The sequence below is a fragment of the Myotis daubentonii genome, chromosome 1 (assembly GCF_963259705.1).
Source record: "Myotis daubentonii chromosome 1, mMyoDau2.1, whole genome shotgun sequence".
Classification (NCBI taxonomy): Eukaryota; Metazoa; Chordata; class Mammalia; order Chiroptera; family Vespertilionidae; genus Myotis; species Myotis daubentonii.
The window spans coordinates 34,752,319-34,992,254 of record NC_081840.1 but is presented as its reverse complement, the minus strand read 5'-3'; the positions used below and the strand labels follow the sequence as shown (position 1 = coordinate 34,992,254).

At 39.0% G+C, this 239,936-nt stretch overlaps 5 protein-coding genes, 1 long non-coding RNA gene, 1 other non-coding gene and 3 pseudogenes across 35 annotated transcripts; 8 read left to right on the top strand and 2 right to left on the bottom strand.

Moving 5' to 3' along the window:
- Window positions 1-13,360: 13,360 nt before the first annotated feature.
- On the top strand, window positions 13,361-81,604 carry ARID4A (AT-rich interaction domain 4A). Of its 4 annotated transcripts, none has more exons than XM_059694962.1 (24): window positions 13,361-13,495; window positions 14,558-14,614; window positions 16,632-16,742; window positions 17,592-17,657; window positions 18,646-18,736; window positions 29,596-29,675; window positions 29,760-29,854; window positions 31,257-31,389; window positions 37,377-37,456; window positions 38,341-38,417; window positions 39,027-39,193; window positions 52,038-52,110; window positions 53,044-53,138; window positions 53,257-53,354; window positions 53,883-54,114; window positions 56,808-57,058; window positions 59,913-60,110; window positions 63,280-63,364; window positions 64,432-64,573; window positions 66,574-67,710; window positions 68,029-68,133; window positions 71,991-72,197; window positions 73,154-73,300; window positions 79,760-81,604. In XM_059694962.1, the coding sequence occupies exons 2-24, from the start codon at window positions 14,603-14,605 to the stop codon at window positions 79,861-79,863; spliced, it is 3,786 nt and encodes a 1,261-aa protein (XP_059550945.1). In that variant the 5' UTR covers window positions 13,361-13,495; window positions 14,558-14,602; the 3' UTR covers window positions 79,864-81,604. The 4 variants fall into 4 exon arrangements, with proteins under 4 accessions (XP_059550945.1, XP_059550968.1, XP_059550961.1 ...); XM_059694978.1 differs by lacking the exon at window positions 13,361-13,495 and adding an exon at window positions 13,973-14,067; XM_059694971.1 differs by lacking the exon at window positions 13,361-13,495 and adding an exon at window positions 14,326-14,450.
- Window positions 19,164-19,266, top strand: LOC132223975 (U6 spliceosomal RNA). Its single transcript, XR_009450570.1, has one exon. It is a non-coding gene; the product is annotated as a U6 spliceosomal RNA (small nuclear RNA).
- LOC132227726 (keratin, type II cytoskeletal 8-like) lies at window positions 26,386-29,589 on the top strand (annotated as a pseudogene).
- Window positions 36,617-36,721, top strand: LOC132223070 (U2 spliceosomal RNA; annotated as a pseudogene).
- LOC132233785 (trafficking protein particle complex subunit 4-like) lies at window positions 77,337-79,752 on the top strand (annotated as a pseudogene).
- Window positions 81,605-88,458: 6,854 nt separating the features above from the next.
- Window positions 88,459-98,655, top strand: TOMM20L (translocase of outer mitochondrial membrane 20 like). Of its 4 annotated transcripts, none has more exons than XM_059694871.1 (5): window positions 88,459-89,940; window positions 90,094-90,137; window positions 91,175-91,256; window positions 96,980-97,122; window positions 98,482-98,655. In XM_059694871.1, the coding sequence occupies exons 1-5, from the start codon at window positions 89,805-89,807 to the stop codon at window positions 98,533-98,535; spliced, it is 459 nt and encodes a 152-aa protein (XP_059550854.1). In that variant the 5' UTR covers window positions 88,459-89,804; the 3' UTR covers window positions 98,536-98,655. The 4 variants fall into 4 exon arrangements, with proteins under 4 accessions (XP_059550854.1, XP_059550863.1, XP_059550846.1 ...); XM_059694880.1 differs by adding an exon at window positions 91,437-91,519 and having other exon boundaries at window positions 96,980-98,655; XM_059694863.1 differs by lacking the exons at window positions 91,175-91,256; window positions 96,980-97,122; window positions 98,482-98,655 and adding an exon at window positions 90,537-90,945 and having other exon boundaries at window positions 88,459-88,942; window positions 89,411-89,940.
- Window positions 98,591-108,162, bottom strand: TIMM9 (translocase of inner mitochondrial membrane 9). 6 transcript variants are annotated; one of them, XM_059694892.1, is made up of 6 exons: window positions 108,034-108,140; window positions 106,731-106,760; window positions 104,970-105,058; window positions 100,749-100,813; window positions 100,119-100,214; window positions 98,591-99,105 (listed from the first exon to the last, which is right to left on the bottom strand). In XM_059694892.1, the coding sequence occupies exons 4-6, from the start codon at window positions 100,785-100,787 to the stop codon at window positions 98,971-98,973; spliced, it is 270 nt and encodes an 89-aa protein (XP_059550875.1). In that variant the 5' UTR covers window positions 100,788-100,813; window positions 104,970-105,058; window positions 106,731-106,760; window positions 108,034-108,140; the 3' UTR covers window positions 98,591-98,970. The 6 variants fall into 6 exon arrangements, with proteins under 6 accessions (XP_059550875.1, XP_059550885.1, XP_059550894.1 ...); XM_059694902.1 differs by lacking the exon at window positions 106,731-106,760 and having other exon boundaries at window positions 108,034-108,162; XM_059694911.1 differs by lacking the exon at window positions 108,034-108,140 and having other exon boundaries at window positions 106,629-106,760.
- Window positions 100,208-108,589, top strand: LOC132233760 (uncharacterized). Its single transcript, XR_009452714.1, has 3 exons — window positions 100,208-100,808; window positions 108,027-108,214; window positions 108,443-108,589. It is a non-coding gene; the product is annotated as an uncharacterized LOC132233760 (long non-coding RNA).
- Window positions 108,590-108,678: 89 nt separating this feature from the next.
- KIAA0586 (KIAA0586 ortholog) lies at window positions 108,679-213,314 on the top strand. 18 transcript variants are annotated; one of them, XM_059694611.1, is made up of 31 exons: window positions 108,679-108,779; window positions 109,293-109,553; window positions 110,491-110,561; window positions 113,343-113,412; window positions 114,633-114,702; window positions 116,468-116,642; window positions 117,405-117,626; window positions 120,577-120,727; window positions 122,561-122,728; window positions 124,573-124,696; window positions 126,585-126,717; window positions 127,329-127,546; window positions 127,964-128,036; window positions 129,484-129,708; window positions 131,295-131,469; window positions 138,437-138,631; window positions 141,745-141,932; window positions 144,232-144,342; window positions 146,202-146,279; window positions 146,495-146,688; window positions 148,459-148,577; window positions 153,099-153,298; window positions 156,243-156,399; window positions 156,779-156,998; window positions 157,658-157,893; window positions 163,113-163,180; window positions 165,266-165,400; window positions 169,582-169,747; window positions 180,407-180,561; window positions 185,514-185,622; window positions 212,985-213,314. In XM_059694611.1, exons 2-31 carry the CDS (start codon window positions 109,355-109,357, stop codon window positions 213,125-213,127), a joined length of 4,548 nt encoding a protein of 1,515 aa, XP_059550594.1. In that variant the 5' UTR covers window positions 108,679-108,779; window positions 109,293-109,354; the 3' UTR covers window positions 213,128-213,314. The 18 variants fall into 18 exon arrangements, with proteins under 18 accessions (XP_059550594.1, XP_059550588.1, XP_059550622.1 ...); XM_059694605.1 differs by having other exon boundaries at window positions 108,679-108,789; XM_059694639.1 differs by having other exon boundaries at window positions 108,689-108,779; window positions 109,262-109,553; window positions 126,609-126,717.
- Window positions 161,072-161,319, bottom strand: LOC132217077 (small ribosomal subunit protein uS14-like). The gene has a single exon (XM_059667104.1). The coding sequence runs from the start codon at window positions 161,290-161,292 to the stop codon at window positions 161,122-161,124; it is 171 nt and encodes a 56-aa protein (XP_059523087.1). The 5' UTR covers window positions 161,293-161,319; the 3' UTR covers window positions 161,072-161,121.
- Window positions 213,315-239,936: the final 26,622 nt, after the last annotated feature.

The window sequence follows — 239,936 nt, the reverse complement described above, 5'->3', positions numbered from 1 at the left end:
GTGAGAGAAAATGAACTGATCAGAAACTGATCAGAAGATTCAGTATTGTCAAGTCTTCCTAAACTGATTTATGGATTCAATGTAAACCCAATCAAATTCATAATGGGCTCTTTTTGGGGGGTGGGGTTGGGGAGTGGTAAGAAATCATCAAGCTATTACTAAAATTTATATGGGAAAAAGAATTAGAACAGCCAGAATACTTTTCAAAAAATAAAAAGACTGCCACCTGATTATATAGTTAATGGAACAGAATGGAGTCTTGAAATAGACTTACAAATATGGTCAATTGTTTGACAATGGTGGAAAAAAGGCAAATCAATGTAAGATTAGTGCTTTTTCACAGATGACACTGGAACAGTTGGATAGACATTCATAATGCAAAAACAAAAACCGACACCAAAAGCCAAAGTATACTTTGGTACTATATACAGAAATGAATTCAAAGGATAAGCCAAAATGTACCCCAAACTCTAAAGCTTCTAGAAGAAAACAGATTTGGTTTAAAAAAAAGTTCTCTATCAAAACTAAAAAACTGGATTTCACCCAAATTAAAAGCTTCTACTCTCCTAAAAACACTGAAAATGAAAAGACAAAATTCTAGGGAAAAACATCTGCAAATCGCTCAACTTTACAAAGGACACGTGTTTAAGATGTACAAAGAATTCTCAAAATTCAACAATAACCTGATTTTTAAATGGGTAAAAGATTCAGACAATTCACATTACAAATAAAACTGGTGTTCCTTCTTTGACCATCCAAACGTGCATCCTTCCAGTCCATAAATAACAGTTCTTTAAAAAAGTAAAAACACTGGTGTAATGTGGTTAATATATAAACATTGAAGAGTAAGGGTCCTTACACATCTTGAGTTTGTGTTTGAAGTGTATGATTTGGACTTTTATATGTGGAACCATAATGTGGAACTTAAGGAAAATTCATTTAAAAAGCTGAACTGTACAGTCCATATGAGAAGGAATAATTTTAAAAGTTCCAGGAAAAGTCAATGTCAAGACCAGTGTGCAGTATGGGAAAATTATTCTTAAGATAGTACCAAGGAAATACTGATAATTTAAAGAAAGGGAAATGGTATATGAGAATTATAGAGGTATACTACTAAAGACAATAATCTGCTATCTTCAGGAGACTGACTGGTTTGAAGGTAAGCAGGAACCAAGTGATAGCAGAAAAGAATCAAAGCAAACATTTGGATGCCTACAATGTATCACATTGCCAGAAAATATTTTAAAAGGTAAATAAATTACTTCCCCAGTGGGATAAACAGGCACATTTAAAAATCACTAGGCAAGGTGCAATAGAAATATGTATATGTGTTATTATATATACATATATTGTATATACATACTCAACTACAAATGTGTGCTTTGGGGAGGGGGGGGGGGGAGATAAATTGACAAGAAAAGGAATTTGGACAGTTCCCTGAAGATCTGGTAGGATGAGCTCTCCAATCAGGACATTCAGAAAAATGAAGGATGTCCATGATTAGTAGGAAAAAAGTTCTGAGATAGCAATGATTAAAACCAAGTAAAAAGACTAAATCTTTATAAACAGAATTTAGATGACAGTGGGACTATATCCATTTGGTTCAAAGACCACCTGTGAAAGAATCCTCCATAGACTGAATTCACTAGGTCTGAAGTGAATATGTATTTTGAACAAGTAGCCCAAGGTAATGCTTATGAATACACTAAAATTGGAGATTCACTGATTTGGACCCAGGTTAATAAAAGGAGAACATGGCAACAGAAACAATTATTTAAAGGGTTTCAACAGATGAACTTTCTGTTATAAATCAAAATGGAGGATGAAACTGTAGGTCATGATGAGTATTTAGGAAATCTGAATTTTCAAAGAAAGACATGTCTCAGAAATGGGAGCACATTCTGAGATGATGAAAGGGGAAAGTATCTGTTACAAACTTTATAGTAGGTGGTTTCAAATATCTTATAAACCAGCATCAGTTCTCTGAAAATTTCCAAAATGCCAGCAAGCCAATAAGGAAGAAATTATGTAAGTCAGGGATTAAAAAGCTCCTTATTTTAGTGACAGGTCAAAAAAGAAAAATAGCTGACTTAAGGCTGGCTATGCTAATTTGGTTAAAGAAAATTTTATAGAAATGCTTGGTTCTATGACTGCAAAATAACCTCAACACAAGATTCCCTTAGTAGCAATAAGAGGGGATTAAAGTTTACATTGAAAGTTATGTTCTACTGACACATTCTCTTACCTAATTAGAAGTTGAGTTCATATAACAAAAACATGACAAAGAATTCATCATTTATGCCTAAATGTTCTGTTTAATCGCTATTTTAATGGCAAAAGAGTCTTTAAATCATTTACTGCAACCTTTCCCCAAAAGACATTCTATATTTACAATGTAGTCCATTTCTAATCACCACTTGACCTTTCATCTGTCCCTACTGAACACAGAGTAAATGTGGCCGAATGCAGTTTTACATATTTGTGGAGAAAAGTCTACTAGAAATGAACATGTTCTTCCTTCACAGGCTGTGTAGTGACTCATTCACAAACTGAAACACATTTGACATGGAAAGCCTAAAGGAAAGCTATAGCATAGGCAAGTCACACGCTAATTATTTCTAATGAGTCTCTCTTCCTGGCGGCCCTCTTCATAAAGCAAAGCCAATGAAGCTTTCTGACAAATGTCCTCAAGTGTAGACAGGATGTGCCATTCCCACCCCCAATCTCGATATATGGACAGCTTCCAAACTGAATTTCAGGAGAGATGCTTTAAACATGAAACTCAGGCTCATCCGTTCTTTCCCCTAAATGGAAATCTCTGACAAAACAGGAAGTACTTGGCAGCACGGAGAAGCAAGTTTTGTGGCTTACATATTTACTGGTAGCAGACTAATTCTTCGTGACAGTGTAATAAAATGCAGAACTTCACATTTGAAAGGAAAACAGCAAAAATTTGCTTTGGTTACCAAGGTTTCCTTACATTTTAAAGGCCTTAAAGACATTATCACATGATATATAGAGGAATAAGAAACAGGAAGATGGCTTTTCTTTTTGTTCCATTCCTTCATATAAAACCCCCCTTCCCTGTCCTAAGCCATCAAAATTATACAAACACTGGAAGCAGTTTTATGACTACATATATAGAGATTAAGAAATAGAAAGATTAAAAAAAAGACTTCTGGTTTGGTTTGAGGGAACCTACTTAGGGAAAATTTTTTTGTTTGTGCTTGCCATAGGATTTGAGGTAAACCTAACTAAAAAATAAATATGAATATAAATTCCTAAGTGGTACATTAGGATTAGCAGATTCAATAACACACTACCAAACATACCGTAAGCCAACCAAAGGAAAAAAAAATGAAAATGAATTCTTCCCCTATGACAGTGATGGCGAACCTATGACACACGTGTCAGAGGTGACACGCGAACTCATTTTTTTGGTTGATTTTTCTTTGTTAAATGGCATTTAAATATATAAAATAAATATCAAAAATATAAATCTTTGTTTTACTATGGTTGCAAATATCAAAGAATTTCTATATGTGACACGGCACCAGAGTTAAGTTAGGGTTTTTCAAAATGCTGACACGCCGAGCTCAAAAGGTTCACCATCACTGCCCTATGACATCCTCCAGCTGCCCTCCTCCACTTAAAGAAACTTCACTACAGTGAAATTAATCAGTGAACCTGCTATTACTTCAAATATGTTTTACTAGCCAATGAAAGCATTTACAACACTTGTTAAATAAAACAGTGAAGTAGATAGGCAGAGTAATGTATCCCAGGTCACAGCCAATGAAAGCAGGCTTATAATCAAAGCACAGAATATCTGTTTTCAAATAGTCTTTTCTTTATTAAGATATTATGCAACCCAACATCCCACTGAACTACTGTAAAAGTTCTGAGAATTTTTAAGCTGAGCACATAATTACTACATTAGCTCTATGCATGCCTACTATGAGCCAGGTATTTTAACTTATCTCCCTATTTCCCACCATTCCTATTTCTTTTAGAGGCCAAGACCCTATCAATAGTATAGTAACCAAGGGTAAATAAATGTTTTCAGAACATCTCTCACCCAGATCTTATTCTCAGAGTATCCTTACGTTCCTGCCTAGAGGCATTATGGCACAATGATAAGACAATGTACTTGTAGACTGAGAGTATGAGTTCAAAAACTAATTGAGCCAGTTATTGGCAGCAAATGTAGTTCTAGCCAAACTTCACAAATCTAAACCACTGGTGATAACTAAGATTAGTGGGTGGGCAGATCTATGAAAAATCAGTTACTATAAAAAAAAATGCCTTTGGTAGTTAGACATATTATTTTTTTAAAAAAAGGGGGGGGGGCACACACAAACTAATGAAAATTCTTGACCTGTGGATAGTAGACATTATGCTCTACTCCTTACATATTCTTGAATCTGACCCAATTCCTAAAGCCTCAAACGATCCCATTTTTAGTAACTGACCAGGCAAGATGTTCCTGGTGTACAAACACCGACAAAGCACATATTCACTTGCACACATTTGTCTATTAAACATCACCTTTTATAAACTTTCACTCCACATATACAGTGCCTACTAAGTGCCAAGGCCTGTGATAGGTTTTAACGCTACAAAGATAAATACGGTATAGTTCTCCACTTGTAAGAATGTCATCACTTAGTGAAGAACATGTAAGTGGATAAAAAAAAAGAAAACTGAAATGCAACATAGAAAGTGGCAGGAATCTTCTAAGAGGAAATATAAAATTCATACGGACAAATTACCACAGTTGCAAAGGTATCATGGAAAGCTTCACTTAAAAAGTAGCTTTTGACCAGGTGTTAATAGGGCAACATTCCAGATAGTGGGAAAAGTATGAATAAAAACAGAGCTGGACCCATCCAGATTGGCTCAATTGGTTGAGGGTAGCCCTGTGCACCTAAAGGTTGAGGTTTGATTTCCTGTCAGGGCAAATACTTGGGTTGTGGGTTCGATCCTGGTTGGGGCATGTATGGAGAGCAACCATTCAATGTTTTTCTCTCCTCTTTTTCCTCTAAGCATGTCCTTGGGTGAGGATTAAAAAAAAAAAAAAAGAGCTGGGAAAACACAGAGCTTGTGGAGGGTAGACATGATAGCTTTCATGCGACAAGAGCAAATAATAACTAAAAAGAAGTAAAAGTATGAAGAGAGGTTGTGATGACTTTTGGGAAGGTATTGAATGGGAGGCAGAGTCTAGATGATTTTTGCATCTATCTTCTATAACAATAAAAGGGTAATATGCTAATTAGACCGGGCATCCTTCTGCACGAAGCCAGGGCCAGAGGGAAGCTCAGGTCCTGGGTGCCTGTGGGCAGCTGGAGGGAAGCCAGCCTGGGTCCCAGGTGCCTGCCAGCAGCCAGAGGGAAGCAAGCCCGGGTGCAAGAGGGTAGCCGGTGCCGGCAGGAGGAGGAAGGAAGGCCTACTCTTGGAGGAATTTCGTGCACCAGGCCTCTAGTATAAATATAACAAAGTATTCTTTTTTAAAAAATATATTTTATTGATTTTGTTACAGAGAGGAAGGGAGAGGGATAGAGTTAGAAACATGATGAGAAACATCCATCAGCTGCCTCCTGCACATCTCCCACTGGGGATGTGCCCGCAACCAAGGTACATGCCCTTGACCAGAATCGAACCTGGGACCCGTGAGTCCACAGGCTGATGCTCTATCCACTGAGCCAAACCGGTTAGGACTAAAGTATTCTTTTGAAACATTCTTTGAACGACAGACACTATTTAACATCTTTATACACACTAAACACAACACTTAATATCTGAGTGCTCCCTAAATACTTGGCCTCATTCTAAACACTTTACATGTCTTAATTCATTTAATGCTAATCCTAACCCTATCAGGTCAGTTGGGAAAGAGAAGCTAAGAAATCTGCTCTAAACTACCCCTCCCATTAAAAGCCTGATCACACCTACACATTCTAAAGCTGGAAGTATCTTCTTTGCTATCCCTGAATGATTTTTAAAGCTATCATTCTAATGGAGATTTATATCCTGTAAGTAAATCAAATGTTGTAACCTTTGAAAAATAAGAGGTACCAGAGAAAAGGGGTTAATGTAAGAGAAGCAATGAAAACATACACATACCAGTCATTAAAAACTAATGCTGAAAGTAATGCACAAATGTTGTATGTTTCTGAATGTATTACTTTTTCCTCAACTTATAAACAGGTTATATCTTTGTAACTCAAAGCTAGCGCTATGATGGGGAAACTTTTGTATACCTAATTATTTAAATGAAGTAAGAGTCTTGAAATATTTGACAAAGTAGCCCAAAGTTCATAAGGCCATATACTAACCCCCAAAACTTAGGTTTTATAAAAACAGATTAAAAAGCCAAATCAAAAAGAAAAAAAAGGGGGGGGGGGAATTTTTTTCCTAAAACAAAATTGTAATCTTTTCCTTGCTAAATAGCAGAAAACATTTTTGAAAGCCCTAGGAAAAAAGGGGGAAAAGATTCACGAGAGATTTACTGGTTAAATTAGGCTCTTTTTTTAAAACAAAACAAAACAGGTTTTATTGATTTCAGAGAGGAAGGGATATGGAGAGAAACACCAACGATGAGAATCATTGATTAGCTGCCTACTGCATGCCACACACTTGGGATTGAGCCTACAATGTGGCCTGACCAGGAATCGAACTGTGACCTCCTGGTTCATAGGTCGACACTCAACCACTCAGGCCACGCCAGCTGCACTAGGCTCTTCCTTTTGAAGAACACTCAAAGTTAGTCTACTCCATATTTTCATGTCTAATTGCCAAAGTCCTTCCTTAAATTGAACACTTAAATTTCATCTGTTAAAAGTGCTTCCCCAAAAATAAGACAACTGTCATCTTTACTTACATATATATTCAAAGAATATTGGCTAAACATTCATGTTTCACAGAATTACATGTTTCTATATTTTAAGATCAAAATAAAACACACTAAACTTAGTCCACAGAGGAAGAGGAAAGACACTTCAACCCACATATCAGAACAGCTTTCTAAAAAAGCATCCACATATTTTACAAGATGCTCATTTAACACTATTATTTTTTTCAATCATGAGAAAATAACCTCTTAATTTACTTGGAGAATCACCTGGTTTCCTTGAACTTATTTTACTATTAATATACTTTAACTTATCAAGTTGTACTTTCACACTCAGAAATGAGAAAGCTCTGATAAAAGAACCAAAGTCTAAAGACTAAAATTGAAAGTCAAAATACAGAAAGCAATATCAAGGTCTATCATATGCCTTGACCCAATTAGGGACCTCATAGGCACTTTGAGAAAAGAAATAGATGCTTACTGAATAATCCAAGCTCTCACTTGCATGTTTAAAAATAATTTCATCTTTCTTACCAACCAGTGGTCTCTCCTGACTTTCCAAATTAGTTAATGGTACCATCTACTCCCTGCTCTTAAAAATCTTGAGTGTTTTTTCTTCCTTCTTACTTTCATAATCAATTAGGGATCAAATGCTGTCAACTCTTTTTCCCGCTCACCTGTTCCTTCCTATGTCTCCAGGTCCTAGTTTAGTTTCATTTTTAGGCGGACACAACGGCAACATTATCTTGTCTCCCTTCCTCCAATTCTTGTGTCATTTCTTTAGTTACATTGGACACTGTATCCAAATAATTTTCCAATAATACATTTTGTGTAATCAGACCCCTCTGTGTCTGTTAAAAAACCTTCCAAAAAAAAACAACTAAAATTAAAAGGGAAGTCTACATGGAAACATATCTGCAGCAAATTACTACTAAGTAGTATTTAATATACTCAAAAAATATAGTAAAAAATATCAAGGCTCTACTACATAAATGGACAGAAGTCTTGAATAGACTAATAATCAGTAAGTAAAAATCTAACCTCACTAGTTAACAAAAACATTACAAAGAAAAAGAGAGTTTAACAGATTTTTCACCTATTAAATTAGCAAAAATGATTATAATTACAGACTACCCAAAGCTGACAATTAAACTCACAAGGATGGTGACAGTATAAATTATAACTCTTTTGGAAAACAACATGGCAATGTTTTAAGAGTCATAAAAATATTCATACAATGACCTTTTAAATCAACCCTCAAAGTCCAAAAGACAGAAAATATTGTATGCACATAGATGATGATTGTAGCACAATCTTGAAGGACTAGAAACCTAATTATAGCCAGGCAACAGAAAAATGAAGTTAAAAGCAAAATAATTTGATGGAATATTTTCAGATATTAAAATTATTACAGAGACTGCATAGTCATATTGAATGTTAAAGAAAAACTAAAATAAAAATAATATTCTAAGACTAAAGAAAGAATATGTATACAGACCAGGAAGAAAACACTTTTAAAATTTAATGTTGGGGTAGGATTAAATATGATTCCGTTGTTTAGTTCCATTTTGATTTGTAAAATTTGAAAATAAAACAACAATTAATCATCATTTCCTGCTCACACCCAGCTTTCAATGCTCTCTACAGGTTCCAAAACCTGCAGAGAGGACAAGAACCTGATATAATTCTGATGGCCTCAAACGATTTTCCCAATGTAATCTTTAGCCAGTTATCTTCTCCAAAGTGGTTTACTCACTGTCCCAAATATAGCTTCCCAGAGATAATTGTATTCTCGGTCACAACCTTCCATCCACTTAGAATGTCTTCTTCCTTTCTTCGACTTTAACATATTAAATCACACTAACTTTGAGAAGTCTTCAACGATGACTAAGTGAATTTCTTTCTGTTCAGTATTATCAATTTGTCCTCTTATAAGCAATTAGATGGACTGAACTGCCATGTTTTAAATCTTTAAGAAGCTAATCTAAATTGATTGCATCTTTTGAAATAACTACTTTTTACTTAGCTTCCACATGTTTAATTTTCTTTCTTTTACTGACAGTAAGCTCCTCACCAGGTAGAAATGCCACTAGGTAACCTAGATCAGCTTGAATCCAATCCTAAAACATGCTGTCATTCTAGCTTGAATTATAAATGAAAGAAAACCAGTATCAATAACTCCAAGTGTCTATAAAATTACCAGTGACATCTAAGAGGGCAAAAGATCAGACAGAGATTGCAAAAACTTTGGTTACAAATAAGCAAATTTTGTAACTTAAAAAACAACACCCCACACTCATTAGGAATCATCAAGGAGATACATTCAACACAGTAATGTTCTACTTCTCCAGACAGACATTTACAGAAACAACTGGACAGCGGAACAAATCCTATCACTTTTCAAACGAGATATATGTAATAGTAACATGACTAATCTTGATTATTAAAGAATAGTTAAGTGAAATTGCTTACCAGAAACGTAATTTTCAACAGGTAACGAATCTTAGGTATTTAAAAACTGGAATACCTCCTTCATTTTTCCACGAAATGAAGCTCACTAGAAGACAAAGCCCACATACTCAGAATACAGAATGTTTTAAAATTTCCATTAAAAACACACACACAAAATTTCTTCACTTCTAAACATTTTTAAGGATGAGATCTCAAGTACTTTACCACTGTTAAAAAAAATAATCATGAAAATATTTAGTATTCTGTGATTAAGAATCCAGAAATGAAATCTATGTGAATGGGTAAACAAATCCATATGGATGTTCTAAATTTGTGATTTCAGTCTAAAATACATTGGGAAGCTAATTATATAGCCTCACTGAAACCCCTGACCAAAAAATGTAACATTTTGCTTTCACAAAAGCTTTTCATCAATAGAAGCATTATTAAAAATTTGACAACTTTGACTTTGTAGAAAACATTATTCTATTAATTGGGGCCTGTTGAAATAGGTTACAAAAAACAATTGTTACAATTTTCTTTCATTCATACCCTAAGAGATAGTCTAAGTGGCTATTTAGTTACAGTTGCCTTCCATTAAGAGGTCATAAAATCCTTTAAAAAAAACAACTGAGAAAACAAAATCCTGAATAACTGGTCTGAGTTCTCTAAATCCACATTATATTAGCAATTACAAATAAATTCAGTATCAAATAAAAAATTTGGAACATCAAAAATTTTCGAAGGTAAGACAGCATCGGTGGAACATCATGAAAGAAAGAAAACCTAAATTAGCTTATTTTACATATTTTGTATATAAACATACAGACACAAGAAATAATGACAGAGCATCTATCATGTTTCTGACAGGCAAACACAAGAGTGATTAAAACCTCTGCTGCTTCCCTCTGGAAGTAGCGTCTCAAACCCAGAAGAGCCAAACAACTCTGCTAAGTAAATGTTATGAGAGGCATGTAAAGGGTCCTTGTGAGGGTACAAAATCACCCAGAGCACAGCATGCACATAAGGATGGAACGCTTCAGGAAATATAACATTCTGCTTTCACAATAGGAAAGGTTACAGGAAACACTAAAATAGTTCAACTCAACTAACTATACCATAAAAATAACTTGTTAAACTCAACTAAATATACCAAAAAAACAACTTGTTTTTAGTAACCTCTAAATGTCACTTCTGTGTAGCAAAATGTTTCACTGCACATTTATTTTTTACAGTAAAAAATAAATTAGCTTTAAGAAATTATTCCTAAGGTCCAACAAAAACTCTCAATTTTACTACATATGTGACTTAAGACTGTAATAATTCTATTTGAATAAACAGAGACTCAGGAGAGAAAATTTAAAAAAAATAAAACTAAAGAAAAAAACACAATGTAATAAAAAGCAAAAGGACGACAAAAAAATGTAAAAGTACAGTAAGAGCAAATGCTTTTTGATGGACAGCTGTTCAAGGATTAAGTGCATTAAATGTACAATTCCTTTGGTCTTATATTTCCACTTCCGGGAATTTATTCTAAAGAAATAATCAGCGATGTGAGGGAAAATCTTGGTGCCTAGAAATTTTAGTCACAGATGTCAGTTCTTAGGCAAAAATCTTGTAAAATATATGCAAGGCTATTCAGCCATATTGCTGAAATAGGAAACTTAAGAGATCAGGTTATATGAATTATTGTGCACCTACCTTGTAGAACACTATGCGGCCAAAAAAATGCTTTAAGAACAAAATATTTTCTGTTTCCAGTGTTTTCTATAAAGTAAAAAATATGGGTGACAAAATGAGTACGACTGAAATGATTTTTATTTGTTGAAACAAAACCAATGAAAAAGTGAAATTCCTTTCAATAGTATAAACTGTACCTTTTGGTGGAGGGAATACAAAGACTGTGGTGTTCTTTTGGCTTTTTAGTAATTTCCAAATGCCCACTGATGTGGTATTTGGAGAGTAACAGCTGGAAGTTGTGTAGCGAAATTAGCGGCCATTACCCCCTGCAAAGTTCAGCAGCATAGAGTAGCCTGAGGAAGAAAGAAAATCCCTTCACTTGTAAACTCTTATTGCAGTATCTTTTTTATATGTCATATTTTTAAATTGGGAGCAAAACATCATGAAATAGCTCATATTAGTCCATTATAAAAACATTAAGTACTTAAAAATCCGGAAATGAGAACCACCTGAATGGGTAGACAAATTCATAAGTATGTCCTAACTTTGAGGTTTCATTCTAAAATACACCCGAAAAAAATAAAAACATCACACCTGATAGCTAACTGTACAGACTCACTTGAACCCTTGACCGAACAAAACAGCCTTCAACTACCATTCTTCCATTTTGCTATTTAATGGCTCTCCTTTTTTGGTCCATAGAAAATTTTTCCAGGCAGCCTCCCCAATTTTAATATTTTTACAGACATGAGAACTCCCCTCAGTAACATTTCACGATATTTGTCACGGAGAGGTCCTGTTCCCTTCAGGCCGACAATACCCAATAGGTTACTAAAACTTATCCATAGTATTCAAAACAGGTGCAGTATTATAATTTAAGAAGCTATCCAGATCAGTGCCACTGGGTCACTCAATAGAAACACCAACATGTATTTCACTTTCTCAATAAGTAATTTTGAGGAAAACCACTGTTCTGGATGAAAAATTGTTCCGGCTTTCCTTAAACTGTTCTCAGAGTCAATTTAGTCAACGTGGGTTATCGACGGTGTTTTCCATTTCCCTGATTATTTCATTCCTTATGACAGCTTGCCATCGACACGCCACCATTTCACATGTGCTTTTGCTTCACTCAACACAGCACAAGGTTTTGCTAAGCGACCAGGCCCAGTGGCTGCCCGGGACAAGGTCCTCCGCGGAGGTCCTTTAAGGTGTCTCTGGGCCTGCAAAGCCGCCGCTGCTGCTGCTTCCTTTCAAAGCGCAGCCTGCGCCTCGTGCAACGCGGACAGCTGCCTAAGGTCGGGGCGAGCACGTGCATTCTCCGCATTCCGACCCGAGCGCTTCGCCGCGTGACGAGCACGCGGAAACACCTGTCCCCACGCACCCAGCGGTGCCCACGGACCTCCCCTTCCCCGTCCTAATGAGGGAGGCGCCGAGGGCCAGCAGCACTCGGCGGAGAAAATGACACCCCCCCCCCCCCCAACACACTTCCAACGGGAGGAGGAGCGGTTCGGAGAGCAGGACCCCGAAAACCCATCCAGCCCTCCAGAGGAGTCCAAGGACCAGCCCAGAGAAAGACTTCCCCTCCTCCGCCCCCCTCTCGTGCGGCGGGAGAGGAAGCCTCGCCCCCTTTCATCCCGCCTTCTACTTCCCACTCCGCGGCGGGGAGCACTTGGCCATGGCTGCCCTGGCCCCCTCACTTCCGGTGCCGGCGCCGCTAGAGCTGCGCCATCCCCCAGTCCATCGGACAACCACAGCTTCCAACTGACCTTTTAAACAGACTCGCGACTCCTCCGACCTTCACTAGGTGCTGCCCTGGAGAGAACAGCGGATGGGTACCGCGCCGAAAAGAATCTACGGTAGAAAGACTTCGCTGTCCTCTCGCCAGAAACATGAAATGCGATAGACCTGCGGCCACCGCTGCCCAGACAAAATGGCGCCGAGAAGTCGGTTTCGCGCATGCGCCTTGGACAGGCCCTGCCCCGCCCCCGTGCCAGTCCTGGCCGCAGCTCCGGGCTCGGTTTCCATGGGACACTCCGCTGCCAATCCTCGTGCGGAACTGCTCTTCCTGACCCCCTCCGTTTACCAATCAGTGTTCAGTCAAGCACATCCGGAGTCTTTTCAACCAATCGTTTGGCAGGCCTGGCTTACTCAATACCTGGTTCTCCAGTAACGTTGGACCTCGGAGCCAGCCAATCACAAGTGGCAGATGTCCTACCTGCTGTTTTTTGGACCAATCCGTGAAGTTTCAGAGCTACATCCAATGAGGACGGCAAGGAGGGAGTGCCAATCCGAAGCTCTTCGGCGTCATGAGCAGCCAATAAGAGTTCGTGTAGAAGCGAGTCTGCTCAACAGCTTGTTATTTGGTGGATTGTGGCAGTAAATCGGGAGAGTGGGGACCCGGGCACAGGAACTGCCGCCGCCGCCGCCGAGAGTGGCGCTGCCCAGCCGGGGGCCCACGGCGGTCAGCGGGGCGGAGGACGCGGGCACTGACAGCGCGCACTTCCCCCGCAGTTGGTAGGTGGGGAGGAGGGAAGTGGGGGAGACCCAGCAGCACAGCAGCTGCTGCTGCCGCCCGGGGTCCCGGCGCAGTTAGAAGCTTTGGAGGTGGGGGACGGGGTGCGAGGCAAGCGGTGCGGCCGGCGCGGGGGGAAGGGGCGCGTCGCGGAGCAGCGACAGCAAGTGCGGGAAGCGCCGCCGCCTCGGCCGCTTCCCCGGGAAAATGGCTGTGGGGCTGGCCGCGCCGCTAAGTTTGCTTCGGCGCCGTGAAGAGCGGGCTGCTCCAGGAAGCCGGCCCCCAACTCCGCGGCGCGTCCCTTCCCCGCAGAGTCCGTGGCCGGACCCGAGGGGCTGGGGGCAGGTACCGCTCTGGGCGGTACAAAAAGTTGAGGCGGGCGCCGGGAGGAGGCGGCGGCTGCCGCGGTGCGGCTCCCCTCCCCGCCCCTCCCCTCCCACACACGGTCCGGGCCACCTCCCTCCTCCTCTCCGCCCCCTCCTCCTCCGCGGTTGTCCCCGCACCCTCGCGCCTCCCGCTGAAGGCCTCGGCTCCGGCCCCTTCGGGTGAAGAAGCGCTTCTTCTTGCTGACACGGTGCGGAGCGGAGGAGGGAGAGCAATGGCGCCGTGACACTCCACTGCCGCCACCGCGGGCCCGGGGCGGGCCGAGGGGGCCGAGCGGCGGAGGCGGGGCGCGGGCCGAAGTCGGGTATCCGGCGGGCGGCCGAGCGCAGGCTGGGCGGCCGCGCCTGTCGGGGACTCGGGTTCAGCCCCCACGGCGCCCCGTCCTTTTCCTGGGCGATCGGTCCTGGGGATCCGACCGGAGCTTGTCGGGTCCAAGTAGCGAGCGAGGCGGGGGCGCGGTGGGCCGCTGGCGAAGTCCGGGGCGGAACGGACGGGCGCCCGTGGGGTGCTCGCTGCCCCCTCGGCTCCCGCGTCCCGGGTGCCCTCCGAGGGGATCTTCTCCTCCCGCGGCCGGTGAGGTTTCTGCCCCTCCCCGCCCGCGTTTGTTTACTTTCTTTTCCTGGGTCGGTCCCCCGCGGAGACTGATCTCTGGCTTGTCTTTCTCCTCCCCGTGGTTCTAGCGGAGGAGGACGGCGCTGGTGGAGCTGGAACCCCATAGGTCACCGATGAAAATGAAGGTAAGTGGAGTCAGCGCTGCTCCGAACCTCGTGCCCAGGACACTTGGCTGCCGTGAGGCTAGTGCTGTGGAATGTCATTATTTTTTCCCTTTGGCTGCTCAGGATGGGTTTCTCGGCCAGGCAGCGCTTTCTCAAAAGCAGGACGTGTTGAATGGGCGAGAAGTGATCATTGTGTCCAGAGGCAGGCAGCTCGGCCCATCTCGGAAGCAGCACTTTGGAAAGGCTGCTGCAGCCTTTCCATTGTTGTCCATTGGGCTAGTATTTTTAAACACTTCCTGTGTTGGCAGCAATCTTTGCAGAAGTAAAAGCTTTTGTCCTGCTTTGGTTCTTTGGGGGATTTTGGGGTGATATTTTTATTCTTCCTCAGTGCCAGTGTGATTTTTTTTCGAAGGAAAAAAAAAATAGGTGGATTGTGTAAGGGAGGTATCGTTTTAGTTGGAGGTAAAGTGAAATTCTGTGATTAAAATACTTCAAGTGGAACAAAACTAACAGTTTTAGTTCAGTCGTTATAGTAAATAATTTTAAGCCCGTAGCTGACCAAAAAATATGTGTATCTTCTTCTGAAGACAACTAATATTGCAAACATCATATGTGATGTTTAAGGGAGAAGAAGGGGATAGCAGTCTAGTGCTGTAGGATTGAATGTTTTAGGTCAGCTATTTACTTGCTAAAAGTATTCCTTTTCAGTTTGCATTATTTGAAAATACACTAACTTTACGAGGTTCTTGATTTCTTAGTCATTTACTATTTCAGTATATTAAGCCCTGAAATACAGCGTTTTCCCAAATTTTCTCTTGCCTTCTTAAAGTGACCTTTAATGTTACTTATCTTTTTTAAGGTTACATGTAACTTTTAATATTACTTGGGAAAACTTACTGGAAAAGTACTATCATTTCGTACTTAAAAATGTGTCTCTTAAGTGTGTACACTGTAACTTTTGCTCTTGGCAATGTTGAATCAAACTTGTATGGTACCTTACCTTTTGAAAAAAATAGGTAAAATGATAGATTGAAGTAGCAGTCACTGTTATTGTCAACATTAAAATGAATCGTAGAATGAAATTTCTCACATCTTTCAATGTGTCTTATGGCCATTGGCTAAAAGTAGGTATTTCTTAGTAAAGCTTTTTATATGTATATACCCAAAAGACTACTGTGATAAACTGATATGGCTACAAGTCTTGTGCCATCAGTTCATATCTCTGCATTCATCAGACTTAAACCTTTAAAATGCAGCTTTTAGCCAATGATTTTTTTCAAATAATGCTCTCCTTATCGAAAGGATTGGCATCATTTCTTATCTGTACAATTATACAGTACCTGAAAAGATGTTGCCTTTATGCAGCTATATTAATAAGCATATAATTACGTATTGTTGGTATTAATTTTAATAGCATTATCTTTTTATTTGAAACCAAAATTTTCCCCAGACCATAATTGAGTAATTTAAAGTATTATGAGACACTTAATGTGCATATATTTTTTGTTTTTTTCTTATTTTTAATTTTTAAATAAATTTTAGAATTGTTGAAACATTTTGTATCTGGAGAAAAAATTGTATATCCCTACTGATACTTCCCAGGTTTTTTTTTTGTTTGTTTTTTAATATATTTTATTGATTTTTTACAGAGAGGAAGGGAGAGGGATAGAGAGTTAGAAACATCGATCAGCTGCCTCCTACACACCTCCTACTGGGGATGTGCCCACAACCAAGGTACATGCCCTTGACCGGAATCGAACCTGGGACCTTTCAGTCCGCAGGCCGACGCACTATCCACTGAGCCAAACCGGTTACGGCCCAGTTTTAATTTAAATGTTTTATGTTATCAGGATATAGTTTATAAAATAAAAGATTGTTAATAAAGTGTTTGCTTTGGGGTATTTTTGAATTATCACTGATACTAATAAACAAATAGTGTTACTGTTTTTATTACTTTAAACACAACCTTTTAATGAGACTTGAGTTTGGAGTAGGGGAAAATAGTAGTGAAATTCACATTTTATGTTCTTTCCATCAGGCGGCTGATGAGCCTGCCTATCTGACAGTGGGAACTGATGTAAGTGCCAAGTACCGAGGTGCCTTCTGTGAGGCAAAAATTAAGACTGTGAAAAGACTGGTAAAAGTTAAGGTAATTTTTTTTTTCTTTTTATGTAACAACATTACTAACTCTAGATTGAAAAGTGTTGGGGAGGAGAGGCATACTTCAAATCAACATTTCTTTATTGGATCATTATTTTGTGCAAGCACTGTTATACATAAAACTATAGGAAAAGCACATTAAGGTTTGAGAAATAACTCAAAATGAGAAATTATTTCAAAGTGCTTCCATGAAAATACCATGTTCATGATACTTCTTATCATTTGGATCTTTCCTGTTTGTGGCATCATGCTTACTTAGGCTGTAATTTCTTTTTGCATGATGTTCACATTGAGACGGTTTCAAGTGAATAGGAATAATAATACAGTGGGAATTGTGTTTTCAAGATAGCATTAAAAATGATTTAGGAAATTTATTTTTAAGATGCTTTTATGACCAGAAAAAAACTTAACACATTATTCGTGTACAATATTTGGAAATATAGAATGTACCAAAGGATTAATGCCCATAGCTTACCTCTTAGAAATACTAATATTAACATTTTTTGTGTTTCCTTATAGTAATTGTCCTATATAAATGTTTTTAATAATCTTAGTTATAGTTCATTAATTCAGCAAACATTTATTAAGTGCCTATAAAATGCATTGACATTTGCTAACTGCTGGGCCTATAGTGATGATGGAGGACTAGAGCCTTCAAGGAGCTCACAGTTAATGAGAGAGACAATAAACATAAATACAAGGCAATGTAATAAGTATTATAACAGAAGTAACCACAGGATGCTAAGAAAGCATAGATTAAAGACATTGTTGTTAGAGTATTACCATAAATGTATTGTTTTAAAACTAACATGAATTATTGTGCAAAAATATTTTTCAGGTACTTCTGAAACAGGACAATACTACACAATTGGTGCAAGATGACCAAGTAAAAGGTCCTTTAAGAGTACGTATGTTCTACAGTTTAAAATCTGAAATGATGAATAATTCATACAATAACTTACTGAGTTTTACATTTGTAGATACAATTTTAAAATTTTAGAATGTTAGAGAACAAAAATACAAATGTGATGTTATATAGTTAGTATAAATTATGATAATACAATGGCTATTTCCTTAACTTAAGAATGTTAAACATCTTATGGGAGCGTAACTTTTAACGTATATAAACATGAGTTTTCAGCGCCTCTTACTTTTGAATTCTTTGATTTAATGCTTCATTTTGTTTTTTAGGTTGTTATATATATTTAGCTTGCTAAATAATATACTAATATAAATCTGAATCTTGTTATTCTTTCTAACATACCAAGTAAACTGTTGACTTTATAATTGAATTTAACGAAATTTAAGTTAATTTAACTTAATACCTATATTACGTTTTTCATTCATTTCTGGCCATTTGTTTGTATAATCTTTGTTCTGTCAGAATACTATTTTAGTTAATATCTGATATACAAAGGCCTGGAAGCTGAAAGAAGGTCAACTGGTCCATCTCTTTCTCTCTTTAGGTGAAATTTTTATCTAAAAGGTCTCTTAAGTACAAATACTGAATCCAATATTTCTATGAAAGAAATTAAAGCTATTTTTGCTGTGTTGTATGGTTTTTCGGTTCTTACATTCCACAGTTTTCTTGAAGACAGTGTGTTATAGTAAAAAGGCTCTGAAGTAAAACTGAAGGGACTGGGTTCTCACTGTATCCTGCAGGTTATTTTCTCTTTCTGAGCCACAATTCTCAATGTGTAAGATAGGGGTAGTAATAGCTTCCCTATGCCAAAAGGGGGCTCAAACGGCATGATAAATGTATGAGCACTATTAATGATAAAGATCTATTCAATATAAGGTAGAATTATTCTGAGTATTATTATTTTTTCACCCAGGTGGTAGTGATTCGGTTTGTTTACATTTGGAAATGAATTTTTCATTTTGTGTTTTAGGTTGGAGCTATTGTTGAAACAAGGACATCCGATGGATCCTTTCAGGAAGCTATTATCAGCAAGTTGACAGATGCTAGTTGGTATACTGTGGGTAAGTAGTTAAGTAGTAATTTAATCCATAGGATTGGATTTGTAGGTTGCATATACCTCTGTTTTGTAAAGACGCTGAATCATTATGTTTGCAGAGCAATATGTGTTCTTTCCTGTCACTTATCTCTTATAGTAACTTGGCTTTTGTGGCTATTTCATCCAAGATTATATGGTAATTTTTTTCCACAAGAAAAGTCAGTACAACTTAGTGTTGTAAATAATCAGACTTTTTAACTTTCTGTAATTACAATTAGGATTGCATAGTTGCAATCTTTTAGTGTTGCTGTCTGTTTTATATAAGGGTAGTGTAGATGTTACCATGGGATTCACTGAGTACAAAATTCTGACCAGAGTAGATTCAAGCCTAGGTAATCATAGTTTAATTTTTAAAATATGACACAGTGAGGGTAAGGAAGATAAATGTCCGATAGCTTTGGCAGCACATATACTAAAATTGGAACGATACAGAGAAGATTAGCATGGCCCCTGTGCAAGGATGACACCCAATAAAAAGGAAGGAAGGAAAAAAGGATAGAAGGAAAGATAGATATGTGCTACTAATATGAATTCACTCTTAACATTCCATGCATAACCTTATAGTGGCTTAAAAAAACTTTACTGTAGTGAATAGCAAGTGTCATGATACAAATAAATTAAAACCTAAATGTAGTGCTTATATAATTGCTGTCATTATGTTGATGAGAATATCAGTAATTAACGTTCCTAAATTTTCTCTCAGTACTTCCAAACTATACAGTCATGTGAATAATATCCAGTCCTTGGTTTTACACTGAACATCTATCTCATTGTTTGTTTTTATGTTATATCTTGGTACAAATAGTATGACAGTGATGCGGTATCCTTGTAGGAAGTAAGAAAAATGGCTCTTATATTTACTTGATTTGTTGCTTCGAGTAAAAAATATTTATCTGCAGTTGTTCAAAGCTGTGAAGAACATGCTTTGGTTAACAATTGTACTTCCTGTCCCTCCTTCTGCCCCCTTGGCTTCTATTAGTACTAGTAGCAATTTACTGAACATGACTACTACACTACTATTTTCTAACTATTTTTATTCTAACTATTTTTATCCAGCCATCGCTGGGTTTCCTAGAAGTTGGTATTGGTTCACAGTGGTCTATTATTCTGAACAACATATTTTTAGGAAGCTTAGTTGTGGCTATTGGTAGATGTTAGAAGTTTAAAAACTAAGCTAATGTTTACTCTTAGAGAGTAAGTAAATACAGTTTTGCTATATTAAATAAGGCAGTGACAAAAATTTCAAGAGTTGACGTGTGCAGAATCATGTTATATGATGCATGTTCAAATACTAATACCTCATTCTATTTGGTGTCCAATATCAAGCTTGTATTCATAATACTTGTATAGTTTTATTGATATAATCCTCACGCCTCTGCAGAAGCAATACTTTTCAGGTTTTCACATTCTTGATTTCTAGAACCTAGAATAATCCTTCAATTGTGAATAGCAACCTCTATCCTTTACATGAAAGGCATTTTCGCATTTCTAAAAACTAGTTGCTACTGAGCATTCTCTATGGTGATTTTCCCATCGGTAATTACAGAATTACAGAATTCTTGTTCTCAAAGAATTTAGAATTATAATTACACATAATTCATGTATCGCAGTCACTAGTGTACATAAGAATCACTTGGTGCTTGTTTAAAAATTGAGATTTGAGGACCCCAAGTCTCTCTAATTTAGTAGATCGGGAGGTGGCAACCCAAGAATCTTTCTTTTTATGTGCACAAAGGCTGAATCTAATGTAGCTAGTACACACTTAGGAAAACAAACTACACTTGGAGAGACAGAGACTTATCCAGGAGAAAAATTAAAATTTTTTAAGACCTTTGCATCTGTGTAATGAGAGAATTATCTAAAATATTTAAGGCATGAAGAGGCACTATTCACTTAATTGTACTCAATATAGCACTCTACTATAAAGAATGTTTAGGTATTGAAGGATGTAGACTACATAAAGGATGATTTGAATATAATGAGCTTAACCCATTGTACGCCATTAAGCATCTGTAGACACAAGCGGCGGACCTTCTCCACATGCCGCACATCTATTAAAAAAAAAAAAAAATGTTTTCCCTATGTGGCAGCCCTGACCAACTTTAAAATCATTTTTCGTGAGAATTTTCAGCTGAAAATATTCAAGAACCCCCGAATTGTGAGTAACATTTATTTTTATAATATTCATTGCAAATTGATTTTTTAAATTAAATTCAAAATGTGGCGTGTGGGGATGGTTTCGTTTTGGACGTGTGGTAGTTAACTGGTTAAGAGAGGCAAAATAAAATGATGTCTTTCAGGTCATGAACTTTCTATATTTTTCTTTAAGTGTCTACTACCTATTTAATTGCTCTTTTCTGAAAATTTACTTGATTTCTAGTTCATAGGGAAGTGCTGTATAGGTAGAAACAGAAAGTTATACAAAGCATGAATGTTTTTTATGACTTTTGAAGAGGTCTTGAAATTATGTCAGAGTATTAAAAACGAAACAAAGGAGGATACCCTACTGCTGGTTTGGATCAACAGGAACAATGAGTCAGTGATAGTAACATGGATATTAATTTTTCCTATTATAGCTTAATAACCAATTTTGAAAGAGGTTATAGATCTACTACAACACAATTTTTCAAAATCTAATAGTACTTTGCCTTCTAATGGTGAACAATAAATAGCTCCAGCTCATGGATTTTTTTTGTTTGTTTTTTGAACCTTGGGAATATTTCCTATCATAAAACAGTGCTTCCTAGCATAGTTTATTCATTTGGCAGTTCTGTTCCTTGCATTAAAGATAAGGAATCTGTAATGTGTGGAATTGTGTTGTTAAATGTCCAGTCATTTTAAGAGTATCATAATTTGGAATAGAATTCATATCTACATTTTTCAATATTGCCATTAACTCCTGGTAAATACAACTCTCAATAAGACATTCTAAAGCTACTCCTCTTTTGCCTTTTTGGGGTATGAAAATAACTCATTGATTTGAAAAATAAGGGGGAAAAATGGCTGTTAAATTTAGTAACTTGTATATAAAATGTACATATACATTACATATCAGATTTAACACTAAAATCTATTTGACCATTTATGTGTTTTTGTGACATTATTTTTTTACATTCTTAATTTTTTTTATGCCTTATATTTATTGTTCTGCACATGCATCATATCAGATCTCATGGAATTTCTAGTTTAGATTAAACTGGTGGATGGACTGACATTTCTTTTGTTTTGTTTTTTTTTTTTTTTTTTTTTAAATATATTTTTATTGATTTCAGAGAGGAAGGGAGAGGGAGAGAGAGATAGAAACACCAATGATGAGAGAAAATCATTGATTGGCTGCCTCCTGTATGCCCCCTGCTGGGGATCAAGCCCGCAACCTGAGCATGTGTTCTTTTTTTTTTTTTTTAAATCTTTATTGTTCAGATTATTACATTTGTTCCTCTTTTTTTTTCCCCCCCCATAACTCCCCTCCTCCCAGTTCCCGCCCCACCCTCCGCCCTCACTCCCCACCCACTGTCCTCATCCATAGGTGCACGATTTTTGTCCAGTCTCTTCCCACATCTCCCACACCCCTTTCCCCCCCAAGAATAGTCAGTCCATTCCCTTTCTATGTCCCTGATTCTATTATAATCAACAGTTCATTCTGTTCATCAGATTATTAATTCACTTGATTCTTAGATTCACTTGTTGATAGATGCATATTTGTTGTTCATAATGTGTATCTTTACCTTTTTCTTCCTCTTCCTCTTCTTAAAGGATACCTTTCAGCATTTCATATAATCCTGGTTTGGTGGTGATGAACTCCTTTAGCTTTTCCTTATCTGTGAAGCTCTTTATCTGACCTTCAATTCTGAATGATAGCTTTGCTGGATAAAGTAATCTTGGTTGTAGGTTCTTGGTATTCATCACTTTGAATATTTCTTGCCACTCCCTTCTGGCCTGCAAAGTTTCTGTTGAGAAATCAGCTGACAGTCGTATGGGTATTCCCTTGTAGGTAACTGAGTTTCTTTCTCTTGCTGTTTTTAAGATTCTCTCTTTATCTTTTGCTCTTGGCATTTTAATTATGATGTGTCTTGGTGTGGTCCTCTTTGGATTCCTTTTGTTTGGGGTTCTCCGCGCTTCTTGGACCTGTAAGTCCATTTCTTTCACCAGGTGGGGGAAGTTTTCTGTCATTATTTCTTCAAATAGGTTTTCAATATCTTGCTCTCTCTCATCTTCTGGCACCCCTATAATTCTGATGTTGGTACGCTTGAAGCTGTCCCAGAGGCTCCTTACACTATCCTCACATTTTTGGATTCTTTTTTCATTTTGCTTTTCCGGTTGGATGTTTTTTGCTTCCTCGCATTTCAAATCATTGACTTGATTCTTGCGCTCCTCTGGTCTGCTGTCGGGCGTCTGTATAATATTCGTTATTTCAGTCTGTGTATGCTTAATTTCTAGTTGGTTCCCCAATATAAGATCGAGGGTCTTATTAGTTTTCGTGTAGATCTCATTAAGTTTATCGGCAGCTTCTAAACAGTTCTTGAGAGACCTTAAAAGTGTGGTTCTGAACTCTATATCTTCCATTGACAATTTTGTCCTGTTTCTTTGTCTCCGCATTTTGTTATGCTTCCTTGGTGTACCCCCTAGTGGTCTTTGTTCGAAGTCTTATAGTTAAATCTTGATTGTTGTAGCTAATTCCAGGGAGGGTTTGACCTCCAGGCCAAGTGGCTATGAGAATCAGCTGTGTCAGCAGTGAGAGAACTTCTGTCCTCTAGGGAGGTGCTAATCTAGCCTTTGCCTGAGGCTATCCGGCAAATGCCTCGGTGCAGGGCTTGGGCGGGGCGGGTCGCACAGGATCAACAGGGTGGGCCGGAGAGAGCAGTTATGGCGGCTCTCAGTCCTGTCCCCAGGGGCTCTGCCTCTCTGAGTCCCAGCACCCGCTGCAAAGCTCGGAGAGAAAGGTGCACTCGCTCTGACCGAAGCCAGACAGTCCCGCTTCTCCCGTTTGAGTCTGGGTCCCTAAAGACTCGCCCGGATCTGGTGCTCAGAGTCTGCGACTCCCTCCCGATTGAAAACAACAACCGCGCCCTCAGCCGCCAGCCGGGTCCACGCACTCCGCACCTCAGAATTTGACTTCAGCACTGCGCCTCCTCTGAGTGTCCGTATGCGTTTCTCTTTCCTCCTAGTTGTAGGACTTCCACTCAGCCAGCGTTCCTGTGGTTCTGGGTGATGTCCGTTCCGTGTTTTAGTTTCACTTTTGAAGTAGTTGTTCAAAGCAGCAAACTCCGGCGTTAACCTATGCCGCCATCTTGGTTCCTGACATTTCTTTTGGAATGCGCAATAGGCTTTATAAGATTTTTAATTTAGTTAGAGCCTCTTCTGACAAGTTGTTATAACCAAAATCAACTACAGTATGTTTTCAAAACTAGGTGGTTATTCCATTGACTAGAAAATTGTTAAGAAAAAATGTACTAAACAACAAGAAATCTATTCATTCCTGTGATAGGCTTTAACCCCGTGTTTAAATGGCCTTTCATGAGACTTAGAATTCCCATATTTTAATCTAATTAGACATTTGAATGTTAATTTCTCAAGTTTCCAGATTCCTGAAGTTTTTGATCTTAGCTGTTGAAGGACTCAACAGGTGATTTTATGAGTAACAGAACTATTGATTTTTCCTAGGGAATGCATCTATTTTTAACTTTAAAGTTTTTACTCCATTATGTGAAATATTTCGTTTATCATAACTGCAATACACAGACATAATAATACTTATTTTTCCAAAGTCAGAATTCGTTCATTTTATACCTCTGCTTCATACCTATTTATTATACATTTTGATTCCTCTTGACTAAATTGTAGCTCATTGATTAACTTTCTGATTCTCAATTTCTTTATCTATAAAAGGAAGGTAGTAATTTCTGTCTGGTAGAGACTGCTGTGAAACTTAAGTGATAGCCAATTATATAGTGGGTAAATAAAGTTAATTTACTATTATTATCTTACTATCCTCCAGCATCTAACAGTGTTATGATAGACTACTATGTATTTAGTAGTTAGATTAGATCCTTGTTGGCTTTTGTTTCTTTGAATTCTAACAGTTTAGGATTAGGCTTTGTATATTATATTGTTTGCATTGGTATTATTTTGCCTAGAATGAGTAAAGTTAATTGAGAGAGTCTCAGCTTTATCATTTTTCTCAAATTAGGTTTTAGTATTTATATATAATATACTAACAGAGATACTACTTTTGTTATATCCTATTGCACTCAATGAATAATCTATTTAAATGCAAGTATAAAAAATTTCATAGAATTACTAAATCCTAATAGCCTTACGTTTTTGTTTTTTTCCTCTTGGCATGCTGTAGTATACATCTTAAACTGAAAGAAGCTAAGTTTACTAAGTACACCAGTTACTTATTTCACTTATCAAAATGCCAAAGTCACTTTTCACTGCCTACAAATTTTGTGTTCTTTTAAATGATTCTTAGAAGCTATAGAGAAAACTTCTTATAGAAAATCTTGAGAAATCACATGGCTTAACAGACTTGTTAAAGAACTCAAATACAGTTTCCCAAGTTTTGTGAATTTTAAAAAAAGTCTTAACACTGTTTCTCTTCTTTCACTTGAAGAGGGAAGGGTTCCTATGTAAAGCTGTGAAATTGTTTGCTCCACAATCTGCTGTTGAGAAGTTTCTTTGGTTCTTACATTATTTCTACTGGTGGTAAATAAAATGTGATGAGTGAAATTAATCTTTTCTTACAAAAATCTGATTTATTTCAAAATGGTTATTTTGAAAAACAAGAATTAATTATGATAAACTTGAAATTTCTCATAAAAACATTTTGACTTGGGCCGCCATTGATTTTAATGATAAAAAACTGGGTAAAAGATTTTGTGACCTAAATTTAATATTAATTGATCTTACAGTCTCATTTTCCTTCCTCATACTTCCACTTAAGTGTGTATGTATATAAGTATGTATGTGTGTGTTCAGTGTTACCATCTTTGTAATGCAGGCATCAAGGAAAATTGGAACTTTGAAGATTTTATTCTTTAGTATCTTAAGGACTTTTATTATTAATGTGAAGCATTATTTTAAATTTGGTATGATAATTTTATGATTTTAAATTTTATAAATAACAGTGGTTTATTATTAGCCTTGACCCCATATGAATCATAATTTTGATACAAATGTTTGTTTAGAGCACTGTTAGTCAAGAATAGATTAATGATGTAATTGTTGAAAGGTGCTGTTTTATCCTGTCATTGTGTCTGTCTGCAAGTGGTCATTAATTTCTGCATCATTGACAGTGTATAAAACAGCTGCTTTGTGGGATCATTAAGGTTCTTTGAATATGTGCTTCAGGATCTGTTAATTGCCTCTGCATTGTCTCCTGCATGTAAGAGAATCTAAGCTAGTCTTTAGTCTAATAAAAAGAACTGACTGTGGTAGATAAATATTGAAGAAGTAGAGTGCTCTTACATAATTGAATTTCTGGCATGAAAAATTAAGTTTATGATTTGAAGGCAAAGTAATAATAAAACAACTCTTAAAAAAAAATAAAAAATAAAATAAAAAGGCAGGGATGGCCTGGCCAGGTAGCTTACTTGGATAGAGCATTATCCTAATATGCCAAAGTTGCGGATTCCATCCGAGGTCAGGATACATATTAGAATCAACAAATGAAATCTTAAATAAGTGGAACAACAAATCAATGTTTCTCTCTCTCCCTCTCCTCCTTCCTCTATCTCTAAAATCAATTTAAAAATTTTAAGTGCAGGATTTGAATTATATAGATAGCAAAGTAAAATATCTAAGATATTACTAAATTCAGGTAATGCAAATTTTTCTTTTATTAATACTAACCTATTTTGTTAGAATGGAAAAACATCAAGCAGCTTTTTGGCTCCTTCTTGAATCTGTCTGGTTCAGCCTCCTTGCCTCTACTCCAGTCTTCGCCATGTCCACAAGAAGACCTACATGGTGTCCACCTCTGGCTCCAGGGTCTTTGGCAGCCGCTCATAACTCCAGTGGGCCTGGCACCCAAATCCTCTCCAATGGTCTGGGCTTCCAGGCCATCTTGGGCTCTGGTGGCCTTTTCCTGGGTGGGCAGCAGCTACTGGGGTGGCCTGGGGTTATGACGGGGCTGGGAGTATGAGTAGCATCACAGTTGTCTAAGTGAACCAGAGCCTGCTGAGTACCCTGAAGCTGGAGGTAGACTCTAACATCTAGGCTGTGTGCAACCAGGAGATGGAACAGATCAAGACCATCAACAAATTAGCTTCCTTCATCAATAAGGTGCGGAGCCTGGAGCAGTAGAGTAAGATTCTGGAGATCAAATGGAACCTCATGCAGCAGCAGTATACAACTCACAGTCACATGGGCAGTGTTTTGGAGAGCTACATCAATAACCTTCGGCAGCAGCTGGTTGAGGAGGCAGAGTTTGGCAACATGCAGGGACTGGTGGAGGACTTGAAGAATAAGTATGAGGATGAGATCAACAAGCGCACAGAGATGGAGAATGAATTTTTCCTTTATAAGAAGATAAGCTTACATGGATGAAGCTTACATGAACAAGGTAGAGCTGGAGTCACACATGGATGGGCTGACCCTGACCGATGAGATCAACAAGCAACTGTATGAAGAGGAGATTCATGAACTGCAAAGATCTCTGACACATCTGTGGTGCTGTCTATGGACAACAATTGCTCTCTGGACCTCAGTGGAATCATTGAGGTCAATGCCCAGAATGTGGACATCGCCAACCAAACCTGGGCTGAGGCTGAGTTTCTGTACCATCAAGTATGAGGAACTGCAGATGTTGGCTGGGAATCATGGGGGTGACCTTTGCTGCACGAAGACCTAGATTTCTGTGCTGAACCAGAACATCAGCGGACTCCAGGCTGAGATTGAGGGCCTCAGAGGCCAGAGTGCTTCCTTGGACGCCGCCATCGGTGATGCCGAGCAGCGTGGGGAGCTGGCCATCAAGGATGCTCAATCCAAGGTGATTGGGCTGGAGGCTGCTCTTGAGAAACACCAAGCAGGTCGTGGCCTGGAAGCTGCACAAGTACCAGGAGCTCATGAATGTCAAGCCGTCCCTGAATGTGGAGATCGCCACCTACCACAAGTAGCTGGAGGGCGAGGAGAACCAGCTGGAATCTGGGATGCAGAACATGAGCACCCACACCAAGACCACCAGTAGCTACTCAGGTGGGTTGATGAACCCATCTTACGGGAACCTCAACTGTCGTCTGGGCTTCCAGGCCAACTTGAGCTCTGGTGGGAGCTCTGCCTTCTTCAGCCGCACCAGCTCCTTCAAGACGATGGTAGTGAAGAAGATTGAGACCCCAAGATGGGAAGCTGATGTCTGAATCATCTGATGTCCTCCCCAAGTGAATGACTACTGGGGTCCCTCCTGTCCTAGCTTTGGGAAAGGAGCTGTGCCGGGGAGCAGCAGGCACAGGAAGCCCTGTCTGAGGCTCAGCCCCAGACCTAGCTCACCCTTGGGGTGGGGAGTTACTGCCTGGGGGACCACCTCTTTCCCATGCTCCCAACTAAAAGTCAAGTGGTTTTTCCCCCCAAAATAAAGCCCTAGCTGGTTCTGCAAACCCTAAAAAACCACACATACAATGGAAAACCATCTAAAATTATGAAAAGCAGGATTAAATCTTAAAGTAACAATTTTTGTATATATATGTTTCCCTGTTCATGTTATTTTCATACATGTACAAACATTTGTTGATATGTCTATACGTTTTAAGTATCTGAAGTAAAGACTCCATTTAATTTATTTCTTCATAATGCTGGACAATCGGGTGTCTTCTGAGAACATTTTCTTTTTTGTAAGCTTTGTAAGTTCTAGATGTTAAAATCAGTACATTTCTGCAAAATTAAACCTATAAAATTATCAAGATAATATAGCTACTTATATGGTAAACATTAGTTGTTAATTGTTAAATTCTTTGCCCCCATTTCCTTAAAGTATTTTCAAGTTGTTTTGAAGAAGTGTGATTTTTAAAAATTATAGAAGTAAAAACTTTTAAGAAAAGTTCCATGTAATTTTGACTAATTTTTCAGAATTTTAAAAAAATTTTCAGCTTTTTGATGTTTTCCTCGTTTTAACCGTTATGTCTAAACTTCTTACATCCTCTTCTACCAAAAGAGAAAAGTTGAATCTTCTGACTTTAGACCAGCGGTTCTCAACCTGTGGGTTGCGACCCCTTTGGCAGTCGAACGACCCTTCACAGGGATCGCCTAAGACCATCCTGCATATCAGATATTTACATTACGATTCATAGCAGTAGCAACATTACAGTTATGAAGTAGCAACGAAAATAATTTTATGGTTGGGTCACAACATGAGGAACTGTATTTAAAGGGCCAGAAGGTTGAGAACCACTGCTTTAGAAGCTACTATGGTAGGTTATCATACAAATAACTAGAAGAAGTAAATAATCCAACATCATTATCAGAAGTCAGTTTCTTGAAGTTAGAGGTACTCCATTGATAACCTGAAAAAAAACACGCCCATAACACTTCATTTTTATAAACCAGGTTTTTGCTTATTCTTCTAGGAGTAAAAGTAATTTAATATTTGTGTTTTGACTATGCTGCTAATGGTTTAAGAAGGTGACTGGAGACAAGCAGTTGGGGGCAGCCATTTAACTTGTTTGGTACCTATAAAATGAAAAATGTGCTATGTACATTTTAAAAGGTTTTGAAAAATAACCAGTTATGGTTTTTGCAAATATTAAGCCCTAGATAAATAGCAATGACAGCATTCAGTGCAGTTATGTTTTTATTTGTGGACATAAATTTTCCCTTTTCCGCTTATTACAGTTTTTGATGATGGTGATGAGAGGACATTGAGACGCACCTCACTTTGCTTAAAAGGAGAGAGACATTTTGCTGAGAGTGAGGTAAGGTGACATGGACTTTTGGAGTTAAACAAAGGATACTCATGTAGAGAAAAATGTGATTTAATTTGTTTGTTTCTTATCCAGACACTTGATCAGCTTCCATTAACAAATCCAGAGCATTTTGGAACTCCAGTAATTGCAAAGAAGACGAACAGAGGAAGGAGGTCCTCTCTTCCTATGTGAGTGTTAACATATACAGTAACACTATAGTAATTATTATAAATTAAACAAATGACTTTTCTAGGATGGCTAAATTTGGGTAACTTTTTCATCGCATCTTGTATTCTTCTGTTAGATATTTTACCCTTCGCCAACCTTGTTCTTAATTTTTCCCATTACTTTGTCAGTAATTATCACACTCCTTTTCCAGAAAGGTTATTTTTGTTTTGAATTAATTACATTGCCAAATTCCATAATTGATACAATTTTCTTGTTTTTAGTGAGTATATATAATTTTTTAACCTTTTTATTTCAAAAACATTTCAAACTTAAAATTTTTAATTTATTTTTATTTTTGAAAGTATTACAGACGTCCTTTTTTCCTTCCTGCTCCCCCCCAGTCATATCGCACTATTGTCTGTGTCCATGGGCTATACCTATATGTATATAAACTCTTTGGTTAATCTCTTCCAGCCTCCCCCACCCCTCTCAAACTTAAAATTTTAAAGAATATTACAATAAACTTAAATATATTCATCTAGTTTTGCTAATTGTTAACATTTTTGGCACATCTGCATTGTCATTTTCTCTTTTTATAGGTACACATTACAATGTTTTAAATAATAACTTTAATTGGCTGAACTATTTAAGAGGAAGTTGCAAGTGTCGTGACCTTTTACCTCTTAAATACTTTACCTAGGACACAACAAGGACATTTTCTTACGTAACCAAAGTATGATTATCAGAATCAGAAATTTAACAGTATAGAATGCTATCTTTGCCAGTTGCCCAAAATAGCCTTTATAGCATTCCCTGATTCTAGGATGCAATCTAAGATCATGCATTGCATTTAGCTTATATGGTTCTCAAGTCTCTTTTAATCTGGAAAAGTTCCTCAGTCCTTTTTGTGTGTGTGTGTGTGTGTGTGTCTTTTCACGACATTGACATTTTTGAAAAGTACAGGCTAGTCTAAATTGTTCTTTGGTATGGGTTTGTTTTATTGTTTAGTTATCTAGGTAGGTCATCTAAATAACCCCTCAGATGTGTTTTCATAATCTGTCAGAAAATTAGAGTTCTATCATATGGCATACATAAAAAATAGAAGGGAATCTTTTCTAAAAATGTGTTTGGCACAGTAAGTTCTTCATGGTGACATAATTTGGCTTTTCTGTCCCAGTGGGTGGTTGGCAGGAGACCTTAAGTTCATGTCCTCATTGATCTGGTGAAGTGGACTCAGAGTTACCATGGGCGTCTCAGGACTACTTCTGTGGGGCTAGGAAGTGTCTAGCTCTTCAATTCAAATAAGAATAAAAAGGGGTAATACAGATTAGAAATTGAGTTGTATGTATTAAATTCACACCACTCTGACTATATTCAAAGTGGTTTATCTTAAGATTATGATAAAATTATTTTGGCTTTTAGTAATGAAGATGAAAAGGAAGAAGAAACTAGTGAAGATGAAGATGAAGATAAGCGACGTCTCAATGATGAATTATTAGGAAAAGTTGTAAGTGTGATATCTACTTCTGAGAAGACCGAATGGTATCCTGCATTGGTGAGTAAGGTTTCTTTCCAAAGTTAATCAACCATTTAACATACTTATTTCACGTGGATTTTAAAAAAGCATTTACAATATTTTTAAAGTGTTAAACAAATTTAATTTGGACTTCATTGAAAAATAGAGCAATCATGCTCAGGTCACTGTCTCTTTTTGTTATTTCCTTTCTTTAATTTTCATTCTCTGTAACCGATCATTTATTGCAGGGGCGGGGAACCTTTTTTCTGCCAAGGGCCATTTGGATATTTATAAAATCATTTGCGGGCCATACAAAATTATCAACTTAAAAATTAGCTGGCTATGTTTGGTCAAATATGTAATTAACTCACCCCTAGTGCCTTGGCAGGGCCAAACCAAATGATTTCAAGGGCCTTTTGTGGGCTGAACATTCCCCACCTGGAATCTTTCAATTCTTCCTTTAAAACATGTTAGCGGTGTTTCCTTTTACCCTGTTCCCATTACCACTTTATACCTGATCTACAGTAAGCTACCTCCCAAGTTCCCTTAACTTGATTATTGAAATTTTTAAATTAATTTTCTAGAAGTAACTTTTTTAGAGATTTAATTATGATAGTCTCATTCTTTAAAAAAAACACAAAACTTTCTTTTTTAATATATTTTTATTGATTTCAGAGAGGAAGGGAGAAGGCGAGAGAGGGAGAAACATCAATGATGAGAGAGAATCATTGATTGGTTGCCTCCTGCATGCCCCCCACCAGTGATCGAGCCCGAAACCCGGGCATGTGCCCTTGACTGGAATCAAACCTGGGACCCTTCAGTACACAGGCCAAGGCTCTATCTATCCACTGAGCCAAACCAGCTAGGGAAAAACACACAAAACTTTTACTGACTGCCTGATGGGTCAATTCTTCTTTCTCAAATAAATATTTAAGGCCATCCCTACCTCTTGATTTGTTCCCATTCCCAGTGTAAGCTCTCTGCTTTACTCAGGTTCTTTCTTAATTTCTCCTTCCATAAATCACTTCAATCCTCCAAGCCTGCTTAAATCGTTAATATTTACTGAGGATCTGCAGTGAGTTCAGGTTTGTTCTAAGTTCCTTAGAAGAGAGAGAAGTATGAGATTTGCAACACATTGCCTTCAAGCAGCTTACTAAACACATAGTAATGAAAAATTACATAGTAATTTTAAAAACTTTTGGGGCAGACGCAGGATAGGGAGTTACTGGAGAAAGGAAAGGTACACTTAGACTTTGGAAATGCAAGTCTTAGTAGATAGGTTAGTAGAGAAAAGTAATCTTTGCTTATTCAGGGAAGGAATGAAAAGAATGGATGGGCAGGAGATTTATTTCATGAGAGGAATCAATAATAGTTGGTAATACCTGTCTCCTCTTTCTCCTCTTCCTATTTCTCTCTTCTTAAATAAGTCTTAAGGTCCAACTCAAGTCCTACCTTTTCTGTAATCTCCCTAAACACTAACATAAATATGCCCTTCTTCCCTGAGTTTTGATACCACTTGTATCTCTCATAATTTTGGCACAAAAATGTGTCCCAAATTAAATTAGAATCCTTTGAAGAACTGAGGCCATTTTTTTAGGGTTATTTGTGCATATAAATGCATTACTCAATCCCGTATAATGGATTTACCTTATAGAAGAAAAGTCTGAAAATCCTTTGAATAATTCATTGTACAGGCAAATAAATAGGGTTAGATTCAGAATATTCAGGTCATAATTTGCCAAGAGACTTTAAAAAAAATAACTATTCAACAGATTTATCCTTTTTCTGGTGATGTACAAAATAAAAGATGAGGAAGACACCAATCTACATTTGGTGATTTTATAGTCTAATGCAGAAAATGATTTTAGTAATATGAAATAGTATATGTTTAATATTATGACTTCTTTGTCTTGAGAGGTTATATTTATTTAAAGGAAATCCAGAAAGCCATCATAAAGCAGGTACTTTTGAGCTGAGCCTTGAAGGACTTAGAGTTAGTAAGCAGAGCTTCGTTAGAGGACTTACTTAGAGGATATAAGATAAGTAAAAGCAGAAAAGCAAGAGGTTTGTCCATGGAACTGTTTGATCTGGGAATCCATTTTGGCTAAATATTAGATGTGAGTAGGGGAATAATAGGAAATAAGTTTGAGAACATAGCCCTGGCTGGGTAGCTCAGTTTGCTGAAGTGTCATCCTGTACACCAAAAGGTTGTATGTTCAATTCCCAGTCAGGGCACATACCTAGGTTTTGGGTTTGATCCCTGATCAAGGCATGTATGGGAGGCATCCCATCAATGTTCCTCCCCCTCTCTCCCCCTTCTTCCTCTAAAAATCAATGAAAGCATATTCTTGGGTGAGAATTAAATTAAAATTAGAAAGATTGGGAAGGTAATTTGGATATAGAGCAGAAGAGCCTTTAAAAATTCATCTAAGGAATTTGGACATAGTTCTGCATAGTATTTTGCAAAAGAGTGACAGTATTTGAGCTGTGTTTGTAGGAATATTAATGAGGCCGTGGTATGTTGGGTGGATTATTATTAGAAAGACTGGAGGTGGCAGGAACCAATTTGGAGGCCATTAGAGTGGTTCACAAATGAGGTAATTAAGCTTTGGGCTGTGCCTACTCATCCTTGAAGACTTACTTGAATCCTTTGCTGCTACACCTTTTCCTTCTCCAGGTTGGGTTGAATCTTCTTCCTAGATGCTTTCGTGTTACCCTGAGCCTAGTGGTATCACTGTACTTATCCTCCATTGTGTTCTTTTGTGTATCTTGACCCTTCATTACACAGTTAGCTCCTTGAAGGTAGACACAAATATATTATTACTATTTTTAAATATTCACCTCTCCTATCTTATTTAAAAAAATGTTTTTATTGATCTTTTTACAAAGAGAGGAAGAGGGAGAGAGAAACAGAGAAACACCAATTGGTTTTCTCCCATAGTGGGGATTAAACCGACAACTTTTTGGTGCATGGGATGCTGCTCAACCAACTGAACCACACAGGCCAGGGCACAAATATATTATTAATATAACAATTACCAGCACCTAACAAACATTTACTTTCATCTGATATTAAGACAGCTTGTATGACTGCCAAGAATTTTTAATTATCTGGATATATGCTGTTTAATATAATAGCCATGTGGCTATTTAAATGTAACAATTAAAATTAAATAGAACTAAAAATTCAATCTCTAAGTTGCACTAGTCACATTTCAAGTGCTCAGCCCCGTGTGGTTCATCGCTACTCTATTGGTCAGATATAGATTTTTTAAAAATTTATTTTCTTTCTTTATTGATTAAAGTATTACATATGTGTCCTTATTCCCCCCATTGCCCCCCCAACCCCCCTCGCAGATGTAGATTTTCATCATTGAACAAAGTTTTGTGGATAGTGCTAGATTGTAGGAGAGGGGCTAGTTAGGGATAATAATGAGCAGGTACATGTCAGTAATTTATTGGTAGAGTTTACTATTTAAAAAAAATATTAAATTCTATAAAGTATACAGAGACTAGTTATTTACATTTGTTATTTTTTAAGAAATTAAAAAGTTCTTTACTCAGATTTTCTCAGATTTGAGTTAATTACTAAAAGCTGTACATGCCCTGGTAAGAAAGGGAATTTAGATAGGTGTTTATTTCAAAATAGATCCTGATTCAAGTATGTTTTTAAAAATTATAATATGCCAAATGTTCATCATATATCATACATAATTTATTAATTCAATAACTGAGTTATTATTTAGCTTAGAGTAACTCCTAATATTTTTAAATATTTTGGTCACATTGTAATTTATATTTCATTAATTATGATTTTATAATCTAACTAGAGGCCTGGTTACATTGAAAGTAAATTAATTAGAAGGTGGCTGGCAGGGGCAGGACTGGGGGAGCCAACCTCCTGCACTCCCTCCCTGGCCAATAGCATCTGGGGCGGTGCTGGGGCTTGAAGGGCATCTGTGGAGTCCCTCTAGCAGGTGGGGTCCCTTTGCCTAGCCTGCAGGGATCGGGCCAAAACTGGCAGTCCGACATCCCTCGAAGGGTCCCAGAATGTGAGAGGGCACTCTGCAAAGTTGCTGTTGCTTGGCAGCTCCTGTGTTGAGCATCTGCCCCCTGGTGGTCAGTGTGCATCATAGCTACCAGTTGGCCGCTTAGTCTTTTATATATATAGACTAGAGGCCCGGTGCACAAAAATTTGTGCACTCGGGGTGAGGAGAGGAGGTCCCTCAGCCCGGCCTGTGCCCTCTCGCAGTCTGGGACCCATTGGGAGATAACGACCTGCTGGCTTAGGCCTGCTCCCGGGTGGCAGGGGGCAGGCCCAATCACTAGGTGCAGCCCCTGGTCGGGCTCAGAGCAGGGCCGATTGGGGAGTTGGGGCGCCGTCCCCTGTCATGCACAGAGCAGGGCGGATCGGGAGGTTGCAATGCCACCCTCAGTCACGCTCAGGGTAGGGCCGATTGGGGGGTTGGGGCACCGCCCCCTGTCACACTCAAGGCAGGGTCGATGGGGAGGTTGCGGCGTCACCCCCTGTCACGCACAAAGCAGGGCCCATCAAGGGGTTGGGGAGCTCTCCCCTGTCACACACAGAGCAGGGCCGATCAGAGGGCCGATCAGAGGGTTGGGGCTCCAGACCCTGTCACACCCAGAGCCCCAGGGCGATCAGGGGTTTGGTCGCTGCCCCCTGTCACATTGATCCCGGTGCTGGGAGGCCTCACTGCTCCGCTGATCCCGGGGCCAGGACGCCTCTCAGCTCCGCTGATCCGGGGGTCCTGAGGCCTTGAGGCTCCGCTGATCCCAGCTGGGAGGCCTCTCGGCTCCGCTGATCCCAGGGCTGGGTCGCCTCTCGGCTCCATTGATCTGTGGGCCGGGAGGCATCGCAGCTCCGCTGATCCTAGGCCGGGAGGCCTGTCGGCTCCGCTGATCCCCTGGCCCTGAGGCCTCTCTGCCCTGCCACTTCAGGGCTGTTTGGCTTTGCTCTGCTTGGAGCCTGAGTATGCAAATTAACCGCCATCTTTTAGCTTCTATAATTGAAACATTGTATCTTTTGGAGTTGTTGCTTCAGGAGCTCAGAGCCCCGCAGCTGCAGACAGGGAACCTTGGCTTCCTCCATCGCTGGGGCAGCCAAGCCTCTGTTCTCAGCTGCCTGGCTGCCGGCCACCATCTTGGCTGTCAGTTAATTTGCATATCTCACTGATTAGCCAATGGGAAGGGTAGCAGTCGTACGCCAATTAACATGTTTCTCTTTTATTAGTGTAGATGACTAGATATCGCTTCTCGGCCTTTTGGCTAAGATCAAGTGTAGTATCTGTTATCAGTTTAACACATTGTATGCGGGAAACGTGTTTACACGTTTTACATATTTATACATTCTACCAGTGTAGTAGAGCGCGGGACACATATTAATACGTTTTTTATAGACTAACGATAGAATGCGGGTAACGTATAAATACATAAACTAAAGTTATCGTAATTTTACTGAACATTGACATTTGCGCAAAAAATTAGCAAACATGGCCCGCGCCACCTGTTAGAGCGCGATAAAAACTACCCACAAACAATGTGTTAATATAGATGACTAGATAAATAAAATACCTAGAAAACTAATATGCTAAAGAAAAATTATAAGGTTATCTTCTTGTATAAGTAATTAATAATGGAAGGTATTGATAATGAAGCTCTTTCTTATAAAATACTAGAAGCCCAATGCACAAAATCCGTGCAAGAGTAGGCCTTCCTTCCCCTGGCTGCCAGCATCAGCTTCCCTCTAGCACCCGGGACCCAGGCTTCCCTCTGGCTGCTGGCAGGCACCCGGGACCCGAGCTTCCCTCCGGCCACTGGCAGGCACCCGGGACCTGGGTTTCCCTCACAGCCCCAGCTTCGTCTGGAAGGTCGTCTGGAAGGCTGTCCGGAAGGACGTCCAGTCTAATTAGCATATTATGCTTTTATTGTTACAGATAATCCACTTAAGAATATATTCTGTTTTTGAGCAAGGATAATAGGAATCAATGTATTATTTTTTATTTTAGGTAATATCTCCCAGTTGTAATGATGACATCACAGTGAGAAAAGACCAGTGTTTAGTTCGATCATTTATCGATTCTAAATTGTGAGTAATGAATCACTTAATAGTGTTACATTGGGAGGAAAAAAAATAAAATCACAGTGATAGAAAAGTTTTTTTAAAAAGTTTAATCACTTCATGAACTGAATTTTTACTTACGTTTTGACTTCATAATGTAGGTTATTTTTTTTCTTAAAAACTATAAAACCTGAACAACAATATGAGAATAATAGTAAATAGTTTTTTTAAATACAGCATGATATTGATTTTCTCTTTAATTGTAAAAATTCTGTAATTTCTATGTACTATTACATGTTACGAACTATGAAATATTCTTTAAATAAAATTTATATTACCAGAATATTATCTTGACTTTTTTTCTGATTAAAAGTCAGATTTTTAGAAACTTTTCTTAACTTCAGCTTTGCTTTGTTTCCATAAAAAGATGTAAAATTAAGAAAAATATGTTATAATCCTCTGAAAAATTTAGTGCCATAAAGATCTTACAATGATAAACATATTTTAATACTACCTTCTATTATATTTCTTTTTACTAAACCAAACAGTAAGTTTAAGAAACAATGAAGATCAACGTAGATATTTTTGTCTTCCATAAGAAAAACATCATGCTGATATAAAGTACCCCATGCTGTGTGTAGGAGAGTTGCATAGATTGAAATATTACAAATGTGAGGCTCTCATTAATATACTTTGAGTATGTGATTCATCAGAATTAAGACACCAGCTTTGCATATATTACCTCTTAATCTTTATTAAGGATTAGGATATATACGATCTTTTAAAAACATTCTATGTGCAAAATACTTATGATTTTAAGGTTTATATTTTTCTATGGATTAACAAGGACTATTTAAATGATGATTTTTATTTAATAATGGTTCTCTCCCTTTTCTTCTTTTTATAATTAGTTATTCTATAGCAAGAAAGGATATCAAGGAAGTGGACATTCTCAATCTGCCTGAATCTGAGCTCTCTGCTAAACCAGGTAAGATAAGGATGAATTAATGCATTATTTCATGATGTGGCTGTAAATGGCAAATACTGACTAAAGCAAGACAGACTATTCTCTGGTGCCATTTTAACTGTTTAGAGTTTATATCCACCCTTATTTGATGTCTATTTTTAAATGTCTAGAAAGAACATTTGATTTATAATTTTTTTAGATGAGGGTTACTTTTCATATTTTATCATTAAGATTTCTAACAGTATTTTCTAGAGTAATAAACATTAATATGACATTGTAACTTACAAAAGGTGTTCGAATGTATTATTTTGTGTGTGTGTGTGTTTATTGATTTCAGAGAGGGAGAGAGAAAGAAACATCAATGATGAGAGAGAATCATTGATCAGCTGCACACCCCCTATTGGGGATGGAGCCCGCAGCCCAGGCATGTGCCCTTGACTGGAATCAAACCCGGGACTCTTCAGTCTGCAGGCCGATTCTCTATCCCTGAGCCAAACCGGCTAGGGCTGTATTGTGTTGTTTTATAAGTGACAGTTGAATTTGAACCCAGATCTTTTGACTGAATGTTAGGCCTTTCAGTCATGTTATGCTGATTCCATAACAACTGCTGAAGTTTGTTTTAAATCTTAGGGCTACAGAAAGCAAGCATCTTCTTAAAAACTAGAATTGTTCCTGATAATTGGAAAATGGATATAAGTGAAATCCTTGAGTCATCTAGCAGTGATGATGAAGATGGCCCCCCTGAAGAAAATGAGGAAGAGAAGGAAAAGGAGGCCAAAAAGGAAGAAGAAGAGGTGGTAGGTGAAATTTTATATTTGTAACATATAAAAACATTTTACTATAGAGGCCTGGTACATGAGATTGGTTCACTGATGGGGGGAGGGTTCCTCAGCCCGGCCTGTACCCTCTCACAGTCTGGGACCCCTTGGGGGATGTCCACCTGCCAACCTGCCAGTTTAGGCCCGATCCCCATAGGGCTGGCAGTCAGACATCCCTCTCACAGCCTGGGGTTCTCACAGTCCAGGACCCTTTGCTCCTTACCACCCGCCTGCAGCAGAGGCAGAGAGGCTCCTGCCACCACCGCTGTGCTCGCCAACCATGAGCCGGGCTTCTGGCTGAGCGGCACTCCCCCTGTGGGAGCGCACTGACCACCTGCATTGAGAGTCTGCCCCCTGGTGGTCAGTGCATATTGATTTGCATATTAGGCTTTTATTATGTAGGATACTCATGTAAAAGTTATACTTTTGTAGAGCAGGGTTGGGGAACCTTTTTTCTGCCAAGGGCCATTTGGGTAGTTATGATATCATTTGCAGGCCATACAGAATTATCAGCTTAAAAATTAGCCTGCTATATTTGGTCAGACATTTAATTAACTCACCCCAAATGCCTTGGCAGGGCCAGACCAAGTGATTTCAACGGCCTTATACAGCCTGTAGGCCCGACATTCACCACCCCGGTTTAGAGTATCTCTTACTTGTTTCTGTCTTTCTCTGGTTCAACTTGATTTGGGAGAGAGGATTTGTTTGTTTTTTGGCTTCTAGCTTAGTGGGCAAATCAGGACTAATTTTTACACAGTAAGAGGTTACAAAGAAGAACTCTTCAGGTAAATCAAGGGCAAACTTTTTTATTTTATTTTACTACCTTTCCCAAACAACCAAGGAGTAAAGAAATGTGTGTAGGAGTTACATGTGTTAACTCATTTAAATGTTTGCTATGTGGAGTAACTGGTGTTATCCTACTTTAAAGGTGAGAAAAGTGAGGATCATAAAGTTAAATAACTTTTCAAGGTGACCCAGGTTAAATGTGGAGAACAAGGATTTGAACCTAGGTCTGGTCTGTCTTAACTTCGAAAACATGACCTCTTCCAGACATTTAACAATATCTCAGGGATAATGGGCACAAAAAAATTCTATCCAAACTGAAAGAAAATTTCATTTGGCAGTTTGTTCAGTCATAGAAAAGATTTAGATTATATTTTTGAGGTGCTGATGGCTTTCTTTGTACTATTAATATGTCATTTAGGAGTATATAATTGTAGGAAGTCATTCATGGAATTCCACATAATTATTTACATGAATATTGTTGTCTGTTTATTCAGCAGTGTTTTGTCAAACAGGATAAATTGTCCAGTGTATTTTTGGTTGTTATGAGGTAAAGGAGTTTTGGGATAGACAAAGAGAATGAGTTTACTGAAAAGGAAGACCTTCCTCTTTGAGCATGAAAAATATTTGTTTGAAAAATGTGGAGTGCTTATTTCTGTTTTACATTTACAAATATGAATTTATGAAATAAAATTAGTATATTTGTATGTGATGAAGGGCAAACAGCATTTCTCTCCTTTTACTTCCCCTGCAGTATTTGGTGTTTTGCACTCTGAAATCAGAATGGCGGTTCATACTTAGAGGCTGCCTACAGAGTTGCCATAGTAACATGCTGTTGGTTTTAAGTGAGCATGCTCGGAAAGACAGGAAGGTTTAGCAGAGGCTTGGCAGGTTGCCAATGGAGGTTTGCCAGATGCTTTGAAATGGGCTGTCTTTCTTTTCCTTTCATGTAATGTCTGATTTTATGTGGAAGAGAATGTAAGTAGTGCTGTATAACCCTGCGGATGCTATGCCCTAAGAGGGAAAGCAAATATTTGCAAGTCAGACTGAAAAATGTTCAGACACTGTACTGATTAAGTAGAAGGGGAATCTAACCATATTGCATTTGAAAGAAAATGCAGCATATAGGTAAGATTTTTTTTTTATATTTAGTTACCATTTTTATTGCCAAAAATGAGGTTAAATAGGAATTTTAGCTATTGGTGATGTGGCCGATATGGTAGGACCGTAACCGAGCATAATTGTTTTTTGTAAAAGAGACAGTAGGAGTCTATTTTTAGAACATCAGAGGACGAAGGCTATTTTTCTGAAACAAAATAGATTTTGAAATGAAAATGAAGAGACAGTTTGGCAGAATTCAGAATTTAAAGTCTAAATATTAAATGTGATTTTGTATTTTATCTGTATTTATAGATTATATGTTTTCAGGATAAATAGGCCACATTTTCAGGGTGTGAACTGTTGCAGTCTGGTTTTGATATTTTTTCTAAATTATAACATTAGGTTAGCATCTTGTATTGCCAATTATTGAAAAAAGATAAGTCTATTTTTGCTAGTACTTTTAATTGGTGTTCTTTTCAGAGTGCATTTTCCCTATCCCCCCCCCCCCCAAAAAAATACCCTGAAATTTTAAACAAAGGGGGGGAAAAAGAGCTCTGTAGTAAGATTGGAGAGGATAGCTTTAAAATAGTAAATAGTGCTCTTATTACAGCTATTAATTTCATAAAAACCATAATGTTTTATTTAAGCCATGAGTAAATATTAGTGAAAAAGAATGACGAGCAGAGGCAAGCTCTGTTACCTATTGTTTGCAGATAATAAGAAATTAAAAAGGTAAGGACTTTTGTAAGGCTAGCATCTTCTTATAATGTATTATTTAAATTATGAACCTGCTAAAATTAAGTGAACCAAGATGCTTTTCATGTACTAAAAAAATGAAAGCAAAATCACAAAATGTAGGCACTGATTCTTATGATTATCATTTTAAATTATTTTTCAAATGGTCATTTTCATAACATACTTTATTGAATTCATTGATAGAAACTAATTCCTCTTTTTCTCTGGCTATACAGGCAGATTTTCTTGAGTGAGATTTTGATTGCTTTAGAAAAAAATCAGCTGCATTTTTGCTCTTGGATTTAAGATTTAGTTGCTGAATCATTCTAACTTGTCTAGAACAGTAATTTTAAAAAATTAGTATATTGATAAACTGAAAAGCAGGTGAATCTATATATAGCAAAGGGGGAAAAATGGGTATGCTGTAAAATGAATTAAAATCTGATAAGCCAGGGCCTACCTGGCTTAGTCATTACAGGCCTTTACTACATAAGTGAGGCTAAGCTGTTGTATTACATTACAGATCATATTTTTCCCGAAATGTAATTATGCTATGCTTTGTATGAAGATTTAATGTTGCTTTCCAGTGATCAAAAAGATCTTTTATGACATTCTGTAAACCATTTGGTGTTTGTAAATTTTATGCAGTAGAATCATACAAGTGTTAGATACTTCTGCAGTGTTCATGGGCAGTGGGCATTGATTTTATATTTCATGCTTCGAGTGTCCTAATATAGCCTTGATAAGGAGATTTGAGATTCCATGGCTTTACCATGGAGAAGCATCTTTTTACTTAAAATTATTTGAATTCCTAAGCATTGGTAGTTTAGGATTCCAGTACGAGAAATATATTTTATACTATTACTGGGTGGAAAAAGACTTGATAGTTTGACAGGAAGTATATGATATATATCTTGCTGGCTTTAAATTTTAACTCACTGGTAAATGGAGAATATGTTTGAGGGTATTACTTAAATGTCTTTTGTTAAGAAAGTTTTATATTAAAAATATATTACTGAATTTCCTTTTGAGCTTTGAAATTGCTTGAAAGTCCATGTAAACTTAAAGTAATGATGTCAATTATTCATTTTCTCCTGACTTATATTCACTTTGGATGAATATAGGAGAGTTTTCTAAGGATAAAGTAAATAGGTGATTGTTTAGAAGAAATTAGAATTTAGTGAATCTTTATAAGAAATGTTCATTTTTGTTTAGAAGTATCGATATCCATTTCTCTGATCTTTGCATTATCTAGGGATCACTGTTACATTTAATGCCTAGAATTATATTCCGCTATTATAAAATCGTAAGTGCTGGAATTTTTTATTCATGGAAATCTGAAAGTACTTTACTGTTCTCAGTTTATTCTTGGAGACTTAGTGATTTTTAAAGTAAGATTGTTTACTCCTCACAACAGGATTTTTTTATGACTGAGTAAACTTAGATGACAGACGTTTTCACAGAGTTTTAAGAATATTTTCTCTCTTCCTCTAGAGATTTAAGGTCTGTGAAAGCAGTGGTTGTTAAGGTTTTGTTTTGTTCTCTTTTCCCACCAATATAAACATCCACCATCTAGCAACACAGAGCTTGGCACAGAGTAAACCTTCATTTAATAGCTTGTGAATAAATGAATGAATGTGGACTACGCAATTATCCTAACATATTTCTATTTGAAACAAAGTGTTGTAAGGTTCTAGAAAGTTCACTTGGAAGGAAACATGGGATAGGTAGCTCATAAGAGATTTCCTTTTGTTTTTTATCCTCACCTGAGATTATGTTTATTGATTTTTAAAGAGGGGGGAGGGGGGAGAAAAGAGAAAAACAAACATCGATGTGAGAGAAAAACATCCATCAGCTTCCTTCCATACACGCCCCCACTGGGGATTGAACCTCCAACCTTTTGGTGTATAGGATGATGCTCCAACCAACTGAGCCACCTGGCTAGGGCCATAATTGATTTCCTTTATCAGACAGTGCACTCTGTAAGCAATCTCATTTCCTTATCTAATGTGAGTTTATAAATTCTTTTTGCTTTAAGCTAGTTTGGGATAGTTTTCTATCACTTGCAATGAGTTCTTGACTAATGCTCCTCTTTTGTATCTTGCTCTCACTTATTTCAGTATCTTTTGACTAGTCCTTTCCTATATCTCTTCAACTACAATCCATTATCCATAGACCTATTCCTAAAACATAAATGTTTCATGCTGGGAACCCTTTAATGGCTTTCAGCAGCTAAAGGATGAAATTTAGGTCTTTTACCTTAACCTTTTATAAGTCTGGCCCTTCATGCATGCCCACCTTTTTATTCTCTCCACCATTCTCCAGCAATATGGAACTCCTTATAGCATCCCCTCACTACCTCTTACTAGTATGTGTTGCTCAGAAGCTGCTTGTTGTCACGTGTATTACATTGAGTATCACCTTTGTACTTCCTGTTTGCTTTATTCATATTTAATAGGAAAGTAAAATGAAAGTTTTAAAAACTCAGAAAACAATAAACTATAGATATGATTTAAAGGATCCAATGGAACAAAGAGAGCTCTGGCTAAAGTACAGTGGTTGAGTATGACTTATAAATATTATGTGCATTAACCTTAGTAAGTTGTTGTGGTATTTATTTCAGTTTTTTAAAAAAATCAGTGAGGTTATTTCGTGTTTCAAATTTAAAATGTATTCAAAAAGCAAGCAGCTGCTGGTATTACCGTTGCTTTTATGTTACTCTTCCAGCCCTCAGGTGTCCTCAGAGCTGTACTTCTTGCAGTGCTTAGCTCCCCAGAGTGGAGCTTTTAGTGTGTTGTCTTAATATCTTCATTTCCCTAATAGAGGGATTTGCCCACTTTAGAGGAGTCCAAGCTCAGCCTCTTTTTTGTTTTTTTTAAGTTGTGGGGCATGACAGAGAGATTAAGGGGTTATAAGAACTGAGAAGTTGAGAGAATGTGTGATGGAGTTCCAGGGGTGGGGTGAGAAGGGGAGCTAATAGAGAGGAGCAGAAGAGGTGCTGTAGACAGCAGCATGAAGGGTAAACAAAGCTACTGTTGTCCAAAATAACGTTAATTCACAGAAACAGTATTTTGGTATTGAGAAATAAGCATAGTGTACTAGAATACAAAAACAAAAAAGGAGGAGGGTGTTGTATAATCATTTAATAACTTATTAAGGATAGCTGTAGGGGTTCATGAGAGGTGAGATAGCCATCAACAAAAGATGTGTACTTCACATACAATATACAGCACAGGGAAACTACGAAGATCAAGTTCAACTATATCCTTTCCTAATCGGTTATGTGCTAAGAAACTACCCTGACCCACTCAGCAGAACTGTGTATAAGTTATATCGGTCTGAGGGGCTTTGTGTAAAGTGTATCATCTTTTACTAAAGTATTTGGACAATTTGGACACTTTCTGTTCACCTTCCTAATTTGGTTCTGAAGAGTAGAGTTGCTAGCTAAGTAAGTTAATAGCTCAGCAAAAACAAGGTATTATTAAAAAATAAATAACAAAATGTGTTCATCTCCCATTCCAAGGAAATGCTGAGAGTTCATCCTTCGCTAGAATTTGTGCCTTTTGTGAGTGAATAATCATTCATTATTGTTATTAATGTATTTGGCAAAAGAATGAAGTAAATGCTAGCAAGTGATTTATGCCACAACCACCTGTGACTTAACATCCTCAGCTATTCTTGTTTTTCTCTCTATTCTCTGACTCCTGTTACATTTATATTATCATTAATGTTAGCCCTGAAACTCAGTGAATGTGGAACAATTGAAGAAAATCTCCTCCTCAGTTCATTTTCACAGATGTCATTTTCATTCATATAACAATAAAGTATCTAACCTAAATGTCAGTCACTGGTGATAAATTGTGGGTAAAATAGGCATGTTTGTAGCATCATACAACTTACTGATCATTTCCAATGTGTTGAAACTTTGAGGACTACAACTATGAGTAACTTAACTTAGACTTAAACTAAAAAAAATACCAGTATTAATTCCTCTCTCTTCCTTCAGGGGAGGGGTCACCTTTCTATCATCAGGTGGCAAGACTAATTCAGCATTGATCCTCCTCGTGGACTGCTGTATTAGCTTGCCTTTCCCTTCCAGTCATCAAACTCATTCTTGGCAAAGAGCTTTTAAAAACACAAATGTGACCTAATTCCTGTCTAGCTCTCTCAGACCTCACAGCTACCCAGAGTATGCAGCTCTGATTCTCTAGCATATATCATCACAAAGTCTTTTCCTAATCACAGTCTGCCTTTGCCAGCCTCGGGTTTATGCTGTTTGCCTCTAGCTCCTGGGCTGTCTGCTCTTCGCATTTGGAGGCTTTTCCTAAAGTTACCACCATCAGTCCATCCCCAGCAGAATCCTTCATCCCCTCAAGGAATCTTTATATATTTTACAGCATCTATCACATTGTATTGAATTGATTTTTTTTTACATTTTGACACTCCTTGCCAGACTCAAGGGCAAAGTAGAAGGTAGCCTGTTTTCTCATCTAGTCACAGCACTTTTGCGTATTCCCTGACTCATGGCAACCATCAATAGATGTTTGAACTGAATTTGAAGATACAGAAAATCTTCATAATCTAGAAAATTCATAATCTAGTATTGTAGATAAATAGATAACACAACTATCTGTAATATTCAGTAGTATATACTGATGCCAACTGAAATTGTAAATTTCTTGAAGTGATGATCATGGCCATGTCTCTTCTATATCCTTAACCCCCTTTCCTGCCATTTTACTGGGAGCATAATTACTCTTCACATGTTTGACTGAATGAAGAGAAGAGGGCTCATCAGTAGTCTGGCGGACTCTGTGCTTCCCATCATTATAACCCTCTCCCACTCTAAAACCCCTACCAAGGAGAAGAGAGATGCTATAGCAAATATGAGCCCCCAAGCAAAAGCCATGAAGGCAGATTCTTCTAGTTCGAGATGCTTCCTAGCATATGTAGTCTACTTCAAGGTGACTAACAACACAGCTAAATTCCAAAAACAGATTGGGGCAAATTGCTTATTGTAAGAGAATAAGCAATTTTAATTTTTGCAAAGACAGGTAACTTTAAAACTTTGTTTATAGCTTCATCTTCTTTGTGTGTGTGGAAAGTAAATTTCATTTCAAGCAGGCATTTGTAAGTAAAATTATTAATTTACATCTTGTTTTTACACCTGGTAATTGTACCTAAACTTAAAAGTTTATGGCCATGGTTTCTTATGGAACTTAATACACTTTTGGATGTTGACATCCACTGACTTTTAAATCATATGTATTTAGTTCACTAATTTTTACCTATAAAACTATGTTATTGCCCAGCTGGTGTGGCTCAGTGGTTGAGTGTCGACTTATGCACTAGGAAGTCACTGTTCAATTCCAGATCAGGGCACATGCTTGGATTGCAGGCGCCATCCCAAGCAGGGGGCATGCAGGAGGCAGCAGATCAATGTTGATTTTTCTCTCTCATCAGTGTTTCTCTCTTCCTCTCCCCTTCTCTCTCTCTCAAATCAATAAAAACATACCTTCTATATATCTATATAATAAAAGCCTAAGCGACCTTTATGGCGGAACGACCAGAATGACCAGACGCTATGATGCACACTGACCACCAGACACAACACAGGAGCTGCCCCTTGGTGGTCAGTGTGCTCCCACAGGGGGAGTGCTACTCAGCCAGAAGCCGGGCTCACAGCTGGCGAGTGCAGCTGTGGCGGTGGGAGCCTCTCCCACCTCTGTGGTAGTGCTAAGGAGCAGCAAGCTGAGCAGTAAGGAGCAGTGAGCAGGTGGGCAGTAAGGAGCAAGGGTCCTGGACTGTGAGAGGGATGTCCCGAACTGCTAAAGGGCACAGGCTGGACTGAGGAACCTCCCCCACCCACCCAGTGTATGAATTTTGTGCACTGAGCCTCTAGTGTGTGTGCATGCGCGCCTAAGCGACCGTTACAACCAAATGACCGGCACGACCAGTTGGTATGACATGCACTGACCATCAGGGGGCAGATGCTCAACGCAGGAGTTGCCCCTTGGTGGTCAGTGCACTCCCACAGGGGGAGTGCTACTCAGCCAGAAGCCAGGCTCACAGCTGGCGAGTGCAGCTGCGGCGGTGGGAGCCTCTCCCAACTCCACAGCAGCGCTATTGAGCAGCAGCGGCAGCAAGTGCAGCGGGCCGGGATGAGCGCGAGTGACATGGCACCCGCCCCTGCTCGGGCTCCTCCCTAGCCATCTGGCACTTGGCACACTGCTACATCCCTCGGGGGATGTCCGACTGCTGGTTCAGGCCCAATCCCCACAGGCCAGGCAGGCAGGCAGAGTGGTTAGGGCCTAAACCAGCAGTCAGACATCCCTCGAGGGGTCCCGGATTGCAAGAGGCCGCAGGCCAGGCTGAGGAAACCCCGCACTCCTGTGCACAAATCCGTGCACTGGGCCTATAGTTTTAAAATACAAATATTCTTATTTTTGTTTTATCAGTCCTCACCCAAGGATATTTTTCCATTGAGAGTGGATGGGAGTGGGAGAGACAGAGAGAGAGAAACATCGATGTGAGAGAGACACAGCGATTGTCTCCTGCTTGCACCCTGATCAGGGCCAGGGATCAAGCCTGCAGTTGAGGTACATGCCCTTGTTCGGATTGACCCTGAAACCCTTCAGTCCATAGGCCAATGCTCTATCCACTGAGCCAAACCGGCTAGGGCTAAAAAAATTTCTATCTATAATAATAAAAGCATAATGTGCTAATTAGACTGGACAGCTGAAGCTGCGGCAGCAGGGCCAAGGCAAAGGTGGTTAGGGGCAATCAGGCAGGCATGCAAGCGGTTAGGGGCGATCAGGCAGGCAGGCAGAGTGGTTAGGAGTGATCAGGCAGGCAGGTGAGCAGTTAGGGGCGATCAGGCAGGCCAAGTGGTTAGTGGTGATCAGGCAGGCAGGTAGAGTGGTTAGGGGTGAGTCGGGCAGGCGAGTGGTTAGGAGCCAGCAGTCCCAGATTGCAAGAGGGATATCCGACTGCCGGTTTCAGCCTGATCTCGTGGGCCTAAACCGGCAGTTGGACATCCCCCTAGGGGTCCCGGATTGCAAGAGCGTGCAGGCTGGGCTGAAGGGCCCCCGCTCCCATGCATGAATTTCATGCACCAGTTCTCGGGTATTCTCAATAACTAAGAATTTATGAAATGGTTGATACAACCTTAATAAATACCTAATCTGCAATTGATGGCTTTGTTTTATTTACTTGTTTTGTAAGAAACATTGATTTCAAATTAGTGCCTTTTTAAAAAATTGCTTTTATATATGCTGCACTAGGGGCCCACTGCATGAATTTGTGCACCTTTAAAGAAACTGTGGGTTGCAAGGCTGCAGTGGGCACAGGGGCAGGTCTCGGCCCATCCTCCATGTCCCCGCCCAGCCCCTCCTGCCATGGCCCCTGGTTCCCTGTCTGCTGGCAGCCCTGCTCCTGCTGCCTCCGCTCCCACATGCTGACGGTGCCAGCCCCGCTTGTACCCGCTGATGGCACAGTGATTGGGACCTGTGCCAGCAGCAGGTGCAAGTGGTGGCTGCTGCCCTGATCACCCCTCAGGAGCAGGGGGAGGTGGAGAAGCCCTGAGGGGCGATCAGGACCGGCAGCCAAGCAATCAGAGCTGGCACTGGGTGCTTGCAGCGGGTGCAAGCGGCAGCTCCAGCGCCACCCGTGGGTATGAGCATCAGGTGAGACCATGGTGCACGGGAGCAAAGAATTTTCAGTAACCTCCAGAGGCTTGCCCTGATGACAGCAACTGGCGCGCCACCTTGGTCTGGCTCACCTGGCTCCACCATCCCGCCACAGCCGACACCCACCTTGTTTCACCCTCTGCCGATGCCCGCCATGTTCCATGCATGACTCCTGGTGATCAGCTTATGTCATAGCGACCGGTTGTTCGGTTAATCCGCCGTTTGGTCTATTTGCATATTAGGGTTTTATATATATCAATAAGATGGTCTTATTTAAATTCTATATGATCCTAAATACTGGAAATGAGTTGTTAGCCTGAGGAGATTACAAGGCCCAAGCAAAGCATAGAGCCAGTATGGCGTAAAGTATTTTTGTTTTTCCCCCCATACTGCAAGTCCTTAAAATTAACATATGAAATAATTCTTGAGCTACCGGATTCCTTTTTTTCCTTGAGTTAACTCACTGGAAGGTTTTTTCTCCCCATTACAGTTAGTATTCAGTATTATTTTGTATTAGTTTCAGGTGTATAGTACAGTGTTAGACAAAGTGTTCTCCCTGATAGGCAGTTGTATTAATTACCTTGCAAAAGCAAAATGTTTTAATTCACATGGGGGGAAAAAACACTTTTTTTTGTATATATATTTCTTTTGTAAAATTTACTTTTCTCCCTGACTGGTTTGGCTCAGAGGATAGAGCATCAGCCTGCGGACTCAAGGGTCCCACGTTCGATTCCGGTCAAGGGCATGTACCTTGGTTACGGGCACATCCCCAGTAGGGAGTGTGCAGGAGGCAGCTCATCGATGTTTCTCTCTCATTGATATTTCTAACTCTCTATCCCTCTCCCTTCCTCTCTGTAAAAGATCAATAAAATATGTTTAAAAAAAAATTTTTACTTTTCACCCTGGCCGGTGTTGCTCAATGGATAGAGTGTCAGCCCAAGTACCAAAGGGTTGCGTTGCAGTTTCACTTCCTGGTCAAGGGCATGTACCTGGGTTGCAAGTTTCGATTCCTGGTCCCATCTGGGCATGTGTGGGAGGCAACCAATCAATGTGTCTCTCTCTCATCAATGTTTCTCTCTTCCCCTCCCTCCCACTCTCTCTAAAAAAAAAATAAATGGAAAAAATATCCTCAGGTGAGGATTAACAAAACAAAACAAAAATGTATCTTTCAATGACAGTTGACATACAATATTATATTAAGAACTGCCATTGTTGATTTGAGCATTTGGTAATGACTCCTATTAATTTTATAAATTGCTAAGTTTTGAGGCTTAGTAGAATTTTGACTAAAGTTTCTTTATATTTGATAAAACTGAAAGTACCCAATTTATAAAACATTATGAATGAATTTTAAATAAGAATGTTCCCAAATATTAGTTTACAAGTAGCCTATCTGAAAAGGGAATATTTTATTGAAACCCATAACCAGTTGTTTTACTAGAGCCAAAAACCTAGGCTGCATAGGATAACATCATTAATTTATAGAATTAGTAAAAAGTCACACTTAAATAGGTATTTGTAGAAATAGTTGCTTTTACATGAATGTTTCCATTCGTTCCTCTACCCCACCTCCCAATAAATGAGCAATTATTTATCTAGTTTTCTTTCATAAGAAAATTTTTATTGTCTTATTTTCAGGGTTGCAAAGTCAATACAGATGCCAGGCAAATGAGAAAAGCAGGCTAGTGTGATAAAAGGGGATGGTAGAGTCTGGGGCAAACGGAATTTATATGACTCATTTAAAGGCTTAAAATTATTTTTTTTATCAACCAAGGGTATGTTTTTATTGATTTGAGAGAGAGAGAGAAAGAGAGAGAGAGAAACATGGATATGAAAGAGAAACATCACTCTGTTGCCTTCTGTAAGCGTCCCGACGGATGATGGAACCGAGACCTTTTGTTGCATAGGACGATGCTCCAATCAACTGAGCCACCTACCAGGGCAAGGCATTTAAAGTTCTTTCAAATATGATGCTTCCAAACAAAAAAATTTTGCCATGTGACTTTGCAACCTTTGGGTTATATTCATTCAACAATAACAAAATTTCAATTTTTGTGTGTGGGTTGTTTTTATAATAAATACATTCGTAATTAGTGTGCTCATCTACAATATATTTGTACAGGCCACATGGTATTTTAATGGATTTAAAAAAACACAAACAAGTGAGATGAAAACACTCTCAGCCCATTTCATTCTTGAGCCTTTTTCTCCTGACTAATCTTAGTCCTTATGGTGATACTCAAGGATAGGGTTTGAGTGATAAGGGTAGAGATTAATATTTTTTAAATTAATTCTTTTACTTTTGGGGGTAGATAATGATATTTTGACAGTTGCATCAAATCAGCTCTATCAAAATATGACTTAAAATCTGGCATTGTAGGATTTTGAGGAAATTCGTATTTCCAGCTTCATTAAAATTTTATCCCCTTACATTGAGTTCACAAAACAACAAGAAAAGAAGTAATGTATCTCATCCTACTCATTGTTCTACATATTTGTATATTTTACCTTTACAGCCTGAGGAAGAACTTGATCCTGAAGAGAGGGACAACTTCCTCCAACAGCTTTATAAGTTTATGGAAGACAGAGGTACTTTCATGCTCATTCATTGAAAGTAGTCATTTCTTTTACACTTTTAGATTCTAGGTTTATGCATTGTTTTTGTTAGAATCATGGATATATGGATTTGGATTTAAAGTAATACCTGACAGCAATTAAGTACTATGAATAAAAATAATGTTCATATCTATTTTGACCAGAAATATATAGAAAAATAGTTTTGGTACAATTAAATTTAGTTTCCTTGGGACTTGTAAAACCAAAACATATAATATTTCAGTAATAGAAAGTGAACAGTTATAATGTTAATCTACATACCATTAATTAACTAATACTGTCTTTGTGGCAAGTAAACTATAGCCTATTCCTTGGTCTAAACAAATTAAACATAATAGGAGAACAGTTCCTATCTAATAGAATAGGATTTCTATTTAGAAGTTAGAAAAAATGAAAGCTTTAGGGTTAGAAGAAATAGACCCTCAGAAATATCATACTTCTTGACATTACATTAGTTCTGAGAAACCCTTAGATAAATTGTCCTGCATACCCCCTGTGGCCTTCAGAAATCATCCTTGAGATTACTGCTAACAGTCTTAACATTTGTGTTAAAATAGAGAAAATGAACCATGGCCTAAAATGTACCCTTTGCATTGTGTGTATTCTTGCCCAGGCTTTTTGAACCAACAACACTATTGGCTACACCTTGTAGTCCTAAGGTTAATTTAGTTTTACCCAATTCAGTGGTAGTTAGAGAGGTGATTTTATTATTTGTGGAAGTAAATCTAAGGACTACCACAAGAATATACTGAATATTTTGTGTTTTCTTATATAACTTAAAAAATTAAGGTTTTTAAATATATCCACTGATTAATGAAATTTGAGAAATTAGAAATTGATAGCTTTTTTTAGCTTAGTTTTTTTCCATTTGATTAAACATTATTTCTACCCTCTATAAAAAAATAGGTACTCCAATCAACAAACCACCTGTTTTGGGCTATAAAGATCTCAATCTCTTCAAACTCTTTAGACTGGTTTATCATCAGGGTGGATGTGACAATGTAAGTAAGGAAGTGATGAAAAGTTAAATTATCTAATGTTTCACTGTTATATGTACTTTAGGTAAGTAAAGATGATCTCCCTTTGCAAACGTTAACAAATAAAAACTTACTTTTCCAGATTGATAGTGGTGCTGTATGGAAGCAAATTTATATGGACCTTGGCATTCCTATTTTGAATTCAGCTGCTTCCTACAATGTAAAAACTGCATATCGAAAGTAAGTAGTATCGTTTATTCATCAAAGAATACATAGTTACAGGGAATATTTTCCATTTATTTGGTTAACAATTAAATAAGAATATTAAAGTTGGAGAAAGTGTATGAAAAGGTTTAGGTTAATAGATACTTGTGATTGAAAGTTATTTCAGTGCACCAAGTCCGCTGTGCTCCATTTTTTTGTGTTGTCCTAATTTCCTTTCCAAAATCAGGGATGCAGGCAGCATTTATCATCTAAAATGATGGTGCATGTTATGGAGCTCAATCTTTTGTGTGAATAACTTTCAGATCAAAACTACAATGGCTATGTTCAGTTATCACAAGCTTATATTTTTTAGGAATTTTATTTTATGATCAATGTTTCTGTTTATAATTCTTCTTAAAACACCAATAATTTAGTAACATAGAAAAAGTACTTTAAAAAGAGAAAGGCTTGAGTGTTACTTTTTAAAAATGTGTGTTTAATGATATAGTATTCAAGTTAAATGTAAAGACTAAGATTTATCAAAGGGAAATACTGTTTGTTTAGGTATCTTTATGGTTTTGAAGAGTACTGCCGTTCTGCAAATATCCAGTTCAGAACTATTCACCACCATGAACCAAAAGTAAAAGAGGAAAAAAAAGATTTAGACGAATCAATGGAAGAGGCTCTAAAACTAGACCAAGAAATGCCTTTAGTAGAAGTAAAGAGTGAACCTGAGGAAAATATTGATTCAAACAGTGAAAGTGAAAGAGAAGAAATAGAATTAAAATCTCCACGGGTAAGTACTTAAACTATCTGGTTTATTTTAAAAATTACTTAACATTTTTTATTATGGACATTTTCAGATACATACAAAAATATTTTAATGAACCTAATTTATTTTCCAGTATTTAGTTATGTTTTAGCCAGGCTAATCTAGCTACCTTTCTCTAAATATATCACATATTATCTCTTCTACCTGAGAAATTATTTCTCCTGTTGTTTTTTAAAATATATTATTGATTTTTTTATAGAGAGGAGGGGAGAGGGATAGAGAGTTAGAAACATCGATGAGAGAGAAACATCGATCAGCTGCCTCCTGCACACCTCCCACTGGGGATGTGCCCGCAACCAAGGTACATGCCCTTGACTGGAATCGAACTTGGGACCTTTCAGTCCGCAGGCTCTATCCACTGAGCCAAACCGGTTAGGGATCTTCTATTGTTTTCTGTTTTTGTTTGTTCAAGTCATTCTCATTTAAGGTCAATTCCAAATATTCATTGCACATTCCCTCTAATGTTGCTCTTTTTATATGTAACATTTATTCTGTTAAGTATATCTTTTTTTTTTTAAATATATTTTATTGATTTTTTACAAAGAGGAAGGGAGAGAGATAGAGAGTTAGAAACATCAATCAGCTGCCTCCTGCACATCTCCTACTGGGGATGTGCCCGCAACCCAGGTACATGCCCTTGACCGGAATCGAACCCAGGACCTTTCAGTCCGTAGGCCGACGCTCTATCCACTGAGCCAAACCGGTTTCGGCTGTTAAGTATATCTTGTTTCTTTTACCCTCTCTGCACTAGAATCACACTTCAGGAGGGCAGGGACTAGTGTCTACTGTATTCATTGACAGTTCCCAGACATCTAGAATAGTGCCTGACACATAGTGAGGACTTATTTAATAGTTGTTGCGTGAATGAATCTCCTCTTTATAACACCTGTGCTCCCAACCAGGTGGGATCTTTTCTCTGTGTTACTCCATAGTACACTGTACAGTGCTTGTGGCCATTTTTTCATGTTCTGCCTGTTTTCTAGTCATGTGCACACTGGTTGTATCTTCTAACTCTACTCTTCCTCTCCATAACTATGTAAGTCCTTTGTAAGAATTGTCACCCACTGTTTTGGTCATTGGTGAATGATGTCTACATAATAGCATTTATTAAAATTGAGGAGAGAGAAAATTTATCACACTATCAAAGTTCAGTTACTGTACTGTAATATATCTTATTTTTCAGTGAAATCATATTCGATGAAAGAGGAGGTTGAAGTCACCTTCTCTTTTATCTAACCAGAAACCATTTTCTAAAACTGTCTATTCCAACTGTCATCTAGTAAATGGAATTTTCTAGTGAATTTTAGGAAACATACAAATTGGTTTGTCTCTTTTCATCTTTTTAATTTTTTAAAATTGTGGCAAAAATGTGTTTTAAAAAATTGTAAGTACTCATAACAAAATTTATCATAACCAATATTAAGTGTATAGATCAGTGGCATTAACTACATTCACATTGTTGTACAACCATCACCTTCATATTATGTAAAACATCTGTATTGTATTGTATTGTATGAGTCCTGTATTGTAGATGTACCATAAATATTCCTTCCTCGAGATTTTTCTCCAATTTTTTACTATTATAAGAAGAGCTGCAATAAATGTGCTTGTAAAAATATCCTCCTAATGTAGCTGAATATAGAGAGCAGATTTGTAAAACTGGGATTTCAGGGACAAATGTAAATAGACAAAAATTTTAGTAGATAACAACTTTCATTCATACATATAAATATTTAAAGGGCACCTGCTATGTGCCAGGCACTGTCTAGTTCTGAGAATATGAAAGTGAGCATGACAAAATGCCTGCCCTCATGGAATGTAAATTTTAGTTCTTTGTGACAAGAAAAATAAATTTCTTTCTACCTTTGAAGTTTAATACGTAGTCAGGAACTAGGGAAAATATTTGTTATGCTGAGATATTAATTGTAAAGTATTTCAGTGGTCCCTAAATTATTGGTGCCTTTTTATCCTCACTTTATTCCAAGTAGAGGGGAATCGTGCCAGTGTGTGGAGGTTGACTTGAAGAAGAATTTAGGAAATAAATATCTCACCAGTTTCATGTTCAGTTGAGTATGCAACAAGAGGCTGAGTAAAAGCTGCTGGGGGCATAACAATACAATGTAGGCCCAGTGAGCTCTTCAGATACTCACTCAAAGAAATCAGCTCACTTCTGGCCATTGATGCAATTCAGCCCTTTTAAAACGTAGCCATACATAACTATAGTGATAATATAAATTTCATTTTAAAAAACAGTAGAATTAGAGACCACAGAACTTTTTAAAAGTTCATACATAAGTTAGGGGTTGGTTTATTATTACTATCATTATTATTAACTTATTGACATTTAGATACTGCTTTAAAAACTTTTATTGTAGTCAAGAAATACTAAAAGAGATAATGTAGTGAACAAAGAACATTTTTCTTTTTTAAGTAATCTGTAGCTTAGGATCATAGTAGTCCTGGACATAAGTAATTTACATGAGGTATTATTTTCAAGAGGAAGAGAAGTACATAGGTGTTACGTCATTTCTCAAGCTAGAGAGAGGACTAGTCATTGCCATGAACGTTTAAAAACAAACCAACACATTTTTCTGTTGTCCAGCCCTTGCCCCCCTTGTAGTGATAGCTATTTTAAAGCTTCCGTACGCTCTATTTAGGGACGAAGGAGAATTGCTCGAGATGCAAATTCTATTAAAAAGGAAATTGAAGAGGAGAAAACAGAAGACAAATTAAAAGATAATGATACAGAAAGTAAGGATGTGAATGATGACTATGAAACTGCAGAGAAAAAAGAAAATGAGCTACTACTGGGGAGAAAAAATACACCAAAGCAAAAGGAGAAGAAAATTAAAAAGCAGGAGGATTCTGACAGAGACTCAGATGAAGAGGAAGAGAAAAACCAAGAGAGGTACAATATCTTAAATTTGTTCTCCAGAAGCACCTGTCTGGGGCACAGCAGTGCTCTGTTCCTGCTTAGATATTCAGGTTTGAGGGAATGTTTTCTTATTGGGACTTCCATTCCTCTTGTCTAATGAAGGTGAAACACATTGTGAAGATGATGTGTATCGCCTTTCGGAATTGGAGAATATACTGGTCGCACCATTTTAATAGCACTTGTGCCCTAAACAGTGGCCTCAAAGAAGGCTGCGCCACCCAGTCAAAAGAAAGGTCCTGCAGTTGACAGCAGGGAAGGGAGCTGGAGAAAAATGGAGGAAGTGGACAAGAGGAAACAGCGACAGCAAAAATTCCATTTTAAAAAAGGTACAACGTGGGAAAGCTAACAAACACATGGGTGCACAATACTAGCAGATGTTTCTGTGTGTTAGCTTTATCTAAGACATTTTTCTTTTTCAAGTTATTGTATTAGATTAAGTGGCATGCACCCCTTATTCTTGTTTGGAAAATACATTCTTGCCCCACATCACACCAATAAATTTCAGCTTTTTAATGTCCATCCTGTTTGCTGTTGAGTGAAAACTGTATTTTTCCCCCCATATATTATATACATGTATGGACTGAATTGACTTAAAAATAACCAATTAGGCAGTTCAGCTAGATCAAAGTAATATCCGACGGTGTTTAGTTGGCCATTTCTGTGTTGTCAAATAGATTTACTAATTTTTATATACTACTAAAAATGAATTTTAATTCAGCAACAATATCATAACACACTTGTAATATAAGCTCACCTCCATAGTTATTTTTCATTTATTACATTATATTTTGCTAAGTTTTCTAGAAATTTGAATTGTTGAGCAAAATTTGGGAAAAGTAGCCTGCTATGTTCAACTAGTGGCTGACATCCATCTGAAAGTTAACTGTGGACAAAATATTTAGAAAAATAGGAATGACTGCTGAGCAAAGAGATAATTTTATGATTCAGTACAAATAAGTAAGGCGCTATCACAATTGTGAGTGAATTAGATTAGTGAATAAGGAAAGTTTTGCTAGTAGTGAAATATAATTAGGATTAGGAAAAGTGGAAGGAAGTAATTGGAGTTGAGTACAATTGCGTATAATGGTATTTCAAATATTTGGACAATAAATTTAAGCAAAGGTGAACCACTTAAAAAGTAGGATTTAATTATAGTTTGAAGTTTTGTTAATAAGCTATATAATTAATAATATATAATACAATATAATATAATATGATATAATATAATTAATATAATAGCTATATATATGAAAGCCTAAGTGACCGGCTGGTAGCTTTGACGCTTAATGACCACCAGGGACAGATGCTCAATACGGAGCTGCCAAGTGACAGCAACTTTGCAGAGTGTCCTCTCGCACTCCAGAACCCCTCGGGGGATGTCAGACTGCCAGTTTTGGTCCGATCCCCACAGGCCAGGCTGAGGGACCCCACCTCCCAGAGGGATACCACTCACTCTGCAGACACCCTTCGAGCCCCAGTGCTGCCCCAGGTGCGGCCGACCAGGGAGGGACCATGGAAAGTTGGCTCCAGGGTGTGTCCAGCTACCCAGTCCTACCCTGCCCAGTCCTGCCCTGCTGGCCACCTTCTAATTAATTTCCTTTCAATGTGCACGAATCTGTGTACCTGGCCTCTAGTATAATACATAAAACACACAATACATATATAAAATATAAATGGGACGAATATTTTAGAGAAAATTTCAGACATATATGAAGAACAGTATTCCTTTTCATAAAATAAAAATTGAATATGCAAATAAACAATCTATTCTCATTCTGTAGCAGGAATCATGGAAATGGGAAACATTCATATCTATAGAAATTTGTTTTAAGTAGTTTCTCTCATAGTGTTTGAAATTACCCTTTCAGGTTGTAATTGGAAGGTGCCCTTGGAGAAAAACATTCCCAAGGCAAATGGGTTGTCAAAGCTATTTCATGTTGACTGCCTAGTGGTCCTCCAAATAATGCTCTGTTTATTATAGAGCACAATGCCTTCTCTTAAGCATTTAATAATACTCTTGTGACACTAGACTGGCCTTTGATGCAGAGCTCTTCTGAATCCTTGCAATATTAACACAGGATGTTTGTAAAACTACTATTGGACCTCCCAATGTGTGAATCTCCTTTTACCTGATGATCAAAACAAAGAAAAGCTAATGGGAGATGAATAAAAACAAATAGAGAATATACTGGTTGCACCATTTTAATAGCACTTGTGCCCTAAACACAAAGATGCACAAAGCTTTGTTCTCCTGGTGCTATCCCACAGTTTCAACTAGTGACCTGTTGAAATATAAACTAATTTAAAAGATATGGTTACTAAGGTAGATAGCTCTTTTTCATTATTTTACCCATCAAAAATTAGTCTTGCTAAGAACAATTTTAAATCGAGTAGAAAGCAATAGTAATGTAGATTTAAAACAATGTAGTTGCAGGAAGTTACAAATTACTTTTAGATAATTTTTGCATACAAAGTGACACTTGCGTGTGAATTCCAAAGGCTTTCAGAGCATATTATTCTTACTTTGTTTTAACAAAAGTGATTTATTTGACTCCACATCATCATTTAATTACATTATTGATTGGCCTTTAAGAAGTCTGGATTTACTTTTGGTACAGTGCACCTTTACATAATAAATAAATTCCTTAGTAAGTAGTCCATTAAAAATCTTCTCCTTCTCCTCCTTCTTCTCCTCCTCCACTGACATGCTATTAAGGTAATACTTAGGTTGTGACTATTGTATATGTTGGATTTTTTTTTTTAGCATATATTAGTTTGTTCTCCTTTAAGCTATTAGTAGCATTATCAATGTTATAACTTACTGCAGGGAAGAAACTGAAAGCAAATGTGACTCTGAAGGAGAGGAAGATGAGGAAGATACAGAACCCTGCCTAACAGGAACCAAAGTAAAAGTAAAGTACGGACGGGGAAAAACACAGAAAATCTATGAAGCCAGTATTAAAAGCACTGAAATTGATGATGGAGAAGTTTTATATTTGGTACATTACTATGGTTGGAATGTGAGGTAAGCAAGAAATGTATTTTCTTATTATTGAAATTTCTTTTCAGTGATTCAAAAAGTTCAAATTAATGTTGTGAAGAGCCAATGCAAATGGTATGTGTATTTACAAAGCACACCTTGTACCCTAATTTTCCAAGATTTCCAACATTCCCACTGTTTACTAGCTGTGCCAATACTCCCAGCCAAAGGTTGCCTAGATCATACCTATAGTTGAACAAGTTGGATGTATTAATCATTTGCAGTGAGGAAGAACGTACAGCATGGAGAACTGTGAGGTGATTCAGTAAGAGGGTATTGGGTGAAAGCCCAGAGTACCACCTTTGGGGGCAGCCGTAGCTCAGGATTCTCTGAGAACATCCTGCAGCACATGGGTGAAGAACCAGGCCCACAGCTCCCAACAGTGCAAATGGGTTTGTTGGTTTATTACATTTATCGGAAATCAGAACTATATCAGGCATTGCAGTAATTCTAAATTGATTACTTTAGAAAAGTGTTAGGAAGGACTTAAGATTTGAACTCCTATTAGGTGATTTGGGGGAGGGTTTAAGGAAATGGGGCTTTCCTCCAGATTGGAAGCTATTAAGACATAGGGTTAATCTGTGATTGGTCATCTTAATAAATGTTATCCAGAAGAAGGGAAGACTAAACCAATGTTAATGCTGTAGATTGGTAAAGAGGCTGCAGTCAGGAAAAGAGGATGTTTGGACATTTTTGTGGCTTGGACAATGTTCCTGTTTTTCTGTGTTTATACACCCTTAGGGGGTGGTCTTGTTTTTGTCTTGATTCATCATAGTCATGTTGTAAGACTTGTCTGATGTTGATGTTCTGTGAAATTGTTCATGTTCAACAGGAGAACAATACAACCTAGCTGTGATGCCAGATCACCTCTGTAGCAACACCAAGGCCCACCTGATAGTACCAGGCTAGTTTTCTTTCTCCTTTAGAAAGGCTTGTATGTTTAATACCTCTGCTTGGTCTGTATTTGTTTGGAACCAGAGTACTCCAAGGTTTCCCTGAATATTCACAGTGTACTCTGTTATACCTCAATTCCCTCATCTCTGAATTGGGGAAGATAAAATACCTACTTTGTAGAGATGTGAGAAATCTTGGTAATACCTGTATTAAAATACAAAATGCTTACAACAATGCTTGGCACTTAGCAATTGCACAAGTAAATGTTAACATTTTCTTTTTCTTTTTAGTGAGTTAGGTTTCTTTCATCTCACATCATTTTAAAGTTGGGTTTATCACATATAAAATATTTTTAAAGCTATGGGTTTATTGCATATAAACCTCTAATTTTTTTTTCTTTTTTCTCAAACCAGCTTGTGCCTTTCACATTTCTGCTAACATTAGAACAAACCTAGTCTGCCTCACTGTTGTGTTGTATGTACTTGTTGTTGAGTTCAGGAGGAAAACCTATATTTACCAACTTTGAGTCACTATCTTTGCAGTTGTGGCATATTAAAGTCTTCTTTTATCCTCAGATTCTAATCAGTTCATTCATCCACTCTTATTTATCGTCTTTGTGGGTCTGTTCTTCTGTTCTGCTTTCTAGAATTTTCCCTTGCTATCATGTTTCTCTAAATTGTTTAATGTTTTACTGTATGACCATTCTCACAGACATTTTATTATATGTTGGCATTCTTCCAAATTAGTTAAATCCCTAAATACTTAACTGGTTACTGACAAGGTTCATGGTTTTTCACTGTCCCTCCATACTCCTAAATGCTGGTATAATTCTGGTGTGCTCATTGACATAGAGCTACTATAATTCCTAGAGAATCTGGTTGGATTTCTAAAATAGGGTGGCATGTGAAACTATGAGGGAAGTACTAGTCTTAGTTGAGAAAGTCTCGGACCACCTTTGGTTGGCAATATTAACGCTGGAAGTACCTACGTGGCATACGGTGGTGACCAGGACCTGCTGTCTTCCAGGTCAGGCCTGTGCTTGCTGGTTATCTCATATGTCCTTTGGAATTTTAGAGTTGGGCAGAGTTACTCACTATTTCTTTGTTAGCCCATAACCAGACACATAACCCTCTTACTGTATTTGCCAGACTATACTTGGTTTTAATATTTACCTGTCTTTCAAACCAGACTGCAAGTTGCATGAGAACAAGGGCCTTCCTATTTTTCTCTATTATTCTTTACATACTTACTCATACATACTACCTGGCATGCAAAGTAGGCCCTCAGTAAATGTCCAAATGAATGAATACTTCTAAGTAAGGTCATAATGGACTGGTAAAATGAAGATATTGGGTTGATTCAGGAGAGATCATTTTCAAACCATAATATAGGTAATCATGATACCATATCAACCAGAACTTGTGGATATTGGAACCATGTCCTTGCTTTGTATAGTAACTAGGTTACAAAATGAGGGTATGGTTTCCATTAACATGATGCAGTTCAAAGCAAGGACTGCCTGTAGTTTTTTGCTTCAGTGTTCAGATTTTGGATTGTGATAGAGTTCTATAAATACCTATATATTTACATAATGTAAGAACTGTTATTTAATTCTAGAAAGTTTAATTTTTTTATTTGCCCCTGATTAGTAACATGGGCTGACTATATTGAAATGAAAAAGTGTTGCCAATATTTTGGAAAAGGTACAGGAGAAATGAGGAGTTTTCAACTTGAGCTAAACAGAATAAACGTATATAAAGGAAATTATCTCTAAAAAATTTCAGTCTTAGAGGTGACATATTTTAGAATAAAATTTTATTAGAAGTACTAGACGCTGGAGAGAGTTCTGTGAGGAAAAGAGAGTTGAAAAGGACTTCATAAATAAATCTGGAACTGATCATATTACAAGTTTGAATTTACCTGACTTATCTTTAAATTATTTGGTCAATAAAATGAATCCCAGTGCAGAATCTGTTTATTTCATTAAGTTCAGGTCTGTGGGAGCTGTGGAAAACAAAGCAACCCAAACAATCTTGAATCTGTTTAGAGTTTGCTTACCTAGCTCTCTTGTCCTGCCCTATTAGTGGCAGGTATACAAAGCACTTTGTACTGTAGCTGGCAAACCCGCCCCTATGCCCTTCACATTTCTGCCAGCACTAGAAACAAACTCTTTAGTTTATCCCACTGTTGCTTTTATTTGATGAATATATTTCAAATAAGTTGTTATTGTGAATTTTTAAAATATATTCTTTATTTTAAGGTATGATGAATGGGTGAAGGCTGACAGGATAATCTGGCCTTTGGACAAAGGTGGACCAAAGAAAAAACAGAAGAAAAAAGCTAAAGTAAGTTCATAGTTCATATCCTTTATGATAGGTACAGTAATTATTCATATTGTGTGTTTATAAATTTGTTTCCTCACTGTAATAATCATAGTGATTCTTTTAAGGCAATTGTGATTTTCTCTCTTATAACCCAGAAGCTAAAAATGTAAACACATTAACACATTGTTTCAGGAAAGGAGAAAAACCAGAGACTCCTAGGACATGGGCATTAAACTCAAATGCCTATATCTGCTGTCTTGAAAAGGGACTGATAGTGACCAATAGAAGGACATGTTCCTCTCCTAGACAGGGTGGAACTACCCCTTTGCAGTGGGATCCAGTCAGGGTTGCCAGAGTTTAGGATTTCCAAAAACAATACTTTTTAAAATGTAAAATCTGATTTTTTTTAAAAAAAAATCTTTACTCCAGGATATATTTTATTGATTTTTTTTTAGAGAGAGAGAGGAAGAGGGAAAAAGAAACATTGATGTGAGAGAGAAACATTGATTAGTTGCCTCCTGAACATACCCTGACTGGGGATCGAACCCACAGCCTAGGTATGTACCCTGACCAGGAATCGAACCTACAACATTTTTGGTATACAGGACAACACTCGAACCAACTGAGCCACCCCGCCCAGGCTGAAATCAATTTTTAAATGTTGGAAGCTAATACTAAGTTTTAAAACATTTACTTGTTGGTCAGCTGTATCCTCATCCACACCCTGAATTTTCAACCTTTGCTGTAGAGATTCACCTAGTGTTTGCCTGTTTTATGGTAGATTTCTTTCTTTTTCTCAGGGAATAGCAAGAAAGAAGGAAGGGAGGTTGCTGAGCAGTTGTATAGCTTTCTAATGCACCAACTCTGGCCTTCACAATATAATTGCAGTGTTAGATATTGTTGACCATCATACTCATATAATTATAAAATAAGTTAGAGAACAATTTGTTCTTAATTATTCGATAAGCACAGATTAGGAAATTGGCATATAAAACACCTAAACTTTTTGAGTTTTTCCTTGCAGAAGTAGAATGTTCATTTTTCATAAGGAATGGGCTCTTCTCATACTTTTTGTTGTTGTTATCCAGAATAAAGAAGACAGTGAAAAAGATGAAAAGAGGGATGAGGAAAGGCACAAGTCAAAACGGGGACGACCTCCTTTAAAATCTACCCTTTCGTCAAACATGCCATATGGTTTGTCTAAGACTCCAAACAGTGAAGGAAAATCAGGTACAAGAATTGCTCGCAGCAATAATGCACACAGCTCACCTTTGTCAAATGGAATGGAAGGTGCTCAATTTTGAGGAGCACTGATTTTTAAGAAAACAATATAAATTAAAAAATGTCGGTTGTGTGAGAGTCATAGAAGGTCATCTAAGTTTCTAATCTCATGCAATTTAAAATTTGATTTGAATAAAATATTTATTTTAGTATATCATGGTTACTTAAAACCTAGTGATAGTTTAATTTAGGCGTACCTTTTCTTGTCAATATCTTAGAAATACTCTTTTAATAGAGGATAGGTTGACAAGAAGTGCATCCTACTGTGTGCTGCACTGTCCTTCAAAGCTTGCACCATGTTTCCTATAATTCAGTGCTGTCCCCTAGGATCTTTCAGCAAAGCTGAGACTATGTTGTTCAAAGAGCATACACTAAGGTGGTATAGACATGTTTTTGTGATGAGTGTAAGTGAACATATTTTATTCTGCTTTTACCTTTTTCCCCACTTTTCTACCTTTATGTTTTTCATATAACTTAAGCAACATTAAATAGTTGCCTTATATATAAAAATGTCCCTGCCTTCAAGGAAAAAGCTATTCTGAACCTACAGTTTTGTTATTAGCCTGTAGGATGCTTGTGTGCCAATTAGGAAAGGGCATTCTTCCTCCTCTGTCCTGCCATCTGCTGGACAGTTGCCATATTACACAAATGCAACATGTCCACAGAGTGAAAGATCTCAGGTGGCATGCCTAGTGCAGTGTGCAACCTATAAAACTATATATAGTAGTCTTGCTAAACTACTTATAAAAGGGGTTATTTTTTTTAAGTCAATCCTTACCCAGGTTATTTTCTCTGTTGGTTTTAGAGAGTGGAAAGGAGGGAGGGATATATATATATAGAGAGAGAAACATCAATGTGAGAGACCCATCAATTGGTTGCCTCCTTCACGTGCCACTGACTGGGGTTGGGGATTGAACCTGCAACCCAGGTACATGCCCATGACTGGGAATCCAACCTGCAACGCTTCATAACGTGGCCAACGCTCTAACCACGAAGCCACACCATGAGTCTATAATGTATAATATATTTTAACATGAGAACAAATGAATTCTAAATTCTGAATATGGTAAAACCACAAAATAAAACTAGGTACCTTTTTATTTACAAAATACATTTAAATTTGCCTTCTTGAACTTCTTTACAATATAAGCACCATGTGGACAGAATTTTTATATTTTATAACTCCTATACAGTCTTAAAACTCTATTTTAAAAATTATCTGACTTTGCCGAAACTGGTTTGGCTCAGTGGATAGAGCGTCGGCCTGCGGACTGAAAGGTCCCGGGTTCGATTCTGGTCAAGGGCATGTACCTGGGTTGCGGGCACATCCCCAGTAGGAGATGTGCAGGAGGCGGCTGATCGATGTTTTTCTCTCATCGATGTTTCTGACTCTCTATCTCTCTCCCTTTCTCTCTTTAAAAAATCAATAAAATATATTTAAAAAAAATTATCTGACTTTAATCAAAATAGTATTTAAGTTTTGAGAATTTAACTTGCTCATTTTGTACATCTTTCTTTCCAGAATTATTTTTAGTAGAATGTCAGATTCCTAAGGACATAAAATGGCCATCACATTTATGAATCACTACCTACTCTAGATCTCAGATCAAACCACTTTATCACTTCATATCTAGTTCTTTGAATTTTCCAAGGATTATCTTAGCCTAAGCATGATACTAGTGCAAATTGCAAAATAGCTCTTTTACAAAATTAAGATAGTAAAATTTTCTATGTAATGTATTTTCACATGGAGTTTAACTTGAAACCCTCCTCCACACACATTTTTTGCACAAGTGTATGATTTATTTTATATCAGAAATTTCTGTAGGAAGGTATTCAGAGGTACATGATTAAGGTTTTTTGGGGTTTTTTTTGTCTTTGGCAGAAATTTTATTACAAAATTACATTGGTAATTGAAATAGAAACTTTTCTAATATTTCCTCTTGCAGACTCTTGTTCATCTGATAGTGAAACAGAAGACCTTTTAGAAAAGAATTTGATGAATGAAGAACTTTCTCCTGATATTAAAGAAGAACTAGAAAAAAACGAAAATTTAAATGATGATAAACTAGATGAAGAAAATCCAAAGATTGCTGCACATGTATTAAAGGAAAATGATAGGACTCAAATGCAGCCTTTTGAGACTTTGAAATTAGATGTTGGAGAGAATGAACAAATAGTACAGATTTTTGGAAATAAAGTGGAACAAACAGAAGAAGTTAAGAAAGAGGCAGAAAAGTCCCCTAAAGGAAAAGGAAGACGAAGCAAGACAAAAGATCTTTCTTTAGAAATTATAAAGATTTCATCATTTAGTCAAGATGAAGCAGGAAATGAACCTCATATAGAAACTCATAGTCTAGAATTTCCTTCATTAGACAGTAAAACCTTTTCTTCTGCTACTGAAGATGAAATTGACCAATGTGCAAAAGAAAAAAAGTTGAAACGGAAAATACTGGGACATTCATCACCAGAGAAAAAAACAAGAATTGAGAACGGAATGGAAATGACAAATAGCATATCTCAAGAAAGGACCAGTGATTGTGTTGCATCTGAGGGAATGAAAAACTTAAATTTTGAACAACACTTTGAAATAGAAAATGAAGGAATGCCGTCATTGATAGCAGAGTCAAACCAAGGCATTCAAGAATTGACTAGTGAGAAATTGGATAGTCCAGCTCAAGAAACTGTAAATACTCCACTGAAAGAAGAAGAGGATACAATGCCTCTGATTGGGCCTGAAACCTTGGTTTGCCATGAAGTCGATTTGGATGATCTGGATGAAAAGGACAAGACCAGTATTGAGGATGTAGTAGTTGAAAGCTCTGAGTCTAACTCTCTTGTTTCTATTCCATCTGCTCTACCTCCTGTTGTACAACATAACTTTTCAGTAGCTTCACCACTTACTCTCAGTCAAGATGAGTCTCGAAGTATAAAAAGTGAGAGTGACATAACCATTGAAGTGGATAGTATCGCTGAAGAATCCCAAGAAGGCCTCTGTGAGAGGGAATCGGCAAATGGATTTGAAGACAGCATCGCCTCTGGTACCTGTAGTATAATTGTTCAAGAAAGAGAGAGCAGAGAGAAGGGTAAGAACTTTACAGGGAGAAAATTAGCCTTTATATTAAAACCAAGTATTAGTAAATTAAGAGTTTAGGAACTCTTGATCTGTAAAATACTTTCCGTTCCTCCCTCCCTCCCTTCCCTTTTTTCTGTCCTTCCTTACTCTCTCCATTCCCTTTCCCCCCACCCTTTTTATAAATGTATGCAATTTATATACATATTGTTTTATATGTGTGTGTGTGTGTATATGTGTGTGTGTGTATATATATATATATAATTCATTTGTACAAGTGAATAAATATACTTGCTGTTGACTTTTCAAGATCTCTTTTCCTTTTCTTCAGGTCAGAAAAGACCAAGTGAGGGAAATAGCGGATTATTGGCAAAAAAGCAAAAGCGTACCCCAAAGCGAACAAATACTGTAGCCAAAAATGAAAAGAATGGAACAGGTTGGTGCTTTTCAATGCTGGCTTATACAGTGTTAATATTTTCAGCAGTTTGTTGGCTTGATCTTTTGTGTCAATTTAAAAATAAATTTGGTTTATTGTATTCTAAGATAGCAATTTTATCATTAATTTTTAATCTGAGGTGCTTGTCAATTTTATTTAGAACTGGAATAGCTGTGATTATTTGTTAAGCCTACTTCTTGTATTTTTTATGTAAAGCAGTTTAATATTAGAGGAATATATTTGGGAAACTTGAATAAAAGAGAAACATTTGCTGTAGTGGTACAAGCAGATTAAGTTTACATTTCTGAATGGGTTGTTTTTCTTATATTTAGAAAAGCCAATTGCTAAATGGCTTGGTAATTTTAAAACATGGGGAAATAAAAACAAGAAAATTAGTAAGTTAATATGAATAGATAACATGAAAAACAGACTTCTGTACAATAAGGAATAAAATTAAGTCATAGAATATAGTAGAAATAAACACGGTGGATTTTGACAAATTAAAGTTTTTCTTCAAAACCTGCCTTCATACAAGTCTGAAAGGGACACTCTAGGTTACACTAGATACATGTACACCTTAGTCAGATGATTAAAGTAAGCACCACCAATAATGGGACAAATTGAACCCATGTACCACCTGACACAATGCAGTAAGAAGAACATAGCAGCACATCTGTGATTTCCTCTCAAAGATGCATAACCTGAATGTAATCATGAGAAACCATCAACAAATTCAAACTGAAGGATATTCTATAAAATAACTTTTAAAATTGTCATGGTCATGAAAATCAAAGAAAGAAGAATTGTTGCAGATTGAAGGAGACTTATAAGATGTGACAACTAAATGCAATATGTGATTCTCACCTGGACCCTATTGCCATAAAAGGACATGACCGGTCAAGTAGAGAAACTTGTATGAGACCTGAGGATTAGACAATAACAGTATATTTGTGTTAATTTCCTGATTTTGATGGTTGTATTATGGTTCTTTGGAGTGTGGTGGTTTTCAAAACATATCCACAAATTTGTTGATACTCTTCTTTTCAAGAGACAAAGCCTAATTCTCTCCTCGATTGTGGGCTGAATTTAGTGACTCACTTCTAACAAAGTGGAAGTGATAGACTACGACTCTGGAGAATAAGTCATAAAAGGCACCACAAATTCCTCCTTGCTCTCCCTTGGATCACCTGCTCTGGGAGAGGTTAGCTGTCACACTGTGAGGACACTCAAACAGTCTATGAAGAGGCCCAGGTTGTGAGGAACTGAACATATCCTGCCAACAGCAAGCAAGAAACAGGCCTCCTGGCAACAGCCACGACATGAGTCACCTGGAAAGCATATCCTCGAGTTCCAGTCAAGTCTCCGGGCACCACAGCCTCAGCTAAAAGCTTGACTGCGGCCTTATCAGATCTCCCGATCCACACCACACAGCCAAGCTGCTCCCAGAGTCTGACACTCAGATACCTCATGAGATATTAAACATTTGTTTAAGATTTGGTGTAATTTGTCCATAACTAACCCAGGAAAATGTTCTTGATTTTAAAGAAATAAGCACTAAAGTACTCAAGTATGGTAGGGCAATTTATTTTCAAATGGGTCAGAAAAACATTTTTTTGGCAGCTGTTCTTATAACTTTTTGTAAGGTTGAAAATGGTCTCAAAATAAAAAGTTAAAAAGATTGAAAAGGAAGAAAGGAGATGGACCAGTTTTACTTTTTGAAAATAATCTTTGGCTTAACTAAGGCAGTGAAGGAAGGAAAAAAAAATCACTAGAACTCAGTTATTATTCGTTATGAGGAATTAACTGACATTGAACACAGGAATATCAGCAGGTTATTGGAAGAGTAATTTAGGGATTGTTGAGTTAGAGGTACCCAGTATTAGGAAAATTGGGGCCTCGAGCTTAGAAGAAAGTCTGTTTTCAGAAGATAGTTGTCGAAGGAGTGCAAGACAATGAGATTGCTATAGGAGAATAAAATGAGAAAAAGTAAAGTACAGCATAGGAAATGTAGTCATCAATATTGTAGTAACTGTGTGGTGCCAGGTGGGTACTGGAAATATCAGGGGGAACACTTTGTTATGTATATGATTGTCTAACCACTATGCCGTACACTTGAAACTAATACAAAGTAATATTGAATGTAAACTGATTGAAAAAAAGAAAAAGGACCAAAAGTATAATTATGTAGGATATCTCTTTATATGGGACAGCCAGGAAGAGTAGAGTAGAAACTGATCGAAGATAAATGAAAATCAGTAAACTAATGGGTTTGAATAAGAAAGGAGTTCCAAATGCTATAGAATATTCAATAAAATTAAAATATATAGTCATTGAATTTGTCAATCATAAGAGTTTGGGACTCTAACAGTAGCACAGTGATGTGATCAGAAGGTGTGGAAATCAAGGTAACAGAGAATTTCTTTGAAGAAATTTGATCCTAAAGCCGTGGTCTGCAAACTGCAGCTCGCAAGCCATATGCGACTCTTTAGCCCCTTGAGTGTGGCTCTTCCTAAACTTTAGGAGTACCCTAATTAAGTTAGTAACAATGTACCTACCTATATAGTTTAAGTTTAAAAAATTTGGCTCTCAAAAGAAATTTCAATTGTCGTACTGTTGATATTTGGCTCTGTTAACTAATGAGTTTGCCGACCACTGCCCTAAAGAGAAGGAAAGAAATGCTGACTAAAGGGAAAGGTTTTCCTCTCCTTCCCTCCCTCTCTAAGGGTAGGAAACATCTAAGCATGTTGGTAGACTGAGAAGAGTTGAAGTTAAATGAAGATGGTGAATTGACATTGGGAATTTCAGAGGAGCTGGAAGTAGATGGTTTTAAGAGTATAGCTAAAGAGATTAGTTTGCCCAAAAATAGTTTCCTTGTTTTGAGGCCAACAAAGGGGTAGCAAGGACAGATACAGGTAGGGGAGGGGCTGGGAAATTGCCTTTTCAGTTGAAAGCAAGGTTTGCTTTTGAGAGAGAATAGGGTGGAAGTAGGGTATGGAGCTTCAGAAACGTAAAATTGAGAGGCAGTTCTAATTTGTTACTAAGTGAAAACCAAAAGCATCTCTAATACAGATTTGGTGAGGAGGGATGTAGAGTTTTAAACAAATGTCTGCTCACATTTTATTATACATGTGTTAAAGACTGTGTGTACATTAAGATCTTTCTTGCCCTACAGGTTTGGCTCAGTGGATAGAGCATCAGCCTGTGGACCGAAGGGCCCCAGGTCCTATTCCAGTCAAGGGCACATGCCTGGGTTGCGGGCTCAATCCCCAGTAGGGGCGTGCAAGGAGGCAGCTGATCAATGATTCTCTCTCATCATTGATGTTTCTATCTCTCTCCCTCTCCCTTCTTCTCTAAAATCAATTAAAAAATATATTTTTTTTAAAAAAAGATCTTTTTTTGTGCTTTTTCATATATATAGTTTTGGTAGGTCCTCTTTATTGATTTTAGAGAGGGAGAGAGAGAAACATCAATGATGAGAGAGAATCATCGATTGGCTGCCTCCTGCACACCCCCTATTTGGGGGTTGAGCCTGCAATCCAAGCATGTGCCCTTGACTAGAATTAAACCTGGGACCCTTCAATCTGCAGGCCAATGCTCTAGCCACTGAGCCAAATTAGATCTCTAGTTCATTCTTTCTCAACAACTTTAGCAAAGTATTCAATAGTATATCATTTTTAACTGTTTCCCTATAGGTAGGCATTAAGATTTTCTTGCTTTTTTTTTTTCTGTTAAAAACTTTGCACATTGTGCACTTATTTCTGTAGGATACCAAAAAGTGTAATTGCTGGTTCTGTTGCATACTGATATTTGAGAGTTATATATTTTCTAATCTGAGTCAATTTTTGTTGTTGTTATAGGACAAAGCAGTGATAGTGAAGATCTTCCTGTCCTAGACAATTCAAGTAAATGTACTCCAGTAAAGCATCTTAGTGTATCTAAGCCACAGAAGCTTGCACGATCTCCTGCAAGAATATCCCCTCACATCAAAGATGGAGAAAAAGATAAACACAGAGAAAAACATCTGAATTCATCCCCTAGGACATATAAGTGGAGCTTTCAACTCAGTAAGAAGCTTATAGAAAACTTGAATGTATATTGTAAAGTGGTATATTCCTTGAAATGTCAAAATGAGGGATAAATGATTAGTAAATTCATTTATTTCAGTTTCCAAATACTATCTTACCAGTAATCATCATTTGTTATCTTAACACATTTCGTACCGCTCAGGAGTTTTCTCGTGTTTCGCATGCCATCTGTTAAGGACCGCTCATGAGTGTTCTCGTTTTTCACGCCCATGGAAAGAGGAGCGAATCTAGATACTTATGTAAATTTTGTTTGGTCCCTCTTCGTAGAGGGAAATGTTTTACGCAGTACCGTATGTTAAAAAGTACTAGGAACTTTAATTGTTTAATTGTTTTTGTAAATAAAAATGTTATAATTATTGAAAAACAACACCTAAAGTGCATTATGATGATTTAAATAACGTAAAGTTTGCCCAAAAACGTGCGGTCCCTGGCATATGTCTTAGAGATTTCTATGCGGTACGCAATGTGTTAAAGACAAATCCATGTCATTTCATAATACTGATTTGTAAAATCTTCACTGGAAGAAAATCTCCAGTTAGGAAATAAGACATGTATGAATTATATGAATCAATGAAACGAACACCCTTTCTAGTATGGAAATAACTAGTAAATGATAAAGCCATCAACATAAAGAAGCTATTTGGATAAATAAAATTATAGATCAGCATTGCTGTGTGTTGATGTTTTCTTACATTTTTTTATTATTTAAAATATCAAATAATGATATTTTAAATGTTTAGTATAGAAATATTGGGAAAGAAATCTTATTCCTGAAATTAATGACATCCCTGTTTATAGAAGCTTATTAGCTTAATATGATAGGTTTTAATAAACTAAAGCTTTTGATGATTTATAAGTTAGACTTCTGATAGAATTGCCATATTTTTCCTGAGAGAATTATTTTTAAATTCTAATTAACTTTTCCCCCCTCTTAGATGAATTAGATAATATGAACAGTACAGAGAGAATCTCTTTTCTCCAAGAAAAACTACAGGAAATCAGAAAATATTATATGTCTTTAAAGTCTGAAGTTGCAACCATCGACAGGAGAAGAAAAAGATTAAAAAAGAAAGACAGAGAAGGTAATTTGATTATAATTTTTCTTTCCTCTATTTTCTAATATATACCCCATCATCTTAAAAGATGTAGGTTTGTCACTCCTTGAATATGGTATACATTTATTAATTGTTGTTTTTAGATTCTTGGTATTTTCTTCTTTGCTGCTGTTAAAGTGAGTCAACAACTGAATCAGAATGAGACTCTTGAAAGAGATCATGAACTGTTTTACAAAATGTGTGATTTTCACTAAATGTGGTGGGTTCTCAAGAGTTTACTTGCTTGGAATTCACTCTTTGCTCAACATTTTACTGGCCGCCTATTAATAGTTACTGTATTATTATGAGGTTCACCAGATTGTTGGGATCATATGTCATTTCCTAAGCAACTACCATATAAGATAATTCAGGTGAACAACATTAATGCATACATACCATGTGCCAGACGCTCTTCTAGGAAGTAGAAGTACAGAGAAGAATGAGATCCAGACTTTGATCTCAAAGATATTAATGTCTAGTGGGACAATGTATGATGAGGGACCCAAGAGTGATAACAAGTATAGGAGTTGGGAGGAGAAATTACTTTGGAGTAGTCATGGGGAGAGAATAGTGTCTGACCTAGACCTTAAAAATGTGTACGATTGCCTCGGCCCGGTGGCTCAGTTGGTCGTCCCATACACCAGAAAGGTTGAAGGGCACATACCTAGGTTGCCAGTTTGGTCTGGGTTGGGATGCATACACTGGAGGCAACTGATCAATCTTCCTTCCTTCCTTCCTTCCTTCCTTCCTTCCTTCCTTCCTTCCTTCCTTCCTTCCTTCCTTCCTTCCTTCCTTCCTTCCTACCTTCCTTCCTTCCTTCCTTCCTTCCTTCCTTCCTTCCTTCCTTCCTTCCTTCCTTCCTTCCTTCCTTCCTTCCCTCCCTCTCTCCTTCCCTTTTCCTCTTCCTATTCCTCTCTTTCTCCCTTTCTCCCTTTCTGAAATTAATTTTTTAAAAGCCAACAAAACATATCCTCATGTGAGTATTGCCCTAGCCCAGTGGTCGGCAAACTGCGCATGGGCCACAAAGTTTCAATCGCACTGTACGTGTGCGCCCGCATGTGGTGTTTTGTGGAAGAACCACACTGAAGTGGCCAAAGAGCCGCGCGTGGCTCACGAGCCGCGGTTTGCCGACCACAGCCCTAGCCGGTTTGGCTCAGTGGATAGAGCGTCGGCCTGTGGACTGAAAGGTTCCAGGTTCAATTCCAGTCAAGGGCACACCCGGGTTGTGGGCTTGATCCCCAGTTGGGGATGTGCAGGAGGCAGCTGATCAGTGATTCTCTCTCATCATTGATGTTTCTATCTCTCTGTTCCTCTCCCTTCCTCTCTAAAATCAATAAAGAAATATATTTTTAAAAATTTATTAATAAATAAAAAGTATAGGATTAATTCCTAGTTAAATATTGACATGTTCATATCTACTCTATCCAAATCCCAACTAAAATAACAGTAAAGAAAATCGAAAGCCTTATACTCACAAGGACAAGAGAATGGCACAGCAGAGTGTGACCGATAAGAAATGTCAACAGCCTATCTTTTGGAAGCTGAGGAGCAGATAAACTACTGTAACTGTCCGAGCAGATAAGGGAATGCTAAAACCTAAGCTTGTTTATTCTTGCAGTAGGACAAAACAAGCCAGTTCATACCACAGCACCCCAGAAAACTATAAAGGCAGGGATATGGGGTGAGCCTGAAAAATGGAGTTTGTTTGAAAATGGAAGGAAAAATTAGATTCTTTTGTCTGACCCTGTGCAGCAAACTACCTTTTCCCACAGCACTGTCAGAGAATAAGGTGGATGATGGGGCTCAATAAGCTTGTATATTCAGGGATATCAGTCACAGGTGAAGGTGAGAGCTAAATGCTAAACCAAAAATACAGTCATGAGTAGAAGTTTGCAGAACTGAATGGTGAGACTCCTATCCTCTTTCCAACCGAGATCTTAGCCTGTTGGTTCCCCGAGAGCCATCAATCAAGTGCATGCTCATTCCTGGGACAAGATGGAAGGAAACCTCTGGAGGAACTGGACACCTAAGAGAAATGGTCTAACATAGATACCAACATTTGGAGGTTCCTGAATCAAAAAGCAAGATCCTTGCCAATAATTACACATGCAGTGCCCACCACTGAAAAACCCTACCTACTATGCATGCACAGCTTCTGGTTAGCTTTTTAATGTCCCTCTCTTAAATATGGAAGCCATAATACCAGATAGGAAAGCCTCTACATATATGAAGACAGAAGCCAAAGTAGAAAAGGAAGAAAAAAAGGAACTTGGAAAAAAATAGACGTACCACATAAAGACACCAAACTATAAATAATATCCAGAGATATAGGAAAGAGATGGCAGTCTCAAAACAAGAATATAATAATAAAATTCAGAGAACAAGACAAATCTGTTAAAATATAAGAGCAGAGCCCAGCTAGCATGGACCAGTGGTTGAGTGTCAACCTATGAACCTGGAGGTCACGGTTTGATTCCTGGTTAGGGCACATGCCCAGGTTGCAGGCTTAATCCCCAGTGTGGGGTGTGCAGGAGGCAGCCAATCAATGATTCTCTCTCATCATCAATGTTTCTATCTATCTCTCCTTCTCCTTTCCTCTCTGAAATCAATAAAAATATTTTAAAAAATATGATAGCAGGAATTTATAAAAAATGTAATAGAATGGATAGATAGCAAAGCTAAAGAAATCCCAATAGAAGGTCAAAAAGACAATAGGAGAGAAGAATGAGAAATATTCTGAATCGTAGGATTTCTAGAAGTACTGAATAAACATAGGAAGTTGTCATCAAAAACAGTATTAAAGATTTCCAGAACTGAAAGATATGAGATAGACAGTTGAAAGGACTCACTGTGACCTCTATGAAGAATAGGAGAGAAAAATTACACCAAAGCACATTATGAAATTTCAGAACCCTATGGATAAAGAGAAGATTCCAAAAGTTTACCATATAAAGGTACATATAAAGAAAAATGGGTCTCAGAATGGCATGAGGTTTCTCATGTCACATTTCATGATGGTAGCATTGTAAACTAGAAGCCAAGCTAAGAAGACAACGTGAGATCCAGCAAACAAGGAATTCCACATAGAGAAACAGTAAGGAAAATCTCAGGATGCTGAAGGAAATTACTAGGCTGACCATTGCACAGCAGTCCTAGAAAGCAACTACTCCAGGAGCAGGATGGGTCAGGAGAGGTGGGTTCTGGGAGGGCTGTTTCTTTAAAAAATAAATAAAAGGTAAATTACCTGCACTGGGAATTTTGTCGCCTATGGCAGAGAGTTAAAGGATGAATTACTGACAGAATGACTTGTGTCATATGTGGTCTTGAATCGTTCTATTCCCAGTGCAACTACAACAGTTTTTAAATATGGAGCAAATGGAAAGGGATATGGTTGAGATAAAAGGGATATGATTTCCATGTTTGTCTTTTCTTTAAATACTTCAAATAGCAAAAAGTCTTTACAAAATTTTTAAACACAAAAAGAAAAAAAGGGCAAGTTAAATTGAAATTTCTTCAGAGAACCCTCAACACTTTTGAGTTTCCTAAAGGTGATATAAGTTTCAGACAATTGAAAAGATTCTCCTTCCCTCTTCTGTTCTTTTAGTTTTTTGTAGTTGAAGTGAGACTTCTATCATACATGTCAAAATTTGCAGTAATGAATTAATGTTATATTGGTAGTACACACACTCTGAGAGAGATACTTAAACAACAATTGAAACTAATTGAAAAATGTTCAATAAAGTAGGAACAATTGACTCAACTGGTATGGCTCAGTGGTTGAGCATGAACCTATGAACCAGGAGGTTTACGATAGATTCTGGGTCGGTGCACATGCCCAAGTTTCAGGTTCGATCCTTAGTAGAGGGCATACAGGATGCAGCTGATCAGTGATTCTCTCTGATCATTGATGTTTCTCTCTCTCTCTCTCCCCCTCTCCCTTCCTCTCTGAAATCAAAAATATTAAAAAAAAAAGGAACAGCCCTCACTGGTTCGGCTCAGTGGATAGAGTGTCGGCCTGCGGACTGAAGGGTCCCAGGTTCGATTTCGGTGAAGGGCATGTACCTTGGTTGCGGGTGCATTCCGGGTGGGGAGTGTGCGGGAGGCAGCTGATGTTTCTCTCTCATCGATGTTTCTAACTCTCTCTCCCTCTCCCTTCCTCTCTGTAAAAAAATCAGTGAAATGTATTTTTTTAAAAAAAGGAACAATTGGGCAAAGATTAGCAGAAAACAGGTGAGTTTTGCAAAGAAAGAGAAGATAAAGACAGGAACTAAAAAATGGCAAAACAGAAGTGCGCAAGCGCCGCCAGCGGCGGGCGGGGAAGTGAGGGCAGGCGGGTCCAGTGACTGCGTTCCCTCCAGGCCACCCATTGCCGGGCTCCCCGCCAGCGGCGCAGCGATGGCCATTTTCAGTGTGTGCGTGGTGAACAAAGCCGGCAGCCCGATTTACTATCTGGACAGCTACGCGCCACGATCCGAGGCAACGTTCAGTTACCCGCTTGATCTGCTGCTCAAGCTACGCGACAAGCGAGTGCTAGTTGCCTTCGGCCAGCGCGACGGCATCCAGGTGGGCCACGCAGTGCTGGCCATCAATGGCAAGGACGTGAACGGCAAGTACACGGCCGATGGCAAAGAGGTGCTGGAGTATCGGCAACCCTGCCAACTACCCCGTGTCCGTATGATTCAGCCGGCCCCGCCTCACCCCCAATGAGAAGCTCATGTTGGCCTCCATGTTCCATTCGCTGTTCGCAATCCACTCCCCGCTGTCTCCTGAACGGGGCAGCTCAGGCATTGAGATGCTGGAGACAGACACATTCAAGCTGCACTGCTTCCAGACCCTGACAAGAATCAAGTTTGTGGTGCTGGCAGACCCTAGGCAAGCTGGAATAGACTCTCTACTCCAAAAGATTAATGAGATTTACTCAGACTTTGCCCTCAAGAATCCATTCTACTCCCTGGATATGCCCATCAGGTGTGAGCTGTTTGAACAGAACCTGAAGTTAGCCCTGGAATTGGAAGAGAAGGCTGGAACTTTTGGACCTGGGTCATAGGCTGAACCTGCAACAATCCCCCACCCCTCCTAAATTCTGAGATCCTGTAGCAGGGGTCTTACTGCGTCCTCTCCAGTGGAAGTCCCAGGCACCTTGTTAGTACACCTGAAAGGGATGGGGGAGGGGGGCTGAGTTTGACGAGGGTACTAATCCCTGAGCCTTCCTACTATTCTCTTTCCCGTATCTGTCATGGTCCTACTTTCCGACTACAGATTTTATTTATGGAGGAGGTAGGCCCATAAGTGCTGTAATAAACATCCCTTTGATCTCAAAAAAGTAAGTAAATAAATAAATAATGGCAAAGCACCTCATGCTTAGAGTAGCAATCCTTCATCTGTGTATGTCCTCCGGGAGAATTATGTTAATGTCACCTGAGGACTTTCTTCTCAGCACCCACAAACACTTCCATCCTTATCCTCTTGGTTCTATCAGATCTGGAAAGCTCCTGTTGCTTATAAGAATGTTGTGTCCATCAGGTGTATTGGGACAGAATAAAGATGGGAGGCCAATGGTTAGCTGCTTAGAGGCAATTCTCTGAGATAAGTGAATTCTCTCGGGTCCTATAGCCCAGAGATAAAACAGGAATCTGATGTAGTGAGAATTGATCTCTGGTTGGTGTTTGTGATATGGGGCAAGGTGAATTCCTCCTAGGGACCTTTAAGTAGGGGTTTAAGAGTCCCAGGCCCTCGCTGGGCAGCTCAGTTGGTTAGCCGTGGTTGGCAAACGGTGGCTCGAAAGCTACATGCGGCTCTTTGGCCCCTTGACTCTGTCTCTTCCACAAAATACCACGTGCGGGCGCGCATGTACAGTGCAATTGAAACTTCGTGGTCCATGCGCAGAAGTCGGTATTTTGTGGAAGAGCTGGTATTTTGTGGAAGAGCCACACTCAAGGGGCCAAAGAGCTGCATGTGGCTCGCAAGCCGTGGTTTGCCGAGCTGCAGTTTGCCGACCACTGGGTTAGAGCATCATCCAGATTCACCAAGGTTTGGGGTTCAATTTCAGGTCGACACATACAAGAAGCAACTAATGAGTGCATAAATAAGTGGAACAACAAATCAATGTTTCTTTCTCTCTCCCCCCTTCTCTCTCTCTAAAAATCAATAAATAATAAAAACAAGGGTCCAGGAGTCTAGGGATTTAAAATAAAAAAGAGTTTATGTCTTTTTAATATTTAAATTTTATATTGCTTTTTTTTTTTTTAATCTGAGTTACTTTACTGACCAGAGACTGATTCTACTCATTTGAGCCAAAGTTTTTTGCTGATAGTTTGTTATTCCTACATGCAGCATCTAAGAAGACTACAACTGAAGTGAATAATGTTAAGAATTCCTATCTTGCCAGTGACTGGGCATCTTTGCATAACAGTTTTTGAGTCTAACGTAGTTGTTTTGATTCCACAGTGTCTCACGCAGGAGCCTCCATGTCATCTGCTTCGTCAGACACTGGAATGAGTCCCTCATCATCATCTCCCCCACAGAATGTACTTGCTGTAGAATGCAGGTGATACTCGTTTCTCTGCCTTCCCAGCAGTTTGCTGCCATGGACATAAATCCCAAACTCTGAAATACAACCACAGGAAGCACTCAACTGGCTTGACATTGCTAAGTATATCCTGTCGGCCCTTCCAGGCTGGATGGTATCTATTCCCTTCTTTTCTTTTTTCTGTTGCAAAAAGTAAGCTGATTAATAATTGAAATGTAGGCAGCCTGATGTATTTGTCATAATTTTTCCTCCATTTCTTTTCATTTTTTGTGAAGATAGAAAAAGGGCACTTAGAAAATATGAATTTGTATAATAAAGCTTTCAGGTGTTATAGAAATCATAGACAGGCAAGTGCACATGATAAACATCAAAACATTATCCAGCTGAATAGTTACTGCTGCACTTTCACTAAGGTGGACTGAACACTTGGTGAGTAGGGGGTTTATGTTGTGTGTTTTTGTTTTTTATTATTGTCGTTGTTCTTTTTTATTTTTGTGGAAGCACTTGCTATGTAGAACTGCCAAAGTATATGTTCAGCAGTGTGCCCAGGTTTAAAGGTGTAAATGGGACAAAATAAATTGTGAAAGGAAGTGTAGTTGACTGAAAACTACAGTTGTAATAAGTCTTCCACTTTTTATAGTATTTTTGAGCACACAATTATGCAAATATTTTAATGTTTATTAATGTTTACAGTGGAATTGTGAATAAGTTTTCAGTGGACTATCTTATCCCTTGACAAAAATATTTTGTCTTTTTTCTATGTAATTTCAGAGTTTTTATTTTGTTACAAAAAGACAAAAATGAAATATATAACAACAATGAAGTTATTTAACAAGATTTCTAAAGCTGAAATTTTTGTGTAAAATAAGGTATTATCTTGCAACTTGTTAAATATATTTATTCAGACATTGGATGTTGTATTTTTATGTATTTTTTAAAATATTAATAAAATTGAAAAAAAGAAAATTCTAGGTTAATTCACTCTTTGGATGACAATAGCTCTCAGCTGTCCCTCTTACAGGAGGCTGCACCAGCAGCTCTGCCTGTACTGAAGGGAGTCTGTCTCAGTCCTTCAAGCAGAATGATCTATGAATGGGCATCTGGATCATTAAAGTACATCCTCTTTTAGACACTTTGGCAGTCCTAGTATTTAAACTGTTTTGAGGATCAAATTTTTGGTTGCCCTTAAGATACTGTGTCACAGTTTTTATGTTTGCTATACTGCCGAATGAATTTATATCTCCCAAAGTTGAGATGCAACCAAGTAAAGCAATTATGTATGCTATGTCTGTGAATTGTTCCACAGACTGATACATTTTGTAAATAATTCTTCCAAAATCGTGTATTTAAAGCAGTTTTGCCATATACATTATGTAAAAACGTGATTTTTTAAAATCAGTTTTTAAATTCATGTTTGTACATTGAAAGGGTTTTTTTTTTAACTTCCTTATCTGTGTTTAATATGCTGTAGAGTAATAACCTAGATGCTCTAGACTGTATATCAGGATCTGATTTACAACAACCAAGTCAGAGCCAAACACTAGTGATGGCATAGCATTACTAAAATAATTGTTTCTTAATTTCATTTTACCACATTGTGAACTTGTGATTCAGATTCCTTCCATTTTCACAGAAAATTAAAAACAAAAAAGTACTCTTGTAAAATGCACTTCTCTGTCTTTTCTTTGCAAAGCAGAAGTATTTCAATGTAAAATAAAAATGGAGCTCAGTGGGCAGTATTAATAAAGGCCATGTTTTAAACATAGGCTTTATATATTTAATTTTCATTGAAGTGATTGTTGTTTTCCTAAGTGCCAGTAATTTATAGTTGGAAAATCAGACTTCAGAAAACAAAGCATATTCAATATATTCTTCAGTTTTCACAATAAAATTTTTCTAAAACTTAATTATAAAATTGAGAGAAGTGTGTCATTCAAATCCAGTTGGAAGAAGGAGGCAACCTTAGATTCAGACATTAGATATTTTCCTTAGATTAGACATTAGATATTAGATTCAGACATTAGATAAATCAATTAACGATTTCCTTGAGTAACAATTCATTAAATCTGAGAAAACTAGTTATCAGCTTGGATATTGTCCCTTCTAATTGATATAAATCTAGTAATGAAGTATTGGGACTTTGTTACAGAGAGCAAAATTATATATTCATTGGGTATATGGACACTTAAAATTCTTTTATTTGGGCCTAGAAAGTCTTATGAAAGTAAGTGAATATTGACTAGGTATTAAAATTGAAGAGAAGATAGTAAGTGAATATTGATTAGGTATTAAATTCAAATATTGGGCATATTTTGAGTTTAGCTTAAACTTTGAGTAAACAATCTTGCACGTGACTAAAAAAGTAAAAGTATAGGTACTCGCAGGAGCATGCCCACATCATTCCCTGTCCCTGTCCCTGTCCCTTCCCCTGTCCCATCCCCCTTCCCCGCCAGGGCACTTTACCATCACCTTCCTCATGCCCAAGCTCCTAGGGCCCTTCCTTTGCCTCTATAACTTGTTCCTAAGCTCATTTCTTATACAAATTGCTGCTTCTTCCTCTGTGATTTTTATAAATAAATGTTCTCTTATTTAAAAGTAAAAGTATAAAGACACTCTAATATCTAAAGTGGAAGGTGCACCCGGCTGGTGTGGCTCAGTGGTTGAGCATCGACCCATGAACCAAGAGGTCAATTCCTGGTCAGGGCACATGCCCAAGTTGCAGGCTTAATCTCTAGTAGGGGCTGTGCAGGAGGTAGCCAATTGATGTTTCTCTCTCATCGATATTTCTATCTCTCTCTAAAAATTAATAAAAACATTTTAAAATATAAATAAATAAAATGGAAGGTGCTATTAAAATCAAGGACTTTGAAGATAATGGAGATTTCTATTTTAGCATTCCTTTGTGTACTTTTATGGTTGGTTGTTTTGTATAATTTGTACTTTTTCAATCCTTCACTAAGGAAGATGTTTGTACTTATGTTGGCATATACATACTGTGTCTTCTATGAAATTTCTTTAAATTATTGAAATCTATATGGATTAAGCTATTAATTTGCCTGACAAGACAGAAAAAAGTCCCTGTATTTTCATGGAATGTATAATCCAGTGAAGTAGATGTTAAACCCTTAATCTGTGTAATTCTTAACTGCAGGTGTGATAAACATGAAGTTTCAGCATGCCATGAGATAGTGATACAGAGCCCAAGTTTGAAGGCAAAGATGGTCTGGGAAGACTTTACATAGAAAGCAAAAGCCCAGTCACAATTATGAATTGGCCAGGCAAATGGGAGGAGAGAGACGATAAGAGAGTAAAGTGCTCCAAGCACAAGGAGGAGGAGAAATTGGTAAAATAAGTCAGGACAAGAATAGATCTGAGGCCAGGAGCCAGAATTATACAGGCATTGCCCAAACCTGCCCCTACCCACCTCTGTGTTTTACTCCTTCTGTTCCCCCAATAATTCTGATCCTTATTTGTCCAGAGCTATCTCAGCAGCTACTTTTCCATGAAGTTTTGCTGACTTCTCATTATCACCAGAATATCTCCTGTTGGGCTCTGATAGCATTTTCAATCTGTATTATTTTCCTTGACAATTTACCTTGTATTATGCTACTTATGCATGTGTCTTATTATCCTACTAGAGGCCCAGTGCACGAAATTTGGGTATGGGTGGGGGGTCTCAGCCCGGCCTGCACCCTCTCGTAATCTGGGACCGCTGGCTCCTAACCACTCGCCTGCCTGCCTCATTGCCCCTAACTGCCTCTGCCTGCCTGCCTGATCATCCCTAACCATTCTGCCTGCCTGCTTGATGCCCCTAACTGCTCGCCTGCCTGCCTGCCTGATTGCCCCTAACTACTCTGCCTGCCTGCCTGATCACCTCTAACTTGTCTGCCTGCCTGATTGCCCCTAACCACTCTGCCTGCCTGCCTCATCACCCCTGACTACTCGCCTGCCTGCCTCATCACCCCTAACCACTCACTTACCTGCCTGCCTCATCACCCCTAACTGCTCGCCTGCCTGCCTGATCACTCCTAACCCCTTCTGCCTTGGCCCCCGCCACCACTGCTTCGTCTGGAAGGTCATTTGGCTGTCCAGTCTAATTAGCGTATTATACTTTTATTATTATAGACTAGATGTTTAGTTTCTTATGTCCTCCTTAGTCACAGTTGTATCCCACAAAGTGTCTGGTCCAGCATCTAACACATAGTAAAAATGTCAAAAACTTGTTTACCACCCTAGCCAGTTTTGCTAAGTGGTTAGAGTGTCAGCCTGAGCACTGAAGAACTTGGTTTAGAATCTGGTTAAGGGCACATACCTCAGTTGCAGGCTTGATCCCTGGCCCCCTGGCCCATATAGGAGGCAATCAATTGATGTGTCCCCCCCTTCACACTCTCTCTAAAAATCAATGGGGAAAAAAAATATCCTCTAGTGAGGATTAAAAAATACATACACACCAAAAACAACAACTGTTTACTTATGGTGAGAAAAATTACTTTTGAATTGTTGGTTTGTTTATTTATTTACTAATGATCCTTATTTAATAGTTCTTTTTACCAAGATTTGAATATACACTTCACCAAAGAAGACAATGATGGCAAATAAGCACTTACAGTGTTCATCAAGAGAATGAGAAGACAAGCCATAAACAAGAAAAAATATAAAAAATCTGATTATTTTTTAGTCTCTTTGGGCTGCTCTAACAAAAATACCATAAACTAGGGGGCTTATAAAAAATATTTTTCATAGTTCTGCGGGGTGGGAAGGTCAGATCAAGGTGCCGACATGGTCAGGTCAGGGCCTTCTGAGGGAGAAGGAGCTAGGGCCATGGTTGGCAAACTGCGGCTCGCAAGCCACATGCGGCTCTTTGACCCCTTGAGTGTGGCTCTTCCTAAGCTTTAGGAGTACCCTAATTAAGTTAATAACAAGGTACCTACCTATATAGTTTAAGTTTAAAAAATTTGGCTCTCAAAAGAAATTTCAATCGTTGTACTGTTAATATTTGGCTCTGTTGACTAATGAGTTTGCCGACCACGGGGCCAGGGAGCTCTGCAGGGCTCTTTTCAAAGGGCACTAATCTCAATCATGAGGGCTCCACCCTCATGATGTAATCATCTCTAAAAAGCTCCCCCTCCTAATACCATCATGGAAATTGGGGGTGGGGGGAGACAAACATTCAGACCATAGCATGCTATTATCCAAAATATACAAAAAAAATAAATTCTAAATGCAACAATAAGAAATAATACAATTTAAAAATGGGCCAAAGACAGACACTTCACCAACAAGATAGACAGATGGCAAGTAAGTATGTGAAAAGATGGTCTATATCATATGTCATCAGGGAATTGCAGATTAAAACATACCACTACATGCCTATTAGAATGCAAAAATTCAAAAACACTGGTAATACCAAGTCCTGGTGAGAATGTGGAAGAACAACTCTTACTGCTAGTGGAATGCAAAAAGCACATCAATTTGAAAGGCAGTTTGGCTATATTTTTTTACAAAACTAAACATACTCTTAGAATATGATCCAGCAATCATGATCCTTAGTATATATATATTGAAATGAGTTGAAAACGTGTGTCTACACAAAAACCTACACACAGATGTTTACAGCAGCTTTATTCATAGTTACCAAAACTTGGAAGCAACCAAGATGTCCCTTCAGTAAGTGAATGAAAAAACTGGTACATCTAGACAACAGGATATTACCACTAAGAGAAATAAACTATCAAGTCAAGAGAAGACATGGAGGGACTTAAACACATATTACTAAGTGAAAGACGCCAATCTGAAAAGACTCCATACAACATTCTGGAAAAGGCAAAGTTATGGTTACAGTATAAAGGTCAGGGGTTGGGAGGGGGAGAGATTGGATAGATGTAGCAGAGTAAAACTTATGCATAATGTTATTCTGATGGGTATATGTAATTATACATTGGTCAAAATCTATCTACACTAATAAAAGAGAAAAATGGTAATTGGTGTACGACGATACCCTTTTCATTGGCTAATCAGGGCTATATGCAAATTAACTGCCAACTAAGATTGGCAGTTAACTGCCAACAAGATGGCGGTTAATTTGCATACGTAGGCACAATGCAGGGAGGCGAAAGGGAAAGCAGGAAGAAGCCCCCTGCCACTGAGTGATCGGAAATCCAGGGGGGAGCTAAGAGCTGGGGGGCAGGGCAAAGGCGGCCCTGGGGCCGCCTTTGCCCTGCCCCCCAGCCATGATCGGAGAATCAGGTGCCTTTGCCGCCCTGGCCAGTGATAGCAGGAAGTAGGGGTGGAGCCAGCGATGGGAGCTGGACACGGTCGAAGCTGGCAGTCCCAGGAGCTAGGGGCCCCTTGCCTGGGCCTAAAGCGAAGTCCACGATCGCGGGGCCACTGCAGCTGTGGGTCCCCGCTGCCCGGGCCGGACGCCTCAGCCAGAGGCATCCTGCAGGGGCAGGGGCGGAGCCCGCGTGATCATGGCGCCCCCACGCTGCCACTGCAGGTCCCCGCTGCCCGGGCCGGATGCCTAGGCCAGAGGCGTCAGGCCTGGGCAAGGGGCCGATCCTGCGATTGGAGGCTGATGGGGGTCAATGCCTGAGGGCTCCCAGTATGTGAGAGGGGGCAGGCTGGGCTGAAGGACACTCCCCCCCGCCCCACACCCAGTGCACGAATTTCATGCACCGGGCCCCTAGTATATATATAAAAGGCTAATATGCAAAGTGTCTCCTCAGGAGTTTGACCCGGAGTTTGATCACTCGCTATGATGTGCACTGACCATCAGGGGGCAGTGCAGAATGAAGAAAGGCCCTGGCCGGGGAAGGAAAGTCCCAGCCAGCAGCTGGAAGGCATAGGCTGGCAGCCGGAAGGTCCCGATTGGCCCTGATCGCTGGCCAGGCCTAGGGACCCTAGCTGTGCACGAATTTCGTGCACCAGGTCTCTAGTCATATATTTGCATAACATCGAGTGAACCCTAATGGCCCTAGCCAGTTTGGCTCAGTGGATAGAGTGTCGACCAAAGGGTCCCAGGTTCAATTCTGGTCAAGGGCATGTATCTTGGTTTCAGGCTCCTCCTGACTTGGGCCCTGGTCCTGGCCGGGGCTCCTGTAGGAGGCAACCAATTGTGGTTCTCTCATATTGATGTTTCTCTCTGTCTCCCTCTCTTCTACTCTCCCTAAAAATCAATGGAAAAATATCCTTGTGTGAAGATTTTTTTAAAAAAATGTGAACCCTAATGTAAATTATAGACTTTGGGTGATAATGATGTGTCAGTGCAGGTTCATTGATTGCAAGAAATGTGCCACTCTGTGATGTTGGTAGTAGGGGAGGGTGTGTGTGTGGGATCGGTATATGGGGACCCTCCATACTTTCTACTGCACCTAAAACTTCTCTAAAAGAATAAAGACTTTTAAAAAGGTGTTCACTATTAGCCTTTAGGAAAATACAAGATAAAACCACAGTGAGAATCCTCTGTATGCCTACTGAAATGCTAAAATTGAGAAGGTTGACCATACCAAATGTTGGCAACAATATGGAGGAACTGGAACTCTCATATAATGTTGGTAGTAATGCAAAATGGTTTAATCATTTTGGAAAGATGTTTGACAATTTCTTTAAAAACTAAATACTCCTACCATATGATGCAGCCATTTCACCTTTAGGAGTTGAGAATGGAAAATATTTTATCCTTATAAGGACTTGTATTCAAATAGTTATAACAGCTTTATTTGTAATAGCAAAACATGAAACAATGTCCCTCAACAGATGAATGGTTAAATACATTGTAGTATGTCCATAAAATGAAATGCTACTTACCAATAAAAATGTACTACTGATAAAACAATATTGATGGCTCTCAAAATGATTATGCTGAATGAAAGAAGCCAGACAAAAGAGTACATATTGTGTGGTTCCATTTATACAATCTAGGAAGTACAAACTAATCTAGATTGACAGAAAGCAGGGGATGGTGGAGGAGGTGAGGAAGAGTGGAAGAAGGGACTAAAAAGGGGCCTAAACAATTCTGGGGGTGATGGATATGAATACTATCTTAATTGTGGGAATGGTTTTAGGGATGTATACATATGTCAAAATGTATCAAATTGTACACTTTAAAAATGTACAATTTATTGTATATTAGTTATATTCCAATAAAGCTGTTTAAAAGAAAGGGCTATTATCCAGCTTAGAACTATGCTTTGGAGACAATTATTAATGCTTTCTCAATTTGAAAAATGACCAAAGCTTTTTAGAAATTCTGATCACCAAATTAGCAAGAGTGGTGTCTATGTTTGAGAAGAAAAATACACACCATAGAAACTTGCCTTAAAATTTTTCAGTTACTTTCCCACATGGTCTCTGTGGCAATTTCAGTTTGAGTAATCTGTTTATTTTATTTTATTTTTTTAAAATATATTTTATTGATTTTTTACAGAGAGGAAGGGAGAGAGATAGAGAGTTAGAAACATCGATGAGAGAGAAACATCGATCAGCCGCCTCCTGCACATCTCCTACTGGGGATGTGCCCGCAACCCAGGTACATGCCCATGGCCGGAATCGAACCTGGGACCTTTCAGTCCGCAGGCCGACGCTCTATCCACTGAGCCAAACGGGTTTCGGCTATTTTTAATCGCTGTAATAATTCCCTGAACACCCACCTTGCTTCAGTTTCCCTGGCCCCATCCCTCTCCATGTACCATAGAGATTAACTATGAGTTCGTTGGAAATAATGGATGGGAAAGGGCAAAAAGGCAATAGAGTGGTTTTATTAGAAGATAAGACCAGTCAGCCTAGAAAAATATCCTTTGGAACCAGGCTAAATCCATCACTAAGATTCTGAACCCAAAACTCCAAGATCACCAGTAACACTGGATTCCAATGCTGTCCTCTATTTTTGTGTTTACAATCAGGTTTTGACAATAGCTCGAGTTCCCAACTATAAGACCGAGTCATCGTAGGAAGAAAAAACATACAGCAGTCAAGAAAACAATTATATGCAACTCACATCTGCTAACTCAAACTGTGAGGGCCTGGGCTGCTTCTCAGCCCCAACTGTAGTCACGGCAGTGATGAGCACCTTGCGATGCACACTCGAGCAATATCATTAAGCCGTAAGGAGCAGCTGAATAACCTAACAAAAGAGATAAGCTATTTCATTTTTTAGGTCCTTACATAGTTTATGCCTTTCCCTTTGGCTTAGTTTAAATTAAAAACTCTGATATTTGGGGCAACGTCTTACCTTCTTTCTGCTGTGTCTGCTGAATAAGGCAAATATTAGGAAGAAAAGCATAGCAAGGATGATGGTTCTCTGAGTTGGGTTTGCTATAGGAGCTTTAGCTGTCAGGGTCAGTCAGCTCAGCAAATTAACGGGTTTTTTTGTTTTGTTTTTCTAGGCTAAATGTTTTTGCTTCAAAATTCCTTTCTTCCAGTTCTTGAGCTAAGGTGGCTGGGTACTTTGGGCTGCTGGGTCCTTTCAGGTGACAAGGGAGCTGAGGTTGGGGAGTACGGCTAGTGCTCAGGAGCTCCCTGAGCAGTTCTGGAGATGACGACCAAAGTTTTGCATCAACTTAAATTTGCAGGTGAGGAAACACAATCCTAAAGTGGATCCAGTTCCCCAGCTAACCAGATTGCTGACATAATGTGATTTGCCTGATTGGGTATCATCGTAGGCACAGGGGCGGGGGGGGGGGGGTGTTGGGTAAATGGGGTTCAGAATTTGGTGCAACAGACCTAGGTTTGAACAGAGCTCTGTTGCTGGGTGGCGGTGAGATCTCTCACCCAGGTCCTCTGGAACCCTTGGCCGCCTCCTCTGTCCGCCAGCAGAGGTGGTGCGAGGCTTCCACCTGTGGCCCTGCGCCCTGGAAGCCCGGAGGCCGGTATGGGCGCCGCGCCGACGCCCCCTGCCGGCCGGCCGGGCTCCCCGCGCTCGCTGGCCCGCGCCCAACGCTCCGCTCGTGGGACGCCCGCGGCCGGATGCCCTGCATCCGCACCCTCCTTGGCCTCTTGGCGGCCCTGGCGTCCTGTGGCGCCGTCGCCTTCCTGGGCTACTGCGTTTACTTCGACTGGAAGCGGCGTGGCGACCCCGCCTTCAAGCGCCGCCTGCGGGACAGTGAGTGCGAAGGCCGCGGGGGCGTGGCCCGGGCGGCGGGGCGGGCCCGCGGGGGCGAGGGGGGGTCGGGGTGCCGGCGCTATGGAGGGGCCCGCGCGGCGCACACCGGCGTCGGGGTGACTCCATTCAGCACGTGCCACGTTGTCTTTGCAGAAAGAAGAGCCCAGCCTCCAAAGGCTGATGGACCCGGCGCCCAGGTGAAGAGCTTTGGCGACGCCCAGGTGGCGTTGTAGTGAGTAACCTCCCCGCAGTGCAGGGCCCGGCTCTGATCGGGGTCTCGACTGGTTCCTGAGCTGGCACTTCCGAGCCCACGTGGAGTTCAGGCTTAGTGTTTATTGTCGCTTACAAAAGAAAAAGAAGGAAGAACTATTTGGGGTTATGAAAAGGCAGTTATACAATAAACGTTGTAGGAACAATTGCTTCAAACAATTTCTTTTAAGTATGTTTTTATTTCAGAGAGGGAGAGAGGACTAGAAACATCAGTGATGAGAGAATCATTGATCAGCTGCTTCCTGCACGCCCCCTACTGGGGATGGAGCCCACAACCCAGGCATGTGCCCTTGACTGGAATCAAACCGTGACCTCCTGGTTCATAGGTGGATGCTCAACCTCTGAGCCAGGCCAGCCTGGTGCTCACTTTACCTTTAAAGACCAGCCCTGGGCATGGTTCCAATGATGTGGCATCCTGTGACCCTGGTCACCTTCATACACCAGGCTGCAGCAAACCACAGCAACCTTCCAACACCAGGCACTGCCAACTCCCCACCAGGCTGTTTCCCAATCAACAAGCAATGTTAATACCGAGGCAAGGGAATAGTTTTGCAACATACAAAGTAATCTTTGTTATAGTTAATTATAGTAAGATGTCTGATATGTGTACTTAGTAAGCCAAGTAAAATATGGATGAGTTAGTACAAGCATCTCAGCCTAATTTGGATATGCCATGTATTTTTTCCCTTTTTTTAAAATTTTATTTTATTGCTGACAGTATTACAGATGTCTCCCCTTTACCCCCCACCACCCAGCCCCTCGTGTATTTTTTTTTATGGCCTGAAATAGTAATTCCATTTTAAGAAATTGGTTTAAATAGTGTAAAGAATAACTGCATTTGTCATACTTTGGATTTAGAAACTAGGTTTAAGAAGTGCATTTTAAAATAAAAACTAAATAATTTTGATTAGTAAGCACATCCCTCAGATTCATTACTCATTGTTAAATATTTTGTGAATCGTAGCAGTGGGATCCAGCAAGGAATGAAAAGTTGCAAGAACTTTTTCTGCACCAAGTACAAATGGGAGAGCTTTGGCTATCTAGAGGTAAGAGCATAAACATTCTTTTGTAAGCAGTTCTTTATGATAATTTGTTCATTCATTGATCAGTATATGTATGTTAAGTAACTTAACTAGCTAGCTGTGTTAGTCAATGTGCTTCAGTTTAAAGAGAAACTGTCCCAGCATTGTCACTCCATCCCACTTGCCAGCTCCAATGTGTTATAGTTAGTGTTCCAGGCTACGTTGCAGTCTTGGAAGTGCCAATGGAGAAGCAAAGCCAAATGCTAGAACACCTCATCTATCGTCAGGTAAAAATTTAAGTAAATGAATTTTCCAAATGGTTACTTGTGTGAACCAAAACTTAAAAAAGTTTTTAACTGCTTTATAAACATTTTCCTGCCTTCTTATAAAATACTTATTTTTTTTGGGTAAAGTCATTATGATTATCCATTCTTGTCCTGTCTAATGTGGTGATGCCTGTATGGAATACTTTGCTTTTAATATCCATGACCTATCTTTTGAAATATAATTTATCCCCACCCAATTCCAGATTTGAGAGAAAACACAATATTGTCAGGTAAAATGATGGTAGATAGTATCAGTATCGTATAAAATATCTATATATATAAAAGCCTAAGCAACCAAATGACCTCACAGTTGACTGGTTGCTATGACAAGCACTGACCACCAGGAGGCAGGTGCTCAATGCAGGAGCTGCCCCCTGGTGGTCAGTGCACTCTCACAGTGAGGGAGTGCCGCTCAGCTGACCAATGGGCGCCAGATGGAGGGCTCATGGACTGACTAGGCATGAGCCTGCAGCAGGCGCATCAGGGCTAGGATGAGCAGGGGCGGCAGGCAGGAGCAGCAGGCAGTCCAACATCCCCGAGGGGTCCCAGATTGCAAGAGGGCTCAGGTCAGGCTGAGGCACCCCACTGGTGCACCGGGCCTCTAGTTGTATATATAATGATCATGTTTTTACTCTGGTGTTGAACCCTGGAAAGAAAACTATTTTTTTGAGCCTTATCTAAGGGAAAAATGATGATGCTCAATAAACAAGCATTACACCCACTTATATGTCATTTTTTTCAAGTGTTAGCAATTCCCCTCCATATCACAGTACCTGTACCTGTTTTTGCTTCTTTCGTCTTTTTTGAAAAGATTTTGTTTTTCAACGTGTATTTATGAGGATAGCATCCTCTAGGATTTATAAAGAGAAAGAGGAAGTCAAGACCCTGGACAATTCAGAGCAATACTAAAGATTTTAACTCTAATCGGTGGCTTAAGAACATGGTAAAGGTTTTGAGAAATTAAAAAAATATTGCGGCCACTTAAAATCATTGCACATTAATCATAGTTTAAAATTTCAGTATTTTATTCAGTACTAATTTTTAGATAGGTTTATAAATGAACTAAAAATATCTGTTAAATATGAATGACAAAATGAATAATTAGAACTGACAATGGTAGAAGGAGGAGTGATTTTATACAAAGTAATGAAGTGTAAGTTTTAAGGACCTTCATTTGCATGGGCCTCTTTGAAGGTCCTGGGAAGGGTCCTACCAATTTTGTATTCAAAATTTTATATTTTCTTTTTTAATCCTCACTCGAGGATATTTTTCCATTGATTTTTAGAGAGAGTGGAAGAGGGAAAAACAGAGAAACATTGATGTGAGAGAAACACATTAATTTGTTGCCTCCTGCACATGCTCTGACCAGGGCCCCGGCTGGGGAGGAGTCTGCAACCTGGAATCAAACCCAGGACCCTTTGGTCTGCTGATGCTCTTACCCACTGAGGCAAACTGGCCAGGGCAAATTTTTTTTATTTTCTTAAACAGGGTCCCCCAAATTATATAAACTAGGGGCTTCATAAAATCTGGATTAATCCCTAGATATGGATACTCCCTCAATAAAGGGGCAATTAAAATAGAGCTTTTCAGCTTTAATATTTTTCAATTGGGATAATATAAAATAAATATGGAGAGGAAAATTCTGAATATTAAGCCAAAAGAAAAAAATAACAATTATTTTTTACATTTTATTTTTATTCACTGTTTAAGAGCTATCATGTATTAATTTAGACTGAGATGTTAGATATTAAATTGATTAAAACAATAATTGCAAATTTGTGTATTTAAATTTTTCCCTCTCAAAGGTAATAGCATTAATTCTGTGAACCCCTAATTTGGTTAATTAGCTCTTTAAGGGTTACGTACTTTTACTGTATTTTACTTTTAAAGCAGTTCTCAAACTTGATTGCTTATTCTTTAAATCCATCAAACCCCAAGCCAATTAAATCAGAATCTCTGGGGGTGGTACCCAAGCATCAGTATTTGATAAACCTCCTGGTTATTATTTTTTTAAAATATATTTTACTGATTTTTTACAGAGAGAAATAGAGAGTTAGAAACATCGATCAGCTGCCTCCTGCACACCTCCTACTGGGGATGTGCCCGCAACCAAGGTACATGCCCTTGACTGGAATCGAACCTGGGCCCTTTCAGTCTGCAGGCCAACGCTCTATCCACTGAGCCAAACCAGTTAGGGCAAACCTCTTGGTTATTACAATATAAATCCAACACTGAGAACTAGTTTGTAATGTGATAACCTTTCACCCAGTTTTCTGTAATCTTTTTCAATTATTTCCACTCCCCTCTGTACCAACCCCAATTTTCATGACTTTGTTGTCAGGTAGTCTAGTTCTATAGCCATCTCAATTGTGGTTATGTCTGTTTGGGACCATAGAACCAATGATTTGATTGAATTTAGTGGTTGACTTAACTAATCATATTGTTTTTGTGTCACATTAGCTCCATCAACTTAAGATCAGGCACTATTATATCTTTTTTTTAAAAAAAGCTCAATACATTAAAAACATTTAGACTTAAAGTATTTTCATAAAGCTGTAATTGTATTAATTTAAAATAAACCGTACAGCAAAGTACTTCATTTAAGAAATAGCTTCTTTTGATTTTAGAGAAAAAAACACATTAATTTTTTGTTCCATTTATTTATGTATTCATTGGTTGATTCTTGTATGTACCCTGACCCGGGATTGAACCCACAACCTTGGTATATTGGGACAATGCTCTGGCCAACTGAGCTACCCAGCCAGGAACAAGAAATAGCTTCTTCAAATGCCTAAGAGAAGTTACAAAAAACCCAGCAATGAGGATTTCTTAAGTTGAAAATGTAAAATTAGGTGTCTATAGACACAAAATCTTAAATCCTAAAATCTACATATCGATAAGGCTTACTTTGTCTATGTCATAACTTTCTCATATATATATATATGTATTTTTTGGTGTGTATGTGTGCCTAAAAATATTTCTATTGACTTTTTAGAGAGGGAGAAACACTGATGTAAGAGCAGATCATCGATTGGCTGCCTTCTGCATGCCCCCTTCCAGGGATTGAGCCTGCAACCTGGGCAAGTGCCCTGACTGGGAATCAAACCAGCAACCTTTCCCATACACAGGATGATGCCCAACTGAGCCCCACCAGCCAGGGCATATTTTAAACTTAATATACATCTTTGGGGAGCATTTTTTTCCTGTCCATTATGCACTTTTCATACAACCATGTAGTTCAACCAAGAAATGGAAAATTCATTTCCATTAATAAGAATCTAATATATTTAACTACAGACTATATTTTATTTCCTAACTAGTTATATATTAAATGTCAAAATTTCAACTTGTACCCTATATAATAAAAGCTAATATGCAAATTGACTTAACTGTGGAATGACCAGTCGCTATGATGCCCACTGATCACCAGGGGGCAGACGCTCAATGCAGGAGCTGCCCCCTGGTGGTCAGTGCGCTCCCACAGGGGGAGCTCTGCTCAGTCACAAGCCAGGCAGTGCAGCGGTGGTGGCAGGAGCCTCTCCTGTCTCCAAGGCAGTGCTAAGGATGTCTGACTGCTGAGGAATGGGCCTAAGCCATCAGTCAGAAATCCCCTGAGGGCTCCCAGACTGCGGGAGGGTGCAGGCCGGGCTGAGGGAGACCCCCCACCACCCCCTTGCGGAGTGCACCGGGCCTCTAGTTATTACATAACACCAGAAGAGAGGCAGCATACTGTAGTCTCAAGGTTCGGAAAAAGGTTCTGTTACTAATTCTGGCATTAATTAGCTTTGAAACCTTAAATCATTTCACTGATCTTTGCCTCAGTTCCCCAAAACGAGTGAGTGAGACTGCGTCCATGTTCTAACTTAAAGTCTGATTTCTACTCTTCACAAATTTTCATTCTTGATATTATTTCTTCGAATAGGTTTTCTAATCCTTGTTCCTCTTTCTGTTGTTCTGGCACCCCTATTATTTGTATGTTGTTTCATTTCATGTTGTCCCAAAGCTCCCTTAGGCTCTCCTCCTATTTTTTAATTTTTTTCTCCAAGTGCAGTACAGTTTGGGTGTGTTTTGCTTCCTTGTCTTCTAATTCACTAATTCAGTCCTCCGCTTCTCCTAGTCTGTTGATACTTTCAATGGTGTTTTTTATTGCAGCTATATCACTCTTCATTTCTTCTTGGGTCTTACTTAAGTTGATTTTTTCATGTTTCTTCTTGCTTCTTGCATAAGTAGTTGATTTTTTCATCTGTTTCTTCTTGCTTCTTGGATAAGTAGTTGATTTTTTCATCTGTTTCTTCTTGCTTCTTGTATATGTTGATTTTTTTCCTCCATCCGGTTTATGCACTCTAGGACCCTTATTCTGAATTCTTTTTTCTGTCATGCTGCATGCCTCGGTTTCACTTAGCTGCTTTTCTGGCGAGTCCTCCTTTTCTTTCCTTTGGGGGTTTCTGTGTCTACCCATGTTTGATCTCTGACATATCTAGATGTTGGGTCGTTCAGTGGCTGCTCCCTGGGTGGCAGTGGCTCCTTGGGCTGTGGTTGCTCCTCGGGCGGTTGCGGTAGCAGCTGCTCCTCAGTTGGCAGCAGCACCTCTGGTGGGTGCTGTTCACAGCTTTGGTGGCTCTTCTGGCTGGTGGGGGGAGGCTTCACGTACAGCTGCTGATCCTCAGAGGGTGTGGTGATCAGGAAGCTGCTGTTGCTTGGATCTGCTGCGTTGATTTAAGGGCACATAATACAACACAAGGCACAACGTACCAGGCACTCTTTCATTCTTACTTTATAGCCAATCATCCTAAACTCAATTTAAAACTTTACTTAGAGATGAAAGTTCTTAAATCTAATTTCTTCCCCTGAATATGTTATTCATTACACTAAATCTTGTTTTTAAAATGCTCCCCAAAGATTTTTTTAAATTATCATTTAGCCAGAAAAACATGTTTTATCTATAATTTCATCAGCCACACATGTAAAGATAACAGAACACAACCTTAAAAAAAACCTCAATACCTACCTCTTACAGGTATTCATATTTCAGCTTGACTTCAGGGAATCTGGCAGGTCAACATTTCCTCTCACATTTATATCCTTTATAGGCTTGTTTGCATAGCCTTTATCTTTTTAAAAATGTTTTTATTGATTTTAGAAAGGGAGAGAAACATCGATGCAAAACATTGATTGGCTGTCTCCAGCACACCCCCTACTGGGGATTGAGCTAACAACCTGGGCATGTGCCCTAACTGGGAATCAACTTTCGACCTTGTGGTGCATGGGATGACACACAAGCAACTGAGCCACACTGACCAGGACAGCCTTCATCTTGATATGCTTTTAAAGTTTTAATAGTTGGTGCTTTCTTGGTAATTTGTATAATGTATACTTTGAAGAACATTAAAATTTTGCTCTGAATTTATCAATTTGTTTCAGGAGAGCACAGAATGGGGGTTGAACATCTCAGCAATGCCCTTTCAATGTGTGGGCAACCACGGGAACTTCTGAAGGTTTTTAAACACACACTCCCTCCCAAGGTATTTGAGATGCTGTTACATAAAATTCCCCTGATTTGCCAGGTGAGCACTTATTTATCTTTGTGAAATGGGCAGAATAAACAAATTGGGCTTGGATACATAGAAATAGCAAAGTAGATGTGTGACTGGCCCAAAGTTTTAAATGAGTAAAATCTGAATTTTTTATTGCCTTTCTTGCCTTAAGGTGAAACAAGCCAATTCTTTCATGTTCCTTTGACTATAATGTATTGTATATTTTGTTGAGAATTGTTTCAGCATTTCAGTTTTAAAGATAGCATTGTTAACATTTTGTCGTTGTACTGTCAAAGATACCACAATTATTGACCTACTGTACTGTCCATGGAGGCCTTTAAGTTAAATGGTAATTGTTATTTAAATGTCCTAGTGCAGTGGTTCTCAACCTTGGCTGCACATTAGAATCACCTGGGAATCTTTTTAAAATCCTGATTTCTGGGCCTCATCCTCCAGAAATTCTGTTTCTTTGTTATGGGGTGGGGCCACAACATTAGTAACAAAGAAACAGAATTTCCAGAGGATGAGGCCCAGAAACCAGGATTTTAAAAAGATTCCCAGGTGATTCAATGTGCAGCAAAGGTTGAGAACCACTGTCCTAGTGGCTTAAAAATTAGATGTAACATAGAAAACAGTAAATTATCAAAGCAGAACACTTCTACTTTCCATTAGTATGACAAAACATAGATATCACGTTGGTAAGTTTAAACATATAGGCTAATCAGTGTTTTCTAAAGTATACCTTGATAATATCAAATGAAATCCTTTCAAAAGCTAATTATTAATAGATATTAGTCCACTTACATTTACCAAACTGCTTGATATGCTTATGGATCAACTAGAATTTCCTAAAAATGCTTGAATTTTAGGACTCATTTAGCCATAAGACACTACTTTTAACTTTGGTTCACTTTTTATTACACTGATCACATGGCTGAGAATACACTATGCATTGTTGGTCTGACTCAGAATCATTCGCATTAGACTCAGCTTCTGAACAAAACACATTCCACTAGACTCGAAGTGGTTCTCAATCTTCCTAATGCCGCGACCCTTTAACACAGTTCCTCATGTTGTGGTGACCCCCAACCATAAAATTATTTTCGTTGCTACTTCATAACTGTAATTTTGCTACTGTTACAAATCGTAATGTAAATATCTGATATGCAGGATGTATTTTCAGGGGTCGTGACCCACAGGTTGAGAACCGCTGCTAGAGCCTAACAGTCAACTCAAATATTCCCAAGCTAGTCTCAGATGGGTTGTTTCCTGAAAATATATGGAAATGTAGCTAGAATAAGAATGTGTAATGCCCTCCCTGACACAGAAGAGAGGCAAGAAAAGGATTGTGCATTGAAATGATTAGTAACTATTTTATGTATTTACCAGCAATTTGAGGCAGACATGAATGAACAGGAATACTTGGAAGATGATCCTGATTGAAAAAACACTTCAACGTATCCACAGTCCATTCAGAATACTATATTATGATATAGCATAAACAACTGCGCAGTGATATTTCCATTTATTTAACTTTTAGAAATAAAAATTTTTTCTATCTCATTCATGATTTTGTTTTAAAATTAATAGTCACTATTGAAGAAATAATGGTTTATTTTTCTAATCAAGTGACTAAGCTCCTGAATCATAAGGCCTCAACAAATGTTGCATCTTACATTTTGATTGGACAATAAGACCTTCTATTTTGATTATCCCTGGTAAATAGCAATTTTGTTTCTCCAGTGGTTTCCATTTGCCAGTCATGACAGCTGGTTAACATGGTGGCCACTGCTTTCAGGGGATTCTATCAGATGAATCCTCACTTCCAGTGCAAAGCTATTGGCAGCCTTTCAGGGAAAGTCCACCTGCAGGACGTCTCTATCGTGGCTGGCCAAGGAGTCCTGCTTTGGCTGCCAGGGCTTCATTCTGCTGAATATGATATTCCTGAAATCTCATCGATATTCTTTGCGTCATTTTTAAATATTTCTGTAAGCAATGCTCTGAACAGGTGGTCTAGAAATAAAATAAAGAGAGAAGATGGAAGAGGCAATACAGAAATACTAATTTGAAAAAAAAAAAAAAAAAAAGCATGTATTCTAAAAGACCAACCAGTAGGTACTTTTCTTTGAATATACCTGAGAATTAAATGGTATTACTAAGTAGCAGGTGACCATGGCTTTCAACTGTTAATACAAGAGGTATTACATTTTGATACCTACAGGTCTGTAGGCACTAAAAACAATGGTAAGTCCCTGCTATCTGGACTAGATTTTCTGCAGGTGTGTTTTAGTATTAACTGAAAGCCTACATTCCCATTCCCTTATTCTGATTATTAAAATGTAGGCCCAGTACAACTTTTTTCCTTTTTAATGAGAAATTCCATTCTTAATATTAAGTTAATTCTCAACCTTTTACTTTTTTCCAGTAAAAATATTACACTTAGCATCTATTAAACATTGTCATTTATTTAACAAGTACTTATTCATTGCTGGTTAAAAGTTAAGATCTTGGCATGAATGTTTTCAGTATTCTTCCACTGGAAGAAGTTATGTCACTTTAAGCCAATACATAAATGTTTTGATGAGCAGATTAACAGTTATAACTTCTAATAGGATTGGGTTTTGAGAGTCTGTCTATGCAATATGAGCGACCAAATTCGAGCTCTAGTTTTTCCAAAGTTACCCTGAATTCTCTGGGTCAGATAGAAAAGCCATGTCAAGTTTCTCTAGCTAGGTCATCTTAATTGAAAGTTAATTACTAAGACTTTGCAATGGAAGAATAATTCAGCAAGCCCCAGGCATCTTCTCTAAAAAGTCTGCCTTGATTCAATGTGATCATCATATTAAATTTGTCATCACTAAACTCAATGTTATGGGTCCTTGGCTGCTTTAGTTCCTCCAAGCAACGGAGCATAAAAGGCAGGCAAAATTCCTGTAATAACTAGGAACAAGCAAAATGCTTCGGGGATTGCATTTAAGTTGCTGATCACAAGTTTAGAGAATGTTCAGTGGGTGCACTTTTCATACCTCTTCAGGTTTTACTTCTCTTGTTGTGAAGTCTTTAACACAGTCCAAAAAGCAGGTTTCTGTAAGTTTATTGTAGGTCCCAAGAAATTCTTTAAACTATAAACAAATAAGGTGTTTTTAAAAAACATAAATAAGGTGTTAATATTTGGTGTTTTAGAAAAATTTGCTTATTGTTGCAAGTATTACAGAAGTCCCTTCCCCCACAACAACGACCCTCTCTCCACCTTGCTCCGGCCCCCTCCCCAGGTCTTCCCCACATTACTGTCTGTCCGAGGGGTATGCCTATAGGTATATAAGTTCACTGGTTAATATTTGGCTTTTAAAACAAAAATATTCTGAAACTTAACTGAAGTTTGTATTTTAGGTGAAATGTCCTGTAATATTTGAAATCAAACTTTTGCTAACTTAAATGGGTATAATATGATCTATGTAATATGAGCTACAACATATAGTCAGATTTTCTCATTGAATATTCTTTCCTGGATTACCTGAAAATTAATATTCTTCATTTAATATCCAATTTTGGAAATTAAATATAAACCATTATTTTGTGAGATCACTGACATGGTTGCATTCAACAGTGCCTTAAATTGTTTGCCAAAGGCCTTTTTCTTAATTATGATACCTTACCTGTTTTATCTGATCAGATTCTGGAAGTTGTGCAGCCATATTCTTTCAGTACCTTTATTAGTCACCTGATTTAAAAATAAAAAACGTTTGTCAACCTATAAACAAATATTTTATTTAAAAAATGTTTTTTTATTGATTTTAAAGAGAGAGGAAGGGAGAGGGAGAAAGAAACATTGGTGTGAGAAACATCGCTTGATCATTTGCTTCCTGTATACTCCCTACTGGGGACCGAGCCCAAAACCTGGGCATAAGCCCTGTTTGGGAATCGAACCAGTGAATTTTTGGTACATGGGACAATGCTCAACCAACTGAGCCACTTGAAGAGTTAGGTAATCAAAACAAGAATAGTTTATGAAATAGAACTGAAACAAGTCTACCTGAAATACCACATTATTCACATTTTATCAATTTCTAACCATGTATGTAATTATACACCACTCCCCCAATTTCCCACATCATTAATGACAACAGAACCATAAAGTTTAGAATTAGATTTTTTAATGCTATTACCTGTGGGACCCAAAGACCCTGTCTATCTAAATCTTTAGTGGGTTACTTTTTTTTTTTTTGGTTAATACTCGCCTGAGGATATTTTTTTCATTGATTTTAAGAGAGAGTAGAAGGGAAGGGGGGTAGAGAAAAAAGAGAGAGAGAAAGATGAATGTGAGAGAGAAACACATTGATTGGTCTCCTCCCACACAGGCTGGGGATAGAAATCTGCAACCCAGGTATATGCCCTTGAGTGGGAATCGAACCTGAGACCCTTCTGTCCAAGGGCCTACACTCTAACCACTGAGTGGCTAAATCTCCAGTTTTAAGATGAATTGCCCTGCTACTGTGCAGAAAAGCTACTTTATTAAAGTTCCATTCCTAGTAGGATTTTTTTTAAAGGAATCTGAAAATTATTTTTTATTTTTTAGTTAATCCTCACCTGAGGATATTTTTCCGTTGACTTTTAGGGAGAGTGGAAGAGAGAGGGAAAGACAGAGAGAAACATCGATGTGAGAGAAACAGAAAAACATTGATTGGCTGCTTCCTGGACCAGCCCTGACCAGAGCTCAGGCTGGGGAGGAGCCTGCAACCAAGGCACGTGCCCTTGACTGGAATCGAACCCGAAATCCTTTGGTCCGAAGGCCGACACTCTATCCACTGAGCCAAACCAGCTAGGGCCTTAGTAGGATTCTAAGGGAAACCAAGAGATCTCTGTTGTCTTCTATAAGTACGTAAGTTAACTATTCCATTGGTTGCTAATGTAACTTTGACCTGTGCTACTAATGATCCTTTTACCTTCTCTATGCAAATGCAGAGTACTATTAATTGTTAACAAACACCATCCTAACTTATAAATCAATAACCCAAATGAGTTCTAATATACTTTAAAAGGAAGTTATAGGAGTTGTGAAGTCTGAAATGCAAAAAGGGCAATAACTGTAACAGAAACTTCTAAACATATGACACTTATGATCTAACTTGGGGGCAACAGAGAAGTGAAGATAAGGAAGTCAAAAGCCTTTCTGAATTCCCGGGATTTCCACATATCCTAAATGGAGGGCTCAGGCTTAGTTAATCCAGGTATAAGAATGTATCACATTATTTATTCTATCTGGCTAGTTCTAAAATGGAAGAACATCTCACATAAAGATTTGTATAAAATATGATTGTTTAAAATAGAAATTAAACAGCATGTAAAGAAAGAAGCAAATACAATCTTGTACACTGTAGACTAAATGAATTTTTATGCATTATATTTAGCTTGAATTTCCTAATAACCAATGCAATAAAGATAAACTGGATGTGTAAGTCATTCTTATTGATTCATTATTATTTGAAGTGGCTCTGTAAAGCATGACTTTTCATGAAACTAGGAAACTCAAAGTGCTATTATCATGGAAAAAAAATATCATTCTCATTTGATTAACGAATATAATTGATGGTAATTCCGTTCTAGTATTTCCAACCATGTATACATCTTCCAGTCTTTTGCATTTATTCTTTTCTCCTTTTTTTTTTTTTTAATATCCTATAAGTTAGTGAGGATACAATCCATACTTATAGAACATTTCACCCAATACCACAGAAGGCACATTTTTATCAAGTGCCCACTGAACCAATATCCTGGGTCATAAAACTAGCCTCAACAAATTTAAAATAATTTAAATCATTCTAAGTGTGTTCTCTGACCACAGATGCATCAAGCTAGAAATAATTAACAGAAAGAGAACAGGCAAATTTCCAAACATCTGGAAAATAAACAATAAATTTCTAAATAATTCATGGGTCAAAGAGGAAGTCTCAAGGGGGGGAAAAATCAGTGAACTGAATGAACTGAAAATACAACATATCAAAATTTGTGTTAACAGAGCTATATCAGTGCCAAGAGAACAATTTATAGCATTAAATTCATACATTAGAAAAGAAGAAACCTCTCAAAATCAAAGATCAAAACTCCTACCTAAAGCACCTAGAAAAGGAGCAAAATAAATCCAAAGCATGTAGACAGAAATAATAGAACAGAAATAATAAAAATGAAAACATAGGCCCTGGCTAATGTGGCTCAGTTGGTTGAGTATCGTTCCATGCACTGAGAGGTTGCCTGTTCGATACCCAGTCAGGGCATATGCCCAGTTGTGAGCTCGATGCACAGTAGAGGGCGTGCAGGAGGCAGCTGATCCATGGTTCTAGCTCATCAATCTCTCTCTCTCTCTCTCTCTCAAAATCAATAAAAACATACTTTAAACAAAATAAAAACATAAAAGCAAAAAACAATAATCAATAAAACAGAGTTGGTTCTTTAAAAAGACTATCATTATCAGAAATGAAACTGTGTGTCACCGTAGACCCTGCAGACGTCTAAAGTGTAACGAATTTACTATTATCCTGATATCAAAACCAGACAAAGGCAGTACATAAAACTAGAGAAGTATCCCTCATAAAATAGACCTATATGTCCTTAACAAAATAATAGCAGATTGGTATTACTCTGCTGACTATCCTCTACTTGCCCCTTAGTATCCCTAACAACTCATGGTGACGAAAGATGGTTATTTGTTAAGACATAGATATGGAATGCCTCAATGGTGTTGGTATGAATCTTCTTTATTTATAATTATTTCCTTGGCATTATATTTTTTTAAAAAAATATATATTTTTATTGATTTCAGAGAGGAAGGGAGAGAGAGAGATAGAAACATCAATGATGAAAGAGAATCAGTGACTGGCTGCCTACTGGGTTTGAGCCTGCAACCCAGGCATGTGCCCTTGATTGGAATCAAACCTGGGACCCTTCAGTCCACAGGCTGACACTCTATCCACTGAGCCAAACCAGCTAGGGCTTCTTGGCATTATCTTTTAATGTAAAGTTTTTAATAGTATATATATCTCCTTAAAATGAAATAAAGTTTTATCATATTATAAGTAATGTAATATATTTCTTGAGAATTTGGAAAATAAAAGAGAAATACTTTACTCAAAAACCACTAAATTAACATTGTGGTTTCCTTTTCTCTAGAATCATTCAATTATAAACTTTTCAAATATTGTCCCAGACCTACAATTGAACTCGAGCTAACAGTCAGCAATTTTCTTATGTCTGCCTAAATCTCTAAAGCTCTTCTCTGTAGTCATATATAAAGACATACTTTTTATTGTGCTTTGCTTTATTGAATTTTTTTTACAAATTGAAGGCAAGACCCTCCACCAGCAAAAGATTACGACTCCCTTATTGCAGTGGTTTGGAACTGAACCTGCAATCTCTGAAGTATATCTGTATCAAGGTTATGGTATACATAACTGTAGGCAACTGTTCCTAGGAAATACTGAAGGTGATTGATTTGCAAATTTACTTGCTATCTGGTGTCTTCTAAAGTCAGCCTTCTCTTTTGCAGTTAATCATAAATTATGCTGATTGACAAACTCCAACAAGCCAAGCAAATGACTGAGAGTGAAAACAGCAGCAGCGATGTGGCTGCCCTTTTATTTGGTCCTAGTTTCCAGATATTACAGCAAATGTTTATTATTATAGAGGCAAACATCTGCTGAGGAAATTACCTTTCAATTATACTCCTGAGACCTGGAGATGGAGGGAAGGGATAAGAGTTCCAGAATCTCTGGCTTAGGTTTTAGGAATGATACAGCAATGTTATTTTTTGCCAAACACAAATATGTCATAAAACCAGGTAACTTAAAAGTAAAGGGAGATATTATCAGTCATCAAGCTCAAACCTTTTCTGATGCATGAGTTTCCTTTCTGTTCTGGAAAAGTAGTTGTCCAACTTTTGCTTGAATATCTCCAGTGAGGCCTTATTTCTTATCTGAAAAAATGATGGGATTACAATGACTGGGGAGACCTCCTCAAGCTCTAATAGTTGAGAAATCTAAACTTCTGCTGGCTAAGTCATTTTTTAAAAAGCCTCTTCCTTAGGTTTATTGTGATCATTTTGCAATATATACAGATATGGAATCATTATATTGTACATCTGAAACTAACAATGTTACATAGAAAGAAAAAAGCCTCTTCCTTTTCAATATGTGAAATTTAGTTTCCTCATTCTGAGGTTACAAGTCTTTAGCATATGTTACTATATATATTTACAAAATACATCATAGTCTGCCCTGGCCAGGTGGCTCAGTTGGTTGGAGAATGGTCCTGTACACCACAAGGTTACAAGTTCGATCTATGGTTGGGGTGTGTACAGGAGGGGATGGGGCAATTCATCCCTGTTTCTTTCTCCCCCACCCTTCCTCTCTCTTTCTAAAATAAATAAAAACATATCGCTGGGTAAGGATTAATAAACAAATATAATATTCTTATCTTTCCAGGTAGTAAGTATGTCCAGGTGAATATCAAAGAACAAGCAATTCCCAGAAATTTCTGAATATTAAAAAGAAATTAACAGACTAACCAGGATATGATGGAGGAGAAGTCCACCATTTCTTTTTTAGAATCATATGCAGATTTGTATCAGGCCTGAAGCCAAATTTCTAATTCTGTGAAAAGTTACAGCAAATGATTCCTCTGATGTCTCTGGCCTCTATCACTGACGTGGCACTTACATGACTGGACTGGCCATTGGTGCTCTTGTGATTCAGGCAAGGATTACAAATTGATCATAAAACCACTAGGTGATAGGTTCCAGGGAAACATCTCCACAGGTTACCAAAGGAAAACTGTCCTCCTACATTGTAATGATCTGGCAGTCACCACCTTAATCAAGTGATTATACCTAGCATCACCTCTGTGGTATTCTCCCCAAAAATGGATGATCTGACTCTGATCATGAGGGAATAATGAGGAAAAGCCACCATAAGGGACAATTTGTAAGACCAGAGGTCTTAAAAAAAAAAGTCATGCCCGTCTTGTGTGGCTCAATGTTTTCAGCATTGAATCAGGTAACAATTCCTGGTCATGGCACATGCCTGGGTTGTGGGCTTGATCCCCAGTAGGGGGCGTGCAGGAGGCAGTTGATCAATGATTCTCATAATTGATGATTCTCTCTCTCTGAAATCAATCAATAAAAAAGGTCATAAAGAAAAGGGGTACAGGGCTGTTCTAGATTAGGACACTAACGGGTCATGATGTGTGGACTTTGGATCCTGAATTAAAAGGAAACATTTTTGAGTTAAAAAAGACATTCTGGCCGAAACCGGTTTGGCTCAGTGGATGGAGCGTCAGCCTGCGGACTGAAAGGTCCCAGGTTCGATTCCGGTCAAGGGCATGTGCCTGGGTTGCAGGCACATCCCCAGTGGGAGATGTGCAGGAGGCAGCTGATCGGTGTTTCTCTCTCATCAATGTTTCTAGCTCTCTATCTCTCTCCTTTCCTCTCTGTAAAAAATCAATAAAATATATTAAAAAAAAAAAAAGACATTCTGGGGCTATGTTACCATTTTAGGTGTGATAACCTTATCCTGGCTATGTACAGATTGTTCTTAAGGTGATTCATGCTGAAGAAATTAGAGTTAAAGGTCATGATGTGTGCAACTTACTTGCAATGGTTCAGCAAAAGAGTACTGTATCTATGTATATAGAGAGAGTGCAAAAGAGATAGCAAATAAGTAAAAATATTAATAATATTATAACAATAAAAAACCCCCACAATCTTGTGAACCATATTTTTTGTCCCAGGGCTATCCGTGTCTTTTATTTGATAGGTCAGATGTTTAAATTGATCTGAACTAACTTGTTCGGTTGATAGGCTTTAACGGGACTCTACCACATCTCCCTTTCCTTTAGATTATCTGCAGCAGGTTTAGGAAGTTACTGTCTGATTAAATGGCAACTTATTAATCAGAGCAGAAAATTCTTGCTATATGCCACACCACTCCCACAAAAACTCTTCTGAAAGATTACGTCTATTGCTTTCGGGTTTAAAGGTTGGCCTCAAGACTTAAAGTATAATCCTCTGAGCACTGGACTAGATGGGGGGAGGGGGGCGAAGACTTCTTGGGTTTCAACCCAATTCAACTTGTAATGACTGCTTATGGTCACACTTTAGAGACTAAAGGGGAAAGGTTATTTTCACATCTAAGTTACATTTAGAAAATAAGGGAATTAAATCATCTCCAAAGCTCTGACACTGTCGCTTTATCTTTTAATTTTCCCTAAAACAAATCGTGAACAAGCAAGTACTACCCGTGAGCCCAGTAATGAAGAGGGAAATGTAACTGGAATAAGACATAATATTTTGCAAAGAATAATTAAAAGGTTCTTCAAAGCCAAGACCCTAAGGCCCAATTTAATTCTAGGATTTCTTCTTTGAAAGCTGAACTGTAAAAAAAAATTTTTTTTAAATGTGTTATTTAGCTTTTACATCAGATTACATTGTTTGGCTTTGATTCATCTTTTTCTAAAGCCTCTAGTAATGCGTAAAGGGGAACGTCCAAATAGTGCGTCCTTGAAAACGAGCAGATCAGATAAAGGTGCTGGGCCTGTTTTGTGTCCAGGGAGGACGGTTCAGTTAAAGGGGGGTCTCCTGCCTGTTAGCTCAAGGTCAAGGCGAGGGTGCCTTCCAGCCTGACTCGCACTGTCTCAGACCAAGACCCCGACTGCTGCAGCCCAGTCTGATGTGCCTCGGAGCCTCCAATTACGGCCCTCACCCCAGTGACACGGACGTCAGGCAGGTCTCAAACCCGCTCGGGGACAGCAGGACCCGCTGCCCGGCTCCGCAGCCCCCCCGCAGCCCACCAGGATGCGGCGGCCTCGTTCAGAGACCCACCGCCTTTCCGGAGCGTAGCCTGCCGCCCCCCGCCCGGGAACCCGGGATTCCGAGGGCAGAGAAAGAGGTCATACTTAAGCACAGGCTCGCTTCCGACAACAGTACGAGGCTGGGGGGACTGCGCTGCCAGTCGAGTCCGGGGGCGGAGGGTCGGGGTCACGGCGGGTGCCGCCGCCGCTGGATGCAGAACACGTGGGAGAGGTGATGTCAAATAGCCCTTAGATCCTCGGACGCCGATTCGTATAACGAGGGGAAGTTGAGAGGAAAAAAAAAAATCCGATATGACCCTATAACTCCGAAATCCTCTGAGAATTAATTTTTGTGATTGTCTCCTTAGACAATGCTCCCTGCTCCTGATTTCCTTGCCATTAACTAACCCGAATCTGCCGAAACTGTTTGAAAGACTAATTTGCTTTGCGTCCCTAACGGTCTCCAGCAGCTACTCTGTAAACATTCCCTAATGCGTGCGAGTGGTATTACCAGTTAGTTCGGGAGCGCTTCAGGTCTTCAACGAGTCTCTTGGGTTTTATCCAATATTTAAATCCTTTGGGGCAATGTACTGCCTTAAAACGATCCACACCTGTCTTAAGCCTTTTACGTTGGGCGTTTGTTTCCACCCGGAAAGGGATGAAGGAGCACCCGGGAGCATTGAGCCTTTTGGTTGGCTGTTTCGGACAATGTTCTAGGCGCGCATGCGTGTTGTGTCTCGGGGGGGGGGGGGGCTTACAAGGAAGTGGGTGTTTACCCGCGGGCAACTGAAGGTGTTGTCCGATGAGACCTGTGCCTGTGAGGCTGCCCGGCGTTCCGGAGACTCGGAGGCGTGAGTTTAGGTGTCCGGTGTTTGCAACTGGAGGGATGTGTAAGACTCATTGACTGAATAATGCTATTAAGCTTCTTACGTGGGGAATTTAAAAAAATAGCACTTGGGTTTTACCAGCTTGACTCCCTCCTCCCAGCAAATCTTAACTCCGCCTCTACATCTGTTTGATTTTGTCTTGCCAACTGGGACTGGAGAAAGCACTGTTACTGTGGTGGTGGTTATGCTCATGCAGCCATTATCTTGTCATCTCCAGTGTTTAAGATTCATGGCATGGTGCATTTGTAGACTGAGTGGGATTAATGGGTAAAAAGGTTCTAGCTTTATGCTGCATTAAGTACCAAAATTTCTAGCTTTGTGACAAGTCTGTTTAGACATTGTTTAATTTAAAAGTTGGTGACTGCATATTTCAGAATCACTTAAAATTCACGTTTTCTTTATCATCCCCGCCCCCCGCGCGCTTCTTAACCCCCCCTCCTCCCCAGTCTTCAAAGCGGTGAAAATTTTGTTCTGCAGTTTTATGGACCCAGAAGAAAGTTCTGCTATAGAATTTCGAGACTAGTTTTGTTGCCAGTAATATGAAAGGCTCCGAGTATAGCCCGGAAAAGAAAAGAAGGGTTAAAATACCAGCGAAGAGGCTTCGGGAGGTAGCTTCTCCAAACCAGGGAGAGAATTTGGCTTTGCTGAAAGACGAGCTGTCCTGTGTTGCTCCGGCGTTGTCTGCAAACAAACACCTTCCTTTTAGAACGGGGACTAGCGTGAATGGAACGTTACGTGGTATGTGATTCCACATAGTTTTTCAACTTTTCACTTTTGTAAATTTTCAGTCTTTTAAATATTGCTTTTTTTTGCGTGTGTGTTTCAAAATGTAGAGGATTCTTAATGTTTAAATCCACAAATGTGAGATGTTTAGTTTGTACAGGTGTCAAAAACTGACTATGTTCCCTGGGAAAATGGCCAGGTATACCCTGCATCCAATAGTACTGAATGGATAGAATGAATGAAACTTGAACATTTCCTATTGTGTGTTTTCTTTGTGTGGCTTTTGTATACTCTTACAGTTCCATCTCTGATGGACATACTTAATTTGTATGCTGAGCTTATTTTTCACTGCTGGGGCTTTTTACCAAATACTCTACCTGATGTTTGGATTATGGTAGTCAGTTTGGCGTAGTAGAAAAACACGACTCATGCCATTTGATGGCTTTCACATTTCAATTCACTTAACCTCAGTGAAAGTGAAGATGACATATGCTTTATCCAATTCATGGACAATTGTAAGGACTAAGTTAATGGATATATGTGCAAAAACAACAAAAAAATGCTTTTATAATGTTGCTTTTTGGTTGGTACAGCATATCATATGCCTGCTGTTAAATCAGGCTTTTATATCATATACATATTTTATTCATGGCAAGTGATTCTGCCCTAGTTTGTCCAAATCTAACAGAGTAATGATACACTTTAAACCATTTTATACTTATCTCACTTGCTTGTCAATATTGACCCATATTTTCCAAGATATGAGTTGTAAAATCTCATTTTTCCTGTTTTTTTTTTTTTTTTTTTTTGCATGAAATGTGGCTTCCAATTTCGGTCTTGCATTCATATGGAGTTTATATATACTAGTAGCTCTTGAGTCATGCCTGTACAGTTTCTACATGTAATGTTCTGATTTGAAAAATCACTAAAATTGATTTCTTTGTTTTGGTAGGTTCATCAGACTTAGCTTCTGCTAGAAATGATTACCAGCCTCCATTAGCAAACCCCCCTGTGTCAGAAAGTGTAAGCAAAAGGATTCTTAATTGTGCTGATGTTGAAATTTTCAGTATTGTCAAATAATGTATTCTTAAATTATGTTTAATTAGCAGCATGCCTTGTTTTTAAATTTCACTTACCAAGAGAAATGTTTGACATACAACAATTGTGATTTAAATAGTGTTTGAGACATTAGTGAAAAAGCCTTCCATAGAATCAAACATATCCATTAGTAAGACCTTGGAAAGAAATAGTGTGATTGAAAAAAACATCTCTGCTATTATCTAAGGAAAAGGTATTCTAAACAAGAAACATTATGTAAATGTAAGGAAAATAACATAATAAAAAATGTGAATGTGATTATACATCAGACAAACTATTATGAGGTCTTTTGTGGGTATTTTCTTGAGGGGTCTTTAAGAAACAAAAACATGAAATTTTCATGTTACCCTTTTTATAATGCTAAAAATATTTGATGATAAATATAATGTTTTGGTGATGCAGTCCAATTAGACTTTGATCAGTAATCATAATGTTGACCTATGTATTGTCAATTTAACAAGTCTATAAAGGAGAATTTCACAATATTTTGGGATTTTCCCCCCCTTTTTATTGAATTTATTGGGGTGACACATGTTAGCAAAACTATACAGGTTTCAGGTGCACAATTCTACAACACGTCATCTGTACACTGTATTGTGTACTTACCACCCCAAGTCAAAGTCTCAGTCCATCACCATTTATCCCCCGTATACCTTCCTCCACCTCCACCCCTCCCACAATCACCACATTGTTGTTTGTGTCCTTGAGTTTTTTCACAATATTTTGAAAATTGAGGCTGGTAAACTAAGAATTTGAAGCTATTGTCCATTTTTTCAAAAACTCACAGTAAAAATGTATCATTACGCACCATACTTGACCCCTGAGCAAATGCCTAGCCTTTGGGTTGGTGTTTTCTGTTTCTTTTTTGAGCAGGCCTTATTTAATGATTAATGTTATTTGAATTTCATTATCTAAATAATTTCCTGAATGTATGCGAAACTATTTATGTATGTTTGAGGATAAATGGGTAACATTTGTCATGAAGATGATCAGGCAGGATTCCATTACATTTAATATGGGCTCACAGCTTGTGATTTGTCTAATGCAAAATATTTGCAAAACAAACCTAGTTGATTATCATGAACACAAAGTGCTATCTCTTTGTATCATGTTTTTGTTTCATAAATGAGTACTAAGATTATAGTGTGGATTGACTTGGCCATGCTATTTTATAGAAAACTGAAGGAGTTTGTACCCGATGTGCTCACCTTTATAAATGCTCCTATTCATATCTATTTCTCCCTACTACCAGAAGATTAGATGTTCCTTTTCCTGTTTGGGGCTAATCCTTACATATATAGAGAAAGAAAATAAAAACTTAAAAAAAATCCATTGTAGAAAATACAAAAAGAAAAAAGAACTTCCGTGACTTAAAATCAATAACTATTAACATATTGAGAGTTTTTTCCCCCTATGTGTGGGTATATATTATGAAATGGGACCATACTATTTTATAACTAAATAGCATTAAGGGTATTTTTTCTAAGTAGTATTAAGAATATTTTTCTGTCATTTTTTCTAGAAACTTTTAATGGGTTTATAGAATTTAATTGTATGTATGTACCATTGTTTATTTGTTCATATTCCTATCATTTGACATTAAATTTTTATAATGTAAACAACCATGTGATGAACATTCTGGTGTATATCATGGGTCATATCCTTAAGATTAATTTCTAGATGTAAAATTATTAGATCAACGGACATGCACACTTCTGAAACATTTCTAAATTGCCTCCAGAAAGACTTTATTAATATATATTCTCTCCAGCAAGGCCATTACTGGAATAATCTCCCCATTCATTAATACAGAGCATTAAAATTAAACAAAAAGTCTTTGCCATTTTACGTGTAAAAGGCATCTCATGTTTTATTTTCTATTTCTTTTATTATTAATGAAGTAGAAAAATTTTTTAGTGTATGTGGCCATCTATATTTATTCTTTTGTGAATTACATATTGATGTGCTGTGCTTTTTCTTACCAATTTGTAGGAGTTGTTTATAATAATTTCCCAGATGCCGTCTATTATTAGTTTCACTGACTTCTTTGGGGGGAAGTTAACACTTGTTATCAGTCAATAGCCTGGATCAGTTTTCTTTTATGATTTCCTCTTTTCCGATGTAGCAGAAAAAAAGAAAAGGTGTGTCTAAGGCAATTGAATAGAACATTGAATGAATCTAGTACTTTAAATCATTGTGTCTTACCCCTGAATATAATCTACAAATGAACAGAAAGCTATTTGTCAGTAGGTATGTCTTATATAGAGAAGCCTTCTGATATGACATTATGAGTTCAGTGACAAAGACTGTTTTGGTAAATTTGTGATTTTGTACCATGCACTGGCCATCCTTATGTTCTCCATCAGACTCACAGTGAATCAGGTTTTCATATTTAACTGTAGCAACTGAGATGTTATACAACGCCCTCTGCTAGAAGTGGCAAATTGGGATATGAGTGTGAATTTCAGGGCCATAGTTGCTTGCTTGTTAACTTACTCATTGTCTGACAGCTTACTACTCATTCAACAAATCCTTGAGTAGCTTCAAGGTACCTAAGCATTCTGGTGGTGATGGGAATTAAGTATATAAAGCATACAGTCCTGCAGTCCCAAAATATAGCAGTCACATGGCTAGTAAATAGTACTTGATAAGTAATAAATCATAACGTTTATTTAGCCTTTTATTTCTTCCTTTCATATCCCAAAGGGTTTTTCTAAAGATGTTGCAGTGAAAGGGTTGCCTTTGGATAAAATAGAAGAGAACAATAGACAGAAAGGTAAAAGGATACATTTGATTTTTTAAAATTGTAGTTGAATATACATATCATAAAATTTACCATTTTTAAGCAAACGGTTCTGTGGCATTAAGTACATTCACATTGTTGTGCACCTGTCACCATCATCCATCTCCAGAACTTTTTCATCTTCCTCAGCTGAACCTGTGTATTACCCACTAACCCAGCTCTCCATTCCCCCTTCTCTCTAGCCCCTGGCAGCTGCCATTCTACTTGCCGTCTCTGTGAATTGCACTAGACCTCAGATAAACGGAATCATACTTGACCTTTTGTGATTGATTTTTTTCAGTTAGCATGTCTTCATGGTTCATCCATGTTGGAACATGTGTCAGAATTTCCTTTTCAGCATACAATTTTATATTCTTTATATATTCATTGACTTTTAGACATTCATTAAAAAACCTAATAGTTTTTTCTTATTATAATTAAAATTTTTTCCTTCTAAATTAAGCTATATAGCCAAAACCGGTTTGGCTCAGTGGATAGAGCATTGGCCTGCGGACTGAGAGGTCCCAGGTTCGATTCCGGTCAAGGGCATGTGCCTGGGTTGCGGGCACATCCCCAGTAGGAGATGTGCAGGAGGCAACTGATCGATGTTTCTCTCTCATCGATGTTTCTGACTCTCTATCTCTCTCCCTTCCTCTCTGTAAAAAATCAATAAAAAATATATATATATAAAAAAAATAATAAAAAAAAAATAAATTAAGCTATTAATTGAGTCTCAAAAATTCCAGAAAAGGGTTTGCAATGGTAAAGTTAATTTTATTACTACCAACCTATTGTATAGGTTTGGTACTAGAAACCTGTTTATAAATTCTGAATTCAAATTTTGGATAGTCTTTGATAAGATAGTAAATTAAAGTGGTGCTTTGAAAAATTTATGTAGTGATGCTTTTTTTAAGAAGTTGACTTTACTTTATTCTAAACAGTTTTCTCTTTAGAGTTTGAGCAAATATTCCCAATTTGGCCCCAGGTGATTTTTTTTGTTTGTTTTGGTAACATATTTTCCTAGGGCCTCAGGTTCTGACTATTGATGTTTCGTCATTTGTGTCTTGCCTTTTTAAAATTGTGAAATCCCGTTGCTGAACTCTTAAATATTCTTTAAATATTCTTTCAGTTTAAAAAGGTGGTTTATTTAGTAGTTTATTAAAATTTAACAAATTTTCAGGAATCTGAAGTGTATTTTTGTTTTTATTTTGCAGCAAATGACATCTTTATTTCCCAGTACACCATGGGACAGAAAGATGCGCTCAGAGCAATTTTAAAACAAAAGTAAGTTGCACTTACAGAAAATAGGTGGGCCACCTCTTGTGTTTATGTGGTTCTCTAAAATCAGTTGCACTTTATACTTTGGATATAGGAAAAACATTTTCAATGTGTGAAATATGTATTGTATGTCAGTATGTATAAAGCATTGTTCATGGTACTTGGCACATATATTCAATAGCTGTTAACAGTCATTATAGAAGAGGTACTGTTCAAAGTACTTTATGTGAATTAACTCATTTTTTTACTCACAAAATCCAATGAAATACATTCTATTACTATCCCAATTTTACAGAATTCCGATTTTATAGATGAGGAAACTGAGGCACAGAGAGAGCGATTTTTCCCTACGTCACTTAGCAAGTAGACACTAGGCTGGGATTCAAACACAGGGAGTTGGGCTTTAGAGCCTGTGTCCTAATCACTTGGCTGTACCACTTACAGCAGAGGCCAAGTAGTTCCAAAACGTAATGGTTGTTATTTACCATCAGAGGATATTTAGACTCATCCCAGGTTGCTTAGAACTTAGTTGGGGAGAGAACATACACATATATGGAGGAATGAGTGATTAGAGCTCATAGGAAACAACATTGCATTCACTATATTATTAATCTGTCCTGTATAGACATTTAAATGATAGCATGGCTGTCAAGTCTCAATTGTGTGATATAGGCAGTAAATGCAAAAGGAGTTAATGAAAGGAGAGATCGAGAAGAAGTATTATAAGGACAAGCTTATTTTAAAAAGTAAGACTGATGTTGGGTCTTACAGAAGGAGAAGGTTATAATAAGTGGGTAGAAACCAGTTGAGAGAACAGAGCGAGAGAGCGTGGGAGTGGTGTGGTACAGTGAGTGAGGAGCGGACTCCGGAGAGTTGTTTTGTGAAGTGATAGGAGTGTATAGAGGAAGCTAGGGCAGGGCCAGAGCGTGGAGTATGTGGAAGAGCAGCCAGAAGAAATCAGCCTATTTAGTTGCTATAAGGAATAATTTTAGATTTTTTAATGGTGGAGAAATATGTGTGGGAAGTTTTTAAGCAAGTCAAAACTGGAAGAATGAAAATAGTTGGCAAGAGGTGATGAAATGTTTTACTGGAGAGGGAGAAGTAGTCAGGGAGAAGTGTTGTTCTGGGAGAGAAGGCTTGTGTCCTGGGAAGATCTCTGGGAATCAGATCCTAACGGCTGCTTACTAGTTATGTGACTTGGATAAACTAAGTTCCTCTGTGGACCTCAGTTTCTCCATCGGTAACATTAGGAAATTAGAGTAGATGGCCTATTGGGTTCTCCCACCTTTTGTGATTCTATGACCCTATTCCTGCAATTGTGATGAAATAATTGACACAACTTGATGACTCATGTGGGTATGAGAAGGTTAAGTGGAGGATGGAGAAGTCAAGATATTCTCAAAATTTTGAGACAGGGGAAAATGATGCTCTTAGTAGAAATGAGGAAATACCAAAGAGGAGTAAGTTGGAGAGCTGCCCTATACCTTCTTTAAAAATCAAGGCGGGAAATCCAGCAGCTGGGGATGGAGCTCATTCCTGCCAATTTTACTTGTGTGTGTGTGTGTGTTTTGTTTTTTTTGTTTTTACTAGGGAGTCTTTGGTTTTATCCGTGGTTTATGTCATTGTTATCTTTAGGCCAAATATAGAGTGTAATACATTTATTTTTTTTTAAACCAGGAAAAACCACTTTCAGCAGATTACCACTTAGGCATTTCTTGAAATGGTTCAAGGTAGCTTACTGAATATATTTTTATTCCTTTTTTATTTACAGGGCTCAGAGCATGCCTGTTTTTAAGGAAGTAAAGGTACAGCTTTTGGAGGATACAGGTACAGAAAAGGACACTGTTGCTCAGGAGCCTAGAACGTCACCCCGTGGCACTGACTCAGCTACAACTGTGGCTGCAGCAACTGCTGCCGCCATTGCAACAGCAGCTCCACTGATAAAAGTATATTTTTCTCCCCAGATATTCATTCATTCATAACTACTTTGTAAAATGGGAAAATATTTATTAGAAACGGATTCTGTAAATGGTTGTGTTCAACTGTAGGTTAGGGACATTCTAGTTGCTCTCCATTTGAAAGCATTTTCTTGTTCGTGGTGATGTATTACCTCCCAGGAGTTGTGAGACCCCCTTCATTACTGTGAAAATGCTAGAGAACCCGGGCCTGTCCCAGTTTTAGCACTAAAGATATTTCATCTTGGGAGCCCCTCAGTCCTGGGCAACCTGGGACACTCGGCCATCCTTATTTTAGAGCTGGAAGGGACTTTAGAAATCATCTCTGCCACAGCTCGTAAATGAGAAAACTGAGAAACAGGTCAGAGTAGCACAAGGTCCCAGAGCTGATAGGTGGCAGAGCTGAGACTAGAACTCCAGGCTGCTGACCTCACTCAGCCTGAGGTGAAGGAAGTATCAATAGCTATTCTGTTTTGATATTTCCTTCCTTTTAATTTCCAATTAAGTATTTTATTCCTGGCATTATAAGAATTGTGTGGCAGATTTGGTATTTTTTTATGAAGAGAAAAGATCTACTTAAAGATAATATTTGTGCCTTTTGTTTCTGTGATTATAAAAATAAAGGCATCAAATCACCAAGATTTCAAGGGCAAAAATCCGGTTTGATCATTTCTCAATACCAGTTGCTTTAAATAACATTTTCAGTAATGGAGCATATTATTTTAATATCTTTTGATATTTTTATTGCCATAGGTGCAGAGTGATTTGGAAGCAAAGGTCAATTCTGTTACAGAATTACTCAATAAGTTACAGGAGACTGATAAACAGTTACAACGTGTTACAGAGCAGCAAGCAAGCATTCAGAATAAACACGAGAAACTACATTGTCATGATCATGAAAAGCAAATGAATGTGTTTATGGAGCAGCACATTCGGCATCTTGAGAAACTACAACAACAACAAATAGATATTCAGGTATCTGTCACAGAGCCAGCACCCATCCCATGGTCCTTTATCCCTTGGATTTCTAGGCTAATGTTCATTGATTATTGCAATAGCTCATTAGATTGTAAAAGTTTTAGTTCTTTTTTTTTTTTTTAATATATTTTATTGATTTTTTACAGAGAGGAAGGGAGAGAGATAGAGAGTTAGAAACATCGATGAGAGAGAAACATCGATCAGCTGCCTCCTGCACATCTTCCACTGGGGATGTGCCCGCAACCCAGGTACATGCCCTTGACCGGAATCGAACCCGGGACCTTTCAGTCCGCAGGCCGACGCTCTATCCACTGAGCCAAACCGGTTTGGCTAAAAGTTTTAGTTCTTTAATAATGATTGCTTGTTTATCATTCTTCCCTTCTATGTGGAGAACTCTGCACGTTCTAGTTCAAATGTCACTAGTTTTGTAAGACCTCCTTATAGTTGGCTTCTCCTTGTGTGGTATTTCTGTTCATGCCATTTTTAAAATGCTTATATCGCAGTGCAATTATTTCTTACATCAGTGTCTGTGCGCCTGGGAATGTGCATCAGAATCACTTGGAGAGCTTTATAAAAATAGACATGCTCTACCTCCCAAGATTCTGGGACAGCAAGTATGAGAAATCAAAAGCTCTCTAATCTGATGCACACACTTGGATGAGAACCATCCAGAATACATACTGCTTCTGCAATTAATTAAAGGTTTGAACATTGTTCAGTGTCTTGATTCAAAAGACACTAAATGATTCTCTCTCTCTCTCTCTCTCTCTCTCTGAAATCAATAAAATATTTCTTAAAAAGTAAAATAAAAATAAAAAGTTAAAAAGTTATCCTCACAAGAAGCTGATAGTGTAGTTTCTAATTTATTGTGGAATTTCCAGGTCTTGGGATAATATCCAGCATTCAGATACACAACATCCTTTTTTTTTTTAAATGAGTAAGTGACCAGCATTATAAATGCATTGATTTTATTTTACTTTTTCTCTAATTAAAGTGCAGCTTTAAAACTTAAAAAATTAAATTAAAATACAACATTCAGAAGACTATACAAAAATAAGTTTATTATAGCTATCACGAAGTGAACACTAATAAATTGTAATTCTTAAGACTTATTTTTTATATATAAAGTATTATCTTTTATTAAAAAAAATTTTTTATTGCCCTAAGCAGTTTGGCTCAGTGGATAGAGCATCGGCCTGCAGACTCAAGGGTCCCAGGTTCGATTCCGGTCAAGGGCATGTACCTTGGTTGCGGGCACATCCCCAGTAGGAGGTGTGCAGGAGGCAGCTGCTGATGGGTGTTTCTCTCTCATTGATGTTTCTAACTCTCTATCCCTCTCCCTTCCTCTCTGTAAAAAATCAATAAAATATACTTAAAAAATATTTTTATTGATTTTAGAGAGGGAGAGAGAGATAGAAACATCAATGATGAGAGAGAATCATTGATGGCTGACTCCTGCACACACCCCACTGGGGATCGAGCCTGCAACCCGGGCATGTGCCCTTGACCGGAATTGAACCCGGGACCCTTCATTGTGTAGGCCGATGCTCTAGCCACTGAGCCAAACCAGCTAAGCTTAAGACTTCTTAATAGAATTTGTCTTGAGCTCTCATGTGGTTGATGATAGTATTTTTATTGGAATGATGATGGGCATACAAGGTAAAGTTTTAGTAAGTACTCCATGCATAACTAAACCTGAGTCTGCCACATGTTGTCTAGTGAGAGGCTGGGAGTGGGTCTGTGAGAGTTCTCTTCTTAGTCTACAAATAACTGCACTATGAGCCTTGATTTCTTTACCTTGAAAATGTATATTTTTGTTCAGGAAAAAATGAGATGACACAATTGAAAAGCACAGATTTCTTAAAGAGAGGGTCCTTCTTGTCCTGTTTGTCTGCCATTCATCCATCCTTTCATTCATAAACATGTAATTTATTGATTTTCTGGTTTTGGAAGAATGGAATTTTTGCTCATTCAGTTTTATTCATAAAGCGTACAATTACAGAGAAAGTTGAGGTTTCAGTGACATACTCGGTATATTAGTAGTTCCGTAAATGCTTAATGAAATGAAATTTATTGAGTCTCTCCCATGTAGGGAGATCTCTACACATTGATAAGAATTCTGTAAACCTATGAATAATTTTAGGTTTTTCTTTACTTGGCATAAAACCTCTTTTGAAGTCAGTTTTATTCGGTAAGATATTTATACATTTTAGATATTTTAATAAATAATGCTGAAAAAAGTTACTACTATACTTTCCACTTATATATAAGTACATATATTATTGCTGCTACTAAATATGGCTACCGTTTAAATGCTTACTAGTAATGTTCTTAATCCTTTACCTCAAACAAAATTATCCAAAATACAAAAGATGAGATGTTTTGCTTTTAAATTACTTGTTTGAAGTAGAGGTCCCCTTTCTTCTGGTCATCTCCTAGCCCAATGGTTCTCAACCTTCTGGCCCTTTAAATACAGTTCCTCATGTTGTGACCCAACCATAAAATTATTTTCGTTGCTACTTCATAACTGTAATGTTGCTACTGTTATGAATCATAACATAACAGTTATGCAGGATGGTCTTAGGCGACCCCTGTGAAAGGGTTGTTCGACTGCCAAAGGGGTCGCGACCCACAGGTTGAGAACCGCTATGACCTAGCCTATTTCAGTGTCCCTGAGCCATCTCTAAATTAAAGGGAAGAAAATGAGGTTTAGCAGAGTTAAATGAAGATTTCCAGGTCACACTGCAGAGCCAGGCTGAATCCAGCCTTTGTGATACTATATTCTTCCAGTGGTAGCATTGCTGCAGTGGATCCTTTATGTAAGGTATTTATTTTCTTTGTTATTAAGCCTGATGAATGGTTTTAAGTCCTCTAATAAATTTGAATGCATTTCGTCACCTAACTCTTTCAAATGATATTTGAAATCAATAACATATTTTTCTTCTAGACTCATTTCATTAGTGCTGCGCTCAAGACTAATAGCATTCAGCCTGTCACTGTGCCTCCTAGAGCTGTGGAACACTGTTCTGTAAAACTAGACCATTCTAATCCTGGTAGCAGTGACCTAGCTTCACATAACACGTTTGGTTGCAAACAAGGTAAAACAAATGTAATTCTCTATGAATTAATAATGTCAGCTCTAAATCTTCTTTGTGGTATATTATTGGGGTGTAGAAGATTAAGCCTTTATTTTATAAAATTACTAGTAGTTTTTTTTGTAGGTCATGTAATTTTTAGGTCATTTGGAAACTTGATCATGTCCTACTTTTTTGTTTTAATTAATAACCTCAATAAATTGTCAGAAGCACTTATAAATGTAGAAAAATTTTACTTATTTAGTATCAAACATGCTTATAATCAATTCTCTAGGTCTCTAACAAACTGAGCATTTACTCTTTTTTTTTTTTTATTCTGTTGGGAGAAACCACCTGAGTAAAATTATAAACTATTTCTAAGTATTTTCAAAGAGTTAGTAATGCAAGTCTGTCTATCTTAATAGGACTTTAAAAATCTCTGTTTATAATAATAGAGAAATATATAGCTTATTGGTATTACACCTTTGGAATTTAAAATAAATGAATAACTGTGTTCCAAATTATTGATATTTGAATAATGAATTAATGAAAAATAAGGACTGTTCCTTTAATGATATACAGACACTTGTAGTACACTATCCCCGATATTTGATTTGTTAGAACATTGTTGTATTACATACATATTAACCAGTTAACTGCCATGATATTTTGAATTTAACTGAAAAAGGCCCGCCACTTGCGTCTATAAACGCTATTGCATACAAATGATTAAAGATTCCTTATAGTTGTTAGTGCTTTACGTTTTACAACAAATGAATGGTCCTTAAACTATTGTGAAGTGAGATGAGTTCATTTTTAAGTTGTGAAGGGAGGAAGAGGAAGCACAGAAAGGTTATGACTTGCTTGGTCAAGGTCATCTGGCTTGAGAGCTACTGCCAGAACTCAGGTTTCAGTATGACCCACCCATGTGCTTTCTTTTTCTTTTTTCTTTTTTAAAAATACATTTTTATTGATTTTAGAGAGGAAGGGAGAGGGAGAGAGAGATAGAAACATCAGTGATGAGAGATAATAATTGATGGGCTGCCTTCTGCACACCCCACCTGGGATTGAGCCCGCAACCCAGGCATATACCCTGACCGGGAATGGAACCAAGACTTCCTGGTTCGTAGGTCAATATTCAGTCACTGAGCCACACCATTTGGGCCCATGTGTTTTTCTATAGAAGTAGACATTTGTTTCATCCTCAATTCTGGAAAATTAGTTGCTCATAATTTTGGTTTTTTTTCAGACTTGAGTTTTAAAGGAAGATGATGTTTGTTTTTATTGATTGTGTACCGAATTGGGTTTTTTGTGTACTTTAGTGACAGTAAAAAATTTTTTAAAAAATGAGTAAATTAAAAATTTAAATTAAACTACATTTTTCTATGTTTTTTCTTGGGCATATATCATTTTTATGTCCTTGTAGTTGTAGCAAAAAATAATTTTATACTATTACTTTACTAGCATACCAAAAGTATTTCCTATGTTTACATAATTATTTTCATAATACAAATTTTTAATGATTGAAGGATAGTCTGTTGGGTGTTTAGTACTTCCTATACTTAATACCAGATGGTCTTACCAGTTTTTATTGCCATGAGCAGTGTCTGGCTATGCCATTTTCACCACAGCACTGAATATTATATTGATTTTTTTCTTATTTATTAGCTGTGTGTATAAAATATTTATAGTCTGTTGATTTCTTTTGATTTCTAGTGAGGCTGAAGTTATTTCTGTATAGTTGTTAATAATTAGTATATCCTTTATAATTTTGGGTTTATTTTTAAAATATGGGGAAGAGTAACACGCTACAATGTAAAGTTTTAAAAAAATAAGTTAAATTTATTTTCTTTTAAGCACCTTCAAGAGAGGTTGTAGATATGGGTTTTGATAAACAGAAATCTCCTTTGGAGACACCAGCACCTCGAAAGTTTGCTCCTATACCTGTTTCAAAAGATGATAAAATATCAAAGAGGGAAAATCCTGCAGAAGAAAAAGAAAACATGGAGATATCAGGCCATGCAGGTAATAAAGCAATTATTAGCACCCACTCCCTCTGTTACACTGATGTCATATTAGGAACAGATTCCATGCAATACTTATAGTTTTCTAATGAGCTAAAGTAACTAAAGTGAGTTGTCTATTTTTAATATTTTTCTTTAAATGATAAAGGCCAAATCAAGTTACTTTAGATTCTTCGTAGAAGGAGTTGGAGATATACACTTATGATTATATTTTGATTGTCTTCTATAGGTTATTTAATCTTTCATGAACAAATTTTGCTTTTAATAAATAAAAAATAATGTTCTGATCATTTTAGAGCATGTTTTCTTATATTATTTTTAGGTGTGAGTTTTAATAATAAAACTCAGAGAAATTTAACATTTGTTACTGTGTTCAGTTGAAAAAAGTGTTCGTGTATTAACTTTTATAAATGACCTGAAATAATTTAGACCCTTAAATATAGTAGTATTCCTTTAGGAAAAGTAAATGAACATGTTAAGTATAAACTTTTATTCTTTTCTTTTTTAATATATTTTATTGATTTTTTATAGAGAGGAAGGGAGAGGGATAGAGAGTTAGAAACATCGATGAGAGAGAAACATCTATCAGCTGCCTCCTGCATGCCCCCCACTGGGGATGTGCCCGCAACCCAGGTACATGCCCTTGACCGGAATCGAACCTGGGACCCTTCAGTCCGCAGGCCGACACTCTATCCACTGAGCCAAACCGGTTAGGGCTAAACTTTTATTCTTAAATGTATTTAAGTCCTTTCTTGAACACATTTAAGGAGTTTTAAGGAATTTTAAAAAATAATCTTTAAAAAACCAACTTCACCAAGATGAGGTTGTTATGTAGTCTCATTAAAGATGAAGCTAAAGACGCCGAAACCGGTTTGGCTCAGTGGATAGAGCGTCGGCCTGCGGACTGAAAGGTCCCAGGTTCGATTCCGGTCAAGGGCATGTACCTGGGTTGCGGGCACATCCCCAGTAGGAGATGTGCAAGAGGCAGCTGATCGATGTTTCTCTCTCATCGATGTTTCTAACTCTCTATCTCTCTCCCTTCTTCTCTGTAAAAAATCAATAAAATATATATTTTAAAAAAATAAATAGATGAAGCTAAAGAGAAGATTCAAGTAATAGTTGGTTTGAAGAAAAACTTCTCTTTCACATTCCTTTTTTCTGTAATGGAAATAAAGTTGGGCCTGAACTTTCACCTGTATTGTTTTAAAATTTAGTTTTATTTGATGAGTGTATTTATAGCCTACATTATAGAGTGAATTGAGTTGATCACCATCATAAGAAGCTAATTTAGTATAAATATATGTGAAATCCTATATGCTAAAGAGCTAATATGCAAATGGTCATCATGCCCTCACACCGTCATGCCATAACGGCTCAGACACTCAACACTGGGGAAAAGGAGTGGGGCCAGCCAGGCACAGATGAGCTCGTGCAAGAGGTGAAGCCAGCCTGGGTCCTGGGTGCCTGCGGTTGGCCAGAGGGAGGGAAGCCTGGGTCCCGGGTACCTGCGACCGGCCAGAGGAGGGAACTCTGGGTCCTGGGTGCAGGGTGAGGCAGAGGCGGGTAGGGGTGATCAGGCCAGGAGGGGAGCAGTTAGGGGTGATCAGGCAGGGAGGCAGAGGTGGTTAGGGGTGATCAGGCAGGCAGGTGAGCAGTTAGAAGTCAGGGTCCCGGATTGCGAGAGGCAGTCGGACATCCCCCGAGGGGTCCTGGATTGAAGAGGTTGCAGGCCAGGCTGAGGGACCCCCTCCCCATGCATGAATTTTGTGTACCAGGCCTCTAGTATTATATAAAAGAGGAATGAAGTAGTACTTGAAAAATGATACTGTATTTCTCTTATTGTAGAAACTGTAAGACTATTGGAACAAATTTTGAATAATCAAGATTCTTTGACAAGAATAAATGAATCTTCAGACAAAACCTCACTAACTGGGACAAAAATAGGATGGAATCCTGAAAGGAAAGACAGGTAAAAGCTAGATTGAAAAGAGCATTAACATTTCTAAAGTTTCTTAACTAATTTTAATAAATATTTTATATTGCTTTCAAAAATTATCTTAGACTTACTTGCTATTTTCTGCTGCTAATGTATATTCCTCCTTTTCTGTAATATAGTTTGAAATGAGTATATTTAATTTCTTAAAAATGCAGGTTATTAATTTCTAATGAATGCATATTATTCAATTCTGATGAAATGCTATCTGAGAATAGCCTCAAAAATAATCTAATGCAGGATAGAGGAAGCTGGGTGGTTCTTGATGCTCTTTCCTAGACTGTAAAGTCTCTATTCTTTGTCGTATGCAGCAAATCTCTATTTTGTTAGCTAAAGTCTGCTAATGATTGGAAAGAGATTTCCTTAACTACTTTGAATGATTAAATCTCCCTCTGTTTGCCGAGTGGTGTGTGTGTGTGTGTGTGTGTGTGTGTGTGTTGGGGCACGCCTTCGGTACTCTGGCAGTTTGTTAGTCTTGGTTAGCCTTAACTTCCTGCCTGCACAGAGCCGCAGTTCAGCCAGATTGAGAGATTAGTCCCTTCTCAGGTCTGTCTTGGGCATACGCACATAGCCCTGTACATGCAGATGACCTTCTGGATCCCCAGTAATGTGTTGGAACTTTTCAAAACTACATAATGGACATCTCATTCCTCAGATTTTTAGTTTATTGGCAACCCTCTTGTTCACCCCAACTGATATGGCCATCTCAGGCAGCTAAGATATTAGACAGTTGCCACTACTTTTGAAGAATGACCTGGGGGTAGGGTTTCTTACTGAACTGGCTCTGAGGCAAATCTAATAAAGAGAAACCCTGTGAATGGGACCTGTTCCTACCTCTTTAGTGGTTGTGATGCTATTGGTTTTCAGGGCTACCACAGAGTTGGGGAAAGAGCTTGAGGGAATGGGGCATGTTAAAAATGCCACAAAAATGCCTTTAGCAGGTTTGGTTCAGTGATTAGAGCAGTGATGGCGCACCTATGACACGCGTGTCAGAGGTGACACGCGAACTCATTTTTTTGGTTGATTTTTCTTTGTTAAATGGCATTTAAATATATAAAATAAATATCAAAAATATAAGTCTTTGTTTTACTATGGTTGCAAATATCAAAAAATTTCTATATGTGACAGGGCACCAGAGTTAAGTTAGGGTTTTTCAAAATGCTGACACGCCGAGCTCAAAAGGTTCGCCATCACTGGGATAGAGTGTCGGCCTGCGGACCGAAGGGTCCCTGGTTCGATTCCAGTTGAGGGCGCATACCTTGGTTGCAGGCTCCTCCCCAGCCCAGGCCCTGGTTGGGGCTTGTGCAGGAGGCAGCCAAACGATGTGTTTCTCTCACATCAGTGTTTTTCTCTGTCTTTCCCTTTCTCCTACTCTCCCCAAAAATCAATGGCAACGTCTCCTCGGGTCAAGATTAACAACAACAAAAAGCCACAAATCTTCCTGTTCTTACTTAGAATTATACATTCTCTTGATTAATGTTTCTCAGGTTTTGCAAGCCTTTGTTTAATTTCCAGAGTTCTGAAAAAGCTGTTTTTGACCATTTTTGCAACTGTTCTCTTTGCTCTTATGTAGAAGAGGATTTTCAGAGGCTCTTACTCAACCATTCTAAGAGTGTTTCTGCATGTTAGCTTCTTCAGAGTAAAACCTTTCCTGCTCTTTTTCTATTATGCCTAAAACAGTCTGGTCTGAGTAATTTTGTCCCTTGTGATATTTTGTATTATGTATGTTTAATCATATGATTGATTAACTTCATTGTCCAGTTTTAATAGAATACCATTTAGAATTCATATACCTAAGAATGTATGTTACAGATATTTTCTGAATTTGGTAATTTAGGAAACTTTATTTCTAAATCTCTTACAGCATTGCTACTCTATTCTCTCAAAGATTTCCTTCCTGTGAAGAACTAGGAGCAGCTAAGGTGACTGTGCAGAAGTCTGATAATGTTCTTCATGATCTTGGCCAAAAAAGGAAAGAAACAAATGGCTTACTCCAGGTAAAGTGGCAACAGGATACTAAAATTGATCATTAGCAAAGATAAAAATTATGAAGAAATGAAAAGTTATCAAGGCAGAAAGCAAGAGTAATATGAAGACAAAGCACTGAAAAAAGACGTGTTATCCCAGTCTGTTCTCTTTGCAATTTTTTTTCAGAAGCCCTCACTGATTTCTGCTTCCTGCTCTGTGGCTAGGAAGGAGCCACATGGCCCACTCTAGCTTAATAGCTATTGGAGAGGAAGGAATGGGGAGGGAAAACTATGGGTGGGCCCTTGTTTATCCAGTTCACAAAGTCCGCCATGCCTTCCTAGAGCCAACCCTTTTCTCGTTTTGATTTAGCTTACTTCACCGGATATAGTTTTTATTGGCCACTGTACTGCCTACCACTATTGTGGACATCTCAGCTCTATTTCACTTAACATACACATTCATACCTAAATGGAAAGAAACCTTAATTGCCAAGTATTCTTTTAAAACTCTGAAATTTGACAAATTGAGTCCTTAGAATATATGGGTATAGTATCTGGCCCAAACTATAATAAGAGCTCTTGTTTGGAATAAAATAATACTAGTTTTACATGGTGACATTTTTGCCCTTTTTTCTTTTAAGCCAAAAGAATCTCTGCTTATGTCGAGGCTTGCTGATTTTCCACAGAATTCCATTAAGCTTCACACGACCAGTACAAGGTCCATATTGAAAGAAGCTGAGAAGATTTTGAGAGGAGTGCAGAACAATAAAAAAGTACTTGAAGAAAACCTAGAAGCTATTATTCGTGCAAAGGATGGAACTGCCATGTATTCGTTTATCAGTGCTCTATCTAGCAACAGGTAAGACAGGATGTTGTTATCCTAAGGTTATTTATGAAACCACAGTTTACAGCCTTTCTTAATTTTTTTCTAAGCACTTTATTTTGTGTAATGTGTTTTAATTGTTAGAAAAGGTACTTTATTTCCTTTGATGATATGGGCTTATGATGGAGTTGAATTTAGATCTATAAATGCTACTATTACTTTTACAAATGTGACTGTTCCCTTTACTTCTGTTTCTCTTAGTACATATCTTCTGAGATTTACATATAGTTTACAAATATACTTCTGTTTGATGAAAACTAATACCATTGTTTTTCTCTTTATGGATGAAGGATATTGGGCTACACAGTGGATTCAAACTATGTGAGAGATCTGATCCATGTTCTATTCTCAGGACATTAAATGCTAATAAAGAGAAAATTCTTTATTTTGTAGAGAGATGTCAGAGAAGATTCGGATCAAAAAGACAGTGGATGAGTGGATTAAAACTATTTCTGCAGAAATTCAGGTAGATTTTGAAAAAAAAATAGAATTAATCCCCAGGAGATAATATTGTTTCCAATTTATAAGTATATACTTATTCTCAAAATATTCCTTATATATAACTCCACTTATAATTCTGAATTTCACTCTATCACTATATTTATTTAATAATAAGTTTCATTTTACTTAAGTCCTTTATCATAAATTATATTAGGGCTCTTTTCTGGCAAATTGTTGGATAATAACTAAAATATGAGTATTTGAAAGAAAATCTAGCAAAAGTGTTTAGAAAATAAAGAAGTATACTTAAAAAAAATGTTTCAAGACAGCAGATTTAGAAGCATTGGGCTATGAAAGTAAAAATACCAGTTATTTAAAGGGAAAATACTCTACAAGATTTCTCAGGTTACTGAATTTACAGAAGTCAGTTCCAGATGGAAAAATTTCCCCTTTCTCACATCCGCAGGGTGTCTTCAGACATTAGCATTGCAAAAATTTAAGAGGTTTTTTTTGGTATTTTTTATTTTTTTAAATTAAATTTATTAGCTGACATTGGTTAATAAAATTATATAGGTTTCAAATGTACAATTCTGTAATATATCATTTGTATATTGCATTGTGTGTTCACTACCAGAACTCAAGTCTAGAGAATTATTTTTATTAGGGGGTCAGTAACTTAAAGAAAAGTGTTAAAATTTTATATATTTGAGGAAGTAGAACTGGACAGAGTAGCCCTGTTATTTTTATCTTGGGGTGCAAAGTGTTTTATTCCTAACTGTAAGGTGTGTGTATATGTTTATTCACAGTGGCAGCAAGATGAAGTGTCAGTTCGGTTTCCACAGCAATAAATACTGAAATATATTTTTGCACTTCGTTGTTTATGATTATATATTCCTTATAAGTACTGCACGCTAACCGATTGCACCACTGGAGCTCCGTGATTATATATTTCTAATGTGGTTGTGAAGAATTTATACTAGCTATTATCTGATGTACCAGAAAAAAAGCTGAACTAAGAGTGTGCAGTTATCAATATATGTCACTATTACTGTGGATTCCATATAAAATGTTTGTTGAAACCTTCAAGCAACTTTAACTTATAAATATTTATTTCAGAGTTTTATTACAAAGTTGTTTACTTTTGAAACTTATTTTGTAATTTAATTTTTGAACAGTTTCTACAGTCATATAGTTCAAACATCAAAAAGCTCTATAATGAAAAGTTACCCTCCTACCTCTGTATCTCATCTGACATTTTTCATTCACCCTGCTCCATAAGACACCAATCTTCTTAGTGTTTTGTTTATTCTTCCCGAGAATTTTTATTCATATGTAAGCCGATATTATTTGTCTATAAAGCATTAAAAACTGCTAAACTATATTTTTATAGCAGAAAAATACAGATTTTAATGCTTTTGAAAGCATTAGTACTTGGATAGATTTTAAGTAATTTTAATTTTGATTATGTTAAGGATGAACTGGCAAAAAAGGATGAACAGAGGAGATTTGATCAGAAGAATCAACGGACCAAAAAAGCTCAGAATATGAGTAAAGATACTAAATCCAATAAGCAAGACAAAACAGTAAATAATTCTGTAATTCCAAGAAAACATGGTCAAAACCAAAAAGAGGAACATTTTAAAAATCCACCTATGAGGAGCATGCTTGCTTCAAGCTTACAGAAAGAGAGAAAAGAAGTAAGATTGTACTCTGGTTATGTGGCATAAATGTTGCATTAAAACTATTTCCTTTAAGATACAAATTTATGAAAATGTTTTAAAAATATGAAGGACTATACAAGTGTAAACTAATTTTAAACTGTTGATATTTAGGGTTTTGGATATCCATAAAGTGGAAATCACTGCATAAAATACATAATTCCTTCCTGAGATCTCACACTTAGAATCACCGTTTTTTAGATCATCTAGTCCAAAAATTAGAAATTTATGGTACTAAAAATTGTATTTCATCATTGTGTATGTGTGTATGTATGGTGTTTGTTTTGTTTTTTCAGTTTAACAAATGTATGTTTAGTGCAGTGGTTCTCAACCTGTGGGTTGCGACCCCTTTGGGGGTCGAACGACCCTTTAACAGGCGTCGCCTAAGACCATCGGGGAAAACATATATAATTACATATTGTTTTTGTGATTAATCACTATGCTTTAATTATGTTCAATTTCTGACAATGAAATTGGGGGTCACCACAACGTGAGGAACTGTATTAAAGGGTCGCGGCATTAGGAAGGTTGAGAACCACTGGTTTAGTGCCTAGTGATTGATGAGGCATAGTTCTAGGTATTGTGGACGGAATGTTTTGGCTGCTCTACCTAAGCTCTAACTTTCTATTTTTTAAAAAATATATTTTATTGATTTTTTACAGAGAGGAAGGGAGAGGGATAGAGAGTTAGAAACATCGATGAGAGGGAAACATCAACCAGCTGCCTCCTGCACACCCCCCACTGGGGATGTGCCCGCAACCAAGGTATGTGCCCTTGACCGGAATCGAACCTGGACCCTTCAGTCTGCAGGCCGACGCTCTATCCACTGAGCCAAACTGGTCAGGGAGAGGCTCTAACTTTCTTAATGCCAAACATGAATTTAGGGGCACATTAATAAAACATCTAACTCAGCCGTGGGCAAACTACGGCCCGCGGGCCGGATCCGGCCCCTTTGAAATGAATAAAACTAAAAAAAAAAAAGACCGTACCCTTTTATGTAATAATATTTACTTTGAATTTATATTAGTTCACACAAACACTCCATCCATGCTTTTGTTCCGGCCCTTTGGTCCAGTTTAAGAGCCCATTGTGGCCCTCGAGTCAAAAAGTTTGCCCACCCCTGATCTAACTCAATGGTTAACACTTAGTAGATGCTCAATAAATGCTGCCTTTCTGTGTACTATTTTAGGTTATGATTAAAGGTAGGATCAGAAATGTAGAAAATCATTTAAGGACTTGATTTATGTTATATTATTGTTCTTGAGTGTAATATATAAAGTGTGTTTAAACCTCACTTTTTGATGCTGAAAGTATTCCTAGTAGTGTAAGAACCTTCATGTTTCTTGGGTGAATGATTTATATATTTAAGTTTCATGCTTTTAAAAACTATAAAACTTTAAAACTATAGCTTGAAAACTATATCTAGAATTTATTTAAAATAAAGGACTTTTCTGACCCGATCATTGTTATTATAATACTTAGGCTTGCAAAAAGAGGCTTTAGGAAAGTGAGATAAGTGTTTGATGACTATTTTGTTGGTGAGATCAATAAATTTGTGTATTTAGGGTTTTTTGAAAGCAACCGCAGCGATACAAGATGAAGATTATATGTTACAAATTTATGGAAAACCAATTTATCAGTGCCATCGCAGCACTCTTAAAAAAGGACCATATCTCAGATTTAATTCTCCATCTGCTAAGTCCAAACCACAGAGACCAAAAGTAATAGAACGGGTTAAAGGTAAGAAACCTCATTTTTTGTGGTAAATTTCCTTTTTTATGGTATCAGTTTTATGTAAAGTTTAATTTTTGCTTTTTATTTATTACTTATAAATACAGTTCAAATTATATAATGTCTTAGGGATGGAAAAACAATTCCAAGGGAGTAGGAAATAATAGACCTGATTCAAGGCACAGGGTAGGAATAAATGGAGAAAAATATAGAATTAGATAGTATCTTCAGATAAAACATGATAAAATTTGCATTTGTGAGATGAACCCTGAACACTTTAAATTAAAATGTAGGGAAAGTAGACATTTCCTTGAAGGTCTTGGTCCATCATGTTCTTTGTGAACAGAAAGATCAGCCATATGCTGTATATTATCATAACAATGCTAATGGGGCCCTGGCTGGTGTGGCTCAGTTCTTTGAGTGTTGTCTCATGCACTGATAGGTTGCCAGTTCGATTCCCGGTCAGGTCACATGCCCAGTTAATGGGCTCAATCCCCAGTAGCGGGTGTACAGGAGACAACTGATCGATGTTTCTAAACTCTCATCGATGTTTCTATCTCTCTCTCCCTCTCCATTTCTCTCTTAAAAAAAAAAAATCAGAGCCCAGTGGTGTTGCACAGTGTTTGAGCATCGACCCATGAACCAGGAGGTCACAGTTTGATTCCCAGTCAGGGCACATGCCTAGGTTGCAGGCTCAATCCCCAGTAGAGGGCATGCAGAAGGCAGCCAGTCAGTGATTCTCTCTCATCATTGATGTTTCTATCTCTCTCTTTCCCTCTCTCTCTCTCTCTCTGAAAGCAGTAATAACATATTTAAAAAAATTAATGAAAACAAATTTTTTTAAAATCACCTTTAAAAAAATTCTCATGGGCACTTTTGCAGTTCTCAAAAAGCCATAGGTAGAAAAAGTGAAAAAAACTTTTGGGTTATTTTGTACACAACTAAAAATACCTTCACTTATCACAGTATGTTTTGACTCACAGACATCGTATCACTAATGTATTTAAATATAACTCTTATACTAGTATATTGAGCCTGTTGATCTTGTTACATTTTTAAATTCCTTGTATTTTAGCAGTGTAAGCCACTTTGGCAATATGTAGTAACTAATGGATACCTACTCAGTTTTCTTTCTTGTTCTTTCTGGAAGTTGGAGCTTTGGCTGGTGCTCTAGTTTTTGTTTTTGTTTTTTTTTCTATTTCATTTCTAAGAGTTAGGTGATTATATAAGCACTAGAGGCCTGGTGCACAAAAATTTGTGCACTCGAGGTGGGGGGCCCGCAGCCCAGCCTGCGCCCATTTGCAGTCCAGGACCCCTAGGGGGATGTCCACCTGTTGACTTAGGCCCACTCCCCAGGGGATCAGGCCTAAGCTTGCAGTCAGATATCCTTCTGGCAGCCAGGGAGCCCTCGGGGGATGTCCGACTAAAGGCTTAGGCCCCCAAGGGATCAGGCCTAAACTGTTACTTGGACATTCTTAGTGCTGCCACGGAGGTGGGAGAGGCTCCTGCCACCACCTCTGTGCTGGCCAGCATGAGCCAGCTTCTGCCTGAGTGGCACTCCCCATATGGAAGTGCACTGACCACCACCGGGCAGCTCTTGCATTGAGCGTCTGCCCCCTGGTGGTCAGTGCGCATCATAGCAACCGGCCATTCTGCCGTTCAGTCAATTTGCATATTAGCCTTTTATTATTATTACTAGAGGCCCGGTGCACAAAAATTTGTCCACTTGGGGGGGAGGGGGACCCCTCAGCCCAGCCTGTGCCCTCTCACTGTCTGGGACCCCTCGGGAGATAACAACCTGCTGGCTTAGGCCCGCTCCCAGGTGGCAGAGGGCAAGCCCAATCCCTAGGTGCAGCCCCTGGTCGGGCTCAGAGCAGGGCTGATTGGGGAGTTGGGGCGCCGCCTCCTGTCATGCACAGAGCAGGGCACATTGGGAGGTTGCGATGCCACCCTCAGTCACGCTCAGGGTAGGGCCAATTGGGGGGTTGGGGCACCGCCCCCTGTCACACTCAAGGCAGGGTCGATGGGGAAGTTGCGGCGCCACCCCCTGTCATGCACAGAGCAGGGTCAATCAGGGGGTTGTGGAGCTCCCTCCTGTCACACACACAGCAGGGCTGATCAGGGGGTTGAGGAACTCCCCCCTGTCACGCACAGAGCAGGGCCCATCAGGGGGTTGGGGAGCTCCCCCTGTCACTCACAGAGTAGGGCCGATAGGGGAGTTGGGGCACCGCCCCCTGTCACACACACAGCAGGGCGGATCAGGGGGTTGGGGTGCCGCCACTGTCACACTCAAGGCAGGGGCGATGGGGAGGTTATGGCTCTACCCCATCACACACAGAGCAGGGCCCGTGGGGGAGGGGGGTTGGGGTGCCGCATCCTGTCACACACAGAGCCGAAGGGCGATCAGGGGGTTGGGGAGCTCCCCCCATTCAGGCACAGAGCAGGGCTGATCAGGGGGTTGGGGCACCTTCCCATGTCACGAACAGAGCAGGGTGGATAGGGAGGTTGTGGCCCCGCCCCCTGTCACACACAGAGCCTCAAGGCGATCAGGGGATTTGGGCGCTGCCCCCTGTCACGCTGATCCCAGTTCCGGGAAGCCTCTCGGATCCGCTGATCCCGGTGCTGGGAGGCCTCGTGGCTCCGCTGATCCCAGTGCTGGGAGGCATATTACCCTTTTACTATATAGGATAGAGGCCTGGTACACGGGTGGGGGCCGGCTGGTTTGCCCTGAAGGGTGTCCTGGATCAGGGTGGGGGTCCCCACTGGGGTGCCTGGCCAGTCTGGGTGAGGGGCTGAGGGCTGTTTTCAGGCTGGCGGGTGACTGAAGCTCCCAACTGCTCCTTTTTTTCTTTTTCTTTTTATTCTGGGCCAGCTTTAGCTCTGGCTCCAGCTCTTAGGCCTCTGCTGCTGAAAGCAGGTATCTGGTTTGTTTGGGTTCTATAATCGAAACACTGTATCAACTCCAGCTCTGAGATCCCGGCTGGCTGAAAGCAGGTTTCTGGGGTTTAGTTTAGCTTCTATATTTGTAACAATGTTTCAAACTGCAAGCTCAGAGGCCGGCAAGGCAGGCGGGGAACATTGGTTTCCTCCGTCACTGAAGCAAGCAAGACTCATGTTCGCTTCAAGCTGCCTGGCTGCAGGCCGCCATCTTGGCTGGCAGTTAATTTGCATATCGCCCTGATTAGTCAATGGGAAGGGTAGCGGATGTATGGCTAATTACCATGTTTCTCTTTCATTAGATAGGATATAGGATGTCCCTATTTCCCCCCTTTTGTCCCTTCTACCCAGCTCTTGCCCCCCACTTCTCTCTGGCCATCACCATACTGTTGTCTATGTCCATGGGTTGTGCATATTTTCTTTGGCTAATCCCTTCTTTAAATTCACTTCTTTAAATTTTTATTTTCAGATAAGTGCTTATAACTGCACTATTATATATTTTCTATTATGTCATTTAGAATTAAGATAGTTTTTAATTGAACCCTTGTAAATTTTAGCACAATTTAATAAATTATGCTAGAAGCAATTAGGAGATTTTTCATGTAATGCAGATATATTTCTTTTTTTTTAAATATATTTTATTGATTTTTTTACAGAGAGGAAGGGAGAGAGATAGAGAGCTAGAAACATCGATGAGAGAGAAACATCGATCAGCTGCCTCCTGCACACCCCCTACTGGGGATGTGCCCGCAACCCAGGTACATGCCCCTGACCGGAATCGAACCTGGGACCTTTCAGTCCGCAGGCCGACGCTCTATCCACTGAGCCAAACTGGCCTCGGCAATGCAGATATATTTCAATTAATATTTTATTAATTTTTAATTTTTTAATATTTTAATTTGAAATAATCTCATACATGTAAAAAACTGTAAAATACTACAGCATATTATATGTACCCTTCACCCAATTTCTTAGGTGTTAATAATTTTAACATAACCATTATACAACTAACAAAATTTGGAATATATTTTTCTTATAATCTCTTTAATGTTACTTAATCCATTTACTTTGTTTTTGTTAATCTTCACCCAAGGATATTTTTCCATTGAATTTTAGAGAGAGTGAAGGGAAAGGGAGAGAGACATTGATTGGTTGCCTCCTGCACATGCTCTGATAGGGACTGGGGATCAAGCCAGCAACTGAGGTACATGCCCTTGACTGGAATCTAACCTGCGACCCTTCAGTCCATGGGCTAATGCACTAGCCACTGAGCAAAACATTAGACTGCGGCTTAATTCATTTACTTTTAATCTTTATGTGTCCTTATATTTAAAGTGGGTCTTGTTTTTGATTCACCCTCATAATCTGTCTTTTAATTGGTGCATTTATGCCACTGACTTTCAGAGTGCTTACTGATAGAGTTACTGCCATATCTGGCGGTTTCTGGAGCTTCTGGGGCCCACCAGTGGCCTGGGACTGGATCCGATGACAGGCGGCAGGCAGGCAGCTTCTGGGGCTTCCGGGGCTGGCCTGCCTGTGGCCCGGGACCAGATCTGATGATGGGTGGCAGGCAGGCAGCTTCTGGGGTCCCCCACAGGGGCCTGGAGGGCGGCTCTCATTGGTGGCTCGTGCTGCTGGGCCCTGCCTGCAGCATGCAAATTAGCCGCCATCTTTGTTGGAGGTTAATTTGCATATCTCGCTGATTAGCCGATGGGAGGCGTAGCGAAGGTATGGTCACTTACCATGTTTGTCTATTATTAGATAGGATGTCAGTTTATCTAGAAATCCTACTGGAGTTATTGAGGTAAAGCATCCTATCTAATAAAGAGGGAATATGCTAATTGACTGCCCTGCCCTTACAGATAGCGGCCCTCACAGCCAATAAGGAGGGAATATGCTAATTGACTGCCACGCCCTCAAAGAAGGCAGCACCCAGTCCCCTCAGCCCCGCCGGGGCACCTGCCTCCGGAGTTCCCCAGTACCCTTAGTCCCCCAGCCGCCCAGGACCGGCCCGAGGCACAGGCAAGCCTCAGATGGCGGCTGCCCAGCTGCCCAGAGCCGCCCGAGGCTCAGGTAACCAGTGGCAGCAGCAGAGGTGTAATGGAGCGTCGCCTTCCGCTGATCACCGGGTCGCCTCCTGCCCCCAAGGGCTCCCGGACAGGCTGGGCTGAGACCCCCCTCCAGTGCATGAATTTTCATGCACCAGGCCTCTAGTACAGTGGGGCCTTGACTTACGCGTTTAATTTGTTCCGTGACAGAGCTCATAACTCAAATTACTCGTATGTCATATCAACAGTGACCGAGTGAGACACGTGATGCTGGGCTGATGTTGTGGCGTTCACTGTGACGTTCGCTGCGCCAACTAGCGGTGGGGTATCTGAAGCTGGCTTGTAACCCGAATTTTAGCTCACAACTCAAAGCAAAAAATCAGCCGAGAGACAGCTCATATCTCAAAAAATTTGTTAGTTGGGACACTTGTAAGTCAAGGCCCCACTGTATAGACAATATTTACCCTAGTGTTTCCTCTTGTTTTTTGGAGCTTTTCTATTATAGTTGGGGTTTTAAAAGCCTTTGCAAAAAATAACTTGAGGTTTTAAAATACTTTCAAATCTAAAAATAACTTTATTAAGCAATCCTTTTAATGCTAGAAGTGATTGAGAATCTGTGGACACTTGCTCATCCTTAGACCTCCATACCTGATGTTTCCTCTTCCTGAAGAGCTTTCCCCTTCGATCCTTATATGACGCACTCTCTCAGTTCTTTCCATCTCTGCTCTGTGATATTAGCTCAGGGGTGGGCAAACTTTTTGACTCAAGGGCCACAATGCGTTCTTAAACTGGACCCGAGGGCCGGAACAAAAGCATGGGTGGAGTGTTTGTGTGAACTACTATAAATTCAAAGTAAACATCATTACATAAAAGGGTACGGTCTTTTTTTTTTTTTTTTTTTTAGTTTTATTCATTTCAAACGGGCCGCGGGCCGTAGTTTGCCCACGGCTGTTTAGCTCCTCAGAGAGGTTTACCCTGACCATCCTATCCAAAAAAATTGTCTTCTATCCCTTTATATCCTTTGGCCCTGCTTTATTGTTTTTTATAGCACTTTCACTGTCTGCTGTTATATTTTTGTTTACTGATTGTTTTACTTGTTAGACTGTAAGCTCAGTGAGTACAGTTGATTTATTCAGTGCTGTACTCCCTGTGTCTGCAGTGATGCAAAACACGTATTAAAGGCTTTGAAAATATATCTTCAATAAATACTCAAGAAAAATATCTATTCAATTGAATACTAGAGAACAGGATGAAAAAATATAGTCAGTGGTAATGAAATTTTCTTTCTGGGATCCTGAAACTTTATTTAAAAATCTAGATTTATAAAATTACTCAGATATTACAAGTAAAAATGTAGTAATATCAGGAATTAATTTAGAAAATAGTTCATTTTCCTTTATAATTTTACTTTTCTTCACTTTTCTCATATTCCCTTTATCTTCTCTAAAGAGACAGATGACCAAATTTCTAATTCTTTAAGAATTGAGAATTTAAAGTCTATACAGATTTATTCTATAGGAATAGAGTAATATATATAATGATATTAACGTCTATAAATATTTTTCCAAATCTTTATTGAAGATTTTTTCCTAGTCCTTGTATCTGTTCTGTCATAGTAGTTATATACGTTGTTACTTATTGTCAGGGATTGGGAAACTATGGTCCGAAGGTCAGCTGCCTGTTTTTATAAATAAAGTTTTATTGCAGCATAACTCTGCTCTATGTATTGTCTATGGCTGCTTTCATGCTACAGTGGCAGAGTTGAGATGTTGCAGTTGAGATCACAGGGCCCATAAGACTTAAATACTTAATACCTGGCCATTTAATAAAAAGTTTGCCACCCCCTAGTTTACATGCTACTTCTTTTTGGGGCACTGTAATCATATATAGAATGAGATTTTTCTGTGAAGAAGAGTTGTGTATTTCTAGATGGGTGGATAGTGGCTGTTCAAACAATATTTAAAAATACCTGCCATTGATGATTATTACAGGCACTAAAGTAAAGTCAATAAGAACACAAACTGACTTTTATGCAACAAAACCCAAGAAGATAGATTCTAAACTGCAGCATTCCATTGCTACACTGCCTCCTGGTGATCAGCAGTATTTGTTCAGCCCAAGCAGAGAAATGCCTACTCTTTCAGGTACACTGGAAGGTCATCTAATTCCTATGGCGATTCTTTTAGGTAAGATCTAACAGAACATATGGGTAAATTTAAAATTCATATTAGCAGTAGCAGAACTTAAAGAATGGTGCTGACATGATAGTCACCTATCTTTTCCCTTATATGTTGTTTACTAGGTGTACTGGTTAATAATGCAGATTTTTTTCAATATATCAACATATGTTGTATATATGCGATTTGACATGTATGCTATTTTGTTGTATTGACAACAAGCTTCAAAACTTCATATGTCAAATATGCTGAAGGTGTTATCATCATAGATATTTTTACACTTAAAAATGTCAAATTTTGTGCCAATAAAAGAGGACTTGCGGAAAGTTTTAATTCATTATTTTGAAGAAAAAGTTGCCATATACTTCGGGAAGCTTATGGTGAACATGCTCCATTTCAAGATACGTGTAAATGCTGGTTTAAACTCTTTAAAAGTGACGATTTTGATGTGAAAGACAAAGACGTCCAGGTCAGCCGAAAAAGTTTGAAGACCAACAATTACAAGCATTATTGGATGAAGATGTGTGTCAAACTCAAAAACGACTTGCAGAAAGATTAAATGTTGCTCAGCAAACAATTTCTGATCATTTACAAGCAATGGGAAAGATTTTAAAGGAAGGAAAATGGGTGCCACATCAACTGAATGAAAGACAAATGGAAAAAGGAAAAGTCATCAGTAAAATGTTGCTTCAATGGCACAAAAGAAAGTCTTTTTTGCATTGAATTGTGACTGTGATGAAAAGGGGATTTATTTTGAGAATCCCAAATGCACAAAATCATGGGTTGATCCACGTCAACTATCAACATTGACTGCAAGGCCAAATCGCTTCCGAAATAAGACAATGCTCTGCGTTTGGTGGGATCAGGAAGGTGTGGTGTATTATGAGTTTCTAAAACCAGGTGAAATCGTTAATACTGATCGCTACTGACAACAAATAATCAATTTGAACCACGCTTTGATTGTGAAATGACCAGAATGTGCCAGAAAACACGGCAAAGTAATTTTGCTTCATGATGACGCACCATCACACACTTCAAAACCAGTTAAAGACACGTTAAAAGATCTTGCCTGGGAAGTATTAACCCACCCGCCATATTCCCCAGACCTTGCTCCTTCACATTACCACTTGTTCCGATCAATGGCACATGCACTTTCTGAGCAGCACTTCAAAACATACGAAGAAGTGGAAAATTGGGCCTCTGAATGGTTTGCCTCAAAACAAGAAAAGTTCTATTGGGACGGTACCCACAAATTACCTGAGAGATGGGGGAAATGTGTGGCTAGCGATGGGCATTACTTTGAATAAAGCACTTTTGAGTTTCTCTTGAAATTATCATGTTTTCTTTGATTACAAAATCCGCTATTATTGACTGGTACACCTAGTATATTTGTGGGTAAGACCTCAGAATGTCTCCGATATGAATTCTGCTCACAGGAAATATTGTTTTGGTATTTATAGTACATTGCTGTAGATGAAATGAAATTTTAAAATTGTTTAGATATCATAGACCAGGGGTGGGCAAACTTTTTGACTCGAGGGCCACAGTGGGTTCTTAAACTGGACCGGAGGGCCGGAACAAAAGCATGGATGGAGTGTTTGTGTGAACTAATATAAATTCAAAGTAAACATCATTACATAAAAGGGTACGGTCTTTTCTTTTTTTAGTTTTATTCATTTCAAACGGGCCGGATCCGGCCTGCGGGCCGTAGTTTGCCCACAGCTGTCATAGACATTCATAAAAATTAAAGAATTCAAGAATTTTGACAGGTTTAATATCATCATGTGTTAGGGGAAATACTTTAAAGTACCTTTTATGTACATTTGAACTAGACTGTGATAAGTAAAATAGTGTGGTTGTATATTCTAAGCCAATAATTGATTAGTTACTTATTTGAGGTCTCAGGCTCATTATTGTAAAAACTGATCAAATCATTTTTGCTCTCACTAGTTAGCTATTTTTCTCTTTTAGTGTCATTACTATTCTTTCTTAATTTTGATGAATGATTTAAATATGGATATTTTTTAACATGAGAGAATCTTTTATATTTGATATTATGGGTTAATGACATGTTAGTTTGGTGGCTAATGTCTGTTCGAACATACCTTCTACTGATATAATACTAAAACTTAAAAAGTTCTTACTGTGTGCCAGGTACAGATCTAAGCCCTTTACATATGTTAACTACTTTAATCCCCCTATAAAACGCAGTAATGTACCAGTTTCATAGATGAAGAAACCAAGGCACAAAGAAGTTAGGTAATTTGTCAAAGGCTACATAGCTAGAGTGGAGCCAAGATTCAAACCCAGGTGGTCTGGCTTTATTTAGAGTCTATGCTTTTTTAAAATTTTAATGTTTTTTTTAATTTCAGAGAGGAAGGGAGAGGGAGAGATAGAAACATCAGTGATGAGAGAATCATTGATTGGACGCCTCCTGCACGCCTCCTACTGGGGATCAAGTCCACAACCCGGGCATGTGCTCTTGACTGAAATCGATCCTGGGATCCTTCAGCCTGCAGGCTGATGCTCTATCCACTGAGCCAAACTGGCTAGGGCTTGAGTCTATACTTTTAATGAATGCTCTGTACCATAACAAGTAGAACTTCTGAACTGAAAGCTAACAAGTTTTTGACAATTATAATAATCACCAAATAGTTGGCTTACATGCTGTTTATTGGTGGTCAAACATTGGTATTTTGTTGTTGGTTTTATTTCTGTCCATTGTTGCTCTATGAAGATTTGAGAATAAAAATAATACAATATAATACATTATACTTTAGTCTGGGCTTTGGCACTTAGAAACAGTTATGACCTTTGGCAAATTATGTTTCTAAACCTCTGTTTCCTCAATTATAAAATTATTGATACCTCATAGGCTTATATTGAGGGTTAAATTAGATAGTGTATGTGAAACGTTTAGTACGTATGAAAGCCAAATAAATGTTGGTCATTGTTAAAAGGATGACATGGTTTGTTGACAATGGTGATGCTAGATGGGAAAGGTGGTTGCAGATGGTGCTTTTCTTTCATATGAGAATATAGCCATGAAGACCTAAGTTGTATATTGGATTTTTCCTTTATTTCTGAAATTGTTGACTCATTTTCTCCTCCAAACTTCTTAGGACAAACCCAAAGTAATAGTGATTCCATGCCACCTGCTGGAGCAATTGTAAACAAGCCACACCCTATAACAGTGACTACTTCTATTCCTCCATCCTCTCGAAAACCAGCAACTGGAGTAAAGAAACCTAACATAGCAATTGTAGAAATGAAGTCGGAAAAAAAGGACCCGCCTCAGCTTGCTGTACAGGTAGGTACCCCAGGGTGCATGAACAGAAGTTTTTCAGGAAAAAAATTTTGGCTTAACTTGAGTACTTAAAATCTATTATGTGTGTTCATGAAAATTTTGCTTTTATCATGGGTCTTTTCTTTAAAACTATCATGGTGATGTGATGTTTCTTTCCTAGCTTTGCACGCTTTAAGGTACCTTTTTAAGCCAGTGACTCATATCCAGGTGGCTTGATGATATTCCAAAGGGAATGATTGAACAATATATTGTAACTAATTTTAAAAATACAGTGTTTGTGACTTATTAATACATCAATCTTTATATAAACATACTAGAGGTCTGGTGCATGAATTCGTGCATAGCTGGGGTCTGCCCGGCCTGCCCTGATGGGGGCTTATCGAGCTTGGCCGGTGTGGGGAGGGGCCACAAGTGGTTGGCCAGCCAGCCCTGCCCCTGATCGGGTGTGTTGGGGGCCAGTCAGGGCCCAGATCAGGCTGGTTGGCTGCTGCAGTGTGTGTCATAGCCACCATTGTTCTGGTGGTTCCACTGTTCCAGTTGTTCAGCTTTTATATATATAGATAGATGAAGATTTGAATAGAGAAAGAACTTATATGTGAAGATTATATATTCAAGTACTCAATTCTCCTTAGTTAATGTATAATTTAAGTGAAATTGTAATTTTTAAAAAATGACTTTTTTTAAAAAAACTTGAACTTTGGAATCATTTGAAGGAACAAAGGGTTTTAAAAAGTTTGTGTTTTGGTACTGATCCTTTATAAAAGTATTTCAGAAATTTTGTTGGTTAATTAAAATATAATATAATATGGGATGGATAAATCAGTTGAGAAATAGGATTCTTGTAAAAGAAAAAAAGTATGTTATAATTGGTTAGCAATGTGGAAAATAGATCAGTTTTAAGACTCTAAAATTCCTCTGTATATAGCAAATGAGTTCCAAGCAGGCAATACGCTAATGTGTAACCACAAAATATAAAAATAGGGAAAATTAGAAGATAATTGCATGACATCTTTATCAAAGTTTAAGCTAAGTCTGAATATGAGACAAGAAAACTTAGAAATAATATAAAAATAGATTTGAATCTATAAAATCTAAAACTTAAATATGTAATAAATTTTTAAATAAAAAGGAAAACCACATGTAGTGAGAACATATGAAATGAATATATTAGAAAGAATTAATTTTTAAATGTAAAAACCTCCATAAATTAATAAGAAAACATAGATACAAATCCAGAAATATTCAAAGAACGTGAATAAGATTCTAGGGAAGAGGAAATACAATTTATAATCAAGCAAACTGAATAATTTAAATCTTGCTAGTTACCCAGATAATACAAATTGAAATAATATACCTCCATTTAAAAACTATTATTTTTTTTTATATGTATTTTATTGATTTTTTACAGAGAGGAAGGGAGAGAGATAGAGAGTTAGAAACATCGATGAGAGAGAAACATCGATCAGCTGCCTCCTGCACATCCCCCACTGGGGATGTGCCCACAACCCAGGTACATGCCCTTGACCGGAATCAAACCTGGGACCTTTCAGTCCACAAGCCGACGCTCTATCCACTGAGCCAAACCGGTTTCGGCTTAAAAACTATTATTGACGAAGCAGTTATATTATCTAATTTGGGGAAAGGTTAGGTAAAACTTATAATTGATCACCTTTTTTGATGTTGTAAATAGAGCTCGTTTGGATTGCATTTTGGCAGTAATTACCAAGAATCTTAAATATTCATGCCCTATGGCTCAAAAATTTAATCTAGTATTTGGCTATCTAGTATAAGGATATAATTCAAAATTTAGGGAAATAAACCCTATATATACTAAGAAGTTTTTTGTAGTGATATGCATATAATAGAAGAAATATTAGGAGTATCCTAAATGTTTGCCAACAGGAGAATGATTAATAGTAAAGGCATGTGTATTTGTTGAAATATTATACAGTCATTTAAAACATAATTATGAAGTCTATACAAGGTACATCCTAAACAAGGTTGGATGTTTCTGACTTAATTACATTGAAAAATCAGGAATGAAATTATTGTATATTTTGCCTACATATAAGTGGTAGTAAAAAGATACGTAAAAGGAATAGTGAAAATGAAGCTTTCTTAAGATAGTAGGGTTTTGTATGTTTCCCTTTATTTTCCAAATTTTGTAAATTATCCTTTCATAATTAAAAAATTATTTTCATTGACTTTGCAATAAAAAGTTAAATATATGTTATTGATATATAGATATCAAGTATTTGAGGAAAATGATGAACAGAAAGCTAGATGTTGTCTTCTTTTTTAGGTATTACCCAGTGTAGATATTGACAGCATTTCAAATGTCAGCATTGATGTCAGTCCATCTCTGCCTAGTCCCAAACAAGCATCGCCTCCTCCTCTGAGCACATGGATGCAGGTATTGTTAAGAAATTTATTTTATAGTTTTAAGTAATGTCTCACTATAGGTTTTAACTAATGTTATTCCCTGCAGAGTCTTTCATTATCGTTATAATTCATTATAATAGTTTAGGTTTTAAGGAGAAGATTAAGAATGAACCTGGAATTGCTTTTGAACTTAAAAACGGAACTCTAAGATTCTTACATTTATAAATATTTTGAAAGTCATAATCCTTAGTGTAACTTTTTGGTCACATAAGTTGTAATACTCTTATATGTGAAGAATTTTTTCTCTTCAGAGGAGAATCTTGATTTAAATGGGAACTAAATATAGGTTTTCTGAATGTGAATTTTATAATGATGATTGGAGTTTATGTTTGGGGATGTTACTTTGTCATTGTACTATATGCATTTCTTCCAAGTATTTATTTGCTACTGAGTAATGAAGTTAAGACTCTACTACTACACATCAAAAAGCACCGTAATTTTCCCCACATTTCATCTATCGTAAGCAAATTTGGTCCTCAAGTATATATAGTCTTTTTAAAAAAAAATTTATCTTTGCCGAAACCGGTTTGGCTCAGTGGATGGAGCGTCGGCCTGCGGACTGAAGGGTCCCGGATTCGATTCCGGTCAAGGGCATGTACCTGGGTTGCGGGCACATCCCCGGTGGGAGATGTGCAGGAGGCAGCTGATCGATGTTTCTCTCTCATCGATGTTTCTAACTCTATCTCTCTCCCTTCCTCTCTGTAAAAAATCAATAAAATATAAAAAAAAATTATCTTTATTGTTGAAAGTATTACAGATGCCCCCTTTTTTCTCCCTATTGACCCCTCCACTCAGTGCCCGGCCTTCACCACACTATTATTATCTGTGTGTGTGTGGGTTATGCCTATGTGCATTTAAGTTCTTTGGTTAATCTCTCCCTCCTCCACCTCTTCCCTCTGAGATTTGTCAGTCTATTCCATGCTTCTATAAGAATACATTCTTAAGGAAAAGGAGAAAACCAACAATTTTTCATAATTAGAAATAGTAAAATAGAACTGAACCTAAATGTATTTGTGTCAGATTTAATTTTTTCATTAGTAATTTTTTTCCACCAGAAGTCTATTAAAACATATATGATTACAAATAATAATTTCTGACTCTTTATCATTCAGCTCTCAGAAGGCTGTTTGTGGTTTTAGGTAACTAGATTACTTTCAGTGAGGCCTACAGACTAAATTTGTAAAATAATTATTTTATTTATTTTTTTAAATTTTTTATTCTATATCTGTCTTTTTGTGAGTTTGTATGTGTATACTTATATATCTACATATACAAGCACTTTATCTGAACTCTAGGAGAGAAATCAAAATCATACCAACTTGACTTAAGTTGCATTGTTGATGGAATCCTTGACAGAAAAACTTATATTTAATTTTTTAGGACTATTGAAATGAGAACCTAATGGCTTTGGGACTGTCTTGGATTTTTTTTTTTAGGAGTTGATTGTTAAAAATATACAGTTTTATTGATTTCAGAGAGGAAGGGAGAGGGAGAGAGAGAGAAACATCAGTGATGAGAGAGAATCATTGATTACCTGCCTCCTACATGCTTCCTACTGGGGATCAAGCATGAAACCTGGGCATGTGCCCTGACTGGGAATCTTAACCATGACCTCCTGGTTCATAGCTTGATGCTCAACCACTGAGCCACACAGAACGGGTGGGACTGTCTTGGATTTCATTTACAAATGAATTAAATTCTGAATAGGATGTTAAAATTTAAAAAATAGGGCTATTTATTATAAGCTTATGCTATGGGTAGAAATATGATAAGTCATGTATAAATTAAAAAGAGTAAACACAACAAAAACTTTCTGAAATGCTTTCTTAGACTCCAGAATTAACGAAGGTAGATGAAGAGGTGAAGTTTCCAGGAACTAACTTTGATGAAGTAATTGATGTCATACAGGTAACAGATCTTGGAAACCGTTTTCTACCAGTATTTTTCCATATTATAGACAAATGTGTATGTAAATCATGCGATCAAACTAGTTGAAATGCCATTCATTAATTTAGAAGTGTTGGTTAAGTTAACTAATCTATATAAGTTCCCTGCCTATACTTGTCACTCAGCAGTGTTGAACTGATATATGAATATAATCATTTTGTTTTTATTATTACCAGGAAGAGGAAAAATGTGATGAAATTCCAGAATATTCTGAACCAATTCTGGAGTTTAATAGAAGTGTTAAAGTTGCTTCTACAAAATATAATGGTCCTCCATTTCCACCAGTTGCTTCTACTTTTCATCCCACTGCTGATATTCTGGATAAAGTAATTCAGAGAAAAGAAACCTTGGAAAGTAGTTTAATTCAGTGGTGAGTTTAAAGAGGCATTGGTGTTAACAGAATTGTAGTAGCAAATATAAATGGAAAGTGAGTTTCGGTTGAAAATCTTTCTTGTCTCTTTTCATTTGTTAAATTTCTTTGCTATAGTCATTGGAAACTATTTGATGTGATACTTAGTGTGTAACTAATTGTTGGAGGTATTATTTCTCTCCTGGAATACTTGTACTTAGACTGTCTAAATGGCAAAAGAGCTATTGTTAAGTAAAAAAGCCTTAAAAATGTACATGTTCTTCAATCTAGTGATTCACTTCCAGAAATTTATCCTAAGGAAATTACAGTTCTGCCACAGGCCGTAGCTTACTTAGCAGCAATAGTGCTTGTTACAAACAAGGCACTGTTCTGTTTGTTACTTATATAAACTTCAGAACTTATTTTTATCCCTGTGAGAAACTTTAAGCAAGTTATGGAATAAACTAAACTGAATATTAATACAGTTATCAAGGTTAGGTTTAGAAAAATATTTAGTCATGTTGAAATACATTATTTATATACTGGTACATAAACTAAGCAGGATTCTAATGATTTAATCATCTATAATAATAAAAGGGTAATATGCTAATTAGACCGGATGTCTTCTGGACATCATTCCGGACGTCCTTCCTGATGAAGCCGGGCCAGATGGAAGCAAGCCTGGGTCCCTGGTGCCTGCAGGCGGCTGGAGGAGGGAAGCAGCCCGGGTCCCGGGTGTTGGAGGGAAGCTGGTGCCGGCAGCCGGGGGAAGGAAGGCCTACCTTTGCACGAATTTTCATGCATCGGGCCTCTAGTAGTTTATAAGAACTCACTCCAAAATAAATGGGCATAGAGAAAAAAATGGAAAATTATATTCCAAATTGTTAACTGTGTTTATCCTTGAATCTGGGATTAAGAGGGAGCCTTGCCTGTTTAAAAATTTTTTAATGTTTTCTGATTTTTCGACAATGAACATCTATTACTTGTATATTAATTGTATAAAAAAATATTTTTATTGATTTCAGAGAGAGGAAGGGAGAAGATATAGATAGAAACATCAATGACGAGAGAGAATCATTGATCGGCTGCCCCCTGCATGCTCCCTACTGGGAATTGAGCCTGTAACCTGAGCATGTGCCCTTGACTGGAATCAAAGCTGGGACCCTTCAGTCTGCAGGCCGACACTCTATCCATTGAGCCAAACCAGCCAGGGCATATAATAATTTTTAACCGTGTATTAGCTGTTCTCATGTACAGAGGCAGTCTCCTATTTCATTGCATTTTCCCCCTTCTTCTTCCTTTTCTCCATGTTAACAATGACTTCGGAAATAAATTATTTTTTTAAGAGGAAAACTACCTATCTATATTGCAGTCTATATATTTATTCCTTGAAGAGAGCTGGACTTCTTTTCCAGCTCTGATCTTATATGGTTTTATATGCATGCTTTCAGAGTAGAGAACCCAACATTTTAGGTGCATGATATGCTAGGTATAGTTGACCTAAACCTTCTTAGGAATTTATGAGGTCTGTTAAATTCTTCTTTAGACTAGTCTGAAAGATTTTAATTGGATGTAATGAATTATCTCCCACATGGAGATCTATTTCATGTGGTTTATTTTGCTAGGGGATACATTTGATTGTTTCCTCTTCCAGATTCAGCTTTTAGAATGACTGCTTTCACATGGAAATGCTAGTGCTTATGGATGGTTAGAGGCTATTTTTAAGCATAGTATTTCTAATGTTTTCTACATTTCACTCAAATTTAGGAATCCTTAACTTTTATCCTCTAGGGTAGAACAAGAAATAATGTCAAGAATTATCTCTGGGCTCTTTCCAATCCAACAACAGGCCATAGCTAATGTCAGTGTTTCAGCCAGCGAGGCAAGTGAACCGTTGAGTTCTGACATTGGTAAGTGAAATGGAATCTCTTTAATTTTTTTGTTATTAAAAGACAAAACTTTCAGGTCATTGTGGATTTGCATATTCTAGAAGTCAGGTATTCTTTGCCTGACAAAAGATAAGCTCTTTTTATATCAGTTCTCAGATCTTCTCTGGAGTGGAGTTAGCTCTCCCTCACCTCCTTATTTCATACTGCAGCATTCAGATGATGATAACATTGCTCCCACCCCAAATCTCTATTATTTCCAAACTGTTATATATAGCACTTTGTATATATCTTTGATATAGTAACTTTCACATTGTACTGTGATTGGTTTACATATCTGTCTCACTCACTAGACTATAAATTACTCAGGATTAAGGATGTTTCTCCTTTAGTGCTTAGCCCTTGACTAACATTTAAGAGTTTATGTGACGATTGAATGAATAAAGGAGCTTCTTTCTTTATGGAACCTACATCATTCATAGAGGTTATTTTTAAGGGTAGTATTTTTAAGGGTAGTATTCCTCCTTTTCTTCCTTCTCTTCTTCTTCCTCTTCCCTTCTCCTCCTCCTTCTATCTCCTCCCCCTCTTCCTCTTTTCTTTCCCCTCCTTCTGCAACAGCTTTTTTGAGATATAGCTTATTTGCCATAAAACTCACCAATTCTAAGTGTCCAGTTTGATGAGTTTTAATAAACACAGCTGTATATTAGCCGCAGGATCATGATATTGAAAAACATTTCCATCATCCCGAAAAGTTCCCTCATACCACTTTGAAGTCAATTCCTAACCCCCTCCCATGCCCACCAGGCCCTAACAACCATTGATCTTCATTCTTTCATTGTTTTTTTGCTTTTTCTACAATTTTGTATATACATGATCACACAGTGCATATCTATTGTGTTTGTCTTATTTATCACAATGCTTTGACAGTCGTAATAATATTACACTGTATGTATACAACAATTTGTAATCCATTTACCAGTTGATAGACATTTGTAGTCTTTTAGTTTTTGGCTATTATAAATCTGTGATATGAATATTTGCAAACAGACTTTTTAGACACATTTTTAAATTTCTCTTGATCACATGGTAAGTAATGCTTAACTTTACCAGAGACTGCTAAATGTTTCCAAAGTGGCTATTCTATTTTGCATTCCAGTCAGCAGTCCATGAGAGTTCCAGTTGCTCCACAACCTCAACAATGTTTGGCGTTGCCAGTGTTTTGAATTATTCTGGCATTCTGTAAACATTCAGAGATATCTCCTTCAGGTTGTTTTTTTTAAATATATTTTATTGATTTTTTACAGAAAGGAAGGGAGAGGGATAGAGAGTTAGAAACATCGATGGGAGAGAAACATCGATCAGCTGCCTCCTGCACACCTCCTGCTCCTAGGGATGTGCCCACAACCAAGGTACATGCCCTTGACTGGAATCGAACCCGGGACCCCTCAGTCCGCAGGCCAACGCTCTATCCACCTAGCCAAACCAGTTAGGGCTTTCCTTCAGGTTTTTATTTGCATTTCCCTAGTGATTAAGATTATGTACAATTTTTCATATGCTTATTTATCAATTGTATATTTACTTTGGTAAAGTATTTTTTTAAAAATATTTTGCCTATTTTTAAAATGGGGCTTGTGTCTTCCTATTATTGAGTTGTAAAAGTTCTTTATTCTGGATACAAGTTCTTTCTTGGATACATGTTTTGCAAACATGTTCTCCTGGTTTGTATGTTGCCTTTCTGTTTTCTTAACATTATCTTTATAAGACCAAAAGAGTAATTTTTATAAAATTTATCAGTTTTTCTTATATAGCTTGTGGTGGCTTTTGTTTGTTTGTTTTGTGTGTGTACTATTTAAGAAATCTTTGCCTAACTTAAGATCATTAAGATTTTCTTTTAGAAGACACATGGGTCTCTGGTACATTTGAGTTAACTTTTGTATATGGTCTGAAGTAAGGATCAAGACTTATATTTTTGGTATATGGATATTCAGTTGCTCTAGCATTATTGGTTGAAAAGATTATTCTTTCCCCCATTGAACTGCCCTGACACTTTTGTTGGGAATCAACTGGCTATCCACATAGAGGTCTGTTTTTGGACTTCCTATCCTGTTCCATTGAGCTACAAGTTTATCTTTATACTAATACCATACTTCTTGATTACTGTAAATTTAAAAATGATTCTTGAAGTTGAATAGTGTAAGTCCTACTTTGTTCTTCTCTTTTTTTATATATTACTCTATTTTTTTCCTTCTTTCCACACCTAAATAACCTACTCTGCCTTCTCCATGGGCTATCCCTTACCTGCTCAAATCTTAGACACCAGAGTCCATATTTGCTTCCTCTTTGTCCTTATGGTTTGACTTTCTGCCCTCCCCCTAACAGAACTGTTCTCTCACAGCCTTTGGTTGTTAAAAACAGTCTCTTCAAATCTCTGTCCTCCCGTATGGTTCTAGCGTGGACACTGTTGACCACCTCTAGTTCTTAAAATGTTCTACTGGTGTTGGATTTTTAGAATTTAGCTTCTTCTTCCCCTTATCTTTTTTATTTCTTTAAGGCCTCATTTCCTCATCTTTTCCCCCTGCTACTTGAATAAAAATTTTCCCAACTTTCTGTGCTCTTCTCTGTTTCTTTTCTGTTTTCCAGCCTTCTTTTGCCATTACTTTTCCTGCATCACTTATGACCCCTAAGACACACTTCTAGGCTGTAAACTTGTTATTTCCACTTGTTCCACCGGCATCCCAAACTTGGCATGTCTGAAATGTATCTCATTTTTCTAAACAAATGTGGTCTTCCTTTGTTTCTATTTCTGTTAATAATATCACAGTTTTCCAAGCACCCAATCTCCAAAGCCTTGGAGTTACTGTTTATTATATGTTCTTATCTTTGGTCTTCCTCAGTCACCACCCAGTCATAGCCTGGATCCTAGCTCCATACAATTTATTGGATTTTCTTTCATCATCTCATATTTTGAAGGAAAGTAAAAAATGACCAACCATGTTTTGAAGAAATTGATGTTTTTCTGTATTTTTTGTTTTTAAATATATTTTTATTGATTTCAGAGAGGAAGGGAGAGGGAGAGAGAGAATCGTTGATCAGCTGCCTTCTGCATGCCCCACACTAGGGTTTGAGCCCGCAGCCTGAGCATATGCCTTGACTGGGAATCGAATTGTGACCTCTTGGTTCCTAGGTCGATGCTCAGCCACTGAGCTACCCCAGCCTGGTAGAAATTGATGTTTTTCTGTATGAAAATCTTAAAATTTTCAAATTGGATATTTGTATCCTGTTTTCTTCTCTGCAAAAGCATGTGCATTTGTTTTTTTTTAATAAATCTTTATTGTTCAGATTATTACAGATGTTCCTCTATTTTCACCCCATAGCTCCCCTCCACCTGGTTCCCACCCCACCCCATGCCCTTACCTCCCGCCACTGTCTTCTGCATTTGTTTTTATTTTGCCTGTTTGGGTATTGCTTTTGTGCTTTCTGGCAGAGATGTTCTGATTTTGGTCACACCCAAATAATGAATTATGGGAATGAAAAAGGAGAGATGTCAACATATAATTACTTATCCCTCAACAAGACACACATACCCACTTTTTAGGGATTTCTAGATATTGCTGCCATAGGTGTACTAATTAATAGAGTGCTCTTTTGAGAGGTCACATCTCCATCAAGTCATATAGGTCATTGTTTACATGTTTTCCACACAAAGCCCTAGAAATAGAGCCACTTTAAGTCTAGTAAAGTCTGTTGTTAAAATTTCACTGAATTTTCTGAACATTCATACAGGTTAAAAGTACAACATATTTGGAAAATTAATATACCTGTGGAGCTTCTGATATCAAGCACCTAAACCATTGATGGCGAACCTTTTGAGCTCGGCGTGTCAGCATTTTGAAAAACCCTAACTTAACTCTGGTGCCGTGTCACATATAGAAATTTTTTGATATTTGCAATCATAATAAAACAAAGACTTATATTTTTGATATTTATTTTATATATTTAAATGCCATTTAACAAAGAAAAATCAACCCAAAAAATGAGTTCGCGTGTCACCTCTGACACACGTGTCATAGGTTTGCCATCACTGATCTAAACTGTAAATGTTAGTATTGAAACTAGAAAGGAAGGCAGGTTTGTTTTCATGTTTATAAAGCAGCTACCATTTCTCTGAGGTTCCCCCACAATCATTGTATCCTTGTGTTTTGGCCAAGATCTGTCACAGGGTTTCCTTGGAAATATGGATTGTTTTCAGATAGAACATTTAATGTGGATGTAAATCCTTTTTATCACTAAATTTTATGGTAGGGAAGAGGCCATATAAGTAAATTTTCATCTGTATGTTTTCCTTCCCTTTTTTGTTTGCTTAGAGAGAATGTGCGTTATTAAGTTATCTTCTTCTTCATAATAAGTAGATTTTCTATTTTCATTTTTATTTCTCCTCTCATCCCATTGTACACATATGTTTGCATCTCTAAAATTTTAAGAATTAAGGTTTGGATTGTAAGCACGTTCCTTGCCCACTTATTCTGAAATTCTTTCACTTTGTAGTGGAAGGAACAAGTGGTGGCGTCCTCCAGCTTTTTGTTGATGCTGGGGTTCCTGTGAGCTCAGACATGGTTAGTCATTTTGTGAATGAAGCTCTTGCTGAGACCATTGCTGTCATGCTGGGGGACAGAGAAGCAAAGAAGCAAGATCTTGTCGCTCCAGGTGTTGCTGGGGACGTTTTAGCAAGTGAAACATGCCTGCCGGTAGGTGTGACTCTCCTTTCATAACTTGGGTTCCTGGGGAATTTTTGATACATTTATTAAAAAAAGTAAAATGGACAAATTTTATTTTTGTTTTTAAATTTATTTTTATTGTTGAAAATATTACAGCTGTTTTCTCATTTCTCCCATTGACCTCCTCTACTCTGCTCCCACCCCCTCCCCAGGCCTTCACTGAAAATAAGCAAATTTTAAAATGAGTATCATAAAATCATAGTTTGTGGTGGAGATTAATTGCCTGTTGTTATGATTACAGTAACTTTTCCCCTGCATTTTACTTTAATAACTTTTAAATTCATAGAAAAATTAAACATATGAGACAGTGAACATATATCTATCTGTTTTTATGTTCTATTTCTTTAAAAATCATCTGAAAGTTCCAGATAGCATGACACTTGTAAAAGCATCAGCAGTATTTTCTAAGAACAAGGCACTTTCTTACATAACCAAAATACTATGGTTTCTGAGCTAAAAGGGTTTGTTTGCCTGCACACATCAAGGCCCAATTAAAGGCAAATAGGAGTTTGCAGCCAAGAAAGTAAAGGTTTATATTTAAGGAAATGGTGCCATGCCCAGAGTCACAGGTTTAGCTCATGCTCAACGACATAGCTCCCCCATGGCTTCTAGGGGATGGGTTATAAAGGGGGACTAAGAGGTTAGGGCAGGGGTGGGCAAACTTTTTGACTCGAGGGCCACAATGGGTTCTTAAACTGGACCAGAGGGCCGGAACAAAAGCATGGATGGAGTGTTTGTGTGAACTAATATAAATTCAAAGTAAACATCATTACATAAAAGGGTACGGTCTTTTTTTTTTCCTTTTAGTTTTATTCATTTCAAACGGGCCGGATCCGGCCCGCGGGCCGTAGTTTGCCCACGGCTGGGTTAGGGTCTTGATCTCTATGGATTGGTCAGCACTAGGGTAGGGACTAGTTGTTTATTGCATCTGGTCCCCATGTCAGCCATGGTGTTACTTTGTCGAATTTTGCAAGGATGTGGTCAGTAGGTCGTTCTGGAGCTGAAACACAGCTGAGGCCTAGAAGTTATCTATAGTTTGGAACTCTGTCTCTGTGGTCAACAGATTTGAGGCTTTGTTCCTAAGATTATTTAACGCCACTGACCACCAGAACATCATTATACTGAGGGCTTGATGATTAGGGAGTGGAGGTGCAAGGGAAGGAGAGGCAGGTGAGTTAGGATACTCTTAGGCTGGACAAGGCCAGTTTGAATCAAAAGGAAAGAAGGTGAAAGGGTCATATTAAAGAAATGAAGTTTCTGCTAGGTTACAGCATTATCAGACAGCATTATCACAATTTGACATTGATATGTTAATACTATGTAGTATTATGCATGTGGACATATCCAGGCAAGTTACACACAAAAAAGATATACAAATGGTCTGTATACATATAAAAAGATGGTCAGTCTCACTGATAATAAGAAAAATGTCACTGAAACTTTATTTTTACTGAATAGCTACACTGAAAGTTTGATAATGTCATTGTTCAGCAAACCTTGGGGAAGATGGGAATTTTCCACAGTGTTAGAGTAAAATAACAACCCTGTAGAGACAAATTTGGCAAGATGTATTCAAATTAAAAATGCAATTAGCCCTTTAACTGTTTAGTCCCACTACTGGAAATTTAATAATCTATGCATATGAAATGCCTTAAGACAAGATTATATTTAGTAACTCTGGGGAGGGGAACTAGATAGATAGAGCATGGCTAAGAAAGGAAACCTAATTTTCACTATCATCCTTTTGCACCTTTTGAATTTTGAAACATTTGAATGATTGATTATCTACTTAACAAATTGATTTCAAACTGTAATTTTTTTCTTCCCCAGTATTTTTCATCTCCATATTGTCTTTATTTGATCTCCCCTACTTATTATTCTTCCATTGCTTTTTAAAAAATATTTATTGTTGAAAGTATTACTTATGTCCCCTTCCCCCGCCCCCATCCCCCACCCCAGGCCTTCACCACTCTATTGTCTGTGTCCATGGGTTATGCCTATATGCGTACAAGTTCTTTGGTTGATCTCTTCCCACCCACCCACTCTCCCCCCGCCTTCCTCTGAGATTCCAGTCTGTTCCATGCGTCCATATCTCGATCTGTCTTGTTCGTTTATTTTGTTCATTAGATTCCACATATGAGTGAGGTATTATGATACTTGTCTTTCTCTGACTGGCTTATTTAGCTTAGCATAATACTCTTCAGGTCCCTCCATGCTGTCTCAAAGGGTAAGAGAGCCTTCTTTTGTACTGCTGCGTAGTATTCCATGGTGAAAATGTATTTCCAATGCTTTTCATAAGCTGTTTTCTTTTGTGCTAAAAGGCTGATTTTTGATATCTTGTTAGTTAAAATTCTTTCTGTACATGGTCTACCCGGGCTGTGTTTGGGTTTGATATGCAGCTGTGTTTGTTTGATCTTCTCCATATTAGAAGAGGCAGCCTCGATTTCTTTGGGGCCTATATCAGAGGGAGGGAGAGCTATTTCAGTTGCCTGCTGTTATTCTACAGGCTAGTCTTGAAACTAAATAGCTTATCAGCGGTTCTCAACCTGTGGGTCGCGACCCCTTTAGGGGTCAAACGACCCTTTCACAGGGGTCGCCTAAGACCATCGGAAAACACATATATAATTACAAATTGTTTTTGTGATCAATCACTATGCTTTAATTATGTTCAAATTGTAACAATGAAATTGGGGGTCACTACAACATGAGGAACTGTATTAAAGGGTTGCGGCATTAGGAAGGTTGAGAACCACTGGCTTAGATGTTCAAGAGCCAGGGTATTTGGGGCTCTCCCCCACCCCCCCACCCATTTAAAATCTGTGTAATCTCTGAATAAGCTCATTTTATTGTTTTAAATTACCTTTGCTTGGGTGATTATAAGCACCATTTATCTTATTTTGTTAATTTATTTTAGGCAAGAGTGTGTACCCCAGTGGCTACCCCACAGCCAACTCCTCCTCACTCACCTTCACCTCCTAAGGAGCACATGTTGGTGAAAACTCCAGATTCTTCTCCCTGTGATTCAGATCATGATACAGCTTTTCCTGTGAAAGAAATATTTGCCAAAAAAGGTACACACCTTATTTCTATAATTCAGTTTTAATTAGTAACTATGAAATAAAATTCCATGGTTTGTTTGTTTCATAGATTAGTATACAGATGCATGTTGTTTACTAGGTTTTAGTAAATCATTTTTCCTTGCATGTAAACTAATAAATTGGTTGCCACTTTTAAAAATATTTAATCTAATAGACACTTACACTACTATAAGTTCATGGTAGTGTTAAAAGTGATGTCTTTTCAAGGTTATTTTCTTATACTTTACTGAATTAATTTGGGAAATTTTCCACTAGTAGCTATTGTCATGTTATGGGATTTCTGAAACAATATATCTTGCCTTGCTATGGAGTTGTTTTATCTTTTTTTTTTCTTTTTTAAAAAAATCTTCAGGAAATGACATGCCTGCTGCCACACTTGTTAATACTCCAACAGTTACCCCTGCTACTACACCTCCTCCTGCAGCTGCTCTTACCCCAACTTTGTCAGAGATTTCCATTGATAAATTGAAGATATCAAGTCCAGAGCTTCCCAAGCCATGGGGTGATGGCGACCTGCCATTGGAAGAAGAGAATCCTAACTCTCCTCATGAAGAACTTCACCCGAGAGCTATGTAAAGATAACATATTCACTCCTAGAAACTGTACATTTCCTCTTTAATTGACTTCTGTGACCCATTGAAAACATCAGAGATGATAAGTGAAGTTTTATAAATCAGAAGCTACTTTATACTTTAACTAGAGGCCCGGTGCACGAAATTCGTGCAAGGGGCTTGGCTCTCGCAGCCCCAGCTTTGTCCAGAAGACTTTCGGCTGTCCGGTTTAATTAGCATATTATGCTTTTATTATTGTAGATAGAAAGACATGTCATAAATTTTAAGTTTTCAAAATTTTTACCGAATTTATACCTTTGGTTCTTTTTTTAAAAAAAACATTTTTTGGAGACACTGAAATAAAGATTTCTATCATATTGTTAATAAAATAGAAAATTATTTTTTTCCCAGTATGAATATTTACCAGGCTAAGTTGACTTGATAGTACCATATATCCCTATGTAGATTTATTTTGTGGATGGTAGAACTTTCAAGATGGTCTATGGTTAGAGCATGAAAACAATCTTGGAAAAATAAATCTTATTAATTAATTATAATAGTGCAGATTATAGAAATACGTTGCTAAAGAAGATATAGTCTTTGAATCTGAATTTGAATATCAAAATTAATATAGGTCTTCAGTGACCTAATAGGTTCAAAATATGTCTTTTTCTTCTTAGTGTAATGTCTGTGGCCAAAGAGGAGGAACCTCAGAGTATGGATTTCCCTGCTCAACCTGTTCCTCCGAAGCCAGTTCCTGTGATGCCACTTCCTGCTGGCACCAAGGCCCCATCCCCCGTACAAATGCCAAGTTCTGATACCTCAACAATGGAGAGCACCTTGAGCACTGAACCTGAAAGACACATCTCTGAAGGAGAGCTTCTATATAACTATGGTCAAAGAACAGCTCCCAAGAGTACGTTAACTTGTGTAAATTGATTTCATTGGTTAGATTATGGTAATTCCTAACTAATATTTGGATGTTGATAATTCCTAAGTAATAGTTTCTCTAATTAAAGTGTTTTTACTTAATTCTCAAGATTTGAGTAAAAAGAATATGGACTCTGCAAGTGAACAATTCCTGGCCTTAACCTTAGAAAGTAAAATCTCCCTCATAAATCCAGAATTAATATCACTCTTTTTTTTTTTTTTATAAATCTTTATTGTTCAGATTATTACAGTTGTTCCTCTTTTTTCCCCCCATAGCTCCCCTCCACCTGGTTCCCACCCCACCCCATGCCCTTACCCCCACTCACTGTCCTCATCCATAGGTGTATGATTTTTGTCCAGTCTCTTCCTGTACCCCCCACACCCCTTTCCCCCTGAGAATTGTCTGTCCACTCCCTTTCTATGCCCCTGATTCTATTACATTCACCAGTTTATTCTGTTCGTCAGATTTTTTATTCACTTGACTTTTAGATTCACTTGTTGATAGATATGTATTTGTTGTCACTTTACCTTTTTCTTCTTCTTCCTCTTCCTAAAGAATACCCTTCAGCATTTCATATAATACTGGTTTGGTGGTGATGAACTCCTTTAGCTTTTTCTTATCTGTGAAGCTCTTTATCTGACCTTCAATTCTAAATGATAGCTTTGCTAGATAAAGTAATCTTGGTTGTAGGTTCTTGCTATTCATCACTTTGAATATTTCTTGCCACTCCCTTCTGGCCTGCATAGTTTCTGTTGAGGAATCAGCTGACAGTCGTATGGGTACGCCCTTGTAGGTAACTGACTGTTTTTCTCTTGCTGCTTTTAAGATTCTCTCTTTGTCTTTTGCCCTTGGCATTTTAATTATGATGTGTCTTGGTGTGGTCCTCTTTGGATTCCTTTTGTTTGGGGTTCTCTGTGCTTCCTGGACTTGCAAGTCTATTTCTTTCACCAGGTAGGGGAACTTTTCTGTCATTATTTCTTCAAATAGGTTTTCAATATCTTGCTCTATGTCTTCTTCTGGCACTCCCATAATTCGGATGTTGATATGCTTGAAGTTGTTCCAGAGGCTTCTTACATTGTCTTCATATTTTTGGATTCTTCTTGTTTTTCTGGTTGGGTGTTTTTTGCTTCTTTGTATTTCAAATCTTTGACTTGATTCTTGCAATCCTCTAGTCTGCTGTTGGAACTCTGTATGATATTCTTTATTTCAGTCAGTATATGCTTAATTTCTAGTTGGTCTTTTTTCATATCCTCGAGGGTCTCACTAGATTTCTTGAGGGTCTCACTGGATTTATTGTTGGTTTCTAGAAAATTCTTGAAAAACCATATAAGTTTGGTTTTGAACTCTATATCCAGTAGTTTGCTTTCCTCCATTTCTGTCATTTGTGACCTGTTTCTTTGTCTCCACATTTTTTATGCTTCCCTGTGTTGATAGAGTGGCTTTGTGTGCTAGGTGTCCTGTAGGCCCAGTGGCCCAGCCTCCCCAATTACCTGAGGTGGACACTCTTTGTGCACCCCTTTGTGGGCTTTGTGCACAGTCTTGTTGTAGTTAAGCCTTGATTGTAGTTGGTATCACTGGGAGGAATTGACCTCCAGGCCAGTTGGCTGTGAGAATCAGCTGAGTGTATGGTGGGAGAACTTCTGTGCTGGAGACATCCTTCTGGGGCAAGCCTTGCTTCAGTGGGGCTTTGGTGCTCACTGAGTCTGCCCCCTGAGTGTGTCCCTTATGGATCTGAGGAGTTGTAATCTGGATGGTCCTACTCTGACCACTGGGTATACTGGCTCTTGGATTTCTAAGGAGGTGCTAATTTAGCCTCTGCCTGAGGCTACCCAGCAGGAGCTACTGAGAGATCTGTAGATTCCTCTTCTTTGTTTGGGGTTTGGAGGTGCCCAGATGAGGCCCAGCTGTGAAGCAATGCAAGTTGCTGTGGAGCCTTTGGCCTTCTTTTGGATGTTCTGGGTCTCTCTGACCCAGCTGCAGTTTGTTAGGTAATTTTAGATTGCAAAGGTCCAGGCCATTCATATGCAAACGGCTCTGCGCACAGCTTGGGTGGGGCGGGGTCTCAGGGAATCAACAGGGCGGAGCAAACAACTATGGCTGATCCTCAGCTCTGCCCTAAGAGGCCCCGGGTTTCACTGTCCTGTGGTAAATGGTAATCGCTGCAGGCACCTCTGAGAGAAAGCCGCCCTCGAGTTCTGCCCAATGCCAGGCAGTCCAGTTTCTCCCCGTATGAGTCTGGGTCCCCAGAGATTCACCCGGAACTGGAGTTTAGAGCAGTCGGGAGCTTGTGTCTCCCTCCCGATTGAAAAAGACAATCATGTCCTCAGTTGCCCACCCTTTCTGCGTGCGCCTCCGTACCTCTGTAATTTACTTCCGCACCTCCTCTGAGTCTCAGTGTGCTTTTCTCTTTCCTTCTAGTTGTAGAATTTCCACTCAGCCAGCCTTTCTGTGGTTCTGGATGATGTCCGTTTTCTCTTTTAGTTGTATTTTTGAAGTGGTTGTACAAGGCAGCAAGTTCAGGTGTTTACCTATGCTGCCATCTTGGTTCCTCCCAATATGACTCTTAATATTTGGAGTCTTCCCTTCCAGTCTTCCATTTTCTATGCATATACAGAAACAAAATATAAAGTGTCCCCCCAAAAATGCATACACACACTTTGAATAATTATAAAGATAGTGTTTGTTAAAAGACATTTCATTGTCAAAATTGAGCTATCAGCTGTTAAAGTGGTATATATTTTTGGGGGGACACCCTGTATATTTGTATGTGTATGTGTTTTTACCTTTAAAAATAAGATATACTAGCCCTAACTGGTTTGGCTCAGTAAACAGAGCATTGGCCTGCGGACTGAAGGGTCTCAGGTTCGATTCTGGTCAAGGGCACATGCCTGGGTTGCAGGCTCGATCCCTAGTAGTGAGCGTGCAGGAATGCGAGAAGCAGTTGATCACTGATTCTCTCTCATCATTGATGTTTCTCTCTCTCCCTCTCTGAAGTCAATTAAAATATGTTTTAAAAATACGATATAGTATACATATTATTTTGAAACCTGAATATTTTAACATAATAACATATTGTATACATCTTTTTATATCAATACATAGAGTTCTTTTTTTTGTTTGTTTTGTTTTTTATTATTTTATGTACAAATGGAAAGCAAGATAGCATTCTGTCATGAGGTAGAGGTCTTGAACGAACCATTCATGGACGTTCTCTTAGTCCAACTTAATGAAGCCTATGTCCTTCGTGTACTGACGGAAACACTGGCGGCCCACGTTGAGGCCGTACTTCCGGATCAGACCGTGGCGGTTTGAGCAGACGCGGCAAGAACGAGGACCTTGGCTGAATTTCCTCGGGTGGCTCCAGTAGAGTTGCTGGTGACCCATCTTGCTCACTCTGTAGCAACGAGGCAAAAGGCTTTTTTTAAAATCTTTACCTGAAGATTTTCCCCATTCATTTCTAGAGAGGATGGAAAGGATGGAGGAGGGTCAGAAAGAGAGAGAGAGAGAGAAACATCAATATGAGAGAGACACATCAGTTGGTTGCCTCTTTAATGTGCCCCAACTGGGGAATCTGCAATCGAAGTATATGCACTTGACTGGGCATCGAATCTGAGACCCTTTGGTCCGCAGGCTGAAGATCTGTAAGCCTAGGTTTCTCTCTCTATTTCTTCTCATTACAGCAGTTCCTTTAGCATTTCTTGTAATGCTGGCCTGGTGGTGACGTACTCCTTTAGCCTTTTTTTGTCTGGGAAGCTCTTTATTTGACCGTCTATCTTTTGAATGGTAGCCTTGTTGGATATAGTCATCTTAGTAATCTTGGTTTCAGATCCTTGCTTTCCATTACCTTGAGTACTTCATGTCATTCCCTTCTGGCCTGTAGAGTTACTGATGAGAAATCAGGTGTCCTTGTGAGAGCTCCTTTGTAGGTAACAGTTTGCTTTTCTCTTGCTTCCTTTATGATTCACTCTTTGTCCTTAATTTTTAGGATTTTAATTATGGTATTTCTGGATGTGGGCATGTTTGGGTTCGTCTTACTTGGGGAATCTCTGTTCCTCCTGAACTTGTGTGACTTTTTCCTTTACCAGGTTAGGGAAGTTTTCTGCCATTATTTCTTCAAACATGTTCCCTATCCCTTTCACCCTTTCTGCCTCTTCTTGCACACCTGCTATTTGAAAAGTGTTAGGTTTCACGTTGTCCCACAGCTTCCTTAAGCTGTCCTCGTGTTTTTTAATTGTTTTTTCTTTTTGGTTCTCTCATTGAATGATTTTTTCAACTCTGTCTTCTAATTTATTGATTCGATCCTCAGCTTCCCCAAATTTGCTGTGTATTCCTTCCAATGTGTTCTTTATTTGTGCTATGCTATTCTTTATTTCTCTTTTCATAGTTACTATATCTTTTCTGCTATTGAGCATCTTTACCATCATTATTCTGAATTCTATATCAGATAAATTTCTTACCTTCATTTCATTTATCTCTCCTTCTGGAGAATTCCCTTGTTTTTTCATTTGTGGTTTGTTTCTTTGTCTCCTCATTTGGGCTGCCTGTTTGGGTTTGTGACTCTGTATTAGGTAGATCTTCCACACCTCTCAATCTTTAATGCAGGACAGTGTCAAACGCTGTTTTTGACTAATTAGATCCTTGACGATCTAACCACTGAGCAAAGCAGCCAAGGCCTTATTTTTTTTTCTTTTTAGTGTAGTTTATTAAAACAGTGCCATGGTGGTAGACATTTTGATTGTTTTGTGTTTCCGTACTGTACTTAATTCTCCAATGACCATCCTTACACTTACCTGATAACTGATACATGCCTAGAATTGGAATTGCTGAGTCAAAATATGCATGGTAAAGTAGTGATACATTGCCAACATGTTTTCCAGAAAGGTTAATCAGTTTTTAATCTTAACCAGGTTTTAATTACATCAGTAGTGTATAGGAGTGCCTCTTTCTCAATTTAATAGTTACAGTTGATATTTATAGTTCTTTTTAAATTTCTGACAAGTTGGTAGGTGAAACAAAAATTCAGCTTTATTATTCAATGTACTTTAAAAGAAGAGGTGAGATTAACTTGTGATTTATTACTTATGAACTTTGCCAGTATTTTCTTTGTGTAAGTTTAAATGTAATGTTCTATAGCTGTATGGTCAGATTATTTACTTAGAGTTATGTTTCTTCTTTTGTCTAAACTTTTACATTTTATTTTCTAGTTTTAGGACTATATCTGACAAACCTAAGTGATAGCTTATCCAGCACTCTACATGATGCCCATGATATGGTAAGAAATGACCGACTCATATTGACTTCTGACACCTGACATGAAGATGAGCTTACTACTACTGATCAGGCTTTTTTCTCCAATATTTGAGTCAGAAACATAAAATTTAATAAAGTACCATGAAGGAATTTGCTTTCTTGCACATCTCAGTGTTATAATTGTGAGAATGAGAAGAAAATTATTAAGTTCTTTAGCTCCAGTAGTTAAAAAATACAGTTAATGTAATTAGGTAATGGAAATCTAGCTCTGCAAATTGTTACCTGAATATGTCGCCTTTACAATACTTCAGGCAGGACCTTAGCAGCTTAAACCTCTGTCTTGTAATACATTTGTTATTTTTTCCTAACCATGATTATGATTCTTTGATCTAAAAATAATTGACTTCAATATATTTTGTAAAATAAACTGAAATAAGACCCAAGGACACTAGCCCTTCCTAGTTACCATTTAGCTAGCTCTATAAAAAAGAAAAAAAGAAGAAGATGGCATTTAAAAATTTTATTTTTATTGACATAATTTATAAAATAAAATGGAGGGAAGTCTTAAATGAGATCTCTTTATTTTCAGAGAAGCATTATACTCACATTTGGCCTACTTAATGTGTCACTATCTCATCTTTTTTGTTGTTGTTAATCCTCACCTGAGGGTATTTTTCCATTGATTTTTAGGGAGAGCGGGAGAGAGAGGGAAAGAGAGAGAAACATCCATTGATTGCCTCCTGCACGAACCCTGACCAGGGCCCAGGCCGGGGAGGAGCCTGTAACCAAGGTACGTGCCCTTGACCGGAATCGAACCCAGGACCCTTTGGACCACAGGCTCTATCCACTGAGCCAAACTGGTTAGGGCTCACTATGTCATCTTTATCCATTCATAGAACTTGATCATGGTGCCAAAGCCTGTTTAAGTTTGTTCTACGTAAATAACCAAACTAAACCAGGACTAAATGATAACATCTTTCTTTTTCTATATTTGCTTTTTTTTGTTTGTTTGTTTTAATATATTTTATTGATTTTTTACAGAGAAGAAGGGAGAGGGACAGAGAGCCAGAAACATCGATGAGAGAAATCGATCAGCTGCCTCCTGCATGCCCCCCAGTGGGGATGTGCCCGCAACCAAGGCACATGCCCTTGACCGGAATCGAACCCGGGACCCCTGAGTCCGCAGGCCGACGCTCTATCCACTGAGCCAAACCAGTTCGGCTCTTTTTCTATATTTGAAACCAAATTCTAATTTTGATATTTTTACTAAGCCTAAATCAGATATACTACAAATTCAGAATAAAGTCAAATGCAGAAGTACAATCTTGAAGAACTGGGAATAACTCATGTACCAATAGACATTTATCTGTATACAGCTGGGGAATAAGGACTTGTAATCAAGAGTTAATAAACTTTATTTCATGAGAAATAAAATACCCAAGTAAAAAACTACTAATGGAATTAAATATCATGTTAATACTTGCATTTGCAAGGGAATCCAGTTTCTTTGACTCCTAGGCCCATGTTTCTGGGACAGTTCTATTTTGAGGCACCATGAAGCTTCAGTGGGGTGTTCCAATGATGGCTTTCCATTACCTGCTCCCTAGTCAAGTACCTGAGATCAGCGCAAAGGCAAAGGAAAAGTTGAAGGTCTTAGAGCTGCCTTAACCTATGTCTGCAGTTCATTCTTGCTTGTGGTCCAGGTAACAGCAGAACTACAGCGCTTTGCCTCATTGCCACACGTGGCGTTGCTGTGTATGCTGCACAAACATGCAGAAAGAAACTGAGCCAAAATAGAAAACATTTGTGAGTCATTGTAACTCAGTTATATGACAGAGGATTTAATTTTCATATGTTTTTATAATAAATCTCCAGTTTAAATGTAGGCAAATTACTGAATATTATTATTTATATTTGAGTCAAATATAGAGGGTTTTTAGTGTAGTCAAATGGGAATGAGAACTAAATGAAAATAAAAAGTCCATCTTTTTTTCCAAAAGTACTAAATGACTATTCTCATGATACTAAGCTCTATTAATCATAAACTGAGAAAAATGTAGTTGTTTGATAAAATTTCTTGTGTTAATTGTCTCAATATTTCATTTAGGAATATGATCCTCCCAGTGAAGTAGAAGTGATTAGAATGCCCCATAAAAAATGTCATGGAGATGCAATTTTTTCTCTTCTTGATAAACAAAACCAGGAATCAGTAGTTCCACCGCAAGGTGTCTGTCATTCAGAGGTACTTTTTAACCTTCATGGTGTTTTTTCTTTTTGGTTAGATCCACACGCAGGAAAAAATAGCAAAATATTCCTGTTTTTAGTTAATGTATGCTAATACTTCAACTTATTCAGGGATCGTCCTTGTAGTAACTTTAACCTGGAACATAGAGTTATCCAGTTTTACAGCACAGGAATTTAGGCCATCTGTTCCAACCCTCTTTTTTTACAGCTGAAAAAACTGAAGCCCTTTCCACAGCCATTTACTGAGTATCTACTAGGTGCCGGACACAACCTTGGAAAAGATAAAAAGATGAGATAGGACTCCTACCTATAAGTAGCTGATAGTCATATAGAAGACAGTTAAATACTGTACAGTGCAATAACTGGTCATAAAGCAGAATTTACAATATGAGTTCAGAGGAGGGAAAACTGCTTGAAGTTTGATGACCCTTTATACAGGATATGCTACTGATGGAGTTTTTTAAAGACCCAATAGGATTTTTCTAGACAGCGGTGAGGGGGAAGGACATTTTGAAGCCAAACTAGCATGTGTTAAAGGATAAGAGCCAAGAAAGATGAGGGCATGTTGGAAAGTGTTGAAAATCTCAGTGTGGCTAGAGGTGTAGGTCGGTCAGTCTGCAGAAATAGGTTGAACCAGATGATCATAAAGAACCTTTTAGGCCATGGAAAGTTTTGGGCGCCGTGAAGCCCATTAAGATATTTTTGGGCAAGGGGGTCACAAGCTAAGATATTTAGGAAGGAATACGGAGGTTTTGTAAGATAGTCCTGGAGTTTGGAGGGAGGAGGGTGAAGGAACAAATGCCCATGGGCTCCTGGTCAGGTTTCACCTATAACTTTTCACCCCAGTTGGGCCTTCAGGCTCCCGGATGTTACTCTGGGCTGGTAGTGTCTCAGCCTGGGTTGTTGCCAAGATCTTTGTGTGTAAGGGGCAAGCAGTGGTGATCTCAGGTTGAAGAGGCAAAGAAGCGAAGCTCTGTCCAATCATTCCTCTCACTGAACCCCCTCCAGCCTCCCTCCTCCTCAGGATGCGGCCTCTTTCTTCCCACACACAGCAGGTCAAGTTAGCTGTCAGTTTTCCCAGTGTTTTTCACAATTTTTACTTAGCTTTCAGAGTCCATGGTTTCTTCTCATTTCTGTAGTTACTCTAAGGCAGTGGTCGGCAAACTCATTAGTCAACAGAGCCAAACATCAACAGGACAACGATTGAAATTTCTTCTGAGAGCCAAATTTTTAAACTTAAACTATACAGGCAGGTACATTGTTACTAACTTAATTAGGGTACTCCTAAGCTGGCCTTTGTTAAAAACATCCTCAATCTGATTGAGGTAGACCCCTTCCAACTCTCCATCCACACTCATCTTGTATATTTGTCCCGCCTGCACTGCGTCTCCTGTCGCCCGACCAACCGACCAACCGACAACCCCCTTCTTCTAACGCCACTTCTTCAAAATAGACTCACCCAAGCCAAAAACCGACTTCTGCACATGGGCCACGAAGTTTCAATTGCACTGTACGTGCGTGCCCGCACGTGGTATTTTGTGGAAGAGCCACACTCAAGGGGCTAAAGAGCCGCATGTGGCTCGCCGACCACTGCTCTAAGGCATTTTTGGAGATAGGGAGCTTGGCAGCCTTTGTTAGTATGCAGTCCTGGCCAAGCCAGAGGCGCAGAAGTGGGAAGTTTATCCTTTCCAGATATTTTTCTAAGAATCTAAGCATGTGCATATGTGTGCACATGCATGTGTAAAATGCTGAGGTATGTTTATGGAGTATTCTGCAACCTGTTTTAAAAATGTTAACTATAAATTCTGAAGATCTACCATATTCTTTTAATTTACCATAGAGTATACCATAATTTAATTATCCTGTTGAAGGATTTTTAGATTGGTTTCACTTTTTTCTATTCAAATTACAATAAGAAGAAAATTCTTTTTTCACTTATGAGGAATTGTTTTTGTAGATCAGATAATGGGGGTGGAATTGCTGATTCAAAAGGTACAAGCATTTATAATTTTAGTAAGTATTAATACATTGCTTTCTTACTATGAGTCTCTCTTCTCATTATGACATGTGGTGTTCTTAATTGCCAGGGTTCTTGTCCCAGCATCAAGAAGGGTTCAGGAATCTGGAGAAGGGGCTGTGTGTAGATGACATAGGAATCCGGGGACTAATAAAGAGTCCGGAGATGAGATATAATTTTGAAAGGCATCGGGGGTCAGAGGAGCTTCAGCTAAAGGAACTGAAGACTCCCTCCTTGTCTGGGACCCTTGCTTTTATTAACACAATTTGTCCTAAGGCAAGGTGGAGATAATACACTTCAAAGGGTCAGGTTTCAAAGGGTACAGAAGCATTGTCAGTTTCGGGGAATTAGCCTATGGCTGTTCAGGTGTTTGGCCAGTAGGAGGCAATAACATGTAGATTAAGATGCCCTTTAACTGTCTGGCAGCCACAATCAGTTTCCTGTTCAGGTTTGGGGAAATGCCTTTAGCCATTCCCAACAGGTGACTACATGTGTGACTCAACACTGTTGAGTCCCCAAGTTTCATCAACCTTTTGATGAAACTCTTGAAATTATGACATGCTGGAATTGGTCTACAGCACTTAATCTTAAGTTTTGCCAGTCTTATGAACAGTGACATTTGGCATATTTTCATATGTCTACAAAACTATTAAGTATTTGTTTTGTTTGTAATAATGATATATTTATGTGTTAAAATATTGCTTTGTTAAGAAAATAGTGGCTTTTCTTTGTGCTTATAACTACTTGCCCAAAGGGAGCTTCAGGTCAACAAGAGCAGGCTCATGGCAAAACAGCCATTTGTACATTTATGTAGTTGGGCTAGGTACATTAATTACTGTAGATTACAGACAATGTAACTTAGAATTACATGAGTCTAAGCTTTGAGTATAATACAAAAATCATACTTACGCTGCAAGAGCATTTTGTGAATAGGCAAACTAAATCTTCAGTAGGGTCATAAAGTACTAAGGTGTCAGCAATTACAAGTACCCTAGAAAAATTGATTCAAATAGAAAAGATAGTGTATTTGGCACAAAATTTTATATGGTAGTGGCAGAGTAATATAGGCACTGTGAAACATTCCTAATTAATTTCTAGAGAAAATGTATCTGCCATCATTCTAAACGTAAGAGTCTTCAAGGATTTCATATTAATTGCAGAACAATCCTTTTCTATTTAATGGATGTGAGGCAATTGGTGTTCCTAAAGAAAAGTCAGATTAGGGAGTAAGGGGAGATAGACATGCATAGAGAAGAATGAGGGCAAGTTGTAGAAAATCTTGAATGCTGAGCTAAGAAGTTAGGTTTTGTTTGTAGTCAAGAGAGTCATCAAAGATGTTTCAGTAGTGATTTCTTCATATATTCTAGTAAAAAAAACCCACTTGGTTAAAATTAATCTCCTTTTAAATGAGAAACTGGAGAGCTTTTTAGATATTGGAATTTTTATTCAGCTCTTGAGTAATAAACTTAATAATTAGAATATCTCCAAGTCACAAAATGTGATAATGATTAGATATCTAATTTTTATTACAGGAAGAAAATAGAAGTCTTAGTTTTTTATGTTTTTTATTTATTTCATATATTTGACAAAGAAACATATTTTTACTTTTTTAACTTTTATACTTTCCCAGGGAAATAACTTTATTAAATATGGTAGTCTTTTTTAATTGGAATACTTATAAAAATGCAATTGTTTACATATGAGGGTAATCTTTATATCATTTAAGGTATATTCTCATCAGCTCTTTAATTATAAAGTTTATACTAACAATTTTAAGCAATTTTTATTAATGAAGAATGAGAGATAAATTTTTTATTCTAATTTTAACTTTTGTGAACAGTATATATGTTTCAGTATTTAGCGTTTTAAATAATAACAATTCTCAGTGTTTTATTGATATCTAATTTGAAGGTTGGAAAAGTAGATAATGGTTATTTAACTTCATAAAAAAAAGATTAAAATGAAAGCCTATGGCTAGATGCCTCATTAAACTAACTTTTTAAACTTGTCTTTCATGTAGGGTGTATGTGGCGTAATAAGCACTTTCTAAAATACCTTTAAGTAGTCAAGTGGTATGGATCACACATGGTGTCTGACAAATATTTCCTGTTTTGACTTGATTTTAATATAATGGTTTTAACCATTGTTTCTACCTTTTACAGGACTTGGAAAGCAGTCTGGGTGAAAGACAAAGGCCCGGGCTGACAGCAGCAGCAGAGAACTTACTGGGACATCCTGTCTACAAGCAACAGCCTGTCGCTAATGCAGAGTCTTGGCATCAAAAAAGTACTCTTAAGCCTTTATCTCAGCAGTTTGACACAGTTACAGGTATACACCGAAATATTGCTGCTTGATGTATCTTCTGTTAGAATATTCCCTTTGGATCCCATCGTACTTTTTCTGTACTATTTCTGTGCCGAATACTGTGGTCCATTTGTATTATAATCCATGGTAGTGTTCCTAATATGAGCTGAGAGAAGCATAACTATTTTCAGGTGGGGGCTTGCAAGATTCCTTTACTAAAAAGGGTCTTCATAATTGAAAAGTTTGGTAACAACTTTTTCTATTTATATAGCAGTGTTTCTCAAAAAGTCATCCATTTATCAGTTGGTACATGAACCATTGGACAGGTGGTACATGAGATAATTTTGGTAATATGTATATGTACACTTAAAAATTTTTTAATAGTCATATTTATTTTAATATATACTGGAAGAGTATAACTAGCACATCAAAGCTGTGATCTAACAGATTTTATTCAGGACAGGTTAAACTAGATAATGCCGTAGAAATTCACTGTTTTTGCTGTATGAATTTCTGGCTCAGTGCTAAGTGTGCTCAGGACTATTTTAGAACTTCATTAATGAAACTCTCTGTTGTAGCACTTTGGTATAAGAATAGAACAGAGAACACCAATCACTACCATAGTTGATTCTCGTTATCTGCAGGACTTACATTCTATAGAGTCACCAGGAACACTGAATTAGCAACTACGGAACTGTTGCTCTTAGGGAAAACACAGATTTAGCTTCCTATTAACCTCTGATCATAACATTTTTGTCAGTTAACCAATACAGCACCTTGTTTTATATTGTTTTTTTATTTAAAAACATTTATTTAATATATATTGTTGGTTTGTTAACATTGAACTCAGAGCCAACAGCACTATAACACATGTGAACGAAACTTATTTTATATATATTTTTTTCTGTAAGGCCCATCACAGCCTTCTTGCACTCAGCCTGTGTCATTAACTAAGTGCTAGAGAGCGCTTTAGCACTCTGCTTGGGGGCCATTTTAAACAGCAGAATCAGCCAACAAAATGTACATAAGTGTGAAAAACATGTCACTAAATAGACAGTAAAAAGGGCACTTGTTTATAGTAGAAGAGTTGAGATAAGAAAGTGGAGCGAACGTCTTTCGCTGTGTTCAGCCTCAGCTGGTAAAGGGTAGGTAGGGTGGTTCAGGTTTTTCGCTTCTCTGTAGATGTCCACACATGACTGTGAAAATGCTGCAAGTATTGATTTTGGTTGACAACTGAATTTCATCAAGTAGGCAAATTTGCAAACATGGAGTCTTCCCATCAATGAGAATCAGCTGTTTCTCATTTAACTGATTTTTCCATTCCCATTCATGCATTCTCTTAAGTGAAGAAACTTCTAGAGGTATGCATATTTTCTAGAAATCTGAAAGGGAAAGTCCGGGAGTTAGAAAAACACTGGAGTAGAGTATTTGAAGTTTCTGTTTTATATTGAGTGAACACATTCTATTTGAAGAAATTCAAGACAGTTTTCCTTGGAATTATCATTTTGTGCACATAGTGAGCATTAAATGTTTTATGTTCTTTTAAAATTGGATTCAAAATTAGTACGATAAAAAAACATAGATGGTGACATTTTTATCCTACCTATGTGGATTGCAATTAAGCAGAATTGACACTAGATGGCTCTCGCAGATCACTTGAGAGATGATAGGTATTTGAGAGCGACAAGGTGCTTGTTCAATTGTTCTAGAATAAAATCTGCGAGAGCATCTTCCATTCAGACCCTCCTTGTACCTGTGGTATCATCTAGCAGATTATCTACAGTACAGTATACCTACAGGTACACTATTAAACTATTTGTTTAAATTAATTGGAAAAAATAATAAGTAATGTAGCATAACATAGGATTGAGCATATAGATGAGGCATTATAGCAGAATGACTAAGAAATGGAGCTTTTGGCGTTCAGATATCAGTTTGGATTCTAGCTCTGTGTATTGCATGGCAAATAACTTAATATCACTGAGCCCAGGTTTCTTCATCTATCAGATTGGGGGTAATTTAGTGTATTAGTTATCTATTGCTATGTAATGTATTACCTCAAAGTTTAGCAGCTGAAGAGCAAACAGATACAGTATTACCTTACACAGTTCTGAAAGCATGAACTTGGGAGGGGCGTGGGTGGTTCTCAGGATCGCTCATGAGGTTGCAGTCAAGCTGTTGGCTGGCGCTGAGGTCATCCGAAGGCTGCAGTTGGGGTGGAGGATCCGTTTCCCAAGCTCACTCACTTGGCTGCTGCAAGAGACCTCAGTTCCTCACTACAGGAACCTTTCTGTAGAGCTGCTCATGACACAGAAGCCGGCTTCCCCCAGACTGGATGATCTGAGAGAAAGTGAGCAAACAAGATGGAAACTACAATGTCTCTTAGAGTCTCAGAAGTGACATGCCATTGCTTATGGCACATTCTAGCAATAACACAGACCAATCCTAGAATAACACAGAAGGGGGCGACATAAATGCGCAAATACCAGCAGCACGGACCAGGGGGCATCTTGGATGGTGGTTACTGTAAATAGTATCCACAGAGTAAATTTATTAGGGGTAGTAAGTGACAATGCATATGAAGCCATTAGCACAGTGCTTGGCACATGATCAGTGTGACTCGTTAATAATACCTGGAGTATGTAAAAATACCTTCTCATATGTATTTAATAGAACCAGAAACTATCCACAGTTGCCTATAAGGAATGTGCCTATAGAGTTCATTTGTTTTGAGTATTTTGTTACATAATGGTCACTGTAGAAGAATGAATCCTGAGAATCATCATTTCTGCTGGTGGCAAATCTCATGCCTTTTATATCAATTTTTAATAACTTTGCTTATAGCATCTCATGTGTTTTTACTTTGCTTCTTCCCATCTCTGCTCATTTTCATAAAGTGTCCTATTTGCAGTCCGTAGTCCACTACCACTATTTCTAATTATGAGGCTTTTGGGTTGAGAAACAAAAAGATGCAAAATAAACTTTGAAGAGTTATCTTGGGAATCCTAAAATGTAAACTGTATTTTGAACAAGTTGTGAAGACTCTTGGATTTTACTACCAATTATAGTTCTTTATTTACTCAGAAAACTTATATTGAATACGTGCTGTATACCTGGTACTATATTAGTACTGTATTTGGCACTTGAAGTACAGAGATGGTAGACATGTGCTCTCAAGGAAGTTTACAAATTAGTAGAGGAGAAATACAAGAAAGACGGCACTTATAATATTGTGTGATTGGTATGATAACACGGACTGCTGTGAGCACAGAGGAGGAACTCAGCCACACATGGTAGCTCAGAGGTTTCCACACGAGCCAGTGTGAAATTGAATCTTAGAGAAATAGCCAGATGGGGAAGTATGATGAGCATGTTCCAATTTGTTCATTTACTTATTCATTCAGAAAATATCCTTTGAGTGCTTGCTATCCTCTAAGCACATTCTAGGTGCTAGGAATACAAAGCCTGGTAAGGCTCTGCCCATAATGAGTTTTTTCTCTAGTAGAGGTAGTAGATGAGAAGGCAAGAACATGCCATACTTGATTGTATTATTGTAAAGAAATCCATCTGGGATGGGGGTACAGGTCCGTTGTACCTGTGGAAGACCTCATACAGGAGGGAGGCTTACCTGAAATGAGCTCTCTAAGATGAGTGATGTTTGCCATGTAGTAACTGAGAAGCAACCTTTCAGGCAGAATATGCAATGAGACAAGGGAATAAAGTCGAAAAATAGGAAGACTTAGGGAAATATGTCTTTATTAATTAATTTAAGTTTAGGATTCAATGAGATTGGAGCAGTGAACGGAAACCGGGTCCTAAAAACCCCGAGTGACATATCAGGTAGTTTCTGGATTTACGCTAAGATGGTAGGGATCCATTTGTGTGCAAAATGGAAAATAATGCCCCTCTTACTCTATTCCCGTGGAAAATTCAGTCTTGAATTTCTACCAATTCCTAATGTTTTATAATCCATGAAGGATTATAAGTAAATGAGTGATTTAATCATATTCTCCTTTTATTTAGCAAGATCATCTGAGGTGCCATGTGATGGATAGATTGGAGAGGATTAAGACTGGAGGCAAGAAGCCTGATTAGACAGCTATTAAAGGAAACCTGGTGAGACTATTCAGCAGCAGGGGTGTATATGAAAAGGGAGATTTGAGTGACAATTGAGGAGGAAAATGGACAATTCTAAGAAATCTGAGTTTCTGGCTAGAATGATTGGATAGATGGTATTTTCATTCACAGAGAGAAAGGAAATATGGAGGAAGGACAGGTTTAGGAAGAAATAGGATGAGTGGGGTTTTAGGATGAGTGGAATTTGAGGTGCCTTAGGGTTTGGAATAGTCTACTAGACACGCCAGACCCAAAGCTGCTGCTGGCACTGCCAGTTTCAAGTGGACTTAGTCTTCTCTGAAAGTCTACCCTGTTGCTTTGTCATAACAGTGAGATTCTAGAAAAGTAAGAATAGGGATTGCAAGTTATGATGAACTTAATAAATTTGGTTTGAGTGAAATAATACTTGAGGCATATCTCTTACAAAGTTTAATGTGTAAAACTTTTATTATACCAACAGGACACCCACACTCAATGAGCATACTTTTTATTTTATATTTTGCATTTTAAAATGCTGTAGTAAAGTGTATATTTTATTTTTCTCATCACCATTTATGCCCTCTTTCACCTCAACACCCCCCCCCCCCATATTTTTTAGAAATGACACTGTAAATTCAGCATTTTTGTTATTCCTGTCATGAAACTCTTTCCTGACCCCTTATCTCTGGGTTGGAGACCCAGCATGTGTTCTCTGTATAGTCTTCTAATGTCCCGGGCCTAATGTTACTCTTATCACACTGATTTGTAATCTCACTTGAGGGTAAAGACTTTATCTTGCTCACTGTCATATCCCTGTCACTAGCAGAGTATGTAGCGCCTATTGCATAGTCAATAAACGTATGCTAAATGAGAGGGTGTTGTATAAGCTGAAAGCTATTATGTACTTTTAATGTGTTAGGGGAAATGTTTGATTATATTACTTTCTGGGTTTCTACATTTAGTTTTTTTCTTTTATCAGCATGTAGTACGTTGTGTCCTTTTAATTGATTTTTTTATACCCATATATTATCCACATAAAATTTTACATAAAAACAAAATGTGATTATATCACGTTACTTTAAATTGCAGACTTTTTTTAATGCCCTCCATCCACTCTCCTCACATTTTTTCCTGTCACAGTTTAGGTAACTCATGTTAAGATTCCGATATGTAAACTTATCTTTTTCCTAACACACATATATATAATTATACACATACACACAAGTATGACATATATGATAGCTACGTAAGATATGTGTGTGTGTGTGTTTATCTTACAAGTTGAGGTCATATCCTGCTCCCTTGCCTGTATTTTGTTTTTACTCAGTAAACTCTATGGAAATTACTTCAGGTCAACTGATATTGCTTAAGTTCAGTCTTTTAAATAATTGCAAAAGGCATGTTAATGTGATTTTCAGTAATTTATTCAGTCATTGCTCTGTTGATGGATATGTATTTTATTAGCATTTCTCCCCACTATGAATAATGTTAGAGTACATATCCATAGACATGTATCCTAACATATTGTTGCATTTTATGTTTATGGAATAGTTTCCCAGGAATAGTTACTGGGTCCAAGGGAAAATATATTTTTAATTTTAAAATAGATATGCCAAGTTGCTGTCTTAAAATCAAACAAATTTATTTTTATCTGTAATTTATTAGAAACTTTTTCCTTAATCTCTTCCAGAAATTGTGTTTTTTACTCTTTTTATTTGTGTTACTTGAGATATAAATATATGTTTCTGACTGCTGGTGAGTTTATATGTCTTTTCATGTTTGCTAGCCATGTGGATTTGCTCTTCTATGAATTACTTACTTAAGATCTTTCCCCATATGTTAGATTCTAAAATTTTTTGTAACTTTTCTATAGTTTACATGTTTTCTTTCATCTCTATTACAAATTCCTTTTTCCAAATTTATACTTTGTTGGCATTATTTGTGATCTTTCTTTGCCATATAATTTATAATTTTTTTGTATAGTTATTTGTTTTTTATATTTTTTTGTGTGTTTCCATGGCTCGGTTAGGTTTCCCCTAACACAAGCTTATGCCTATAGTCTCCTAGATTTTTTTAAAAAGATTTCCATTATTTAGTATATATGTTTAAGTCTATCTGGAATTTATTTTTGCAAATGATGTAAGGTAGAAGTTCAATGTGATTTTCCTCCAGATAAATAGCCAGTCGTGTCAGCATCAATTATTATGTAAGCTATATTTTTCCTCCTGAATGAAAATATTAACCAGTTTTTATATTAAATGCCCATAGATGTAGGAATTTTTTTCTGGATTCTTTTTTCTAGATCTAAAACATCTTTATGATCTAAAATATATTCCACTATTGTGTTTTTATGACACATTTTGATTATCTGATATGGCAAGTTTCCCTTTTTAACATAATTTTTTACACTTTTCTTGACAATTCTCAGGCATTTATTCTTCCATATAAACTCTACAGTTTTTAAAATAAAAAGTCAACCTAATTGGAATTGTACTAATTTACATATTAATATTGGGAAAATTGACATTTTTATGGTATATTTGTTCAGATGTTATTTTGTGTTCTTCCATAAAATTTCATAATTGTCTTCATATGGGTTCTATGCCTTTTAAATAATTTTATTCTTAACTAGAGGCCCAGTGCACGAAATTTGTGCACTGGCCGGCGGGGGCGGGGGGGTCCCTCAGGGGATGTCCTACTGATGGTTCGGGAGGCAACGCCACCCCCATCACCCTGCTACTGCTGCCACTGCCGGCCGCTGCAGCCACCAAGGTGTTTTCATCAACACGGACTCTAGTCCCTTCACCATGAAAAAATGACAACTTTCTTTAGGCATTTTCAAGATGTCTCTTTCATAGGATATGACACTTCCTTTTTTTTTTTTATCCTCACCTGCGAATATTTTTCCATTGATTTTTAGAGAGTGTGGAAGAGAGAGGGAAAGACAGAGAGAAACATCAATGTGAGAGGGACACTTCGATTGGTTGCCTCCTGCATGAGCCCTGACCTGGCCAGGGAGGAGCCTGCAACCTAGGTACATGCTCTTGATCAGAATCGAACCCGGGCCCTGTGGTCCACAGGCCAAAGCTCTATCCACTGAGTCAAACCGGGTAGGGCAGGATATGACAGTTATTAGCCCCTCCAGCAGCGGACCTTCATTTTTTCCTCCAGGAGTGTGGTGGAAAAACCCTAGATCACCTTCTTGGATTCTTATTACCCAGGTTACCAAGAACACTGCGAGGGGCATCCAGGGAGCTTAGCCAATGAGTGGTAAGAAAAGGTGTTTCCTCTGCAGCTCACGTGCAGAGTCTGGACTGCTGGCGCACTGTCTCCCAGCGGGGGTGGGCCCCCCTGTGTGTTGTGGCTGGGGCTGGGGGAGGCTCGCAGTCCCCTCCCGCCCATCTGCGTGCGCAGCCTCCTCCTGAGCTGGTTGTGACTGTTATGGCGTCCCAGCTAATTTGCATATCACCTCTTTACATATATAGATTATTTTATAGTTCTGGTCACAATAGTAAAGAATTATTTTTCCATTTTTATGTTTGTATTGTTATAATATAGAGAAAAACCAATGATTTTTACATATTTATCTACTATCCAGTCACATTATCAAATTCTCTTATTAATTCTAATAGTTTTTCCCCCCTCACTAGAGTTTCTTAGTATATAACCATATGATCAGCACATAGTTTTTAATCTCTTTTCTTTTAACATTATATATGCTAATTATTTTATCTTAAGTTATTTGCTAGTCTTAAGTGTTGGAAAAATGACATAAGAATAGAAAAAAGCATGACGGGTAAAAGGGGCCCATATAAGGCTAGAAACAATAATTACTCTAAATAATGGATATTATTACCATTATTTAAGTTAATCTTATGTTATTCTAGATAATTAAATAAAAATAAAACAGGTAATAATGTTGAGAAATTGTTTTTTACAGATTAACTATCAGAAAGATAAGACTCGTATGTATTTTGCTTTATGCAAAATCCACCTAAGAATATTAACATAAAGTATCAGAGGGTGATTGTTTGTTAAACCTAAGAAATTGTGAACAGACTACCTTTAAATGGAAAATATCTATGGGGTCTTTAAAATATTATTTCATTTAAAACGGTTTACTGTATATAATGCTTCATGTCTACAGGTTGGGACAAAAGTAGGTTTACAGTTGTTCATATGGAAAATAATACAATAACTAATAAATAACACAAGAATAAATTCTGTTTCACGTATTCACAATTATAAACCTACTAGGGGGCCCAGTGCAGGAATTCGTGCACCTTGAAAGGAACTGTGGGCCACGAGGCTGCGGTGGGCACAGGAGAGGGTCTTGTACCATCCTCCGTGCCCCTGCCTGGCCCTTCCAACTGTGGACCCCAGTCCTCTCTCTGCTGGCAGCCCTGCTCCCGCTGCCACTGCTCCCATGTGCTGACGGCACTGGCCCCGCTCACAGGTGCAAGCAGCAGCTGCTGTCCCGATTACCCCTCAGGAGCAGGGGGAGGTGGAAAAGTTCTCAGGGGCAATAGGGGCCAGCAGCTGCCACTCACACCCGCTGATGGCGCCGAGTGATCAGGCCTGGTGCAGTGATCAGGCTGGCAGCGGGTGCAAGAGGTGGCTGCCAGCCCCAGTTGCCCCTCAGGAGCAGGGGGAGGTGGAGAAGCCCTGAGGGGCGATTGGGACTGGCACTGGACGCCGGCAGCCGGTGCAAGCAGGGTGGGCGCCAGCAGCAGATATGAGCGCCGGTGGAACCATGGCATGTGGAAGCAAAGAATTTTTAATAACCACCAGAGGCTTGCCCTCATGACAGTGACTGGCGCCCAGCCTTGGTCTGGCGCCTCCATTCACCTGCTCCATCATCCCACCGCGGCCGACGCCCATGTTCCATGCACGCTCCCTGGTGGTCAGCACATGTCATAGCGACTGGTTGTTCGGTTGATCCATTGTTCGGTCTATTTGCATATTAGGGTTTTATATATATAGATTTTTGCCTCACCCCATATTTCAATTAATTAAAATGAAATAGATTATACTGTGCTGTATTTAAAAGATGGCCATTATTAAGGAAAAGCCAGATTTTTCTTAGAAATATTTTAGCAAAAATGTGAAATAAAGAATAGTGACTAGGAGTTGGAAGATGGGGATTTTTTTAAAAAAAATATATTTCTTTATTGATTTCAGAGAGGAAGGGATAAGGAGAGAGATAGAAACATCAATGATGAGAGAGTATCATTGGTTGCCTCCTGCACGCCCCCCACTGGGGATCGAGTCCACAACCCAGGCATGTGCCCTTGGCTGATGCTCTATCCACTGAGCCAAGCTGGCTAGGGCAAGGAAGATGGGGATTTTAATTTCTTTGTGCCTTTTACTAGCTCTCTGAGTTTTGGACAGTTAACTTTCCTGAGCCTTCGCTTTCTCAGTGAAAGACAGTTATAATATTATCTGACCTGCCTACCTGACTTAATGATTTCTAGATTCAGGTTAAATGAGATAGTATATATGAAAGTGCTTAGAGTATCCTGTATAATAAAAGGCTAATATGGAAATTGACCAAATGGCAGAACAACCAGTTGCTATGACTTGCATTGACCTCCAGGGGGCAGACACTCAACGCAGGAGCTACCCCCTGGTGGTCAGTGCGCTCCCACAGGGGCGCGCTGCTCAGCCAGAAGTCGGGCTCATGGCTGGCAAGCTCAGCAGCGGTGGTGGGAGCCTCTCCCACCACCACAGCAGTGCTAAGGATGTCCAATTTATGGCTTAGGCCCACTCTCCCGAGTGCATGAATTTTGTACACTGGGCCTCTAGTTAAGTGTAATATAAATGTACAGTGATATTAGATAAATAATATCTTTTATTGCTCTTATTGTCTTCTGTGTTTTGTTTTGTTAATCCTCACCTGAGGATATTTTTCCATTGATTTTTTTAGAGAGAGTGGAAGAGAGAGGGAAAGACAGAGAGAAACATCGATGTGAGAGAAACACATCGATTGGTTTCCTCCTGCACAAGTCCCAAGCAGGGCCCAGGCCAGGGAGGAGCATACAACCAAGGTACATGCCTTTGACTGGAATTGAACCTGGGACCCTTTAGTCTGCAGGCCAACACTATCCACTGAGCAAAACTGGCTAGAGCTCTTATTGTCTTCTTTTTATTGATTTGGTTGAGATGCCATTTGGATAAGGAAAAGAGGAACTCAATCATTTGAAGAAAAATATTTACAGAACAGAGCTAAGCAATTTCTAGTCAAGAAATTGCCCCTTACTTTAAGGGCTGTATTTTAGATTAGAAAATATTGTATTGACTTTTCCTGATAGAAAGGTAGGCTGAAGTGTTAGGGTTTGGATTAGACTGCATGAGCAACTTGTTGATTGGAAGCTTAGAATATTCAATAGATTTGTTTGAACAGAGGCACTTTTTGTATTCTCTATGAGCTTTGGTTTTAATTGCAATAAAGGCTTGGTACCAGGTGTTTGGTTACTACTTCTAATTCTGCAGGTAAGAAATATTGATAATTTTAGCCAATTATTTATTCTGTGTCTAAGATAAATTAAAGAATTTATTTTAACTTTTTGTTTAAATATTTGATAACAGGTGGTGGTTTTGAAGATGCATGTGCTAGTCATGGTCCAATGAGTTTGAAAGAATTGGGGTTGCAGCCAGATTCTCATCTTGCTCTTCCCACAACACGTCCAACAGCACAAGAAAATTATGTTAAATTATCAGTAGCAGCTGGAGATTTTCCTCAGGTATCCAATCAGTAGCACTTGTATTTTATTTAAAGTGAAAATAGTTACACTGAAAAAATAGGATAATTACTCTCCAAGAGGAACAAAATGCTCATGTTATTAAGTATAGTTTTATATCTGTGTGATAGCAATGGATATCACATTGTGGGTTAATTCACTTTATAAGAATTCATTGTATGGTGTTGTGTAGCATAGCATGATGTTGAGGGTGAAAGCCAAAAATATGTAAAAGATTGTTTATGTAACACCACTATGTAGGGTTCAGTATTAACAACCTGTGATCAAGAAAAGATCAGGAAAACTAATTAATAATGAATAAATATTTGTTAATAACTTCTGTAGTACAGAAAATAAAAATAGTTTTTAACTTGGGTTAGGCAAAAATGACACCAGAAACATTATCCATGAAAGTAAAAGTTAATAAATTGATCTTATCAAAATAAGAACTTCTGTTCTTCAAGACACACTGTTAAGAGAATGAGTAGACCATCCATAGACTGGGAAAAAAATACTTTCAAATCACTTATCTTATAAAAGGCTTATGTCCAGAATATGTGAGGAACAGAATTCAATATTAAGAAAACAAACAGTCTGCCATGGCTGGGTGGCTCATTTGGTTGGAGCGTCATCCCGTACACCAAAGGGTGGTTGGTTCAACTCCTTGTCAGGGCACATACCTAGTTTGCAGGTTTTATCTCGGTTGGGGTGCGTATAGGAGGCAACCAATGTATGTTTCTCTCTCACATCCTCACATTGATGTTGCTCTATTTCTCCCTCTCCCTCTCCCCCCCCACTTCCCTTTCTCCCTTTCTCCCTTTCTCTCTCCCTAAAAATCAATGAAAAAAATATCCTTGGGTGAGGATTAACACACACAAATATATATATATATATATACACATATATATATATATATTTATACACACACACACACATATATCAATAAAATATTCTCGGGTGAGGATAATGGAAGGAGGGAGGGAGGGAGGAAACAATCCAATTAACAAGTAGATCAAGTATCTGGAAAGATACCTTACCTAAAGAATATATACTGATGGCAAGTTAGCACATAAAAAGAATCTCAGTATTATTAATCATTAGGAAAATGCTAACACCACAAAGAAATACTATTTTTTAATTTAAATTTTATTTTTCAATTACAGCTAACATTAAGTATTATTTTGTAGTACTTTTAGGTCTATAGGCATGGTGGTTAGACAATCATATACTTTACAGTGTTCCCCTGATATCTCCAGTACCCATCGGGCACCACACATAGTTATTTCAATATTATTGACTATATTCCCTTGGTTGTACTTTATATCCCTGTGACTATTTGGAACTACCAATTTGTACTTTTAAGTCCCTTTTTTTCATCCACCTCCCAGCCCCCTTGTCCTCTGGTAACCATCAGTCTGTTCTCTGTATCTTTGAGTCTGTTTCTATTTTGTTTATTCATTTATTTTGCTCTTTAGATACCACATCTAAATGAAATCACAAGGTTTTGTCTTTCTTTGACTTATTTCACTTAGCATAACACCCTCTAGGTCCATCCATAATATTGCAAATTGTAAGATTTCATTCTTTTTTTGTGGCCAAGTAATATTTCACTGGATACCACAATTGTTTTATCTGCTTGTCTGTTGATGGGCACTTGGGTTGCTTCCAAATCCTGACTATTTAAAATAACACTACAGTGAACATGAGGGTGCATATATTCTTTTTAAAAATGTATTTGTTTATTGTTGATAGTATTACAGATGTCTCCCACTCCCCGCTCCCTTAATCCCCTCCTCCCAGCTCCTACCCCCTGCCAGGTCTTTACCCCCCTATTGCCTATGCCCATGGGCTGTGCATATAAGTATCTAAGTTCTTTGGTTTATCTGTTCTCGTCCCCCCACTCCCCACACCTAAGTATGTCAGTCTGTTCCATGCCTCCATGCTTCGGGTCTTATTTTGTTGGTCAATTCATTTTGTTCATTAGATCCCACAAATAAGTGAGATCCTGCGATATTTATCTTTCTCAGATTGGCTTATTTCACTTAGCATAATACTATTAGTCTCCAAGTCCATCCATGCTGACCCAAAGGGTAAGAGATCCCTCCTTTTTTTAACAGCTGCATAGTATTCCATTGTATAAATGTCCCACAGTTTTTTAATCTATTCAACTACTGATGGGTACTAGGGCTGTTTCCAAATCTTAGTTAGCTATTGTAAACAACGCTGCTATGAACATAGGGGTGCATATATTCTTTCTGATTGGTGTTTTGTGGTTTTTAGGATATATTCCCAGAAGTGGGATCGCTGGGTCATAAGGCAGTTCCATTTTTAATTTTTTGAGGAAACTCCCATACTGTTTTCCACAGTGGCTACACCAGTCTACATTCCTACCAACAGTGCATGAGGGTTCCCTTTTGTCTACATTGTTGCCACACTTGCTTGATTAATTGATGATAGCCATTCTGACAGGTGTGAGATGATATCTCATTGTGTTGTGTGTTTTTTGTTGTTGTTAATCCTTACCTGAGGATATTTTTCCATTGATGTTTTAGAGAGAGTGGAAGGGACGGAGAGAGAGAGAAAAACATTGGTGTGAGAAAGACACATCAATTGGTTGCCTCCCACATGTACCACACAGCCAAGGCCAGCAATTAAGCTTGCAACCAAGGTACGTGCCCTTGACTGGAATTGAACCCAGGACCCTTCAGTCTGCAGGCCAATGCTCTATCCACTGAATCAAACTGGCAAGGGCTTATTATGGTTTTAATTTGCATCTCTCTGATGATTAGTGATGTTGAGCATTTTTTCATATGTCTATTGACCATCTCTATTTGGGTCCAATACCCAAAATAGTCTTTCTAAATTTAGGATATTAACCTTTTATCAAATGTATCATTAGTGAATATCTTCTCCCATTCAGTATGTTGTCTCATAATTGCTATTACACACCCATTAGAATATCTAAAATTAAAAAGACTGACATGCCAAGTGTTAGCAAGGATGGGGAACAATTGAACTCTTATACAGTGGTGGTTGGGAATATGAAGTGATTCAACCACTTTAGAAAACAGTAGCAATTGCTTAAAAAAAGTGAAACGTACACTTACCATATGACCTAGGCATTTCACTCCTAGGCATTTACCCAAGAGCATCTAAAACATATGACTATACAAAGATTTGTACATGAATGGTCATAGCAACTTCACTTGTAGTAGCTCCAAACTGGGAACAAAATAAACATGAATCAATTGGTGATTGTACAAATTGGGTATAACCTATTCAATGGAATACTTCTCAGCAATAAAAAGATGTGAACTACTGAAACATACACTAGCATGGATGATTCTCACAGAAGTTATGTGGAGGGAAAGAAACCAGACCCTCTTTCCAAATGCGCATACTCTGTGATTTCATTTATATAAAATTCTAGAAAATGCTAACTAATCAATAGTAATGGTAGGAAATGCAAAAAATATCAAAATTTGTGAGATTAATGGATTTATTCATTACCTTATCTTGATTGTGGTGATGGTTTCATGGGTATACATATATACCAACACTTAGCAAGTTGTATACTTTAAATATGTGAAGATCATTGTCTATCAGTTATACATCAATAAAACTATTAAAAAAATAAAAGAATGATTGCTTTCCCTTAATTGTTGGCCTATTTTAAAATAAAACTCTGAAGTGTTACCAGAATGGGCCTCAATAATTCATTTGTGAGATTTCTCTAACATGGCTCGTAATAACAGCACACTTACAGTGCTTATTCTGCTGGATGCTGTTCTAAGTTTTTACATATTTAACTCATTTAATCCTTATAACCACCTAATGAGATAGTTATTATCATCCCCATTTTATGAATGAGGAAATTGAGGTCTGAGGAGTTAATAACTTGCCCAAGGCCGAAGCTCAAACCCACAGCCAGGTTTGAACACAAAGCTTTTTAGATCCACAATACTCAGCTCTTAGTCACTGTGGTTAAGGGAGGGAGCCAATTAGGGATGAAGCTGAAGCAGCCAGAGGCCCTCAGAGTCCCCATGGAAGCACACATTGTATGTGTATTTCCTCCAAGGCAGAAACCTACATGACTAATGGCTCTAAGCTTAGAAGACCCAGTTAAAGCTTGTTACTGCTGCAAGTCTAAAGTTACTTTTATTTGAAGGTTAATAGGTGCCAGAGCTGGGGTGGTTACACTTGAGTCCATGTGGACAGGTGTTTCAGATTCTGCTCTGCTTGTATTTGTTGATAAGAATCTAGAGATCCTTTCTGAGTTCCTGTCAAAGTATATCTGATAGTTTTCAGGGACTTATTTAAAATTAGGCTCAGAAAGTAGGAAAAGGAAGAAGGAAAATGGCTCAAGTCATCAACAATTAACGATGTGTGATTGTGAAGGGATTTGTGACTGCTGTAAATTTCAAATTTGCTTTGGGTATAGGTAAGGAGGAGAGATGATGGGGTTTACTGTGGAATATATATTTCTTGAATGGCAAAGGAGGAGAGCAACAGTACCTCTCACACATGTGAGAATTAAATGATATTACTGTATATTAAAGCTCTGAAATTTGCAGTGCAGCATGCAGATTTTTTTTAATATTTAAATATTGGCAGCATGCAAATTTTATTTGGGAGAGCTTACAGCTCTTCAAATTAAGCTCTTAGCCTGTCTAAATCCATCATGTGTATGTATCTAAAATAGTTTGATTTCTAAGTAGCTCTGAATTTCCTATTAAAAATAGACAAATTACTTGAATATTTGAAATCTGTATATATTATCCAAATCTTTTTAAAGAACCTATTTGCATTATTTTTCCTTTAGTAACATTTGGCAATTAGAAGGCATATATAATATTAAAATTTTACCTAATAAACTCGTACGAAATTTAATTGCTCAAATTATTTCAAAGTAACTTTAAAAATAATACTGTGACTTCATGTCTTAAATTCTTTAGTACCAACAAAAGCAAGACCATGATGCTAGGCAAGTTGAACACAAGCCAGAACAAACTCGTATAATACGTGTAAGAAGTAAATCTGATATTTCACTTTCAGAGCAACAAGGTAAGATTCATTTTCTTGTAGTAATATGTTTGATACTTAATCCTCATATTGAACAGATATATAATGAGAATCCTTTACTTTTATATACATCTTATCGCTAGGTTTTCTTTTTATTTCCTTTTTCTCATTTAGTCCATTGGGATAAAGAATCTAGCATCATGTTTGATGGTATATTTGTTAGTTCCTTTTACCAATAAACTCTATTTCTAATGGATTTGAAAAAGCTCTCAGGTAGTTTTTTTCCTTTAATGTTACCTTTTGGTTCTTGTACAATTGATGAAGGCAGGGGTATGGCTGTTAAGGTGCTTTGTAAAGGCTACTTAATGGTGTGTGGTGATGCTGACCAAGTACAACTTAAAAAACAGGATTCTCAGGTTAAATGCTATTGTATTGAACTTTTCTGCACTGTTGTTTGATTATCAACATTGTGTGGTTAGACTTTAATTCTGTAACCTGTATCATGGCATTTTGATGTTGTCTTTCTGTTTCTGTAAGGCTGTTAGCTTTTCATGTGCCTTCTTGCTTAAATTTTATATAACCTAAATTCTGAAATTTGGCAGCAGAACTTAAGATATCTAATGTTTAAAACTTTCTATTCACAATCCAGGAAGAAGTATTAGGAATACTTTAAGCAGTGGAATGTTTTTCTTTGTTTTTACAATTGTGTTTTGTAATCTCATATATCGAGTGCCAATATAATTGCAAATATAAACATGCATTTGGCATTTGGGGAGGACTTAAATTAGGAGGCACCAAGATATTTATTAGGATCATGCTATATGAGGTTTAGATTTTTACTTTTCTGTTTATTTTCTGTTCCTCTCTTGCTCCAACTTGTCAGAACTTTACCTCCCGACTACTTTTTAAGCTAACCGTGGTATAATAGTGTTAATAATGTGTTTTAGACTCCTATGAAAAATTGCCTATAAAACTTTTCTCATGGTATTTAAAAATTAATCATGTTAGTATATAGAGCAAATGAATGTTCTTAACATAATATCAGGACTGACTTGATATCCTTCTACTGAGTACTGTTACTATTCATGGCCAATCACTTGACATTTAATTTTGTTTTTAAAAATTATAATTTCTTAAAATTATAAATGAATTTTATCACCTTGGGGATGTTATATGTAATAAAATGAACATTTTTCTCAGCTGATAGGAAAATATCTTTGTTTGTAAATATCTCTCTTTAGGGAAGTGACATTGTTTTTTGTTTCATAGATATGAATGTCTGACCACAAGATGGCAATAGTAAATTTTTTGTTGACTTAGAACAATGTCATTAAATAACATTCAGTTAACATTCAATAAGTCAATAAAAGTCATAAGAATAAGAGAAACCAAGGTGTTACTAGTAGGAAGAAGTTTTATTTAGAAAGAGTTTAAAACAATGGACTTAATATGTGTAAATTTTGGAATTTAATTTTTCATCTAATACAGAAGTTAGGAGAGCAGACTTATGTCAGCTTTGACTAACACAAATACCCAGTGAGAATTTTAAATAGAAGCCAAGTGTTTCACTTTATAATTGATATATATCTTCATCCTGAATATTTTTGAATGAATATAATTGCCTTGGCAAATACAGTCAGTTATGACTTTATTTCCATAAAATTTTTAAAATTTATTTTTTATTTGATGAAACTCTGAGACATTGCCTAATGTTCCAGAGAGTAGGAGAGTCAGAGTGGCAAAGTAATCCTTTAGGGCAAGCATGTCAAACTCATAACACGTGGGCCACATGTGGCCCACAACAAATATTTTTGCGCCCAGCCAGTATAACGGTGTGAGCAGTTGTTTACAATTATGAAAGGAAATAAGTCTCCTGTCAGATCCAGAATTACTGACATTCACCTTGGGTCAGTTTTGAAAGTAATCACTGCGAATAAGCATCCCCCACAGTAGGAAAGATAGTAGCAGAGAAGAGATGCCAAGTGTCAGGAAGAAAACATTAATTTTATCATTGCTCTTGTTCTTTTTTTTTATACTATATTTTTTAAATAAACCTATGTTTCTCTGAAAATTGAAGCTTTTGTTTTTTGCAGCCCACATAAACTTAAACCTTATATATTTGGCCTGTGTTAGCCTTTGAGTTTGATATGCTTGCTTTAGGGTCCTCAGGCCTTTGGGTGACCTTGAAGGAATTCAGTTCTATCTCATACAGAGGCCTTGAAGACAGTGAAGGAAATTCACCTTATTACAAGGGAATCAAACCCACATCTTGTCTGGCAGGTAAATGCTTCTAAGAATACATGGACCCCAAATTGTGGCTGTTTCAGGGCGAAGTATGTATTTCACTTTGAATGAATAATCTACATATATAAAAGCTTAATATGCAAATCGACCGAATGACAGAACGACCAGTTGGCTATGACGTGCACTGACCACCAGGGGGCAGATGCTCAACACAGGAGCTGCCCCTAGCCCGCAGGCCCAGATCGCCCGATGGGGAATGGGGAACTGGGGGTGGGTGGTGGCGGATATGGGCAGTGCTGGAGCCTCAATTGCCCAGCCAGTTGCCCTATACACCGAGGATGACTGGTGGTGGTGAGGGGCGGGGCCGGTGAGTGGGTGGGAACAGCCAACCTCTTGGTCCCTCCCCCCAGCTGGCAGGCTCCGGTCGCCCAATGGGGAACTGGGAACCGGGAACCAGAGGTGGGTGGTGCCTGATGTGGGCGGCACTGGGGCCCCAATTGCCTGGACGACCAGTGGTGGCGTGGCAGGAGTGGGGCCATCTGCTGGAAGCTGGGGAAGATTGGTCCTGATCGCAGGCCAGGCCTAGGGACCCTACCTATGCAGGAATTTCTTGCGCCGGGCCTCTTGTCCTATATAATAAAAGGCTAACATGCAAATCGACCGAACAGCGAACGACCAGTCACTATGACATGCATTGACCACCAGGGGGCAGACACTCAATGCAGGAGCTGCCCCCTGGTGGTCAATGTGCTCCCACAGAGGGAGCGTTGCTGAGTGCAGCAGCAGTGATGGGAGCCTCTCCTGCCTCTGTTGCAGGCAGGTGGTAAGGAGCGAGGGGTCCTGGACTGTGAGAGGGCACAGGCTGGGCTGAGGGACGACCCCGCCCCCACCCCCACCCCCAGTGCACGAATCTCATGCACCGGGCCTCTAGTATTTTTATAGAATATATCTTCAATGTAATGTAAGTTGGATATTTAGGTGTTTACTTAAGAATACATTCCATTCGCCCTACCTGGTTTGGCTCAGTGGATAGAGCATTGGCCTGCGGACTGAAAGGTCCCAGGTTCAATTCCGGTCAAGGGCACGTACCTTGGTTGCGGGCACATCCCCAGGAGATGTGCAGGAGGCAGCTGATCGACGTTTCTCTCTCATTGATGTTTTTGATTATCCCTCTCCCTTCCTCTCTGTAAAAAATAAATAAAATATATTTTTAAAAAAGAATACATTCCATTCAAGCTAAAAGTCTGGAACATTTATGCTTTATAATTTATTGTTAACTAGAAACAAAGAACAAGAAGATAGTGTATGTGTGAATAACTCTAAAGTGCTTGATAGAAACACTTGTTTTAAAAATAAATGTTTACATTTCAGAAAAGAATGCTCAGTTCAAAACCTATCCTTATTGGCACATTCAATATAAAGTGTAATCAACCCAGTTCAGTTCAATAAACATTAATGAGCCCTCTCCACACACTATACTTCTGTCTCAATGCCTTTGCATGTTACCTTCCCACCTGGAATTTCCTTCTTATCCCATGTCTACATGTCTACCAACTTCTTAGTCTTCAAAATTCAGCTCTGAGTCCTTACTTAGCTTCCAATTGAAAAAAATGACTTATTCATCTTTAACCCCGCCCCCACCCTCAGTATTTTTGTGCCCTGAACACAGTCATAGTCTTAGCAATAGTGTCTATTTACTGGAACCTTGTTAGGCACTCTGTGTTATTATCTAATTTATTTCTTACAGTACCATGCCATAGAGGTAGCTTTATTCCCATTTTTTAAGAGAGAAGTTTCTGGAAGCTTGAAAATTTGGGATTCAAGCCCCTGTGTGCAAAGCTGATGCTCTTTTCCTTGTTTTATGTCATTTTTCCAAGCTCTCTACTAGTTTGATCATATTCTACTCAAATATATCTTTCATAGAGTTACACTAGGACAGAACACAATCACTCAAGTGTGATAGATCTGTTTCTTTTCCTGAACCCACAATGGTGAAACCTAACATTTGTCAAATGCTTTACAGCTGACAAGGAACCTCCCTCATATCAGAGCTTTCATTTTCACAGCAAACTTGTATGTAAAGATGTTTTTATTGTTGTTGTTTTATTATACAGATGAGAAAACAGAGGCTCATGGAGGTTATGTAACCTCCCTTCTCTTTGCTTGTCTCAGTGTCCACAGAAGTTATTAAAAACTGTTGCTTGATTCTGTGGTTTTCAGTATTCTAATAAAACTGGTCAAGATTTATTTCAGTGACTTGATATCAAACTAAGTTTTCTACCTGCTATAGTTGTGCAGTTAATTTTTTAAGCATAATATCCTTCAACCTAAATATTATCCTGAGAAGTTTTTCAACTGGTCTTCCTATATTCATTTTTGATCCCCTATTGTCTATTAGCCACCCAGAGCAAGAGTAATCTTTTAAAAATACGAATCAGATCACATGACTCCTTGCTCAAAATCCTCCAAAGACTTTGTTTTGTACCAGAATAAAGTCCAGACTCCTCACGGTGACCTGAAAGGATCTGCATGATCTGGCCTTTGTCTTCTCTGAAATTATATCAGGGTCAACTTCTGAGATTAAAAACTTGTTAAATGCAGTTTCTTGGGGTTTTTTTCCTTATAAAATTTATGGCACTCCATTAGGATAGTGTGTGTGTGTGTGTGTGTGTGTGTGTGTGTGTGTGTAATAAAAGCCTAATATGCTGAGAGTCCATTTGTCCAGTTGGCCATTCAACCAATCAAAGCGTAATATACCAATGATATGCTAAGGCTGCTCAACTGCTCACTATGACGTGCACTGACCATCAGGGGGCAGACAGTCGATGAGTCGCTATGAGGTGCACTGACGACCAGGGGGCAGATGCTCCAACTGGTAGGTTAGCTTGCTGCTGGGGTCCAGCTGATTGGGACTGAGTGAGACAGGCTGGACATGCCCTGGAGCCCTCCCGCGGTCTCTCCCCAGCTGGCCAACCTCCGGCGTCCCTCCCTGGCCCCACTGGTGCACGAATTCGTGCACTAGGCCTCTAATATAAATATATACACACACACACACACACACAGCCATAAAAGTAGAAATAGGCAATTTCTGAAGAAGTGCATGAATAATTACCAGTATGCCTAATAATTGGAATGATACAACTCTATATTTTTCATGAGTTAACTCAGAGTCTAAGAAATAATTTACTAATAAATCCAAGATAAACAACTTTTCTTAATCATTTTGTAAGGGAGTTGATTTCATGTGTTGAAAAAAAAAATTAACAGAATTGCTTCGTTCATGAGTGATGTATTCTTAATTCTTATATAAGATTTTAATAACACTTTAAAACATTTTTCTTTTCCTGCTTTTTACATGGTAATTCAGCTTACAATAGCACAAAATGATTTCTTGGATTTGATCATTACAGTTAAAGTGCTCAGTTATTTAGCACTGTTGCCACAAATTAATTTAGACTTTAAACAATGTGTATAAGTGTGCATGTGCAACCGAGCACAGAGGGAAAATACCTGTGGCTGAAAATGCTTATGAGGGTATCAACCTACACAACAAGTCGTTACTCCATTTCTGCTTCTCTGGGTTACTTCAGAATTACCTTGCACGGTCGGAAGGTCTAACGCAGTGAGAGAGGTGTAAGTGTTCGGCTTAAGTTTCTAGGGTGGAAGAGTGAGTGAGAATAATGTGGACAGTGCAGCAAATGCAAATCGGGAAGCCTGTATTCATGGACTATAATAATTTTCACAATTCCTTAGATATATGTCTTCTCTTTTAACAAACCGAATTATTATTTATTATTATTATAAAAGCGCAAAACAAAACAGGATTAAATTTATTTAATTATAAAATATGTTCAAATAGTGTGTGTGCCTGAAAATGCTTTTATTTTCGGAGTTTCTTTGATGGGCTCCTTAGGCACCACCTAAGAATGGTTTCTTGAGTGTATTTTTACATTCGTGGTCAATGCAGAGGCCCAAAGTGTGCTAGGGTTTCCAGTAGAAGAAATTCAATGCCCTGTGAATTATTTTAAGCGAGGATGCTGTTTACTTTCTTTTAAAATAGTAAAACAAATTACTCTGTTGTGGAATACATACTTAACAAAAGTCTTTAAGTGAAATATTCCTGTCAATATTTACCTTAAAATCTAATTGTTAATCTTTGTTATACATGTCAACTCAGAATGGAGAGTAACTTTGTCATGTGATGAGCCTCACACAGTAAGGCTGTGGAGAACCCTGGCACTTTTTTCTTATGAATATAGTTGCAGTAATACTGTCCTATCTAATGAGGTAAAAAAAAAATTATTAGGTAGAAATGTAGTTCCAAGACTTGTGATTATTGCCTTTCATGCCCTTCTGCCTACGTTAAAACAAATCAGACATAGGAAGTCCTGGAAATATTATGTTGGATATTTTCTAATTACTATGTCAGCATGATCAATCATTCTCTAAATTCGCCAGTTTCCTGAAATAGCTTAGCCTGTGTTCATAGCACTTTACAGGAAGCAGCACCAAATTAGTCTCCATGTCCCCATATATTTTTCTCGGTGTCACAAAGAATCTATATTGTCTAAATGAAATATTTGTCTTTGGCAAAAGGCCTGTGCACCAAACTACAATTAATGAACACAAGAATTAGAAATCAAAACTTTGTTTAGTCTGAGGAAAAACAATTCTTTAAACTGTAACCACATGGCTGTTTCTTGTTTGCATCAACTCTGGGTGACTGTTATTGTCTTCTGTGAATTCTCTGGGGCAGGGGCCTGACTTTGTTGAATGAGCCAATTGTTTTCCTTTGTGTTGCCCATCTAGTAAGTTCCCATCTGGTTTGTATCAGACTGTTTTCACAGCCAACAACTGCTGCCTTCTCTATATCCTGACACTTCAGGGCCCCACGCTATCAAAGCACGGCTGCGCCGGCCTTGCTGGCAGGGCCGCTACAGCTGTGCCTCACAGCTTGGAGCTATTACCCAGAGCACGGGTAACGTAGAACTTGGACTGGCCCCTATTCCCATTGGTGTCGTGTGTACAGTGAACAGAAATCCACCCTCAGCTCCCCACCCCCTCACCCCGAAACTCACTATTCAACAGAAAAATCTTTAAGGCTTGAATGTTAGGATATGGAGTGGTGGTGTTATTTTCTAGTGGCTTCCTGTGTTTGAAAGCTCATTTTTCATTCTTTCACTCTTTTTCAAAAGTTACCAGGTCTGGCCTTGGTGAAGTGAACTGGTCACTATGTCACATTTAATTCTTGTTTCCAAGTTTAGTCGGGAATGGCTAGATATGGAAAAATCCACCGTAAAGGCTATACAAATATTTCAGTGTGTTTTTAGTAATCGTCACAGGCCATAACCTGAATGAAATGTTTATATTTAAGAAGGATTTCCATCTCTGAAATTGGATTTTCTGTGTGTGGATTGTAGAGGCACTTAGGTTCACACTGCTTGGTAACTATTAGGGAGTTTCTTCGCCTTCAGCTTTGTTTGCTCTCAAATGTCATTTATAAGAATGTGATAATAGTGGCCTCCTCTAACAATTGTGGGCTTGGGTAATTAAAGTTATAGGAGTTACTGTTGAGGAAGAGTTAAAGTTGAGCTTATTTATTTTTAATATATATATATACATATATATATATATTGATTTCAGAGAGGAAGGGAGAGGGAGAAAGAAATAGAAACATCAATGATGAAAGAAATCATTGATCAGCTTCCTCCTGCACATCCCAACCAGAGATAGAATTTGAAACCAGTGCATGTGCCCTGACCGGGACTCAAACCGTGCCCTCCTGGTTCATAGGTTGACACTCAACCACTGAGCCACACCGGACGGGCAAAGTTGAGTTTATAGATATATAGATATATAGTTATGATATCATTGCTTTTTATAGACATGAACTGAAACAGCAATCTTTTTTTGCACTAAAAATAATTAAATGCCTTTCATAGAATGTATTAATATTTATAAATATTATGCTTTATAATATTAATAAAGTGCTTTCAAGATTAGTTAAAATGATAGTAATTTGTGCTTTTAATTTAAGTGAGTAGCTAATTGTTGCAGAATCCAAAGTAGCAAGTTCTATGAGAGTCAGACTATAGTTACAATGACAAAAGCTCACCTTCTGCTTCTGAACAATTTCAGTTCACTGGTATTTCAAGATTTTAAGAAAAGAAATCGGGAGGAATTTGTCTTTGTAGTTAACAATATAGCCTGTGACTTAGCAATAACCATTCACTTGATATTAAGTCTGCCTAATAAGTAAGGTTAGTTATGTGGCTATTTTAATCATTAGAAAACACTTCAGAACTATAGGGTGTCCCCCCAAAATGTGTACACACTTTGATGAATTATTATAAAAGCAGAGAATATTAAAATACATTTCATTTTCAAAATGTAATATAATCAGCTATTAAAGTGTATGTACACTTTTTTGGGACACCTTGTATAAAGGAATCACCTTTCATTGCTGAAACTAATCTATTGTTTTTTCCCCCCAATATAATATTTTTATGGAAGTGTAATATGCAAAAATGTACACTTATGAGTATTACAACTGAAAGAATTTTCAAAAACGAAGCTACTTGTATAACTCATAGCCAGCTCAAGAAACAGCACGTTGCCAGCACCCTTGACACGCCCTCACGTTCCCTTTCAGTCACAACCTCACCCTCGCTGGGTTAACCACTGTCCTGCCTCCTAACAGCATAGATTAGTTCTCTGGTTTCTGTACTTTGAATAAACAAAATCATGTGAAATGTAAGGCTTCTTTCATGAGGCAAACCTATTGTATTTTTTAAGATTCTTTTCATTTTCAAACCGTTATGGCATGCTTTTATAAAGAATTATCCGAGAGGAATTTATTTTAGTAGCCGTGTCACGCAGGAAGTGTATTGTAGATAAAGTTGTCTACCAAAACATCGGGTCTCTCAGCTCTTAACCAAATTTTAATGCTGGAATGTCCCTCTAGACATTCCTTCCCCCTATAAGGCAGGAACTCTCTTTGTCATAACACCACAGAGCAATACATTCAAGCACTTAAATGGTTTTTAAATGAGCTTTAGTAATTAAATCTACACTGTTCAAATAAATCATGGTTTGCATTCAGGATAGGGTGGCTCACTATTTTCTGAATTATCGATCAGCTTCGTGGTAGTTGAATGTAAGCTTTTATGCTGCCACGATACTGTTTCTGACAGTGCTGTCATTGGAGGGAGCCAATGAATAACTAAATTTGCTTAAAAATATTAACTTCTTTTTATATATTTTAACTACTTTAATGTTTACAGCATTACTTTTTTTTGTCAGTTAACTCAAATTAATATAAAAGATCCAGCTATTCTGAATCTTACTACATTTTAGATTTCTCCTTATTAGATTTTGTTTCAAATTCTGGACATCATCTATTTCAAATCTCTTGTGAGTTGAAAAATTCATGTTTGAGAGTCTTTGTCCTTATATTCTTTTTTTTTATATATATATATATATTATTGATTTTTTACAGAGAGGAAGGGAGAAGGATAGAGAGTTAGAAACATCGATGATGAGAGAAACATCGATCAGCTGCCTCCTGCACATCTCCTACTGGGGATGTGCCCGCAACCCAGGTACATGCCCTTGACCGGAATCGAACCTGGGACCTTTCAGACCGCAGGCCGACGCTCTATCCACTGAGCCAAACCGGTTTCGGCTGTCCTTATATTCTTATTCTGCAGTTAACAGCTTTATAATACCATACAGTTTTAAGAAATAATCCATAAAGGATTTGTAAAGCAATAATATAGCGATTTACAGATTTAAGTATTACTGTGAGAGCTCTGGGAGCTCTGCCTGCAGTGGCTTTGCGTTTCCATCCTTGCCTTCTGTCTCCAAACCCAAAGTCACTTGTGTTTATTTTGTGGTGTCTTGAAATATTTAAGTAAAAGTTGACACATCGCCTTTTGTGGTAAAAGTAAAAGGATAAATTACATTCATGGGTAATTTATGACTCAATTTTTGTTCGTATTACCCACTTTGAATTTCCTAGAAATGTCTAGATCAAATATTTAGATATTTTCTCTTCTTATCCTTTGACTTAAATATCAATGAGTATTAGGTTTCTTCAGTTTTGAACAACAGGGTAAGGTAGTGTAAGAACCAGCAGATTTAATAAGCAGTTTTCAGATCATGTTGGCCAGGGTATAGGTTGTGTTTGCTACTTTAATTCTCACCTGCTGAGCCCAGTACTCACTGTTCCAGTAAACCCATCATCCAGCAAGTCAGAATTATGAGTCAGCTACTTGTTACAAGAATAAATGACAGTAGTCACTGATATTGACATTGTAGCATTTTTCATACCGTTAGAAGTCAAGATGCTTCCCTGGTTTTGGTAGAGGTGAATGTTGTTTATAACAACAGCAACAATCTCTATATATAAAATCCTAATATGCAAATAGACCGAATGTCAGAACAACCAAACAACTGGTCGCTGTGACGTGCGCTGGCTACCAGGGGATGTGCGCAGAACATGGCAGGCATCGCCTGTGTCAGGATGGTGAGCAGGGGCACAAGACCAAGGCGGGGCGCCGGTCGCTTTTATCGGGGCGAGCCTCTGGTAATTACTGAAAATTCTTTGCTCCCACACGTTGTGGTCCTGCCCAGCGCTCGCACCTGCTGCCAGTGCCAGCCCTGCTCGCACCCGCTGCCAGAATCTAGTGCCAGTCCCGATTGCTCAGTGCCATCAGCGGGTGCGAGTGGCAGCTGCCAGCCCATATCGCCCTGAGGGCTTCTCCACCTCCCCCTGCCCCTGAGAGGCAATCAGGGCAGCAGCCGCCACTTGCACCCGCTGTTGGCGCTGGCCCCAATTGCTCTGCGCCGTGAGTAGGTGCGAGTGGGGCTGGCACTGTCAATGTGTGGGAGTGCCAGCGGTGGCAGGAGCGGGGCTGCTGGCAGACAGAGGACCAGGGCCGAGGTGGGAAAGGCCAGGTGAGGGCATGGAGGATGGGCCGAGACCCGCCCCTGTGCCCACAATTCCTTTCAAGGTGCACGAATTAGCGCACCGGGCCCCTAGTAATCTTATACTAATAAAAGACAAACATGCAAATTGACTGTACTTTCGCTACGCCTTAAGCCACGCCTGCCAGGCAATCAGAGCGACTATATGCAAATTAACTCAACCAAGATGGCGGCCGGCAGCCACGGAGCTGGAGCGAGCAGGAGGCTTGCTTGCTCCAGTGATGGAGGAAGCCAGGCTTCCCTGCCTGCTGTGGCCCCAGCTCTGAGCTCCACTGAAAGCAACAAGGTTTCAATTATAGAAGGTAAATAAACCCCAGATACCTGCTTTCAGCCGGCCGTGGCCATGAAGCTGGAGCGAGCAGGAGTGGGTTGCCCCTGGCAATGGAGGAAGTCAAGCTTTCCGCAGGCCTCCGCTAAAGGCAACAAAGTTTCAATTTTAGAAGGTAAATAAATCCCAGAATAAAAAAGAAAAAAGAAAAAAAGGAGAGGATGGGAGCTTACATCGCCAGGGTGCTTGGTCAGCCTGAAAACAGCCCTCAGCCCCCACCCAGACTGGCCAGGCACCCCAGTGGGGACCCCCCACTGTAAAGGGGGTGTGGCCAGCCTGAAAATAGCCATTAGCCCCTCACCCAGGCTGGCCAAACCTCCATGGGGTGAGGATCCCCACTGGGGTGGACATCCTCCGAGGGGTCCCACACTGCAAGAGGGCATAGGCTGGGGTGAAGGACCCCCCGAGTGCACAAATTTTTGTGCACCAGGCCTCAGTATACTATAATAGCTACCTTCTAAGTATACTTCCTAATATAATGCATTCTGCTAAGATCTTCAGTCAACCCAATTTGTTAGGTAATAGTCTCATTTTATACTTGAGAATCTGAGGCTCAGAGAAGTTACATATTTTGCCCAAGGTCACATCCTATATAATAAAAGCCTAATACTAGTATGTTAAGTGTCTGGTCGTCCGGTGGGCCATTCAGCCAATCAGAGTGTAATATGTTAATGATATGCTAAGGCCGCTCAACCACTCTCTATGACATGCACTGACCACCAGGGGGCAGTCGACCGGTCAACCAGTCACTATGATGTGCACTGATCACCAGGGGACAGACGCTCCAACTGGTAGGTTAGCTTGCTGCTGGGGTCCGGCTGATCGGGACTGAGTGAGATTGACCAGATACAACCTGGAGCTCTCTTGCGGTCCCTCCCCGTCTAGCCAACCTCCCGTGTCCCTCCCTGACCCCCATTGTGCACCGGTGGGGTCCCTCGGCCTGGCCTGCTCCCTCTCGAAATCCGGGACCCCTCCAGGGATGTCGGAGAGCTGGTTTTGGCCCAGTCCCACTCAACACAGGAGTTGCCCCCTGGTGGTCAATGCATTCTCACAGGGGGAGCACCTATCAGCCAGAAGCCGGGCTCACGGCTGGAGAGCGCAGCGGCGGTGGTGGGAGCCTCTCCCGCCTTTACAACAGTGCTAAGGATGTCCGACTGCCAGCTTAGGCCCGCTCTGGGGAGCTGGCCTAAGCCAGCAGTTGGACATCTCCCAAGCGCTCCCAGCCTGCGAGAGGGCGCGGGCCAGGCTGAGGGACTTCCACACCGCCCCCCCCCCCCGCACAAATTTCGTGCACCAGGCCTCTAGTAACTAATAAAAAATAACAGAGCTGGGAGTCAAACCAAGTCCAACTCCGAAAGCAAAGGCTTTACTCTTAAACATCGTATCTCCTTCCTTGATAATTTTTAAAGAAAGTCTTAGAGATCATTGCTGGCTATTCGTACAGGGCTCAGTATCTAAAGACATATCCTAGTAGAAGAGTATAAAAAAGTTAGGAGGTGGGGAAGAACTGTATGCTGTGGGTTGTAGTCCCTGCTACTAATTTGTGACATTGATTTCTTTGTCAGTAACCTCTCTGAATCATGATTTCTTTATTAGTAAGAATAAGATACTTTGTGAAATCCCTTTTAACTCTACTGCTGTGATATGTGATCAGTATTTTTTCCTTTTTCTTTTTTAAATAAAAAGTCTCCTTGTCAAAATTATTTTGAAAAGATTGCCTAACAAGAATGATTTTTTTTTTTGTCAATGGGAAAAGTTAGAAAATAATCATAGCCTAAATAACAATAAAACTACCATTATTGAGTGCCTACTTTCTAGTTACAGCTCTAAGTTAGTTACATACATCATCTTTGTTAATGATCATCAGAAACCTATGAAATAGAAGAGTAAATTGAAGCACAAAGTGGTGGTATTTCAGGTCTCACAGCCAGTTCGTGTTGGCACTGAGAGTTGCATTTAGGCAGTTTAGCTTCTGAGTTTGTGCTCTTAGCTACTAACTTACAGCTGATATAGTGTTCGATTATCATTTACTTGCAATTTTTTATCTTACATACCACAGTATAAAATAGATAGGAGAAGTGGTTTTTCCCCTAAAAACTGACCTATAAAAGATCACAGAGTGGTATCTCTATTTGACATAAAGATTTCAGAAACATCGTTCTGCTGGATATTTCTTGAGCCACTATATGCAAAGAATTGAATCTTGGGGGAAATGAAGCAGTAAAATGGAGGGAAACCATTTATTTTCCTATCCTTTATGTAAATCCAGCATTACAATAATTTTACTTCAACCTATGAAGTGATTTAATGGAGATCTAAAAATAATAACAGATTTGATATGTTATTTCAATTTAGATGTTTTTACTAATGTAATCTTGTATGATACAAAGAAATGACCGAAGTATGTTTTGGTTTGAAGTAATGAAATAGTTGTAATTTTTTTGAGCTAAATTTTTTTTTAATGAAACATTCTTTTTTTTTATTACAAATAAAATGGAGTGTATAAAATTCACATTTAGGTTTTTATGAATTTAGAAGAGTGTTTCACTGTAGCAGCAACTCCCTTTGGGGATACACCCGGAGTGCAAGCCTATCAGAATAGAAGGGAGCCCTTGTTAGTTTGAAAAGTCCCCAACGTGATTCAGACTTTCCCTTCTCTCTACCCCAAACCTCGGTTAAAAAATCACTGGTTTAGAAAGGGCTTCACAACGCCCTTACGCAAACCCATCCAGGTATAACATATAGCACCTTTTTTTAAAGAGAATAAAACAGAAGGTCATAGAACAAGAAGAGGAAAAGAAAAACTAACCAGCATAGCATTCGAGTTACACAAGTGGAGACATTAGCAGATAGAAATGATATAATTTTAAAAGGCAGAGAGCTCAGTTGGGTGTTAGCCTTTGAAATCTCTTACATTTTAGGTGGAACAGGAGCAGTTGGAAGATTAGCTGACTACTCTCATTCTGCTCTGTGTTCATTTTGTCTTTCCAGTGAAAGAGGATTGAGATAATGCCCTACCCTTCTTTGGGGCTTCACAACACCTAATGTAATAATGATGGGTACATAAAAGGAACTTAAAATTTTTAAGCTGAACCTTACATAGACTGAACGTACTCTTTCTTAGTTTCCAGCCTGTTTTGTTAAGTATGAAAGGGAATGATGTTGCTGATTTCTTACCATAACACAATACATATGCTTGAACTCTGGGCTTGGAGGCAACCACCGCAGAGAAGACTGCTACTTACCTGCTACAGATAAATCAATGCATGAGAGGCTCAGTGCATGAAATTCATGCACTTGCGGGGGGGGGGGGGTGTGCAGGTCCCTCAGCAGGCCGCACCCTCACGCAGTCCAGGAGCCCTCGAGGGATGTCCGACTGATGGCTTAAGCCCGCTTAAGCCTCCTCCCCCCGCCCCCCCAGGCCTAAGTCGGCAGTCAGACATCTTTAGCGCTGCTACGGAAGCAGGAGAGGCTTCTGCCACCACCACTGCGCTCGCCAGCTCAGAATGGGGCTCCCCAAGTGGGAGTGTACTGACCACCAGGTGGCAGCGCCTTCGTTGAGCGTCTGCCCCCTGGTGGTCAGTGCACATCATAGTGACCTGTTGTTCCACCTTTTGGTCAATTTGCATATTAGCCTTTTATCATATAGGATAAGTAAACTATTTGCCCACAATCTTACTTGTATAAAACTATATTTTCCTCTAAAACTGTTCTTTTTAAGCTTTTATTTCTTCAGTGAACTGTATTGCATTTTAATTTCTAAACATTTAATTTTGATATTTCTTATAGTATAACTACAGTAGTTTAACAGGACTGTTTGTCTCCAGTGAGAATATATTGCTTAGTTTAATGAACTATGTAATGCTTAAAATCTCATTCATTTAATAATCTTCTTTTAAATCCACCTGAAATTTTTGTGAAATAAAGGAAGCTTGAGAGATGACTTTTACCTTAGAGAAAATCAGGAAATACTGGTTATGCCATATTATGACTTTATTCCAAATCATTCTGTCCTAAGAATTTGTTCAAAACAGTGGTTATTGGCAGTTATTGGTGCTTTTCAGAGCAGGGTTGACAGCAGACTACGTGTATTACAGGCTTCTCTTTCCAGTTATTTAACATTTCTCTGCTTCATAATTTTCTAACCATAAAGAGAGTTTCCCCCGGCCTATTTCATTTTAATGTTAACATTTGGCTTCTGTTGAACAGTGTAGGGCTCTTTTGTGCTCCCTGACAACTTTATTGGTTGTTTCACATAGATTGTGTTAGGCAGCATGCCCCAGGCTGGCCTAGGGAGAAGGGAAATTCTAAGCTGCTTTTTGTGATGATTAAATCCTTAAGTAAAAATATCTGTGAAAACTTTTAAACTATCTGTATAAATGGCCTGTGGGTTTCTCTTACTTAATACAAATTGTGAATTCTCTTCTGGTCTTTTGCTTCCTCTTTCCCCTAATCTTTGATGCATAAAGATAATAATCTATTAGGTAAAGTATTATTTTATTGACGGTCATTAAAATCCAGCTGTTTAACTTCCTTCTTTATATTAAGGCCACTATATCAGGCTTCTGTTTACCTGGTTTTATGAGAGCAACTGTGGGGAGTGCATTTGGTTTGTGTTCTTTTTAGTGAATAGAAATGAATCATGATTATTTCTATGCTTAACTGATTTTCTTATGCAAAAAATTTTTTAACTGTAGCTTCACCAGGTGATATAGATCTCGGACACATTGAGCCCAATCTGTACCTTACATCTGACTTACGGGGATGATTTTTACTTTACAAGTTGTTGGACTTGGGAGCTATTCAGGTTTTTTCATTTCCCTGCAATTTCTTTTTCTCATAATAATCAACACAGTAGAGATAGTAATTCTAGGTGTTTTTTTTTTCAAATTATAAGAGAAAGTTTCTTTAGAAAGTTACAGAGGAAGTAGAAGTAAGCCAGCTGGGCTGCGTAGGCTCAGGAAACAAGTTACGGACGCAAAAGAAGGGTCCTGGGAGCTTAGGAGAGGGAAAGGCAGAGGCAACACACCTGGGGGAAGCAGAGGGCGAAGGGAAAGGCTCCTGGGAGGGAGCGCGAGCCCAATTTGTCATTTGCCTAAATATCTATAAACCCTCCCCAGGTATAGGACTCCCTTCAGGCACTGAGCTCAACTCTCCGGAACTTAGGGGACAGAAAACATTTATCATTTCCCTTTGGAAAGTTTATAAAATGTTGAATTAAAAGGCTGCAGGTGTGGTATTCAGAGCTCTGAGGATAGTACTTGAGATAATTCCATCTGGGGGAGGTTATTTGTTGGGACAGGACAGTGTTTAAACTTTGAAGTCAGTTTTAAACAAAGTGAAGCAGCTGGAACCTGGCATAAGAAGAAACGAATCTTTCACATTAACTATTGCTTTTTAGAGGAAAAAGAATTGGAGTTGTTTTTACAGGTGCCGATGCAGTTATTCTTCCTATAGGAAGAATTTTATCTTAAATTATAAATTTTAAAATAAGCAGTTGTCAACTCAGAAAACAGAAGCAATAGTAAACTTAAAAAATGTAATGGGATTTATGTCTAAACATATTTTGGGATGAGACTATACTAACATATTAAGTCACTTTTAAACATGAAAACAAGGAAAGAAATGTTTAATAGTGACTAATTCTGGAAAGCAGAGGCAGATAAAATATTACATACTAAACATCAAATGACCAGGCACCTTCTCCATCAAGACTTACAGTATTTTTCTCAAGCACTGGAGCTATAATGTTGCAAAATCTGCAGGGCTGGGTTAAGTATGTGAGGAGAATTGAATGCAGCAGGATAGTTTAGCAGCTGCTTAAACAAGGAATTAAAGCAAGAGGAGATGTGTCCAGGGTGGACAGGAAAAATACTTCAAGAACTCAATAAAACACAGCTGACATATTGTTACATTTTCAAAGACAGCTGGGAAGTGACTGCATTGCTGGCACTCAGGGCTGATTCTAAAGACCAGATCTGGTCAGCCGTGAATCTAAGCAAGCTGTTAGTCATGAGGAACCACAGACTCGAGGTGGAAACCAATCAGGGTCGGCCATCATTGCAAGGCCTGGCATTATGCTACAACTTTATAGAATGCAGAGAGAAACAAGACACAGTCGCCGACCTCATGTAGCCCGCATTTAACAGGGACAGCAGACCCACAGCAACTAATGATCATACGAGATGAGAAGGTCACAGGTGCTTCCTGTGTACCTGCTGTACGGGTCACTCAGAAGGCAGTGACTGCAGGTCCCAGTCCATGCTCTTAAGGAGTATACTCTCCTGTGGAAGTGACAGGTACATAACTAACTACAGTGCAGTTGGTAAGTGCTATATTAGAGCTGCCGTTGGAAAACAAAGCATCCACAATTAACAGGGGAGTTCTTTTGCCATTACTGTTGGAAAAGCAACTCATGGAGCTGTGGTATCCTTTGAGTCAATGATTCTTAAGTATTTGGGGCTACAGACCCCTTTAAGACATCAGTAGCTATGCCCATCTGTCTCCCTCCTCAATTGTACTTACACGAAAATAATTTGCATACTGTTTCAGGGTATTCACAGATCCCTGGTTGTCCATCCATGAAATAGGGGTTAGGATCCTCATTAAGGTTAAGTACTTAGATTAAAAGGTTGCAGGTTCGATTGCTGGTCAGGGTACATACCTAGGTTTCAGGTTTGGTCCCAGTCGAGGTACACACAGGAGGCAACCGATCAATATTTCTCAAATCAATGTTTCTCCCTTCCTCTCTCTCAAACCAAGAAACATATTCTCAGGTGAGGAATAAAAAAAAAAAAAAGACCACCATTGTATTTCTTTCCTTTCTAATTTTATTTTTAAATGTGCAGTTTATAACAAACTAGTCTTTATCTGCATGTAGAAAACACCAAAACGTGGCAATTTAAAGTACTTCTATGTACTCCTCGTCTCATAGAAGAATACCACAAATTCATATACAGTGGGGCCTTGACTTACGAGTGTCCCGACTAACGAGTTTTTTGAAATACCAGCTGTCTCTCAGCCGATTTTTTGCATTGAGGTGACAGAGTAATTTGTGTTAACGAGCTCCTTAACGAGCTATGTCTCAGAACGAATTCAACTCGTAAGTCAAGGCCCCACTGTATGTGGCTTGTGCTATGTGCAGTTACCTGCTTGTCCAATGTTGTTTTAGGAGAGAAGGCTTTGTTTGGATTTCTCAAAGTTAGCAAGTGACAGAGATATACTAGTAGTAATAGGTGTTACCAGGTATTTGAAGATTAGAGTCAGAATGTAAGGCCTGCTGATGAAATTGAATTATCTAAATTTAAAAACCTTTTCAAAAGTTATATATATTTTAAAAGTTATACAGACAATATACAGGCAAAATCTTAAATGGACATTTAAAATCTTTATATTACTTAAAATAAATTAGTTTTAGCTTTTTTGTTCCTTAGTCTTATAAATCCAGTATCAAAGAACAGAAAGCATAAAATTTCTTAATAAATTTTAAATATTTGTAAAGCCAAAAAGATTTGAACTTCAAATTCCAAATGTCTACAAAGTATATTAAAATACATCTTAAGAACCTTCAAGCTCATGGTCTCCCTCAGTGGCGTCGCAGCTTAAATGCATGCCAGGTTAAAGACATACTGCAACCCCATTGAATCAAGAAATGGTCTCTTTAAAAACAAAAATCTGAAAACAGCTGTTGAAACAATTACATCATAGAGTAATGACATGGCTGTGGAAATTTTTGAAGTCAAATTCAAAAGCATCAGACTGTATTTACTATAGGTAGAAAATTTATGTTTGCTCTGCTGATGATTTGTTGAGATAGTTTGTCTTTTCTTTAAAAAGTTTTTTTAAAACTGTAAAGGACCATAACTGGATGGGAATGTTACTCTTTTTGCCTGTTAACAGGAATGAAAATGATGCTCTAAAAAAATGTTCTCAGTCTGAAAATTTCTCTTTTAAAGTTCTTAAACCTGTGACTGTTTTAGCCTATGGAGATTAATACTTCACAAAGTTTTCCCAAAATGTATATTGTGAAACAGTTTTAGATAAAATAGTGCATTTTATTCACATAATTGGTTGTTTTAAACGATTACTAGAGTTAAAAGTAGCACAATTACTTGGAGGCCTTCTAGAGCTGTGGGGGTTTGCTTGGTGCGTTTCCTTGAAACAGTCTTACCCTTTCTGAAGCCACTACCTTTTGTGGCCCACCCTGAGGGTCATTGCCTCTTGGGATAGTTCCTTTCCAGTTACATAAAAGGAACAGAAGCTCATATAAAGAGCTAAGCTATTCTGAGTGCTTTCCCTGTACCAGCACCATACAGAACACTTTCTATGCCTTACTCCGTGTAATGTTCACAAAACCCTCCGAGGTAGGTAGTTATCTTTATTTTATAGATGGGGAAACTAGGGTTTAGGGAAGTTATTAACTTTCCCAAAGACTCTTGTCACTCACAATTGCTCTTACCCCTTACCTATTTTTTTTTTATAGCACTTATCATCTCCTGACATTCTTTATGTTTATTTCCTTACTTGTTTCTCATTTGCTCCTACACCAGACTGGAATATGATGCCAGTGAGATTGGAGCCTTTGTCTTGTTCACAGATGAAATTTCCAGAGTCTAGAACAGTGCCTGGCACATAGTAGGTGCTCAGTTGATATTTGCTGAGTAAATCGATGGACAAGTCCAGCAGCCCAGCTCTGTCCTATTCCGGAATCCATGCTCTCTCCTGCCCCCCAACTCAACCCACTCTCTATATTTTTTAAGTTATTTTCTTTTGTTGTTGTTAATCCTCACTTGAGGATATTTCTCCATTGACTTTTAGAGACAGTGGAAGGGAGAGGGAGAGGCAGAGAGAAACATCGATGTGAGAGAGGCACATCGATTGGTTGCCTCCTGCACACATCCCAATCAGGGCCTGGGAACCTGCAACCGAGGTACGTGCCCTTGACGGGAATCGAACCCGGGACCCTTCAGTCTGTGGGCTGATGCTCCATCCACTGACCCAAACCACCTAGGCCTCAACCTGCTCTTTACTCCTTGCTACACAGAAGCTTCACACCAACAGTCTGCATGGGACCATTCCCCCGTGTCTGGTCAGTAGACATCATTTGGACCCTAGACTTGCCCTTGACCTGTCATAAAGGGACTTGTGCTTGGAACTTCATCACTGCTCCCTCCTCAGCTGTTCCTGCCATTCCATACCACCAATTAAATGGAATTTCCCTCAACAACTTTTCGCAGTAGTAGTTTCTTCTGTGGGTAACTACGGTATTTGGTATAGGGCAAAGAAAAGTGAGTTGTGGCCTTAGCTCTACTAATTATGAGTTAGATGATTTATACCAGACTCTTCTCTGAAAACCATCTCTTACTTCGTGTGACCTTTCACTCTTGGATCCTTTTCTCCTTCCCTCAGACACTTTCCTTTTGTTTTCCTTTATTTTCTCCTTATTTACTATTGTTGCCCTTCCCTATATTTTTGTCACCATTTCTCTTCTCAGTCTATTTTCCTTTCCTAGGAGATCACTGTTCTTATTGTTCTAATTATTTTTTTAAATTAATTCTTTATTGTTCAGATTATTACAGTTGTTCCTCTTTTTTCCCCCCACAACTCCCCTCCACCCAGTTCCCACCCCACCCTCTGCCCTTAAACCCCCCCCACCGTCCTCATCCATAGGTGTACGATTTTTGTCTAGTCTCTTCCCACATCCCCCACACCCCTTTCCCCCCCAAGAATAGTCAGTCCACTCCGTTTCTATGCCCCTGATTCTATTATAATCACCAGTTTATTCTGTTCATCAGATTATTTAGTCACTTGATTTTTAGATTCACTTGTTGATAGATGTGTATTTGTTGTTCATAATTTGTATCTGTACCTTTTTCTTCTTCTTCCTCTTTTTAAAGGATACCTTTCAGCGTTTCATATAATACTGGTTTTGTGGTGATGAACTCCTTTAGCTTTTCCTTATCTGTGAAGCTCTTTATCTGACCTTCAATTCTGAATGATAGCTTTGCTGGATAAAGTAATCTTGGTTGTAGGTTCTTGGCATTCATCACTTTGAATATCTCTTGCCATTCCCTTCTGGCCTGCAAAGTTTCTGTTGAGAAATCAGCTGACAGTCGTATGGGTACTCCCTTGTAGGTAACTGACTGTCTTTCTCTTGCTGCTTTTAAGATTCTCTCTTTGTCTTTTGCTCTTGGCATTTTATTTTTTTTATTTTTTAAATATATTTTATTGACTTTTTTACAGAGAGAAAGGGAGAGGGATAGTTAGAAACATCGATGAGAGAGAAACATCGATCAGCTGCCTCCTGCACACCCCCTACTGGGAATGTGCCCGCAACCAAGGTACATGCCCTTGACCGGAATCGAACCTGGGACCCTTTAGTCCGCAGGCCGACGCTCTATCCACTGAGCCAAACCGATTAGGGCTGCTCTTGGCATTTTAATGATGATGTGTCTTGGTGTGGTCCTCTTTGGATTTCTTTTGTTTGGGGTTCTCTGTGCTTCCTGGACTTGGAAGTCTATTTCTTTCACCAGGTAGGGGAAGTTTTCTGTCATTTTTCTTCAAATAGGTTTTCAATATCTTGCTCTCTCTTCTTCTGGCACCCCTATAATTTGGATATTGGTACGCTTGAAGTTGTCCCAGAGGCTCCTTACACTATCTTCGTATTTTCGGATTCTTTTTTCATTTTGCTTTTCCAGTTGGGTGTTTTTTGCTTCTTCATATTTCAGATCTTTGACTCGATTCTTACGATCCTCTAGTCTGCTGTTGGAAATCTGTATAATATTCTTTATTTCAGTCAGTGTATGCTTAATTTCTAGTTGGTCCTTTTTCACAACTTCGAGGGTCTCACTAGACTTATTGAGGATCTCATTAAATTTATTGGCGGTTTCACTAGGTTTCTTTAGTGTCTTACTAAGTTTATTGGAGGTTTCTAGAAAATTCTTGAAAAACCTTGAAAGTGTGGTTTTGAACTCTATATCCAGTAGTTTGCTTTCCTCCATTTCTGTCATTTGTGACCTGTTTCTTTGTCTCTGCATTTTTTATGCTTCCCTGTGTTGATAGAGTGGCTTTGTGTGCTAGGTGTCCTATAGGGCCCAGTGGCTCAGCCTCCCCAATTACCTGAGGTGGACACTCTTGGTGCACCCCCTTGTGGGCTTTGTGCACAGTCTTGTTGTAGTTAAGCCTTGATTGTTGTGGGTATCACTGGGAGGAATTGACCGCCAGGCCAATTGGCTGTGAGAATCAGCTGTGTCTGCAGTGGGAGAACTTCTGTGCTGGAGACACCCTCTGGGGCAAGACTTGCTTCAGTGGGGCTTTGGGGCTCACTGAGTCTGCCCCCTGAGTGTGTCCCTTATGGATCTGAGGAGTTGTAATCTGGATGGTCCCACTCTGACCACGGTACACTGACTCTTGGATCTTTAAGGAGGTGCTAATTTAGCCTCTGCCTGAGGCTACCCAGCAGGAACTCAGCTGTGAAGGAATGCAAGCTGCTGTGGGGCCTTGGGCCAGCTGCAGTTGATTAGGTAATTTTCAGATTGCAAAGGGCCAGGCCTTTCATATGAAAAAGCTGGCGCACAGCTTGGGCGGGGTTCCAGGGGATCAACAGGGTGGAGCAAGCAGCTATGGCTGCTCCTCAGTCCTGCCCTAAGAGGCCCCGCTTCTCAGTGTCCCACGGTAATCACTGCAAGCACCTCTGAGAGAAAGCCGCCCTCGAGGTCCGACCGATGCCAGACAGTCTAGCCCAGCCGTGGGCAAACTACGGCCCGCGGGCCAGATCCGGCCCATTTGAAATGAATAAAACTATTAAAAAAAAAGACCGTACCCTTTTATGTAATGATGTTTACTTTGAATTTATATTAGTTCACACAAACACTCCATCCATGCTTTTGTTCCGGCCCTCCGGTCCAGTTTAAGAACCCATTGTGGCCCTCGAGTCAAAAAGTTTGCCCACCCCTGGTAGCCTCTCCCCATATGAGTTTGGGTCCCCAGAGACTCGCCCGGAACTGGAGTTCAGAACAGTTGGGAGCTTGAGATTCCCTCCTAATTGAAAAAGACAACCGTGTCCTCAGCTGCCAGCCCTTTCCGCGTGCCCCTCCGTACCCCTGCACTTTACTTCCACACCACACCTCCTCTGAGTCTTGGTATGCTTTTCTCTTTCCTTCTAGTTGTAGAATTTCCACTCAGCCAGTCTTCCTATGGTTCTGGATGATGTCTGTTTTATCTTTTAGTTGTATTTTTGAAGTGGTTGTGCGAGGCAGCAATTTCCGGTGTTTCCCTATGCTGCCATCTTGGTTTTCTGTCTCCGTTCTACTTATATCCGGTTAGGTGGTTGCTATTTTGTTGTTTTTATATCTCTAAAACTGTCTTATAATTTTGACTAAGAGTTGCCTAGAAAAGTCTACTCACACATTTTGCAGGCATTCAAACTCACCAAGTATGTAACTGACCCCAGTATTTCCCCACCTCTCTGTATCACCATAGCCTCCAGCTTGTTTGTGTTCTTATTACCTCTTATTCAGTCATGTCAGAGCCATATTCAATTTTTTATAAAGTACTGAGCCTTCCTCTTGGCATCCTGAATCTATTTCCACTCCAGGGATCATCAGTTCTTGCATGGACTGTCTCCATAGATTCCTTTCTCCTATTTTCCACACAGCTCTTAGAAGTCCCTTTTCTAAAATATATTTGCTCATAATTACTCCTATGTTCAAAGTCTATTGTGGCTCATAATTGTTTGCAGAATTTGACCCTGACCTTCCTTCACAGCCTTCTATCTCATCATTCCTCATATCCAGCCAAGAGTTTGATAGCCGAATACTCAGAGTTCCATTAACATACTAACTTTATCTTGACTTTATTTTATTGGTCTCTTTTCCTTCGTTGTCTTCTACATCTTGTAAGTCCCAGCTCAACTGCTGCTTTCACCTAATTTAAACTAAGAATTCCTGTACATGTTTATCTCCACTACTAAGTTTTGAGCTTTTTGGAGATGAGGCTGATTTCTTTTTCACCTGTGCACCCTCTGAGCACCATCTTGGCTCTGCACACAGTCAGCTTGTATTGATTTTTACTTAGTGAGTGTATGCTTTCGGAAAAGCGAGCTCTGTGCCTCAGTTGCCTTGTCAGTTTGTCTTTCAGAATTACTATTAGGATGAGGTGAAATGATGGGGAAAAGATCTTAGTAAAAATTTAATCACTGTATTAATATAAGGCAGTAACTGCAAAAAATAGCATAACGTTACAATAATTGAATTTAATGTGGTCTTTGGCATTTTGAAATGTCTTTAAGATCCAAAAAGATAAGAAATTATAGTTCTCATAACATCATTGACAGTTTAATCAGTTATTTTGTGCACAGGGAAAATGAAGGTACATAGAGAGCAGCTTTGTGCAATTAGATAACAGAGGAAATAATAATTTCTGTATCAGTGTAGTCTTTGAAAGATATGGGACTCAAAGAATGAGTTTTTCTTAATAATGGGGAAAGGTAACAGTTAATTGATTTTAAAAAAATATATGTTTATTGATTTCAGAGAGGAAGGGAGAGGGAAAGAGAAACATCAGTGATGAGGAAGAACCATTGATCAGCCACCTCCTGCATGCCCCCTACTGGGGATCAAGCCCGCAACCCGAGCATGTGCCTTTGACCAGAATCGAACCTGGCACCCTTCAGTCCTCAGGCCGAAGCTCTATCCACTGAGCCAAACCAGTCAGGGCTGCATTGATTTTATGGGTTGAAAATTAATTTTGCTCTCAGACATACTAGTAGTTATACCCTGTGTTAGTTTTGACTTTACTGATGACGTGAGCTCTCACCTGGGATACTTCTCTTGGTTATTTTGTGGATTCTGCATTAAGGCTTTACAAAATATCAGTATATTTAAATATCAGGATATTTAAATAACACTTATGTCCCATAGATATTTTTCAGAGCAGTCTTATTGGTTCTTAATGTTTTTATTGTATTCTGACAGAGCTAAATTTTTAAAATTTTCCTTCCTATTTAAAATATTTATTCTATTTAAATTGATATAAGAATTGCTTTCTTAAAGGATTATACTATGGTGGTACAGTTTGTGATGTTGCTATAATGATGCCAAATCTATGGAAAAAAACCCCACATACCTGATACCAGTAACAAAAAGGAATGATGTAATATTAAAATAGAATTTGTTAGACGTCCTGATATGAAAGGAATATGCTTTTACAAGTATTCTGATCATCTTGGACAGCTGTGATTGAGTCACCACTGAAATCTACTGAACTATCTACTTTTATCCCTATGAAATTTTTCACTTTATTACTGTGGAAACTATTTTAAAAATATAAAGGAGTTTTAGAAAAAGTACTATGACTCTTTACTCAGAGATGTCTTTAACATTGTTTAAGATACTTTGTTCTTGCTAGGGGACTGTCTAGGGCGGGGGGATAAAATGGACAAATATGTAATACCCTTTGTAATACTTTAAGCAATAAAAAAATAAAAAATAAAAAAAAAGAAGAGGAAGAAGAAGGTAAAGATAAAAATTATGAACAACAAGTACATATCTATCAACAAGTGAATCTAAAAATCAAGTGAATAAATAATCTGATGAACAGAATAAACCTGTGGATATAACAGAATCAGGGGCATAGAAAGGGAGTGGACTGACAATTCTCGGGGGGAAAGAGGTATGGGGGGTGCAGGAAGAGACTGGACAAAAATCGTACACCTATGGATGAGGACAGTGGGTGGGGAGTGAGGGCAGAGGGTGGGGTGGGAACCGGGTGGAGGGGAGCTATGGGGAAAAAAAGAGGAACAACTGTAATAATCTGAACAATAAAGATTTAATAATAAAAAATAAAAAATAAATTAAAAAAAGATACTTTGTTCTTAAGATGTTTACTATTCTTATGCGTATATGGTAAATGCATGAAATTTGAAATGAGGATTTTGTGTTCTTAAATAATACCGAGTTGGCATTCTGTATGTTCTTAGTCAATATACTTTAAACTTAGAGGGATGAATTAGGGTATTCATGGGTAGATATATATATATAGTCAGCTCTGGTGTTTTTCAATGAATTCTTCGTCCCAAACAGCCTCCTTTACTCGCTGTGTTACCTGTAGCATTTCTCATCTGTACACAACCTTTGGCACTTGTAATGCTATCTCAGTCCATTCAGGCTGCTATAGAAAATATTACAGGCTAGCCCTAACTGGTTTGGCTCAGCAAATAGAGCGTCGGCCTGTGGACTGAAGGGTCCCAGGTTCGATTCCGGTCAAGGGCATGCATGTACCTTGATTGCGGGCACATCCCCAGTGGGAGGTGTGCAGGAGGCAGCTGATCGATGTTTCTGACTTTCTATCACTTTCCCTTCCTCTCTGTAAAAAAATCAATAAAATATATTAAAAAAAGAAAAGAAAATATTACAGGCTGGGTAACTTCTAAACAACTGACATTGATTTCTCACAGTTCTGGAGGCTGGAAGGCACCCCTTCCTGGTTCATAGCCAGTGCCTTCTCTCTGGTCTCAGATGGTGGAAGGGGCCAGGAAGCTCTCTCGGGCCTCGCTATCAGGGCTCTACCCTCATGACCTATGCCCCTGCCGAAGGCCTCACCTCCTCCTAATACCTTCACGCCAGGCTGTAGGATTTCAACATATGGATTGGGGGTGGAGGGCACATAAGCGTTCATATCATATACTTTTAAAATGTTATATCTGTGGCAAGTTCTGAGCACCTGGAGAGAAGAAATTACCTCGTATGCAATCCTTGTTTTGATCCCCTGTATTATTTAGGAAAGTTTAAAGCACATAATACCCAGGATACATCTATTTAGCTGAACGAATTTCTCCTCTTTACAGGAGGTAAAGCAGGACCGCCCTTCACTAGTCAGACGTCACCCACCAAGATGTCTGTGACGCTACCCTCGGCGAACCTGGAGGACTGCCCTTCATCCCCGAGCATCCAGGGGAACTCAGAGTCCTCGGAAGCAGACACCTTCTGAATGGGGAACGAGAACCACGACAGAATTTGTGCCGCTGGTTTTGAGGTCATTTTTCTCTGACATAAAACCATCTCTCACACTGTTTTGGTATTGAGCGTATTCTGAAAAATTATTTCTAAGCTTTTATTAAAATGAAAAGCATAATCTGAGTAGGTAAAATTTTTAAATAAAGCATTTGAAATGTAAATCATTGTGAGTGTGGCTGTGAATTATTTCTTAGGATCCTGAGGCACCGCAAAATAGTGGAAAGGCATGCGTGACTTCTCTCATCTAAGCATTTGTTCTACAGACGTAATTATTCGTACATAGTTATGAAATTATGTTGGTCAAGGTCTTTCATTCCAAAAAATTTTTTTTAAATATATTTTTATTGATTTCAGAGAGGCAGGGAGAGGGAGAGAGGGAGAGAGATAAACATCAATGACGAGAGAGAATCATTGATCAGCTGCCTCCTGCACCCCCCCACTGGGGATGGAGCCCACAACCTGTTCATGTTCCCTGACTGGGAATCCAACTGTGACCTCCTGGGTCATAGGTCAACATTCAGCCACTGAGCCATGCCGGCTGGACCCAAATTTTTTATAACAGTAAATAGTTAGAATCAATCTAATGCCTATCAGTAAGGGAGTGATTTTTAAAAAGTGATAATATATCGATACAATGGAATACTATGTGGTACAAAAAAGAATCTAAAAGTGTTTATGGGTTGATATGGAATTATCTCTAAGATATATATACATATTTTAAAAATAAGTTTTTTATTGATTTTAGAGAGAGAAGGGAGAGAGAGAGAGAGAGAGAGAGAGAGAGAGAGAGAGAAGCATCTATGAGAGAAACATCAATTAGTTGCCTCCTGCATGCCCCCTTCTAGGGATCAAGCCTGAAACCTGGGCATGTAACCTGACCTAGAATCGAACCAGTGACCTCTTGGTACATTGGATAACACTCAACCAAGTCACACTGGCCAGGGCTCTGAGATATATTATTAAAGTGAAAAAGCCATATACAAGAAGTGTGTGAATTATGCTATCACTGTTTAAAATGGACAGAGGAATCCAACTATATGGTGTGTACACACATACAGGGTGGGGCAAAGTAGGCTTACAGTTGTGAGTATGCGAAACACAGTTTATTCTTGTGTTACTATTTATTAATTATTGTATTATTTTTCCACAGGAACAACTGGACACCTGCTTTTGTTCCACACTGAATATACTTACATACATATATTTGCTTATGTGTGCATGAAATATATTTAGAAAGATAAACAAGAAACTGCTAACTTGTCTCCAAGGATTGAGTGGCTAAGTGATAGGAGTCAAGGAAGACTGTAGGTATTGTGTATTTGAACTACAGTTGTAACAGGAAAAATTATGAATGTGGTCAGTTTTTTAATATATGTCTACCTTATAAAGCATTATACTTTGTAAAAACTGTGAAATGAGACTGGGTTACTTTTCGAAGTGTCAGTATATAAAAAAGAAAATAAAAGCGTGGCTTTGTAATCTGGCACACGTAGGTTCTAATTCCAGTTTCTTCACCTACGTGCTCTTGTTAGAGGCAAATGAACCCCTCCTTGGCGGCCGCCTGGTAAATGGGTTTCATATTTAGTTGGCAGGATGGTGGGGGTCATCAATGATGTTGGGTGGCACCCAGCACAGTGTCTGGCACCAGATCAGCGCTCAATAAGTGGTGGGCGTCATTATCTTGAGAGATTTGGGCATCTCCCAGTAGCGGTGTAAGCACACGAGAAGGGCAGCCTAGCTTTAGCACAAACATTTTCCTGTCACTACTGAAGTTCAAGCACACAGTGACTATAGTTGTCCTTGACTTTGCTCAGTATTTTTCTCGGTTACTTAGTGAGCCTCAGCCCCCAGTGCACTTTAGAACCTGTGGCTGCTTTAAAAATGCCTGGGGTCCAGACCCAGCACCTTGATTTATTGACCTGGGGTGGGGCTCAGGCACTGGTATTGAAAAAGGAGAAAGACCTTCCCAAGGTGATTTTAATGTCCACTTGAGGTTGAGAATTACTGAAGAGCAACTTAGAATTCCTTAAACTTCCAGTAAGGCCCACTGCCTGGAGAACTTAGGAAGAGTTTGAGGATTTCTTCTAACTGAAGATAGAAGCTGCTCAAACTTAGGGAAACGGAAATGTGTCCGCCTTCCTCACGTTCCTCTGCCCAGCTCCTCGGGCTCCTCCAGATGTCTGGCTACCTGAGTGCTTTAGGGTGCACTTCAGAACCTGTTTTTCTTTGCTGTGGCCTGTGGACAGGTCTACTTGTCGTTCCCATTTAAAAAGTAGAACAAAATGCCGTTGTGTGGATCGTAATTTGTTTTTCATGTTCATCTACAACTCCGTGGATAGGGAAGGCTGGGGCAACATTTCTAAGTGCTGCTTCATTTTAAACATCATCCCTCCCCGCCCCCCACCTTGGTTTCTGGTTTGCAGAGCTTTTTCTGGTTTTGAAAAAGATAATTCTTAATTTTAGTGAAAGCATTGTTTTTTATTTTTATTAAAAGGTGTTGTTAGTTTTTCCCCCTAACCATGGTAAACCTGCCTTTTTTAGTTTGGGGGCAGAAGTATAATCTGTGATTTATTTCACTACCATGCACTTGAACTTTTCTTTTTAAAAAAATTTTGGTGTCTGCTCATCAGTATTTTGTTTTATAGAATTATTTCTGGCTGGAGTTACTTCTTTTCTGCCAACCACCTCAATCCTTTTGGTATAAAACTGTGTGTAAAAGTAAATTAAATGTCATTTTTATGTTACAAGCTTAAAAAATTTTTAATTTAATTTTATAATTTGTAACTTCTGGAATGAACTATACATAACACATGCTAGTAAGAGGTAGACTCTATCAAGATTAAGGCTGTTACAGAAATTGATCACGGGAAGTAAGTAAAGCATAGGAAATACGGTCAATAATACTGGGATAACTAGGTATGGCGCCGGTTGGGGTACTGGAAATATCGAGGGGAACACTAAAGTATATGATTGTAACCACTAAGCTATACACCCAATACATAATAAAAATAAAAAGATTGAGGTTATTACTACTGAGGGGCTTCCATACCTTAGCACTGGGGTAACAAGCATTCAAAAATGTTCCTTTGGCTGAAACCGGTTTGGCTCAGTGGATAGAGCGTCGGCCTGCGGACTGAAGGGTTCCGTGTTCGATTCCGGTCAAGGGCATGTGCCTGGGTTGCGGGCATATCCCCAGTGGGAGATGTGCAGGAGGCGGCTGATCAATGTTTCTCTCTCATCGATGTTTCTAACTCTCTATCTCCCTTCCTCTCTGTAAAAAATCAATAAGATATATTTTAAAAAAAAGAATAACTGAATAAATGTTTTTATTTTCATGAAATGATTACCTAAACTTCAGTAAATTTCTTATCACTTGCATATTTCTGGTATTTTAAGTTTTCTTTTTAAATGCTAAACATTTTTAGATCAGCTTTCTATTTTTTTATAAAAAACATTATTTTTGTATAAAATAAGTAAAATAGCATTTCTTAGTTCATGGTGGATTACCACCCCCAACCCAAGGTTAATTTTATAGTTGAAGCATCTTTTTAAAAATATCCTGGTGCTATGATTTCCTGATAGGTAACTTGAACAGTCATGATGGAGAGTGGAATCCTTAGGATTGCTGTGATGTTACTGAGAAGATACCCACTGAAGTGCCCTCTTTTCTACCATCCTATATAATAAAAAGATAATATGCTAATTAGACCGGACAGTGAAATGACCCTCCAGAATGACCCGTGGGCGGGGCCATGAGGCAGCCGGGGCTGCGATGGGCCGAGCCTCTTGCAAGAATTTTGGGCATCAGGCCTCTAGTAAGATATAAGTGTATCTATTCAACAAAACTTAACTCTGAAGCACGTTGGGCATACAGTGTGGTGTGGACACCTATGGGCCAGATGGGGCAGTCCTTCTCCCCCTTTTGGTCATCTGCTTCTAGAGAAGGTTGACCACAAGGAATTCTGTCTCTTCCTAGTATAAAATCATCAATTGGCCATCAAATATCAGTTTCATTGTAGTTTTAAAGACTCTCTTAGAGATGCATTGAGGGAAAACAATTATTAAAGTGGCAAATTTGGCCATCTTTACAATTTAGAAAATTTCAGGAATCCAGTTTTTATTTAACCTATCTCATGCCCAGAGACTAGATTCTGAGTCTCACATTGACAAACCTTTGAGTGTAATGAGCCTATGTCTGGATGTTTTTAAGATTTTTTTTTTCCTTTTCGTACTGAAATGTTTACCTAGAAACAATAGGAAATATTAGCCAGAGTGCAGATGTCCACTTGTGAGGCTAATAAATATTGTAAAGTTATGGGATGGCCCATTAATTACCAAGAGAGCAAGCAAATCAAAGCTCTTTTGCTGGTTCTTTATAGTGTGAATGGTCTCATTTATAACTTGAGCCACAGTGAGGGATAAGTTACTGATACAGCTCTTAAATGCAGGGACCCTAACCAAGGTAGAAACCCGCAAGCAAGTCAGGAGACTCCTCTAACTTCTCCTGGGAGGTCACTCCTATGAGACCTCTGAGAAGACCCAGATGGTGAGACTGAACAGGGTTTAAAATCTTCAAAGAGCTGGTAAGGAGTCCCAGAAATAGTTCTTGGTATATACACAGGTCACAGATAATGAACAGGCCTGGTGTGCACACTGATATGCTCTATATGTAAAGAGTTGAAAGTGTATGTCTTTCTCCCTGAGTTATTATGACAAACACTGATAACTATTTCAGTTGACATTTTTGTAGCCTGCTTTTCCCGAACAAAGACATTTTCTTTTTCACAAGGTTTTACCTTAGGAGGAATATTAAGTTATAATGTAGGAGATAGATCTACCATTGGGATAGTTGTACAGGATTCCTTGATAAGCATGGTAACTATTTTTATTTCCTTTGGTTGTATTCCTCAATAATTACATGGGTATTGAAAGTACCATAGACATCAGGATTACTTTATTTTTTATATTTTTTAAAATACATTTTATTGATTTTTTACAGAGAGGAAGGTAGTGGGATAGAGAGTTAGAAACATCGATGAGAGAGAAACATCAATCAGCTGCCTCCTGCACATCCCCTACCGGGGATGTGCCCGCAACCAAGGTACATGCCCTTGACTGGAATCGAACCCGGGACCCTTTAGTCTGCAGGCCGACGCTCTATCCACTGAGCCAAACCAGTCAGGGCTAGATCAGGATTACTTTAAAAGGTGATGGGGTTGATTTTTCTTTCTGGATAAAATATTAGCTGCCTGTAATTCTATGTAATTATAACAATCAATATCTGGGCCTAGAGATATTTGTTGTATGTTCTCGATTTTAGAAGAGGTGTTCATGTCTTATCCTTGATGGGGTGGTTTGTTAGCATTAAGAGATATTCCCATCGTTTGACCCCAAGAGTTGGGAAAGAGCAACAGGTCCAGCAAGAGGTCAGTTGGCAGATGAGGCCATGGTCTGACTCATTCTTAGAAACAAGGTAGAGGAAATAAGTTTTTTTGTTTGTCTGTTTGTTTTGAAAATGGAGAGGGAAAATGAAGAAAAGGAGTCAGAAAACAGGAGGAAAACAGGAGGAAATATTACACATTAAAAATCTTACAAGGAAGTCCATCAGTTGGATTGTGCATAACCAAAAATTCTGTTTTTGTTTCCTTGTCTTAGGTAAAAGTTGCACTTTTGCTGGATCTGAAGGTCTCAAATAAGCTATTTGTGCCTTGACGCCATTGGCTTTGGGAGGCTTCTCAGGTTAGCTTCCACGTGCAGTCACATTGGAAGTGTGGAGTACAAGTCCATTGGTCTTGGTTGGAAGTTCATTTTCATTTTTACATATTGAAACCCAGGTGGACTGTTGTAGCTGTTGTCAACAGGACCTGAAATGGCTCCTTTCAATAATTGTTCTAAAGCATTTCTAAAGGGTGTCCCAGATTTCACGCAAGAAGTAATTTTGATAGAAAACACAGGTTTATAATTAAAATTGTAAATTTTTTATTGATTCATAAAGTATACAGCATAGGGTTATGTATGGAATAGCGTATCGGGTAAATGGCCTCCACGGCTTTGCTGGCACATGCGCACTCTTTTGTTATTGCCTGAGCAGCCGCATTTCCGAAGAAGAATGGTCCGATGATGCCTCCAGCCCAAAATCCGCACCGAACAGTGACACGTTGTGGATGCATTTGTTTCTCAACAATCACTCGTGGATTTTCTGAACCCCAAATGCGACAATTTTGTCGATTAACCAAGCCATCAAGATGAAAATCAGCCTCACTGAAATTCAGCCACATTTATGCAAAACAGTCATGGAAAATTTCAGTAAAAGAGTGCATATGTGCCAGCAAAGCCGTGGAGGCCATTTGCCCGATATGCTATTCCATACATAACCCTATACTGTATACTTTATGAATCAATAAAAAAATTTACAATTTTTAATTACAAACCTGTGTTTTCTATCAAAATTACTTCTTGCGTGAATTTTGGGTCACCCTTTACTTCTGTGTCACTTAGCATTTTCTGCAAAACAATCCCAGAACTAGGTGACTTAAAACAACCATTTATTCATTCATAATTCTGTGGATGAGCCATTTGGTTGGGCTCAGCTGGGACAGTTTTCTCTATTCCTCCTGGTGGTGTCTGGCTTTGCACATGCACTTACAGTCAATGGTAGTTGATGGCCTCATTTACACGTCCAATGGTTGCTGGCTGTTGACAGGGCAATGGAAGTAACTGGGCCACGTGTCTAGTCATCCAGCAGGCTAGCTCAAGGTCATTTACATGATACTGGTTGAGGGTTCCTAAGAGCAGCAGGAGAGAGCAAGCTCCAATGTGCAAGCAGTTTTCAAGCCTCTGCTTAAGTCGTGTTAATGCCTTGTTGACCACAGCAAGTCACATAACCACACCCAGACTTGAAGAGTTGAGAAATAGACTGCAACTATTGGTTTTTTGTTTGTTTGGTTTTTTTATGTTTTATTGATTTTTTACAGAGAGGAAGAGAGAGGGACAGAGAGTTAGGAACATCGATCAGCTGCCTCCTGCACACCCCCCACTGGGGATGTGCCCGCAACCAAGGTACATGCCCTTGACCGGAATCGAATCCGGGACCCTTCAGTCCGCAGGCCAACGCTCTATCCACTGAGCCAAACCTGTCAGGGCTAGACTGCAACTCTTGATGGAAAGATCTCAAAGTCAAATGCAAAGGAGCATGCAGATGCAATGGAAGAACTGTCACCATTTTTGCAATTTAATACTTACTGAAATCTTTACTAGTGAACCTGGTTACTGAGCTAGAAGTCAAAGGTTTGGATGATGTTTCCTTTGGGAAGGCGGCTTCTACGTGTTGGGCATAAGAGTGTATACTAGGCCGAAACCGGTTTGGCTCAGTGGATAGAGCGTCGGCCTGCAGACTGAAAGGTCCCAGGTTCGATTCCGGTCAAGGGCATGTACCTGGGTTGCGTACACATCCCCAGTGGGAGATGTGCAGGAGGCAGCTGATCGATGTTTCTCTCTCATCGATGTTTCTAACTCTCTATTTCTCTTCCTTCCTCTCTGTAAAAAATCAATAAAATATATTTTAAAAAAAGAAAAAAGAGTGTATACTAGATTAGCTTCTGACAGTATTTAGCTCGATCTGCATGCAGCAAAATATGATGGTTGTTGGAGTTATTCCCAATCATTACATGGTGTCCCAGGAAGAAATTCTGTATGAGCTCTGAGGAGGTGATCATGTGGCCGTTAACACCAGTGACAAAACCTTAAGGTAAGGCAGGTTAAGGATTTCTGGTAGTTGAGGCTTAGAGTCAGCAAATTTTTTGAGTACAAGGCCAGGTAGTAAATATATAGGCTTCCCAGGCCACATGTGGTCTTTGCCACATATTCCATGTCTCCTTGTTTTTTAAACAAGCTTTCAAAGTATGTTAAATTTTTTTTTTTTTTTTTTTTAGTTTGTGGACCCCATGAAAACAGTCTGCAGGCCAGATTTGCCCCAGGGCTGTAGTTTGCCAACCCTGATCGGGATACTCTTAGCTTCAGGGTCTCATTTCTCCTTTCCTGAATGGAGAGTAGGCTTCTGAGTTAGGAGAAAAGCCCGGCAGAGTTCCTGTAGGACTGATAACAGTGACATGAGTTCCACAGTCCCTGGAGAGGAAGGCAGGGGTTCCCTGTGCCGGGAACACAAAGTCTAGCAATGCTCTCCTTTTGTCACATCTGTAGCTTTTCATCAATGAATGGGGTGTAGCCATCCTGAAAACGTACAGACTGCTGACGACGTGTCGCGATAGCCCAAAGACCTGGGTAGTTGTATAAAATCCATTTGTAAATGTTCCAAGGGCCTCGAGAAGGAGTTTTTGCCTTCTCAGGTTTCCCTGGGTTATGTCAATATAGGTAAGACATGATTCTATCCCTTCTTGGTCAGATTTTAAAATTTTTTTCTATTTTTGTGTATGTATCTACTGTGGAACTTGATTGGACTCAAGATGCAAAACATCCTGAGGCTGTTTAATCAGCAGCCACTGGCTGGGTTGTGTTACTTCTGAGCAGCTGTCAGGATCTTTATCAGAACCTGTCTTTATGGAGAAAACGCTCCTGTAATTGCCAATATTGTTATTTTGAAGGTTGGGCTGATGGTTCTGAGCCAGCTATAGCCAGTATGAATCAAGCCAGTTTCCCTTCCACATTTGGTGGGGAGAGATGTGAACTTGGTGGAACTCGTTTTGGGGGTAACGAAAGCTGCTTGTTTAGCATGTGAGTGAGAAAGGCATCCATCGATTTCTGGGGCAATGTCCTGTCCATGTGTCTACCTGAACTGAAAGGCGTTTTTCAGTCTTGAGTCGCTTTTAGTGAATCAATATCTTTACCAGTTCTGATCAGGCTACCATAAGAAATCAAAAATTCCCTTTGTGTCCATAGCATCCCAAAGTTATGCACAATCCAAATTCACATCTACCATCTGCTTAATGTTTACTGTTTCTTTTCTTTTTTTGCCAGAGTGCAAAGTCAAGTCAGAGCGATTAGTTCATCTACTTGGGCAGATTGAACACAAGGCAAAGGCACAGCTTTGGTAGCTCATGCCCAGTGGTGACAAAGTATCCTGCACAGGCGATGCCTTTGTCATGTTTAAGGAAAGACCCATCCAAAAATAGTATTAGCCCGGCCTGCATGGCTCAGTGATTGAGTGTCCACTGATGAACCAGGAGGTCACGGTTCGATTCCCAGTCAGGGCACATGCCAGGGTTGCTGTCTCAATCCTCAGTTTGGGGGGAGGGGTGCAGGAGGCAGCCGATCGATGACTCTCTCTCATCATTGATGTTTCTGTCTCTCTCTCCTGCTGCTTTCCTCTCTGAAGTCAATAAAAATGTATGTTTAAAAAATAATAAATAAATATAGTATTAAATCAGAATTGACTAAGATTTGACCAGGGTATTCTTGTCCATATAGTTTTTTACTAAAGTATATATTTTATACAGAAAAGTACTGATCGTAAAGAGACCAGGGAATTTTCACATATTCCTGTGTAAATTCCTTCCGGGTAGAAATAGAACATTTCCTAGCACCTCAGAAGGTTCCTTTGTGCCCCCTGCCCAGGCAGAACACAGCCCTCCTTGTCCAGAGGGAACCACCATTCCTCCCTCTATCACCATCGGTTAGTTTTGCTTCTTGAATTTCACCTAAGTGGAATCATACAGTATACAGCCATTTCTTTTTGGCTTCTGGTGTGCAATGTAATTTCTGTGAGATTTATATGTGTTTTTGCATATATCAGCTGTTTGTTATTGTTACTGCCATGTAGCATTACGTTATATAAACCACAATTAATGTGTGCATTCTATTATTGCTGGACATTTGGATTGTTGCCACGCTTTGTTATGAATAAGGCTGCTAAGAATATTACTGTATATTTATTCTGGTGGATAGATGCACTAAATTCTCTTGGGTATATTTCTGAGCAATTTGGTAGGTTCTGGGCATATGTTTAGCTTTGGTAGGACCTAGGCATTCTTAATCCCCAGGGTACCACTCACTACACATCATGGATTTCTCTTCGCCCAGAAGGGGAAGTAAGTGGTGGGATTCAAATGGGAATGATGCTCAATTGTGATGTGCGATGTGGAGAGTAGAAGGACTTCCTAACCAGCACGGCAGCTGACAAAGAAAAGCCAAGCGTTGCCTGGAAGTGTCAGGGGTTGCACAGCATGTGGAACGCAGAGTTAGTGCCGGGAGGAAGCACTCTTCAGCCTGGGGCAGGAGCTTTGATCAGTGAGCCACCGCTGCCCCACACGCAGGCAGGGCGGGTATGTTGTAGCTACCAGATCAGGAGATCTGTTCAGCTGGGCAACAGGCTTCTGTGTGACCCTCTCCACTGAATTAACACGCCTATTAGGCAGCCTTGTCTTTCCTGGACATGAGAGAGATGGCTTTGGCAGTTAGGGACATGCAAAACGTAGTGTTGCTGTGGGAAACTTCTACCGTAGCCTCCCAAGGGAAGGGCTCGGGAATCATGTCTTAATAAGCTCTTGCAAGGGCAATCCTGAAAACCCTCTTAGTTGTCCTTGAGTTTGGGGCCTTGAATGCAATGACATAGTTTCTATTTTGGAGGAGGATAGAGAGTAGGGCTGCCTGTAGACAGATCATGAACAAAAATATGGAGTCTCAAAATTTGTTGTTACTTTTTAATTATGTAGTTACAGATGTTCAATTATGTACACCAAAATTATGTCAGGTTGTAACTTTTTTCTAAGATACTTTGTCCCTTTTCCTGCCAGTTTTATGAAGAGATATTCCTGTGAATGACTTGCGACCTGCCTGTTGTCCTAGAGTGGATTCTCATGGAAAAGTCGAATGATTCAGATAGTTTATTTGGACACTCAGAAAAAATATGAGGGTGAGTCCATAAGTCCTCAAGTACCATGTTTTTTACACACGAAGCAAGCAAGCAAGCACTGACTCTCCTTAACTCCTGGTTATTAAAGAAGGCTACGTGTATATCCACCGCCATAAAATATGGACTCATGGGGAAATGGAGGACAAGACGGTATTTGGGTAAGAACATAATGAATTGAAGAATCATAGTTCATATTGAATTCTCAAAGGTCTGAAACACACCGGGAGCACTTCCCATTACGTTTATTAACTAACAATGTGAGCATTGTCAGGTCTGGACACGTGGAAGTAGCCCATGTTCTAAAGAGAGGGGGAAGGGATTGAATACGAGATCTGGCCAAGCTTGAGTAAATCTTAGGTAATTTAGGTAGGATTTTATAAGGGTCTATTTAAATCTTAATAGGGTCAGCATTCATAAGCCTAGCCTTTCGCCTTTGGATGTGGGTCCTATTCCTAAGCTATGGCCCTTCTAGGATTTCAGTGGAATGTTCCGATTGTTTACCAAGCCCCTCTGCATTGGAGGGGCGTGAATCCTCGGCTGTCTTTCCCGTGTTGGGCAACTGTTGACATCTCTACTCAGCATTCCCAGGCTTCCAGCTGTTGCTTTCTACTGAGTTCCTTGGCGTTTCCACCCAGCACATGTGCAGTGCAGGAGTCAGCTAAGGATCTGAAGGTTTGTAAGCAAATATCAGGCCTCCAGCCCGTGGCTCCCTTCTCTCTGGCATTTCCCTGCTCCGTTCTCAGCCTTTCTGAGAGGCCCGGATTCTGATTCTGACTTCAGGCCAACAAGACAGTCCCTTTGCTTGAGAGTCTCCTCCTGGCACATGGGCATTGGGAAGGGCCCTGGGTCATGGGGATCTCAGCACATGTGTTTTCCTTCTTTCGAGGTGTGAATAACCTCTGGTTCCGGCTTGTGGTCCCCCTCCAATGGTTTTATATTTTGTCTAGAATTTGTCATTGTTACTGGCAGGAAGGTTAGTCTGTTATAAATACTTTACCATTACTGGACGCTGGAATTGGAGAGGCAATAAAATGGTGAGGGAGAGGTTGCCACACCTTCATTTTTAACCTTCTTTTTCCTTCATGCTCCCTTGCCTACCATCAGTCTTTCCACCACTGGCACTTGTCTAGAAAGGCCCTGGAAGTCAGTACGAAGGAAGGAACAGAGTAGATGGTCGGGATGAAGGGTGGCTCAAGAATGTGACATCCCTTTGCGTGTACACCTCCTCTCATCAATGACATCCTGTGTGTACAGGAGTAGGTCCAAATCTAGCTGTGGACCATTGAACAACGAAGGTGCACAGGCCCCACTCCACACCCACCACATCCGCAGCTGGTGGAGGGGCCCAGGTGATGCTGACGGTTAGCCGGCACTGGGACCCGTTTCTAGAAGAGGCAGGCCTCCGCTGTGTCTGGAGTGACCGTGGGAATGGATGCGTGTGCACGCCGGCAAGGTGAGATCATTCCCACGGGGGAAGCTGCCGCCCCTTCCACCGAGCTGCTGAGGGCTTTTCCCGTGCTGTGGAAAGGGTCAGCCAGCGTGTGTTTTGACAGTGACACCCGATGCCTTGCTTCACGGGAAATAGTTCCGGAACAGCCAGGAAGTCTGAAGTGCATTGAGAATGTGTTAAATGGGAGGTGTCCTGTTAGGTTTCTCAGTCTCTCAACAGTCCTGAAATTTGTTTGTCCTCGTTCCAGTTTCTATGCTCCTGAAAAAAAAAAAAAAAAAAAAAAGGCCTTGTATTGTCCTGCATCTGTCACTTAAACGCAGGAAACAAACCTCACTTATTTTTCGAAGTGTTTTACTTGGATCAAAAAGCAGCGGAACCCAAATGCTTTCTGATGCCTGAGAAATAACACCCAGAGGTACTGTTCTAAAATGACTTTGGCATCCTCCTCCTCCTCTAATAAGGGTCTCTCTCCTTTGGGGGGGTAATTTTTTAAGAGGGAAGAATCTGGGTCTTGGCATGAGCCTCAGGCTCCTTTGCCATTAAACGTTGTAAACAAAGCTCTTGCTTGTAAATGAACGTACGTCAAGTTTCAGGTTCAGGGACATTGAACTTCCCAATCAGAAAAGGGGCGCGCGCTTCAGGATGAATCGGTAGCCTCACTCTGTAACTGCCCGGAGGCCTTGGCTCAGGGCAGGGGGGCCCTCCACGGGAGGGCTCACATGGGGACGGATGACAGGGTGTGGTTCCCGTCCTCCAAGTGCTAGAGATGGCAGGCGCTGCCCCCTGGTAGATTTCTAGAAGGTCCATCACTATATCTCCTCTTTCATGGCGTGTTTATTGCAGTAACACCAATCAGTAATGAGAGCGTGTGTGTATGATGATTGTTCCCTTCAGAAGCACAATCAATGAGCCATGGTTTCATTTTTACTTGTTTCTTCTTTTTCTTGCTACACATTCACACCTGGATTTTCTCTGTTCCAGTGCAACTTCCTGTGAAGCAGTGAGGATGATTTTTAAAGAAAAAGTGAATAGAATACCTAGCACGTAGTCCTTTAATACACAAAGTTTTTTTTGATACTTATTAGTTATAATTATATACACCACTTTGGAGCCCTGTGAAAGCATGGGTTGTATAAACAGAGCTTGAATTGGCACTTCTTTCCCGCCTATTTTTCCAATAGAACAACTAGGTAAAAGAGGATAACTATTTAGAGACTTTATCAACATATTTTCCTTTTTAAAATATTTTTTATTGTTGATAGTATGAGAGATATCTCCCATTTCTCCCCCCCCCCTTTCTCCCTATATTTTCTTTTTCATGTTAGACTTTTCTAAAGTGTTTGCACAGCATCATTGTTTAATTTGATCATCTGTGTAGGATGGAGAACTGATTAAGAGAAGTGAGGCGGATTTGAAATATTTTGGGCAACCAAAGAATTTTGAATGTGCGCACTTTAAATTCAAATTGCAGCCATCCTTTTCACATCTCTAGGAACATCAAGTTTCATGAAAAGGCCCTAAATTCCCTATTTTTATGGGCTTCTTCCTTAATCCTCCCCTAGAATGCTAACTATGCTCCTCCTCTGGAGACTACATTAGGTGCATCTTGAATTCATTTCTTAGAACATAAGAAATCTTTCTCTTCCCCGTACGCTGTCAGTACCATTTATATTTTAAATGAAAGGCAACCCCTCTCCTGAAGGAGGAACTCTATCTTTCTTTGGGGATTATCTAAACAATGTCACGTGTCCTCTTTTCTCTGTTCCATCTTCACACGAGAAAGCATAAATCATGGGACCCAACAAATAAACACAATTGACGTGTTATTTCTCTTTCCATAGAGACATCAGTTCTTTAATCTCCCATTTCTTGTGAGCAGGCCTACTTTAGAGGGCTGAAACCCTAATGTATACACAATGGTATTCTGCAAGGAAGAAAGAAAACTCTAATGGAGCCGCATGTTAGAGAAATTTAATGTAACATGACTGCATGAATGCCTCGTGCTGCTTTGCTTCTCTCATCCTGGTTGGCTATAAAAGCCAGAAAGCATTCCTGCTGAAAGGGAGAGAGCAGCGAGCTAAGGGGAAAGTCTTACCCTCAAGTGCTGGCAGTGCTCCGTGCCAAGAACCTGAAACTTTCTTTCAAGCATGATGTTTCATTGTTAAGGTTTTATAAGAAGCTTTAACCCATTAAGAAAAGGGTGACTTAGAAATCGGGTGGGGGCGGGGGGAAGCAGCCATTTTGCCCCATTCATTCTTCTCTAGTATAAACAAGGTATTAGACTAATGCTTTCTTGGCATAACACGAAACTAAAGAGGTGCAATTAATGCTCACCTGGCCTCAGAGGTCTTCTTTCCATAAAAGTTAAACTCTAATGACGGGCGCTTGATGGCCAAGACTGGCCCAGGATACTGGCCAGCACTTTTCATTGGTAAAGAGAGCAGTTCTACCAAAATAAAAGTCATTCGACAGACTGGAGGCAGCCCAAGAGAGGAGTGGCAGGGGGCGCTTCTTTATGTGTCTGTTCCAGGGGTGAGCCGCTTAGAGAGGGGCCTGCTTGTATACGTGTCAGGTTTGTGAACTTCTCAAGACAATCCGAGGGTTTCTTTTGGAATCTGTTTCAGAAAGGCTAGGAGTTTGGGGAACCCACTGGATTGCTGTCTTGGGAACAGAACGGTGTCTCTCTGGTTTACCACCTTGAGTCAGTTCTGTTTAATCAGTGTTCCAGGGAGAGCTTGGAAATTGCTTTGTAAAAGAAGACATTTCACATCCCATTTAAGCTCCTCCTCCACCTGACAGAGATATTTTCTGCTCCTGGCGTGCCTTTGGGTAAATAAACAATCAAATAAGTGGTTTCTGGAGCAGCTGAAAATGTCATTAGAGAATTTAATGTAGATGAAAATCAAGAGGAAATATGCCGCTTCTTCAAGGTTCCCAGACTGTATGTTAAATATTACTTTGTCCAGGATGAAGGCATGTTTCTTAGTGACCATCCTACCAGTGGATAGGAATCTAGACGTAAACATTAATAGGACGATTTTTACACACTAGAAGAGACATTATGTGTAGAGCTATTGGTGGCAGGCACGCTGCCACTTTAATAAAGTCTCATTTTAAGCATCCGCCAATACTTTATGAGATCACACATAGTTTTCTTTTAATGATGTGTTAAGTTCTAAAGTATCCAGTTAGTAACCTGTTTCTGAAGTCGGTTTCCTTAGAGCAGGACAAGGCAATCAGTTCAGGATAGCATCGTTCCACGGGGGGTGGAGCTCTCTGAGGTCAGGAGGGAGGGACTTCGGCTCCCGGACAATGTGAGTTGTAAATAAAGGTAAGATTATTGTGCAGGAGGAGGGAGGAGACTAACAAAACTCTGTGCCGCTCTTGCAAAGCGTCACTTCTCACCGCAACCAGGGGGTTCTTGGAAGGAAATGGTGATTAGTACAAAGGCTGCAGGGCGTCTGATAATTAACATTTTATTTATATTTTTACTTGATTAGTGTGTGTTCATCCATTTAGCTTCATGAGAGCGGGGACTCCTTGTCTATGAGATCTAAAATGCCTCCCAGGCTTGCAATCATTTGACCTCCTTTCTTTTTCCTTCATTAGCCAAGGCATTTCCTTGGAAAAAATATGTCTACTGTCTTTCTCATCAACCACTCCCCCCGCGTGGCCACCCACACTCCCCACGTTGCCATGCCTGCCCAGGGCATGGGTGTGATGCTTGCTCCAGCACACACAGGCCTGCAGCAGCATGAACGAGGTCGGAAAATACGGGCCCTTTGAGCTTTGGGGTTATTGTGCCTCATCTCCAACACAGGGAACCCTACGCCCCCTGAGCAAATCCAGAAGTGGTACCTCTCAGCCCTAGTGAATATCCCTATTGTTTTGGTTGATCAGTTTTTACTGCAAAGAAATGTAAACATCCTTACCTTGTACCAGGACCGATTGGTACACTGTGAAAACAAAGTGCAGAAATGAGCACCAGCATTTGGTCTTTATCCTGGGGATCTTTCTCATTTTTAAAAAATATTTTTTTTTATTGATGTTTAGAGAAAGAGGAAGGGAGAGAGACAGAAACATCCATGAGAGAGGAACATTAACGATTGGCTGTCTCCTGCATGCCCCCTACTGGGGATTGAGCCCAAAATACGGGCATGTACCCTGACCAGGAATCGAACCAGTGAGCTCTTGGTTCCTGGGTTGACACTCAACTGCTGAGCCACAGAGGCTGGGCCCCTTCTCATTAAAAAATAAAATAAAATAAAAATAAATTTATTGAGTTTTAGAGAGAGGGAGGGGAAGAGAGAGAGAGAGAGAGAGAAACAAAACACTGATGTGAGAGAAACACATCCATCCGGCTGCCTCCTGCGTGCCCCCTACCTGAGATTGAGTCCACAATCTGGGCATGTGCCCTGACCGGGAATCAAACCACCACCTTTCAGTGCACAGGACAACGCCCAACCAGCCGAGCCACCCCGGCCATGGCCCCCTCTCATTCTTGTCAGCACTGACGACTCTGCCAGGCTACTCCATTGCAAAAAAGGAAACAGACTGTGTTTTGTTTGTAGCAGGGGAGAGTCAATAAGGAGACAGTATTCACAGGGAAGAAACAGCACGGCCCCTTGGTCCAGTTTTTACCTGGTGTCCACGGGCCCCCATTCTATAACTTCACCAGAGTTTGCTTTTCAGCATCTTTGTATTCATAACCGATCCCTTCAACAACTGATATCGATCTATTTTCTAAAAGTGAGTGACTTCTGGTTTTATAATTTGGTTCTTATGTTTGGCAACTAAACGAGAAACCCAGGGCAGGCCTCCCTCCTCAGAATGTGTCACTAGGGGATGGCCCCTCTTCTTCAGAGACACATGTCAAGAGACCTTTTAACAATTACTCATCTTAAAATGCACTTAAAAAATGTCAAGTGACTGTGTTTGCATGTGTACATGCGCGCGCGCACAGGCCCATTAGTTTTACTAATGGTGAGGCAGCGTTCAAGCAAAGGAGCCAAGGCAATGAGGTCTTTTCATTCCTTCCAGACTGTGGTCCAAGGTGAATACATTAAATGTAGAGCTTGGGATTTACCTAATGGTTTTCAGAAGCCAACGCCGTAGCTTTGATTAATGCTGCCTCATAATACCAATGATGTGTACGCCGGTAAATCACTAGGACATTTTCCCCTGGTAATATATTAAAGCCATACATTACAGGCTACCGTGGCTCAGCTGATATATTGCTGGGGGAAAACACACCCATCGCCTAAAGGCCGTGTTGCGCGTACTTGTGTGGTTAAGCCTGGCTGCTCTTTTATGGAGTCTGTTTGTAGTTTTGAAAGTGTTCAGAAAACTTGTTTTTTTCCCCAGTACCAAAGAAAGGCTCCTCAAATGTGCTTGATTCCTTTGTTCCAAAGGTACAAACTCTGTTCAAGTACAAATCCATGTGAAAAATGTTGAACACGGGTTAAAGTATGGATTTCAGAATCCTCAAAATTGGTGGGTTTGAGTTTTGGCTCTCTTCTGTGATGGGATATGTGGTCTTGAGTACGTCAGTCATTTAGACTTTCCGCAAAATGGGAGCATGTGGCGTGTGTGTGTGTGTGTGTGTGTGTGTGTGTGTGTGTGTGTGATATATATCTCACGGAGAGGATGAGCTGAGATCATGTATGTAAAGTGAAAAGCCGAGTGCTTGGCCGCTGAGTCAAAATAAGTAGTAGCAACTTGTGAATGTTTCAGTAGGGACTTCTGACCAACATTTCTATGACCAACTTGAACTCTTTGTTGCTTTATTTTGAGCTGCTCTGGGGGACTAGGTTTATATAGGAGTCAAGGTTAATGATCCAGGTAATGTCCTCCCCTTGGAAATCGTATGGCAGAGTTGCAGGGCAGTGCAAGCGGTGGGTCCGGCAGGCTCTGTCCTCCTCAGGCCGCCTCCTCGCTGGTGAAGCCAGCTCAGCTCTGCAGTTCCCGCACAGAATGCCCAGTGCCACAGTGGACAGCTCTCAGGAGAAAGGACAGAGCGTCCTTGTTCTTATCCTGTGCTATTGGCTCTCGGTGCTGGAGGCAAAAGAAAAATATGAAACTGGAGAGACAGCTTTTTTCTCCCACCAAGTTCAGCTAAAATAATTTGGTTTCCAGCATCCCAGATAATCTCTGCCAAACTTTGGTTTCAAGTGAGGCTGCCTGGTCTGATCTCTCAATCAGCAAAATCTGTTGTTATCTTTTAGAAAATGCCCCACTTCGGTTATCGAACTCTTCCTGTGCCCCATGTAAACAACTATGGGGGGAAATTGCATTAATTGCACATGCAACATAGCAATAATAACACACATAAGGGTTTTTTCTATCATTTCATCAGCCTGACACTTGTTTTCATTTTTCTAGAATCCTTGCCAACTCTCTAACCCAGTGGTTCACAACCTTCCTAATGCCACAACCCTTTAATACAGTTCCTCATGTTGTGGTGACCCCCAATCATAAAATTATTTTCGTTGCTACTTCATAACTGTAATTTTGCTACTGTTATGAATCGTAATGTAAATATCTGATATGCAGGATGTATTTTCAGGGGTCACGACCCACAGGTTGAGAACTGCTGCCCCCTATCCATACATAATTATATATAGTTACATTACTGCATAGGTATGATCATTAATTTATATTAATTTTATTAGAGAAGTAATACATGAATATAAATGCACTGTAGAAATTCAAAACTAGAATTCTATAGAGCTTACAGTGAAAGTCTCCATTGCCTCACTTCAACCAGTTTGTGTTTTGTTATAATTGAGGGATTTTTTAAATGACATCATCCGCAAGTGTTGTCTGTAACTTCCTTTTACTCACTTCATAAATCTTGAAGAGAACTTTCCTTGTCAGTACCTAAATCAACTGTGTAGCCTGCCCTTTCTCACTTAACATTTTTATAAAACTTTCTTCATATTGCCAAATATTTTCAAAGGTTATCATTTTGAACAATGAACAGGAGTGAAATGAGACCACTTGGCTTATTTATGGGACATAAAACAATTTATCCACAAAGGCCTAGCCCAGGTGAGCAGTGTTTATTTGATACTGAGTTCGTTGGTGAATCACAGAGCAGTTCAATGGAAAGAGAGCCAGCCTGCACCCATTTTACAGACGAGGCAACTGAAGCCCCTCCCGCTTCTTCCTGAACGGAGCCCGGGAAGGGGCGCATCTTTCAAATCTGAGGATGAGGAGCGCATGCTAAGAAAGGGCCTGGGTCGTTGATGACTTCCTTGGCCAGTTGTTTCAGCCCTGGGCTGCCTACATCTGGACTTCCTATTACATGAGAAAAATAACCATCACTGTAGCAGGGTTTCTGTCACGTGCAGCCCACACACCCCTAACCGATACAGATGTGTTCACTCATTCTCTTCTCCACTCACCGAGCGTTTATGGAGTTCTAGTCGTGTGCCCGCCAAGTGCCAACGCTGCACACAACAATAGCCAGCCTTGATGGGACACTCACTGCGTACAGTGCAATGCTTGTGCGATGAGCTCTACATGTCTTCTCATCTGGTATTCACAGTAACCCTCTAACGTAGGTCTTATTATCCTCATTTTACAGATGAGGAGCCTAAAACTCAGAGAAAGGAAGTGACCCGCTCAACAGCACCCATCCCGTGAGCTGCAACGCCTCTCTCAACACCTAAGTGCAGCAGACTGCACCCCATTTAGCTTTCAGGGAATAGGAACCTAACACATTTTGTGTGTGTGTGTGAGAAGCTAAATAATATGAGAAGCTAAAATAACAACTTTTATCACCACACTGGGAAGTATTTATGATTATTTTCATTTCAGAATGAGTTTCAGAGGGACCACGTGACTTCGATGCAGTTAATTCAGTCTGACCAACCTGGACTGGGCGCTGGGTGCTGGAGCTTTGCTGGTGTTTGCAGCACGGCCTGGCTCCAGTGAGCCCTGCGAGGGAGCCCAGACTTTTCTGGAGTTGAGCAGTCGTGGCGGTTGTGTTTTCTCCGGCTGGCATCAATTACTGACTTTCTGTCAGCAGAATATTCCAGATGGGCTGTTTTCTATGAAACCCCAAGGGAGAATCCCGGAGTTTAGGTTCTGGGGGAAGGGAAGGGAGGAAATTGGCAAAAGAGACTGTTTGGAAGGGCTGTTTTCCAGTCTCCCCAAACCAGGTACAAAATAACAAACTGTCACAGAGCACTTTCTACTTGTTAACTGTTCGGTTCTCCCGACCAGGCCAGGAGAGTGTGAGAAGGGCAACCTTTGCCACGTGACTACAACAGATTTGTTTACCAGATCAAAGCCGGGGGTAATGAAACTTCAGAGGGGAGAGGGTGGTACCGTGGAGCGGTGCCCACAGCATCGTCGACTTAGCTGAATGCTTTCTTCTGTGCACTGGAGCTGTACCACTTGGAAACGCCGTGTCCTTTCGGATGTGTCACAGGAGGAACTGGCCGCTGGAGCTGCTCAGGGATTCGAGGAATGTTTATAGAGTGAGGCTACTGGTCCCGTCCTTCCCTCTGCTGTCAAGTAGGCATCTCCTGTTTCCTAAGGGAAAGTGACACGCTCTGGGTTCCTTTAACATGTGTGTAGCTCATTTTGAAACGATTAACATTTCCTGGTGATACACTTTCTGAAGGACTCTCGATATACCTCATGGTTTCTAAGGAAATATGGAATCTGTACTGTTATGGACTGCGTGTTGGTGTTGCCCCCAAATTCATAGGTTGAAATTCTAATCCCCAAAGAGGATATGAATAGGAAAATACTCATGCTTTGGGGATAATTAATGTTAGATTAGACCAGTGATGGCGAACCTTTTGAGCTCGGCGTGTCAGCATTTTGAAAAACCCTAACTTAACTCTGGTGCCGTGTCACATATAGAAATTTTTTTATATTTGCAGCCATAGTAAAACAAAGACTTATATTTTTGATATTTATTTTATATATTTAAATGCCATTTAACAAAGAAAAATCAACCAAAAAAATGAGTTCACGTGTCGCCTCTGGCACACATGTCATAGGTTCACCATCACTGAATTAGACCATGAAAGTGGGGCCCTTATGATAGGACTAGAGGCCCTGTGCACAAAATTCATGCACGGGTAGGACCCCTAGGCCTGGCCAAGTGATCAGGGCTGATCTGTGGGGCGATCAGGGGGCTGATCAGGGGGCCCCGGCTGGCACCCGCCTTGGCTGGCCTGAGGCCTGCAGTTGGGGGCAGTTCCTGCATTGAGCATCTGCCCTCTGGTGGTCAGTGTGTGTCATAGCGACCAGTTGTTCCACTGGTTGTTCTGCCATTGGGTCAATTTGCATATTAGGCTTTTATTATATAGGACTAGAGTCCCGGTGCACAAAAATTTGTGCACTCGGCGGGGAGGAGGGTCCCTCAGCCCAGCCTGTGCCCTCTCGCAGTCTGGGACCCCTCGGGAGATAATGACCTGCTGGCTTAGGCCTGCTCCCGGGTGGCAGAGGGCAGGCCCAATCCCTAGGTACAGCCCCTGGTCGGGCTCAGAGCAGGGCCGATTGGGGGGTTGGGGCACTGCCCCCTGTCACACTCAAGGCAGGGTCGATTGGGAGGTTGCGGTGCCACCCCCTGTCACGCACAGAGCAGGGCCAATCAGGGGGGTTGGGGCTCCGTCCCCTGTCACGCACAGAGCAGGGCCAATCAGGGGGTTGGGGCGCTGCCCCCTGTCACGCACAGAGCAGGGCCAATCAGGTGGGTTGGGGCTCCGTACCCTGTCACGCACAGAGCAGGGCCAATCAGGGGGTTGGGGCGCTGCCCTCTGTTACGCACTGAGCAGGGCCCATCAGGGGGGTTGGGGCTCCGTATCCTGTCACACACAGAGCAGGGCCCATCAGGGGGTTAGGGAGCTCCCCTCTGTCACGCACAGAGTAGGTCCGATAGGGGAGTTGGGGCACCGCCCCCTGTCACACACAGAGCAGGGCCTGTGGGGGGGGGGGTGTTGGGGCGCCGCCCTCTATCACCCACAGAGCAGGGCCGATCAGGGGGTTGGGGCGCCACCACTCTCACACTCAGGGCAGGGCCAATGGGGAGGTTATGGCTCTACCCCGTCACACACAGAGCAGGGCCCGTGGGGGGTTGGGGGGGTTGGGGCGCCGCACCCTGTCACACACAGAGCAGGGCCTATCAGGAGGTTGGGGAGCTCTCCCCTATCAGGCACAGAGCAGGGCTGATCAGGGGATTGGGGCGCCTTCCCTTGTCACGAACAGAGCAGGGAGGATAGGGAGGTTGTGGCCCCGCCCCCTGTCACACACAGAGCTGCAGGGCAATCAGGGGGTTTGGGCGCTGCCCCCCTGTCACACTGATCCCGGTGCTGGGAGGCATATTACCCTTTTACTATATAGGATAGAGGCCTGGTGCATGGGTGGGGGCCAGCTGGTTTGCCCTGAAGGGTGTCCTGGATCAGGGTGGGGGTCCCCACTGGGGTGCCTGGCCAGCCTGGATGAGGGGATGATGGCTGTTTGCAGCTGGTCACACACCCTTCAGGGTGGGGGTCCTCACTGGGGTGCCTGCCCAGTCTGGGTGAGGGGCTGAGGGCTGTTTTCAGGCTGGCAGGTGACTGAAGCTCCCAACTGCTCCTTTTATTCTTTTTTTTTTTTATTTATTCTGGGCCAGCTTTAGCTTTGAGGCTTGGCTCCAGCTCTTAGGCCTCTGCTGGTGAAAGCAGGTATCTGGTTTGTTTGGGTTCTATAATCAAAACACTGTATCAACTCCAGCTCTGAGATCCCAGCTGGCTGAAAGCAGGTTTCTGGGGTTTTGTTTAGCTTCTATATTTGTAACAATGTTTCAAACTGCAAGCTCAGAGGCCAGCAAGGCAGGTGGGGAACGTTGGAGTCCTCCGTCACTGAAGCAAGCAAGCCTCATGTTTGCTTCAAGCTGCCTGGCTGCGGGCCGCCATCTTGGTTGGCAGTTAATTTGCATATCGCCCTGATTAGCCAATGGGAAGGGTAGCGGACGTATGGCTAATTACCATGTTTCTTTTTTATTAGATAGGATTAGAGCCCTTATAAGAAGAGGAGAGACAAAGAGGAAGGAAGCTGGATGAGAAGGGGCCCAGGAAGACTTTTGCTTTAAATGTGTTATTTGAATTTTTCCTCTCTCTTTCTCTCTCTCTCTGTCTCTGTCTTTCTCTGTGTGTCTCTCTCTGTCTCTTTGCGAGTGTGTTTGCACCAAGGAAAGCTGGGTGAGGACATAACCTGATATAGAACTTTCACCTGGACCTGACTATGCTGCCACCCTGATCTTGGACTCCCAGCCTCCAGAATAGTGGGAAATAGGTTTCCATTGTTTAAGCCACCCAGTCTCTGGTCTTCTGTTATAGCAGCCCGAGTCTTAGTCAAGATGTGCACTACAGTGAATTTACAGAGAGCCAAAAGAAGCACAGCTGACCCTTGAACAACATGGGGTTAGGGATGACCACCACCACACACATGTAACTTTTAACTCTACAGTCGGCTCTTTGTAACTGTGGATTCAACTTTGAAAATACTGTTGCTGATCCATGATTGGTTGAACCTGCAGATGCAAAACCAATGGATACAAAATGCCAACTGTATTTATTGAAAAATATCCAGATGTGAGAGGACCTACAGAGTGCAAACCTATGCTGCTCAAAGGTCAACTGTACTTCAAAACATTAATTATAAATGTAGAGCAAAGAGCAGGAAGGAGGCTCCACAAACTGACATCCTGCTCATCTCCAAGGAGGGAAGCTGGGTGAGACGGGCCCAGGAAGACGTTTGCTTTAAATGTGTTACTTGAATTTTTCCTTATAACGAGTCTATGCTAATGTGTTACTTCTATAATTAAGATAAATTTCCTAGAAGAAAACATCTTTTACATAACACATATTAAAAGTGGTTCTTGCATTCAGTTATTTCAAACTATGAGTTCCTCATTAATCCTTTAAAAGAACAATGCATAATAATACCACGTCTGGAAAAGCAATGTTTTAAATGACAAATAGTTTGGGATTAGAATTCCCTTCTAACGTGGAGGTTGTTTGCCCTGGGAATGAACAGATAATACTTGGCAAACAGCGGTTAAATGGTTTGTGACTGCCTAGGGCCCAGAGGATGAGCAGTCCCGATGCGTGCCTGGTGCTGTTATTAATCTACCTTTCCTCTTCTGCCTGCTCTGCAAATGCTAACTGGTTCACTCTCAAGAGTGATATGAATAAGTCCTGACTGCTGTTGTAACCTGAGGTATAGAGAGGTTCCAGGGATTTTTCACTCTAATTTCTAGGTTGATTTAGCAGCCAATGGAACAGTCAGGGGCTGGAGACACAGTCTGTTTGATCACCAGCAGGATACCCTGTATGTTTTATGTCCAGGTGTCTGCTTCTGGGCTACGCTTGGTGCATGGGCATCTTTGGTGAAGCTAAGCATCTCTGTGCCAGGGTCCTGCCTCCTTTGGCCCACTGTGGTAAAGGGTTTTACAAAACCCTTCCTTATTCTTCTTGAGAATTTCACCTTCCATAACATCCGCCCCCCGTTTCCTCTGGCCGCCTGTCAGAGGTGCTGTGACAGTGTGTTATTACGAGGGAGAGCAACTTCAGGTAGACGTGACCCCTTGGGGCACATTGTGTCTGGACTGGGAGAATGAAATACTGAGAGGAAGCCATAGCTTTGGGCTTACCTGGGAGCAGTGACTCTTAAAAAAATAGTCACTCTTGAAAAAATGGGAACCCTGGCAGCTATGTGTATGTAGTTGTTACAAGAGATATGGCCCCTATGGAGCATGAGGCCGCCAAGCCAGGGAGGATCCCACACGCACTCATGTGGTCTCATTCTGCACTGAACCCTGCAACACCAAGGAGAAGAGCCCGTGGAGAGCCATGTGTGGTTGGCTGTGGTTTGTTCATCTGACTATTGAGTTGCGTTTAAGAAGCCCCAGGCGTGGGCCTTGTAGCTTCTGCCTTGGTCTCCTGGAACATTTGTTCCAGGTGAATCTCTCCACCACCTAAAAGGACTAACTGCTCTGAACACACCATGCTGTGAGGAAGCCCAGGCTAGCCACAGTGGAGGAGACACGACGAGAGGTACCTGCCCAGTCCCAGCTGTTCCAGCCGTCCCAGCATGGGTTCCAGACAGGCGAATAAGACACTGTCTTGGAGGCTGTTACAGCCTCAGCAGACATGGCATGGTGAGGGGCCACCCTGATATTGTAACACATATACAGACAAAGGACTTATACTCAACATATACAAATAGCTCTTATAACTGAATAACAAGAAGTCAACATCTAATTAAAAACGGCAAAAATAACGGAACAGCTAGTTCACAAAAGATCTATGAATGGCCAATAAACTCCTAGAGAAATGCTCAACATCATTAGCCATCAGGGAGATGCAAATGAAACCATAATGACATACCACTTCACACCCATTTGATTAGTGAAAAATATAAAGATTGATCACACCAATACTGACAAAGACATAGAACTCCCACCCCCTGCTGGTGACGATGTAAAATGATATCAGTATTTTGGCAGTTTCTTAAAAAGTGAAACACCTGAAACCCATACAAAATAATATTGAATGTAATTGAAAAAAAAAAATTTTTTTAAGTCAAACATGCACCTATCATAGGAACCAGCCATTTCACTCCCAGGCATTTTCTCAAAAAAAATGAAATCAGAAGTTCACATGAAAAGTTTCACATGAATGTTCATAGCAGCTTTATTTGTAATATCCAAAAACCCAAATGTCCATCAGCAGATGAATGGATAAGCAAACTGTGATCTATCCATTCAGTGGAATGGTGCTAAGGAGTGAAAGGAGTGAACCATCAATACAAGTATATACTACATGACTTTATATAAAATGTATAATAAATATACTGTAAATTATATTTAACATACAACATTTTTTATTTTGTGTAATATTGAATATGTACTAATAGTCAGGTGGAACATATATGTACGAGATGAAGCACAGTGATAAAATGGACACCCTCAATCCCACTACCCAAATTAAAAACCAGAATATTATCAATATCATTAAACCCACCCTTTCCTTTCTTTTAAAAATTCCTAGTGCGGAGTGCTTAATTCAGTCAGAACACATGCACAGACTTGGATGACTTGAGATAGACTGTAACTAAACCATAGCCAGCCTCCTCGTTAAGTGGTTATTCAGTTTTTAACTAAAAACTTCAATGACAGGCTGTTCAGTACCTCATCATGCAGGGTGTGCAGTCAGTGACCAGCCCCCACTACTAGAAGAGTCTCCTTATACTGAACTGAAATCTGCATCCTGCAACTTCCACCCATTACTCTTGGCTTTACCCTTGGGAGGCTCTGTGGTCCAGAGAGTAGACTCCGGAGTTGAATAGATCTGAGTGTGAACCTCAGCTCAGTCACCGATTGTGAGACCTTGGCAAGTCACTTAGCTTCTTTGTACCTTAGTTTCATCTTCTGTAAAATGGGAATAAAAATAGTATCTATTC

What these genes read in the sequence shown, in the direction of transcription:
- ARID4A (XM_059694962.1), top strand. An exon ending in TGCTAGTTGGTATACTGTGG is followed by an intron (nt 18,737 to 29,595) that starts GTAAGTAGTTAA and finishes CGCTTATTACAG; the next exon opens with TTTTTGATGATGGTGATGAG. An exon ending in TAAGTTTATGGAAGACAGAG is followed by an intron (nt 52,111 to 53,043) that starts GTACTTTCATGC and finishes ATAAAAAAATAG; the next exon opens with GTACTCCAATCAACAAACCA.
- TOMM20L (XM_059694863.1), top strand. Translation starts at nt 89,805, where the DNA reads ATGCCCTGCATCCGCACCCTCCTTGGCCTCTTGGCGGCCCTGGCGTCC. An exon ending in CAAGCGCCGCCTGCGGGACA is followed by an intron (nt 89,941 to 90,093) that starts GTGAGTGCGAAG and finishes TTGTCTTTGCAG; the next exon opens with AAAGAAGAGCCCAGCCTCCA. An exon ending in CTGATGGACCCGGCGCCCAG is followed by an intron (nt 90,138 to 90,536) that starts GTGAAGAGCTTT and finishes CCTGGTTCATAG; the next exon opens with GTGGATGCTCAACCTCTGAG.
- TIMM9 (XM_059694902.1), bottom strand. Translation starts at nt 100,787, where the DNA reads ATGGCTGCACAACTTCCAGAATCTGATCAGATAAAACAG. An exon ending in AATCTGATCAGATAAAACAG is followed by an intron (nt 100,215 to 100,748) that starts GTAAGGTATCAT and finishes ATTTGTTTATAG; the next exon opens with TTTAAAGAATTTCTTGGGAC. An exon ending in GAGAAGTAAAACCTGAAGAG is followed by an intron (nt 99,106 to 100,118) that starts GTATGAAAAGTG and finishes TTTTATTTCTAG; the next exon opens with ACCACCTGTTCAGAGCATTG.
- KIAA0586 (XM_059694611.1), top strand. Translation starts at nt 109,355, where the DNA reads ATGAAAGGCTCCGAGTATAGCCCGGAAAAGAAAAGAAGGGTTAAAATA. An exon ending in CAGCAGCTCCACTGATAAAA is followed by an intron (nt 116,643 to 117,404) that starts GTATATTTTTCT and finishes TTATTGCCATAG; the next exon opens with GTGCAGAGTGATTTGGAAGC. An exon ending in CAGCTGGAGATTTTCCTCAG is followed by an intron (nt 180,562 to 185,513) that starts GTATCCAATCAG and finishes TAAATTCTTTAG; the next exon opens with TACCAACAAAAGCAAGACCA.
- LOC132217077 (XM_059667104.1), bottom strand. Translation starts at nt 161,292, where the DNA reads ATGGGTCACCAGCAACTCTACTGGAGCCACCCGAGGAAATTCAGCCAA.